Raw genomic sequence first — 288,358 nt, 5'->3', positions numbered from 1 at the left:
TTCTTGTAATTAGAGTATCAGAAAAATATATATATATAAAAGGAGTGTCCCATCTACGTCAAAGCGGTAAATACTTTAATGTTATATATTCATCCTTAAAATTATTTTTTGAAATATGACAAAGCATATTTTCTTATTAAATATCTGCATAACAGAATAAATTTTCTGAAGCAAGAAACGGGGAATAGTCAGATAATTTTTTTCGTAAATTTAATAGTTAAAATTATTAGAATTTAGGGCACCAGATAAAGAGAGAGAGTTATTATAATTTTAATTATTTTTAATCAAAAGATGTTTAGTAAAAAGCAGTGAATACTTAGCGCATATTACATATGGATATCACATATGGATTTCATATTAGAAGCAGTTAGTATTACTGCGAGGTAATTTCAATAATTCCTTTTTCCAGTAATTTTTTTCTGGAAATTTAAATATGTGGCCGAGTTTTTTTTGATAAAAATTAATGCATGCAAAACATAAATTAAAAGTTAAGTTTTAAAAAATCTTATTTTTGGAAAAATAAATAAAATGTTTTGTTTGTACAATCCCGGTTTTGCACATATTACATACAAGGAACTATAATAAAAAAAATCCCTTACGGCTATGCGAATTGCTATACCGTTATGATTCCGTTTCATAGCTTTACAAAAAAAAAAGTCATGTTTCGCACTGTTAATTATTGTATTTTAAGCGGAACGTTTATCTAACGTTTGAAAACGAACCAAATCAGTTTTAAATCAAAACTAATAATGTTACAATTAGGATATCAAAGTCTTATCGAATTAATTGCGCTTGCCGGTGATGTATCAGTTATTTGATAGTTTTTAATCTTATCAGAAATTAAATATAAAAATGAATTAAATATAACATGATTCGAAGACATGTCATCACAATTTTGATCCTCTCATTAGGGAAGCCACTTCCTAAATTTAGACATAGATCTGAAGGGGAGAGAAATTTCCTCCAGATCCCTGTACTCATGATATTGTTCAGCGACCGACCACAGGACTTCCGATTACATAGATGTTGACACCACTAATTAACTGTTAACTCTGCAAAAAAATAGCCAATAGAAAAATAAGTAATCGTAAATTTTCATGGCTAGCTTTGTTTTTAAGTAAAATTTTTTCTCACTCATTTCTTTTCATTTCATTTTACTTCTTGTAATCATTATACAGGATGTTTATAAATTCCCGGACCCATTTTGATGTTTAATAACTCATAAAATAATGAAGATATAAACAAACTTATGGCATTTATTGATGGAATAACTCATATATTTTCCTTTTCAGGTTTGAATATCTTTACTTTTGTAAATATCGTCTGCGCGTGTGGTTAATTTCAGATAATTGGGTATAATATAGCCTACGTCACAGGTTGTGTTGTTCCTACTAAATTTAACCCATGAACGGCATTTTCTGCGAGCCTAACTTCAAGCCACAAATAAACAAACGAAGTGTTCGATCGTTTAAATAGCTGCTCGCCAGATTTTATTGCATTATAAAGAAAAGTTATTGAAACTAAATACAACTAAATAAACAACAACAACTAAAACAAATAACAACAACTACTAATAACAATAACTAAATGAACAACAACTAAATTCCATTCGTTTAGCATTGCGTCATATGTTGTTCCTACTAAATCGAAGTAGTTGTGTTTTTTTCATATTATACCCAATTTAATTTTCCACTCTAAATATCTGTACTTTTCTAAATATCGTCTGCTTATTAATTGCATTTTTCTCTCTTTTGTTTTTGGCAACTATTGCAATGTTATGTTTACTTTTAATGTGTTTGTTCTATGTAGTACTTTTCTATGTGATGTTTTATTTGAGCGGATATTAAGGAGTATTCATACACCACAGCACAGATTTTATGGTGGATGCCGACATGCTACCTGGCTTGTAATTGACTATCGACTAGATATTCTTCGTGCGACGAAGGGGGCACACGTGGAAGTTCATTGACAAGGTTCATGAAACTTTTTGATTCTATCTAACCATTTATGTTATTAATTTTAATCTATCTTTATTATTTTATGAGTTATTAAACATCAAAATGGGTCCGGGACTTTATAAACACCCTGTATAACACAAAATTGTTGATCAGCCATTTAATAAAATAAAAACATTTTTTAAAGAAAAAAATTAGCAATTAATAAATTAATTATGGAAAATTAAATAACAATAATTTTAATTGCATATATATTTTTTAAACTTATATTATCATGAGGATAATAATCTTAATACAATGTAGGGGCACATGTGAACTGTTCACATCTGCTGATGTTTTGTTCACAAGTGCCCCATCATCTTTCTTAAACCTAACTTGAAAAATAAGGAATTTTTAATTAGTAAAAAAAAAAAATTAATAATTGTCATAAACTTACCTGAATGTTCATATAATGGTCTGCAATAGTTAATTTTAGCTTATTAGTTGATTTATACTATGTTTTCACTTGAAGAAGAGAGTGATTATAATATATACAACACCAGTTGATTCAAAGAAATTGTCAGAATAGAAGAACAAAATGGCTCATTGTTCTGAAAGTTTAGCAGAGAGGTAGTACTGCCATCAATTGAAAATTTTTCAGGATTTTTTATTTCAAATCATTTTGGTTAAACATGCCATGTTCACATGTGCCCCCCTCTCCTTAAAAAATCTAATCTCCTTATCCTAATCTCCTTAATTAATCTCTAAAAAATCTTTACTTTGCAAGTAAGTGTACGCTTTGGTATGATCTTTTTAACGAAGTTTTGGTAAGGATATTTAAGATTATTAATTAGAAATACATTTTGTCCGCATTAAAATTTAATTTCCCCCCACTATAACTACATATCACTTTTATCGATAATTTTTTAAGTTTGGGTGAGAGCACATCAAAAACTAAACTCTAATTCAGTGGTTTTGTAACATTAGTAATAATTTGATAATCATTTAGTAAAAAACTTTAATATTATCGATCATATTTTGGTAGGTTAATCTTATTTTTCTGTACTGTTGTAAAATGGGAAGCACTATGATAATAAAGCCTTGGGACGATGCATTGACAACCCACAGTTTTTCCTGCGGTTTTTATCAAACAGCTCCTTAGTATTATGTCCATGCAGGTACATTACAAATTTCCTAAATTCCCATTAGATAAAAACACAATATATAGAAAGATTTTTTAACCCATATGGAGAAATAGATGTTTCTGTATTTGTATCAAAAAAGTTTCTGAATCATAAACGCTCTAAAAAATAGCTCATCTTAATAAATTTAAAACATTTATTTATATTTTTTAAGCACTTATTTATATTTTATTTGTTAGTTATTGATAAATATTATACACTATTATTAAATAGTAAAATTGATAAGCTAAGATGTAATCATTATTATGTTATGATTAATATGTTACCATTTTTGATAAGATATATTGCTTTAAAGAATATATGATTTTCTTCAAAATACAAAATAGACTATAAAAAAACTTATGATTCCTAAAAAAAATTAAAAATTGCCTCAGAAAATCTTTTTTAAGTACTTCTGAAAGTTTCAAATAAGATTTAAGAATATTTTAACTGTAGTTTTATTTTATAATTATGTTTTTGGCATTCAAACTTAATCTTTTACATATTTTAAAGTAATTTTAAAACTTTTAAGTTATAATCATCTACCCAAAACGTTACGGCTTACAACAAAAGCTTTCTTTTAACCCATATAGATATTATGCATATCTTTCAATCTACAGATTATAAAATGAAATATTAAAATAAACGACATCTTATAATGCAGTCTAATATATTACTAAACAACAATTAAAAACGAATTGGGGAAATTGGGGCCGTATGCCCTTCCCTAGATAAAATAAAATTAGATTTTGAAATGTTCAGCACAATAATGTAAGTATTTCTATTGTATGATATCGAGTTCCCAAAAATATAAATTTATTTAAAATAATAAGGCACTAATAATTAAAATAATTTATTAAAAAAGCCTAGAGATATTTAATATAATATTTGAAAGCTTTAATAATATTTGTTACGAACACTGACTAACGAGATATTAAAATCTAGGCTAAACCCTCCTTATTATGTTTCCCATTTTTTCGCATTTTTATTTTACGTTTAGTTGCATCTGCCATTTGCTTAATGTAATATGCATATTTTAATCATTCCTTCAACTTAATATTTCTTTCTAATTTCATTTTCGATACTTTAATATATATTCAAGGTCACTGTTCTTAATAGAGTAGAACATTTCCTCTAGCGAATTTCTATTGTTTCTGTTCTAATTTTGACGAAGACAATACGGACTGATTTAAAAATAATCATTTGGTGATAAAACATTGGATTGATACAGAATACACACATATCTTCCACTTCCTACTCTCTTAAACTTTAAATAAAGTTTGTTTCAAAGGATTTAACACAAAATGTTAATATTTTATTTTTATCTAGAGTTGTTTAGAAACTTGAAGATGTTATAAGGAGAGACGGTAGGGCATATATCAATAATGCTAAAGACGTCCATAACTTAAATAAAGAGTAAAAATAAGGCCGTTTTCTTACATTATTACTAAAGAAAAGTGTTAAAATTTTATTATTTTGTATTTAAGGGTTAGGGCATATATCAATAATGACCTTTTTCAAATGGCCCTTTCTAAGAAACTACTAATGATATCGCTTTGAAATTTTTTGAGGATATTTGAGATTATATCAGTTCACAGTGGGTTATCCAAGGTTTCGTGGCCAAAATTAGTATTTCGATAAAAAAATTTTCAAAATATGTATTTTGGGATTCTTATGTACGGGTAAATTGAATTCATAGTTAAAATTTTAAAATACACTAAAAATACCCAAAATAAAAAAACAAAATGGCGGCTGAAATATGGCGAGCAAAAATAAAAAAATATAGTACGTTTAAATAATTAAATATATCATTGAAAATATATTAATTTTCGTAATTTTATATTAAAAATGAAAAGCAAATTATATTTCCGAAGTAATATTACAAAATAACGCGAAAACATGAAAAAAACATAATTTTTTTTTCTCGGTATATTTAGTTCACCTTTGCAATACGGGCAAAATGGGGCAGGTTTTTTCGAAAGAAAAAGCATCAAAGAAGACAACAAAAAAAGTTTAGCTTTACCTCGTGGAACAACTTTTTAGAATTAATTTTCGGAAATCATTCAAACATTGTAAAATGTCAAATAATAAGATATAACCTATAAGTTTGTCAAGAGTATTAACTAATCCCACAAATTGTACTATAATTTAACACTAATTACTCTGATACAAAAGTTAACAGTAAGGTAAAGTTCTTATATATATTTCTAAAATAAAAATTTAAAAGTTACATTTAAAAAATTTTTTTAACATATTTTACATTAAATTGTACTCTCGTCGCTCCAAAAAGTAAATTATAATGTTTGGAATGATTATGAATACTTAATTTGGGCGATATTAAAACTGCCTACACATATTTTAGTTGAAAAATTAAATTTTTACTTTTGGTCGAAGGTCATAGTCTTCTGGCCCACAGTGCAGTTGCATGCTGTGATAATATTTCATCGTTTACAGAAATACTTTTTGAGTAATGAAAGATTTTTTGCTCAAAAATGATGAAACTTTTTAAAAATGCAAAAGTTTCCAGTTCATAATTTAAAAAAAAATTCTGCTAAAGATATGTATTAACATTTATCACAGAGTAAATGTGTATATGTAAATATTTTGCGAAAAAGAACTGAAGCAGTATCTTGTTTATATGCTGAAAAAAAAGTACATCAAAAGAGGTCAGTTGTAGCATTATTCGCATATGTCCTACCGACTCCTCTTTAATAAAATCATATAAAAAAAAGTTTGACTTTTGCCTTTTTATGGTAAATGGTATTAATGAATAACTTAACAAAAACAGAATTTTCTCAAAGTTATAAATATTGAATTTTAAAAAGTTTGGTCACATAAATGATTTACGAATTGTACACAAAAATAATTGTTCAACATTTAAACAATTATCCGAGTAATTAAGCGGAAATGAGTGGAAGTTCATTTTTCTATGAACACCAATATATTAAATTTAGTGTAGGGCAAACATTTTATTTTTATAATTTTAACATTTTTCATTATTATTTCTTTTACAGTCAAAAAGTTGTAGAAGAAATAATGTAAAGTCTCTATTGTATGTGCAATTCTCTATAGTAAAAGAAATCCAATGTTTTTTTTCTATAGAAGAAGAACTATCTATGGAATCAAATCTATAAATATTTTATCAAATTAAATCGAACTATCGAGCTTGAGATAGCTTGCATAATAAGGTATAATTAGAACTTTTGCTACTAGCCAGTGGTCAGTTGTAGTATTTTTAACATTAACCATTTTTTTCTAAAAAATTTTAATTTTAAACAATAAAAAAAACTGTTAATAATGTAAGGCCCTTCTTTTGAAGCATATCAAAATATTATAAACATTACAAATTTCATTTCTAAAATGAAGAAACATTTTTTAAGATACAAACGTGTTATAAAGTAATTTCATTATTCCAAATTTATTTTTAAAAAAATAATAAAATGCACGAAGATTCATTTTTGACGGAAAAAATTAACGACCAAACGGCGACTGACTCCTTTTTACCATTTAATTGAAATTTGCTTTTCTTTATTTAGTCGTTTTGTGGCAGATGGTAAACGTTAATTTTGTCCTATATTGTAACTATAATAAATTCTTTATCCGATACGTACGAAAAACAAACTTGAATAATTTTATGAATTTTATTGAAAAATTTTTGGACTATGAGAAATTGATAAAAATAAATTTCCAACCAACGTATAAATTGACTGTTCAATTTATTTTGTATTGGCAGGTGGTGAACGTTAATTTTGTTCTATATTGTAACTATAATAAATTCTTTATCCGATACGTACAAAAAACAAACTTGAATAATTTTATGAATTTTATTGAAAAATTTTTGGACTATGAGAAATAGATAAAAATAAATTTCCAACAAACGTATGAATTCATTGTTCGGTTTTTTTTGATATTGGCAGGTGGTGAACGTTAATTTTGTCCTATATTGTAACTATAATAAATTATTTATCCGATACGTACAAAAAACAAACCTGAATAACTTTTTAAATTTTATTGAGAAATTTTTGGACTATGAGAAATAGATAAAAATAAATTTCCAATCAACGTATGAATTGATTGTTCGATTTTTGTTTTAGAAATAATGTATGGATCATTTGAATCACCTCGAAATTTATATAAAAAAGTTTTATAAAACACTAAAAGTTTATATTGCGCTTGGCTTCATTTGCTCGTTTTTACATTTCTCTGGAAATAGAAAATCAATTCCAACATAAAAAAAAAAAAATTACGATAATACTTTCCTATCGATCTCTTGAAATGAAAATTGATTTTTTTTTTACTTTTTTCAATTTAGATTCTTCTTTCAAATTGTATAATAATAAATTGGTCCCTCCAACCATTGATATTCTTCCAGAAATAGAAAAATCATTATTTTTAGAGGTAAAGAAAAAGTATAAAGGTAAAAAAGAATTATTTTTGCTTCAAAGTAATTGCCTCAACCCAAACGAACTTACTTTCTTCTAAGGATTTACAAATTGCGTTCTTCTTTCCTTCAGGTAGCACATATTTTTTTTATTAATTATTTCATCAAATTATGAATTTATTAAATTAATAAGAATGAAATAGTATTGTGTGCGGTGCGTGTTAATTTCTTACAAACAAAATCTTCGACCATTTTGATGATTGTTTTGATTGTTAAAATTGGTTACCACATAAGTTAATTTTAATTATTAAGACTCAATATACCACATAGATATTTTCCATCCTACAGAATCTATTTTAGCATCCAACATTTTCGAAAGAAATTAAAAATTTTAAATTCAGGTAATGTTTTATGTGAGTATTAAAAGCTTAAACAATAATCAGTTATTGAAAGTTGAAAAATACAAACTTTAACTTTAGTTAACTTATAAGAATTTATAATGCCATAAAACTTATAAAAATTCGATTATAAGCTGCATATATTTTTTAAAACCTGTTTTTTTTAAATTTTTTCATTAATTTTTTGACTTAATTTTTTATAATTAAGCATACGACATACTTTTAATGAACGTATTTTTTCACTGGCTAATGCTTATACGATCACGCAGTTTTTCACGTTTAAAAAAAATCAACATGCTTATTTTTAAATTTTTTTTTTTTTACTTTGATGAAGTGGGATGTTTTTAAAGTAAGCGGATAAATTCTCCTCCAAATTCTAATGATCACGCTGTCCTTTAAAAAAATTTCAAAAACTTTCGAAAACCCTTTTTTTATTTTAAGTATTTTCCTGAAATGGAAAACTGAGAAAATCAATAATTACATCCCATCATTAAATTTTTTTTTTAGTTTCAGAGGAGAAGCCTAATTGAATACACACCAAACTAATTAAATTTTCTCTCAATTCTAGTTACCTCTATCGAAGTATCCCATTTTTTTAAAAGTTTATTTATACTGGATATTTTTAATGAACGTTCGTGCTGGATTAAAGTAATATTTTCCAAGAAACTTATTTTTTTTTCAAACCGAAGAGAGCTAGTTATACATATATTAATTAAGGAGAAGAAAATTATATTTTCCGACAAAATAAATTCAAAAATAATCCGCATTCGCAATTAATGATAAACAGTTGAAAGTGCTGCGAACTTATCAAAAAGTAAGCAACGAAGACAAATTTGGAACTAATAAAGAATTACGTAAAACATACGCTGGTATTTGTTATCGCAACATTCTTTTTTAATATTTTTTTCCAATGCCTACCTGGGTTGACATTTCGTCAATTTAGGCCTATTAGAGCATATTTGTTGGCCACTCTTTTAGGGGCGCCATATTAGGTGGGCCAACACTAAGGACAGATAGTACAGAGAATGAAAGAACACACGTGCCTTGTCCGGGATGGGAACCCAGAACCTTTCTGATTCAAGTCCACAACTTACTGTCCCCTACCCACTCCGGCCGGCCTTCTTTTAATATTTGTTCAATGATTTGTTGTTTAATTAATTCATAACACTTATTTAAACTGAATCCATACTTGGTAATTAATTATGAAAAATAAACGTTAAATAGTGTTTGAAAATTCAGAAAACAATGTAATAGGAAAAAATAAAATATTTGAAAGGTATACAGCTGTATCAATACTATAAGCTGTCTTATATCAGTTCAAAAACGCACAAAATTAAAAAGTCTTAGCACTAGTGGGATGATGATGTATCACATTAGTGCTAAGTGATGTATCACATTAGTGCTAAGTGATGTATCACATTAGTGCTAAGTGATGTATCACATTAGTGCTAAGTGATGTATCACATTAGTGCTAAGTGATGTATCATATTAGTGCTAAGTGATGTATCACATTCGCTAACGGAACCAAAACTATAACATGTTGTTTTATGTAATTAGTTTTTTTTTCATGTCACTCACAAGAACATTGATACGATAAATTGCTTTTATAATTTAATGTTTTGGTCAAAACAATAAATACCGATAATATAAATTAGAAGTGTGAAAAACTATTAATTATGATGGTTATGTCTTTTAACTAGGATTTTTTTTTAAACTACCAACTCTTTCTTACCCAAATCCTTTAATAGAGAGAAAATATTTTTTAAACCTTTTCTGTTGTTTTTTTTAAGTAATATGAATGTGTTTAAGTACATTGTTTTTTTGTTTTTTTAAGTAATGTTAGAAAAAAAATTCCACCGTATTTTTTTTATATTCCAAAATACCATTTCTTTCTTTTTTTTATTCTTAAAATTTATTTTTAATAAATGAATAATATAACGAAATTTTGATTTTTAAAGGCAACAGCAGAATGTTAACAAAGAGACATTTCAATGTGTTGTAATTAAAAACAGGAAATAAATAATTTGCTGAGAAAAATTTATTTTGTCATGACTTTGATAAATAAATTAAAATAAATAAATAGGCTGCCTCAAATGTTTAAGCACAAGAGGTAAAAGAACACTACAAAGAAGTTTTAAAATAATCTACTCGGATATTGATCCTCCATTATTCTTAATAACATCGAATATACGTTTACTAATGAAGTAATTAGCCTTTGATGTGTTTCTGGAGAGAAATGATACCATGCTTTCTCGATACACTCTTGGAGTTCTTCAACAGTGCATGTTTACCATTTCTGTATACTTGGCTGGTTAAAATGTCCCAAATGCTCTCTCTTGGTCTAGGCTACGGGCAAGCTTACTGAACATTTTGTTGAGAAAGCTAATTTTTTTTCCTCGAACGTGAAGTATGTTTGAAAGGCATTGTCTTGTTGAAATATACAATCAGAACCTCCCAGGGGGTGTTTAAAAGGGAGCATATATTATTGCAGCGTATCTTGATACGGTTTAGATATTTGTCTTCCCTTAAGGAAATGCTGGGATGCCTTCCCATTAAATCCCAATGCTTCTCAAACAATTAGAGATTTACCTTCTTTCTGCCTGTTAACGAAATCACTTAACTCTTTTTGAATGTCAAGCCGATATGAGTTCCAGCCCTCAGGACCATTTAAGTTCCATTTTTTTCTCATCATTGAATAGTGCAGATAAACATTTATTGCAACACGTCATGTGATTTTTTTTTTACCCAGTTCACTGTTGCCAGTTTAAAATGTGTTTTAAGACATGGTTTGGATTTTGATCGACATGGATTTCAAGACATGTAATTTTTTTTTTTTAATGATACATTTGCATTCTCGAATATGTCTAAGAATAGTGTCCATAGACTCTGCTACACCGATAATTGACACATCTTGAGAATTGACATATCTTGTCCTGATACTTATCTCCGAATTTGCCTATCGGTCTGATCACTTGTAGATTGCGACCATCCACACCTCAGTTTTCCAGTCATCTTTTTTCTTCACTTCATAAATACTTCGCTTAATTAAAATGATAGAAATCTAATCTTGATATCGAACTAATTAAAATGCTAGAAATCTAATCTCGATATCTATCTAATTTAAATACTAGAAATGTAATCTCTATATCGTTCCAATTAAAATGCTAGAAATCTAATCTCGATACCGTTTTAATTAAAATGCTAGAAATCTAATCTCGATATTGATCTAATTAAAATGCTAGAAATCTAATCTCGATATCGATCTAATTGAAATGCTAGAAATCTAATCTCGATATTGATCTAATTAAAATGCTAGAAATCTAATCTCGATATCGATCTAATTAAAATGATAGAAATCTGATCTCGATATCTATCTAATTAAAATGCTAGAAATCTAATCTCGATATCGTTCTAATTAAAATGCTAGAAATCTAATCTCGATATCAATCTAATTAAAATACTAGAAATCTAATCTTGATATCGATCTAATTAAAATGTCAGAAATTTCTGAAACACCTTTTTTTTCGGATTTTAACTTATAACTTTTCTAAACTTCCGTTTCTGTGAATTCTGCAATGTGTGTGCTTTTGGTTAGAAATAATCTGCCTGCCTTCATGTTTCGAAGGAGATCACTTCATCGAATTCTTGCGAAGCAAAGTCTTTAAAAATCACAATATTAAATAATAAAATCAAGTTTTAATTAAACACCATTTTCTGATAACATTTTATTTGGTTATAATTTTAGATTTTACCTATTATTTCGTCACATATTTTTCAGTTGTATAAGTATTAACGAATTTTGTTGATGTGATTAAATTTTCGAGACAGACTGTAGCAAAACACATTTCGATTAAAGTATAAGATTTATTTAAATTTTATTCATTCTTACTTTCCAGACATTCTCAACTATTTTCACATTATTAATAATAAAACAGCAATACAGTTGCGTTAGATTAAATTAACTAGTATGTTTGCGATTTGATTTACATGCTAAACAAAGCTTTCATTTTACGTAAAACAATACTCGCTGCCAACATTAACATATAAATGAAAGTTTTGCGGACAATAAAGCTACTTGGTGTATAAATCATAATGGCGAAAGTTATCAGACTAACCAGGTGGTCCTTTTGCAAGCAGATTACGAACCTGTACCTCCAAAATTAATATTTACTCAGAACTCTTTTCCTCGAAAATTGATCTTGAAGGAAAATTTTCGAACTCAAGTGACGCATATGTTTATTTATTTATTTTTCTGTATGAGTCACGAAATTTTAATTTTAACAAAAAACTAATATTAAGTTTTTTTTTTCTTCTTCTGAATTTGTGAATCTCCGTTGCGATGCCGCTTTGTAATTATAAAAATTAAAAAAGAATCATTAAATACATTTTTTTATGAAGTTTTGACTCATATTTTAAATTTCACTATTTTTTTACTCTTCTTTTTTTCTTTCTTCCTTTTTTGACGATATATATTTTTTTCAACATTGAAGAAAAGCAATATAGTGGCTAAATGCTTCCTTTCAATATTAAAGAGAAGAGGAATACTGTATGTTGTATTCTGTACTCATTAACGAATAGTCTTCGTCAAATGAAGAGGGTATCCGTCATTTTATTGTACTCTGATGACTTTTCTATTTTCTTTACTTCATTCTCCCTAAATCTCTTGTTATAGCATCAGGCACAGTTTCTAACTCCCCTTGTTTTTGTTTTTTTTACCTTGCATTTTAAAAATATATTTTATGTATTTTAAAAAGAAGAGTTTGGCGCTGTATAATCGCATCAGGCTCATGTGTCATTTAATTCTAGATTCCCATTCTTTTGAAAATTTAAAAATATTCATGTATCACACATCCAGAATGGAACAAAATCAGAACAGACAACTTGAGTCTACATCAAGAGCATTTATTTAAGGACTTTAATGAGTTAATGCAATTACCTTATAAAAATGATAATTCATTTAAGTAATGTCGATTTGTTTTTAGAAGTAATAAACGACAAACATGAGTTAAAAGCGAATTTTGATAAAGATTGAACCGTAGTTTCGGATTTCTGGGCCGAAATTTCTTTATAAGTAATGATTTTCATCGCTTAATTACAAAACTAGCATCCAATTGTTTAACAAGAGTATAATTAACATGAAATTATCTCGGAGAGGTATAATACGAACAAATAATCAAATTTTTATTAATCGTCCCTTGATGATTTCTCCCCACTAAGGAGAGTATCTGCTTTATAATTGGTCAGAAATAATTCAATCGAACTTAGCCGGCGAAATCAAACTATCGTGCTAGTCACGTGATAAAAAACGTTCGAAACGTTCCAGTAGAATAGGAAAAAGACATTTTTTGGAATCAATCGAGCGGTGACCAGAATTTCGATCGAATTTTGTTCTAGTTCCATATGGGCCTAGGAAGCCATATCAACAACTAGAATCATAATACTTATTTCAATAACTACTTAAAGCGAGTAACAAAATATTTAGTGTTGGTAGCCGTTATGCTAATAGGAAAACAAAGTTAAAAAAAAAAGAAAAAGCTGTAAGCAAATATGAACAAGTTTCTTAAGGTCGACAACTCAGCACTGATGATGGTATTACTTCTTCATAATACCGAAACGATTGTCTGCTTTATCTTTATACCCTTTCGGTACTAAAAAGTACTTTCATCAGTATCGAATCATCGACGTTTTATTTGTGTTTATTACATTATTTTTTAGCTTTGTTTTTATTATAAATATGATTGAAAATTAGGTGAAAAACATGGAAATAATTCTGTTTTAGTATGACTCAGCCCTTTGTCAACGACTCAGGACTGATGAAGGTAATACTACTTTGTAGTACCAAAACGATCGAGTGCTTTATTTTTATAACCTTGTTCATTTGTTGTATTAAGAGATAAATAAGCTTGTGGTAGATTAAAGACGACTAACTTGCAAAGCAGACAATCGTTTTGGTACTAAAGAGTACTTATAACAGTATCGAATCATTGACGTTTTATTTGTGTTGATTACATTATTCTTTTTATTTGTTTTTATTATGAATATGATTTAAAAATTACGTGAAAAACACAGAAATAACTAATTTGTTTTAGTATGACTCAGCCCTTTGTCACTGACTCAGAACAGATGAAGGTAATACTTCTTTATAGTACCGAAACGATCGTCTGCTTTATCTTTATATCCTTGCTCATTCAAAAAGTTCTTTCATCAGTATCGAATCATTGACGTTTTATTTGTGTTTATTACATTATTCTTCTTATTTGCTTTTATTATGAATATGATTAAAAAATTACGTGAAAAACACAGAAATAATTAATTTTTTTTAGTATGACTCAGCCCTTTGTCACTGACTCAGAACAGATGAAGGTAATACTTCTTTATAGTACCGAAACGATCGTCTGCTTTATCTTTATATCCTTGCTCATTCAAAAAGTTCTTTCATCAGTATCGAATCATTGACGTTTTATTTATGTTTATTACATTCTTCTTATTATTTGTTTTTATTATGAATATGATTAAAAAATTACGTGAAAAACACAGAAATAATTTTGTTTTAGTATGACTCAGCCCTTTGTCACTGACTCAGGACAGATGAAGGTAATACTTCTTTATAGTACCGAAACGATCGTCTGCTTTATCTTTATATTCTTGCTCATTCAAAAAGTTCTTTCATCAGTATCGAATCATTGACGTTTTATTTGTGTTTATTACATTATTCTTCTTATTTGTTTTTATTATGAATATGATTAAAAAATTACGTGAAGAACACAGAAATAATTTTGTTTTAGTATGACTCAGCCTTTTGTCAACGACTCAGGACAGATGATGGTAATACTTCTTTATAGTACCGAAACGATCGTCAGCTTTATCTTTATATCCTTGTTCATTCAAAAAGTACTTTCATCAGTATCGAATCATTGACGTTTTATTTGTGTTTATTACATTATTTTTCGTGGTTGTTTTTTTGATGAATAGGATTAAAAAATTACGTGAAAAACATAGAAATAATTACGCAAGCTTTTATTGTTTATCACGAGATCAATAAAATTACTAATTGTCGAAGGCATTTTGTCGTGTGAGTATTACCATTTAAAGAATTTTACAAAAATCTGTTCACTGTTAGAGAGTGCGAGTAGGCATTTCTGAAACTATAGATTTGTTTAATAAAATAGAATCTAGAAATAAATACCACTTCACCATCGTCTGAAAAACATGGCTTCTCTTAGTGAACCCAATCAAGCGATCCCCAGTCTGCAAAATAGGAAATGGAGGAAAATAGAAACCTTATGACTGTCTAGTTCTATTAGAGAGACCCACCCTCCTCTACACCCTTTCCTGGAACACCCTAATGAGAATTTTACCATCAACAATGAAATGACATTATTAATGTATCCCCCCCTCACAGATGATTTGAGTCTACAGAAACGTTTTATTTTTTTCTCTTTTTGTTAATCAAAGTTTTTTTTATTCCATGTATACGTTGGGGAATTAGAAGTTAGATTAGATGATTCATAGTTTCATGACATTTATTATTTAATCAGGAGTTTTTCCCCATATTGGCAATTTCGAGATTATTATTGTAGGATATTAGAATGTATCAGATAATGATCCTTTTATACATAATTCTGAAATATATATAAATTTTTAAAAAGTAATTTACGAATTGTATTGCGATTATGGTGCAATATTACTATTTCATATAATCTGATATATCGTTTAAACTATTTTTTCTTTTTGTAAAAGGTCTTTCTTTTCGTGAAATTATAAAAAATATATTTATAATTTTGTATTTTTTTTGAAAATACAGTCAAACCCCGCTATAGTGAGCACGGCTTATTGTTAACTCCCGGATATAGTGAACGAAATGCTCGGTCCCGTGCCTTGCTATACAAGTATAATGCTATTTTTAGTGGATATAGTGAACGAAAAAAGTGAGGAAGTTGGATATAATGAACTTTTTTCTGTCTTCAACTGATTACCCCCCCCCCATTTTCTTTGTAATAATTATGAAATTTTTACTTCAAAATAAATACATATACCGATTTTTAAAACCATCTATAGAAACTACTTTTATGTGCTCAAATGGCTGGTTAGACAGGTTTAAAAAGCGGAATAACAGAAATTCAGGAAAAATTATCTGAGAGTCGGGAAGTGTTTCCATATCTGATGTTGAGGATTGCTCATCCATCAGCTAAAGATTACAAATTTTTTTTTGTACGCAAGGCGAAGAGTGATGAAAAATAACACATTTTTTGCTACTACATAATATTTTTCAGTCATTTATGTGAATATAAAGTAATAAAAGGGAGGAGTTTGGGAACCATTGGTGAAATTCCCTGCGTAGTGGATATAGTGAACTCCCGGTTATAGTGAACCGAAATTTCGGACCCTTGAAGGTTCTCTATAGCGGGGTTTGACTGTAGTATAATGTTTTTTGTGATTTCGTGAAAAATCACAAGAAACTGTGATAACTTCTCCCCTAAACTTTCTGTTACAAATCCTGTTCTTTTAACTGTAGGAAACATAATATTCTCATAATTTTACTCATAATTTTCATAATTTACTCATTTTCTGAATCCATAATTACTGTAGAATTGAAGAGTTTTCTGTTTGGGATCAGTTTTTGTGAAAAACATAGTTTTTGCGTTTTAACATCTGTTTTTGTAAAGATAAGAAAGAAAAAAAAAACTCCAACAAATTTTTCATATCCGTTTTTACAAGTTTTGTAAAGAATTCTTTTCTTTTTTGAAAAAAATATGAAATTAAGGGTATATTTCCATGATAAAATATTTTGCGAAGAGTCCGTTTTTACTACAATTAATTTTGTAAAGCCGATTATGAAGCTACTTAGCGAATGACTGAAAATAAACAAATAAAAAATAAAATGATATTTGATTTTAACCACGTAAACTTTTCTGTTTTAATACATTTTGAGATGAACACAATCGCTGAAACAGGTCGAGTCTTGACACATTACGATTTGGTGGAGGTTCTATTTCCTAAATTCAAGAATGGGAGTCGGATTGAATTGCAATTTCTCCGATGGTTTGTTTGGAATCCATTGCTTATGTTATGTCCCCGGGGGTTCCAATTTAAGAAAGAGCAATGAGCAAAAAATAAATAAAAAATAAGTAAATAAATAAATTAATAAATAAAAAATAAATAAATAAATAAATAAAAAATAAATAAATAAAAAATAAATAAAAGATTAATAAATAAAAAATAAATAAATAAATAAAAAAATTAATAAACAAAAAATAAATAAATAAATAAAAAATTAATGAATAAAAAAAAAAATAAGAAATAAATAAATAAATAAAAAAAAAAATAAATAAATAAAAATTACCGATTGTCCTGAAAAACTTTTAATCCAGATTTTCACGTACTAGTACTCAAACTTATTAGTTCACTTCTGCACAAATTAATTACCTTGAATATAGCAATTAATTTCTGCACAAATTAACTATCCTGAATATAGTAATTAATTTCTGCACAAATTAATTACCTTGAATATAGTAATTAATTTCTGCACAAATTAATTACCTTGAATATAATAATTAATTTCTGCACAAATTAATTACCTTGAATATAGTAATTAATTTCTGCACAAATTAATTACCTTGAATATAGTAATTAATTTCTGCACAAATTAATTACCTTGAATATAGTATTTAATTTCTGCACAAATTAATTACCTTAAAAATAGCAATTAATTCGTGCAGACGATATTTCAAGTTACGAAATCGAACTCAATTAAGTACTTTCTCTGAGAAAACATAGCGTAAACTACCAGATTCGGATTCCTAGCCCTCAAAATATAGTCGCAATCTAGGAAATAAGGTTCCAATAGTTTGGTCTGGAGATGTTTCCAAAGTTTGAACCCCTTAATGTTAATTCCACCTTTTTGCTTATTTCTTTATATCTCGATAAATTTTAAGAGAATTGAAAAAGTTATACAAGCAGTTACAAAATTCGTTAATCCTAAGATCATTTTTTTTCAAAAAAATATTTTTGAATGATTATATATTATTTTTTAAGAATTAATATAATGATAGCCGAAAAAATTTTGAATTATAAGATATAAAATTTTTTACATCAGTTTAACAAAATCGATATAATAGTTTCTGAGAAGTAGAACTTTAAATATACGACTTTTTAAAATTAGTTTTCCTCGTAATTATTAGACTATATAATAACTTAAAATATCATATGCAGACATTTACATATTTCAAGTCACCTCCTTACAAACATATATTTCAGGTCTACGCTCATCAACCATGAAGTTTGAGTTTTAGTACATGAAAATCCGATTATTAGATCAAAAGTTATTCAGAGCGGCTTTGCTTTTTCTTTTTTTTTTCTTCTGCACTGTACCTAAAAATGGACAAAGCAAAAAACGCATTTTTTTTTAATGTTCAAACTAAATTTAGCAACAAAGTGGTGGAATTACGTACCTAATTTTTTAAACACTAAGCGTAATCATTAAGTGTCTAAGTCACGAACTTTGGGTTCGTACGTATATTTACAAACAATTATTCAATCATCTTTTCGTAATCAGAAATCTCTAAGCGATAAAATGGTTTAAGTGTCTAAGTCACAAACTTTGGGTTCGTTGCGTATATTTACAAACTACTATTCAATCATCTTTTCGTAATCAGAAATCTCTAAGCGATAAAATGGTTTAAGTGTCTAAGTCACAAACTTTGGGTTCGCTACCTATATTTACAAACTAATATTCAATCATCTTTTCGTAATCAGAAATCTCCAAACGATAAAATAGTTTCAAAAAATCCTAATTCGCACAACGTCATTACTACGATTATAAATTTATAGAATGGTGACATGACGACATTTATAAAATGGTGACATTGAAGAAAAAAGGGCTGTCGACTTTGAATAACCTTTCAAAAAAGATTAATAAAAAAAATTTACTTAGTGATTTAGGCAAATGGTCAACATCACATAAGGAATTTATTTACATCTATTAGTTTATTTAAAAAAAATTACACGAGAAGTTTGAAAAATGGAATAAAATGCTTTGTCAATTTTTTTAAACACGCATTGTGAACTGTGTTCGTTTTCTTAAACACGCATTTTGATCTGTGTCCATTTTTATAAACACGCATTACGAGCTGATGAGTTTTTTTTAAAATTATTTTTGAATGAAATATAAAAGCTTCACAGCGTCATAGTAGTTTACTTTTTTAGCTCCAAACTTAGAATCCAGACTTCAAAAATAAATCTGAGACTTTGCGCTAATTAATTAATTTCTTCCACAAAAAGTTTTTCTTTATTTATGCAGGATCATCTTAGTAATTGCGTTAAGATTGTGATGACAGGAAATGCGATGCATTTGATTAAATAAGTCATGCACATGATTTGCACGGAACTTTAAACTTTATTTTTTTTATTTAAAAAGAATGGTTTTTTGATTTTTTTCAAAAACAATTCATGCATAAATTACTTAAACCAAGCTTCTCGAAGAAGTCTTTATCCTTTTTTATATGAGTAATAGTTTTCTAAATGGTCAGGAGTTTTTTTTCCTTTAATGGATAACTTTTTTGTTTTTAAACAAAATCTGTTAGATATGTCAAATAAATTTGCGTCATTCCTATGATGGTATGTCCACTGACTACATTGAAGATAGTGCAATGCGCGAATTATGTAAAACACCCATATTTGATGCAAATTGGACAAGATGTAAAAGAGGGTACTAATTTTTTAAAAAAAACTATGTTTGAATTATTTATAAAAAAAAGGAAATAGAATAGGACATATTACTTTTAAATGGATAGCATTATGTTTAATCCAAAAATAATAAGGTTCTGTTTGTTTTGATTGTAAAGCATAGAACAACACATAAAGTGCACACAAAACGTTCCAATCAGTAGTTTTGATACTAGAGAGGAATTTTTCATTGGCTCATAACAGTTTTTTGGTGTGATGCGAAGATGTAATGAATTGATATATCCGTTCAAGACGGGGAATCATTTAAGAAAAATCTGTTTTTAGGTTTTCTCTATTATAAAAAAACGTAGATATCAACTTTGGGGAAATGGTAAAAGTATTTTTAAAAAGTTGAACATTAAATATCGAGTAAACTACATATTTTTAGCTCTATTTTAAAAATGTATGAAAATTTCTAGATAACTAGGAAAATAAATTTCAAAACTCTTTCATATCAAAGGTACTTATTGTTCAGATTAATATAAAAAAAAATTCGAAAAACTTCTATTTTTGGGGGGGGGAAAGCTTTTTATATCGCCAATCATTATATCGCCAACTCCTTAAGTAAGATGTAATTAGAGTTTTAAAAAATGCAAAGGAAGTAAAAAAAAAAAAAAAACTGGATACTCTTACAGTTTTGATGGGAGGAGGAAATTTAAACTGAACTATAAGGAACACTGTTAAGTAACGTTTTTCAACTAACCTAAACTAATTGTAACTTATTTCTAAAAACCGTTTTGTACTTATATTATAGTAATTTTGATTGACATTCATACTAAAAACTTTTTAGCTTACATGAGAACCTATACTTAACAATTATAACACTTCTTAATTTCAACAAATTATCTTTTTACCTTGTATTCCTAATCTTGAATGTGATGTGTTGAAAGTTAAAAAAAAAGCATAATACATAAAAAAGATTTTAGACGAAAACGAAGTCTTTATAGGTCTCATAATCTAGGGTCACATGCATTTATTTAAATAATAAAATAAAAATAATCTCTAACAAGTTATCGCCAATGCTTATTAGAAGGTCAAACTCAAATCATTACCGTCATTTTATTGATCTTAGAAAACTTAAAACGGGTTCAATAATTACAACTAAAAGGTGGTGGCATGAGGAACGGTAACCACAAATGAATTTTAAAATTTTAAGAACAATTTTAATTAGTTTAAATGTAATTTTCACTAAAGAAATCAATATTTTTATAGCCTTGAATTTCCCTATAAATATTTAGAGATTTCGTCGTGATTTTTCCAATGCCAAGGCGAAACGCATGTAAGAGGACATTACTAGATTTGACACATTTTAAAAAATTTTTCAAATAAAATTTAATTGTATTGCCTGCAAAATACATACATTCTAGGAGACTGGGCTGTTTTTTAGAAGCTATTTTGGAAAGTAGCATAACCACTTTACGTTAGTTTTATTTTAATCTTATCATTTTTATTTTGGCCTCTGGGATTCCAGAGTTGAATCACTTTCTACGAAAAAGAATTTTTCTTTTCCCAAAGGAAGGTACTTTTCCAAGATTATAAAAATGTGAGGAATATTTTTGAATGAAGAATCATTATCGGTAGGGAAAAAGCATAGAACTTCCTTAGTGGCAAAAGAAACTCCAATTTGATATGAAAAGGTGTAAAATATATGATCCGTGTAGAAAAAGACCAAATAGTTTTATTTTATAACCGTCTTTGAACAGTCAAATCAACTTTTAGTTTATGACTACCAATATTCAACTCCGTAGTCTTGTAATTTTGAACCCAATCCAGAAGACAAGGGGACTCCTGGATCCAGTTTTGGGAGGTTAGCCTGACGGCAAGAATACTTTAGCCCAGCGTTTCCCAAACTTATGACTTTTGCGTACCCTTTCAAAATTTTTCGTAACTCTGTGTACCACTTATAAAAAAATGAAAGTATTTTTTACTATAAAACAATTGCACAAAAGTTAAAAATCCCTACTGGCTGTTGACACCACTAATTATTAACTGTTAACTCTGCAAAAAATAGCCAATAGAAAAATACGTAATCGTAAATTTTCATGACTAGCTTTGTTTTTAAATAAATGTTTTTGAAATTTTCGTTTGTTGCAAGTTATTTCGCATGAGAACGCGTACCCCCGCTAAACTGTTCCCATATCCCTGGGGGTAAGCGTACCACACTTTGGGAAACACTGCTTTAACCCATGATCCGTCTACCACTGAGGATATTTTACGTCAGCATTGTGGTCTGTGCGAGTCGGGTGCGGAATTCGAATATACCAGCACATCGCTCTGGATTGGAACCTGAGGTTCTAATTTGGAAGGCGAGCGCTCTATTCGACGAGCCACCACGACTCATTACCGAATATTGTTAAATATGACAGATGGTGAAAGTTTGTAAAATCTATCCATGTACCAAGTTTGTCAAATATGTCTAATTTCCATGTCCATGTACCATGTTCAATGGTCACAGCAAGGTCGTAAAATTCATTCATTTCATTCAGCGCGACGGAAAATTTTTACATTTTTGTTTTAAAATACATAATGAAGAATAATTTACTTTTTAAGACTGCATAAATTTCCTGCGATTTATTTATAACGGACTACCGTAACTTAAGTAGCCCTTCCAGTTCGATATAATCTTAATCCACAGCATATCCGCGGACAGGTATCAGATATGTAATCCGCCATAACCTCAATCACCGTCCCTGTTCGCAATGCATGAATGTTCGGAGTCGGTAATCACGTGACGAAAAGAAAAGGAGGCCAAAAACAAAAAGAAAGGAAAAGAAGAAGAAAAAAAATCAATCAATTGGAACGGGGTTATATCTCCGTAAAACTAAAATGATGAATGAGCTCCAGACAGGGGATGCCGTATGGCAATCTTCCAGCATTGTCTCAACAACCTACAGAGAAAGAGGAAGAAAACAGCCAACAATTGTATAAAAAGTAACTAATGTCTTATCAGATCTGATACTTCTTTCCGAAAAAGATAACTCGAATGCGAGAATGAGAGAATAACTTTATTTTATCTTCATTTTATACAAGCGGTAGAATAGTTTTATCATCAAGTTAGTATGAAATTCTGATTCAACTTTCTACATGTGGATGTTCCTATGTGACAATCATCAAAATTCATAATATTAAATAAAAGATTTTTTTTTAAATAGCGTCATCACTGATAATAATTGTCATTTATATGTAGATTTATCTTTTTTATGATTACGTAAAATATATAACTTAAATTATATGAGCGGAAAACTACAATTATTCATTAGTCTTCAACTTAGTATGATATTCAGTACTATGTACGAAAAACTGGACTAATGTTTACGTGTAACAATCATAGAGATTTTTATTAAAGATCATTATTACTCTGATCACTGATAATAATTGTCTTTTATCGGTAAATTTATCTGTTTTATGAGTAATTCGTTAAATATTCTAGTTTAAATTTATGCGTGGAAAACTACTATTAGTTATTAGGATCGTTTAAGAGAAATATCACGCGAAACTTTTATAAGTTCAACACTTGCGTGACCAGAATTTTATGGTTCACCTCTAGGAGAGTGGTCAACTTATAAAGAGGGTTTTTAATTGTTTTTTCTAATTAGGGACTTGATTATTAAGATAAACTTCAATACACAATCAACATCAAAGAGTGGCAGACTATACAGGCTTAACTGTATTAGTATTAGTAAAAGTTAATTTTAAGTAATTTAATCAATAATTAGAACTTATTACTTTCATGGTTTATTAGCGTTTTGAATTTAATGTTTTACTTTTTATGTTTAGAGAGTTTTATCAATAGGATATTTTGACTTAAAAACAACACTATATTTTTATAAGTTCACTAAGTTCCTATGAAAGAGTTAGACTAACTAGTTTAATTGATAATCTTCTTTGTTAAATCTATAATTTACTCGATGTCAATCGATTCTATGAGTGATATGTAATCTATTTATCGATTCTATTTGTAATAAGAAAATATAATTTTGAAAAGTTGTCTGTTTAACTTTCCATACTTGGAACGAATTTGCAACGTAAGCAAACTTGTAAATCGAAATTGAGTATAGGGAAGTGACTAGGAGGTAAAAAAGGGGTAATTAGCATTTTGAAAGCAACTGAAATTAATAACTTGACAGGCTAATGAATCTAGAACTTATGAAATCGAATAAAAGTATTTATTATTTATTCGAATATGGATAAATGATATTTAATTCCATTTTTATTAAATTTTCTTTCCTTTTTTGGGACCGGGATAGACTGGTCGGTAGGGCGTTGGGCCTATGTCCGAGAGTTCGTGGGTTCGAAACCCGCCGGCCGAAGACTCCCCGTGTAGTAAAGTGACTGACGCACGTTAAATCTGTCGAGTCGCAATGTTCCCATAACAAATCAATACCTCTGGGGGTACTGGATTGGAGATATATCGTTCTCTGATTCAGGTCAAAATTACGATCTGTGGATGAATGAATGGATGTACGAATGGGTCCGCCTTATAAACGGGTGCGACGTATGGTGTGGCAGAAGTCGAATTCTTGGCAATAGAGGGCGCCACTGGGAAAACAAACAATCGCACCCCCTCTGCCTGAAACAGGCATACGTCAACAACAACATAATTTTTTTTTAAATTTTCAATTATGGGACAAGATGAACTTCTGGTATGTGAGTTATGTAACTCTATCAAATATTGGAAATTTTATTTGATATTTTTATTTGATATAGATATTTATTTGATATTTTGCACACAGTCTTATCTCAAGTAAAGTAGCTATAAAACCAGGACAGAATATCACCATCTCTTTGATAAATTCTTATTATGTCCATTAGAGAATAAATCTCAAGTAGAGGTGCGTAATTAAGCTGGTATAAAAAAATTTTGCTCTAATTATTTTAAATGAGAATATACTCATTCTAAAAACAAAAGTATGTACTTAACATCGCAAAACAAATTTTCGCTCATTGGCAACAGGAAATTCCCACGATTTAAAAAAAAAAATTTTTTTTTAACATTCTGTGTGTCATTAGATGCTATATTTTTGGAAGAATATTTTAGATCATTTGAAAGAGAATGTTTTGTTCTTTCGGGATCTACGTTTTTATTTTCGTTCGAATTAGTTTACGCTAATTTTCAGATCCTTAAAATGGATTGTCAAGTAGAGAAAAATTAGAATTTCTGACACCTACTACTTTTTGCTTTTAATCAAGGTTTTAAGGCTTCAAATACTGTTAGTGACATATGTTTTATGTATGTAGAGGGTGCCATATATGAAAGAACAACTCGTGAATGGCATGCCAATTTTAAAAATGGAAATTTTGATACATAAGACGCCCCTCGTTCTAATCGTCCAATTGAGTTCGATGAAGAGTGATTAAACCAACCTTAGAACAAAAAAAAACGCGTTAATAACGACGAGAAAACTGGCAGTGTAAATGGAATGCTCAGATATTTTAAGCTTTAAAAAGTATAACAAAACGGTGGGAACTTAAATTGTCGAACAATGACAAGGTTCTGGTTTGCACTCGATTATTCATGTAGGCTAACCATTATCTAAAATATACCATTTTATGAATTTAACTTTATACAAATAACTTTCTGAAAACAAAAATTTATTTCAATAAAGTATTGTATTAAATGATTCAATATTGTTGTGTTTTGCATTTCAGAAGCAAGCCAACCAAAAACATAAGATTAAAAAAATAAAATACAAGTTTGAATATTAACTGTTTTCCCATGAAAAATTTTAGTTCGTTTTTGCTTATTTGTTAGTTTTTTCTTGCTTTATCAACTCTTTTTTTTATTTTATTTCTTAATCTCAACAGAATCGAACTTTACTTTGGCTAACTTATGAATCATGATTTATTTTTAATGCAGTTTTACAACTTTGTTGAGGCTTCTATCATTTTTATTATCTATAACTCTCCCTTTCTTCATCTTTACGTTTCCATTTTAAATTACCTCCATCAGGGAGGGTCGTTTCACGTTTTTCGACCAATAATAACACATCTCAGTTTCTACTTTATATAGTAAAGGTCAGTTTATAACAATTCTAAAACAATTTTTGTACTTATTCTTGCAGCATTCAAAATATTTCTATGATTTTTTTTAAAAAAAAACTATTTGTGCTAACCTTCAACATTGCTATCTTAACAATGTCCTTTTTGTTGAAAGAACAATAAGCCGTAAATACGGCTTTTTCTCAAAACTAAGTTGCATTGAAACGTTGTTGGTCTCAAAACAGTTTAACACAGGAATATTTTCTGTAAAACTCTACCATTCCAATAAACCTGAATTTTTGTTTAAATTTACATTATTGTTGTTTATCGTTTCGATATAGACTATTTTAGAGAAAAATTGTTCCTACGTAACTGCAAAACTTCTGAGTAGGGAGGGACACGTCATAAGGATTAAGAATTGCACAGGAATCCAAGACCGAAAATGTCAAATCTTTAAATTAGAATGAACATGAAATCAAGAGAAAACATGAAATCAAGATAAAATAGATAAATAAAAGTACCTATTTGAAGACAAACGAAGAAAGATTTAATAATATGAGAGCACCCCTAGCGGCGTATGATGGCATTTTCAGTCATGGATTCCTATCCATAATTCTTATGATGTGCCTTACTTCCTCTATAATATTTTCCTTCTTGTTCTGACTGACCCTGTATATTCAAAACAAATTTACCATTATAATAGTTAAGCTTTTTCTGTATTTTTTATAAAAATTCTCATACCAAAACAAACAAATATTTTTGAAAAAAATTCAATTGAAATTTTTTACAGAAGCTGTCGTTAAATTACTAGAAAAAAATATATCAATCGTATGCGTATTTTTTTTCATAACCGGTTTTGAGCAATTGATCCAAATCTGAATTGACTACAATCAATGTACAAACCCGTAACCTTCTAATTTTGAACCCATTCCTGATGACAAGGGAACTCCTGTATCGAGCATTGGGACAAACTGGTCTCCAAGGTGGACTTTTTGATGCGTTACATGGAGAGAAAACCCACAAAACCTCTCATGGTTAGCCGGACAAGAAGGGGACTCTAACGCATGATCCGTCTACCACTGAGGATATTTTACGGCAGCACTGTGGTCGATGAGAGCCAGGTGCGGAATTCGACCAGCGATTGGTGGGATTCGAACCCGGCTCACCTGTTTGGGAGGCGATCGCTCTATCCTACACGGCTCACCATGTGTGTATTGTCAATTTCTAGAAAATGTTCCTAAAAATTATACAATATATTTCAGCTTATCTTTCTTAATTTGTTTTCCTGCATGTATTTTCACCCTCCTTTCTCACGCTTATTCATCTTTCGTTTTTGTATGTATTTAAATATCAAAAACGCATTCAGACAATGGATTTTTGATTCTTTCAATGCAATATCAAGCTCAAATTTTTTTTTATCCACTGGGTTCCAGCCGATAAGGGCTCGAACTCACTAGATAAAAGAAATCTTTGTGTTTGGGTATGAAGTATAAACAGTTTGTAGAGGTAATATCAAATTGTGTATGTATCGTTAACTAATTGTATAACCACGTTCTTTTCGAACTACCTACGACACTTGTAGGCTTATTGCAATAAGACTTTTGGGTTCATTGCAAAGTGAGTATTCAAATAGCTGGATTTTCCAATTCGCCTTCGAGATATAATACGTTCAAACTCATTACATAAAAGACATTTTTGTGCTAAGGTTAATGAAGTATAAACAGTTTAGAAAGATAATTTCAAATTATGCATACGTCGTAGACTAATTGGAAAATCCAGCTCTTTTCAAGCTGCCAACATAATTTGTTAGGCTTTTACTGCAGGGAGACGTTTTGGGCACATTGCGAAGTGAGTTTTCCAATTAGCCTTCGAGATATATGTTTCCACGAATTTAAGCCTTACATCTTATTATAATTTTAGCCTTAATCTAACATAATTGAATTTCGGAGTTACAAAATGTTCTTAGCAGAACAAATTCTTAGCAAATACAAACAAATTCTTAGCAGAAGAAAGGTTTCAACAGAATATAAGTAAGCTTTTCCAAATCTGAATTCCTTTATACGTTTGTCTTTATTTAAATTTTTATTTAAAGACTAGTCCGAAACATGAACTTTCAGTTTAGCTCATATTAAGGATGAGTGTTATGCCATTTTAGGCATTTACCCTATTTTCTAGCTTTTAAATTTCTAAATTTATATTTATTTCTCTAATATTTTTATCATTAAATCTGTCCATAGAATCTTATTCAGTACACACTTCTAACGAAATCAAAATCTATAAAAAGTTAATCTCTCTCTTTAAATTTATCACAATCTGTAATGCCATGTTTTAACTTTCGCCGATTAATTTTATATTTCACAATATTTGTTCATAGTAATTGGCTTTTTTTTCTTTTTTTCTGTTAAATCTCTAAGTAATGAATCTCTTTTTGGTATGAGTAGCGATTATTTCACTTCTTTTTTGTTTCGAAGCTTGAGAGGAAAGATCAAAAAAGGGAAGACTAAGTCCTTAATTTCGGATCCCCGTTAAAAACAAAATATTGAATTTCAAAAAAAATATTGAATTTTTTCATCATTATCAAATGGATCCTTGCACAGCTAAAAATGGTGGTGTTTCGCTAATTGAAGGTGTTTCGCTAAGGCCTTATGTGTGTCGTCGTCAAGATTAAATCAAATTTTACTTGGATTTTTATTTTTGAAAATTTTTTTTTTATTAGTTTATTTAAAAAATTGTCGAAATTTTCTCAAAAGTAACTCCATTGTAATTAATTTAAATTGAATCGTTATTCTACATGTGATTTAATCTTGGACAGATTATAATAAGCAATAAACAAATTCTAAAATTTTCAAGATAGTTAAACAGTATTAGAATTTTTTTTATAGTAAGGTAAAAACTCCGAAATGTTATTATTAGTGAACGAGTGCTTAATTTAAATGTTTGGTGCAAGAGGTGTTTTTCGCATTACCACGTTGTAAATTAGGTTGAAGTGAAATTGACAGGCTTAAAACCGACATAACTCGGTTAAAATTGGATCTAATTAAATTTTAAAATCTGATATGTTTGAACATGGTGAAAAGGGAACATTTCGTATATTAAAGAGGTAATGTTTTTGAAAATGATTTTTTTTCTGGTAGCAGTTATAAAAATTTTTCAAGGGTGTAAAACTGTAATGGGGTTTTAACTACTGTCAGTTATACATTCGAGTTCTTTTGTTTACAAATATTTAAGGTTCTTCCAACAGGATACTGTTTTAAATATCTAAAAACCAGAACGTTGAAAGTAAGACGGAAAAGAGAAAAAACTGGCAATAAAACCATTCCATTTTCAGCTTGTTTTCGGAAGAAAAAAAACGTTTATGGCTACCAAGATTTGTCAAAAAGTTATAACATAGTAGGACTGTTTCTGACTTGATAAAAAGTGAATAGCAGTGGACAATTTATAATTAAGAATGGTAAAGATTTCATAATTTTTCTTTACCCCTTAAAAAAATCACGAAATCAAGAGATTTCGCATGAAAATCACAAATTAACTGTTGTTAAGTCTTGGTAGTCACAAATATTTTACTTCATCCGAAAACAAACAAACGAAATAGTTTTATTACCAGTGTTTTCTTACAATTTCAGCTTTTAAGTTGGTATGACGAAAGCTTGTTTAATCTAAATCTTAGCTCAATAACACTTCGAAAAGTTTCCTTTTGACGCTTGGTGTTACAACATATATTGATAATCTGAAAATAAAACTTAAAGACTTGCTTTACAAGTCTTGCAACTGTCTAAAAAATAAAAATTGGATGCAAACCTTTTTGACTCTTACTATTGATTAGAAAAATAGCGATAGTCGTTATTGAGGAAAAATGTCACCAGCTTTAATCGTTTATTGGCATTCCTTATTGATCAGCAATGTTACTTAGAACGGTTTTTTAACGTTTTTGTTAGCCAGAAAAAAATGTATTAAACAGTTTGTTCGTCATTTGCATCAAAATCATAAAAAAAATAACTTAAAAGAGTAGAGTTGTATGGTTTAATGTTCTAAAATAATTGTAACGCATGCACCAATCATGGCGCTTTGGCTGATAACAAGTAGAGTTCTGTTCTGATTGTTCGAAAATGATTAAGAAACCACTTGTTTCATAATATTAAGTAGAAAATGAAAATACTTCCTAAAGATTCATGCATTGCATACTCGATCCTAATTTTGAAACTTTCTAAAAAAGAAATTAGTTTTAGTTATAATGCGAAAATATTTTTCCGGTATTACTGTTACTTTTAATGATAATCATCTTTTATTTTAGAGAAGAGTATATTGTGAGAACAATTTGCAAATACTGAAATCCTTCAGCTAAAGAAAAAACGTATAATATTATCTATTAGTAGCTGCTTAAAGTAGTAATGATTTTGATGCACTTCTGTTCAAAATAGTCATAAAAAATAATTTTGTCCTTGAATTGGGCAAATGCAGAAAGGAAATATGTTTAAAACACAAAAATATATACTGAAAAATCATTTGGGACTCTTGAGTGGGAATCCGGGGCACAGGCCCGAATTCTTTCCATTTTATCTGTCCCTGTACTTAATAAATAGTTTAGTATGTGAAAAAATTCTGTAATTATATTCTGAAATAAAAAAAAGAATTTTTCAGAATTCTAATCAATTTACGATCAAATATGTACTGAAATAAAATTAAAAAACTTATTCGTTTGCACTTATTCGTTTCTCTTTGATTTTTCGAAAGAAAAAAAGAAAGAAACTATGTATTACGTTTTTGTAGTAAAACAAACATCTTACTTTCCTCGTTCAATTAACAACTGACCAAAGGTCAGTCATAGCTCCCCGCATAAAATTAAATTTCATCGCTCCACAGTTCTTTTTAAAACTACCATATGCGTTCTAGGTCAGACAGCCAAAAATAACAACAGCGGATGCAAGATGTCTTGGCATCATGCCAATTTTCCTTAGCCTCATTTTAATATACGAAATAACATAACTATCTTGTTACTTATTCATTTTCAGAATTATAACCATGTATCGAATGTAGGAGGAGTAACGAGACGTTTGTTCTAGAAAATGATTAATGATTGATGGCGGAGTTAACGAAGGAACAAATGGAAGAAAAATTTTTGGATTCTTTTTTGTTGAGAAAAAATATAGTTTTTACCGAAGCTAAAATTTAATTTATCATTTCCTAAGTCTAGTTAAGCTGCTATTAAAAGTTGAAAATAGTATACTTTTCTAGAAACAATTACTTTATTTATTTATTCTTTAATATTAAAAAAATTGCCTCGCGTTAAAACGTCACTTCCATGTTATTAAATAGTTTTCAAATATTTTTTAAATGTCTTTCTTTCCATATTGGTTTCAAATATAATATTATGTTTAGTAGTATGTTTAGCTAAGTGCCCTTTTTCCATATTGGTCCCAGATATATTAAATTTAATTCATTTTACTTTAGTGAAAAAACTGCGATTTGTCTAAGCTTGTTATAAAAGTTTCAAAATGTTTTCTAATGCATGAAATTTAAAGGAGTAAAAAGGTGGCAAGCATGATTCATAATAAATTATGAATGAAAATAATGTAATACGAATTAATAAATAGCAGCTGTGCTTTGCGGCTATTTCCACTATACTGTGAAGTTGGAAATTTATTTGTGACATTCGACAAATCTAGACGTTTGTCTTTATTTGCCAAAGCGTTGAAATAAAGATATGCAGGAGGGCAAAGGGACCTACGGCCCCAGTCATTCAGACAAAGGGGACATCTAATAGACAACTAAGTCAACTAAAACATCAAATTTGTTATTAAAGTTTTTATCAGGAAACTATTTTTGTCAGGAAAATATGTTAACCAAAGCAAAGTAATATTTTATGAAAAAAAACTATGACTTTCGAACAAATTAAATCAAAAAAATTTAGATTATTAAAATTTAAAGATTTTTCCTTTCATTTTAAAATATTTTATCGAAGTAACTAATTTTTTTTCAAAAAAATTTCCGCGTATATTTGCAATGAAAGGAAATTAAAGCATGGGTTTAAATTATAAGAAAGGATATTTCGCTTCAATCTTTTTTTGTCTACCTTTTATTTAAATAAGATTTTTTTGCCCCCTCCGGTAATAACCTTACTATATCCTGCTTTTTATAAACATCTAATCGAACAATTAGCTCCGTGAATATACATTACAAGCTACTGCGTTGAAAAGGGTACTTAAAGAATGATTGGTACTAGATGGCTAACTTTGAGATTTTAGCAATCATTTAAAATTTCGAAAACATTAAATAAAGATTACAAAAATTCCCTTTCACCAAATAAAAAAAAATTTAAAAAAACTTTCCTACTTTACTGCTGTTAGAGACTAACTAACATTCTTCAATTTATTTAAAATGGTAAAGAAAAAAAAACTTCATGAGACGAAAGAATACACAATTTAATGTTTCTTTCAGACAAAAAGGAACAAAAATGATTCGGTAACATTTTGATTTCATTTGGTAAATTAAGGATTAAGCGATGTCTCTATGGTTAAAGCTCTGGGCAGTCATTTTATTTTATTTCATAACCGTCGTTGAACAACCGACTCAATTTTTTGGGTTTACGACTACTAATGTTCAACTCCGGAGTCTTGAAATTTTAAACCCAATCCAGCAGAAAAGGGAACTCTTGGATTTTGTATAGGGAGAAATTTGCCATCTTGGAGGACATTTTGATGGAACTAACTCGCATTTGCGTTATATGGAGAGGAAAACCACGAACGCCTCTCACGGTTTGCCAGGCGGCAAGGGGACTCTAACCCATGATTCGTCTTCCATTGAGGATATTTTACGTCAGTACTGTGATCGGTGAGAGCTGGATGCGGAATTCCTATCAACCAGCCATCTCTGGGATTCGAACTTGGTTAACCTCATGGGAAGGCGAACGCTCTATCGGAGCCATCTGGGCTCACTGGGCTGTCATTGTGTAGAACTGGGGTTGAAGCCCACCCAGCTTCAGTTCGATCGGTACCAGCTTGCCTGTGAAGTAAAGGCGGCCTGTGCGCAGTGCTGACCACGTAGCCATAATCCTGCCATTAATCACGAAATTGTTAAACTTTATCCTCCATGACCCTCTTGGTCCACAACGGGTTGTTGCGGGAATGCTGTTTAAATGAAGGATTTCCTCCTAATGTATGGTATACATTAGGAGGAAATGGTATAGTAATGGTATGGTATAGTAAAAAGGAATATACTTGGTCCCATGTGAGCAGTAATTGTAGAAGAAAGATGTCAATAAAACGTAGATGCAATCAAGAATAATATTTTAACACTAGAAAGACGAATGAGGCCAATGTAGCCCCTCTCGTCTTTTTTGCTGCTCTACAATTTAAAAAATAACTCAAAATGTTGAGAATTACTGACTTTTCGTAATTTTATCTAATATAAGTACTTATTTAATTATTCATGTGTTAGACTTATAGAAACGTATCTTTAGAACCTCATATCTAGAATGACAGAGTGTCCTCTTAGGTATTTTAGTAGGTATCCCATAATCCAAGGCAGTTTGCGGTAATAGGTACCCTTTTGTATACATAAGGTACTCCAGTTTCATTAAAAAAAATAAGAGTACTTCTGAAATGGGCAAAAATAGTAAGTAAGAAATTTTTTCGTTATTTTCACGAGTATTTATTATATACAAAAAATTTTTATTACTTCTTTTATTATTATTCTTTTATTTTTTTTTTTTTTAAATAAAGTAGACTATCTTTTAACTTTGAATTCACGTGAACTATACCAAATTAATTTTATCTATTTTCTACGAAACACTCCATACATTCTAGCCTGAGAACAGAAATATAAATCAACGTTTTTAACGTCAATGTCAAATTTAATACTTCCGATGTAGTGGTAAAGAAAGGTCAAAATTTATCAGTTGAAGTAGATTTTAAGAAAAGTCTTTGACTCATTTTATTTGGCACTCCGTCAAGCGAAAACTTTAGATTCGAAAACTTAGAAATTTCGTATCTATTTTGAAATTCAGTGCAACTATTACAAATTACGTGCAATCTCTTACAAACTAGAGAGTAACTTCCTATTCATTCATTCCTCAAACGGAATGAAATCCCAAAGAAATTGGAGTTATTATTTGTGTAGAAGTATAGTAAAGTGGGCCACAACAAGGATAATAATCTATTATTATTGTGACACTTTTATTAATATTGTTGTTTTTTGAAAAGAAATATTTTTAATGTGTGTTTTACAACATTTTTTTTTACCTGTTCCTTTTTTGTTTAAAGAAATGTACTTACAGTTACATTATTGATCGGATTTTAATGAAACTTGATCTGTACATACATTGATACAATACAAACTAAACTAGGAAGCTTCGCCCCCTGCTCGCTGGCGCTCGCCAACCCCCGGAACTGCTTTCGCAATCCGATTCTCGCTTTGCTCGCTCATTGGATACGTTCTTAACGTCTAGCTTTTGTACACTTTTTTGAACACTGAAGTTCTGGAAACTTTTCACTGTAGAAAATTCTAAACCTGTGCATTTCAATATTAATTTGAAATTACAAACAGTTCACATATTTTTCTTAAGCACACTATTCTAAATTTCAGTTGTTGAGAAAAGTAACTGTTGTAAGTTTTGTTTTAAAGTCTTTCCCACCAGAGGGCTAAAACCATGTGTTGTAAAACAATATGAAATAGTACTGAACGCCGGATGTAAAGCATCGGCTTCGATGAAGATAATTTTGTGAGAATTCTTTTGACAATTCGGTGAAAATTCACACGATTAGCCATATGATGCTCACTACGTGCTCTTGCGCGCCGACGCCTATCAATTAAAACGTATTAGCGTTTTATATAATATAGATTAGCCATATGATGCTCAATACGTGCTCCTGCGCGCCGAATCCAATCAATTAAAAATGAAAACTGTTGCCAACGCGAGAAAAGAAATATCATCGGTTTTATTGATACATACGTATGTATTAGCGTTTTATATAATATAGATAACCATTTAACAATTGTAATGCACACGCATGATTGTGAGTAAAACTCGTTGAAGTCGAAAGGTATGAAATACTTTTGCAGAATAAACAAACAAAAAATGGGTTAATAGAGGGTATGGTTCCTTCGTACAAATATACAGGCCTCGCAGCTTAATTTCATGCTTAAAATAAGGCAGTTTATTATTTCCTGTAGCAATTGGTCTGAACTGTTCTGTGGCAATTTCATACCTTCCGACTCTAACGAGTGTTACGCATGATCATGCGTGTGTATTACATTTGTTGAATGGTTATTTGTTTTGTATTGTATCATTGCATGTACACATCAAATTTCATTAAAATCGGTCCTGTAGCTCTAGAGATAAACGATCAAGTCTGCAATTTCTTACACCATCAGTGTAAAAAGCAGAGTTGCCATGCAATTTTACAAAAAAATCCTCCTCAAACCAAAAATGAAAATTCATCAACATTTTGTTGCTCAAAGGTAATACTGAAGGAGGAAGAATTAAATTGCAGAAATTATTAAAAAAATACGAATCGTTCTTTTATACTCGAATTAATACATTCAATGAATTGCACCTAATTACCAAAATCGAGATGTTTTAATGTTCGATATGTGCGATGGATTTAATCTTCTAATATTAATATACGCGACAAATTACGAGCGGGTCTTCTTAGTTTAGTAGGATCCTTCCAAATCTAATTTCAATATGCATTGCATTCATAAAAAATATATTGACCTAGTTTTGGCCTATCTCGTTCCATGAATCGAATTTTAATTCTTTTGTAGCATAATGAATATCGGAACAGTTCTCAAAACTGTTTTTTTTTCATTATTAATATTATTAATATTAATTATTAATATTATTATTAATATAATTATTAACATAGATTCATATACTTATGTAAGTTTGAGAAAACTGGTTATTGTCATAAATATTTTAAACGGTTAGTGCATTACTATGGCAACTGTTGCTATGAATGAACCAGTTAATAAATTCTTAAAAAACTGAATTAAATCTGTATTTTTTAAAAATAATAATAGTAACACAAGATCCTTTTCTTCAGGTTACATGAAATGTTTTAAAAAAGTTTGTCTACATTATTTGTTGTATAGAAATAGTGCTGGATTTTCCAACTTTTGTTTGATAGTATAATTTGTTTTAAAAAAAATATATGTTATTAACATGTGTTACTTTTGTCTCATAGTAGTTTTCAGAAATTTAAGTTTATTTTGTCTCATAGTAGTTTTCAGGAATTTCAGTTTATTTTTGTCTCATAGTAGTTTTCAGGAATTTCAGTTTATTTTTGTCTCATAGTAGTTTTCAGAAATCTCAGCTTACTTTTGTCTCATAGTAGTTTTCAGAAATCTCAGCTTACTTTTGTCTCATAGTAGTTTTCAGAAATCTCAGCTTACTTTTGTCTCATAGTAGTTTTCAGAAATTTCAGTTTATTTTTGTCTCATAGTAGTTTTCAGAAATTTCAGTTTATTTTTGTCTCATAGTAGTTTTCAGAAATTTCAGTTTATTTTTGCCTCATAGTAGTTGTCTGAAATCTCAGTTTATTTTTGTCTCATAGTAGATTTCAGAAATTTCAGTTTATTTTTGTCTCATAGTAGTTTTCAGAAATTTCAGTTTATTTTTGTCTCATAGTAGTTTTCAGAAATTTCAGCTTATTTTTGTCCCATAGTAGATTTCAGAAATTTCAGTTTATTTTTGTCTCATAGATGTTTTCAGAAATTTCAGCTTACTTTTGTCTCATAGTAGTTTTCAGAAATTTCAGCTTACTTTTGTCTCATAGTAGTTTTTAGAAACTTCAGTTTATTTTTGTCTCATAGTAGTTTTCAGAAATCTCTGCTTATTTTTGTCTCATAGTAGTTTTCAGGAATTTCAGTTTATTTTTGCCTCATAGTAGTTTTCAGAAATTTCGATTTATTTTTGCCTCATAGTAGTTTTCAGAAATTTTAGATTATTTTTTTCGGGAATTTATTGATACTAAATCAAAATATTGCTTAACCTTGCTCTGGCGTTACGCCATGTATGCCAGTACAGCCCAATTAATATAAACGTTCGTTACTGACACAGAGAGTTTGTTTGGAATCCAGGTCATGTCAAACGAATTAACCACTGTTAACAGTCCATACCGTGTTAAACTGTATGCTTCTGTAAAATATACACACGTGACGTGATATGACGTTTGGCGAATACTGGGGGTACCTTTTCATGTGACACAAACAAGCGCTATTTTAATAAAATTGTCAGTGATATTTTTAATTTTTGACAATTTTAAAATTTTTCCTGGCTTTATTTTTGTGTTTTGTAGAGATTTCTGCTTTTGCTGTTTGACTTGCTGCTTTTTTTTCTTTTTTTTTCTTCAATGTTCTAGTATCTGAAGTATGTTGTATAAATACTTAATTTATATTTTTAAGTTTAGCCGCAGTTTTATAAACAGATCTAACTTGAATTCATTTTAACGTATATTAATGCGTTATATAACTGCTATGGCGCTTATGTACCCTTTTTAAATTTTTAGCATTATTTCTTAAAATATTTTTAAAATAGCTGAAGTTTTCAAATTATTTTATTGGACGATTAGTACACATTATTTCAATATCAAACATACGCGTTGTTAATATTTTAAAAGAATAAATGAAAAGGTTACAATCAGAAAAATGTTTGCATTTTTAATAATTATTTTTCTGCGAAAGAATATTTTATTAAGATTTATCAAAACTAAACTCATTTCTATATATTTTTCTGACGCTCTAATTACTTAAAAAAAAAAAATAGATTTTGGTATTTTTTAACTATAAGAAACAGTCTATTCAAAAAATCTGCTAGATTATAGGAATTAAATTTGAACTAAAATATAAAATCCAGAAAAGTAGTTTGAAAATTTTAATTTTCATTCATATTCAAAAATTTATAAATAATTGATTTTGTAAATTAAAGGAATTTCAATGATGAATATTCGCTTCTCTTAGGCTTAAATAACTGCAAATAAGCGCAAATTTGATACAATTATTGTTGAAAGTGAGCTGTGCTTGGAATATTTTACCTTTAACTGAAAAAAAGACACAGGTGTTTCATGCTGCATTTTATAACCACAAATTATAAAAATTCTAAACATAATTTTTTTAAACTTTTTTTTGACCAAAATTAATACAGATAATCAAAAAAGTACAAAAAATATGTTTAGTGAAAATTTTGCCTCAAAAGGAAAAAAATAATTTATTGAGATTTACTTTATTAATATTATGATATTATATTAATAGTATTGTTGATAAAAATAGAGCACAAAAACACCTTTACATTTATTTTTTTAAAAACATCTTGCATTTTAGTTTTTCTTTCTTCTATTTTTCAATCTCATAATATGATGTATTCTTAAAGAATGATATAGTAATTGTGTATTAAATTGAATTCTTTTTATACTTCTACCACGGGCACGGAAAGTCACGAACTTTGCCATTTTGCTTAACGACTGAAAGGCTTAGAATAATTGTTTACGTTTACGACTTATACTTTGTTGACTTTTCACTTGGCAACAGAGCAAAAATTACAAGTTTTTTTTTCATATACGAAAAAAAAAATAATTTTAACAACTTTACTCGAATTAAAAAAAAAAAGAAAAGAGACTGTTCTATTTATATTCTTTCCTGGATTGTACTGCACAAAAGATACTTGATGTGTAATGGCCTCGATTCCTGCAAACATGTTGCAAGAGAAAACGACTTTTGTATTTTATATTAAAAATAATACATTTTTGCTTATTTAATTAAAACTAATGTATTTTTTAGAAATTGCAGAAAAGTAAAAGTGAAGAAACATTTTCAAGAAAACTTAATTGTAAATACCTGCCAAGAATCTTAAAAATGATTAAAATTTGACTTATTTTAGATTGGCATTTCTTCTTAAATTTAAAGTACACTAGAACATTTTACATATACTTTTGTTTTGAAATTGAGTATTTCTTTAAATTTGTGTGCTTCAGCTTCTTTTTTTTTCTAGAAAAAATGCCAAGTCACTAAATAAAAGTTTTTTTTTTCTTTTTACAGCAAAAAGACTATATAATTTTTGTAGAATAAGTTGAGCGAGCATGTTAAAAATCAGTTCCGTAAAGGAGCAAAATCAACTGTTACTGATTTACTAATTGGTACCAATTTTCAGTTTTTAAACTATACGAACGCATTCCAAAAAATAAAGCACCTTATATTTATTAGAAAAAAAATTGTCATTTTAAAGTAAATAGATAGGTGTGTAAAAAATGTTTTTAGAATGTTTTTGACACGCTTAAATAAAAGCTATTCTTTTTATTAACTTTGAGAAAAATTAACTACCAGTTTTTGCTATTTTCCCTGTCGTGCCAAACATGTTACAACATTTTAAAAGTCGAATATTTATCCATTTTTCAACTTAATTGCCATTTTGGTCAATCCATTTTTCTAGTTAGAGTGGCAGTTTTCGTGTTCATACAAATATACTTCCATGTTTTTTGTATTGAACAGCATATTTCACCACATCGTCGCATGGGACAGAAATAATTTTTCTCGACAAAAAATAAAAAACTTGAAGTATATTAAAACTTATTTTTCGAATAAAATTTTTCTACAATAAACCGTCTAAGGCAGTGTTCCCCAACCTTTTTATCACCGCGGACCTGTCGAAGTTTGATAATTTTACCTCGGCCCGCTGGGGGGGGGGGGCGTTGATTGTTTATTTTTAAGATTACTTTGATTTATTAATTTTAATTTAATTGTATTTAAACATGCCTTCGAAATAGAATACAGTTACACCAAAAAATAAGTATAAAGTGATTTAACATTTTAACTTACTAGAACGTTAAATCAATGAGAACCCTGAGCTTGTTTCTTTGCAATGAGAGGCCCCCCTTTTTTAAAACAAATAAAATTTTAATGGAACACTAATATTTTTAATTTGGGGTATAAAACTAGGAATTTAAATTCAGTTGCAATGAAATGGGCGGCCCAGTACCATTTGATCCACGGACCGGTACCGGTCCGCGGATCACTGGTTGGAGAACACTGGTCTAAGGAATATGATTGGGACATTTTTTGGAGATTTATTGTATAAAAATATCAGCAAAATTTGAATGACATTCTATTTTACAAACTTTGAGAGCCATATGCTACACCTTTTTAAGCCTATATTATATCTTATTATACAAAATACTATTATTGAAAAAAAATTTAGTTCTTTTTCGCATTAGCAACAAAGAACTGAAAAATGAAATATCAACCGGATGACCTGTCACAAGCATTAAAAGCAAAGCAACATCTAATAAAAAAGACAAAAACTACAGAAAAGCATCAACTAAAGAGAACAATAGCAGCATCTTATTTAAGCGTAAATAATTTCGATTAAGACCCCAGTTTCAATTACCATAAATGAGGCTTTAAGACTTTTCGTTGTTGGGTGATATCATTTTACTCGTTACTTCAATCTCGTGCATTTTCGATTGTATAAACACTTTATCAGAATAGCCTATTTTTTATTTTATTACCACGTTTATATATACTAAGTTTCAGTCTTTCTAGTGTTAAATACGAAGTCATCAAATAGAAATAAGACATATATAAAATCTTTACAATTAAAAAATGAAAATATAAATGTGTGTTTGCAGAACAGTACTTCATCAGGGGACTCACTACCTGCAAACACACAACAGCCTTTCTGTTGTTAGTGGATTTAACCAAAACTAACAGTGCCCCTGTTAGTTTTGGTTAGGGGGAACCCTGTATCGAACATGAGAAGTCACCATACAGAGCATTAACAAAGATTTATATTTTTATGCGTGTAATTATACTACAGGAAGCATTAACAAAAAAGACGTAGAGAAATGGAATTTCTTATGTAAATAGTCAAAAATTAAAATTTAAAAAAAAAAAAACTAGAATTTTTAGGCTATTCGAATGAAAACCGTACAAGTTATAAGTAATAAAATATTGAAATGCCACCCACTTCGTCTTTCCCGTGCAAAAAATTACATAAGAATTCGATTCATTACTTATCTTTCATCATGAGAATTTAATGAGCACCATTAACGAACTGGATGCTAAACATTTATTTTTGACTTCACGTGCTAGGGTTTCAATTAAAAAAGTATCTGCGATACTTTTGGGTAGGTGGGGTGAACTTTGTAGCCCCCCGCATGCAAAAGTAACTGACTCTCAATTACTACTTCGAATTGATGAGGAAAAGGAGGGGGTAACATTAATGCCTTTTCCATGAGGTACCATAATGAGATTAGGGGGAAGCCTGTATCGGACATTATCTTTAGTCAGGGGAACTTAATAAAATCCATTTACTATTAATGGAAGTTGAAGATAATCTTATCAACCGTTGAGGTCCTCAAAATTTGAACCTGCGCGCATGCTTTACCTGCAATGCGTATTTTGGTATATTAAATTGCTCTGTTGTTATGTATTCGTATCTTATCAACTTAAATACAAAAATGTGCAAATAGACTGAAAACTAAAAAATTGAGTCCGTGATTTATATGTGTATATATATATAATAAATAAATAAATACAAGAAAACACGAAGAAAGTTAAGAAAAACAATAAGTTTCATTCATTGCGCTTAAGCTGCAAGTAAACAGAACTCATTAGATAAGTTCAAAATGAAGATAAAACAAAGAAAAATTATAGACATATGAAGAAAAAAAGGGGGGGAATAATAAGTAAAAGAATAACAAACAACAGTTTAAAAAAAAAAAAAAAGAAGATGAAATTTTATTTAAAAAAACCGGGAAAAAAAGATATAATCTTTTCATCAGCCCACACGATTATATCCGCAAAACAGAGTGCTTTCTGATATTGTATCAATAAAGCCAAAGCAAAATATATTAATACAATAGTGTGACCCCCTTTTTTCATGCGTCTATAATTTTTCTTCGTTTTATCTTCATTTTGCACTTTTATATATATATATATATATATATATATATATATATATATATATATATATATATATATATATATATATATATATATATAAATGAGGAAAACCTAACACGCAGTAAGAAAAATACCAAAGAAGGTGGAAACACTAGATTTTGTGCAAATTAATAACAATTTTCACGATAAAATATTTTGTGAAGGGGTTGTTTTAGTGATAAACTATATTTTCTTAAGGGTCCGCTTCAACAATAAAAGTTTTTGTGAAGGTTTTTTTTAAAAGAATTCTCTAAATAGTCTATAACCCAAACGGACCCAAAGTTTTCCTAAAACGATCACTAGTTACAGTGTGTAAAATACACTAAAAAACGATTAAAAATAATTATTTTAGCTGACACTGCGAGGTATTTTATTACCACGTTTATATAAACTTGCCTTCGTGTGTGTCTGTCCGGGTGGAATTTTGTAATCGATTTTAAACTAACTTCCCGACTAGCTACAAACTTAAAATTTAGCACACAGTTCAGAATTGGATGACAATGCATGAAAATGAAGAGAAAAAAGACGTGCAAGTAAAATAAAATTAAAATTTAAAAAAAGTCATTTTAGAGTCAAGTCGAGATTGTCTTTTGTTGTCGATTCCATTATTTCAAATTAGTATTACATGTCAGGTGAAAAGATTTTTATTGTCGGAGTATTTTTATTGGCTGAAAAATCACGTGGTAGGATCCAGTTTTTCCTCATTCATTTCCAGATTGTTTTGGTTCTCATCAGCATAAAACTAATGAAAGTCGTAAAAGTATTGTTTTTCTATAAAGATTTTTGTATCCCTAATTCGCGATCGCAACGAACTATAGGGGGCGTTGTTGTATGAGACGCATACCTGCGATTTCTATATGAACCGTCATTCAGTTACTCTGGAGACGTCGTTAATGTAGCGTGTAGCATTGCAACGTTCCTTCTCTAATGTGGCTTATTAAATTTAAAAAAGAAATATGCTTGATCTTCTTTCTTGTACAACCGAAAACAAAATAGTATCTCTTTTTATTAGAGAAGGAACGTCCAAAACACATCGGAAAAATATTTGTACATTAACAGAAAAAAATATGTATATTCTTATAAGAGTTAAAACCTAATGCCCGAGAAATAGTATTACTAAATTTAATGATATTGTAAGGGAAGGTTTTCTATCTTCCTACTATGTGCGATTTTGGATAAATAAAAACGAAGTAAATTGGAGACATCACAACATTTAATATACACAGTTATTTACAAGTTAATATAAAATATATAAATCCATTAATACTTTTACATCCCAATGTCTGGAACGTCAATATAGTAATTATTATTATTGAGTTGTCTTAGCAACGTTGTTTTTATTTTTCATAAAACTAAATATAAATGCTTGTTATGTTATTGCTCTTGCGCACCACAGCACTCCCCCCCTAGTGAGTTACTCGAACGATGAAGAACCTCATGTGTAACGTGCTGGAATGCGCACTGTACGTCCAGATCTAGTCACTTGGGGTGGAATAACAAGCTTCACTCTTTTGTTTCCATTGCCTTGCTTTGTAGCAGCTTTAGAAATTGTAGACGATGAAATAGGCACGAAATTCTTTTCAACCAGTAAAGGTGTTTCTGAAGTCTTTTCAGATTCTGTAGAATTGTCCGAAAAATAGGGCTTTATTCTATCTATAGATACATTAACTTCTTTTTGCTTCATTTTAACAGTGAAAATTTTATCGGTTCTCTTTAAAACTTTATATGGTCCATGATATGGTTGTTGCAAACTATGACGAACACTGTCAGTACGGACAAACACGTGTGAGCAAGTTTTTAAATCTTTGAATATAAATGGTTTCTGCTTCGAGTGATGACGAAATGGGACGGGTTTTAATTTTTCCATGGTGCTTTTTAAATTCTGAATGAATTCTGATTGCGCTTCAATGTTTGAATTTTCAAAAAAGTCATATGGTAGTTTTATATTTTCACCATACAAGAGTTCTGCTGGGGTGGCTTGACAGTCATCTCGCAAGGTTGTGCGTAAACCAAGTAGAATAATCGGAAGTGACTTTGTCCAGCTTGGATTTTCATGGCACATTAGGCTTGCTTTCAAAGTACGATGCCAACGTTCTACACAGCCATTAGCTTGTGGGTGATATGCAGTAGTTCTATTTCTTTTAAAACCAAGTAATTTTGAAAGTTCTTGGAACAATTGAGACTCAAATTGCGCACCCTGATCAGTTGTAATTACGCTTGGAATACCGTAGCGAGCGATCCAATTTTTCAATAAGGCATCAGAAACTGTCTCTGCTCGAATATCAGGTAAAGGAATAGCTTCTGCCCATCGCGTGTAGCGATCAATTATCGTAAGGCAATAACGAAATCCTTCTGATGATGGCAAAGGTCCAATCAGGTCTAGATTAATGTCTTGAAATCGTTGACCAACTATAGGATATTCTTGTAATGGAGAATGATTATGTTTAGAAATTTTGGATTTCTGGCATTTCAAACAACTTTTGGTCCAATCACGAATGTCTTTGTTTATTGATGGCCAAATAAATTTTGATGTAACTAATCGAACAGTCGCTTTAATTCCAGGATGTGAGAGATTGTGCACACTTTTGAATACTTGTCTTCTAAAGTTAATTGGAATAAATGGTCTTTTAATTTTTGTGGTTGTATCGCAATATAATGAATGATTAGAGCCAAAAATAGGAACTAGCTCAAATTTCAATGAAGAGTTTTGAGACGTCATTAAATCTTTTAACTCATCGTCGATTTCTTGAGCTTTGGCTAGGGACTCAAAGTCAATTTCGGAAGTAATTCTTATTTCTTCCAATCTTGAAAGAGCGTCAGCAACCATGTTATCTTTTCCAGAAATGTGTTGAATTTCTAATGTGAATTGGCTTATGTACTCCAAATGTCTTTGTTGTCGGGGTGATGCTTTCTCCAAGTTTTGTCGGAAAGCGTATACCAGCGGCTTGTGATCAGTGAATAACGTAAATTCTCGACCCTCCAACAAATATCGGAAATGCTTAATAGACGAATATGCAGCTAGCAGTTCACGATCATAGGTGCTATAATTTTTTTGTGTAGGTGTCAGTCGAACAGAAAAGAAACCTAGTGGTTGCCAATCATTATTGACGAGTTGTTGCACCACTCCACCTATCGCTATATTGGAAGCGTCTACCATAAGGGCAAGTTTAGCAGATGGCACTGGATGAGACAAATTTGCTGCAGATTTTAACAATTCTTTGGATTTCGTAAAAGCATTTGAAGCTTCGTCTGACCATTCGATAGTTCGATTATCATTCTTTTTGCTGTTTTTTAAATAATCATATAAGCAAGCTTGGTGTTGAGCCGCTTGAGGAATAAATCTTCTGTAGAAATTTATAATTCCCAAAAATCTTCTAAGTTGTTTGACTGTTTTGGGTTTATTGAAATCTTTAATGACTTTGACTTTTTCTTCTGTTGGACGAATTCCTTTTAGAGAAACATTGTGGCCAACAAAATTCACCTCAGGCTTAGCGAAGTTGCATTTACTGAGATTCAATGTTAATCCAAATTGTTGCAATCTTTCAAAAACTATTCTGAGATGTTGTAGATGTTCCTCTTTAGAGCGCGATGCAATTAATATGTCATCCAGATAGACGAAACAGAATTCTAGACCACGTAGAACGGCGTGCATAAATCTCTGGAATGTCTGCGCTGCGTTACGAAGTCCAAAAGTCATCAAAGGAAATTCGAACAGTCCGAATGGCGTACTAATAGCTGTTTTTTCTATATCTGCTGGTTCCATGGGAATTTGATGATAAGCTCGATGAAGATCCAATGTGGAATATATAGTACAGCCTTCTAATTGGTGTGTAAAATCATGCAGATGTGGTATAGGATATCTATCCGGTAATGTGGCTGCATTTAAAGCACGATAGTCTCCGCACGGTCTCCATTCGCCATTTTTTTTCTTGACCAGATGTAATGGACTAGACCAAGGGCTGCTTGATGGTCGGCATATGCCACGCTCAAGCATGTAGTCAAATTCTGCTTGGGCGATTTTTAGTTTCTCTGGAGCCAATCTACGCACTCTAGATGTTATGGGTGGGCCTTTTGTAACAATAGCATGAGTGACATTATGGTTGAAGTTAACTTTATTCAGTTCTATTTTTTCTGAAGATAAGTTTTTGAATTCTTGCAGTAGAGAATGAATATCTGGATCTAGATTATTACTATCGAGGGGTGTTAAAAATGAAGATGGTCCTTTGATTATTTTAGTTGAGACTGTCAATGATGTTAAAGGATCAAGCAAACGTTTTTGTTTAATGTCTACCAAAAGTCCATGTGCCTTAAGAAAATCTGCGCCAATTATTGGCTTTGAGACGTCTGCTATGATGAAATTCCATTTGAAACGTCTTCTCAAGCCTAAATCTAAACTGATAAGTTGCTTGCCGTAAGTTTTGATTGAACTTGAATTTGCAGCATAAAGTTTAAAATCAGATGGGAACAGTTTGTTGGGTTTTGGCGGTGGAATTACAGACACGTCAGCCCCAGTGTCAATAAGATAGTGCCTTTTGCTTGACTTGTCAAAAAGAAAGAGGCGGCAATTTGGATGGCCGTAGTCGTTGGCCTCTTCAATCGACCGGCCCGTTAGTTTTCCGAAGTATTTGTTGGTTTTTGAAATTGGCAAGGTTTAACACAGCGATGTGCCTTGTTTCCAAATTTAAAATGGTACCAACATAACGTGTAACGAGAAGATTGGGATCTCGAATGGCTACGGTCTCGAGCTGTTACAGATTTATCTTGAGATCTACTCCTTGTGATGAATGTATCAAATTTCTTAGTTAATTCTGCAATACTAATCTCCAATGAATTAAATTTTTCGTTACTAATGTTATTATGCTCAAAAGTTTTACTGGATACTTTATCAACTGTACATAACTCTGTTGAGCTAAATATACCAATAATTTTGTCTGCCATCTCTGCCATTTTATCCAAAGAATCAGAGCTAATAGATAATATAGCTTGAACCTGTTGTGGTAGCCTCTGTAGCCAAAGTGATTTTAACAATTCCTCAGAAATGGAATTTTCAGCCAAACCTTTCATTTGTCGCAACAAGTCAGATGGACGCTTATCGCCAAGATTAAGTGTAGTCAACACCTTCTTTAACCTGGCTTCTTCAGAATCTGTCAATCTACTTAACAATGCATTTTTTAAGGCGTCGTATTTTCCATTCATTGGCGGGTTTAGCAAAATATCCTCTACGAAATCTAAGACATTTTCGTCTAATGAGGCAACGACAATGTTATACTTAGTTAAATCACAAGTAATATTGCCGTTAGCAAACTGTGCTTCAAGTTGTAAGAACCATAACTTAGGTTTATGTCGCCAAAAAATTGTTGGTTTAAATGCCACTTTGTTTACTTCTAAATTCACATTATCTTGAGTTGATGAATTTAAATTATCGCTTGTGCTTTCCTCCATGTTTTATATAAAGATAATTATAAAATAATGGTAATGCACAAACCTTTCTTTTATCCAAATAAAATCTTCGCACAGTTAAACTAATCACGTCCTGAGGTCACCAGTTGTAAGGGAAGGTTTTCTATCTTCCTACTATGTGCGATTTTGGATAAATAAAAACGAAGTAAATTGGAGACATCACAACATTTAATATACACAGTTATTTACAAGTTAATATAAAATATATAAATCCATTAATACTTTTACATCCCAATGTCTGGAACGTCAATATAGTAATTATTATTATTGAGTTGTCTTAGCAACGTTGTTTTTATTTTTCATAAAACTAAATATAAATGCTTGTTATGTTATTGCTCTTGCGCACCACAATATAACATGAAAGGCCCATTTAAACTTTACATTCTATAGTTTTAAGAATCATATTAGTTCAAAAATTAAAATGAACAAAAAGTATACATAAGCCTCATAATTTTATGAAATTTAATTTTTTAAACAACGTTTTTTGACAACAATTTTTATCAAAAAATTTCAAGTTTCAATAAAAATCATTATTTAGAAACTAAGAAACGTAAAATAAAGAATGCTGACGAAACAAAAACAAAAAAAAAAAAACAATTCTTTTTTGTCGCCATTTTTAGTGCTACGAATATTCGTCTTTGGGATTTGCCAAAAACAAAACAAGATGCAATTTTATTTTTTCAGGAGGGATATATTTTACCGAAAAAACGAAAATGTACCAATTCCCACAACATAAAACTTTATCTTGGTAAACGTACGTTTTGGAAATGTTATTTCATTTGGAATCTTATTCATCAGAGTTCATGTGGCGATATGATTGTTTTGAATCTATGCTAAACTCTATATCGGCTCATTTTCCACCGAAATCCGATTAACTATTTTGATTTTAAATAAAGTGTTTTATTTTATGAACTGTCGCAAAAATTTTAAGTGTAGATTGGCGGCACTTAAAAACCGCCAAATCTGTAGCGGCGGTGGCGTTAATACGTAAGTACTGAATTTTTATGCCATACTTTTCTGAATCATATTATTTCAAACATTGGAATATACAAGAAGTATACATAAACACATAATGTTATACCATTTAATTTTTCAAAAGTATTTTGAGAACAATTTTTATCAAAAATTTATAAACTAAAAAACGGAAAATAAAGAATTCTTAGGATAAAAAAAACGATTTTAAGAATTCTTAACATTGAAATAAAAACTTTCATATTGTTTCTTTTTTTATTATTCTTATAATAAACTTAATCAGACGTAAAAAACCATTCTGTGGAGAACCATCATCAAATGAAAAAAAAAATATTTACAAGCAAATTTTTTATTGTAAAAATCATTGCACTTACCTGATTTATGATTCCCGGAGAATTCCAAAATGATAATTTCCTTGTTTGAAAACTTTATTCTCAAATAATAGATACATAGTTTATACCTTCATTACTTTTAGATAACATACTACACAGCAAAATTTTATAATTGATATGAATTTGAATATGTAGTAGCTAAAAACAGAATAGCTGAATTCTAGTTGAACTTATTCTTTCAAAATTAAAAAAAGCTTACCAAGAAAACGATTTAAATTAATTAAGAATCAGCACAAATGGCACTATTTCAAGTAACTTGGATAATTTTTTATTGTTGTTTTCCGAATTATATGGATACAGAAATATATGCTATTCTATAACGAAGAAGAATATGCTATAACTATTACAATTCTGTATGTTCTGAATTCATATTTATTCACTGGAATGACGAAAGCAATGTTGACTTCACTTTAATTCGTAATGAATTGAAGACAGAAGAAATGCATTTTACCTTAATACACACATCTGTAACAGTATCCGAAATCGGAAGTCATCAGTTGCAAGTTTGTTGATAATAGAAATTAAAAATTATTGAGGAATTTTTCTTCAAATGTTTGGCGTGTTCTGTTCCTGAAAGATTTACTAATATTCTGGAGATTTTTTTCAAGTTCTTCGGCCTTTTCCTTAGGGAAATTTTGTTTCTTATTTGCTGCTAAAAAATGGCGTCTGATTCAGTCAATGACTTTGATGGAACTAAATGAAAACGTGATAAATTAATGTCCGATATTTACAGGCTCCCGCTAGACGGCGTACTCGAGCGTTGCGATCGCGAATTTAAAATGAATGTTCTATTATTTTAGTAGTGGTCTTGTAGTAGTCTTGACTACTCTTGACTACGAAAAAATAATCTAAATAAAAATATATGTTTTTAAAAGCCACGTTTTTTGTAGTGAAGAATAATAATTGAAAAGTAATAATTTTTAAAAAATATAAAATAAAAATTAAAGAAATTATAATTTAAAATAAAAAAATTCAAAATAAAAAATAATATTTTTAAAAACACGTTTTTGTAGTGGAGAATAATAATTTTAAAAAAATTGAAAAAAGAAAAACGTGGGGCGCATGAAATACATAACAGTACATATACACATACATGTACACATTTTGCATTGTAAATGACTGCATTGTAAAAGAATAAATAATGTGTGAAGAAATTTGTTTAAAATGAATTTTTAATATTTTTTTATATTATTTACAGTTATATAACAAGTTATTTGTAAATATTAACAATAAAAAAATTATATGTTGCACAAAATTCTAAGAAATTGTGGCATTATATTCATCATTGTTTTTCTAATTGAAATTAAAAGCAGTCAAAATGACTCCCTTAGGCAATCTAGTGTTAAATAGTCTGAAATTTATTAACTTTTACTTATTTGTAGACAAATATCCAGCTTTATTTGTAGAATATTACTTTCAACCAAGCCGACCGGCTTGTGTAGGAGGCAGAGAACTGTACTTGCACCCGAAAGGTTCTGGGTTCGAATCCCGGGCAAGGCATGGATGTTCTTTCCTTCTCTGTACTATCTGTCCTCACTGTGGGAGCAATGTTGGCCCACCTAATATGGTGCCCCTGAAAGAGAGGTCAACAAAATGGCACTGTAAATGCCTGAATTGACGGATGTTAACACAACATGTCACAACACAACATTAACTCACATGTTACAACTTGGCATTGGAGAAAAAAGAAATACTTTCAACCTTTAGCAACTTTTTGTCAATGCTTAACGTTTCAAACTACATAGAATGGTGGCTTGGTATTGGTATTCAAGTAGTCCGAAGCTTTATGACTTCTATTTATCGATAGATTACTAATAAATGCAAATTTGACTGTTATGTAGGGGACACTGTGAACATGAGCTAATGTGGACTGTTTGTTAATGTTTTGTATTTTGAGCTACTTATTTTGGATTATAAAGCGAAACTCTGCTAATTTCAATTTTTTAAATTTTCATATTCATTACAAAAATTATCTAGTTGAGGGAGCTGCTGTAGATATGAAGTAAGGATGAACAGTTGAATATATAAGAAACAATAAATAATGAAAAGAATAGATAAATATGACAACCAAAGCTGACCTCTTCAGGGGATACCAACTCCGGAAGTCATAAAAGCAAAACCTTTTTTATCGAGAGAGCTTGACAAAAGTCTAAAATTGCTCTTTCTGTACCCTAAAGGTTTTGCTAAAGTCCAGGAAAAGAATACAATACATAATACAAAATACATGAAATAAATACAGAAGAATAAAAACAAGACAAATACGCAGGAATAGTACGTACAAAAGCTTACTTGAAACAAAAATCCAATAACTAGATAACACAACTGACAGTTGAAATATTTATTTTATTCCTCATTTAAGATTTCCCAGTAAATTTTTGAGGCAAATTAGCGTGACAACACTATAGTTAGCAAATTATTAAAATTTTAAATCAAGTTTTTTATGATGAAAAATTAAATTAATTATTTTCTTTTAATAGTATAACGTATAAATAAACATGCACAGTACATATTTTAATGTTTACTTTTTATTTGTCTTCCTTTCAATTAACTATAATTACTTTTTCATTAAATGCCAAAATCGATTAATTACAAAATTATGAAAAAAGAATTATTAAATTTTTCCGCGCATGCGCATTAAAAAATAACTACTTCAATTTTTTTTCTTCCAAATTTTAAAGACAAAATTTTACCAATTTAAAATTGCTGAATTGATCTTTGAGAATTTTACTGTGTTTCGTTTTTATACTTTATGCTGCAGTACATCTTTTGGATCATAAATTCAAATCAATCAATCAAATAAACCAATCAAATTAATAATTAAATAATTCAATTCAATCTTCAATCAAATAAATAAAATGAATGGGATAAATTTAAAAAAAAAAAAAAAAACAGTAGATTGTGTAAACAATATCACCATAACGATTTTAGATTTGGTTTAGTTTTTATATGATTTAGAAGATGAATTTATAAAGATTTTCGAATCTATAATACTGATTTCAGTAACTAAGTATGAAATGGATTTGTATGAGTGGCGGTAATTGCCTAAGAAATGGAATTTTTGATTTTTGTAATTTAATTAACTTTATCGGATTTGAGGAGCATTTGCCTAACCCAAAATTTTGAGTTACATCTGATACCATTTTCTCGTAAGCCTGAAAACATTTAAAGTTGCTAAATTTTCTATTTTTGCAAATGTAATTTGAATTCTTAAACCAGTAACATGCATTTTATAAACAAACTTGATCATTGAGAGTTAAAAATATTTAAGCTTAGTATTTATATTTATTAATTTCTTTTTTAAATATAATGTTTCAAACATTAAAAAAGCTAACTCTACGTAAACTATAAATTAGATGAATGTAAAGAAAAAAGAAAAAAATTTTAAATTCTACTTCGATTATAAATGAACAAAAATCGATAAATTAAATATGCTTATTGGCAAACATTATCTTAACATGTTTTTCAATATTTCTAAATAATCTATATAGATATTTCAATATTTATAAGTGATATTTCAATATTATAATAGATATTTCAATATTACAATAGGTATTTCAATATTATATCAATATTTATTTCAATAAAAATTGTAAATTTTACTTCGATTATAAATGAACAAAAATTGATAAATTAAATATGCTTATGGGCAAACATTATCTTAACATATTTTTCAATATTTCTAACTAATCTATATAGATATTTCAATATTTATAAGCGATGTATGTGATAATTATTATTAATAATATTATTTAAACTTAATTTTATTTAATTCGTTGGGAAATAAAGAAGCATTAGAAGGACAAGCTATATTCAGCGCAGAGCTTTGGGCGAAAGGGTCAATATTCCGTATCAAATAATATACCATTATAAGAAAGAAAAAAAATGTATTAGCTGGACAACCGGTTTCGGATTTCTGTGGTCCATTCTAGAATGCCCCCCTCCCTCCGTTTGCCATAATTCTCTCCCCTCCCCCGACAGGATGAAAATTTTTCGTGCCGCCCTTGGCAACCACGTAACTCCGGATTTCATTAGAGAGAAGCGAGAGAGCCGGGAAAACGTCATTTCGGATTTTATTGATCGACGTCACATGGGTTGGCAGTTAAATTTATATTATTACTTTGAAAAATCGATGTGTAGCCCCATTCCACCACCCCCCATAACCTAAACTTCCACCGCCTTTAGGGTATGGGCGATTCTAGAGCTTTGACGACGTTCGAGAGAAAAAAGAATAAATAGTTCCTGCCGCGCATATAGGAAAATATTGTACTTCGTTTTTCGAGGTTTGAAATATCCCGAAATCCACTGAGAGACTATTGCGCATGCGTGCGTATGACGTGACGTCAAGCGACTTGACCCATCCTATTTATATAGGAAATGCATTTGATGCCGGGGATATTGATTCAATTAAAAGATTTCCGATTGGGGATTGGAACTAAGTTAGATTATGCACGTGCTGGGGCACGCGCTCACGTTATCGAACTTCATCATTTGCAATGTGCCAATAACAGACAAGTGCGTTCCATATCCGTAAATAGATTGCTGCTGTGCTTCTTAAGTAAATTGCTTATATTTCAGAGAATATTTCGAAGCTTTATAAAAATATACGTTTTTAATGAGTCTTCATTTGTAAAATATATTTCGATTTTTACTAAATTTATCCGAAAAATTTATTTGATCAAGTTACACTTCACTAGTTGGATATTGAAATAGCAACGCTAATGATGGAATAAACTATTTTGGATGTTAGAATAATAAGTTATTTTGAACAATGTTTAATAATATAGTTATTAAGCAGCTCAAAAACACTTTTGAGAACTTATAATAGTTATAACTGAAACTTTTATAGCTATTTTATTTTGTTTTACATATTACGCTGTTAAAAAACACCAGGTTTTAATCACTGCTAACATTAAAAATAAAGCTCAATCACATTTTACTTTTTGTTTTAAAAAAATGTAAATTTGACAAGATCTTTCGAAAAAAGTAATTTTACTGGTGACCCCAAACATTGAAAGACGGCTTGAAAAATTAATTCAAAAAAAGAAAGAAATCAGTTAGTTTCAAGATTAGTTGCAACAATTGAAGCTGTTGACTTAAAACTGTTGTGCATGTCATACTAGTATATTTCTAGTCCACAGCGTCATCTGTTGATGGACTTTGTAACTAATTTTGACTTTAGAAGCATAAATTCTGCAGCTTTTTTTATGCAAAACACAGCAAAATTATGTTTCTATTTTCTTTTCCTTTTCTTTAATTTTTCCAAACGCAGGTCATCTTCTGGGATTTCTGTTGTTTAAAAAAAAGAGGAAAAGTAGCTCCTTTCACCAAAGTCTGACAAAATATTATAATGAACAATTAATTTGGCCTTTATGCGCTCATTCTGAACTATGGACTATGATATTTAAATCCATTTTCATTATCTATCTTTAAATTTAAAAAAAAAATCGTAAGCGGCGTCACCATCAAATTGTTTTGAATGTTAAACTTTATATTACATTTTGTTTTGTTGCGCAAAAATTAGAAAAAATGAAGGTGTGTAAAAAAATTGTTTATAAATTATTAGTTATAAAACTTGTTCTCAGAATTAACCTGTGAGTCGCATTTCAGCCCCCAGGAATGAAACTACAGAATTGAAATTTAGCAAGCTGAAAGAGCCATATTTGTTTGTGAATTTATAACAGAGTTTTTTTTATTTTCCTCGAAATTTCTATTTGTTCGAAAGTTATTGCAAGAAGTGCTTTTTTCACTGTTTCCCCCCTCATTTTTGCTTTAAATAACAACAATTTAACCCTTGTAGAAAATTTTGTTTATCTCGCTCGAGATCTTTATTTTATATGCTTGCGCTTGAGTTGTTATAGAATTTAACAAAAAGAGAGATGTCAGAAGCTTGAGTTGTTATAGAAACCATTTTTCAAACTTTCAATTTGTTCACAATTTATTGCAAAAAGTTCTTTTATCGCCAGTTTCTTTCCACTTTTTTTTTTGATAATTTATTCATGTCAATTTATTCATTGTAGAATGAAAGAGAGAGATATTGCCTCATCTTCACATTTATTGTATAATAACTTCACACTTTTTTTTAATATTTTTATAAATTTAAGAAGAAGAAAAACCCGAAAAGAAACCGAAAGCGTTTCCTATTTGACCTGATATAATGTGATAGTGTGTGGTTATCTTTATACATTGTTAACGAAATAACTTCTTTTTTATTTCTTCTTATTGTGTCCCACAATCTGCTTTCCTGAATTTTTTTTCTTTTTTTTTCCTTCAAGAACAGTTGATAATTGTTCAAAGACAGATAATCATTCATTTCGTAACAAAAACATATAAGCAAAATGTGCTTGCGTAAAAATATGAATATAATAAAAATATGAATAGAAAAATGAATGAAAATTACACATATCAAAAACAATATAATCATTGCTTATTTGAAAAATATGGAACTAAAAAAAAGTAATAATAATTATATGATGATGATGATAAGCAATTTCGGAGTGGATCAACTTCTAGCTTTATATATAAACATAAATATTATCTTTTTAATAGTCTCTAACATGACTTAACAAAAAGGGCTGAATTTGTTTCGTACCAGTAGCGACGAGAGTGTTTCGATTCCATTAGTAAATGGCGAACGTTCGATAATTTTAAAAGTAAAAGAAATAAAGCGTTTGTGATGTAAAAGTATTTGAACAATCTGTGACTTGTTTTCTCTAAAGTATGCGCTAATGAATAAAGTATACTTACATAATATATATATATACTTACATTAATATATATACTTACATAAAGTAATGATTAGTAACTCTATGTTTTTATGATGCTTATACAGTTACGATATCCTTAAGTTGCGATCGTATATTAAATACTGATTATATATTACATCAGGGGTGTCGTAACCAGGGGGTTCTGAAGCGTCCGGACCCCCAATGCTTTGGAAATTAGGGTCCATTTTTTTTTTTTTTTTTTTTAGAAAATATTAGCCACGATGGCTCAGGTGATAGAAGGTTCGCCTTCCAATGAGGTGAGCCGGATTCGAATCCCTGCGATGGCTGGTCGATACGAATTTCGCACCCGGCTTGCACCGATCACAGTGCTGACGTGAAATATCCTCAGTGGTAGACGGATCATGGATAAATGTTCCCTTGCCGTCAGGCAAACCGTGGGAGGCTCTCGGGGTCTTTCTCTCCATGTAACGCAAATGCGGGTTAGTTCCATCAAAAAGTCCTCCACTAAGGCAAATTTCTTTCAATACTTCAGGAGTTCCCTCGTCTTCTGGATTGGGTTCAAAATTACGAGACTACGGAGTTGAACATTAGCAGTCGTAAACCCGAAAAATTGGGTCAGCTGCTCAGCGACGGTAATAAAATAAAATATATATTTATGTTTACATATCTTTTATTCTTTATCTATATCTTTTACTTTTCTTCTCTCCCCTTTTTTACATAGTGCAACTTGTTACATTATTGTTAAAAGAAAAATTAATTAAAAATAAAATACACAACAAATGCACTGCATAAAAAATACAACAAGTGTTTAGAGAACTACAAGAATTGTCACTGTTACCCTTTCCTTCAATAAGCAATAAAACGCACAATTTTTTTCTCCGTTCACTTAACTGATTGAGATTGATTCTAAAGCATCCCTTAACTTTCAACAACACCTATGGAGAGTCATTTGATATCTCAAAAATAGCCGCTTCAGTTTACGCAATGTCCTTTGCATTTTGAAATAGTCTTTATCGTATTTCTGGGATTCTATCTCATCTTTTAAAAATGTCGGATATCGACAGACCCATCTCTTGGTGGTCTATCTATTCATAAATTGTCTCAAACAGGCAATTATCTAGAATTTTTAGGAAGAAAGATGTATTAACTTTTTAAGGAATTAAGTAGGGGAATGTTCTATTTTTTAGTGATTTTGCCGAGAGAGTTTTTTTGATCTTCTAAATCTTCTCTTACAAAGCGCTCACATTTCTATTTCATCTTTTAAATTAACTACTTCCAGCCATTTAATAACGTTTATCTTTTTATTACAAGAGCTCATTAAATAAATCCATTTCTTGGGAAGTAAACAAATGTATTAAATTTCGTAATACATTTATAATTGTCTGTTTATGTACTGTCTGAAATGTTTTATTGTTTATCTACCAAATTAATTTATCCAAATTAATTTATATAGTACATAAGTTCATGATTTTACCGTTCATCGTTTGCGTATAAATTTAATTTAAACGCAAGGAGTTTGTTCTTATTTTATATTTATAAAATTAATCTAACGTTTAAATTTTTAAAACTATAAATCAAAACTTAGAATTCTTAGGATATTTCAATAACTTTGTTTCATAAATTTTATAAAAAATTTGCATATAATTTAACAAACAATTTTGTATAAATATTGATAATTTATATCATAATACAAAAAATTAATATCAACCTACATTTTAATTAAATAAAAGAACGAAGAAATATTTCAATAATAAATTAAAAACCCAGTCCCCGTTCAGTCCTGGTTTTAAATGGGCCTATCTTACCAGTTATTTTGTGCCTATGAAGATGCAAATTAAAGATATAATAAATTTGACTGAAAAATGTGTCCCAGCAAAAAACAAATAAATTAAAAATACAACAGCCTCAAATATTAAAATACATCTTCCAAAACTATCTTACTCATGCAAACTGCAAGGAAAAAAAAAATTTTTAAACTGTGTTTTAAATTTTTACGATGATATTCTTCCTCTTGGTATTACTGTCAATTGTATATGTTTGCTTTACTCATCAGATCATGTAGACGAAAATATTACCTGAAGAGTTCAAATATATTTATCTTATTATTATTCGATAAATATATAGGACAAATTAACAAAACATTTAATAAAAATTTAAAACATTACCTACTAACTTCACTTCATTCTTTTCAAATAGTAAGATTATTTCATATCGACGGGATTTTGCCTCTTTGTCGAATGGCATTGACATTACTAGTTGCAGAAAGTGATGGGCTAAATGGTTAAAGAAAATGATAGGTTAAATTAACCCTATCGTTAGTTTGTAACGATATATATTAAGACGAAAATATTACATGAAGAGTTCAAATATAATTATCTTATTATTATTCGATAAATATATAGGACAAATTAACAAAACATTTAATAAAAATTTCAAACATTTCCTACTAACTTCACTTCATTCTTTTCAAATAGTAAGATTATTTCATATCGACGGGATTTTGCCTCTTTGTCGAATGGCATTGACATTACTAGTTGCAGAAAGTGATGGGCTAAATGGTTAAAGAAAATGATAGGTTAAATTAACCCTATCGTTAGTTTGTAACGATATATATTAAGAGGAAAATATTACCTGAAGAGTTCAAATATAATTATCTTATTATTATTCGATAAATATATGGGACAAATGAACAAAACATTTAATAAAAATTTTAAGCATTTCCGACTAACTTCACTTCATTCTTTTCAAATAGTAAGATTATTTCATATCGACGGGATTTTGCCTCTTTGTCGAATGGCATTGACTTTACTAGTTGCAGAAAGTGATGGGCTAAATGTTTAAAGAAAATGATAGGTAAAATTAACCCTATCGTTAGTTTGTAACGATATATATTAAGACGAAAATATTACCTGAAGAGTTCAAATATAATTATCTTATTATTATTCGATAAATATATAGGACAAATGAACAAAACATTTAATAAAAATTTCAAACATTTCCTACTAACTTCACTTCATTCTTTTCAAATAGTAAGATTATTTCATATCGACGGGATTTTGCCTCTTTGTCGAATGGCATTGACATTACTAGTTGCAGAAAGTGATGGGCTAAATGGTTAAAGAAAATGATAGGTTAAATTAACCCTATCGTTAGTTTGCAACGATATATATTAAGATGAAAATATTACCTGAAGAGTTCAAATATAATTATCTTATTATTATTCGATAAATATATAGGACAAATGAACAAAACATTTAATAAAAATTTTAAACATTTCCTACTAACTTCACTTCATTCTTTTCAAATAGTAAGATTATTTCATATCGACGGGATTTTGCCTCTTTGTCGAATGGCATTGACTTTACTAGTTGCAGAAAGTGATGGGCTAAATGTTTAAAGAAAATGATAGGTAAAATTAACCCTATCGTTAGTTTGTAACGATATATATTAAGACGAAAATATTACCTGAAGAGTTCAAATATAATTATCTTATTATTATTCGATAAATATATAGGACAAATGAACAAAACATTTAATAAAAATTTCAAACATTTCCTACTAACTTCACTTCATTCTTTTCAAATAGTAAGATTATTTCATATCGACGGGATTTTGCCTCTTTGTCGAATGGCATTGACATTACTAGTTGCAGAAAGTGATGGGCTAAATGGTTAAAGAAAATGATAGGTAAAATTAACCCTATCGTTAGTTTGTAACGATATATATTAAGACGAAAATATTACCTGAAGAGTTCAAATATAATTATCTTATTATTATTCGATAAATATATAGGACAAATGAACAAAACATTTAATAAAAATTTTAAACATTTCCTACTAACTTCACTTCATTCTTTTCAAATAGTAAGATTATTTCATATCGACGGGATTTTGCCTCTTTGTCGAATGGCATTGACATTACTAGTTGCAGAAAGTGATGGGCTAAATGGTTAAAGAAAATGATAGGTTAAATTAACCCTATCGTTAGTTTGTAACGATATATATTAAGACGAAAATATTACCTGAAGAGTTCAAATATAATTATCTTATTATTATTCGATAAATATATAGGACAAATTAACAAAACATTTAATAAAAATTTTAAACATTTCCTACTAACTTCACTTCATTCTTTTCAAATAGTAAGATTATTTCATATCGACGGGATTTTGCCTCTTTGTCGAATGGCATTGACATTACTAGTTGCAGAAAGTGATGGGCTAAATGGTTAAAGAAAATGATAGGTTAAATTAACCCTATCGTTAGTTTGTAACGATATATATTAAGACGAAAATATTACCTGAAGAGTTCAAATATAATTATCTTATTATTATTCGATAAATATATAGGACAAATTAACAAAACATTTAATAAAAATTTCAAACATTTCCTACTAACTTCACTTCATTCTTTTCAAATAGTAAGATTATTTCATATCGACGGGATTTTGCCTCTTTGTCGAATGGCATTGACATTACTAGTTGCAGAAAGTGATGGGCTAAATGGTTAAAGAAAATGATAGATTAAATTAACCCTATCGTTAGTTTGTAACGATATATATTAAGAGGAAAATATTACCTGAAGAGTTCAAATATAATTATCTTATTATTATTCGATAAATATATAGGACAAATTAACAAAACATTTAATAAAAATTTCATACATTTCCTACTAACTTCACTTCATTCTTTTCAAATAGTAAGATTATTTCATATCGACGGGATTTTGCCTCTTTGTCGAATGGCATTGACTTTACTAGTTGCAGAAAGTGATGGACTAAATGTTTAAAGAAAATGATAGGTAAAATTAACCCTATCGTTAGTTTGTAACGATATATATTAAGACGAAAATATTACCTGAAGAGTTCAAATATAATTATCTTATTATTATTCGATAAATATATAGGACAAATGAACAAAACATTTAATAAAAATTTTAAACATTTCCTACTAACTTCACTTCATTCTTTTCAAATAGTAAGATTATTTCATATCGACGGGATTTTGCCTCTTTGTCGAATGGCATTGACATTACTAGTTGCAGAAAGTGATGGGCTAAATGGTTAAAGAAAATGATAGGTTAAATTAACCCTATCGTTAGTTTGTAACGATATATATTAAGACGAAAATATTACCTGAAGAGTTCAAATATAATTATCTTATTATTATTCGATAAATATATAGGACAAATTAACAAAACATTTAATAAAAATTTTAAACATTTCCTACTAACTTCACTTCATTCTTTTCAAATAGTAAGATTATTTCATATCGACAGGATTTTGCCTCTTTGTCGAATGGCATTGACATTACTAGTTGCAGAAAGTGATGGGCTAAATGGTTAAAGAAAATGATAGGTTAAATTAACCCTATCGTTAGTTTGTAACGATATATATTAAGACGAAAATATTACCTGAAGAGTTCAAATATAATTATCTTATTATTATTCGATAAATATATAGGACAAATTAACAAAACATTTAATAAAAATTTCAAACATTTCCTACTAACTTCACTTCATTCTTTTCAAATAGTAAGATTATTTCATATCGACGGGATTTTGCCTCTTTGTCGAATGGCATTGACATTACTAGTTGCAGAAAGTGATGGGCTAAATGGTTAAAGAAAATGATAGGTTAAATTAACCCTATCGTTAGTTTGTAACGATATATATTAAGAGGAAAATATTACCTGAAGAGTTCAAATATAATTATCTTATTATTATTCGATAAATATATAGGACAAATGAACAAAACATTTAATAAAAATTTTAAGCATTTCCGACTAACTTCACTTCATTCTTTTCAAATAGTAAGATTATTTCATATCGACGGGATTTTGCCTCTTTGTCGAATGGCATTGACTTTACTAGTTGCAGAAAGTGATGGGCTAAATGTTTAAAGAAAATGATAGGTAAAATTAACCCTATCGTTAGTTTGTAACGATATATATTAAGACGAAAATATTACCTGAAGAGTTCAAATATAATTATCTTATTATTATTCGATAAATATATAGGACAAATGAACAAAACATTTAATAAAAATTTTAAACATTTCCTACTAACTTCACTTCATTCTTTTCAAATAGTAAGATTATTTCATATCGACGGGATTTTGCCTCTTTGTCGAATGGCATTGACATTACTAGTTGCAGAAAGTGATGGGCTAAATGGTTAAAGAAAATGATAGGTTAAATTAACCCTATCGTTAGTTTGTAACGATATATATTAAGACGAAAATATTACCTGAAGAGTTCAAATATAATTATCTTATTATTATTCGATAAATATATAGGACAAATGAACAAAACATTTAATAAAAATTTTAAGCATTTCCGACTAACTTCACTTCATTCTTTTCAAATAGTAAGATTATTTCATATCGACGGGATTTTGCCTCTTTGTCGAATGGCATTGACTTTACTAGTTGCAGAAAGTGATGGGCTAAATGTTTAAAGAAAATGATAGGTAAAATTAACCCTATCGTTAGTTTGTAACGATATATATTAAGACGAAAATATTACCTGAAGAGTTCAAATATAATTATCTTATTACTATTCGATAAATATATAGGACAAATGAACAAAACATTTAATAAAAATTTTAAACATTTCCTACTAACTTCACTTCATTCTTTTCAAATAGTAAGAATATTTCATATCGACGGGATTTTGCCTCTTTTTCGAATGGCATTGACATTACTAGTTGCAGAAAGTGATGGGCTAAATGGTTAAAGAAAATGATAGGTAAAATTAACCCTATCGTTAGTTTGTAACGATATATATTAAGACGAAAATATTACCTGAAGAGTTCAAATATAATTATCTTATTATTATTCGATAAATATATAGGACAAATGAACAAAACATTTAATAAAAATTTCAAACATTTCCTACTAACTTCACTTCATTCTTTTCAAATAGTAAGATTATTTCATATCGACGGGATTTTGCCTCTTTGTCGAATGGCATTGACATTGCTAGTTGCAGAAAGTGATGTGCTAAATGGTTAAAGAAAATGATAGGTTAAATTAACCCTATCGTTAGTTTGTAACGATATATAGTAAGACGAAAATATTACCTGAAGAGTTCAAATATAATTATCTTATTATTATTCGATAAATATATAGGACAAATGAACAAAACATTTAATAAAAATTTCAAACATTTCCTACTAACTTCACTTCATTCTTTTCAAATAGTAAGATTATTTCATATCGACGGGATTTTGCCTCTTTGTCGAATGGCATTGACATTGCTAGTTGCAGAAAGTGATGGGCTAAATGGTTAAAGAAAATGATAGGTTAAATTAACCCTATCGTTAGTTTGTAACGATATATATTAAGACGAAAATATTACCTGAAGAGTTCAAATATAATTATCTTATTATTATTCGATAAATATATAGGACAAATTAACAAAACATTTAATAAAAATTTCAAACATTTCCTACTAACTTCACTTCATTCTTTTCAAATAGTAAGATTATTTCATATCGACGGGATTTTGCCTCTTTGTCGAATGGCATTGACATTGCTAGTTGCAGAAAGTGATGTGCTAAATGGTTAAAGAAAATGATAGGTTAAATTAACCCTATCGTTAGTTTGTAACGATATATAGTAAGACGAAAATATTACCTGAAGAGTTCAAATATAATTATCTTATTATTATTCGATAAATATATAGGACAAATGAACAAAACATTTAATAAAAATTTCAAACATTTCCTACTAACTTCACTTCATTCTTTTCAAATAGTAAGATTATTTCATATCGACGGGATTTTGCCTCTTTGTCGAATGGCATTGACATTGCTAGTTGCAGAAAGTGATGTGCTAAATGGTTAAAGAAAATGATAGGTTAAATTAACCCTATCGTTAGTTTGTAACGATATATATTAAGACGAAAATATTACCTGAAGAGTTCAAATATAATTATCTTATTATTATTCGATAAATATATAGGACAAATGAACAAAACATTTAATAAAAATTTCAAACATTTCCTACTAACTTCACTTCATTCTTTTCAAATAGTAAGATTATTTCATATCGACGGGATTTTGCCTTTTTGTCGAATGGCATTGACATTGCTAGTTGCAGAAAGTGATGTGCTAAATGGTTAAAGAAAATGATAGGTTAAATTAACCCTATCGTTAGTTTGTAACGATATATATTAAGACGAAAATATTACCTGAAGAGTTCAAATATAATTATCTTATTATTATTCGATAAATATATAGGACAAATGAACAAAACATTTAATAAAAATTTCAAACATTTCCTACTAACTTCACTTCATTCTTTTCAAATAGTAAGATTATTTCATATCGACGGGATTTTGCCTCTTTGTCGAATGGCATTGACATTGCTAGTTGCAGAAAGTGATGTGCTAAATGGTTAAAGAAAATGATAGGTTAAATTAACCCTATCGTTAGTTTGTAACGATATATATTAAGACGAAAATATTACCTGAAGAGTTCAAATATAATTATCTTATTATTATTCGATAAATATATAGGACAAATGAACAAAACATTTAATAAAAATTTCAAACATTTCCTACTAACTTCACTTCATTCTTTTCAAATAGTAAGATTATTTCATATCGACGGGATTTTGCCTCTTTGTCGAATGGCATTGACATTGCTAGTTGCAGAAAGTGATGGGCTAAATGGTTAAAGAAAATGATAGGTTAAATTAACCCTATCGTTAGTTTGTAACGATATATATTAAGACGAAAATATTACCTGAAGAGTTCAAATATAATTATCTTATTATTATTCGATAAATATATAGGACAAATTAACAAAACATTTAATAAAAATTTTAAGCATTTCCGACTAACTTCACTTCATTCTTTTCAAATAGTAAGATTATTTCATATCGACGGGATTTTGCCTCTTTGTCGAATGGCATTGACTTTACTAGTTGCAGAAAGTGATGGGCTAAATGTTTAAAGAAAATGATAGGTAAAATTAACCCTATCGTTAGTTTGTAACGATATATATTAAGACGAAAATATTACCTGAAGAGTTCAAATATAATTATCTTATTATTATTCGATAAATATATAGGACAAATGAACAAAACATTTAATAAAAATTTTAAACATTTCCTACTAACTTCACTTCATTCTTTTCAAATAGTAAGATTATTTCATATCGACGGGATTTTGCCTCTTTGTCGAATGGCATTGACATTGCTAGTTGCAGAAAGTGATGGGCTAAATGGTTAAAGAAAATGATAGGTTAAATTAACCCTATCGTTAGTTTGTAACGATATATATTAAGACGAAAATATTACCTGAAGAGTTCAAATATAATTATCTTATTATTATTCGATAAATATATAGGACAAATGAACAAAACATTTAATAAAAATTTCAAACATTTCCTACTAACTTCACTTCATTCTTTTCAAATAGTAAGATTATTTCATATCGACGGGATTTTGCCTCTTTGTCGAATGGCATTGACATTGCTAGTTGCAGAAAGTGATGGGCTAAATGATTAAAGAAAATGATAGGTTAAATTAACCCTATCGTTAGTTTGTAACGATATATATTAAGACGAAAATATTACCTGAAGAGTTCAAATATAATTATCTTATTATTATTCGATAAATATATAGGACAAATTAACAAAACATTTAATAAAAATTTTAAGCATTTCCGACTAACTTCACTTCATTCTTTTCAAATAGTAAGATTATTTCATATCGACGGGATTTTGCCTCTTTGTCGAATGGCATTGACTTTACTAGTTGCAGAAAGTGATGGGCTAAATGTTTAAAGAAAATGATAGGTAAAATTAACCCTATCGTTAGTTTGTAACGATATATATTAAGACGAAAATATTACCTGAAGAGTTCAAATATAATTATCTTATTATTATTCGATAAATATATAGGACAAATGAACAAAACATTTAATAAAAATTTTAAACATTTCCTACTAACTTCACTTCATTCTTTTCAAATAGTAAGATTATTTCATATCGACGGGATTTTGCCTCTATGTCGAATGGCATTGACATTACTAGCTGCAGAAAGTGATGGGCTAAATGGTTAAAGAAATTGATAGGTTAAATTAACCCTATCGTTAGTTTGTAACGATATATATTAAGACGAAAATATTACCTGAAGAGTTCAAATATAATTATCTTATTATTATTCGATAAATATATAGGACAAATGAGCAAAACATTTAATAAAAATTTTAAACATTTCCTACTAACTTCACTTCATTCTTTTCAAATAGTAAGAATATTTCATATCGACGGGATTTTGCCTCTTTGTCGAATGGCATTGACATTGCTAGTTGCAGAAAGTGATGGGCTAAATGGTTAAAGATAATGATAGGTAAAATTAACCCTATCGTTAGTTTGAAACGATATATATTAAGAGGAAAATATTACCTGAAGAGTTCAAATATAATTATCTTATTATTATTCGATAAATATATAGGACAAATGAACAAAACATTTAATAAAAATTTTAAACATTTCCTACTAACTTCACTTCATTCTTTTCAAATAGTAAGAATATTTCATATCGACGGGATTTTGCCTCTTTGTCGAATGGCATTGACATTACTAGTTGCAGAAAGTTATGGGCTAAATGGTTAAAGAAAATGATAGGTAAAATTAACCCTATCGTTAGTTTGTAACGATATATATTAAGAGGAAACTATTACCTGAAGAGTTCAAATATAATTATCTTATTATTATTCGATAAATATATAGGACAAATGAACAAAACATTTAATAAAAATTTTAAACATTTCCTACTAACTTCACTTCATTCTTTTCAAATAGTAAGATTATTTCATATCGACGGGATTTTGCCTCTTTGTCGAATGGCATTGACATTACTAGTTGCAGAAAGTGATGGGCTAAATGGTTAAAGAAAATGATAGGTTAAATTAACCCTATCGTTAGTTTGTAACGATATATATTAAGAGGAAAATATTACCTGAAGAGTTCAAATATAATTATCTTATTATTATTCGATAAATATATAGGACAAATGAACAAAACATTTAATAAAAATTTTAAACATTTCCTACTAACTTCACTTCATTCTTTTCAAATAGTAAGATTATTTCATATCGACGGGATTTTGCCTCTTTGTCGAATGGCATTGACATTACTAGTTGCAGAAAGTGATGGGCTAAATGGTTAAAGAAAATGATAGGTAAAATTAACCCTATCGTTAGTTTGTAACGATATATATTAAGAGGAAAATATTACCTGAAGAGTTCAAATATAATTATCTTATTATTATTCGATAAATATATAGGACAAATGAACAAAACATTTAATAAAAATTTTAAACATTTCCTACTAACTTCACTTCATTCTTTTCAAATAGTAAGATTATTTCATATCGACGGGATTTTGCCTCTTTTTCGAATCGTATTGACATTACTAGTTGCAGAAAGTGATGGGCTAAATGGTTAAAGAAAATGATAGGTTAAATTAACCCTATCGTTAGTTTGTAACGATATATATTAAGACGAAAATATTACCTGAAGAGTTCAAATATAATTATCTTATTATTCGATAAATATATAGGACAAATGAACAAAACATTTAATAAAAATTTTAAACATTTCCTACTAACTTCACTTCATTATTTTCAAATTGTAAGATTATTTCACATCGACGGGATTTTGCCTCTTTGGCGAATGGCATTGACATTACTAGTTGCAGAAAGTGATGGGCTAAATGGTTAAAGAAAATGATAGGTTAAATTAACCCTATCGTTAGTTTGTAACGATATATATTAAGACGAAAATATTACCTGAAGAGTTCAAATATAATTATCTTATTATTATTCGATAAATATATAGGACAAATGAACAAAACATTTAATAAAAATTTTAAACATTTCCTACTAACTTCACTTCATTCTTTTCAAATACGTAGTAAGATTATTTCACATCGACGGGATTTTGCCTCTTTGTCGAATGGCATTGACATTACTAGTTGCAGAAAGTGATGGGCTAAATGGTTAAAGAAAATGATAGGTTAAATTAACCCTATCGTTAGTTTGTAACGATATATATTAAGACGAAAATATTACCTGAAGAGTTCAAATATAATTATCTTATTATTATTCGATAAATATATAGGACAAATGAACAAAACATTTAATAAAAATTTTAAACATTTCCTACTAACTTCACTTCATTCTTTTCAAATAGTAAGATTATTTCATATCGACGGGATTTTGCCTCTTTGTCGAATGGCATTGACATTACTAGTTGCAGAAAGTGATGGGCTAAATGGTTAAAGAAAATGATAGGTTCTTGGCCAAGATAATTCCGTTCTCCACTTCTCCGCGCATTTTTTCTCATGAAATACAAAACTTTTTTAAAGAATATTCGATCAATTATTCACGGAAAATTCGACTCAGATAATTCCATGCTCCATTTCTTCTCCGTGGATTTGTTTTCATGAATTTCAAAACACCTTTAAAGAGGATTCGATCAATTGTTTAATGGAAAGTTCGGCCGGGATAATCTCCCCCGGCACAAACAATTCCATTCTCCATTTCTTCTCCGCGGATTTTTTTTTCCTTTTTTTTCTTCATGAAATTCCAAATTCCTTTAAAGAGGATTCGATCAATAATTGTTCAATGGAAAATTTGGCCTAGATAATTCCGTTCACCACTTCTCAGCGCAATTTTTTCCATGAAATACAAAACTTCTTTAAAGAATATTCGATCAATTATTTAACTGAAAATTCGGCTCAGATAATTCTATTCTCCATTTCTTCTCCGTGGATTTGTTTTCATGAATTTCAAAAATCCTTTAAAGAGCATTCGATTGTTTAAAGGAAAATTCGGTCGGGATAATCTCCCACCCCCGCAGGTTTTTTCGTTCTTCTTATATTCCGATATATAGGAAATATGCGCAAAGATTATTAATCACAAAATTCAGCTTAATTAGACATGAATGAAATTCCGTGTACAAAATGAATTATTTCACATAAATTTTTTGGTCAGAAAAAATTTATGAAGATGTGGAGCACTAACTTTCCTTTGAAGGTAAAAACAGTTTGTGTTTTTTAGGTTGTTTTCCAACATATTTTTAAGAAGCATTTTAATTTTTTAAGAAGGAATAGTCAACCATGGATATAATGACATTGAGTTTCTTATATCTCAAAATAGTTTCATCTAAAAACGCGAATTGTTTTCGTTCCGCCAACTTAAATAAAGGATAGAAACTCAGTTACATTTCGGAAGTGTAAATGCAAAGCAAAAAAAGTTTCTGCTTCTTTGTTCTTAGAAAATTTCCTTTACCCTTGCAGAACAGCGAGAAAAAAAATTCCGAGTGCAAATTATAGTGTAATAAGCTTAGCCTGTTGTCAAGCTTCACCCGTCATTTTATGCATAATTCAATGAAGGAAAAAAAAATTATTACATATGCGATTTTTATTTGTTTTGTTTTTAAACAATTAAATAAAATTTTAAAATACTTATATTTGAAGTAAAATATTTTCTTAAATTAGATATTCATATTTATCTGCATCTTTTTATTTATATACTATTATGTTTATACTATTATATTTTTATAAAATAGTACTATTTATATTATTATATATAAAACGGTATTACTTGCAAAATTCAGATTTTCTATTAAATTTTTGTCTTTTTTATGGTGCTCAGTATAAGAGAAATAAAAATAAATATTAAATGAAGGGAAAAAATAAATGAACTCGCGGAGAAAGTTCAATAAACCTACATCATGCATTTGCACCGAAATATGAAAACGCAAATGAGAGAAAATAAACTATAAAAACTACATTTGTAAAACCGGTATAACTAGATTTCATAGATTGAAAAAAAATATTTACTAATGAGACTTGCAGCAATGGTTTAGTCTGAAAAAGAAAGTAATTTAAGCCCCTTTTGCAAATAAAAACGACGGGAAATATTTTTCCGGGTTTCCTTAACAACCACTTAAGAATCTGAAATATGCTGCGTAACAACCCAGAGGAATGAGATATATTTTTTTCATTTAGTCTGATAGAATTAAACAGAAATTTAACAATTGCAGAAAATAATTGCTTTCACTGAGTGCGACTAGAAAAAAAAAATATATATTCATTTTTATTATTCCATAGTAATGAACGTTTTACGTGCTCATTTGAAAAATAACAAAATTTTGTATTTCGTTGAGTTATTATATTCATATTACATTTTATGTTTATATTACAGTTTATATTTTAAACTAACATAACCATCTAACAGTACAAAAATATTAAAAACATCTTGTACAATTGACATACCGTATGTATGTACAAAACATATTATTTAAAATATAAAAAAAAGTCACAATTTTGTGACTAATCATAAAAAACTATTAGCTACGTTATTATTTTAAGTAACTTAACTTTAAGATAAATAGATTCATTTTTGGAATTAATGAAAGAAAAAATAATTTATTTATAAAATATATTCAACTGAATAATTAACTAAGAATTCCATTTAAAGTATTTCACTAAAGTTTACAATTTATATTATACCTTAATTAATTATATAATAATTTCGTCAGTATTTGTTTGATAAATATCATATGTTAATTTTGCGTTATGTTATAACTTAAATAATTGTCATAATATTCATTCGAAAAATATATTTGTTATCATAATCTAAATAGATATTTCTTTTATGTGGGCTCCATAAACTCTGGATATTTCTCGATAATTTTTAGAGAAATTATAAACATTTATTGAAAAAAAATTGTTTACATTATATTAAGAGATTTTTTTAGCCACGGATTCACCAGAATTGGATTTGCACATGGTAAAAATATCAATTTTAATGACAATTTTTTTTTTGTGTAACTAAATTCTATAATAGTTTTGACGTACAATTAACTCGATGATTTTATGTAGAAATTAATTATATTGGTTTGAATATCCATTGTTTTTAATCAAATTTTGGAAGAGTTGGTCCATTTATTTTTTCGATAAATGAATATTTCTACTAATTCTTTTCATTATATTTATTTGATTGAAAATAGTATCTAAATAAATGTCATTAAATAAATGCTTTAGAAACATTAGAATTCAATGTAATTAGTTTGTTTAAATTAACGAATCGTTACGAATTATTATCGTAACGAACTTCTTTAAAAATATTTTACCTTTTTATTTCTTTATTATTTTTATAATTATTATTATTATTTTGTATTTCTTTTGTATTGAAGCTGTTGCCCGAGGCTAACTTATGATAGTCGAAATTTACCATAATCAAGCAATTTTCTTCCGCACTTACGCTTTTCAAAGGGCCGTAAAAACTTTTTTATCTAGTATCTATACCCATTAAAACTGTACAGCATTGATGCGATTTTAATGTATACCAAATGTATCAATAAAAACGCTGTACCTATATAATGTTGCATATTTGGTCATTCTTAAAAGTTCAAATAACCGATACCAAATTAAGCATCTTTGATATCAATAACAGCATGACGATGTTTTACGTTCTCTTAAACAAATTAGTAGAAATTCTCCATCAAATTTGCTCCATAGAACATAGTTTAGTTTCTTTTCATTTCAGATAGTAACTATTACAGGGTGCGTAGCCAAATTATTCAACAAAAAATAAGCACCTTTTAAGCACTCAAAAAATATTTTTAAGCACTTTAAAAAATATCATAATTAGGCAGGGTTGGAAATTTTGACAATTGCCGGTTTTATCATGTTTTAACCGTCATGTCAAAGAAGAAAAAAAACTTTTGGCATTGTTTTTGGCAATTGTCAAAAATTATGAAATTTTGAATCGTGTAAAACGAATGGCGTTTTCATACGCTACGGACTGAAAATATGCCGAAATAGATTGGGGTTGAATTGATTGTGAAAACATTGAATAGAACAATGTGAACTGTATCTTTTTGCATAATTCGAAGCGAAAATCAACATGGTAAAGAAAAATCTCATTTCGAAGAATGGAAAAAGTAAGCACTTTTTAAAAACATTCAATGAAAAAAGCACCTTTAGGGGCTTTTAAAAAACGAAAATAGGCACTTTTAAGCACTTTTTAAAAACGCTACGCACCCTGTATTACGAAAAATAATTAAGCAATATTGAACAAGCGATAGAATCCTCTTTAAAGGAGTTTCGAATTTCATGAAGAAAAAAAGTGCAAATGGCGATTTTTTACTTCTCTCCTAAGCGAATTAGAACCATTTAGTCGTTCATTTTGGCTTTTAGAACGTAGCTTTTTTTTTAATACTTATTATCAAGAGACATGGTGGCTCAAGAGATAGAGCGCTCTCCTTCCAATGAGGTGAGCCGGGTTCGAATCCCAGCAATGGCTGGTCGATACGAATTCACTATCCGGCTCACACCGACCACGATGTTGACGTAAAATATCCTCAGTGGTAGACGGATCATGGGCTAGAGTCCCCTCGCCATCAAGCTAACCTTGGGAGGTTTTCCTCTCCATCTAACGCAAATGCGGGCTAGTTCCATCAAAAAGTCTTCCACGAAGGCAAATTGCACCCAATGCTTGGGAGTTTTCTTGTCTTCTGGATTGGGTTCAAAATTACAATGCTTGAACTTCGTAGAAGATTGAACAATGATTTGAACTTTGGTAGTAGTAAACCCGGCTGTTCATTGACGGTTATAAAATAAAATACTTATTATCAAAATTAATTGAGCATCGCTGGCATAATAATCTGACGTTCTTTTTTAAGCTTCTCTTTAGCGAAATAACATTTCTTCATTAAATTTGAATTTTAGTTCAAAGCTTTTTTTTTTTTTATTTCAGTTAGTAACTATCACTAAAATTAACCCTCATTCGCGTCAGTATTTGTAGGGCAATTTTTTACGTTTCTCTTTAATAACTCTGCACCTTTTATCAATTAATTTTGCTTTTTAGTGTATAGCTTTTTTTTTATATCAATTCTAATGCATTTTCCTGAAATTAATCAAGCATTATTAGCTTCAATAATAGTTTGATGATATTTTATGATTTTCCTAAACGAATTAGTATTATTTTTCCATTAGTCACGATTTTTTATACCTAACTTTTTTTTTCTAAATACCGTTAACTTTAAATTATTAAGGTTTTTATATGGTACTTTTTTTTAAAGCATAACTATAAACATAATAAATGTGTGGTTTCGGTTAGATTCAGGAATACTCATTTTTTGACGTAATCATTGAATCACTTTCACGTTGATTATTGAGTTGGAATGCATGTTATAAAAAATAGTAAAGGGATAAAAAAATATATTAAAGAGAGTGTAATAAACTCCTGTTCTTAATGAGGGCAGTGAAAGATAGAAAATATCACTAAATGTTATCTTTAGAATACTTGAAAAAAACTCGTCAATAGTTTGTTTTAAAACGATGGGCTAATGTTTAACCAATCAGAAGATTTCATTCCACAAAGTTCCTTCTCAAATCGTCTTACTCAAATTTTTTTTAACCCCTTCCTTCTCGCTCCCGTGAAAATGACGGGGTGAGGTTTCGCCTATATTTCTCGCTCCCGTGACATTTCCGGGCTGGAGTGTTCAGTAGTAATGCGTCAATAAGAATAAAACTAATTAATTTCTTTTACCCGGAAAACATTTTATTTCTCATTGTACACACCAGATGGCAGTACCAGGATATTTTTAAGGTAATTGTAGATAGTTAGTTTATTTTGAACTAGATGTCAGCACAAATCAAATAAGTGTATAATATAAGTGTATAAAAAAATTGGCACTTTTATGATTGTTTTCTTGAAAATTAACCGATCGTTAAAAGGTTAACTAATTTTAGGTTTGAGGGCTAAAATTTACCCACCGCTTAAATTTCAGGACACTGGCGTAAACCGTTCTGGAGAGTGATAGGAGAGAGACACACACATGCAAACTTTTTATTTCATTAATATAGATTTATAATAATTGCTTCAATTTTAACGAGTTTCGATTTATTTTAATAATGAATATTAAAAGATTTGTGTAATTTCTTTCGAATTTTGTAAATAAACTAAAACAAAATGAATAAAATTAATCGACTGCTTTAGGGAACTAAATTAAAATGATTCCTACTTTGAATCTTTGACGAATATTATTCATTCTTATATATTTAAAAAAAATAATTTTACCTAATAAATTTCCGGGGCTACAACCTTAAAACAGCCCCTTTTCCTTAATCTGACCTCGAGAAGTGATACAAATTAAAAACATTACAAATTTATAGTTTTTGAATTAAAAAAAACAAAACGCAACATGCATTGTATTATATTAAAATTTATAACTTTGACAGATCATAAATTCTTCTTTTTTTAAACTTGAATGAACTTATTAATTGAAATTATTATTACTATTTTTCTTTTTATTTGTTTTTTTTTTCTTTCCTTGCGCCCAACATTTTAGTTTTGATGTTGTTGTTGTTTCTAATGCCATTTGCCACACGGGCAAGCCTGCTTGGTGAAACCGAGCAAATTTAGGGCAGAGTGTGCGTTTCTTGTCTTTCAGTGGCGCCATCTATGGCCAAGAATTCGAGATTTTAGCTCTTTCAGGGCGATAGTCTATATCTGTGATTTCTAACCCTCGGACTGCTGACTAGTACCGGTCCGTGGATGAAATAGCACCAAGCAGACAACGGAACATCAAATTATTTCTATTTTATTTTTCTCTGGTTTGCATGATTTTCGATAAATGAGAGGTTAGCTGAGAAACGTCACCTAAAGACGCACCAATACCGCACAATCACTTCAAATTAAAGTTTTGAATATTTTTTCCATAAAATATATTTTTCAAACTACTACACTTATTTAAGTTTATTAGCTGAAAAACTGTAACTGTGAAAATTAATTTCAAACAAAAATATACGGATTAATTTTGAAAAAAAAAAAAAACAATACAGGGATAGAGAGAAACTATAGAAGTCCAAAGTGAATTTAATTTACCATTAGTTTTTCTCTCATTGATCAAATTTTTATAAATATAGTGTAACTAATGTTTAGAATTGAGCGTACGGTGTTATAGAATATAATTGTATTGCGATACGATGGGTAATAAAGAAAAAAAATCAAAATTGTCCTTTAGAATTTTTAACTAGAAATAAAAATTGTGTGTGTGCTTGTGTGAGGTTCAAGATTTTTTTTTTTTTTTTAAAAATTACTTTTTTGGTCTTAAATTCTTATACTACAAGAAATGAATTTTAACCACTTGATTTGAATTTCGAAAAAATTTCGTGTTAAGTTCATAAATTAAAATAGACCTTTCAACTCGTGAAATGTAAACCTTACAATTGTATTCTTGCGGGCTGCTTTGAAGCCCGTATGGTATTTTTTTCTACAAGTTTGAGAGTTCATTGTCAAAGGTAAAATCCTCGAATAGCCAACCTTTTGAAATCTCGCCAAGTTGGCGATTATTACTGGGATTTTACTCCACCTCCCATCTTTACGACTTCTTTTACAGTTGCAACCATACACACCTTTCAACAAACCATATACTAATCAACCACAGTGTTCTCATTAATTTTAACTTCATTCACAACAAATTCATTCATACATCTTCCAAACACAATACCTTGTCACACGCAAAACATCATTTATACTTAATTGACTCATAGGAAACCACATATAGTGCAACTTTGAGGAGAACTCCTCCAGACTTTTAGTCTGGAGGTGTCTGCTGCTATGGTAATGAGCGAAAGCGCATTTCTAATGGGGTGCAATGGGGAAAAGGTGTCGATTGGTTTACTCACGCTGACTTATGTCAAGATCAAGACAAAACCATTCACCCCACACCAACATTCGAGTGACTTTTCCTCGTAACCATGGTAACCGCCACGAAGCACGAATGATATCTGGAGGAGTTCTCCTGAAAACCGCACTATACCTCTCCTAACACTCCGACAAACATCATGCGCACCCACATTTAAAACCATCCACCGTATCCTTTCGCTCAATCAAATAAACTCATTTGTTCTCCACATTTACGGTATTCATACGTTTTCGAAATTAAATTTTCATTCATGCACCATTCAATCATCGCTACCTTTTGCATACAATAAAGTTAAAAATTCACTCGTCCATTCGCCCACCATTTTCGATAGGTACCGCACAAAAAAATAACAAAAAAATGCAATAATAACGGTAACTTCTTCTCTAACGAAATCCAACCTTCCCGTAGGTATACATATCAAATAACCAATCAAGTTTAAGAATTTTGGTGGTAGAATTTTAAAAAAAAAATCGCCACGAGGTGGGTTATTCTAGGATTCACCCATTATCAAACGTCAATTTTTTTATTCCTTCCTATTCTTTGTGCATTTTTCAACACACCTTTCTAATTTCAAGTTTCTAAATTTTATATTTTTAGTGAAACAAAACAAAAGGCGACATTAAGTTGAAAACGCAAAACAGCATCAAAATTATAATAAAATAATAATAATGAGTTTAAAAAATGCTATTTTGAGAAAGTGATATTCAAACACGAAAGTTACATAATTTCTACATACATTTTATAGCATACCCAAACGTAGTTCTTACAAAATCTATCGGTAGCATACAAGTGAAGCTAAAAACTAATAAATGGGAAAATATCAACAACAAAAAATAAGCAATTGAAAAAAATAATAATTGTATTGTTGGAAATTCTTTCCTTAATTGACTAAACAACCTAAACTCATTAAGAAGAAAAACCGAGAAGATTTAATTACACAAATTAATTTATTTTTAACATTGGCATATTCCCAATGAACCCCCCACTCCCCCCAAGAGCAATTTTGCTACATCATTTTCAGACTAGATGCCTATTAATCCATAATCTTGAGTTTATGTTATTACTTTTTTGCTATCGCTTTTGTCGTACTTTTATGCATCGATCTAATCCATAAAAATCAGATGAAAACTATGACCAGACCATAGTCCATGCATTCTCATGATAGATAATTCCATGGTATCCAGTTTTCTTACATGAAATTACTTTGGTAGTTTTCAGCGTAAAATTAAAATAAGTTATAATATAAGTGTTGTTTCCTTATCCCGAATTCATAAATACCTGTAATATTTATTTCTTAGTTATCTCCGTTATTTTTGCTTTTCTGTTCAAATTATAAGGCTTAAAACTAAAAACTGTGTTCCTTTAATGTAAATAAAAAACCTAAGACATTATCTCTTTACGCAATGCTTTATGATAAACATATTTAAATCAATATCTATGATTATTGGCCGGTTTACAGTTATTAAGCAGTGATATTTAGAATTAACTTTCTACACAGCTGATAAATAATCTTTTGAGCGAAAAACTTTAAACTTTTTTCAGTAATACCAGAAATTACATCGAAATTGTGGTAAGAAGACAAGATAGATTGAAGATACCGAAGACAAAAGATTGTAGATGAAGAAACAAACCCATGGATTTTCTCTGGTAGGAAAGACATTTTCTTCGTTAAATTTTATACACTACTGGCCATTAAAATTGCTACACCAGGAAGGAATGGATAGCAATAACAGAATGATATTTATTGGGCACACACATTATGGTTGGAAGAACAAGTGATTAAATTTTCAGGATATTTGGATGTTATAGATCCTGAAGAATCAGAACTCCCAGCAGCCTCCCCTGGCAGCAATAACAGCAGTTATTCTCCTAGGCATCGAGTCCAACAAAAATTGGATAGCATGGAACGGTACAGCATTCCATGCAGCTTCAATATTATGCCACAATTCATCGACCGTTGAGACTGACGAGTGGTGGTGTACCAGTCGCTAGGCAACCACTGACCAGACGTTTTCAATTGGTGAGAGATCAAGAGAACGTGCTGGCCAGGGCAACAGGCGAACATGGTCTGTATCAAGGAAGGTCAGGACAGTGCGGGCAACATGCTGTCGTGCATTGTCCTGCTGAAACGTATGGAGGCCTCGAAGATAAGGCAGAGCAACTGGGCCTAACATATCAGAAATGTAACGGCTGCTGTTCAAAGTGCCGGCAATGCGAACAAGAGGTGATCGAGACGTGTATCCAATGGCACCCCATACCATTACTCCAGATAATGGTCCAGTATGATGATGTCGAATGCAAGCTGCAAACAAAGGGAGTTCTCCACGATGTCGCCAAACTCGGATGCGGCCATCATGATGTTGTATGCAGAATCTCGATTCGTCTGAAAAGACGACGTCAGGCCATTCCTGAGTCCAGGTTCGACGTTGATCACACCATTGGAGGCGCTCCTGTCTGTGATGCAGCGGCAAGGGTAGCCGAAGCCACGTTGACAATCCATGCTGCTGCAAACGTCATCGAACTGCTCGCGTCTTCTCGTCTTGCAAATGACCTCATTTGTTGACTCAGGGTTCGTGACGTAGCTGTACGATCCCTTAAGACCATGTGAACAACATGTCTGTCTACTCGGCTGCTAGTGGGGATCGCTGAGATCCTGCACGGCGTTCCATATGACCGTCATGAACCCATCGATTCCATATTCTGCTAACAGTCATGGGGTCTCGATCAATGTGAGCAGCAATACTTCGGTATGATAAACCGCAATCCCGGTAGGCCTCAATTCGACCTTGATCGAACTCAAACACGTGCTGGTAGGCATTTCTCCTTCTTACACGAGGCATAACAAAAACTTTTTTACCCAAGAACAACGCTCAAATTCAATTTCTGTATGAGAAACTCGCTGTCAAATCTCTTCTTTTATACACATTGAAGGTGTCGCTACCGCCGCCTGCTTCGCATGAATGAGCTGATAAGCTAATCCTTTGCATACCACAGCATGCTTTATCCGTCCTGCAAATTTCACGTTCGTGGTGTGTCTCCTTCATGGCCAGTAGTGTACTTCTTCTACATTCCTTTGAAAAAGCGAGAAGTGCACCACTCACCATTGCTCATCTTTCAACAGAATTCACGTCTTTAAATATAAAAATATCACTTTTATATTTAGGTCTCATTTTAAATTTTGTTTCTTCTTCTTCAGGAGCGCAACAGCCCTTTGCAGGCCTTGGCTGCCTCAACAGCACGCCTTCTCCAGCTCCCTCTGTCCATGGCAACTCCCCTCCAGTTCTTAAGTTTCGGGACTTTGAGGTCGTTTTCAGTGTCTTTGAGCCATCGAGTAGGTGGTCTACCTCTAGAGCGAGACCCCTGAGGGTTCTTGAAGTTGGCAATTTTTACAGGGCTATCTTCAGAGCCTCTCCATATATGTCCGAGCCATCTTAGTCGGTTGCTTCGGATTATCTGCATAATTTGAGGATGTTTATAGAGCCCATAAAGTTCAAAGTTGTACCGTGTTTGCCAACATCCCCCCTCTGGTATGGCACCAAAGATAGTTCTAAGTATCTTTCTTTCCAGGTTTCGTTTCCGTATAGCAAGACAGGCAGAATGAGTGTCTTATATAATTTTAGTTTTGTTTTTTGGCTAATAAAATTCGATCTTAGTTGACTTTTTAGTCCAAAAAAACATCTGTTGGCCATATTGATTCTATTGTCAATTTCAGGTTTCAGTTTGTTTTGGTCATTGATAATTGTACCAAGATACTTAAATTCTTTAACCTTTTCAAATTCATTAAATTTTGTTTAGTACTTAAAAAAAAAAAAACAATAACTTTTTATCAAGAAAACTTGAGTATTAACAAAAAATTAAATGTTGATTTGGCATTTAATATCTTGAATAAATGGTAAAAAAAAAACAACAACCAAATCTAGCTATCATAGTTTTTAAAGCTATTTTCTTTCTCAAATTGTATGGGCATTTAATGTTAATTTTGCATAAAATTGAAACGTTAAATACATTATTTAAGCCAGAAAAAAGAATACATACCTCTGAGATACTTGGCAAATGAAATCAATCTTAAGTCTTCGAGGAATTTTTGTTTTAGTCTCTTTTCAGTAATTTTTTGCTCTTAGCCGATCATAGACCACGGTGCGCCTTAACCAAAGTTAAATAAAATGCTCTTACACCTGGAAAATTAGAAGAAATTCTGAATTTACAATGTTAACAGATAATAAAAATCAAAAGATCAAAATAATCTGTGGAGAGATTTTTAAAAAAATCCACTTTGAACATTTTTGAGCACGAAGTATGATATTTTGGAAAATCTGGCGTTGTTTTATGTTAAATTGGCTCGTTGCTGGGTTGTTATAAAAATAAAAAAATACTAATGATGATGAGAATTTGAGAGATAAATTGGGGCCGAAACGAATCTGTATAGGTTTGCACAAAACATCATGCCGCAAATGTTCATACTTATCCTGAAGAAATACACTTCATAAAAGACATACCTCTTGCTCTCCTTGGAAGTTGTCCTCCTTTTTTTTAGGCTGCAAGGAAAAAAAGACATCTAGTCCACTATAAGAATGAGCGAGTCCATGTTATGGGCACTAACATTTTTTTATTTTATGTAGATCACTGACAGAACACAACGTCACACTATTCAACAGGAATCATATAGCACATCAACAGCCGGAAATGAGAGAATTTGTTTTCTTTAAAACACAACAGTGGTACAATGGTGGGGATCTGGAGCGGTGGGCAAGGCACAAAAATCGAAGACACCACGAAATGCATCGATGTTATCTCGGAATACTTCCATTTTTTTTTTGCGTGTTGACTATAGCAAAAAGACATAAATTGACTTTTCAAGAAGAGATGTTTACTTCAATAAAAATTATGCACGATGAAGATCGCCACTAATGTCAGCGGAAACACCCACGAGGGGGTGGAAGAAAAACTGTGGAACATCTCCGTCTCTCAAGGAGAGGAGAGGGTGAAAATTAAAAATCCCTGTTAAAGGATCGTAGGTTCTTTTGAAGGATCAAATATCAAAATGCTACCCGCTCCCAGAAATGGGCGGTATTTAAAGAAAAACCAGAAGTGGAAGTTGAACTCCCTAAAAAATGATACTAAAATTGCTTAAGGAGAGAATTGAAGTGAGTTGACTAACCCCTTAAATTTAAGCATAATTAAACACTAACGGCGACCGTACAGTAACTAAAACATGTGTTGACATCAAAGGCCGCCGAGGGTCAAAGGCGTGAAGGTCGGCAGACAGTGAGGCGTCACAGTAGAGGGTTCAGGGGTGTCGGCCTAATTTCTAGGTCACAATCCCAACAGAAAAATTAAGATTTGGTGACTCAATGTCACATTTTATATCAATAGAAAGGAAAAAAATGATATAATAATGATTTTTCAGTTGTAATTCTATTAAACTTTTATTATTTAAACATTTTACTGTTGATAAAATATGAAAATGTAACATAATTTAATTATAATTACATCAATTTAAACATATGAAGCATTATATCTACAAACAGCGCTCGAAAGGTGTTTAGTATAATCCGGATGATTTGCAGCAACCTTATTCATTTCCCAGGAAGACTTTAAGAAATCAAAATGTACGGACTCCATCGCCTGCTCCCCAAAAAATGCTAATCCTTCACCGTTTTTGTCACAGAACTGTTCAATGTGAAAAAAAACTGCATGAACCTTTGGTGTAACGCTGACACCTAAGTCCATGTAGCTCTTTTTGAAAGCTTCTATACATGCTTTGTAATTTTGGTCAAGATTACTTCCGAAGCATGCAGAAACCACTTTTTTGAAGTCGTCAAATACTTTAACATACTTCAGTATTTCTAGATTTTTAAACTGGCGCAGAGGTTCTTCTTTATCCAAAAGTGTTTTGCATGCATTTCCCTTAAACCCAGAACATCCTCGTCTGATTCCACGCTGAATGTGACAAGCTTTTGTCCATGTCAGAGATTCATTTCCACACTCTTTCAACATATGCGTGAAAACAGTGTTAACAACACCAAGCATAAGGTGCAATTCTGGAGGTGGAATAATGTCTAGGAATGTTTTGCCTCCAACAGTTGCAATTAGCGGTGGATGAATGCAATTGAAATAATCTTTCGATTTGATTTTTGAACGTTTTCCTTCAGTCAGTCAACTTGTATAATACGATGAAACATTTTCGGGGGATCTCAATTCACCACAGCTGCTTAGCTCATCTTTCTTGGCATAACAATAAGTGCATTGGTATGCGCTGTTATGCGACATTATACCTGCTAAGATATTCGCTAACTTCAAATCGGTTGCAATTGTGCCGTAGAAAGTTATATTCAACGTTGAAATGAGTTGATCTACATTCTTATAATTTTCTTGTGCACTCGGAACGGCTGCTAGAATGAATAGTCGTTTAACTCCAGAATCCCTAAATTTTCTTGCAGCTATCCCCTCATCTTACTTAGCACGCTTACCGCTGCACTCGAAGTCCAACTCACTTGATTGTACAGAAAGACATATTTTTAAAAATCCACCTTCTCCATCAATGTCCATTTTTAAGTGAACATCCAGTACATCTCGTTTATTTTTCACATACTGAACAAAAGCAGGAACATCTTTGCAGTTAACTATAAGCGCAGGAGCATCCGAGACTTCATTGCCTTTTATAGAAACGAAAGGAAATTCCTTAAAATCAAAATAATCGTCGACAGAATGAGCTGTGATATTAAGTTTTGTTTTTTATCCTGGTTCAATTGCTTTTCTACTTCGTGTACAGTCCGCAAAAAAAAAAGATATCACCCTGAATAACTTTCGTTCTAATGATCGGATTTTCACGAACTAAGTGTCAATCTTAATGGTTCCTGGGGGTGACCTCAAATATGCTAATTAATTAGTGCTAACTATTAATTAAGTTACAAAATCAGACACAAAAACGTACTTTCTCTGAATAAACATATATTTTTTTTTTACATATTTGGAATCCTGACCCTTAAAATAGGGGGGGGGTAGACAAAATTTCGAAAAAAATGGGTTGTAAATTGGGTCGCAATAAGGATTTATATATCTGGCGAAGATTTAAAAATATGCCAGATTACCTCGCCATAGAAGGAGAAATAACTTATAACAACCATAAAGAAACTAAATGATTGACAAGACGGGAAAACATAGTGCTTCTCGTTGCTAAGCAACCAAAAGAATTTTTCGAGTTGCTTTCTGGGCAACGAAAACAAATTGTTTTTGTTTTTCTAATCTCCTTTAAAAAAGGAAATTTAAATCAATTAATACATTATTTTTGATTCTCCAGGATTTTAGAATCTTGACGTTGAACTTTTTTTTCTGGCATTATTTATTTTTTTAAAGCTGTTTTAACGTCATTTGTGTGACAGTTTTGAATTAAAACCAAATTTTCATAAGTTATTATAAATTTATGAAGAGTTGTAGGGTTAGTTGCTTTAGCACCTCACGTCGAGTTTCTTAGGTAAGGGAAAGAAGAAAAAAAAATGATCAAGCAAATGAGGACCCGAAAAAAGATAGCTATTCTGATGCATAATCACAAAATTTTATAGAATTAACGATAATTATTTTCGATAAAATTGTAAAACTTAGTAAATGTTATATGGCATTTTAAAAGCATTTATATATATATATATATATATATATATATATATATATATATATATATATATATATATATATCATAATAAATAAATACATAAAAAACACGATGAAAATTAAGAGAAACAAAACGTTTTATTTATTGCGCATAAGCTGCAAGTAAATCGAACTCATAAAATAAGTTCAAAATGTAGAGAAAACATGGGGGAAATTACAGAACAATAAAAAATGGAAAAAGAAAAATAATAATAAAAATAAAATAACAAGAAACCGGGAAAAAAATTCCGAAAAAAGGAAAACAAAATTCTACAAATATCCGGAAAATAAATGTTATAATCTTATCAGCTCACACGATTATATCCGCAAAAAAGAGTGCTTTCTAGTATATATATAACCAAAGTATATATATACTAGAAAGCCAAAGTATATATAGTATCTAGCATCAATATAACCAAAGTAAAATATATCAGTACAATAATTTACACTTCATAAGATTTGCAAATGATATTAAGTAAACTTAGTTTGCAGTAAAAAGAGTTGATGTTATTTACACACTCCTTTCGTTAGTTCTTTAAAAAATATGATTAAAAGAAAATTAGGTTTAGAATACCCTTTATTAAACAAGAGTAACGATTGTTACAGTTTTTACAATATTTTTTTAACTCTGACACTCTTTTCATGAGATAACTTCTTTTGCCAACGATTTTGTCCTTTTTTTTTGTTAGTTGAAACCACCTTACGCATTCTTGTAATTTTTACATTTTATCACTGAAATTTCAATTTCGAAAGACATGCATGAAATGACCCCTAGTCCAAACAATCTAAGTTAAATAGTTATGGCCGAATATTACGAAAACAATTAACTACTCTGGTTCAATGAAACAATTATTCTCGTTTTTTTATTACAAAATATTAGGAAAAATTTGTATTCATAATTTCTTCAAAACGTGTGTTAAAACTATGATTATAAGTTATTTAAGAAGAAAAAAGTCAAATGGAGGAAAAGAACTATTTTTGAGATGATGATTTTAAAAATAGCACGTTTTTCGAATCTTCTGACAATTTTTTATTTTAGTGGTTGTTTAACAAAACAAGGCATACCGAACATTTTCCTGATATAGCAATATTTCGTTGAACTGTGCAAAAGTTGAGAAATCATATAAACAACTTTTTAAGCAAATATTTTCAACATTTTAAAGCAAAAGGGTAACTTTCTTTAAGTAAGCGCACAAGAATAACTTTCACTGTTGAAATAAAATTGTATGTCCATAGTTTTTCGTTCATTTAAAAAAAAAACAATCTGTTGTGCACACGTACGCATTTACTTTTCATTACTCGAATAAATAAGAAACAATAAAAAAAAAGAAAATTAATAATTTATCTTCATTTTTCGTAAACAATAGTATTCTTAGTAAATAGTCAGCTGTTCTGCATCGAATGCTATTGTGTGTGATCAGTAGAATATCTTTAATTTCTTAACAAGATTTAATTCTCAGATAGCTGGCAACAATTCTAAGTTTTGTTTCACTAAGAACTTAGCAATAATTTAAAAAGTAATTTTATTTAAAAGGAAAACATAAACTAAAACTATTGATTAGTATATTATTGGAAAATAATATACACCGAAGAGCTATTACATTGTGACCACCCTGCTAATAACATGTAGGATCACCTTTAGCCCTCAAAACTGCTAGCACCCTCCGCGGCATTGATTCCACAATGTGCTGATAGGTAGTTTGAGGTATCTGGTTCCAAGCGCTCACCAACTGGTCCTGTAATTCCCTCACATTGCGAGGGGGTAGCGTGGCAGCACGAATTTGGTTTTCCAAGTAGGACTACAAATGCTCTATTGGATTAAGGTCGGGTGAATTTGGGGGCCAAGACATGATTTGAAAGTCACTGGAATGTTCCTCGAACCAATCCATGACGATTCGATCCTTATGACAAGGTGCATTATCGTGTTGGTAAACACCATCCCCCGCAGGAAAAATTAATGTTTACATACATGGTAATGTTAACGTTTACATGGGGTCCCAATGTGCCCCATGTAAACGTTGTTCCTGGGAGAGAAACCATGAAAACCGGGGCAAGCTCATTGTTATAGACTGAGGGTGGTCATAATATAATGGCTCTTCGGTGTATATGGTAGAATAAAAAATAAGATTTTGCATTAAAATTCAATTAAAAAGTTAGAAAAATAATTCTGCGAAACACCCGCAGATAGTTAATTTACAAATTTATTTTAAGATTATGGAGATATATAAGATGTAAAGAAGTTTTAAGATCATTAAAAATGCTGACTACGTATTTTTATTAATATTCATAAAATATATATTCAAGAAATTGATAAATATATTATTCCAAATCTATGCATATGCGTGTATATTATTCGCGATCGCAACGCTCGAGTACGCCGTCTAGCGGGAGCCTGTAAATATCGGACATTAATTTATCACGTTTTCATTTAGTTCCATCAAAGTCATTGACTGAATCAGACGCCATTTTTTAGCAGCAAATAAGAAACAAAATTTCCCTAAGGAAAAGGCCGAAGAACTTGAAAAAAATCTCCAGAATATTAGTAAATCTTTCAGGAACAGAACACGCCAAACATTTGAAGAAAAATTCCTCAATAATTTTTAATTTCTATTATCAACAAACTTGCAACTGATGACTTCCGATTTCGGATACTGTTACAGATGTGTGTATTAAGGTAAAATGCATTTCTTCTGTCTTCAATTCATTACGAATTAAAGTGAAGTCAACATTGCTTTCGTCATTCCAGTGAATAAATATGAATTCAGAACATACAGAATTGTAATAGTTATAGCATATTCTTCTTCGTTATAGAATATTATATATTTCTGTATCCATATAATTCGGAAAACAACAATAAAAAATTATCCAGGTTACTTGATTTTGTTGTTGTTGTTGTTAATTTACGTCGCACTAGAGCTGCACAATGGGCTATTGGCGACGGTCTGGGAAACATCCCGGAGGATGATCCGAAGACATGCCATCACAATTTTGATCCTCTGCGGAGGGGATGGCACCCCCGCTTCGGTAGCCCGACGACCTGCGCGCGAAGTCGAGCACTTTACGGTAGCACAGTTTAACGAGGACCAATACCGCACACCCTCGGTCCCTACGCAGACTGATCCAAGTGGGTCACCCACCCGCACACTGACCGCAGCCAGTGATGCTTGACTTCGGTGATCTGATGAGAACCGTGTCTTAACGATCAGTCCACTGCGGGACCCAGGTTACTTGAAATAGTGCCATTTGTGCTGATTCTTAATTAATTTAAATCGTTTTCTTGGTAAGTTTTTTTTAATTTTGAAAGAATAAATTCAACTAGAATTCAGCTATTCTGTTTTTAGCTACATATTCAAATTCATATCAATTATAAAATTTTGCTGTGTAGTATGTTATCTAAAAGTAATGAAGGTATAAACTATGTATCTATTATTTGAGAATAAAGTTTTCAAACAAGGAACTTATCATTTTGGAATTCTCCGGGAATCATAAATCAGGTAAGTGCAATGATTTTTACAATAAAAAATTTGCTTGTAAATATTTTTTTTTCATTTGATGATAGTTCTCTACAGAATGGTTTTTTACGTCTGATTAAGAACTATAAGAATAATAAAAAAAGAAACAATATGAAAGTTTTTATTTCAATGTTAATAATTCTTAAAATCGTTTTTTTTATCCTAAGAATTCTTTATTTTCCGTTTTTTAGTTTATAATTTTTTGATAAAAATTGTTCTCAAAATACTTTTGAAAAATTAAATGGTATAACATTATGTGTTTATGTATCCTTCCTTCCTCAATGGCACGACAGCCCCGGGTGGGCCCTGGCCTTCTCAATCAACTTCCTCCAGGCCTGTCTCTGCCTGGCAGTTGTCTTCCAGTTTGAGACTTTTAAGACTGAAAAGTCTCTTTCCACGCAGTCGGCCCATCTCAGCTTTGGTCGACCTCTGGGCCTTGATCCGATGGGCTGAGCCGAAAAGATTATGTTTGTCGGACGCTCTCTGTTCATCCGAATGATGTGACCAGCCCATTTAATTCTTTGAATTTTTACGTACTTGACAACTTCAGGCTCTCTAAGGGCCCGATAGAGTTGTGAGTTTGAACGTCTGTACCAAGTACCATCAACTTGTTTGCCCCCAAAAATGGATCTTAGGATCCGACGTTCGAAGATTCCCAAGGAATTCTCATCTTTCTGTGTTGTTGTCCAAGTTTCTGAGGCATATGTTAGGATAGGTCTGATCAAGCATTTATAAATTAACAGTTTAGTATCTCTTTTTAGTAGGTTTGAGTTTAAATATTTTTTTAATCCATAGAAACATTTACTTGCACTATTGATTCTTCTTTGTATTTCGGGTGCGATATTGCCATTAACGTTGACTTCAGAACCAAGATAAACAAAACTGTTTACTTTTTCAAACTTGTATTCACCAATTTGCAAGTGAGTTGTAGAATCAGTTATTTTGGTGCATTGCATGTACTTGGTTTTCTCCTGGTTAATAGTGAGATGCATTTTTTCTGCCTCTTTTTCCATGGATAGAAAGGCTTGCTTTAAGTCAGATTGTGTTCGAGCTATGATGTCAATGTCATCGGCAAAAGCGAAAATTTGGACAGACTTATGAAAGATATGTCCTCTGGTATTGATTCCTGAATCTCTGATAATTTTTTCTAATGCCAAATTGAAGAGTAGGCATGCCAAAGCATCGCCTTGCCTTACACCATTTTTTACCTCCATTGGTTCCGAGAAGTCATTTTGGATTTTAACTTTCTGCATGGTCTTACACAGTGTAAGTGTGGTGAGTCGTACAAGCTTGTCCGGGATATTGAATTCTCGCATAGCTTCAATGAGTCGCTTCCGGTTTACACTGTCGTAAGCAGTTTTGAAATCCACAAATAGGTGGTGGGTACCAATTCCAAATTCCCTGGTCTTTTCCAGAATCTGTCTTATGCAAAATATTTGGTCAGTTGTAGACCTGCCCCTCCTAAAGCCGCACTGGTATTCACCAATGATGTTTTCTACATAGGGGCTAAGTCTGTTAAATAGAATTTTTGAAAAGACTTTATATGCAGTGCAGAGCATGCTGATACCCCGGTAGTTTGAACATTCAAGAATGTCTCCTTTTTTGTGTATAAGACAAACAGTGCTGTGTTTCCATTCTTCCGGGAGTATCTCTTTTTCCCATACTGATGTTAGAATATTATGTATGGCCTTTAACCCATCTGGTCCTGAGTTTTTTAAGAATTCTGGTGATATCAAATCTGGGCCAGGAGCCTTGTTGTTCTTAAGTTTTTGAACTGCTTCTTCAACCTCAATCATTGAAAGAGGTGCTATACACTCTTGGTTAACGTTTGGTGAACAGGACTCTGTCTGAACGCACTCTACATTAAGTAGGTTGTCGAAGTGTTCATTCCACCTATTGAGAATGTCTGTTTTATCGCTTAAAATATCTCCATCTTTATTTCTGCAAAGGTTAGTTCTAGGTTTGAACTCTTGACGACTTTATGTATACTTCTTGTATATTCCAATGTTTGAAATAATATGATTCAGAAAAGTATGGAATAAAAATTCGGTACTTACGACGTATTAACGCCACCGCCGCTACAGATTTGGCGGTTTTTAAGTGCCGCCAATCTACACTTAAAATTTTTGCGACAGTTCATAAAATAAAACACTTTATTTGAAATCAAAATAGTTAATTGGATTTCGGTGGAAAATGAGCCGATATAGAGTTTAGCATAGATTCAAAACAATCATATCGCCATATGAACTCTGATGAATAAGATTCCAAATGAAATAACATTTCCAAAACGTACGTTTGCCAAGATAAAGTTTTATGTTGTGGGAATTGGTACATTTTCGTTTTTTCGGTAAAATATTTCCCTCCTGAAAAAATAGAATTGCATCTTGTTTTGTTTTTGGCAAATCCCAAAGACGAATATTCGTAGCACTAAAAATGGCGACAAAAAAGAATTGTTTTTTTTTTTTTTTTGTTTTTGTTTCGTCAGCATTCTTTATTTTACGTTTCTTAGTTTCTAAATAATGATTTTTATTGAAACTTGAAATTTTTTGATAAAAATTGTTGTCAAAAAACGTTTTTTACAAAATTAAATTTCATAAAATTATGAGGCTTATGTATACTTTTTGTTCATTTTAATTTTTGAACTAATATGATTCTTAAAACTATAGAATGTAAAGTTTAAATGGGCCTTTCATGTTATATCATTAAATTTAGTAATACTATTTCTCGGGCATTAGGTTTTAACTCTTTTAAGAATATACATATTTTTTTCTGTTAATGTACAAATATTTTTCCGATGTGTTTTGGATATTCCTTCTCTAATAAAAAGAGATACCATTTTGTTTTCGGTTGTACAAGAAAGAAGATCAAGCATTTTTCTTTTTTAAATTTAATAAGCCACATTAAAGAAGGAACGTTGCAATGCTACACGCTACATTAACGACGTCTCCAGAGTAACTGAATGACGGTTCATATGGAAATCGCAGGTAAGCGTCTCATACAACAACGCCCCCTATAGTTCGTTGCGATCGCGAAGAAATTGTATCAGTTATTGAAAAACAAAATCAAAAAATAAAAAATAATCACATTAAATAAGCACAATCTGGTGTATAACCATATTCTATCAGAAGCACGCTTTTATGAAACTAAACATTCCTTGAATAAAGTGTTTTTTATTCAAAATGTTTCATTCAAATTTCTTTACTAAATTGCAAAAAAATTATTAAACGACTAAAAAAGAAACATAGTCTTTTATAGTTTGAAAGAAATAAAAATAAAAAGATTAGCAAACGATTATTAGCAAAAAATAATATTAATGAAATTTTACGCTACGCGCGCGAAGTCAAGTTTCTCCAAGTTTGTCACATTTTAATATTAATCGCCCCATTTAAGTATTTTTTCATTGTCGCCAAATTATTTTTTTAAAAATAATTAATTTTAATTTTTCTCAGCTCCTAATAAATAAAAACAGTTGAAACTTTAGATTTTTCAATCGAAAAATATGTAGATTAATATGGTATAAAAAAATTCATACCTTATAATTCAAAAATTTTTCATCCTCAATTTAATTAATTAATAAAAAATAATAATTAATTATTAAAAATTATTTTTTTCATGAAATTATCTTTGGGTAAATGAGTTTAATGAGTGGATGTAATTTTTTTTAAATTGCTTAATTAGCTTTCAAAATATGACTAAAAACGCAAAAAGTGAAATTAACATTAAGGGGTCCAAACTTTGAATCGCTCTCCTGCTCACACTATGGGGACCACATTTCCCAGATTGCGGCTACCCCCTATATTTTGAAGATTAAGAATCCAAATATGTAAAAAAATATATCTATTTATTCAGAGAAAGTGCGTTTTTGTGTCTGATTTCGTAACTTAATTAATAGTTATCACTAATTAATTAGCATATTTGAGGTCACCCCCAGGAACCATTAAGATGAACACTTAGTTCGTGAAAATCCGATCATTAGAACGAAAGTTATTCAGGGTGATATCTTTTTTTTTTTGCGGACTGTACACACACGAATGGAGACTGCCATTTTTAAAGACACAGTGCTTGTGTCGCTAAAGTCGATTTAAGTTTTTATTATTCTTGTTTTTTAAATAGTGGTTCATCGACTATAATTAACAATTAAAAAACTTCTAATAATTATGAAATTTATTATAAACGGTTATTATGAATATTTAATACAAATATATTATATTTTATTTATAAGTATAAAATGATGCTAAAATTTTTGAAATATCGTACTTCGTGAGTAAAAATGTTCAAAGTGGATTTTTTTAAAAATCTCTCCACAGATTATTTTAATTTTTCGATTTTTATTATCTAGTAACATTGTAAATTCAGAATCTCTTCTAATTTTCTAGGTGTAAGAGCATTTCATTTAACTTTGGTTAAGGCGCACCGTGCAGTGTGTTATAATTACTTAATATCACTATATAATTTACTATATAGTGATAATTACTAAATATCACTATATAATTTATTACATTGATATTTAGTAATTAACCCACATTACCATAGAAAGTTCAGATAGGTTCACATTAGCCTCCAAGAAGTCATCAGTCTTTTTCATATTATATAGTGATATTGGTTATTCAATTAAAAAAAACTCAATTCCGAAATGATTAGTAAAATATATAATATGAATAACACACCTCCCGATTATTTATAACAATGCATAAAAATAGTCTGAAGTAGATATTAAGATTTTACTTTTCCACCGTTAAAAGTTTGTTTTATAATTTGGTATTTAACACTAGATTGCCCAAGGGAGTAATTTTGACTGCTTTTTAATTTCAATTAGAAAGTATATTTAATTGAAATTTTTAATTTCAATTAAACAATGATGCATATGATGACACAATTTCTTAGAATTTTGTACAACATATGATTTTTTTTATTGTTAATATTTACTAATTACTTGTTATATAACTGTAAATAATATAAAAACATATTAAAAATTAGTTTTAAACAAATTTCTTTAGTTATTCTTTTACAATGCAGTCATTTTGACTGCTTTTGGGCAATATAGGTATATACTAAGTTTCAGTCTTCCTAGTGTTAACAAATGCTAGTGAGATGCATGAAATTGCACATTTAGGTATAGAAAAAAAATGTGTGAATCCGTTTTTAGAGAAATTTCGTTCTGATAAAAAACAGAATTATTCGAGCATAGTCCTTTCTCTCCCCTAAGTAAACTATAAAAAAAACCTAATGTTAAAAATAACCGTAAAAAATGACTAAATGCAAAACTAGTTCTCAACACAGTACATTTATTCAGAATGTTTTGTACATGAGAATAGCAATATGTACAGCAAATATATACAAAAATATAATGATAAAAATCATAGCCATGGTCGTTATTAATATATTTGAGGAAACAAATGTATAAGGCAAAATTTAACACTAAATTATAACACTGATATAAAGAAATTTAACTTAAAAAAATTACTAGCATATCACATTTTAAAATAAATAGAAAACTTATTTTATAATAAAACGAACTTTTTCAGGATAGTTTTCGTCTAAATTAAAAACACAATAATTATAAGTGAAATTGTCAATAAATTCCTCACCGGTATAGATGTCAAAAAGTCATTTTTAACAGTATTATCTAAATTTAAATGAAATTTTTATAACTTAAACATTTGAAAATATTTTTTTGCATTATAAAAATATCATTTAAATTAATTATAACAAGATAACCAATTATCATAACAACTCATTTAGTCAGTTTTGAAATAATAATGCAAAATAACACATCATTATAAATTTTATTTTAAGATTATTATACATATATAACAGAATGAAAAATGATTTGTGACTAGCATGTTTACGTATCAAAGTGAAAAAATGAGATGAATGATGACAAATAAGTTTTTTTTTTTAATGTACAGCACCGGTTTCATAAAATAGTTTGCTTAAAAAAGAAAAAAAAGCACAGACTTTATAAAGCAGTAAATGTTAAAATTCACACTTCTCTTTAAAGTGTGAAAAATGAAATTAAATTTTGGTAAATGGGAAATGGAAAAATCTCAAAAACTAATGGAGAAGATACTTTGAACAGTCAGAATAACCAATGTCAAGATGTTATGAAATAATTTTTTTATGAAATTTCTTCAAAATTGCATATAATTTTGAAATTAAACGTTAAGTTGGTAAACTTTAATCAACCTTAAAGCTTTTAGGAATTAAAAATTGCATATATGGGGTTAAATTTAAAGTTGGAAAACATAATTACCTAAAAAAAGATTTATGTAGTTTTCCAAATTTACACAACTTGTGAACTACTGAAAATATAAACAGGGGTACTTTTTTTAATATTAAAACATAATTGTCAACAAAGTATTATTTGAATTACTATCATTGATAGTAATTCAAATAATAATTTAAGTAAACATAAAATAATAAGTAATCAATTATTACTTAAATGATAAATGATTACTAAGGTAGTTAAGTAATCATTTAATGATTCTTTTAAATTTGTTTACAAAACCGATTTTTCACTTAGTCAAAAAATAATAATAATTGTTTACTTAGTCAAAAAAAAAATAATAATAAAAATAATTTTTCTACAAAAGCTTATGCTTGATCAACAAGTGTCATATCATAGTAAAATAGATAGAATCCAATTTGGAAAGATAAAAAAAAAAAACTTTGCTGCATTTATTTCACACATTTCAAAAATAAATTCGAGTAAATAAATATAAAATACAGGTTGACATTGTGAGGCATTCAAGAATTAAATTTGCATTTTTACAATTTTTCGGAATTACGTAATTTTGTCATAAATGATACTCCCAGTTTAATTAAATTAATATTATAATTATATGGGAGCAAACTAGATTTATTTTTAAACTTCGTTCAGAAATACTGCCTGATGTAACTAAGAAAGATCTGCTAATAAAAAAAAAAATGTCTTAGAAATTAAAAAACAATAAATAAAAAAACTCTTTACAAATCTTCGTTTTTCAGTATGCTTTTCATTTCCAAATAGATTTTTGTTGTAAACTTAGGACACAAATTCTATAACTTAATTACTGTTTAGTAAAGAAGTAAACTGCAGTGAACATTCTGTTTGACATTTTTAGTCTTTAGCTCAATAATTGGACTTTTTCCACAAACGTATGACTAACATTCTCTAAAAAAAAAATCTATGCATCAAGAAATTTACAAGAGCATATTGGGCGTTTCCTCCAAATTTAGAGATATAAATATAGTTTATACAGCGTTTTAATTTTGCTCATCTTAAGTTCAGATAAGTAAAAATATTAACATTTGCATTAATCTGAGTTTAATTGATTTAGAGAATCAATAGATATTAATTTAGTTCATAATAAAATTGCATTTTTAAATAAAAGTGACTGATGTTTAAAATATCTATATATGTTTTTGTAATAGCAAATAAAACACAAATTTTAAACCATTGTTTGCATAATTATTTTAGGCACTTAAATAGCATAATATCTCAAAATATACTACAATGCATAGTGTTCAATCTATATAATTCATGGTGTTTTTCAGTACTCACTAAACAGGGAATTTGCTGCTACTACACTATTAACATAAGATAATTTATTTTTTGCATAGAGTTGAATGTGTTTACTAATCAGAATATATATCATTGAGCCTTATAACTTTTACGAATATTTAAAGTTTTTTTTCATGTTATACTAAATAACATTGCATATTGAATAACATTGCATAGTGAATATTAAAAGCTTGAAAATATATTTACTAGAACACTTTTTGCAAATAGCAGAAATAAATATAATAGCATACAGAAAATTTATTAAAATATATACATTTAAGAATAAAAATTTAAAAAATTGAGTCGCTGTTTCAACGGACTAGTAACTAAAAAAAGTTACTAGTCTGTACACATTTTCAGTGGTCTGTTTACATGTCTATATTAATTTTTTTTCTTTTAAATCCAAGATAATTTAAATAAATTAATTCCCAGAATGTCTAATTTTACAATTAAGATAAATAAAGCATATTAAAACATGAAAGCAAAAAAACAGTATACCATCTCATTTCACTGATTGCTGGCCTGGGAGAACACTGATACCTACTATATAGTAGTGCGAGTCAAATGTTAGCGGTCATGGACCAATGGACACCCCTTAATTTCAAGCCCTGTACATAATCTATAAATATATATCACTGTTTGAAATCACTTCAATTCATGTTTTAAATAGATATGCTAAAAGTTCCAAAATATGTACACCATGAAAACAAAATTTTATATCTATATTTATATGAAGGCAAAACCAGTTTTCAATTTAATTGCATACATACTGTCATTAATATATTGCAGAGCTTATATTTAACATTGCATATTGCAATACAATAATCTAACATTTAATAGTTTCAGAAATAAATAAAACTGTAACAATATACTTCATATTTACAAAGATAGTATGTAGCAGTAATTATTTAATGAACATTTTTGTGTGATAATTATAGTATGAATATTATTGCTTATAAAATTCTGAAATTTAGTTTTAGCTCATTCTTTAATAATAGTAAACTTTATGTTAAAATGAAAAATAACACGAATGCAATGAAACTATACTATGAAGAATTATGAAATTTTTTAAAAAAATAATTTAAACATAAAAATTGATTTTATTTCATTTACGAGAATTCTCACAGTTTAATTTAGTAATAACACATCACTCTTTAGCAGTCACTTTGCACACTTTTTAACACACAAACTTTTTAGAGAGATTTGTTTCGATTTCTACTTTAATAATAACAATAAAAAATAAATTGCAACAACTTCAACTAATAATTTAAAATTTTTTTTAAAAATTAAGAATAAGTTCAATTTATATATAACTACCACATTAATTTATGAACAATTTTTTTTAGCTTTTAATTCAATAGTAGAAACAATTTTCTTAAAAGTTAAAACAACAGTATATTTTGATAATGTATAAAAAGCTCAGCTTAAATATAAGGAAGACAATATTCTTATTTTTCAATTATTTCTTAAATTCATATATATAGTTACAACATTAAATTTTTACAAAAATGTTACATGTATTTTCAATAGAAAGGTTTGGTAGACCCAAATTAGCAATTGAAATTATTAATTATATACCCACTAGCAGAAACCCTCAAACATGGCAGCAGGCGTTGCAGATTATTAACCACCTTGGCTTTTATAAAAAAAATAAGAAGAAAAAATGGAGAAAGAATTGCTAGCAGAAAAGAACAAATAAAGATCCATCTTTTAGGATGTTTCATCTTCTATACTTTCCATCTTTTAGGATGTTTCATCTTCTATACTTTCCATCTTTTAGGATGTTTTATCTTCAACAAAAAGTTTGTATCTTCTGCGTCTGAGCATTTAAAATCACCTTTTTACCACACTAGATAAGTGATAAGTTTTGATATATCCTCCACTTGCACATATTACAAATATTTTTTTCATCACATTAGTAAAACAGCTTCACAGTAGGCAATGCAAAGGACTATCTTTAAACTTCATTTGATGAAATCTATATCTTATTTCTATATCATACTTTAAATAAATTCCGAATTCCGCAAAATGCTGTCATACTTCATTATTACCTAAAATCGAGTAATTTTTCACAGCTAACGGCTAGGTTTGCTTTTCTAATTTTATTAAAAGGAGGAAAATTTAAACTATATATTCTTTTTAATTTATTATTTCCCAAAATTATTTACGAATTCTGAATTCAAAACAAATAATGAAAACCAAATTTGGTTCAGGTTAAAGAAAAAAATTATTATACTACACTTCTTAAATATATCTTCAATAAGGAAATGACTTCTAAATATGTCATGAGATAATTTGGAAATATATATATATATATATATATATATATATATATATATATATATATATATATATATATATATATATATATATATATATATATATATAGTTAATTGTGTTTAGCATGTTCTGCTTAAAAAATTTTAAAAAATAGAATGTAAAATGTACTTAGAAAAATCACGATTTATTTTCAGTGCTTAGTAAAAAATATTTAAGTACAGCATTGTAAAATAGAACATGAACTTAGGTTACGGAAGTCAAATACTCAATTCTCAATAGTTTGAAAATAAATTTATTAAACTAAGAATTAATATTTCTAAATCTTCAATGTTTTACATTTAAAATGACATCTTGTTAAAAAAAAAAAATAAAAAAAAAAAATAAATAAAAACATGATATTTGAATATTTTATCAGCCTGATAGTAGAATTGCCTTGAAGTTAGTTATTGAAACCAAGAGTTTTCAAGGTTGCATGAAAAAAAAAATGCATAGATTTCAAATATTTAGGTACAGTTCAAATAAATTTATTTCTGAAAGAAAGCTATATTTATAAATAGATTAAACTAAAACTAGATTTAATTTTCCAAATCTTATATTCATTTTTTAAAAAAATCTAAGTAATTGGAAAAACTAGTTTCCTCTCGAAAATTCTCAGATTTTTGAAAAAACCATTTATGAAAATTGAGTCTATTACTATATTATAATTTTTTCCTAATCTTTATTTAAGTTATATTTTGTTATCAAATATGGGTTCAAATCCTCCAGGCATTGATCCTGGCTTTGTATGAATTTACAGATGCAGATTTTCCTGCATAAAAAAAACGCGTTTTTTCAACATTATTCAATGGAGAAAGAAACACTTAGTAGAGGAATTTCAGTACAACCTAATCCCGAGGCTCAATCGTCATTAAAAATATATCCGAAACATATTCATAACTTTCATTTTCAACAATCTGATTTCAATATTAATTTAAAAAAACATCTATAAAAATATTGTGTTATTTCAAACAATAAACATTTAACAGATTATTCCTTATCTTAGGAATATGTTTTTATACCAGAAAACTTCGATAAAAAATGTGGCAACAAATTGATTTAAGAACCTGATTTTTTTAGTGTGAATAATTAGAATAGTGTGCACTTTAAAGCAATTGTGCAAGAACTAGTATTAATCAGACATTATAAAGACAAGAAATTATAAAAATTTGCATAAGAATAAAAATTTGCATTTTGTATGATCGTAACACATTTAAAGTGTATTTTTACTTTATGTATGCTACTCCTTAGATTGCACAAAAACATAGAGAAAACTTTTCAGTGTCGGACATAATACATTGTAAAAATAACTGATAAATATTAATAGAAAGGAAAAAAACTTATCACATTTAAAACTTTATGTAGGTTAATGTAACATAACTTTATTTAAAACTATGACTGGTAATACATTTTTGGTGACCATTACATAATATCCCAAGCAAGTGCAAAACATGCACTCGCTTGTTTGATGAATAATGTGGAAGTTCAGTATGAATAATGAAAAGAAGTTATGAATAAGAGCAGAAAGTTGTTTCAATCTTAAATTAGTTATTCAATTATTAAAGAAGAAAAACTGTATTATTATTTTTTCAAAATTTAATGGCTGGTGTTAAACAAATTCGAAAAAATATAATATTTCTGTAACAAAGTGGCTTCGTCTTTTTTTTAATTTTTATTTATTTAACCATTTAATCACCAGCATTATTTTATATACTAAAATAAGAATTTATATATGTATATAATTATTAATATTATCTTTTTTTGATGTCAAAAATTATAATGAGAACATTCTTTATTTATCAAATTTGCAAAAAAATAAGTTGCAGAGCAATCATTTACATTATCAATAATTTAACTCCAGATGTCTTAACATTCCAATAATAGACTATCAAGTTTTGCCAGTTTTAAGACCAACCACTTCAATTTTTTATTAAAATGTGAATAAGTGTATTTTAATAATAATTTAGTTAATATTATACCTTTAGAATATTTTTCTTAAATGACACCAATTTGTTTTATATAAATTAAAGAAGCATAAAAATAAGCATGTTTCTAATTCATAGCCTAGGAGTGAAAAGTATTGATTATAAGTTATCTAGTATGACACTGATATTTTAAGTTATCTTGGGCAGAAATAATAATGTTTTTATATATATATTTACTTCCAATAAAAAAAAATTTTTAAATACTGCAAGCAGAGAATTGTTAATGTTTACTTTTAGTATCAGTTAAAGATAAGCCGTAATAATATTTTTATTTTCCTTAGTTAACTAACTTTAACTCTAATCTGCAATTAGCTCAAAACAAAAATAAAATGCATCATAAAGTTTCTTCTTCTATAACAATTAAAAGAAAATTATAACTTTTGAAAAGATATGATAAAAAATACTTCTAATTTTTCAATAACAAAGTCTTCTCAACTAGCTTATTATAAGTAAGCATTTATAAATTTACAATGATAATGAAAATTTACACTCTGATGAATAAAGTTCTGACTTATATTATACAAACGTCACAAAATATGAATTATGTTAACACACTGTACAACTTCATAAATATTATTACTTGAATTTTTATATATATATGTATTTATACATACTAAACAAAAATGCACACACACAACATATTTTCTGTACAAGTTTTTTGGAGTTAAAAAGACCAGATGAACACACGTTTGGTGCAAAAGGTGGTCTAAATAATGGTTAAACAGCACCAAATGACACACCGCACCCACACACAATGAGGATTTTCGGTCCGATTCTGAGCACCCTGTTTCTTTAGTAAAATAATCAACACACAGTAGTTCGACATGACACATAAGGTACTCCTCCGTTTGCTATGCTTCCATTGGAAGTACTACTTACTTTGCTACCTTTGCTATCGTCCGAGGATGTAGCAGACACCCCTTTGCTACCCTCAATGGAATGAACACTGTAAGCTCTGCTATCGCCTTGAGAGTTCCTTCCCACCAACCTCGAAGTGTTTCTGGTGGGAGGGAAAAAGGTGATCTCAGACTCTGTGTCCGACTCTTCGTGAGAGTTCTGAGCCTCCATCCACTGAGTCCTCATGGGCGTGGAGGCTGTGGCAGATTCACTTTCACTTTCTTTGGTGCTTGTTTCTTGTCGTTGCGAAGAATAAAAGGACACTTCTTTGAACCTACCTTGGTCAACATCGGGTAAAACCATGTCTATGAGTTCCAGGAAAGTTGGCCTGGCTTTAGGATTTTTGTCCCAACACAATTCCATCAGTGCATACCTAAGGAGGAATAAAAGCATAAATTTAAGAGGAGAATCGCAACTACAGAAGGGCGCCGATCATACAGACTGCTTGGGATCGAGGAATCTGTATAATTGGACAACTTCTCTTTTCACTTTTTCCATACTTGGAACTAGATATTGTAATAGTGCTTATTTTAGCATGGAACAAAAAACACTCATTCGGTCTCTCAAAATATGCATAAAAACACTTCCAACAAAAATTAGAAAAATATTGTGTACTCTTGTATATGTTTCAAAAACAAAACTGGAAAGATATTCTTAGAAAAAGAATCCTTCACTGGAGAAACAAGTTTCTTCTATTTCTCACTCTTATTAAAATTAAACAGGATAAAATGTTAGTGGAGAGTGAGGTTCCGTTTTCTAAGGACACAAGATGGCAAAAAAACAATTTTCTGATCTCCTTAAAGAATTTAAAGATAAGACTTTTTTTTTTCTTTATTATTTTTTTTTGAAAAATGCATGATTTTTTAATTGTACAATTAAGTTAATTGGAATAGGAGCGTTTAACTATTTCACAAAGCACAATTGCAAGAAATCATGTTTAAATATAACCACAAAATGAATCATAATTGTTTTGTAAATTTAGTTGGGTATGCCTAAAACATCCTTTTTCCTATGCAACCGTGAGAACATTAGACCATGTACTTTCATATAGATCTACATAAATCTTGTAGTCAGAGGATACCAATTGAAGTGGGAATGAAACATGCTTTTATGAGCTGCAGTATTCTTCCAACAGTTTTAGTTCTGTTCTGGAATTTTAAATCTGAGTATTGTAGCCTTTTATAAGTATGAAAATCTTTTTTAAAAAATAAATTCTGGTAGTATATTTTTTATTTGAGACAGAAATAACTTATCAGGCAGATGTATGTGGATTACAATAGCTTTAAATGGTAAAAACTCAAACAAGTAGTATGTAATGAAAAAAAATTGAATTTGTATTATTATTATAAAACTGATATTGAAACTTTTTGGGTGTAATATCTCATTGACTTCTTGCTTTGTTTGATATGCTACAAAATTGACTATAAGATGAGAAGATTTAAAATTTCTCCACAGATATTCCACATTCTTGGATAAAAATGTTTACCATTTCATCATTATCAGCAGCAATCTCAGATTAGTCAAAAGGGAGGAGAATATTAGCTATGCTATAACAAATTTATTCATACAAAAGGAAAAGTGAATCAAAATGTCTTAGGCATGCAGTATTTTTTATGTTTATTTTTAAAGCTGAACTTCGAGCACAGTTGTGTAAATGATAATAATCCCCATAATTTTTTATGCACAACAGATTCTAAGCTTGATGTTCAAGTTCATGACAGATTCTAATCTTCAAGTTCATGACAGTCAGCTCTCATTTTTCAATGACAGTGATCAAATAAAGTACCAGTGCCATTAAATAAAATTTAACAAGAAATTCATTCATGCTAAAAGTAATATTATATGAATATATTACAAGCAATGCCCTATGAAAATACGAGACATCACTTAATAACAAATCCGGCAAAAAAATCATTAAAAAAATTAACATAAAATTCCTTATCCTGTAAAAACTTCTACCACTTTTTTAAAAATTTCGTTTTACAAAGTCATGCATGTGTTAGGTTTAAAATTAACAAAGTTAAAGGAGAACATAACTTAATGCCATGAAGGAGTTACTTTAGGTTGAGTTTGGGTTTACTTATCATCCTTTCTAAAAAAAAATTATTGTTAAAATCAAACTATCAAAAAATATTTTACTGCAAAAACTGTCCCTTTACAAATTATTTTGTCATAAAAAAAGGATCTTTTAGAATATTTTTCATTTTAAAAATGGAGTTGATGATTTCTTTAATTCATCATTTTATAACAGCAACACTGTGAAAAACCATGTTTTGTGTTTTTCTCACTTTAACAGATTTACAAAAAAAAAAAAAAAACATTAGCAGAAAGAACTTAATTTTATGGTAACTCTAGATGCAGTAAATTACAAAGTAGATTTTTCATACCATAGGACTTTTCACAATTGTCTGAACAAACAACTAGTTTTTGTATTTTTTTCACAAAAAGATTGCCCCATTTCCACAAAATTATGTGTGAATTTTTCACCATTTCACAAAAATTCTGGAATACGAATCGAATTTAAAAAATGCGAAAATACAAATCTTGATGCGTAATTTTCAGATCACGATGCATAATTTTTAAATCGCGCGATATTACAACCGCAAAAACGAATCACGACATTGGATTTTAAGCTCGCGTGAATACGAATTGCTACATAGAGTTTTAAAAGCTCGTAAATACAAATCGCGATATTGGATTTTTAAATCTCGTAAATAAGAATCGCAATGTACAATATTTAAATCGCCTGAATAAGAATCGCAATGTTCAACTTTTAAATCAGGTAAATACGAAAATCGATGTTTGATAATAAAATCGCGATTTTAAAAATGCATAAATACAAAACACGATATTGGTTTTTTAAATCTCGTAAATAAGAATCGCAATTTACAATATTTAAATCGCCTGAATAAGAATCGCAATGTTCAAATTTTAAATCAGGTAAATACGAAAATCGATGATTGATATTAAAAACGCGTGAATAAAAATCGAGATATTTGCTGAGTCTGGACTTGGGATTTCTGAACATGAAATCGGCCAACATGAAATCGGAGAAAATAGCTAATATAAGTAAAAATGCGGAAGGGTTAGCAGCTAGGACGTAGTTTGAATTTTCTGTTTATCTTTGAAAATCGTAAATAAATATAATTATTTTACTTCAACGGCTGAATTTTAAAAGAAAAGCGGGATATTTATATTAAAAAAAAAACGAAACTTTTAGAGAATTGGAGTTTTAGATAAAAAGGCTGAAATTCGAGAGACAAAAAAAATCTCATCCCTATATAAAGGTCAACCAGTTTTCTCCCAAGAAAATGATTTTTAGACAAACTTCAGAGGGAGGAATAAGGACTTCAATGATTTTGCTCCGCGGAAAATTAAATTCCTCATAAAATATTTTAACTAGTGCAAAAAAAATTTCAGCGGAAATTAGCGGGAAAAATGGAAAAATCTGAAAAAAAGCGGAAATCCGCGAATCCGCGGAAGAATCTCATCCCTGTTCAAAATAAAACTAGGATCATTCATTAAAATATGAGGAATTTTATATACCAAATTAAAATTTTTGCCATTCAACCGTATAGAAATGAAGGAAGAAAAAAAAGCAATTTTAGCATCATTGAAATTCATGAAACAAAGTACTGTAATAAAATAAAAAATAAATGAAAAACTAAGTAAACTTAAACAAACTATGAAACTGCTTATCAATTCACATAAAACTATAACTTTCATTACAAACTTTTCAAATAAGTTTATTAGAAATAATATTTTTCAAAGTTATTTCTGTCGATAATTAACACTTACTATAAAATTAGAGTTTAAAAACTAAGTAATTAATTTAAAAAAATTATTAACTTTAAATTAAAAAACAACCTTACTACATTTTTTTCAGCAAAACTAATTGATATCAGAAAAAAAATATGCACTCATAACATTTGAAATTCACGATAAATGAGAAATTATTATAAATACAAAAGTAATTAAATAATAGTTAACATTTTGTAAGTGTATTTTCTAAAAATATTTATACTCTAAAAATTATTGTTAAATATTTATAGATCAAATGAGGGGAAAAATTATGAAACAAAGCTACTACAAACTAGAAATCTTTGAAATTAAATTTTAAACATATTTACATATTGCATTTCTGCTATACATTATTCACAGAAAAATTACATGATAATTCACAGCATGCTTTGTAAAACCATTAAAATCATAAAATAGGTGCACCTGGAAATCTCTTTGATTTTACAAGAAAAAAATTTGAAAATTAGTACAATAAGAACAAGAATTTGAAAAGAAAATCAGAACATACAATTTATCAGGACAATTTTCAGGTTTCGACATTTTCCCTCCAGAAATTACGTAATGTAAAACTTGTTCATTTGCTAATCCTTGGTATGGTTGAGATGCTAAAGTAGACATTTCCCATAAAACAACACCATAGGACCTACAAGAACATTTAGATTTTATTTAAAAATAATGGTTTAGAAGAAAAATATTGAAAATCAATAGTTTTTTAAGCATAATTTACACAATATTATTTATTTCAATCTTAACTATATGAGCATTTAACTCAGATTTTTCTCTGTATTACTAAGAATCTTTCTTGCAGAATAAACTTTTTATTTTCAATTGCTCAATTGGCAAAAATTTGGTATAAATTTGCACTGGAACCAGAGGATTAAGAAGTTGGCTGATTTATGGCACAACAAAATGCAAGGTGAAAAGAAAGCAGAAAAAATAGTTTAAGGCAAAAAAATATGTAATTAATTAAATCTAAATGAAATGTATTCAATTAATAAATAATCTAGTGAAAATATTACACACATATTTGAATGCTCTCTAATTTAAGTTAAACACATAATAAAATATATCAAACAATGTAGGAATATATCATATTAAGGCTGGATTTAACAGCATTTTTATATTTTGCTGCCACTTTCTAATACACATTGTTTTTTTTCATAGAAATGATTAACATACAAATAAATAAAATTCTGCCTAGTTTAGTGGTTTCAACATTTATACATTGAAGTAACAATTTTAATTTTATTCCCTTCTTACTATTTCAGCCTCTATTAAAATAGATAAGATTTTATTTTAAACATTTTTTTTTAACTCTTTTCAGACATTATTAAGTACTTTTTTGGCATTAAGAAATCAGCTTAAACTTAATTTAAAAAAAAAAAAAAACAATGACCGAGAAGCCAATTGTGCCTTTACTAGTAGCGAACATGAAACCAATTTAATTAAAAATGAGTCAGCAAATATAACAATTACAAACCATATACAGTACAGAACCCGTTATCCGGAAATCAGTAAATCGGAAAACCAAAAAACCGGAACGAAATTCAATAAATTTTCCCGCCATTTTTAAAAAAAAAAAAAAAATTTTTTCCCTCATAAGATTTTAGGATTTTTCTTTCTTTTTTGAAAGATGTTTACCTTACCATCATTTTGGAAATAATCATTAGTGTATTACTTCGTTTTTTCAAGATTATTTCCAAATATTTTTTTTTTAGTTGGGTTTAACAATAAAAAAAAAACGGCTTTTTGTAGTGATTCAGAAAACCGGAAAAATCAGTTATCCGGAATAGTGATGGTCCCGATCGTTCCGGATAATCGGTTCCCTACTGTACAAAGATTTCATAGAAGTTAATTAGTGTACAAGCAATCTTGCGTTCGCTCTATGAAGCATGTATGGTTGTTTTAATTTCAAACATTTCAGAAACAAAAAAGTATCTTTTCATTTAAAAAGTAGTAAGAGAGAAAACAAAATAATTTAAAAAAGTAACTTACCATATATCAGATTGAGAACTAAATAAACCATCCTTCAAACATTCTGGAGCCATCCAACGAACAGGTAACAGGCCCTTGCCTCCTTTTCGATAATAATCTGTTTCATATATATCCCTTGTCATACCAAAATCTCCAATTTTGCAAGTCAAATCATCTGATACCATACAATTACGGGCAGCCAAATCTCTGTGAACAAATTTTTTAGCAGCTAAATATGCCATTCCATCAGCAATTTCAACAGCCATTTTTAGAATCTCTTTTAAAGTAGGAGGAGTAACATTCTTGCCAACATTTTCCTGAAAAATATAAACAATTAAATTGAATTCAAAACAAAGATTTATAAAAACAAAGATAATCATATGAAAAAATAATTGTTTTACTTCGCTATCGGGTCGTCGGGAACGTAGGTAAGCTTTCAGGTCACCTTTTCCCATCAATTCCATAACCACTAACGTTGGATGTCCTTTAGAAACAACTCCTAACAATCTAACAACATGATGGCAGTTGAATGCTCTAAAAGAATAATTTCATTTTAATAAATTCATGCTATAGTTATATTAAAATGACAAGTTAGACATTCCTTTCAACAATAACTTTTGTTTTACATAAAACTAGTATTTATTTTTATGTAATAAAATATTCCACGCTTTAAAATAATTCTAATCTACCTCTAATACACATATAGAATAGAGGCAGTGCCAAAAAAATACATTTCTGTGTCCTGGGCTGTACTGAAAATGTATAAAACTCTTAGTATTAAGAACTTTTTAATTCTACTGTATAAAAATTGTACATAATACTTCAGCATGTAATTTTACAGGCAAGTATTTAAAATTAGAAATTAAGTTTTTAATAACAACAAGATTGAATTAAGACTAAATATATTGATTTCTACTGATAATAGCAGAATTTGGATTTTGACTGACATTAAAAGTGCCGTCCAATACTTAAAAAATTAGCTGAAAATGTATGATAAACATGACCAGGATTTTCTAGTACTTCTCTCTGAGCTAGGTTGGAGGAAATCAGTATGCTTCCAGTGGATTCCTTCATATGTTGGGGTGCACAGTAATGATATTGCAGATAATCTTGCTAGAAATGGTGGTGATCTTCTGATTGTCAACTCTGCTGAGCTAACTCCTTCTTAAAAAGAAATTTAAGGATTTAAAATCCACTCGCTCCACAAAAGTAATTTCCTTTCAACTTGGAGCCTCCCACCAGCTCATAATTGGTAGGGTTCAAAGGGTCTCTGTTATGCAGCTGCCCCAGGACTCTACAATCGGCCTTGGCAAGATTCAGAAGTGGTCACTTGAAATGCAAGAAATTTCAGAATGGGGTAAAGATATTTTCTCCTAGCTCCTGTTCCCTTCCCGCACACCTTCTTAATTGTTTAAGTGCCTCCTGGAGGCAGCTTGTTGTTGAGCAGGAGAAGATTTTCGATGTTCTCAGGTGACAAGGTTTTTTTTGGACCTGGTGTAGGCTTTCCTACACCAGGGGGTGAGAAACAACAACATCAATTTAAATAAAATAATCAAATTAATTTGAAATTAAGTTTTTATACTTACTTCATAACTGAAGCCTCTTGCAAAAACTCTATTCTTTCCCTGAGAGATGCAGTTTCATTCACGGTCTACATGCATCAAAATAAATAATGTAGATTAAGATACATACTGGAATAATGCATAACAATTTATTTACTTTAACATACAGTAAAAGAAGTAGTTCCCTTAATAGTTTACATATAAAAAGACAATGGATTTATTTACAGTCTATGTAACTGGGGGGAAAAAAGAAGACAGATCTGTTTACGGAAAATAAAAGATAAAATTTAGCAAGCTGAAGAAAGAAGGGTATTTTAATAGAGTAGGTCTCAACATTTAATAGCATGATAGCACAAATGATGTAGTTATTGATGGCAGGTAAGAACTGTTTTCAATGTCAAGACAGAGGATGATGGTGCTTTTCAAGTTCTATACCTCAACACTTTTTATTGCTCTTAAAGCCAAAACACTTTTATTTATTAGGTACATGATAGTTCGAATTCTTATAAACACCGCTTAAATTCTAGTATTTTAAATAAGATCATGGAAATATTACAATACCAAACTAATTTAATTAATGACTGATACTAAGTTTTTAATATTCAATTAAAAATTTCAATTATCTAATTCAGAGAAGTGATGACAAATGTCCATTTAGCAGTTTAATACAACTCTTATTTAGACAAAATAAAATAAAAAATTAAGGAAATAAAAAAATATAAAAGAAAAAATATGGAAGTTAACATACATAAAATGAAACAAATATAACAGTAATTTTTTGACATAATATATGGATTTGGGAAGACAACTTTTGATAATGGTTATCAAAACTCTGATTTGGGAGCATTGTCAGACAACTGTGCGATTGTTACATTGAAACTCAATTAGTTCAAACAGCAAATATGACATCAGCTGCCTAGTTAAAATATATGGTGAAAACTATGTTTGAATTGACCTCACACTGACAAGGTATTATATTCAATACAGATTTAAAAATTCATTTTGACATAGCTTTTATTTACATATTTTTAACTTGCAGTAAGCCTGATGCATTAATGTGATTAAACTTACATTATAGGATATCAGAATTTGATATCTGTACATACCTTAACTGCACACTTCATTAATCCTCTATCCTCAGTAGTAAATTCTCCTTTATAAACCATACCAAATGATCCTTGACCAAGTTCTTGGAGTAAAGCTATTTTATCTCGAGGCACTTCCCATTCATCAGGCTCATAAACTATAATGAAGTAGAAAATTATTTAAAACATACATAAACATGGGAAAAATAATTGTAATAATTTACAAAATTTGGCTGTTCTCTATGATTTAATACATAATTATATTCAATTAAACTTGGAAAATGTAAAATATATTTTGATACTTTGACTTTTCAGATAGGTCAAAGATTCAATTGATTTTTGTGTTTCTTTTAAATCAATGGAGCATTTGGAATTTTGCTCAGTTTGCGTAAAAATTTCTTTTGATTACCTATTTTCAGTGGCCCCCATCCCCCCTAAGCTCTTGGGCGCATTCTTGGGCAAATTCTAAATTCCTCCCAAACTATTCGTTTTATTTAGTGTAAAAATTCCCCCCCAAGCTTCAAGTGGGCGCATCGTGCGCCCACCTTCCCCCCTGGTGGGAGCCCCTGCCTATTTTTGCAATTGCATAACAAAAGAGAAATCTGGTTTTTGGCAGGTAAAACATTGTTTTTGTAATAGTTTTCTTGACTCAAAATATTCTATGCACAATGCATTTTGAGTAAACCTGATTTGAATATTTACATAGAGTTAAAATACACATTAAAAAAATATATATAAAAATTCTTCTAAAGAAATATTTACCGAAAACTTTACGAAAAACGACCAAATAGACAGGATTAAAAAGAAAACACACATAAAAGATTATAAACCAATAGATATGCTGAAAATTACTTTTATTGCATTTATTTGTGAATTATGTAATGGAATGTACTTACCAGCACTCATATATTCTGGGTTTACAGATGCATACAGCATGGTAGGCATATTATCATATCTATACAATAAGTGTAAAAATTATTAACATATAATAGAAAGTAATCGAATGAAAATATATACAAGCTCAGATTTACAACTGTAACAATACTCTGAAATATCGAATACATACTTCTTTTTCTGATAGGCATAAAACAAAATTGCTCCAAACGTACTAACTACTACAAAAACAATTCCAATGACTAACAAGGCTAAAAACTCAGGTCGCATGCCACCTGAAACGAAAAGGGAATTATTGTAAACAAGTTTTTGTTCTGTTTAAATGAGAAATTAATCCTAAATCATTATTAACTATTTATGACAACAAGAATAAAAAATTTTTTTTGTTAATAACTATCTGTATATAATAGTGTATTCTACAAAACACATGTAACAGCTGTAAAAAGCAGCATTCAATGGAATGTCACTTTTGGACACATTTCGGGGACTAAAAAGGTTCCAACTTAATTTTGAAAGTCCTGCAAATTAATGAATTATGTCTTAAAACCAAATTCACATGAGAGAAAAAAAAATTTATAAAATGCTAACAAAGATTATTTTCCCTTCGCTTTAGGGATTTTTTGTCTTGTCATTCTTTCCCTCAATTAAAAATGAATTTAAAATGTTTCATGTTTAATATACAGAAACAAAAGAAATCTGCTTTCAAAACTTTAATTAAATGACTCTTTGTCATAGGAATCATCTTGTTTTTAAAGAGCAAAAATTAATAAAACTTGTTTTTGAAGTGAGATTCTTGAAGGAAAAAAACAAAAAACAAATAAAAACAATTTTTTTTCACTGTATTAGAATGACACACTCAGTGAAGACATTTTGATGAGTATTAAAATACCATTGTGTTTACGGAATAGAAAACTGCTTTATGTGCCAGGTTTTCCAAGTAGGACTACAAATGCTCTATTGCATAGATTCTCAACCTTTCTAACGTTGCCGCCCCCTTAATAAGCAAAAAACATATCAACGCCCCCCTTTCAGTTATTTAGAGCATGAGGACGGGGGGAGCGTGCTGAATTATAAGATGCATTTTCAGGCAATTTTTTAAGCGTTAAATTTGAATGTTTTTTTTTTTGTTTTTTTTCTTTTTAAATTTAATGTGTACGTTAACTCTATAATTTTCTCCCGGCAGGTAATCGCAATCTATTTGTCATAATAAAAATAAATACGGTAATGAAAAAAATAAGTTCAACAAAGAAAACTGCTTAAGAGATGCTTAAAAAGAGCCACTTGTTCTTAATTAGATAATTAAAAAAATTACCCAAAAATAAAAATAGTAGTATTATCGAAACAATCAAGTTACTATGTCATTGGACTGATTGTACTTGATGGTTCATAGCCAATTTCTTAACGTTTGGTTCAATATTTTTACTGAGGTGAAGACGCAAGTCCCCTCGTTGCATGATTTCGAGTACATTTCTCTTTTTTGTGACTTGATCCATAACAGCACTGAATCCACGTTCGACAAAGTAGAAGAAAGGGAAGGAAATTAGAAATAATTTTGTCAATAAGAATGAATTTTGACAGTGTAGAGTAGAGGCGACTGATGTTACCTTGAAGCCAAAATTCTGTGAGTTATCACCATTTCAAAGCTTCATTAGTTGTAAGTTTGACCAATTCCTCCTGAATCTGAACCTCTTCTGTTTCAATATTCAAAAAAGAATTAATAACCCATTTGAGGAAATAGAACAAAACACATTTATAACGGTCAGAAAAGTCCATGTGAAAAGAGTCAAGGTTTTAACTATATTCTTGTGTACCATTAGAGGAAATTTCGCCATTCTTTTCAAGATACGATAAGATTTGAAATTGGTTGAACACATTCCTACCAAATTTCTGCTTCCAAAGAATAAGTTTTTTTAGAAATATAGAAATAACTGATTTCGTAGGGATCAAATTTAGTTTGTCACATTGAAGTTGCAAATTAACGCCATTAAATTTTGCAAATAAATCTACCAACGTCTATCTTAAATTCTAGCAATCTGTCTCTCACAGCTACATTCTGTCTTCGAGGAAAGCCAGTGAATCACGGTGTAGTAGCAAGCGATATTCTTCCGTTTTTCTTGAACAGCTGTCTGAGTAATCAATCGTTGAGAACGTTACTACGAATTTTGTTCGCAGCAGATATGACATATTGCAATGACTGATGCAAACGGTCGCTGAGATTTTTTCTTACTAAATACTGTCTGTGAATCACGCAGTGAGCTGCTAAAATATCTGGTACCACACTCTTCAAAACGGCGAAAAACCCACCATGTCGACCCACTATTGCAAGGGATATTTTTGATTAAATCGGATGAGGCTGGATAGTGTAAAACTGTTCCTAAAATTTCCTTAACAGCGGCAGTATCAATTCTTTGCCGATGGTATGACATTTCCCAGATTTAGTAATTAATTTTGATATATTATAAGAACTTATCAAACCATCATTGCATTTTTGTGATTAGGTTGTTAGTAAGCCAGTGGTCAAAGGTGCCTTCAGAAACTTGTCTTTGATGTTCTTATTTTGTTTGTGAGAATGAGTATTTTGCAAATGCTTCTGCTAACGGGAAGGCTCCATTGTCTCATTATATTAAACTTTGTTATAAAATAAATTCATGGGTAGTTGAGAGTTCGACAGCGATTGAACAAATCTAAACTTCAAGTACGTGGCACTGTATTGAATATACTTCTTTATGTTAACCAACATTGTCGGTGGCAGTAAAATACGAATGAAAGAAAATCAACTGTTTATTCAAATCAATAAATAATTTACGATTAAGAACTAGTTCAGAAACGTACCTGGCCAAATAAACAATGAAATCGAATCGAAACTGGGTAAAAAACTGCTAGGAAGCAAACTAAACCATCATAAGAAACACGGGTCAAATCAAACATTTTTACAAAAAGTGTGTGAAGTTTAATTCTCCATAAATGTCTTGAATATCAGAGGCAAAAACTACTGACTCATGCGCTGTGCTGAGGTGATTCGGATCGGAGAATATGTGTTGCATAAGTTCGTTTTACTGCTGGTACTAATGTTGTATCAGATAATCTAATTTATTATATTAATTTAATCTTTTTATTTATCATTAATTTCAGATTAATTTTATTTACTAAATGATTCTTAATTTAATAATTTTATTTGGGAGTATTAAAATTAAATTTGAATAACATAATCTGCTCATCGCCCCCTACAGCCCAAAACATACCTAGCGCCCCCTGCCGCCTAAAACAAGTCCACCGCCCCTCAGCATACTCCCAACGCCCCCAGGGGGGCATTATCGCCCCCGTTGAGAAACACTGCTCTATTGGATTAAGGTCAGGTGAATTTGGAGGCCAAGACATGACTTGAAAGACACTGGAATGTTCCTCGAACCAATCCATGACGATTCGATTCTTATGACATGGTGCATTATCGTGTTGGTAAATACCATCCCCCGCAGGAAAAACTGTTGCCATCATTGGGTGAACCTGGTCTGCAACTATGTTCAAGTAGCTTACAGACGTCAGGGATTGTTCTATGAGGATTATGGTTCCTAATGTGCCCCATGAAAACATTGTTCCTGGGCGAGAAACTATGAAAATCTGGGCGAGCCCATTGTTATAGATGGAAGGTGATCATAATGTAATGGCTCTTCGGTGTATATTTTTGGGAACAGGATGCACACACATAATTTGAAGTCAAAAAGTAAATAAATATAAACTTTAATGATAATAATAAAAAAAATAATTAACTAAAAAATAAATAAAAATAAAAAATACGAAAATAGTTCACTAAGATTTTTAGCTGGACAAATAGTTTGTGGAGACAAAGATCCATGATACATACAACATAGAGTTCAATTATGAAACTGAAAATTTATATCTAGAAAATCTATTTTAACGCTATCTAGCAGTGATCCAAAATTTCACCTATAGCTACTGAATCTTTTGAGAGATAAAGTTTTAACAAAATCAAAATCTTTTGTTATAGTTTTGGGCTCTTGTGCTATAATTCTATTATATTATGTCCCACCAAGTGGTTCACAAAGTCCTTTTTATAAATATTAACTCCTATAGCTTAGACAGGTACAAATGTCAGTTTCAGTAGCATGGAAATATTTTATTATTTTTGGTAAATCTGTTACTTTTAAATTATCCATGTTGGTAACCAGAGTACCATCTAACAATGTCTAAATTCTCTGGCTTTAATTTTTCAAGTGGCATTTGAGCCAATCTTTCTTTTTCAGCGGCTGCTTTTTTAATCCGTTTAGCAACAATGTTTTCAAGCACATTTTTATTACGGTGTTCATCATTACCAGTCATTGATGGTATGTTTCTAATTTTTGGATACAGCATAAGTTTAATATTTAGTTCATTGAAGAGTAAAGTGAAGTTCATTGAAAAGTACCTTTCTCACTCTAAATGAGTAACTTCTAATAAAAGATTGAAAATAAAAATTCTGTACTATTCACAATGTACTACGGCAATAGATTTCTGATAATATGTACTATGAATATGTAACAATGGGAGATAGATTTTGATACCAAATCTTTGGAGAACATGATGAGTATAAAATTCCACAGATAAAAAATAAACACAATGAAATAAACCACAGATAATAAACAAAAAAATAAACCAAAGATAATAAAAAAATCAACATTTAATAGAATAAAACTGGAAATGGTACACTAAAATTTCACAATTACAATAAAAAAATTACGGCAATAAATTATTTTGTGGTTGCAAAGATCCACAATACATACAAGATGGAGTGCCAAAATGAAACTGGAGCCTTACTTCTTTTGCATTTAGAAATTCTATTTTAGAACTAAACTAAACTCAGTGGCACGACTGCCCATTTCAGTTTGCTTGATCTTGGGCTATGGGGTGCAGGAGCAGATGTTCCGGTCAGGTGGTCAGCCGAACGTGGAACACCCAGTGTCTAGTTCCCAAGCACACTTGGTACTCATTTATCGACCCACTGAAGGGATGAAAGGCTGAGTCAACCTTGCCTGGCCCGAGGATTTTAGAACTAACTAATGGTGATCGGCAAATCTTATCTATGTCTCAATAGTATCATCTAGCATTTCACATATATTTAATGTTTATAAAATATTGAATTAACATTGACATTTTATGCAGAAATCGAATAGTAAAATAAAAAGTAGATATGATTTACTTCTAAAATCTGGAACAATGAAATATACAGCTCTAGTCCAGTTTCCATTCCCAGCAAGTGAGGTGGCTCTTAGCCTCAGAGAATAATTTCCAGGTAATAAATCATTAAATATGTAACCCATTTTCTTCTGGTAATCAAGTTGAGTGATGCAAATAGGTATTGTTTTGTACTAAATAATTAAGTAATAAATCAGTAAATAAAATAAAGATTTTCAGCATAAAAATTATGAAAAAGGTAGAAAGTTCCTACTTACATCTGAAGCATCAGATGATCTTATTTCAACATGATAATTTACAATTAAGCCATTGTAGTCTTTAGGTTCATCCCATTTCACATAGATGCCAGCTGTCAGATTCTCATTGTTAATTATGATACTTGATTCCTCAATATCATCTGCACCACCTTCAGATAAAAGTCAAATATTTATTAGAAATAAATTTCAGGTTATAAGTAATAGTTCAGAATTTATGTGTAAATAGATACTAATAATAAATAAGGAATTATAAAACTTAGAGATTCGAACATTTTGTAGGAGTTTAAAATTTAAAAATATATTGCTACATAATTGATTTCCTATATAAATATTAAGTTCATGAAAAAAGATATAGATCTTAAAAGATGTTACTTATAAGAGACAATAATGATTGTGTCAAAAATACAGTAGGATAACAATGCCGTTTTTTAGGATTATAAAATAAGATAAGAAGACACCATACAACTGATAGACCAGTTCACATAAAGTGAAAGTTCAATAGTGCTAAGATGGATTTTTTCAAAACAAAACAATCAAAGACAGCATGTTTTTTAGTGAAGTGATTACACAATTCTTTTACTCATACAAAGAGCTAAACTAGTGTCACAAGATTATTACCTCTAATCACTTCATCAACCTTAGCAAAAGAGAATATACTGTTTACTTACTCTGGGTTAAAGTGGATTTGAGGCTAATATACTTCTATTCTAAAACCTTTTACATGGTTTTGTTGGTGCAATTGGTTAAACAGCACTCTTTATCAACAGCAAGTATCTGGCAATAAATATTAGCAATGCACTCATCTTCTGCTGCTAAAAATCCTATTACTATGCCTCGCGAAGTTTTAGCTACATCTACTTATTACGATTTTATGCTCTCATGCAAATTAATCAATCATTTATACACTATCCATAGAGTGCTTTTTTTTTAACCTTATTTTATAACACTGAAATGTAGTGCTGCTATTTCTACTCTAGATTCTCTACCTTTCATTTGGGAGACCCTTACAATATAAAAGAGGAAAAATTAAACCATGCATAAAAACAATGTATGAATTAAAATGCAATACTTTTCTTAACGATGCAATCTAAATAGTATTCCAAATAAAAATAAGGATTGTAAAAATGCTTACGAGCAAAAATATATATAAGTGTCAATATTTTTTTATTTATTTTTTTTTATTTCCAATGAGCTGCACAATTGGTCTTGCCAATGAGCAGACCTAGTGCTTTCTCCAGAGGTGGTATCCACTCTTTCAGGACCACCACAATGTGTGAGATACCGTTGGTCATGTTAATTTGGACGTCTAGTTTCTGCCACACTAGATGGCAGCACCGAGACTCTATTTGGTTGCTAAAGTTCACTAGGAATTTAATTTTGCCGGAAATGCCAAGAGCCAATAAGGCACTCCAGGGATCTTTTACATGCCGCATAATCATACGACATGGACGCTGAGGATTTTCTGCATCCCGAAAATCCGGTGTCTGGGCCAGGGATCGAACCCGCAGACTTGGGCTCAGAAGGCCGACGACAAACCAACTGTGCCACTCAGCCACTAAGTGTCAATATTGAATAGATATTTTAAAACAGGTGGATATTGATTTATTTATTTATATTTTGGTCAAAATTAAGTTTCTTTAAAAAAAAATTCAGAAAAATTGTTTTTTTAAATTCAAAAAGTACATTTTAAATTTCAATTTAGGTTAGTCCAGTTTTAAAAATATAGAATTTGACTGCCTACTAAAAGTTGTTTCCAAGTGAGTAACATGATTTTTATGACTTAATTTGGGCCTCAGATGTCACAGTACCTTTCTTTAAATTATAGCTTTAAAAATTTAAATTATAAAAATTATTTTGTATTGTTTCACAATCCTACATGAAATTTCAATTAAACTATGGAAAGTAAAAAAAAAGGTGGTATATAAATGCTTTCTTGATGAAATCAAAACAAGGTTGGCAAGTTTCTGCAGAGGTGGTTAAAAGCACTGGTAGAAACCGGTTAAAAATTGCATGGCAGAAACCCTTTTCTGCCACATTTTTGGCAGAAATTCAGAAAATGACATAAAAGTAAGCACTGAGATTGACATACAATGCATAATTCATAGAAAAAACAATTAAATGTTAAACAAAGTACAATTTATTTACAAAATTATCACCATTCAAAATCAAATATTACATTGTTTACACTCTGCAGTAATCTATAACAAAAGACAAGTTTTGATGCAGTTTCTAAACCTAAACAATTTCTCAATTTGCAATGCACGAATGAGAAATTTGAGAAGATGCTTTTAAGTTCAGCAGAACTAGCAGGCATTGCCATTAAGGAACAGGCAAGATTTATGAAACTTTCATCTATTGCATATTTTTTAAAACTGGACCACCATGTAGCAGATGGGGTAGTTGTCAAAACTTTACTAGAAAAATAAATTTCAGAAAATGGGGCCAATTTGTTTTGCAAAGCTATAACATAAGATACAAAATCTGAGTTAATATTGGCGAGTAAAATTCTGGCACTTTCTTCTTGAGCACATGATAATTTCAATTCCAAGTACTTTGGATGCAGCATATAAGCTAGCAAATGATAATCAGTAACTGCCTGGTTAAATCTGTATGTCACATGATTTTTATAAACAGTCATAAGTTTCTCTTTACTTAATTCATTTTTCAGTTGACTTAAACAAAATGTCATTAAGCAATTACTAGAACTAATAAAGAGGTTTTTTTAGTTTCTGCCACTGGCATGGCAAAAACCAGTTTCTGCCGGCAAAAAGCCAACCCTGAATCAAAATCACCTTAACTTCTTAAAACAATAATATGCTTTATTTAACAAAGCAATGCAGGGGAAATCTCTTAGTAGTTAATAAGATAAAAGTAAAATAGATATTAGAAAAGAAATTACCCAAAGGAAGAGTTCGAACAGTTGTTATAGCCTGAGAACTGCACGGTTGTTCCAACTCTCTACTTTTCTCTTGGCAAGCTTTAACCTGTTAAAACAAATAAACAATTCATATGCAACTTTTTAATCAGGTATGATTTAATAAGACAAACAAAAACTGATAACAAAATCAAGCAAAAAAGTTAGACAAACACACTTAAAATAGACATTGTTGTAAGTAAAATATGTTTTCATGGCAAAATACTATGTAAATTAGTTTATGAAATATGGATTACATAATTAAAAAGATGCTTAATAGATTTTTTAATGTCATTGAAAATTATTTTTGCACAAACACAAGCAATTGTCATAAAGATAAATAAATAAATAAAAATTACCTCAATGGTGTACTCTGTAAAGTGATGAAGTCCAGTTACAGCACGATACATTTCTTCAACTTTGAAATAAAACCGCCCTTCTCGATCAGGCGATGCTGTGGTTGATGGTTCTTCAGATGTAAGTTCAGTATTAGTTGTCATGGTGAAGTCAACATTAGAATTGGGAGTTATATTGTAAAAAAATGGCATTTTTGACGCAGGTGCTCGAGTAGTAGATGGTAAATTTTGATTCAAATCAGTATTGATACCAGCATTGGCATTAAAAGATGGGCTGCAATAAAAAAATTATAAAAATATCAAATAAAATACTTTCACTCTACTATTTACTCTTATGTTAAAGCAATAATAAAAAGGGAAGCACATATTGAAAAGGAATATATTATTTTTGCCTATATACATTAAAATGTCTGTCATAGATAGGGTTTATACCAGTATGTTGCCAAATGTTGGTAAAATCACACGCGCATAGGAGACAAATTTGTCTTTTTGAAATACGTTTAGAATTGACAAAATAGTAAAGAAAAATATTTTTTACATTGAATTTCATACATTTATTGTACAATTTTGTAAAAATTTTATTGTATTATTTTTTGTAAAAATTTTATTGTACTAATTCAGGGTGTGTAGCCAAATTTTACAACAAAAAATAAGCACCTTTAAAGTACTCAAAAAATATATTTAAGCACTGTAAAAAAATATAATAAGGTTGGCAAATTTTAAAAAATTGACGGTTTTAACCCTCACATTAAAAAAAAAACCTTTTGACATAATTCTTTGACAATCGTCGAAAACCTAAAGTTTCTGCGTAAGGATATTATAAATATGAATTATTTTTAAATTAACATACAAGTAAAATTACAAGCGTTCTATCAATTATGTTCTGGAATTATATTTTAATACAAAACTCTTTGTTTTGAAAATAACTGTCAAAAATCCAAAAGGCCTGTTTAGACGATCCAATTTCTTGGACAGAGATTGATTGATATTGATGGAAACTTGTTTTGCTTTGAGCTTGGATCGTGTAAACAAACATCCAAGAACTTGGTCCAACTTCTTGGACGATAGTAGAGCATGTTCTACTTTCCATCCAAGTTTTTTCTCCCTTAACCAATCAGCGTCTTAGGTTTTGTGACGTCAACAAGCTGGCAGCAAATTATGTCATTTTGTTGTGGGTTTTCATATATTTTAGTTCAAATAAATTGATCTGTTGAGGTTTATTTGTGTTATTATGATTTTATTTGAATTTATTTAGTAATTTTAAACTTATGTAAGTATTATTTTATAATGTTGAATATTAACAATGCGCATGCGCAAGTTTTTCTTTCAACGAATCAGCGACATTAAAGAACTTGGATAGTGTCAACGAATCATCCAATTTCTTGGACAGAGAAATCCGTCCAATTTCTCGGATTCAAGAAATTGGACCGTGTAAACAGGCCTAAATTTTGGTGCAAAAAATATTAAATAATTATAAATAAAAATGTGTCAAATTGCAATTTATACAATCCCTTAATTTGCTTAATTATTCAAAATAAAAACAAAATCAATTATCTAATTTTTAAAAAAAAACATTTAACAATCATCTTATTCTTTATATGTAAAATAAGTTTTCATTTACTTCCACTTTAACTCCTCTTTCCCCCAAAGCAAGCGATTACAAAAAATTAGTTTTGAGGCTCTCAGTACTCAAAGTTCATTTGCCAGTTTTGTATGAAGAAGACCGAAAATGAAAATGTTTTTTTTTTCAAATGATGCTCAGCTGTATATACTAGAATGTTGACCTACTAAACTATTACAACATAATAAAATAACATGTAATTAGGAAATTTATTCTAATAACTGCAATAAATACTGATGGTAACTTAATTAAACCCTTGAATTGATTAATTAAAAAACTTATTGACTCTTTTAAACAAATAGTTACATGTTTTGTAAATTATAATTAGTTTACTTATCAGGGAATATATTATATTTATGATTTATTGGAAATATTCATAGCAGGAGTGCAGAAAATTCTCAGTCCTTAATATTTCCCACATACAAAGTTTACATGTTTTGTAAATTATAATTAGTTTACTTATCAGGGAACACATTATATTTATGATTTATTGGAAATATTCATATACATATAAGCAGGAGTGCAGAAAATTCTCAATCCCTAATATTTCCTACAGACAAAGTTTTTTTTCTCTTCTTTTGATGGAAATTTCCCTAGAAATTTCAAAATTTTTCCTTCTTTTTCTTTCAAGTACAATAACTTTTTTAAAAGATTTTTGGAAAATAAAGTTTAAGTAAGAAAAAAATTTACTTGATTTTACACAATTCTTGAATAAACGAGCATTTGTTAGAAATCGAAGTATGTTGAAATAGTAATACAGTACAAAACCCGTTATCCGGAAAATCAGAAAACCGGAACAAAATTCGATAAATTTTCTCGCCATTTAAAAAAAAAAATTTTTTTTTTCCTCGTAAGATTTTACGATTTTTCTTTCTTTTTTTAAAGATGTTTACCTTACCATCATTTTGGAAATAATCATTAGTGTATTACTTCATCGTTTTTTCTTATTTTTAAGATTATTTCCAATTTTTTTATTTTTTTAGTTGGGTTTAACAATAAAAAAAACGGCTTTTTGTAGCGATTCAAAAAACCGGAAAAATCAGTTATCCGGAATAGCGATGGTCCCGACCGTTCCGGATAATCGGTTCCCTACTGTATTTATTAAATTAAAGGTCCCACTTATAAACTTAAGGAGTTTAAACTAATGAATACACAAATTGACATTTAATGTTTTTTAACAAGGAAAAGTTAGCAAAGCGACACATTTTTGAATAACAAAAAAATTTGTAGGAATTTTATTGGACGAAAAATTTTTTCTTTGGCTGCCTGAATTTCCATCAAAACTTCATTTGCATAATTAGATATATTCTGCTAACCTGCATATAAGTAATAATTTCAAACATTAAGAATAAAAAAAAAAATTATAAATTGAGATCAGACAATTATTGGCAACCACTTTAGTTTTAGTTATTCAAAAAAATCAGATTAAATTGTGGCATAAAATAATTAAAATCAATATTAAGATTGATAATAAGTAACAAGTCATAGTTACTACTTGTAATATAATATATTAAGAGTACCATATTTTTAGAAAAACTAATTAATAATTCAATGATTTTGGCTATACTTTTTTTATAAATGCAATACTTACATAAATTATAATTATAGTACATATACAAGTATTGTGCATGATTGAATGTCTAATAAAATGTTTCCAACGTTAATAAATAAAACTTGACCAAGGTTTTGACAGTTTTTATCAGATTCCGACAATTTTTAATACCTTTCCACAGGCTCTTTTGACGTGCCAAGTCAAAAACCAGTTTTTGACATCAAAATCTCAACCCTGTAATTAGGATATGTGCACTAATAATAAAAAAATTTTCTTCCTATTGTTGAAAGTTCTTCATTAATACATTAACAAAATGCAAAATAATATCATAAGATTTTACATGATCAAGATAAAGTAACTAGATTCTGACAAAGAACTCTTTTTTTGATTACATCAGCCACCATTAAAACAATGTACACCATAAAAACAATATACAACAATTATTTTAAAGATATTCAATATTAAGTGGCTCAATCTACTTTTAATTACATTATTTAACTATGTAAAAAAAATTATTCAAAATTATAATTAAATTAATTATTATTTAAAAAGGTTATTGAGTGCATTTTTTAGATTTAAATTAAAGTTATTTATAAAAGCATGTTCAAAACATTAACAAGATTATTATTGATCATGCCAAATGTTCAAAGTGTGAAGCATCTATAGAAGAAGAATGAATAATAAAGAATGTGTAAAGAAGTAAGCAAACTAAAAAAAAAAAAATAAAAAAAAAATTCATTTTACAAATGTAAATCAGTGAATGGTCCCTAAAAATTGTTTATTATTATTTGTTACTTGGTTCAGCATTACTTAAATTTCTTTAATGAAATGTTAAAAGAAAAACTAACTTAAATAATTTTGAAATGTAGATACAATGACTATTGAAGCTGAACATTTTTACCCTACATTCTTTTAATGTTTAACAAATCAGAGATAATCTAATTTTTTACTTCAATTGTTTTTAAATAAAATAATTAAGAGATGAATTCAAGTTTTATGAAATAACAAATTTTTGCAAAACTAAACATATTTTTTGCTACATTTAAAATATTAAATGCCCCTCACTTCTTACTTTTTTTTAAAATCTTTGATCTAAATATTATTGAGTTATCTCATAAAACTTAAGAATATTGAAAAATTTAAAAGTAATAATATAATAGTTAATAAAAAGTAAGAAGCAGAAAAAAAGGAATGAAGTACAATAAAAGTTTACAGAAATGTTATGCAATTGGGAATGTAATGCAAGTAAAAACATTGCGCTTAAAACTCTCAACTAATTCTTAAATTTAATCACAAAAAAAAGGGAGATGGAAATTTTTAAGAGATGAAGCTTTGGGATTTTAGACTGCTTTGGGGACCCACATGAAAATACATAATTAGTGAATGATCCGCAAGTCAAGTTCAAAGATTATGGTACTGATCTATAAATAGAATATCTTGAGAACGCCGTTAGTCTGCCAGTGACGAACACAATGGCATGTCACCAACGAAGAAATTAAAAAGCAAAATAAAACTTTCGTTCGCTTTTAGGAAAAAATTTGGCTATGTTTAGTTAGTCCCCACGATCAGCGAAAATTCAAGAGATTTTTCAGTTTGATTTCAGAAGGTGGAAAATAAAGCCTTTTCACATAGATGCCAGCTGTCAGATTCTCATTGTTAATTATGATACCTGATTCCTCAATATCATCTGCACCACTTTCAGATAAAAGTTAAATATTTATTAGAAACAAATTATAGGTTATAAGTAACAGTTCAGAATTTATGCGTAAATAGATACTGATAATAAATAAGGAATTATAGAACGTATGGGATTCGAACATTTCGTAGGAGTTTAAAATTTAAAAATATATTCCTACATAATAAAGCAAATGCCTCAGTTATAAACTGTGAAAATGCTTTTCTTTAATATTATATTAACTTAAAAACACAAGTTTAGAAATAATAACAAAATTTCATTAAATATCTTTAACTATAAACATCTTCCTCTTCAATGATTGGAAGCATATTCTATGCTAAAAAACATACAACAAAATAAGTCTTAAACAGCTTAAAACTGAAAGTAATAAATGACTATATAAAAGTAATATAAACTGATAAACAATAGCAATTTTCACTTTTTGAAGAAAGGGAAAAAATCTCGTTTAACTTTATAAATTTCTTATATAGAAAGAATTTTGATTCAATTATACAGAAAAATGATACTTAGTAGCTTAGCAAATATACATTTAATGTAAAATATGAAATATTAAAAAATAGGTTAACTGTCTTACTTTTTTAAGTAAACTTTGTTATGAAGAAAATCTTCAAATTGAATTTGTGATTCAGTTTCTTCTCCTTGAGTAGGAATATTTTTTTTTGAACAAGAACAACAATCTTTTGGTTTGGTTTCTTCTTCTTTTTGCTTTTCATCAAATTTCAGAGGGTCTTCTGTAACTGGAATTTTCTCCTGAACAGGTTTTTTCAAATCAGATATTACTAATGCTAAAAATACAAATAAGTAATTCAAAATAAATAACTTTTATTCATCTTTTAACAAACTATAAAGGAAAAAAATGCAATTAGCAAAATTTAAAAAATAACTCATAAAAGGAATCATAAATTTAAGGATGATCCCACACTGGCATAAGACAATTTTGATTTGCAACTCAAACACTTAAACTTTTTTTTACAAACTTAAAAAATTAAATTTTATGAAGTATGCAAAGGAATTTGTTTTAATTACAATCTATGAGTCCTACAATCTATAAGTTCTTTAAATTTTTCAAAATTAAATAAAATCAAGATTCATTTTTGTCTTCAGAATTAGATTGAATAAAAATATGCAATAATTCGCAAAATCTAAATTTTTCACAATTTGGAAGTGAAGCATAATCCGGTTATAAGTCAACATTTAACAGTTTTGTCCCATGTATACCTTAATTCAGTGTTATAGCATGTAAATACACAAATTTTTAGAGGCAAAGATGTATCGGGATAAAAAATCACTATCCTTTTTATTAAACATAAAAAGATATATAATGTACAGACATCAGTACGTTTGGTTGAAATTTGTACAATGTATCGATTATTCAAAATTTTTTGTTCTTTTTTATTTTATCAGTTTCTTATCGTAAGTATGTAAAATATGATACTTCAATGTAATATCCATAAAAGCTGTTGCTTATAAAACAAATTGTGAATCAAACATTAAACTTAAAAAGGGTAAAAAAATAACATCTTAGCACATCATCAAAAATTAGAACTTATATAGCAAATTTTTGATCATAATATCATATTAGACAAAATATACATTGGGGAATTTATCCCTAGCAAAAATCCTCTATTGGAGATGATTTAATGCAATACAAGTAAAAGACTCCTGACTTACGAGGATCTAATCAATAAAATGCCCTAACTACCTGGTGATTACTTCCAGAGAGGTAATTTGATTAAGGGAAGATCTAAGACGAAATTCTATCATGAATTCCAAATTATGCAATGAAATATAGAGAAAATTAAATGTAAATAAAAGGCTTTATTCACATGATAGTTTACTACCATGAATATTTCTTAAAACAAGCTTTAAATGTTTACTATTTGTAATTATACAGTGTTCTCGCAAAGTTTATATATTTTTGACTTTATGTTGTTTAACAAATCTAAAAATGTATGTTGATTACAAGATACCTTGTATACATTATATATGCACAATATTTTGCAACAATGATGCTACAATATTTGAAACAATAATGATCATTTTGTACTTACGCTCATTACAGTAATTTCTTTGACTCACAAATTCAGAAGAATCTTTTTCTCGTATACCTTCTACGATGTAGTACTTGATTACACCATTAGGATTTTTTGGAGGAAACCATGTTACTACAATTTCATTAGGTGAAGATGCATGAGCCTTTAGATTTACAGGTGAAGTAGGAGCTTGAAAGATTAAAAAAAAAATCATCAACTTATCTATGTTAATGTTTCATGAATATATATTCAAATAGTGATTCAAAAGTTGCACTAATTATTTCTTAAAAAATTTTACACTTTAAATGAGGTAACTGAAATATCACGTAAAAAATACAAGGGGAGGCTATACTATTGGTGAAGTACAGGTAAGGTTATATAAAGTTCAAAGTCCACCACGGAACACAATAGTACTTTTAAAATAATTCCTCTATTTATAACTTTTAGATTAAAAGAGTGAATTTGAACATCACAGGGATGAGATTAGCCAAGAGGCAAAAAAGCTGAATTTCCACGATAGTAAATTTTAAGCAAGCGCAACCCTTTAATAATAAATTCCAGACAGTTTAAGGTAATAAATAATGTGTTGACATACAATTGTGTACTAATCTATTATTATATAAATGATTACATTGATACTTAACATTTAGTGAAAATAAAAATTACCAATTGAAAAAATAAAGCTGGAAATTATATTTTTCCTCAGGTCACATTAGAGACAATCATTACTTGAAAAACTACCTGGTTTAGCAAATTAAAACTACTGAGAATATACATTAATATTTCATTTCTTTTAATAAATACTTTTATGTGATTTATAGCAAATATATCAGTAATATTACTTTTTAAATTATATTGGAAAAAAAAACTTTAACAATGGACCGAATCATTATGTTCATATTATAGTCTAATCTAACTAGAGCCCTCTGAAACATATCAATAACAGGGAAGTAGAAATATATAGTAACACCTTAACATACGAAAATTGCTATTTTAGTTTTAAAAATTACATGACAATCAGCAGTTTAGATAATTGTTTTTTATTTGATAAGAATTTTGCATTTTATAGCATAAATAACAGCAATTATAAATAAAATTCTGATGATGAGTTAATTAACTCTATTTCCAAAAAAAAAAAAAAAAAAAAAAAAAAAAAAAAAAAAAAAAAATTAAATCCCTTTTTAAGTGATTGCTTTTGTTTGCTATATTTAGTCGATAGTCCATCATCTTCAAACATCTTGTGACAAATCCTATTTTTTTTTTTCTTTGCAAGCACAAAATGTAAGTTTTGAACCCTTCCAGTTTCTCTGATGTTGTAACACTTACATATACTAATAATCGTTGTTAGAAAAACAGTCACCTTTATAGTAACTAATTTTAAAAAAAATTTACTGCTTACAAGAATCACGATAGTTGATCTTAAAATTGCGTGAATATGAATAACAATTATGGATTTTGAAATCACATGAATATGAAACTAGATATACGATTTTGAAAATGAGAAATACAAACTGGGACATAGAATTTTTAAAATGCATAAATACAAATCACGAGTCATAATTTCTAGATCGCGTAAATACAAATCATGATGCGTAATTTTTAGATTGCATAAATAAGAATAATGATGCATAATTTTTAGAATGCGTGAATGCGAATCCCAATGCCTTATTTTAAAATCACGTATAAATACGAAAATCAATGTTTGATATTATAAACCGCATGAGCAAATCAAGACATTGAATTTTAAACTTGTGTGAATACGCATCGCTACATAGGTTTTTGAAAAGGCGTAAATACGAATCACAATATCGGATTTTTAAATCGCAATAGAATCGCGACATACAATATTCAAATCGCGTGAATAAGAATCGCAACACGCAAATATGAAAAGCTATGTTTGATATTAAAATCGTGTGAATAAGAATCGAGATATTAGCAGATTCCAGGCTCGGGACCTCTAAAAGGCAACAAAAAATTAGATTAAAATTGCTTTTAATTTTTTAAAAAAAACTGTGTTCTTCACATTGGCATTTATTTTGCAACATTTTTATAATTAAAAGATGCTGTATAGCTAGAGGGCATAACTTAACATTCATAGTTATGAATAATAGTGGCAAAGTCAACGTCTATTCTGTTAAAATTTGTAATTGGATTTAATATTTCTCAATCAAAACTCAATAATTTTAATTTAAAAAGTATTTAAAAAATATCGAATCCAGCCAAACATTTCTTAAAAACATTTATTTGTCACTAATCCTCTAAACTACCATTTTGAAAAATTTTGTTAATTCTCACTCGCGAAATGCAAAGAGTTGGTAATAAAGTGCAATTTAACATAATCATTTAATATTTTATTAAGAATTTAGACTAAAATAAAAACTAGATGGTTTCGTTTAAAGTTCAAACAAGATTAAACTGTGTCCTTTTTTTGTTGAAAGACAGAGATTGGTTCTGCGTGTAGAAAAATGTCATCTCTGTATTAGTCAGGAGAGAAAAAAAAGTTTTAAATAAGTACGAAGCGCGGGAGATACAAAGAGAGAGCAAAATAGAAGTTTTTTCTGCGACCATTCCAATGAGTTCCAGAAAAATTATAATAATACCTGAAAATCTCAGTGATTCTGAAAGATTTGTAGAAAAGATTTAAAAACAAAAAAAAAAATCAAAAGAGAGACACAATAAAAAGATAAAATAATGAAAAAATGCAAACTAAATTAAATACAATTACAGGGTGTATAGTCAAATCTTTCAACAAAAAATAAGCACCTTTTTATGTACTTTTTAAGCACTCAAAATATATTTTTAAGTACTATATACAGTAACAAAATAATTTTCAAAGACTTTAGATGATCATGAGAAAATAACTGGTTTCTGACAAAGAACTCTTTTCTTGATTATATTAGCCATTATAAAATGATCGAGATTTTTCGGTTCGAAATCAGAGGGTGGAAAACGAAGTCTGAAATAGAATATCTTGCAAAATGCAACAAAGTTGCACATGAGAAGACAATAATTTCACCGGACCCAGCTCAGTAGACGCACATGCGGATTTGCAAGTATTTCATCAAACATGTAAAATGATTGGCGTTTTCATACACTATGAACCGACGGTATGCCGCAATGAATTGCGAAAATGTTGAATAAAACTATGTGCAAAGCACGCTCTTGCATAATATGTGGCAAAAATTAACATGGTAAAAAAAAATCTCATTTTTGAAAAGGGAAAATAAAGCACTTTTTAAAAACACCCAATGAAAAAAGCACCTTTAAGGGCTTTTAAATAACGAAAATCGAAAATAAGCACCCTTAAGCACTTTTTAAAAACGCTATGCACCATGAATTCATAAATAAACACAAAAATAAACATACTTGCTGGTTTAGTCTGAAAATAAATTATGGGAGTTTGAGCTCCAACGGCAGCAGAAGCAATGGTATATGTTCGCATGTATGCAGCATATCTTGTAAATGGTTTTAGATGAGTCAGAAGAGTTATCACAGTAGGGTCTTCATTGGCATCAACATCATCAATTTTCCACCTAATTTAGTAAAAACCATCAAGACATTATGATATCAAGTAACCATTTCCACTAATGAAAAATTTATAAATTAAACAAGAATGTAGAGTATTAATATTAGGAGTAAATGTAATGTCATTTTGTAGCATAAATATTCGTTAGTCTTAAGAACCAATTCATTTTTTTTCGATCCATTTCGATCCGGCATTGAAAGGTTGTTGCTAACGAGGGTGAATATATTATTGATTATGAATAAAATCTCAACAACAAATATCAAATGCACCGAAATGACAATACTTACCGTTCTTCCTAATACATAGGATATAAGAGTGTACTTATTAAATTATGAAATATTCATTAAGGAGTAAAATACAGTAAGATCTCGATTATCCGAGCTAATTGGGACCGCTAGTACCTCGGATATCGGAAATCTCGGTTAATAGGAACCATGTATAAAAACCTTCCGTGCTAGCGAATTTAACTACTTTTAAAGTAAAAAACAATAGGACGTTTTTTAAATGATAAAAATAAACATATATGAACTTATGTTTCACAGCTAAAAAGACTTAAAAAGGAAATCAACTCTAATAGTAAAATGGAATTTTTTTTAACTATACTTGGTTAAATATCGAAAGACGCATTTTCAAAAATAACACAAATCTCAAGGAAATATTATATTTTTAAAATTTATATGATTAAACTTACAAGTCACATGACCACTGTTAACAAAGCATTCATGGATGTTGTCTTCTCAGGGTGTAATATTTCATGGAAGTTGAGTGCTTTTGTGGGGAATAAGTGCCTGTATCACGGACAACGAACTAATATGTGTATAATTTCTTCCAAGCTCATTTTGGAGAGGAGAAAAAATTTTTTGACTTCGTTATTGCCTCGGTTAACAGAAACCTCGGTTAATCGAAGCTCGGTTAATCGAGGCTCCACTGTATATTTATAGTGAAAAAAATAGATATAATACATACTTTCAAACAATTCTCATTAGATATTTTCTCAGAAAATATAAAAAATTTATGTTGTTACAAAAGCAGTTTGTTGTAACAAAGTTTGTTGCTTGTTATAACTCAAATAACAAAGCACAAAAGGGTCAGTATTTTCAGAAAGATAATTAGCTTCAATAATGGACAGACAAAATATTTAAATGCACTATATTATTACTACTACATTTTTAGTATTGTCTTTGCGTTAGAATTAGAACACTTCTCTTAATAGAAAGAGATAACTTCTTGCAAGCAAATGAAAAATTAATCAATGTCTAAGTTGAGCCGATTTCAAGAAGGCATACCAGCATCATTTTTTTTTTATTTCATTAAATCATAAATGAAGATATCACCTAATCACTGTTAATGCTAATGTTTGAATAATTGGTGGTTTTAAATAGTTTCATTTACAACATAAATTGTAGGAGAAGCAAAAAATTTTAATTTATGTTTTTTCTCCCATTAAGTGTTTTTCTTAATAATAATTAATACATCAGAGGAACCCCAAAATTGAACTTGCTAGTTGCTAACATAATGAACCCCAAAACTGAACTTGCTAATTGGTAATATAATCTAAATGAAGTAGCATTCATTAAAAACCACTGTACTAAGTTTTGCAATCTATAATCTAATTATGCTAACCCATACAGCACAATTCATCCGAAACACTTCCAGAATTCATCCACATTACCTATGAAACGTCGTGGATAAAATACCGACGTCTACGAGACATTTTCCTATAGCTTATGTATAGGTAGTTCATAATAGCTTAAGTAAAAAGTCTTATAGATAACTAAGGTAGACATAATAAGGATAAAACCCTCGGTGGACCTTAGGAGACATCTATGAAATAACTATTAAAAAACATCCCTTAGAATTTTCCTATAGTTGAAAAATAGATGTAGAATTGAAGTAAAATGAATAGCTTGCTAAATCAACACATTTAATAAATAATATTTACATTTATTTACAATTTATTTTACACAATGTGTTGTAGTTAAATTTGGCATAAAATATTTATGATGCGTATAGCACAAAAACAACAAGAAAAGTAATTCTAAAATTAAGAATGAAAGTTTATGTTAGAAATTGCAATATTTTTTTCTCAACTATGTTGGCATAAACAATACAGTAGACTCTCGATAATTCGAGTATCTGCAATAAATATATTAAGGATATTACTTACTCATCGGCTCCACATGCATCTCTACCATCAAATATTGTCACATTTCCTAGTCCGTCTGGTCTATAAGCAATAAAGTGAATTTTAACAAAAAGCTCAACGTAAGTAGGAAAAAAAATGAAAAAGCAATATGGATATAGTTAACTTTTTACTACACATGAAATCGGGTGGAGTGCAAACCAGAAATTATTTTCCCAAATCATAAACCAAACAAAATAATAATAATATTTTTTTTTCTTTAAAAAAAAAAAAAGGATTCTTCAGTGTAATATCTATTTAAGTCAAAAATTAACTATCCTCAACAATTTATGTGAGAAGGTAGAAAATTTCAATTGTCTTTTGTAGTCTGGTCAGTATAACATTCTTTAGCTCAGGCACTTCCTTAAGTGGGTGTTTAAATGCTTTTTGCTAAATAGTGTATTTTATATTTCTAATAATATTTTATTATATAACTTATTTTTTGCATGAAGATATTTTAAAATGTTAAATAAATTAAACACAAATACACAATTTTCCCATTTATTGAAAATAAAATCCATCCATCATTTTATTTAAATAAAACAAAATTCTAAAATTCCATGTTCTATATTTATAAAATGCCAGTTAATAATAGTAAAAAGCATTATAATGTTTTGAAAATATGTGTAGTTTTTATGAAATATATTAATCTGTTATTGGTTAAAAATTAGTTACTTTTGACTAGCATTTGTAAGTCAAAAGCAATAGTCAGGAATTCTATTCATAGAATCAATTCTTTATGTCTGCAAGAAAAAACAAAGGATAAAGAAAACTTTTACTTCAACTTCTATTGTCGGAACAAGTTTTTAAAAAAAATAGTTACAAAATAAATTACTTTGTTTAAAAAGGCAATGGTGAAAAGTTGTAATATTTTTAAAAAGAAGTTTTTGTTTTTACTTCTTAAAAATTCGTTGGGGAGAGTGTTGTAGCTCGGGTCAGAAGTATTTTTTGACCCCCACCCCCACTCAATTACAAAATTTTGCATTCAGTATTTGCAGTTGAAGCCTGTATTAACAGGTACTATCTGCAGAGTAGGTGACTATTTCAAGTTGTCCAGGCATATGCTAAAGAACATTTTATTTTTTTAGTTACTCAGTAATTTATTTTAGTCAATTTGATTGAAAAATATAATTGTAAATCCTATACTGCTTATACTTGAAAACAGAACTAAGATGGAAAAAAAAAAGTACTGAAAAGATCTCCTCTTTTAAAATAAAATTCCAATTTTTGGAAGAACATAAATTATTTTTGTCAGGAAAATCAAAATCAAAAGAATGCAGGTTGTACCTTAAACCAGTCTCTGCCTCTATGTAAACATAAATATTAGATTTTTAATAAAGCTTTAAATTTGTGAAGTGTTCCAATAGTTATTCTTTGTATATGACTAACTTGGTTTATTTTAGCATATGCAGGTTACAGGAAGAAAAAAAGTTTTAATTGTGTGGATATCAAAATTCAATCAACTTAAATTTTTTATTTATTTTTTTTTTTTTTTTTTTTTTGAAAAAAGGAAGAAAAAAAAGAGAAATCTTTATGAATGTTATTCAAGAAGTGACATCCCATGTAAAAGATATGAACCAAGTTATGGATGTTGTTGTTGGGGATGGAGCATATACTCCCTCAATACTTCAGACAAATAAAGAAATTTTCTTGTATCATCATCGATTAAGTTTATCAAAATTAAAAATAACAAGAAACAGATACAAAATAATTATTCTTTTTGCAGATATTTAATAGAGATAAGGAATTCTTTTCTTATGTGTGATTATATATTTTGATTTTGTCCCCTTCAAAATTTGAAAAGAGATGGCCATAGACCAAGATACAACACTTTGGAGCGATTTTTCTTACTTTTAAAAAAAATTCTGAAGTATATCACGCAATTTGCTCTCTTTAATATGCATGTATAAAAACAGTTGAACTTAGATTTAACGTCATCAGTGAATAAAAATTTCCTGCTTTAAATGTCTTTTCAGCTTGGTCTCCTTTCATTTCACACATCAATAACGTAAAAATATCCTAATATTTAGAGCGTCCTCTAGTATGATTTCCCGAAAATACTAACATTCCCAGTCATTTTTCACTTAAATGTTAGTTGATAACTTTTAAGTAATGTCAAAATATATCTATTAAAATACAAATCAATTAATAAAGCTTGGATGGTCGCAGTCAATTTCAACAAATATTTACAAGAATTTGATAGAAAAATGTGAGAACAAAAGTGCAATGAGACATTATCCATCAATTAATGAATAGCTCAGAAGAAATCAGACTTTTCAAATCGTACATTTTTTTCCAAATTGCACACGAAAGCTGCAACCATGCGATCTAGGAATAATCCATCATTTTAAAATTTCCTATATTAAATAAATTGTGAAAATGGTCCTGGCTAAGTTGGAGTACTGTACAACATATATACAACAAAAAATATGAACAAATGCTTTAAACTTAATAACATCTGCCGTGAAAAAGTTTCTGAAGACAGTATCTTTGATGGTTTTAGAAAAGGTTTTTTGTCAGTTCTGACAGCATTTCAGAACAGAGCCTGATACCAACTTTATGGAGTATTTGAAATGTGATAACAATTTAATGACTTGTGAATCAAACGTAATTTCAACAGTTGAAATTAAAGACTCTAGTGGTGATGAATAAGATCGAGAATCTTTAGATCAGCCACTATGAATTTAAGAAGCAGCATTTATATAGCAGACTGAAAACTTACTTCAAAAAGAGAGAAACAGGTGCATTGGAATTGCTGGAAAATTCATTGTGTACTTTAAGACTATTACATTTAATTTTCAGATTGTATTTTAATTTGAACGCATTTCAATTTTAGCTTTTATGGGATTTTTCATGTCCCCAATATATTGGTGCCCTGTTATTTATGAAATTTTTGTCCAGCTCGACAAGAGTCATTAAATTGAAGTTCTACTGTTGTGTGTGTATATACATATCAATAGACTAAAGTATAATGTATTTCCCACAAAATTTCTAAGTAATTTTAATTATTATTATCTGCATGAAAAAACAAATAAATAAACAAGGTACAAGGTAAAATTAAAGGTACAATACTCTTCCCTAGGTATAGCAAAATCTCACAGTAGTTGACCTTGTACATTTTAATTCAGTTTTCAGACTGATATTTAAATGATAGTTGAATTTCTCATAAGAATTCTTAGTTTCTAAGAAACAAGTTTAAAAGTTAGCATTCTTAGAAATATAGTAGATTAATTAGATATAAACCATAAACACAATTATATATGATTTTAAAAAACACTTACGCTTCTTTAAAGTAAACAACATAGCCCAAAAGTGACCGAAAATCAATATTTTTATGAGCCAGTCTAAAATTTGTCCATCTCAGACCAACAACATTAGCACCGACACGCCAAACTTCCATATCCATATCGATGACATTACCTATAACAATTTTATAATCAACATTTTATATCAGTAATTTTTCATTACCATAGTATTTAATCATACTTATTTTACATAATATTTTATAAAGAACATTCAGTTTCCAACATGTTTGTCCCAGTGAAAAATAAAAACATCTTCAAATAAAATAAAATCTTTGAATTTTGTAAAAGTTTGCATGCTTGACATTGAAGACATTGTTCAGGCTTTATAATGGTTCAAAATAAAATTCAGGACAAATTACAAAAAGACTTTTAAAAAAATATGGCCACCACACAACATTCTGATCAACACTAAGTTGATCAGAAATGATTTTAAAGAATAGTGCAATTTTGCACATGCGTTCATACAAGAAATCTCGGAACCTGAAATTTCTTGACTATGGAATCAGATTCCTTAACATAAAAATGGATTGAAAGTTGAAAAGAAAATTGATAATTACAGCTATTTTCCTGGAATAAGCTACTTAAATTCTACAACTTGCATAATCTACAGACTAAAGAATAAATGCAAACAAAAATAAACATAAGACAAATTTTTAAAAAAATGCAGCAAATTCTGGAAACAAAGATTGCCAAAGTAAAGAGTAACAGACTATGACTCAACTAATAAACAATGACTAGACTAAACTAATAAGTAGACTAAAACTAATAAACTATGACTCAAAGCAAAAGGACATCTAAAACTACATAACTACATTCGATTTATAAATGAAAGAAAAAAGTATAAGAAATGAAAAACAATGCTTTGACTGCAATTTAATGGATAAGAGGAAAAAAATTTACTATGCAAAAGTGCAGAGGTTTTTTTTTCCCATCATCAAGTGTCAAATAACATCACAGGTCAGAACGATGAGTAATTTGTGGACTGTCTCTAATTTCGAAATATTGTATGTTTGCAATATTTAAGAATTAAGTTATATTATTAAATACATTAAAAATATGATTTAAACTTTCCAAAACAACTAAGATCTGCATTGTATCAAAACTTTACCATAAAAAATTAGTAAATGATTCCAGAATTTAATGACTATTTTCATGACTTTAAATAATAATAATTCAAAGGATTCAGTTTAATCTGAAAATAGAGTGAAATACAATGTTTTTACTTTATAATTTTAGATAATTAAGGCTTTTAGTGAAAACTAGAAATTTTTTTAAATAAAGAATTATGCAAAATTAATAGAATTAACGGCTTAAAAACACTTTTTTTCATATCATGGAAATTTGTCACTCAGATGGAACAGAGGGGACCCGGCCTCTTCTCTAAGAAAAAAAATTTGAATGAATGATGCAATAACGCAAGAAAACGACCATAAAAGAAGCCAAAATAACACAAAAAGTTGAGTCCTCGATACAAATTCAATAATCACAATTTATTTTTGGTACAAAATAGTGATTTATTTATAATCCACAATATTTTCTAGAATAATAGTCTTAACAAGATCCTCGCAGCAATGTTTAACTTATATATCAAGCCTATTTTAGAATTAAATAGTAAAGTCAGATTCTTTTTTTTTTTTTTTCGATTTCCTTCTTTTTTTTTCTTTTTTTAAATATAATTGTAATGAGGAAGAAAAGTTTTTACTCTTCTTCAGATGCTCATGTGTTAGCCATCCTGTTCATAATCTTAGGGTCAAATGCCTATGACTGACTAATGATGATAAGAGGTGTAATATGGCAAAAATAAGAAACAATTCCGTAAAAAAGATGCGACTTAATAAGAAAATTCTTGTAGCAGAACTGTTCTAGCAATAATTTGTTCTTCTGAGGAAAATAAAAAAAGGGATTCCTTTTTTCACGCTAACTCTTTTTTTTTTTTAATACAAGTTTCGGATTTCACTTTTAAATAAGAAATTACTGGTTTTGACATTGATATGTATATAATTTCTTATCAACTGTAATAATTTTTTTTTCTTTTAAAATTCATTTCAGTATAACTTTTCAGTTGAAATTATTAAGTTTCGAAGAAACAAACAAACAGAAATATCAGGGCAAAACGTAAAAAATCAGAACATATTTTTAATCAAGAAAATAAGGAATATCAGGATAACTATGAATCCTGAATAGCTTTATTCATTTTTTTTTTAAATTGTTAAAATAAATGTGTATCTATAAATGTGTTTAGATAAAAAGCATGTGAATTCCATTACTTTTACCAAAAGGTTTAAATCAATTTTAAATTACATTACTGCTAGGCTGAGTTGAAAATTGTTCAGCACTATTAAACATAAACAAGCATCTACAAGCCACTAAACAAATACTTACAAGCCACTAAACAAATACTTACAAGCCACTAAACAAACACTTACAAGCCACTAAACAAACACTTACAAGCCACTAAACAAACACTTACAAGCCACTAAACAAACACTTACAAGCCACTGAACAAACACTTACAAGCCACTAAACAAACACTTACAAGCCACTCTATCTCCATTTGAGCTAGGGGAGACATCTCTTTCATCCCAAGGCATAACCTCAGCATGGCTTTTAAGTTCCTCAATTTTATTTGGACATAGTTTGGAATTGAAATGGAAGAAAACTTTACCACCTTTGATCATAAGCTTATTTTTCCTACTTTCCCAATTCCACAATTCTTGAAGATTCTGGTTGTCTAATACAAGCAAGGCATATCTAAAATAAAAGGGTTTTTTTATTTTTTAATTATTGAACAAAACTACTTCTGTAAATGTCAAAAACATATATTTTCTGTTATAAAATTTTTATATAATACATTCATATTAAAAGTGGAGAAATATTTAGTTCAATGCGCTTTAAAATTTACTCCAATAACAGATTTCTTTGATTGATAGTAGTATTGTATTCATATAAATTGTGATTTTATATAAATTTTGTATACTATACCTTTCATTTTCATAGATATATTTTTTATATAGAATAAAATGTAATAAAGTGTCACTAAACTCAAATTATAATTATTTATTCATTATTAAAAAGAGTTTATTTCTTCAAACATTATACTAAGTATTACATGCCATTTCAAAGTAAAAATTATTGAAAATATAGAATTTAAGTTTGACTAATGCACTTCCCTTTAAGTTGAATAACCTACTTATTTGAATATAATGGGCTGGAACCAATGGTATTGCTTAAAGCAGGCCTGACTGTACATAAATATATATATATATATATATATATATATTCTTTTTTTAAAAAAAGTAAAGGAAAAAGGCAAAAAACAAATAATTCATATTCTTTTTTCTGAAGTATAAACTAACTATTTTAACATTGGAGAGATTAGGAACGACTGGGACAACAATAAAACGGCATATAAATGAAACATACAAACAGCACTTTATAGTTGAAAGTATATAGATAATTCAATTAATAACATATATTTTATACCTTACTGAAACATTCAGACTAAACTTAAGAAAATATTCAACTCACTCTTTTTTGTCTAATTGTTCTCCATGGATGTATGCCAAATCTCTCAAAAAATTTAAAGACACCAGAGGGTAAGATCTAGCAATTTTTAAATAACCCCTTATTTCCTTAATGCTGCTTAGGCTGGATTCCAATTCTTTGATGATATTATCTAAAACAGTAACAAAAAATATAACATTTCATGACACCTAAATATAATTTAGAACATAGAGCAGAAAAAAATTCCATAAAAAACACAATTATTAAAAATCAACAAGATTATATTTTCCTTCTCTCTCTTTAAACAAACTAACTAAACCGAGTTTCAAATAGGTTGCATAGTTACCAATTTAAAAGGATTTTTACTATGACTTGTTTTTATATTTAAAATAGTAACAACATTTATATTATTTGTCTTACTTTTTTAGATTTATAAATATGGTTTTAACAACCACTACATATTATTGAATTCCATGCAATCATTCTACCAACAATAATTCAGTTGTCTTTTCCCTACAACTAGAGAAAATCATCTTCAGAAAGAATATAAAATTGTAGTTATAATTATATCTACTAAATAAGACTTAACTAAATAAGATATTTATAGGATAAGATACTTTAATAAGATAGCAGGTATGATTATATACAAGGATGGTAAGTTTCTTACAAGAGGAAAAAACCATGGAAGAAATGCCTGAGAAAAAAAAATATGTTTCTTCCATCCCAAATGAAAGAAAATCTTTAAAATATAGAAATATCAAGTATTAAATAGTATTATCTCCAAGTCATTTAATGAAGCTATTTTAAATACTCAATGAAAATAAAAAAATAAAAAATTTGAAGAAAAAAAGAAATTTAATGAATTAAGAAATTAAAACAACTGTGGTTTTTAAAGAAATTAAAACAACTGCGGTTTTTAATGTTTAACATAAAGAAATATAAAAAGAACTTTATTTTGGAATATAAAGAACTTTTAAAGTATCATAATCAAATTATCCTATTATTGTAATAAAATACAAATCACACATTGTATTCATAGTTGCAAACAAGTTTTCAAAACCAAATTCTGTTAAGTATACATACTGAAAACCATTCTTACATTGAATATAAATATTAATTATAAATATTAGTAATAAATAAATATTTTTAATACATACAGTGCTTTAACACACTTAATCATAAAATTATAAGTTAATTATGAATTAAATGAAAATAAAGTTAAAAATTTTAAACTATAAATTTTTAATCCATAATTAATACATTCGAATTTTTAAATTCATGATAAAATCTAGTCAAGTTTCATTCCGAAATCGCAAAGTTCCAGTTTCCTTCATTTTTTCCAGTGTTACAGGTTTCTTCCGGAGGAAATGCTGACTCAGATTATATACAACTTAAATTTGGCTGAAATCACTTTTGATAAACATCACTTTTATCAATGCTTTATAAATTTATGTATGACAATTACTGAAGAGGGCTTTTATTTTGAGCTCCTCTACACCAAAGTTCAATAAAAACATTTGATGAATTATACTAAAAAATAAGGTCAAAGAATAATATTATCCAATACTAACTATCAAATTCTACTAATGCACCAACAAATAAAAAAAAAACCTAACATCTAATTAAGACACCTAATCTCTAATTAAAACACCTGACTGCATAGTAGGGACAAAACATTCCCATCATATATACAGATGTTTATCAAAATAATGAAAACATCCTAATTTTATAATAAGTCCTTTATTAATAGGGCGTTACGCAACTATTACAGAATTATAAATTCTGAACAGTAATCAGAGGAATATTACACAATTCTTCATGGAATATACCATAATGGAAATTATATTAAGGTCGGGGGACTGCCCAAACAAAGATAATATTACACTTCATCTTCGTGTTCATCAAACCATGATTGAACAAGTCCTGCTGTATGAATATGAGCATTAATGTCTAGGAACATTACATTTTCTGCAGGAAACAAAGTTTGCATCATAGGATGGACCTGGACAGCAAATTATTTTCTATATTTCTCCCCAAGTATTTTATATTGAGTACATTATATGTGCATTTTTGTGTTACTATGCTGCTTAGTTATAAAAGCTGCAACAAATCAAAGTGAACAAAAATAGTAAAAACTTAACTAATAAAATTTACAGATCAGATAATGAAGTGGAACTTAATAGTTAAAAAAACTAGGTAAGAAAAGAAAACATTTCAATAAAATAAAATATGCGTTTCAATATCAAGCCCTATTTAACTCAATTTGAATAACAAGTTTTAAATGTTTTTCACTGCAATAACTTACAGAAGATGTTGTAATGCAAACAACAGAATAATAGATTTTATATCAACTATTGCTATTCTATTAGATCAAATGTTTGTAAAACACATAAGCTCATTGCGCTGGTAGAGAAACATTTAAACCACCACCATCAACATCTAATTAGACAAGATATTACAAACTTTTCCAAAATTAGTTGGTGTAAGTAATAATGCATTTTGTGTTCTGAAGTTGTACGTTAAACAATGGCTGAAGTTCAGTCAAAAAATAAGTCAAGCATTATTCCTATCCGTGTAGATAAAAAATTATAAAAAATAAGTTATTTTTATACATTTTGCATGCTGTAGCTTTTATTTTAGAAAAGTCCATCTCACTCGTGTTTAAAGAGCAATCTGATTTAATTAGAGAGATGTTAAAGCCGTAACTTTCTTGTTATAAACGAACGTGACTGTTGTTCTGAAACATACATCCAATTTAGAGAGAGAGAAAAATTATAAAAAAGCATTTTTTTTTAAATTTAAAATTATTTATTATTTCAATGGAAAAAATTATAAAAGGCAGGCGTTTGTTCAATCTTACCTCCTCCTTGTATTTGAATTTCTAGAGAGCCATTGACATAAGTACAATCTTTAAGTTTTTGAGCAGAACTAACACTATCAATAACAGCACCATCACAGACTATAAAGAAAAAAATATTAAATAATTAACTAAAAAGCTCTAAAATAAATGCAAGTTGTGCAAACATATGAGCAAAATAAAACAGCACAATCATAGGATGTACAATAAAAAAAGTGTGCTAAGTAAATGTGAGTAATGTTGTTACCTCCAATACCATATTTTTTTTACTCTTCTAATAAATTAATTTATATTTTGTACTCTTTAACAAACAAAATTCTATTTCATCTCAGTTAAATTGAAACAAAGGAAGTCATTAATTCAATAAAAAGATATTTTTTCATTTATCTACTTAACAATATGCCTTCATGAGACACTTTCTATTATGTTTCATTATGACCATTGAGTAATTAAGGCTATGTAGGTGTTTAAAAAAACTCAATTTGTTTACAACAAGGTTTATTTTAGAAAAGCTTTTTCAGTGATAATTTTTTAAAAGCTAAACTTTCTCACTTTCAACTAAAAGGTTCTTAGAAGCCTATTTGTATTAGCAATTGAATATTATATATTGACTTTGAAAAACTTCCTTTAGAAAAAGGATTAAATTAATCTCTAACAAAATGTTTTGGGAATTCTCTTAAAAGAAAATTTTTCTATGCATTTGGACTGACTTCTCTTCGAAGCAACTTTTTAGATAAAAAAATATTTGGAATGGTGAATTACAGGAAAAAGGGAGTAATAACCACCTTCTATTAATTGTTAATTTTATTTGCTGGTGTAACTATCAAATGTTTAAAAATGAATGACTATTATCAAAAGATAAAAACATTTTCATTAAAAAAATTGCACCATTTTCATCACAATATGCAAAATGATTTCCTCAACAGCTTTTAACATTTAGATGCTCCCCAACCTAAATTTCTAAATTTACATATTATACTTTGTTTTGTATTCGTTGATAATTTTTCAAATATTTCTCAAAATTTTATTTACATTATTCATCAGACGATGATAAAGATAGTAAAAAAAGTAAACTTGAAAGCTTCAGAGAAATACTTTTAATTGAAGCAACGCAGTAAACAAGCCATGCAGGTTTTTCTGAACCATATGAACTCTGAAGCACAAAGAAATTTAAAAAGAAATAATAAGTAAAGGGAAAATAAATATAGATATCTATTTTTAAATTAACTACAATTGTAATTTGAAATAGAATCAGCTGTTGTAGATTATTTTATTTCAAGTTGTTAGATCACATTAGATGAAAGAGAGAAATAAAAAATTGTGAAACTACAGAATTCTACCATACAAGATTTGTTATTGGATTTGCTGAAAATAATAAATAAGCATATGATCCCTAAATACATCACCATAAAAATTTAACAGTGAAAAATTTAATTAAGTATTTTTATAACCAAATGAGTAAATTCCTAAAAATTTTGAAACAATGATTCATGTAGGTAAGACTATAAACTTGAATCTTGTATATCGGTGTAGAATGGATTCCTAAGTTATTATTAATTAAAACAATTAATTCTTCAAATTTGCATTTATATTCATAGAAATGGGATTTTCTGGTAAAAAAAAAAGAAATATCAGGACAAAATATTTTTTATTAAGGAACCCTGTATCAAGAAATTAATATAATTATTAACTACATCATTTCATTTAAAAATTGCAAAATAATTTTTATTGCATGACAAACTGTTTGAAAAATTAAGTTATAATTGCATTACAGAATAACTACATTAAGATTTTGAGTACTTTATCTAGATCTTTTTGCCATATAATTATTATTTTTTTCTTTTTTTGCCTTACAACATTTGCAATTCAATGGAAATTTGTCAACCGAGGAAAATTGTATATATTCCCATTCAATGCTAGGAGGGATTAATTTTCAGTTTCACATATGATTTCAGAATAATATTTTTAAGTAATCGGATTTTTCTGCTAATACTTTATTCATACATACTACTTTATTTCAGATAAGTTAAAAATGTGGTATTGTTAATAGGAATTATCAAAACTAACCCCTTCATTAATCCTAATTTCAATTTCTGATTAATCAGTAAATATCTTGGAATACTAATACAATTTAAACTTGTTACTTTGATGATACCACAAAAATTTGCAAAAATTATAATACAATTAAAAAAATAATAACACAATAACAATACAATTATAAAAAATAAAATAGGTAAAATTATAATACTATTTGTCCAATAGAACAAGCACACAAATTCTGTTAAAGTGATAATGTTTTTAAAAAATATTTTCAACTAAGAATTTTTTAATAAAATTATTGAGTTAAGATAAAATGGTATAATAAACAAGTTTCTAATACATTTTATAAGTTTTTTCACCACCTTTCAGATAATATTCCCAAGTATCATATTATGCATTGAAAAAATTTTGAAGAAAAGAATATTTTTGTTTCCTTTTTTTAGTGCAATACAATATTTCTAAAATAAGAGATAAAGTGAGGCTAACTTTTAGGGCATTGTCCTTTACACTTTTTACATTCATGCTTATTCGTCTTGCTTTCAGAGTAACCTTGAGGGCATTGAGGTAAACATTGACCCTGGAATGGTTTCCAATAAATATCCTGAGTGTCATGTGAAATGGAGAGCTTGTTTCTCGTTTTTTTGCATTTATTTTCTTCAATACACCTTCTACCTAAGTACTGAAAGAAAAATTAAAAATATTTACATTAAAAAAGTATACTTTTTTTTCAAATGAACTTCATTTAAAAATTGAAATACCAGTGGTCTGTCCAGGTGAAATTTACTACCGTACCTTCACAAATTCAACTTTAGGAAAAACGGTAGTTTCACAAAATACAGTCAATTCGGCATAACTCGAAGTACAATAGCTCGAATATTACTATAACTCGATTTTTTTATGAGGTCCCAACCCTTTTATCTTCAATTTCATGTTAATTATTCTCGATTACTCGAATTTTACTCCCTTTAACTCGATTTTTTAAAAAAAAGATTACTGGATCTTTTAAAGCAAGAAAAAAAAACCTAGGAGCTGATATCTTGCCCCTTCCTTTGCAATACAGGCGCAATAGACTACACACAATAGACTCAACTGGTCAGAACAAGTTTAGTCAGAGTGAGAGAAAGGGATTCGTAACACCTGTAGCCCCTGTGGCGCACACCTGTATCTTATCTAAATTGTGCTGATTATTTTGCTTATGTCTAAAGGTTAATTTTTAATTATGCACTGCAACATAGGGATAAGGGGTTTGCATAAATAGTAAGAATATTTTCTGCAATCTATTACCCATACCCTTATTATTTTTTTAAAACACAAGTATTTAAAAAACTAATGATTCTTAACTTAACTTAAACTCTTAATTGCAGTAATGATTTTTAGATATGACATAAGCATAGCTTTTATCACCTGTATCGCTTGTCAGCAAAAATTATTCCTCAGAGGAACTTATATAATATTCCCCCAGGGAAAACAGAATTAATTATATTTTATATATTATATTTTAAAAACACTTTTTTGCATTCTTCATAAATAAATGTGTTCATGTCAAACTAATAATAACTTCATTTTAGAAGTTGTGATTATATAATTGCAACATAATGATTTCTATAATTTTTGTAAAAATTTTTTTTTTTAAAAGCTGAACGATAAAATCCCTAACTAATGATGAGAAAAAGGTGCATACCTTAAATGTGTTAGGTGGACATTGCTTCATACATTTTCTGTTATAAACCACATGACGACAAGCTATGCATTCATCAGCTAGTTGTCCGTTGCATCCTCCTAAACACTCCTGATGACAACACTGATGTTTTGTTGAGCAAGTTAAATTTTGATATTCACAGTCTACACCACAAACTAGAAAACATAATGAATTATTCTGTTAAAAACATACATTTATAAACTTTATTTATAAAATTTATAAACTTTACAACATGAACATTTAAAAAAATAAATTACGCCTGCTCTTTGAAATTTAATGGTGGAAAAACGTTATTTTTAAGAGGTAAATTTAAGTGCAAATTCTGAAATCAATTTAGAAATGTAGCCAAAAGCATCAGTAAGAATCGCTTTTATTTCTGAATGTTTCAGCAAAAAATTTCTTTAACATGATTCTGATTAGGTGACATTACCATTAAAAAAATTCTTTATTTTTGATAGCTGAATTACTTTAATAAAAAAAAAATTTTTTTAAAAATAAATAAATAAATTTGATGGTGTTGGTGCCGCAGAATAATCCCAAAGAAAGGACGGAGTAAAGAATTGGGGTCTAAAACCGTTGTGACCTGTTGTTGTAAAACCGTAACACAATAAATAACACAATTAGTGCTTTGAACAGGCAACACATGTATACACAAACATAATCTTTATATTTCTAATTAGTGTAACTTAATAAGATTACAAATTTAAAAAACAACTTCTGACTTTATTTCAGTAATATAAGGTCAGGTGAAGTAAAGTGGGTATATGTTTTAAAAAAAACCCATCTATTTTCTGCTTTTAAATTGAGATAATTCATTTAATATTTTTAGAAACATTTACTGGGATTGAGGCAAACATTTTTATTTCAGTTTCAGTAACTGATAAAAAAATTCATGTTCATCATCAACGTTATTCAGTATGCTAGTTTTAAGCTGTTAATAAACTTTCTTCTTATATCATTACAAACTGGCAAAAACTGCTTATTTTAGTTCAAACTGGTTGAGGAACATCTAAAGAATATCTACATAGAAATTTGAGAAAAAATTTCAAAATTCTATTTATTATGAATTGTTTTCTGAGATTAAGAGGTTATATGGTTAGGCTTAGCTAAGTGTTGTATTATGGATGGTGTTTTCTACCCAAGGGAACGCTGCAAGCTCCATACAGCCTATACTTCCTGGTTACTGTTTCTGGTGTATTTTAAAGCCATTTGGCTCACAACGTGATCATTGTGTTTTGAGATTCTTGCAAACGTGGTATTTGATTACATATTACTTGTGCTTACAATGCTAACAACACTTGTGTTTACAATGCTAAAGGCGCTAACACTAACGTAAGATGGTGCACAGCTTGCAACAAGAACAATCAGTTATTGGCGATTACAACGCTCGAATACGCCATCTGGGGAGAGACCGGTTTCATGCATTTGGCCCTTCTCCCCTTCCTCTTACCAACCACTGAAGATATTTTACGTCAGCATTGTGGTCGGTGTGGAATTCGTATCGACCAGCCATCGCTGGGATTCGAACTTAGTTCACCTCATTGGAAGGCGAATGCTCTATCTCCCACCAATTAATTAGCATATTTAAGATTAACTTTTTTGAACCATACTCAGGGCCGGATTAACCTATAGGCACACTAGGCACGTGCCTAGGGACTACGAAAAACTTGGGAGAAAAAAAATTTTTGACAAAAATAATTTAGCTTTAAAAACAACAAGTGTATTTTGCACAAAATTATGAAGATACAAATAAAAATATAATATTTTTCGGTAATAAATTATTTTGCATAATCTTATGATCTAATATAATACTTTTTTGTGATTTTTGGATTCTTGGAAGGAGAAAGATCTTTCTCCTTCTGCATTTGATCCAAGAATCGACTAATATATTCTTAATGCAATGTGAACGTTAGGAAAAGTATTCACAAGTTTATCTTTAATTTGAGCCTTCAACATTTCTTGTGCAGATTTATGTTCATACAAATTTGAAAATAGTAAAAATTCATCTACAAAGTTTTCCTCTAAATCGGATGAGTAAATTTTCACCAAATTTTGCGCTTCTAGTTTAATCTCAGATTCTGACAAATTTTTGTGAACAAGAAAACCAAAATTATCGTACAAATCACTGTAAGCTTTACGCCCTTTAGTCATTTCTGAAATTAATACTTCTAAAATGGCGTAATACGTTCCTGACAAAACGTGACTAACATTTTATTAAAATAGTATTAAATCATTTTTTTTCTATTAGTAAACATTTAACCTACCTTGCAAATTTATTTATAAATAATGTCAAAAGATTTACTTTTGACAATGTTAATTTCCTTCACTGAGTTATCATAGTAGTATCATGAAAACTATGAAGCTATTTGTAGTATAATTATTTCTTGTAATTAATCTTACTATCAATTTCACTGTTTTCTTTGCTGGTTTGTTGTTGTATTGTTGACGAGAAGTGTTTACCTTTACATAGTTATTGATCGAACTAATCATAATGGTACGTATTATCGATATCAACTGCAATATCGGCAGTATGTCGGTATTGCAGATAAAGTTCGATAAACAAATTTTTAAATTAAAATCCACATTAATAAAAATGTTAAAAAAAATATGCAAGAAAATTTTAGCATATATTTTGAAAAGAGGGGAGGAGTGGGGGAAGGAGGGAAGGGCCTCGAAAACGGCTGTGCCTAGGGCCCACGAAAGGTATAATCCGGCTCTGACCATACTTATAGCATGTTATACGTGAAAAGATCATTAGATCAAAAATTAATCAAGTGCCCAGTTTTACATTTTGCACACTGCACGTTGATCAACTTACCATCTACAAACATACACGTTGATCTCACTCAGCATGAGACACTGCTAATTTCATTATTTTTACTTTACAGCAACTCTTAAACTTCAACGTAACCCAAGATCACAGAAGAAAATTCTCTTCTTTACTTCAAAATATTTTTAACAAACAAATCAGAATGAACTTAGATCTTCAAAACTAAACTGCAATTTCCATATTAAAAAAAATTGACAAAAATTTCCTCTTGCTCTATTTTAGAATAGAAGTTATAATTATTTAAAATAAATAAATAAAAAGATAAAAGTTAAGGTCAAACCTTTTTGACACGCATGAGAATTCCAACACAACTTCTGCTGGCGATGAGTTTTAGAGCTGCTGCTAACATGACAATCCATTTCAGGACAAGTATTCGGACACTGTTCATGAGCTTTATTATCTTTGATGAAATGACCGTTGCGACCAGCTTTTGCAATCAAATCCCAATCGATGGTATCCACATAACACAAATGAGCGTTTTTTTCAATGCGAACAGATCCACGCAAGATCGTTGTTAAGCTTGTGAGTCCAACATCAAGTATGGCACGAAGTTCATAGATAACAAGTGCATAGTTATGAAACAGTACATCACCCCTGATGACCGTCAAATTTGGAAAGAGTTTAGATAATGACTGAAGGCCTTGCACCCTGTACAAGAGGAGGTAACCCGTAATTTCTTTGAGCTTTGGAAAAGTCATGTTTTCAAAGTCTTTGCTTTCTGCGTTGTCGATAAGAAGAATTTGTACAGAACCTTCCACGACAGAACAGTTTTCTAGTTTACTAAAAGATGACACTGAGTTCCGTATGTCCACGTCTAGACAGACTGGAAAAGAATTTAAAAAAACAATTGTCAACACAGAAAATTATTTCATATAAAAAAATAATAACATTGGAGCAATCAAAAATAGTAAATAAGATATTTTGAAGAAAATATAGTTCATACCCTACATTGACATCCAGAAGTAATTTAAAAACGTAAGGTTAGAAAAAGTCAGTTCTGACATACTAGAGTAAAACATAGAGTTTCAAACTGTGGAAAAATTTTTTTAACAAAAAACCGAAATGCAAACAAATTATGAAAGGATTCCTTAGAATTATGGGAAAGTTATCCTGCCATAACTTGTTTGCATTTTTCGATATTTTGAAAATATATTTTCAACCTTTGAAACTTCATGGTTATCTCTAGGTTTGTCTGAATTCACTCGTCTCTTAATTTTAAATATTAATGCACCCCAATGGAGATTAAAGCAGAATTTGCGATGAAAAGTATCTCCCGCGCTATAGCGTCCTAGAGAACGCAGGATCGCATTGCTCTTTCATCTATAAAGGTAATTTTAAAAAAAATGGAAAAAGTGAATTTAGGTAAGTCTAAATTAAACCATGACATTACAAATGCTGCTTTGTTTTCTTCAAAATATCAAAATGCAAACAAATTATGGCAGGATAACTGAAGACTACGCAGTGACGAAAGTAATCCTGTCATAATTTGTATGCAATTTTATATTCTGAAGGAAAAAAAATTTCAGCATTTGAAATTTCACGGGTTTGAAGTTTACCTATACTCAGTTTTCTCTAAACTTTACAATACTAATAAAAGTGAACAAAGCCTCATTAAGCGTACACGGGGCCCTAGGCCATTAAAATTTTTGGGGCCCTTAGCTAAAAAAATTTTCTCGTATATTTTTTATTTATTCAAATATAAAAGTATTTATATGTCTTCTCATTTAAGAAAGCATATTTAAAATTAAAATAAATAATAATAAATTAAATTTTACTTCATTTTATTAACTTAGAACTAAAAATAATCATAACATTTTGAAAAAATTTGAACAATTATTGTTTCTCTTAATTTTCCTAAATTTATTTTCAAAAAATCCATTTAAAGGGGGCCCCTAATCATTGGGGGCTCCAGGCCATGGCCTAGTCTGGCCTAATGGGTAATCCAGCCCTGAAGGTGAAAGAGAATTTCTCCCATCATATAGCATCCTCTTAAGGGTGTTCTAAAGCAGTGTTCCCCAACCCCCGGTCCGCGGACCGGTACCTGGATCAAATGGTACCGGGCCGCCCATTTCACTGAAACTGAATTTAAATTCCTAGGTTTATACCACAAATTAAAAATATCTGTGTTCCATTAAAATTTTATTTATTTAAAAAAAAAGGGCCCCCGAGGCAATGACATAAATTTTTAAATATTTGTAATGTATCATTGTCTTCGATTACCCCAGATGGAACCGTCATATTGCAAAGAAACAAGCTCAGGGTTCTCAATTAAATAACTTTATATTTATTTTTAGCGTAACTGTATTTTATTTTGAATGCGTGTTTAAATACAATTACATTAAAATTAATAAATCAAAATAATCTAAAATGTAAACAATCAATGTCCCCCACTCAGTGGGCCGCGGTAAAATTATCAAACGTTGACAGGTCCGCGGTGATAAAGAGGTTGGGGAACACTGTTCTAAAGCAATACCGGAGTAAACGAGAATTTATGTTGACAATATGTGTCTCCCCAATTTCCAACGTTAATCTATGATGAATTATATGTACTTAAATTCGCGATTAATTACGCCACTAATTAAAAGTCAGAATACTTTTTTTTTTCAATAATTTAGAAAAAGTTTCCCTTAAAAATACGCTTTCAACGAATTAAAAAAAAACAATCAAATATATTTGTGACTTAATAGGGAATTTCAATACATAAAATTAACTCTCTATACATTATAATGGCGATTGCTATATGGAAGAAGTAGAATTTGAATCTAGGACACCTTTAGTATCAGAATGTTAATTTTGCTACTTTTAGAAAGCTAAGTTAATGCTCAGATTTATTATTATCTGTCGAAAGAATTTAGTTATAAAATGAAGCGCTGTTACGGATTACATAACTTAAATTATGATGGAGACTTATGGTTAAAAGAAAAGAAACTTTTAAGAAGATTTAGATGGAGGGAGGACTCCATCTCTGTTTTACATAGTAAGTTCGTTTTATAAAATATATATATATATATATATAATTATATTTTATATATTAATATAGCTCTTTTTAAACTATATTTTTTAGTTTAACTATTTCAACTGAAAAAATTGTTACTGCTTCGAATATTTACATTACTTTTGAATTGACTTCAAACTGACCACACTAGCAACGCAGTTATCATGTCTATTTTGTGATGAAAAAGTGGTTGAATGCAAAATTATTACACATCAAGCACAAATTTTGAAGCAAAATCTAGTCAAGTCTTTAGCACGGAAACAACGTTCTAGTATCACTTAAATATTTTGCAATTTGTAACAAGTATATTTTTCATATAAATCGGCTTAAATCACAATATCATGAGAACTCGTAAGCCAAAATTTGCACAGGTTGCGACACCTTTTCGGTCAAAACATCAAAACATACTTTGAATAATGAAATTCCTCTGCAAATTTTAGTCATTCAATTAAACGTATATATAATCACTTTTTCATAAAAATCAATAGCACATTTGTAGATTTAGGTCATTGCCCGGTATTCCTTACAGTAATGTCTTTTTTTAAGGTTAAGGGTTTTTGCTTGATTATACTTACCAATTCGTTGATACATTTAATCTTAATTCTAATGTGTATGACAATTTCTTCTTCTTCTTTTTTTTTTTTTAAATATTCGGCGATTTCTTTTTGAAAATTCCCACTCATATCGAGAACCGTAAGAAAAATGTTAAATCATAATTAATTTTAATTGCGACTAATCACAACTAAATTTTAATTTTAAGAAAATTATTATTGTCCATACTCTAATAAAAAAAATACGATATATTAAAAAAAATCTTTTCACATAATTTTGCTGTTAGAGTAAAATCAAAACTAATGCAGCCTTGTTTTGGCATGATAATCAATTAGCCAATTTAAAAACAGAAACCTTCCATCATTAACGCAATTTCCGCAATTTGACGAACACAACTCTCCGAAAGGGAAAGTGTTTGGGGCGTAGGCGCAAGCATAAAGTACTATCTTACGTAATTTGTTCTTCATAATAAATAGGCCAAATTCATAATAAATAAAAACCAAGACTATTTTATCAGGGTAGCTACGAGTACAAGCAGGAGGGGAAAAAAACTACATTTTTCCAGGCAGATTTCATCTAATTTCTCTGATTTTTGTAAACGGTGACAAATATTTTAACTTTTCAGTTATGCCGTATTCTTATGCAAAAAATATGTTACAAAACACTTATACTTGAAAGTTGAAAATAAAGATTGAGTTGAAAATAATTTAAGTTGAGTTGAAAATAAAGATTCATTTATTTACTTATTTGAGAAAATTTTTAAGACTCTTTTTTAGAAAAACAAATACTGGACTTTCACGTACTTTAAACTCAAATTCATTTCCTTCGATTTTTTGGGTTTTTAATTGAATTACCTAAAATTTCTCTGATTTATAAAAATTTTAGGACTTCTATTTATTCCGTAGCCATTCTGTTTATAAGCCATTCTACTTCATTCATTTCCCTCGATTTTTTGGGTTTTTAATTGAATTACCTAAAATTTCTCTGATTTATAAAAATTTTAGGACTTCCATTTATTCCGTAGCCATTCTGTTTATAAACCATTCTACTTCAATCATTTCCCTCGATTTTTTGGGTTTTTAATTGAATTACCTAAAATTTCTCTGATTTATAAAACTTTTAGGACTTCTACTTATTCCGTAGCCATTCTGTTTGTAAGCCATTCTACTTCATTCATTTCCCTCGATTTTTTGGGTTTTTAATTAAATTACCTAAAATTTCTCTGATTTACAAAAATTTTAGGACTTCTATTTATTCCGTAGCCATTCTCTTTATAAACGAGGTTTAACTAGTTTAAACTTCTAACACGTCATTTGTCTCTGATCTATTTTTTTTCTTGGTTACCTTGCAATAAATAATTTACCTTTACCTAAATTTACTATTGGCAGTGTCAAATCCTTGGAAATGTGTCAGTTCTTGTTATTGTAAGTTAAGAATAGAATAAAAACATGATCTAAAAATAAAATAGAAAACGAACGTTCTCATTCGCTTAGGATGGAGTCATGTTTTTAAAGAGAAGGAGAAAAAAAAAAGAGAGAGAAATAGTTAACAATACGATAATCAAATGAAGTTTTTATTTATTATGGATCAATTGCTTGATTGTTTATCTTTATTTTTGAAGAAGAAAAAAATACACCAGGGGTTATTACTTTTGGTATAAGGTTATGGTTCTGTAAAAATATCAAAAATCATAAGAAACCGAAGTTTTCAAGGAGTTATTATTTTAAAATGATGAAATAAATACGTCATCAGTTGGCCATCGAAAAGTTCCGCGAAGATTTGTTGGTTTTAAAGAAGTCTTGTGAAGTGTCCGTTTTAACGATTAAGAAAATTGTGCCGTTCTTTAACGGTTCTAAATTTCTCATAAGTTGACTCCAAAATAAATAATTAAAGTTAATTACAAAATTTAGATAATTTTTTTTTACAAGGTATGAAAAAAGGAGAGCTCATTTAAGTATTTATTAATTAGTTACGAGCACAGAACACGAAATTTTACGCACACAGTAATTATTTAAAAAAAAAAAATTTAGTTTAAGTGTCCGTATTAAATTAAGTGTCCGTTTAATGCAAATACCCAATTATATAGATAATTTATATGTAATATACTTCATAATTTTTACAATAAACACCTGCAGCATTCATCGCCCGACTCCTTAAAATTAATCAGTAAAAACACTTTTCAAACATGCATATAAATTTTTTAATAATTTTTAGAAAAGAGAAATTCTTGATCTTATAAATATTACATTGTACAATTTAAAAATATATTTGTGAATTAGAGCAGTTTTAAAATATAATAGTAACTAATTAAATGAAAATGTATATAAATTTAAAATAAACTAGCATTTTCATAAGGTTGTGTCAACGGTTATTTATTTTTTCTATTCATTGCTGAAAACGAGAGTAACTTTTCCTATTCGGTAAAGTAAGTATTTCACAATGACACTCTGCTTTTAAGTATTTAAGTTATTTGCTTATTTATTTTCAATATTCTTTACTTTGGTAGCGTCCCAAATGTTATAAAGTCACTAATGCTATGTAATCACTGTAAAGTGACCCCGCCCCCCCCCCAAAAAATTAGTTTTCCTTGAAATTCTTTGCTGAATCAACTTAAAATTGTCTAATACTCAATGACATACTCATTTTTATTCTTAATTTACTGTTTGCTAAGAAAATTTGGATTTGTAACTTTTGCCCTCTTAATTAAATTACAAATTTAAAATAATGTAAAATAAAGATTTCATTTCGTTTGGTATATAAAAACTTATACGCCTGCAACTTGCATTTTGTCTTAAATTTGATTGCTAAACATATTTTTCTTGGAACCAAAATTAATTAAAATTTGTCTACACTTCTTCAAACATGATGCGAAAAATAATAAATTTAAAAGAGAGGGGGAAAAAAACATGATTTATTTATTTATTTTCTGTTTACATTTTCAAAAACTATCAAACAAAAAAAATGAGCACGAAGTAAAAAATAATTTTTATTTATATTTAATAAGAAATAAAAATATGAAATGCAGAAGAAAATAAGATTCTATTTAAAAATCGTTTGAAAGCAATAAAATAATAATGAAGCTTCTAGCTAGACAAACGATAAATGAATCTTTCTGATAACCTTTCTATGTTAGACGCCGACCATGATATTGTTTACAACTTTTGAAACGAAACGGCAACCCACCTTTTCCTCCCTCTAGCGGCAGCAACTTGAAAGTAGGTCACTGGGCTTTTTACTCAATTCAAAGATCAAGTTCTTCTACCGCCAATCGGCGAACAAGGGAAGTATATTTTATTTGCAGAATAATAATATCTGCTTTCCTCCTCGTCGCGGAGTTTATTTCCCAGACGGAGAGAAAACAAAAAATTTCACTGAGAGCAAATGATTATTTTTATGACTTTCGTCTCAGAAACTGAAATATCAACAGCTTAGAACATATAAATCTAAATGATGTAATATTTGAAGCATTTTCTTACAAAAATACCCTACCTTGCCTTTTTATCAAAATTTAAAACTATGAAAAAATATCTAATAGTCTCGAAAGAAAAAATAAAATTATTTTTTATTTAACTCAAAAATAAAAAAACGTTTATGAGTGAAATAGAAAATGAAATAATTTAGAATCGTAAAAGAAGAGTAATTTTTTTCCCCTACCTTAGTTATATGCGCTATTCCAGGAAACTGATTTTTTCCGTAATAATTATTTATTATTTACTGAAACATAAAACTTGTAACTTAGAAGAAAAAAAAGGCAAAAGCCAATTTAACTTCAATTTTGGAGTATCTCATCAATTAATTATCTTTTTTTCTTATATTTATATTTTATGAACATAAATATACTATTTTTTCCACATAAAGATATATCTATCCCTTCTCCATTAAAAAAACCTACAACAATTTCGCAGTAAGTTATCAATATATCGTCGGTGAGCTTTTAAATCTGGACATAGCTCGGAAAAGCGCGTTTTCGAAAATGGGCATAGCTCAAAATGAACGTTTACAAATATGGACACAGCACGAAATGCGTGTTTTCGAAAATGGACATAGCTCGAAACGCTCGTTTACGAAAATGGACATAGATAATTACAAAAATGGACATAGACTTAAATTTCGCGTTAAGAAAATGTACATAGCGTTTAATTTCGTTTTTTACACCACAGTTGGGCGCCGATTACAGTACTCGATTACATCTGTAAATGATTACAGATAATTATTACTATAATTCACTACTTGTAATTGCAATTACAGATAATTACGATTATCTGAATGGATCTAGATATCAGTACAAGTAATCAGAATAACATATGGTCATGAATAGTTGCAATAACATCAAAAAACGATTACAGGTAATTATACCTTCCAGTAATTAAAACATGATTACAGATAATCATAATTACACTTAATCTTGATTATAAGTAATTAACGTATACGAATCCATTATAAATTCCAATTATGATATATATGATAGGAGATACATTTAAAGTACAATATAGATAGAAAGTATGCATGCATACGCATTGTAGGTATGTAGAGTGCGCAAAAAAAAACGGACTATCCCGAATAACTTTTGATCTTATGATCGGATTTTCACTTCTAGTATTCAATCTTAATGTTATGAGGTGGAACGTCAAATATACTAATTTATTATTGCAGACGATATTTTAAGTTATGAAATCAGAAACAAATACATACTTTCTCAGAAAAAAACATACTCCCCCCCCCCGACAGATCTGGATTTCTGACTCCTAAGATATAAGGGCTAGCTGCAATTTAGGGAATATGGTCCCCAAATAGTTTGGTCAGAAGAGCGGTCCAAAGTTTGAACCCCTTGATGTTAATTTTACTTTTTACACATTTCGCCATATCTCGAGAACTTTTAAAGTAAAATGAAAAACTTTTGCAGAAAATTTTAAAAATAGTTTGTCCAAAAATAATTTTATGCAAAAATTAAATTTCATTAGATATTTATTATTTTATTTAATAATAGTGGGAACACTTATGAATTAAAATACAAACGATTTTTGCACATAATTTTAAAGAATGTAATTTTACATATAAAGACACAAAGTTTGAACAAAATAGGTTGAATAGTTCCTGAGAAATCGAATTTTAAATATACGACTTCTTTAAAATTCTAGTTCTCAGGAGCTATTGAACCGATTTTGCTCAAAATTTTTATATTGCTACGTAAAATTACATAATTTAAAATGATGTAAAAAATTGCAAACAAAAATTTATCAAGTCGTTTGCTTTAATGACACAAAAATTTTTCAAATCGCTTAAAAAGTTCTCGAGATATGGCGAAATATGCAAAAAGTAAAATTAACATTAAGAGATCCAAATTTTGAAACGCTCTCCTGACCAAACTATTGGAACCACATTTTACAAATTGTGGCTACTCCCTGTATTTTAAGGGTTAAAAATACGAACCTCTCGAAAAAAGGTATGTTTCTTCAGAGAAAGGATGCTTTTGTGTCTGATTTCGTAACTTAAAATATCGTCTGCTCTTATAACTTAGCGTATTTGAGGTCACCATTTCCATTTGATTCCCATGAGGTCGCGTGTCCATTTTCGAAAACGCGCATTTCGAGCTATGTCCATTTTTGTAAAAGTACAAAAAAAAAGTCTATGGATTACTTTGGAATTCCAAAAGTCTAATTATTTTTGTAAGATACGTACGTGATTTAGATATGGTTTAACGTTTTAGATTAAGGAAAATACCGTTATCTAACTTATTAAAGTTTTTGAACACATATAATATATTTTAAAATTTAAAAGTAAGCATGTACAAATTCGCTGTAATTTCAGCTTTCTCAGCTTTTTTTTTTTTCAGATAAAATAACAGTACAATAATTAAAATAATTTTTGTATATGATTTAATATTTAAAATTATTAAAATATATTATTTAAGAATAAACATAATCAATTAATTAATGTAATCATATTATTTAAAAAAATAATATATTTTATTTGAGATTGCAAGAAAAAGAATTATAGTTCAATAAATAAAATGAAAGAAACATTCTCCGAAAATTTTTTTCAAAATATTGAAAATTCGTCGTAAAAACATTTCCGAGTACTTTCTTTTATTTTAAGAATAAAGCTTAAACAAAATTTATTCATTAATGATGATCGTAAAATTTTATTTCAAATAAAGAATTTTTTAATTTTATTTTTAAGTATTATGTTATAAAACTGAGAAATTCAGCTATCAATCACAGAATGAATGAAGATTATTATTATATAGCCTTCTAGCAGAGTATAAAGGAGTAAATCTGTAGCACTATATAAATATAAATCCAAATTAGTCTACGACCTCAACAAAGTCAGTCAAAGATTATTATTGAAAAAATTCAGTTTTATCTCAGAAATGTGTAAAATTAGCATGTAAGATAAGGCCCTAATAAATAAAAACTTTATGTTGTTTAAATTTAAGTTGAGTTTAACACAACAATACCAAAAAATGTAATTTGGACACAAAAACACGTGTCGCATCAAGCTTGAAGAATTTTCTTTTCTTTTTAAATTTTCAAATTCCTACATATTTACTTTATATACAATATTCTTTTATCGAAAGTTCATCAAAATAATTTTTTATTCTAATAAAGATAAATAATTAAAAAATAGAAACTTTCAACAGCTCAAAATTTTTACATGTTTTAAGCATAAGCAAAATAAGTAGTAAGACTGAATCTAAAAGATCTCAATTTAAACTGAATAATAACAAATTTAAACAAAACATTATAAGCCCAATAGTCAAAGCAAACGTAATAGTCATTATAAAAACACGTTTTAAACATTAACGGAATATGCACAGAACATTTTAATTTTCAAATGAATGAACAGAATTGACACAGATAAATATCTAAAAATTAAATGGTAATAGAAAAAGCAAAATAGTAACGAATGTTTTAATAATAACAGAATAAACAAAACATAATCAATCGTGTGTTGAATATTTCGCGCTATGTTCTTGTACTGTCAGTAAAACAAATTGTTTTTAAGATTAATCTTTCGTGTTTTGAAAATAAAAATAGTCAATTAATTTCCCTCCACTTACATTTGCATGCTTAAAAATTTTTAAAGATATTGCAATTTCTCTTTCTTTTAAAGAAAGTTTCTTTATTTGTCAGAGAAAAGGACAAATTTGTAGTCTTTTGGAATTCGAAATCTTTCAATTAAATTATTGATTTATTTGTAATTCGTTGTAACAATATATGCTAGTAAAAAAAAAAACTTCCAATTCTATATGAATTGTAAGTTGGAACCATCAGACTCGAACTTTTTATCTTCCTTATTTAGCAGTACATTTTTATGCTAGTTTGGTTCTGACACTAGGTTTCAATCGAATATCGACTCACATTTGTTACCTGAAGACCAAAAATTCCTGATAAATTTTGAAATCATCGTTTTTGAAGGCTACAACAGGATTCTGTGAACATAATTTACGAAGCATTGATTGCGTTTGTTGTAGAAAACCATTTATTCCAATATTTCTACTAAAAACAAGGTTTGAAAGGTATCCATTAAACACCCAATCATCTAAATGTCCTTTAGACTTGATGCAATTTAAGCAAGACTTTCTGGAATTCTTAGATAAAATGTCCTATAGACCTGATGCAATTAATTTCAAGCAAGAATTTCTGGAATTCTTAGATAAAATGTCCTATAGACCTGATGCAATTTCAAGCAAGAATTTCTGGAATTCTTAGATAAAATGTCTTATAGACCTGATGCAATTTCAAGCAAGAATTTCTGGAATTCTTAGATAAAATGTCCTATAGACCTGATGCAATTTCAGGCAAGAATTTCTGGAATTCTTAGATAAAATGTCTTATAGACCTGATACAATTTCAAGCAAGAATTTCTGGAATTCTTAGATAAAATGTCCTACAGACCTGATGCAATTTCAAGCAAGAATTTCTGGAATTCTTAGATAAGTTGTTTGATGTTTGAAGTCAAAGTTATCTCAGAAAACTTTTCTGAATTCTTTTGACCTGTTATATTGGAGAGTAGATTTGTGCCTCAGTAAATAACAGCAAAGTTTAAATTTAAGAAAGACCTCGACCTTTAAGACTTGACCTCGAATGAATTTTTTTCCACAGAACTTAATTGAAAAAGCACTGTTAACGCACTTATGCAATTGGCAGCAGTAAGTTGATTCGTCATCGAATCAATAAGATATATTGGTTCTCACGACATATTTATATGTAAATAAGACAATAAAAAACTACAACACACTAGAAAGATTTTATCGACCGGAAAGAGCTTGGAAGCACTGTTGTGGTACGTAGTTGTTGCACTCAAAGACTGACTTAAAAGTGGATATTAGGCGATGTTCGCACATTTCGCAAAAGTGCAAGAAGCAGCAGATTAATCCAGCGATAGGATTATCCTAAAGCGGTAGTGAGGATGTTATTGTTTACGGAAGGTAAATGTATAAAACTTTTTTTCTGAATGTGAGGAGTTGGATGTAAATCAAAATTGAAAACAACACAAACGACGATGAGTACCAATTACTGGAAGCTTGTATGTGTGTTGTTTGTTGCACAGACGAACACTGCTGTTACATACTAAAATTTATCAAGGAATAATCTTTAAATGACGACAAAGAACTGAAAAAGAGAAAATGCAAGGGGAAAAAAAAAATTTTGCAGTCCAATCAAGAAGGGATTTTAAATAAAACCAAGACACTGTCGTCATGCTTTACGATACGATTTGTAGCATTAAGGAAATTTAAAAAAATATTAAAACTTTCTTTTTTCAATTCAGTTAAATTCAAATAAAAACACATCGCTTTTGAAATGACTTATCCGAGATTTTGATAAAAACTTATTTTAATTTTGAGCCAGTTGCCTTCACCAGTTAATAAATAGTCCACATTAAAAAAAGAAAGGAAATGCTTTCTGCGTCTGCCTGTGCGTCTCTTGTGTAACTCCAGAACTGTTTATGGTCATGAAATTTGGACAGCGGATACCATTCGATTCTAGAGATTTTACGATAATTTTAATTAGTTTATTACATTATATTGTTGCTTGTTAGAAAACGAATTGTTCATAGGATAAGTAGCACGAGTGGTTGGATACACATTTTAGATGATACTGGACACACATTTTAGATGATACTGGACACACATTTTAGATGATTCATCCTTTCAATTATTTAAAAGATAACATGTATTTGATCAAAAAGCAGTCTCAATGGGAGTTTACTGCAAGTTCTTTATTAACATTATTTTTCTTTCATTCATTATTCTAGGACCAATATTCCAATATTTTTCGGCTGTGAACCTATTTTTCGGCTGGAAACCAAAGTGATAGAGCTTATTTTGGCGAAATCCCAATATTTAATGAAAAAATTTCATCAGCAGGTGTGAATATATAAATTAACAAAAGTCTAATAATTATTTTGAAAATAAACATGTAATGATCTAAATTTTATGAATTATTTTCTAAATATTTAGTGGATAAATGAAGAAAAATTTTTTCATCATATCGTTTTTCCGATAATAATCTTAAGATTGGTTTTCATGCCAGGCAGTTGAATTCGCAGGCCTGGAGCGGTACCTAGTTGAGTTCTTAATTTGATTTTAATACATCATACCTGCCAACTCTTCCGGATTTTCCGGAAGATTTTATTTTCATATTTAAAGTGGTAGCAATACTCAGGTTATTCCAATTAACTTTTTGAATTATAATGATAATAATAAATGAGTTTGACCACCACTACATATAAATAATTACAATAAATATATGAAAGCATAATAATCCTTGCGCAAGCGAATTTCAACGGGATCAAAATATAAATATATTTTTGAGTCAGATTGTTTTTCGTTTATTGTTTTACAACCACTCTGAAAATCCATTCTCGGAAAAAGTGAAAGTTGGCAGGTATGTAATACATGCATAAACTGAATATTAATTAACTGAAATATGGTTAAAAACGAAAAAGGAAACAAAAAAAAAAAAAAACATAGAGAATGGTTATCAGAAAAACATACTTATTCATTTTCGATTTTTTTTTTAATTCGATTCGAAGTACTAATGGAATTTATCATCAATGAATATCCTTTTCATAATTCATTTATTATGTTGTTAGAAAAAACATTGTTTCGAAATTTCTTCTCCCACAAGCGATTAAATTTAATAATTTCATAAAAATAACGGAAATATTAAATAATAATGGACAAAAAAAATTTTCTAACTCTCGGAATCCCTGCATGGAACTCTAGGGCTCCTGGGAACACAATTTTGAAAAATAAAAGAAGGCAGGGCAAAATCACCGAATAAGCATAATGAAAAGCTAACTATTTTTGTTTATTACAACGCTTTCAAAACATATTTCGATTAAAACTAAATATTGTAAAGACAACTGTGATTAAAATTTTAAAAAAATTAAAGAATGTATTTAAGAGGAATTTAACAGGAAATTTGCTTAATTGTGGTAAATCTTAACTATCATGCTTTTCAACAAAAGCATCATATTCTGTGCCAAATAATACTGAGTATAGTCAATCTCTATTTTGATAAGATCCTACTTCTAAAATATTGCTTTTGTTTAAAGAAATAACCATTAGTGTAAAGTAACCAGGAAAGAAAGAAATTATTCTACTACTACTACTACTAATTATAATAATAAAAACAATAATAATAATAATTGTATCGAAAAATTTTAAGTTTATGTAGTGTCAATCATATTTACATTTTTTTTTATACTCTGTACGAAGACAGAGCATTCAGCTAGTTAAAAAATAAAATAGGAAAGATAAAGTACAGTGAAAAAATAAAATAAAATAGGAAAGATAAAGTACAGTGAATCCCTCAGGAAAGTCCTCCTCTAAATAGACTAAGAATTTTTTTTCCATAGACTGTACTATTCTGGTGAGACCATCAAAACCTCTCCAATCGTCCTGGCAAACCTCAGCACCAAATGCGAAAAAGGTCAAATAAAGAAACACGAAAAAGTATCAAAACAAATAAGTAGATTCAAATGTATTCAGAATATTTGTGAGAGCGTGGCTCTTATTTAGAGAGCTCTTTTTAACGAAGAGATCGACAACCTCATGCTGTAGTCAGAATGCACTAAAGACGATGCTATCAAATGATTTATTTTTAGAGTTGAAAGTTAAATTAGAAAGGAAAAAAATTATTTAGTAAAAACTAAGCATTTCAAACAAACAAATCTCTTCTCTAAATGAAAGCTAAATAATGCTACCGGAAGCTAAAATGAAAGTTAGCAAATTTTTATAATATCAAATTAAATACAAACTTAAAACAAAACAAAAAATAGTTGTTTAGGGGCCGTTCAAAAAGTACGTACATCCCGAGGGGGGGGGGATTTGCTATTTTGTACGGTTTTGTACGATGGGGAGGGGGGGAGGTATTATACAAAGTACGTACATTATAAGCATACACCAAATTTAAATTTGACTTTTTCCTACACACTCCTTAAATAAATATTTAATTTTATTTAAAACATAATTATTTTAATTTTTATGAAACAGGGGGGTAGACTAATAAAATGTAGGTACTCTAAGGGGGGGGGGAGTAAGACCTTATGTACGGTAATGTACGAAAAGGGGAGAGGGGGTTAAAATTTCTCCATTTTTGTGTACGTACTTTTTGAACGGCCCCTTTATTTAAAATAGTTCTATCATTCATAATTGGTAAATTTGTTTTTACATATAATTACATCAGTAGGGGTCATTTTTATTGATGTTAAATTTTATTCATCGATCTGGTTTTCATGACGCCAACACAAGTGGCATTTCCGCGCCAAGAAAATGACACTGAGTAAAATTAAAATCGCTTGCGAAAAATCATGTACCTTCGATATCATTCTGAAGTCAATGGAGGTATCCCCATAAGAACAACCTCCATTAACAATCATTTTTCTATGGAACAGAGAATGGTCGCCCCCGTGAGGTCTCACTGTATTACAAAATCAGGGAATTGAAATAATATTTTTTGGATCGCCACCAGTTAATATTCTAGAAGTTAAACTTAAATTTCTGACATTCCAGTAAGGGTCATTAAGCGTTCATTAATTAATTCTCTCCGCTGTATCTGCAGTGCAGAAGACGCGTTTCAAGTTGATACCGGTTTTTTTAGAGTAAAGAGTTGACATTCGATCCATTCATCACACATAATCGAATCTCCGAGAAAAATATATTCTTAGTCCAACCAGTTCAAGCCGGCTAATGTAGAAAAAAAAAATAATCAATAGAATACGGACATATGAAGACGCAAATTGTAAACATGTTTTATGATCAACATAATTTCTGAAAATTTCCTAAAGTAGCTTGCGTGTTGGCATTGGGGCTGTCATAAAATTAGAGGATTGCCAATAATGCAGAAGAATTAACCATTTGCACTGGAAAGACAAACAATGCGCTTCTAGATGTTTTTTTGTCATAAAATCGCCACAATGACGGGTTGCACATGTCGGCAGGCAATTATCACACAAATAAAAAATAATAATAAAAATTTTTTCCGATTTCTATAAAGCAGCAGTTTCCTATTTTTTTCGGCTACAGAACCATAAATAATTAACCTTCTTTCGATGGAAATTGGACTTTATTAATTAGGTTTATTAAAGTAATAGTGAACGTTTTATTCTATAAAAGACTGTTTTTAAAATATTTAATTACAGAAATGAAGATTTTTCGCCGCTTTATCATTAATAATCTTAAATTAGGTCTTATCTCCAAGAGATAAATTTGCAGTCCTTGCGCTAATCCAGTCTAGTTATAAATTTGTTTTTAGTGTATAAACATAAGGCTGAAAATAAGCCGAAACATAACAGAAGCTGCAATGAGTAAAATAAGCCGAATTATGGTTTACTTCGAGATGAGAACTTAAAATATCTGCTATAAATGTTGAAAATGGTTATTACGGGGAACTTAACTAAAGAATTTATTTTATTTTGATTTTGAAAGCTCAAAAGGAAATACAAATGAAATATTTTATAAATGCTTGTTCTTTTTATAATTTATTCAATGTATTGTAATTAGAAATATTATATTTTCTTTTTAAAAAATGCCATTTCTATTTCATTGGCATTTGACTTGAAATAATTTCATCAAGGCAAACGAAAAATTAAATAGATCATGAATTATAGGTTGTATCTCATTATGATCAGTGGTTTCAAAACTCATCACTGGTTTAAAAAAAAAGTACTAACTCGCGGAACCTTTTTTTCCACGGAACCATAGGATTCCGCGAAACACCATTCGGGAACCACTGCTACAAGGCACCGAACACTTAACGCCGAGCTTTAAAGTTGCAGTCGACATTTTGGCAAGCGTATGTGTGAATTTAGTAAAGAGAAGTCGTATTAATTGTGATCGTACTAAAGTTAAGATTTACAATCAATTAAAAGTGGATGATAAGGTATAAAATATTGCAGCAGACATGTACAGTGCGCAAAAAATTAATGAAATAAATAACAATAATAATAATAACAAACACCCTGAATAACTTTTGACCTATAGATCGGATAATTGCGAGCTATAATTCAAAGTCGTTCAATGACCGAATTAATAAATGTAGACTGTAATATAAGTTACGTAACCCGACAGAAAAACTTATATTCTCTGAAGAAACTTAACTTTTTTTTTTCTTTCTGGATGGATTAGGATTCTTGACACTTCTCAAGTTTTTAACATGAGAAGTAGCCGAAATTTGAAAAATATAGTTCTAGTATATTATACCATATCCATTACCTATTTTTTTTTAAACACTAGATTGCCTAAGGAAGTCATTTTGACTGCTTTTAATTTCAATTAGAAAAACAATGATGCATATAATGACACAATTTCTTAGAATTTTGTACAACATATAATTTTTTTATTGTTAATATTTACTAATAACTCGTTATATAACTGTAAATAATACAAAAAATATTAAAAATTAATTTTAAACAAATTTCTTTACACATTATTTATTCTTTTACAATCCAGTCATTTTGATTGCTTTTGGGCAATATAGGTATATACTAGAGTGCCTGTATTGAAAAAAGTGATGACAATATCCAAGAGCGCATGCGCTGCCGTCATATTTTTGTCCAATGGGGGTTGCCAGATGATACACCGAAATTAGCGCCACTCGCTCATTTGGTGTTATTCTGAAGGTTCTGTTATTCTAAGAGTATATACTAAAGTATCAACAATATAAACTTTAAGATTGGAAAAACATGATATTACAGATTTTTTAAGAAACATTGTCTAGCATCTGAAATTGTTAAAAAATTAACGTCAATGAAAAAAAAATGACTTATGAAAAGACTTCAGCTTTTAATAAATGCCTTAAATAAAATATAAAAATTAATAATGATTATGCAATTTATTTCAGAAATAATAATTAATAAAACAAATTACATAATTTATTATTATTTATTACTTTTTCAGGAAAAAATTATCGCATATTCACCTGAAAAGGTATTGTTTATTTCAACAAATTGTAAACAAAAATTTCCATAATTAGTTGAAATTTAAAACAAACTAGCATTTTATACAGTTGGTAACGAAAAGTAAACAAACGCTATTTTGTAACGCGCATTGTAACATTGTAACGCGCCAGTATGTCAAGTAATATCGCCAAACTCTGCACTTCTGAAGTTTTCATAAAAAGATGCTCAAATCTTAAAATTTATAAGTAATTTAGATAGAAATGATGTGTATTAAAAGTAAATACATTTATTCTTATCTAACCATTAGTTATTTCATCACCTTGTTCTCTTTACAATGAGATAAACATAACTTTATATGCACGCAAGTAAGTGATAATAAGGATAAATTCGAATAACTAACAACTATCCAAATTTTCAGCCATAATTTTAACATTTACTGTAACTGTGAAGTTTCTTATTGAAAAAAAGTAAGTAATGAACTTATTACATGCATTTATTAATACAGAACATAAATTTTTTGAGTCAGATAATTTTCACTCCGCGTAATTCCAATGGCGAATTTTCTTTCCACCAATCAGGAATCGTTTCTCCCTTGCCCACACTCTTTTACTCTTAGGCACTCTAGTATATACTAAATTTCAGTCTTTCTAGTGTTAACTAAGCCCAAAAAAGATTGACATTAACTATAAAATTAAAAACAGCCATATTAGTAAGGCTGATTACTCATTATTGGAGCTAGATAGAATTTTTTTTCCGTGTCAATCTCAAAAAAATAAATAAATAAATAAAAATAAAAATAATAAAAAAAAAGGAACGATAGTAGATCAAAGCAATCAAACAAGGGTATGAACTTTTCTGTCAATTTCGGCATTTGCATAAAGAAAAAGCCTTGAAAAACATGAAGCCAAGACGCTTAGCGGGAATGACAAAAGCTGGCAAGATACCAAACAGCTTGGAGAGATGAACATGTTTAGCCAAATGTTAGCTGCGTTTTAAAAGTAGACACAATATAACAAATAAGCGCACGAGTTAGGTTAAATAAACTTTAGATGACTTTAGAGGTAGATGAAATTGTTTTTATGGCCGCATTAAAACAAAAGATAAAAGAAACAAGTATTATTCCCCAGAGCGTGATTTGATTAAATTATGGATAGCCAATCCGTCGCACGCGTACCACAGAGAGGCACGGCAGGAATTTAACAGTGGGATGTGAAGACTTATTTATAAATTAGACTTTTAAATGTCACATTAAGTTTATAATTATTTAAAATTAAATGCTCTCAGTTGCACCTTTTTTTATATAAAGAGAGAGACCGCTCTGTTGAAAGTGTGGCACTCATCATAACTATTTGATTTCAGGTTTCGTGGCCATCTTCCCTAAAAGATGTGCTACCCCCGGATTAAATCTTCACAGTTAACTGCCACAGCAAGGAAACTACAAACACTCGAGAAAAAATAGAAAAAAGAATCCCTGATTTTATCGAATTACCCTGATTTTTGTAACTTGTAGCAAACATTTAATTTCCAACTATTAATTCAAACTATTAATTTCATTTTTAGTTATGCCTCATTCTTAAATATACTACAAAACACTTACATTTTGGAGTTTGAAACAAACAATTTTTTTTAAAAAATAATTATAATAAGGCCAATTTTTTTGGGAAAAAATATTGAATTGTTGGATACCTCGAGCTCGAATTGTCCCTGGTTTTTAGGTACTTAATTGAAATTCCCTGATTTTTGCAAATTGATAAAATTCCTTGATGTTTCCTTGTTCTCCCTGATTTCCTTGTTCTGAAACCACCGTATATAACTTGAATATATAAATGAAAAGCATAGTTGTCTCTAAAGATGATAGATGTCCCTAACTTGAATATGTAACTTAGCATATTCAAGTCAATTATAAAAATTTAAAAAAACAACGGTATTTTCATCATTTTTCAGGAATATTTTAAGATTTTTAAGAAAAAGAAATGTTAATGAATAATAAAATAAATAAAATTATAATAAATTATTTTTCAAATTTAAAATGAACTTATTAATAGAGCCATTTAATGCTAACGACTTTCAGAATTTATAATTTTTTTAAACAGGTTTTTTAATAAATATGAATAACATGGTTTTTCTGTACTTACATTCGGTACTAAGGTATTTAAGATATAAATACATATTTATAAAGTATTTTTGTCTATAATATCAATTATTCGTATGCGTCACGTGCAGGAGAAACCATTGGAATTGTTCAAACGTCTTTTCTTCTTTCCCTATAAATAAAGGTTTATTTTCTCCCATCAGCTTTGTTCAAAAATAATTCGTTCGTTTAGATAAAAACTAAATAATATCCATCGATGAACATAATCTTAAATAAATGCGTAGTTCGATTCAGATCGAAAACATGAAACTGAATTCAACAACAACGAATGTGCATTTCTTTCTCTGTCACCACTCATAAATTCCGAAAATGGTTTGTTTTTAGGGGAAGGCAGACAAAATTAATTTCATTTAATAAATGTATTAATCAAAAAGTTTAACAAAAATAGCAAAAAAATGGCAACGTTATTTAAATGATGGTACAACAGCTTAAAAAAGGCTGAACTTAAAACACCGGATGCCAATATAAAAACATACTAGATACAATAATAATAATGCAATGCCATATTTTTAATTTAACTATTGTCTAACAGGTTTAAATGCCTCATTTCTTCCTGTGATAACTTTACCTCCAAGATCGCCATTTTATCACGTGTAACCCAGGTGTCTGTTTCCCACACAACATCCAGACATTAAAAAAGATCCGGGTCGTTAAACTTCATAAAGTGGAAAATAATTTTTAAAGTGGCTTTTCTGATGAATTAAAAAGGGACTTTTTATTAAAATTGTAGCAGGTTCGCAAATATACGTACTGAATAAAACGTGAAAAGTCTCACAAATCCGGCACCCTATTCTCGGGCCTCATGCTAAGATTCTCCGAAGAAAAAAGTATTATTGTACAGCTACTGAACTGAAGACCAAGATTTGACTGAAAAGACAGTTCTGTTTTAAGCAAAGACTGAAAACTATCATTTTAATTTTACCTATACGCAGTTAAACAAGCGTTTAATATACCGAGAAGGTAGATACTAAGACAATTCGCTCGTATAACTAGACAAGCAACATTAAAAACTAAAAATGTACAAAAATTAACTTCATTTAAAAAAGGGTTACAGTTCATTAGTTATTTCAACTGAATTTAATACCTTTCTGAATTTTATGAATTTCATGCCGTCAACATGCCTGGCAATACCTAATGATTCCATTTTTTTTTTTTAAAAAAAGCGCATTCTAGACAAACTAACTCTATATCTTAAGAAGTGTATGTTGGTGATTTGATTTTCTGCTCAATTACTGCCACATTGTGCTTTTTACAAACGCTGAAATTCATAGTGACCGGTTCTATACAGGCTTGCTCAATACTTAAATATAATCTGAAGTAACATCTCAACTGGTTTTAACAAAACATCACTGGTTTCAACAAATAACACTGGTTTTAACAAAATATCATTTACCTGGTGACATGCCAGGTAAATGATATTTTGTTAAAACCAGTGTAAAATCATTTTAAAAAAGCTAAGGGTATTAATTAAACTTCAAACAAAAATTCATAATTTAATTGTATGATTTTACCTTTCTGTTGCAGCAGTTAACAATAAATTGTGGAATTTGCTGAGAATCACCCATATACTCTACATTGTGCAAGAATTTGCACTATTATAAATCCACAGTGACTTTCAAGTTATTTTATCTTAAACTAAATAAAAATAATTGCATATTATAATATCTTCTACTGCTCAGAACATATATTCCGCATTGTACGAGAATCCTCACCATTATAAATCCACTGTGAATTAAAGTTATTTTATTATGATATTTTTCTACTGCTCGGAATATATATTCCACATTATACGAGAATCCTCACCATTATAAATCCACTGCGAATTAAAGTCATTTTATTATGATATTTTTATACTGCTCGGAACTTATATTCCGCATTGTACGAGAATCCTCACCATTATAAATCCACTGTGAATTAAAGTTATTTTATCATAATATTTTTCTACTGCTCAGAACATATATTCCGCATTGTACGAGAATCCTCACCATTATAAATCCACTGTGAATTAAACTTATTTTATTATGATATTTTTCTACTGGTCAGAACATACACTCCGCATCGTGCGAGAATCTGCACTATTATAAATCCACAGTGACATTAAAATTATTTTATCTTAAATCAATTAAAACTATTTGCATATTATATTTCCCACAGCTCGGAACATATAACGCGAGTCCGCACTATTGTAATTCCACAGCGATTTAAGAATATTTCATTTTAAAGCAATTAAAATAAATAACTTAGGAACTTGGAAACTTTTGATGTTAGATTTGAAGTAATGTTAGAACTATTTTATTTCAAAACAACATCAAAGCTCATTTCCATACAGACAAGTTGTTGAAAGCGCAGGTGTTAGTTGAGGTCAATCATAAAACTCATTCTTTGTAGTCTTTGTCACCTGCTAGATTCAGAGGGTGTTTGAGCTCTACTCAAAACAGAGCGAATAGAATTTTTTTTTCTTTATATTACCTTGTTTTGTTTTGTAATTATATGTAACATTAAACCAAATTTTTAAAACATAAGAAAATTTTGGTTTGCATAAACCTAAATATTGTATTTGTCAAGTTCAATTACTTTTATATAATAAATTTTTAAGAAATCTTTTAAATTTAATTTAAACTTGGACCAAAATTTTTAAGTTACAGATCCCCTCGGACAGAAGAGTGAAATTTCTTAATTTCTATCCCTGGTAAAACTTTAAAAAAAAAAAAAAAAAAAAAGGTGCCTCTAAAGTGGCACTTTTTCTTTGTCCATTCTATTAAATGACTGCTATAATCTATTGAAATCTACTATAATCTATCTCCTACAAGTCAACTATCTCAAGAATGAATTACAATCATTGATTACAAGTCCCACGAAATCACATGCAAGTTACTTGAAGAAAAAAAAATAATCATAAAGATAAGTCTATCCGCAGATAAAATTTTTACCTATACTGTTTTGTAAATAATAGTATTTTAACCTAACACATGTTTATTACCCGTGGGAAAAAAAACAGTTCATCGGTTAAATATAGAAAGTTAGAAGAGAAGAAACAATGAATAAATTGATGAATCATTCAAGTTACGAGACATGAACAATAATTCTTTTTTTAATAGTCAATAAATAGTGAAATATATTTTCAACTCATGTAACTAACACTCAAATACAATTATTTGTGTATATTTATATATATATATGAGTATATTTATTTGTGTATATATATATATATATTCACAAAATATCTTTTCATAAAAACGGGCCTTTCAAAAAATAATTTATCTTTTAATCGGACCCTTCACAAATTTGTTTATCTTCATTATTGTTTTGTTAATCGGATAAACCCTTTTACCGTGCTTCTAAAACTTGCCGATGATATGCTTCAACTTGAAAGGAAACATTGTGCAATTTAACATCTCATTAAGGTTGCAGCTAAATTTGCACCGCATCATGGTTTAAGACAGCCATATAATGGTTTAAAGTTCAATCGATTTTACCGAGAATGTACCATTATACTCAAGATCACCAGATTTATGCCCGTATAATTTTATCTTTTCTCGCATTTTTCATGATCTGAATTTTTAAGTATTTTCACTTTTGAAATACTTCACCTTCCTTCTACAATAATTCTGATTGTTCTTATCTCCCTTAACCTAGAGACAAAGTGTGTTGTCACACTTACCGTCATCTTCGTAAGCACTGCTTACAGCTGCGCTGCTTCCTCGATCTTTTAGCATAGGGAAAGATGGCCAGGAGTCTTGATGACACTGTATCATGCAGCACCATAGCCAGATGCACGTGAACACGAGCCACAGATTGTTTGACATCGCTTACACACACATCGACTCCTTCAGACTAGATAATGCCACCGGTTGGCGGTCCATAATAGAGAGCTTTCGGACGCTTCCATAGATACAAGACTGGAGATCCTAGAAAAGACAAAAAAAACAATTAAGTTATAAAACGAGCACGAAAAAATTAGCAATACCAATAAATACGTATATTAAATAGCATAATATTCAATAACAAGCACAGAACAATTATATCATCAACAACAAAAAATTCAAGTAATAAGTCATTGTTCAAAATTTGGCAGCTCCACAACGTTTTACAGTTAAGATTCGTGGTTAATGACTTCGATCATGGCGTGCTAATCTACCCAATAATTTCAACATGAACTGCAAGCTCTGGCGATTTTGTTCACCGCAGATGTGACAATGCGATGTCACTTTATGAGTATACACATTACACATAATAATTTAATGATTTCGAAAAGGGGGATTTTTAATGGAAGATCCCATGGAATTATAATTTTTTTTTAAAACCCTGAGGGCCTCTCTCAAATTATACATATTGTAAGCCAATTGGAAAATCTGGAGCATCGTTAATCGTTGCCGCTATTTTTAAATGCGATTTAAACATATATAAAGGACATATAGAGAGAATTAATGAGAACAGGAGCTCAAAAAAAATCTTTAAAGGCGAATGCCATGGTCAACAAAAACGGGGAAGGCTGATGAAGAGGTGGATGGATAAGGTAGAGAAGAATAAGATGAGGTGGAGAGAGATCTCAAGACCTTAAAAATAAAAAATTATGAAGCAAAAATACGAGACAAAAAGCCTTGGAATAGAATTGTTAGGGAGGTCATGGGTCCAACACAGATTGTAATACCAGGACGCAATCACCTTAAATAGATGTTCTAAGGCTGACAATAAATATCATTTCTTCCTCAACGAGCCTGATTTATCTCAGGCCGTTTGCAATGAACCCATATACTTTTAAGGTAACAAGTAAAATATTATTCATTGTTTAATTAATCAAAATCACTATACTTTCTTTATACAAAATGCATAGCAATAAGCCAAAAACAATTTCATCTAGTCGCTGGAATAGAAGATATTTAACTTTTCAGAGAAATGAACGAGAAAATTTCGAACTCAAATAACAGAAAAATTAACTAACAACATATATACATATATGCACATATATACAACATATAATCGCATAAGACAACACATATAAGAAAGGTGCCTAATATGTAATAGTTCCCTTTGCTGCACTGCTATTGTAGCTAGATGATAGAATCATATAAAACATATGTGAAGATTGCATGAAAGCGACAGTGAAAAAGCGTTCAAATGGCTTCTATTTCAATAGCCTTCAATTAACAGAAGACTTCTATTGGCTGTAAAGCGAGCATGATGGTTCTTAAAAAAAATACACCTTTTCTAGAGTTTTCAGATTGTTAAAATTTTTATTTATTTATTTATTTGAAATAGTTTAGCAAATCTTTTGAGTTTAGCAAATTTAACAGATCCCTAATAAATAATACGTAGCACCAGTCACATATTACGTTAGACATAATAATAAAGAATATAATAATAGTTATGTTCTTATCTTAATTTCTGAAGAACTGCTTCATGTTAGGAGCATTTTCCTTACGTCAAAACGTAATTCTACTAAATTTATTTTAATCACAAACATTCTCAAAACAAACCTGTTTAATATTACTTTTGATTTTGCTTCAAGAAACAAAATGATCCAACTCAACGGTTAACAATACAAAGTAATTAGTCGGGTAGACATACAATCAAATAAAAGGAATCAATTATTCTGAGAGCAGGGATTCTTTTTTTTTAAAAAAATGGTGCACATGTTTAACTCAATAACATTTAAAAATAAAAATATATAATTCAATAATTTAAATCAATCAACAGATTTCCCGCTTCTCTCAGCTTTTAAGTGCCTTCTATCATCCAGTCCAACTTTTTGTTTTATTTTCTTGTCTAGGATTTTTAGATTTGATATTCAGACAAGACGAAGTGTGACTTGCGTAAACACACTGTCTACTTCAAACGAATTGCAAATGATAGACTTCTTCTATCTTAGGTTGCAAGGAAAAGAGTGGCGACTGTTGTTGCGATCTCGGGAAAAATATTAATTAAAAGCCTCAATGGTTTTATCGAATGGGTGACACTAATTTAATTTTGAAACATCAAAATACGTTTTTGTGCGGACAAAAAGTAGGTTGTTTCATTTAACAGTTAAAGAATGTGATAGATATAGAATGCAAAAAGGATACTGATAGACGATATCAATCAAGGAATAATCACAATTACTCTGCAAATCAGTGAAATCCCTCCCAAAAAACTATTTTTAATTGGAATTTGAATTTAATATTTTTTTTTATTTGGTTATAAATAAACGCAAAATTAAATTCAAATAATCATGAAAACATTTCTAGCAAAAAATGTTTAAAACAGTCATTCACGAAGTTGGTCTAATTTTGCGTAACCATTATTTTTTTTTTTTTTTTTTTTTTTTTAGTTGTTACTAATATTTCTACAAATATAATAATAAAATATGGCCATCATTCATAGCAAATATCAAAAATATGGCCATCAAATTTTTAAAAAAATTTAATGGAATTATTTATAACTGAAATGTTTCACGGATCAAAAACTTGATGTCTGTGAAATTATCAAGAGGATTAATAAAGAAATTAAAAGAATAGAAATCAGCATTTTTGCCGATATGAAAAGGGGGAAAAAAAGTATTGCTGAAAGCAATGTGGAAAAAACCCACTGAGACGGAGTTCCTTCCCCCAACCCGGTTATTTAAAATTAACAAATATTAATAACGAATAAACAATAGGGGCCGTTCAAAAAGTACGTACACAAAAATGGAGAAATTCTAATACCCTCCCCCCCTTCGTACATTACCGTACATAAGGTCTTACTCCCCCCCCCCCTTAGAGTAGGTACATTTTATTAGTCTACCCCGATTTTTCATAAAATTTAAAATAATTATGTTTTAAATAAAATTAAATATTTATTTAAAATAATTTATTCATCAAAGTCAAATGTACGTACGTGTTTATAATGTACGTACTTTATATAATACCTCCCCCCCCCCCCCTATCGCACGAAACCGAACAAAATAGCCCCTTCGGGATGTACGTACTTTTTGAGCGGCCCCATACTAATAACGAATAAACAACGCAAATAATTAATAAAATTTAAATTATGAAACAATAAAATTACGATGCAAAATCGAAGATCACATGAATGAATTATTTCAACTAATTACCACACCCAGCGTTATTTGATGTCTTATATTTATGAACAAATTATTTCATTTATTTAAAAAAAAAAAAAAAAGCAAAAAAGAAACTGAAGGATGTCATTTATTCAAAGAAATTTAATGTCATAACATTTTTCTGCGTGCATAAAGAGAAACTTATATGTAGAAAAAGGAATTAAGTTAAGCCCTGACTTCAGTTTAAAATTTTATTTCATTGTTACAGCTGGTAGAAACGACATAATTTTCAGTCAACAAGGTCACGGGTATAGCAAAACAAGCAAATAGAGCTCTTTCTTTTCTTTTTTCTGTTTCTTTCTTCTTTTTTTTCTTTCTTTTTCAATTCAGATAAATTTTAGTCTGGATTATCAGTTCTTCTGCAATCGTTATTTAGTTTCACCACTGCTGTTTTGGTTTATTTTTAACTGGGCGACGACTGAGCGTTAAAAAAAAAAGAAGAAGAAAACAATATACATTTTAAGACGAAAACTACTTTAAGGTGTAAGAAGATTGAGAGTAAAGGGTGGAGCTAAAAAGAAGGGAAGTTCTCTCACTGGCTATTGTTAAAATGCTTTGTTTAAATTATGAGGAAAGGACAAAATAAATATTTAGAAGTTTTCAGAAACTATATCGTAAGCATTCTTAAAATATCCTTTATTAGCTCAAAATATCTGAGTTTTTCCAGGAATAAACAACAAATTTGGAATGAAATTAATTTACCTTTCCAATAAAATTACATAGAATTACAAACCACTTTAGCATAGCCCTTTCATTAAACAATAATAGTATCACATCAGGGCATTTAATAGTTCCAAAATCGTCGGAAACTATAAAACCAAAAACTATAAAATAATATTTCCAAAAATACAATTTATTATGGAGAACAAATAATGGTTGACTGAATGAGGATGGTTCAATTTCAGAAATAAAAAAAAATGGCGCAGGCTGAAAGCACAGTTTACACATGCTAGTTTAAATAATTCCATGGAATGGTCTCGGCTTGACGTACAGTAGTAAACAATGTTCTAAAGTTTTCTACTGCACTTAAACAGCTCCATCTGTTGACAAACAGTATAACTAATAATGATGACAAATACCTAAGATTTCTAGATGAAAATCATTCTACCCATTTCTTCCTTTCTTTTTTTATTTATTTCTCAAGCTATCGCTTGCTTATTTTAAGTATACCTGATACAAAATACGAAATATTATTGAAAAGTAGCAATTACAGAAAATAATCACTATTTGATAAATTTGTTATAAATTTTATTAAAAGTTCTCGATATGAATCTATTTTTTAAAAAAGAAAAAACGTTTATGATCTTTCCGTAATAAGAATTAAATTGTAAAAAAAAAATATTACTAGAAAGTGGAAATAGCCAAAATTATTAATTAGAATAATTTTATAAACAATATTATTGAGATAAGAAAAATAACTTTAAGTTAAACTAAATAAATTTTTGTAAACTATGATTATTTAGGCAAAAGCAGTTCCAATGCCAACAATAAGTTGAAACACACTATACAAATTTGTGTTTCATCATTATACTGACAACACAACAAAAATTTCAAGTAGTAATTAAGAGTTTCTCAGAGAATTCCAGTAGTTTCCTGTTTCCAGAGAATGTTTTCAAACATTGATGTTTTCAAATGAGTAAACAAGGAAGAGAAATGTGGTAAAGCACACTTTAAATCAAAATACCATTGCCACTTATTGTTTTTGTAACTCGCTAGAATATAACGCTTATAAAAACAGGAAACAAAACCAAATTTATTACAACAGCAAATACATAACGATTTCACAAAATACCAAAAAATGAAAGCATTTATCGTGAACAAGACATTCTTTTTATAAGTCTATAAATATGAAAGAGAAAAAAATACGAACGCAACCCTAAAAAATGAATAACATTATTTTATTTCTTTGAAGAGTAAAACACGGGATCGAGGTTAACAAACTCTTACACAAATATTTACTTTACTTTTGAATGTTTACGTTTTGCTATGAAGATACGGAAAAAACTGCTAATAAAATAAAATAATTGTGTTCTTTTGATTTTTCCCTAGTAATTAACAAAAATACAGAATACATTGTTTTGGAAAAAGTTAATAAGTTAAGTTCCTTTAAAACTAATTTAATTTCATTAGTATAATTTATTTGGCAATTTTGAGAAACGGCAAAAACTATGCCCTTAATAAACTTTGTTCAGTATTTTGTCGCTTATGTCGAAGTATATTAACAATGTAGATTAAAATAATGTATAATAATCATAGGTTTTATTTAGCAGCTTTTTTTATAATAATGAGTATCGGATTTTTTTTAATAATTTTGTTTACCTCTTATTTACCCTTTCAAACACGATTCTACATTCTAAGAAACCCATACAGGAAGCAAAATTGAAGCAAGGCATTATACCGGAATAGCTAACTTCTCATGGCAAATTCTAAGAGTAAACCATTATGTTTTAAATGCGGGGACAAAATGGTCTCAAAACATATAATACAAATTATCGCAGGATAATTTGTTTAAGGATAATTTGTTAAAAAGTTTAAGCATGAACTGGGCCTCAAATTTGTTTAGCCATTTGCAGATAATTTGTTTGTGCGTAAAAGTGCCGTACTTAGTTTGCATTTTGATATTTTGAAGAAAAAAAATTTTTTTTATCATTTGAAACTTTATGGTTTATTCTAGGTTTACCTGATCTCATTTTTTTAAAAATTTAAATTACTTACGTAAAGTGAAACAGAATTTGTCATGAAGAGTTTCTCCCGCGGTATATCGTCCTCATAGTATATCAGTTCAGTTTTTCAAAAGAAGAAATTTGTGAAAGATCCGATTTTAAGAAAAAATAGTTTGTAAATTTAAGAAAAAATAGTTCGTAAAGGATGCGATTTTCCGAAGAATCAGTTATCGAACCCAAATTTTATTTAATTGACCTCTGATAGGTTTCGAGAAACGGACCACCGTCTCTTTCAACTAACTCATCACGATCAAGCACGACAATAATTCAGAAGGATCGGTCAGTTTCTGTGACCTATATTTATTTCCTTTTTTAAATGATAATAATAATAATCTTGTTTATCTCCTTCAACCCTTTAAATACGATTATACATTCTTAGAAACCCCAGTCAGTAAGCAAAATTGAAGAAAGGAAAAATATTTAAGGCTGTTTTTCGAAGGCTCCGACGTCATATGGAATTATGCTTTTTAGCGAATAATGCGTTTTTCGAAGGCTCCATCGTCATATGGAATTATGCTTTTTAGCGAATAATGCGTTTTTCGAAGGCTCCATCGTCATATGGAATTATGCTTTTTAGCGAATAATGCGTTTTTCGAAGGCTTCATCGTCATATGGAATTATGCTTTTTAGCGAATAATGCGTTTTTCGAAGGCTCCATCGTCATATGGAATTATGCTTTTTAGGGTATAATGTTCTGTTTTCATAACTGCTCTGAGTTTGCAACAGTCACTCATGGACTGCTGGGTCAAGTTCAGCCCGACTGTCTAAAGCCGGCGTTCTCTCTGCATATTCTGAAAACGGAGCAAAACGTCAAAATCGAGAAAAGCAGAAAAGCCAAAGTTTTGTAAAAATTGAAAGCGTTTGTCGTTTAATTTTCTAATATTTAAAAGTGCACTCTTAAAGCTGCATTATCTGAGCTCATAAAAATTTTAAAAACCCTGAAAATAAGGCAGTGATTTTGATTAAATTTCATCTAGGTGGAAAAAATTTCAATTTTTAACAAAAAAAAGGCAACTTTTTAAAATATTTTAAATTATTTGTCCATTCTAAAGCACAGATAATTCTCCACGGCAAGATTATAAAGTTTAAAATCATTGATTTGCTGTTCTAGTGTAAAGCACTTAAACTGTAGTTTTTTTTGTTTTTTTTTTAATTTTATTTTCCTTGGCGACAGATTTTGGAAAAACCATGAAGGCAGATATCATTTAGTGAGATTTTTAAATACATGGGAGGGGTCTGCTTAGAATAAATTTGGGTCCGTTAACGGACCCTTCACAAAATATCTTTTTATAAAAACGGACCCTTCACAAAATATCTTTTTATAAAAACGGACCCTTCACAAAATATTTTAACTTAAAAACGGACCCTTCACAAATTTGTTTATCTTCATTATTGTTTTGTTAATCAAATAAGGAAAGAAAGACAGATGTAAACTAACTAAATTTTGTCTTCGGCAGACGCTTCTTCCTTTATTCGTCCGAAATGAATATTCTGCGTTCAGCAGTATAGGCTGAATACCAAATATTTGTATGTTGCATCTCTAATTTAGTAGCAGCAATTGATTTTTATGTTTTAAAATTAAATTTTTTTTAGTATAATTTTACAGTGTTGAGCATAATCTTGTATCTCTTTACAATTTAAAAACTTCGTGAAAAAGTTTTTAGTAATAACAGGACCCTATTGCACAAATTCACAAAGCAGGACCCTGGTTGAAAGAATGTGACTTAAGGTTTATTTTATATTCACACATTACGAGTAATTTTTTCACAATTTTACACAATTACTCCCTACTTTCACAAAATGTAAGGACAGACCCCTGCATGGGAAATGCAAACAAGAAACTAAACAAGAACTAAAACAAGAAAGAAAATATTTAAGTTGTTTAACGTTTATTTTATATTCACACATTACGAGTAATTTTTTCACAATTTTACACAATTACTCCCTACTTTCACAAAATGTAAGGACAGACCCCTGCATGGGAAATGCAAACAAGAAACTAAACAAGAACTAAAACAAGAAAGAAAATATTTTAGTTGGGAGGAAGAAAAGGTACTTAAGGTAGTTAATGATTTTTTACGGATGAACGGCTAGAATGAAACATTGTTGCAGGAACAAAAGGTTAAATGACCAAACACAAGAGGTGAAAAGAAGGGGGGGGGAGAGAAAACCAGTTTACTTGGGTTGATCCGTACGAATGGAAAAGCGTCTGAAATATAAAAAAAAGGATTACAAAAGAATTTGAAATTGATCAAAAGCTAGTTAGTTCTAAGTTTATTTATTTACTTTTATTTCTTTATTTACTTTGATCGGAAGAGGTAAAGGGCAGAACCGAATAAATCTCTGCCAAGATCAAAGAAAAGTTCATCGGTATATCCGGTAGTGAAAGCGTAACCAAATTCCTGATAAGCGGTGAGCTGCGAAAGAAAAAGACATTCTGAAATTAAATAAACATCTGAGTAGAAAAATTTTATAAGACGGACCACTCTTTAAAAAAAGAGATGATTTATTTTTATTTATTTTAATTATCGCTAAAAGCGATTTCAGAGTATTATTTTTAATTAGACGGAGCTACATGAGAGCCGTCTGTCATTGTGGAAGTTACAAAATCTTCTGCCGGTTGGGGTGCTGACGCGCATGCGCGCCAACATCCCGCCCGGCCTTGCAATGCTCATGCAAGAACTTAACATATAAAATTTAAAAAATAAACACAAATATTACATACTTAACAATATAAAACATAAATATTATAAAATGTAAAACAGAATATATAACATTATGAAAAATACAGTATTTTTTTTTTTTTTTATGTATCGATAGGCAAGACAGCTATTTTAGAAACAGCTCTTTTAAATACCCCAGATTTTGTGCGAATTTTTACTACACGCACTTTATTATCCGAACCATGATAAACATAAATTATTCGGCCTAAAATCCAGGTATTTAAAGGCAAGAAATCTTCTTTTACAAGTACCATCTGCCCTATCTTTAAATCATTTTTTGTTACCATCCATTTTGATCTAGCTTGTAATGTATTTAAGTAATCTGACTTCCATTTTTCCCATATAAGTTGTACAACTTTTGTAGTTTTCTGCCACCGACTTAGACGATTATCATTGAGATCAGTTAAATTTGGTTCGACAATTGATGTTATAGGCCTCCCTATTAGGAAATGACCTGGTGTTAAAACATCAAAACTGTCATTATCACCGCTTAAGGGGCAAAGGGGGCGACTATTCAGAATTCCTTCGATTTGAATAACTATTGTTTCCATCTCTTCGTAAGTGAAATGAAATTTTCCAACTGCTCTTTTAAGATGATGTTTTACTGATTTTACACCCGCCTCCCAAAGACCACCAAAATGTGGTGATTTTGGTGGAATAAAATTCCATTCTATGCCTTCAGAGGTAAAATAATTTGCCAAACTCTGATCTGGAAAATTAATTAATCCATAAAACTTTTTTAATTGAGAATTAGCTCCAACAAAATTAGTGGCATTATCAGTATAGATTTTGGAGCATTTTCCGCGTCTACTCGTAAATCGTTTCAATGTGGCAATCATCGAATCGGAAGTCAAATCAGTCAGCTGTTCAAGATGGATGGCTTTTGTAGAAAAACAAATAAAAATACAAATATATACTTTGTTGAGAGTGCCCTTACGTTGATGTTTATATTTAACAGCAAAAGGGCCGCACAGGTCTACACCTGTGACGGAAAATGGGGGTGACATGTTGACTCTTTCACTTGGTAAATTACCCATAATTTGAGTGGAAAGGAAGGGCTTGGATTTGAAACATGTTACACATTGATGTACAGTTTGACGTGCAAGATTACGACCTCCTAAAGGCCAAAATTTCAGCCTAACTGCACTTAACAAACCTTGAGGTCCAATATGAAGTAATTTCCTGTGTAAACTATCAAAGTAAATTTTACTTAATTTGGACTTTTTCGGTAAGATTATCTGATGCTTTTGATCAAAGGGTACTGAAGCATTATCGAGCCTTCCACCTACTCGTATTAAACCGTCCCCATCTACAAGGGGATTTAAGCTAGAAATATTGCGAGAAAAATTGTTCTTATTTACCAGTGTCTTCTGAGAATGCTTAATCAGGATACTTTCAGAATACTTTACCTCGTCAACTGTCAAGGGTCCCATTTTCTTATCCTTATGTTTACAATTATGAAGAAATCTGCAAATATAACATAAAATGTGATTAATTTTATAATAATTATTTGAGAGTTCTAAAAGTTTATCAATTAGGGTCTGTGAATCATCAGTTAGCAAAACAGTCTCTTCCGTACTCTCGGTTGAGGAAACAGTTTTTGCTTCTCGGAGAATTGTTTCTTTTTCACCTTCTGCAAGGGATTCAATATCAGGAAACGATTGTTCTAAAGTTTCTTGAAAATCAGATTCCATCAAAAATTCAGCACCTGTCCACCAGTTGGAACTATCAACCAAACATTCAGCACTAATTCCACGAGAGAGAATATCTGCAGGATTGTCTGTACCTGCACAATGGTGCCAGGAGTTTGGATCTGTCAAAGTGGCTATTTCTTTAACTCGATTAACAACGAATTGTTTCCAACGAGTTGTCTTTCCCTTTATCCAGTAGAGCGCAATTTTAGAGTCAGTCCAATGATACGCAATTGAAGGCCTTTTCAGATTCACAATCTTTTTCACTTTGGATGTCAAGCGAGCTGCAACTAGAGCTCCCAGCAATTCCAGTCTAGGCAGAGTCACACTATTCAAAGGAGCTACTCGGCTTTTAGAAGTCAAAAGTCTAACAATCGGTCCATTTGGTGTGTAAACTTTCAAATATACTGAAGCACCGTATGCGTTCTTACTGGCGTCACAAAAACTATGAATCTCGACGATATCCTCTCTGGATATAGAATTAAGAACCAGTCTAGGTATCTTAAGATTTTCCAAAAAAGGTATCTCTTCACACCATTTTATCCATTCTTTCTCTATTTTCGGTGGCAAGGATTCATCCCAAGGAATTTTTTCACTCCACAGTTCTTGGATCAGACATTTCATTCGTATGGTGAAGCATGAAATTAACCCTAAAGGGTCAAATATCTTCCCTATAGCCTGGAGTATCGAACGTTTTGTACTTTTGCTTGAGGAGACGAATTTTAGGAGACTTCTGGTATCTACAGAAAAATAATCTTCACTGGTGTTCCATAAAAGTCCCAACACTTTAGTCTGATTGGAGCCCAGACTAACACTAGCGTTTACAGGATGAGTATCTAGTCCCTCATTCTTCCACTGCTCCATCAAATCAGCATCATTAGTTATCCACTTCCTTAGAGTCATTCCAGCAGCTTCTATTATTTTATTTGCATCTCTAGATATCTCTAATGCTTCATCAAAATCATTGCTACCGGAAATAAAATCATCCACATAAAGATTTCTATCTAGAAGTTGAACGATAACAGGAAGATCATTTTCATATTTTTTGATATGGTGCCTGATAGTAGCAGCGAGTAGAAATGGACTTGAGTTAACTCCAAAGTTCACTCTATTAAAATGAAAGATAATTATTTTGGGATCTTTAGAAACACTTGGTTCATCATTGCTCCAAAAGAATCTTACTGCGTCTTTGTGTACCTCAGCAAGACCTATTTGAAGGAAAGCCTGCTTCACATCAGAACAGAAAGCTGTTCGGTTGAGTCTAAATTCAATAAGTACATCCAAAAGATTGGGGTTTAAATTGGGCCCTGGCCACAAACAGTCATTGAGAGAGAGTTCATTGACCTCGTGCGCCGCAGCGTCAAACACAATTCTTAACGATGTTGTTAAACTTTCTTTTTTAACGGCCATATGGGGTAAATAAAATATAGGTCTTTCACATTCATCCTGTATACTATCAGGTTTAACTATTTCTATAATGCCTTGACTTGTATAATCCTGTATAATTTCACGGTATCTATCATAGAGATCCGGGTCATGCGTAAATCTTTTCCATAAGCTTCGGAAACGTTGTTTCGCTAAAGAATAATTATCAGCAAGTTCATTATAGTCTTTTCTAAATGGAAGTTGCACTATGTAACGACCGTCTTTGAATTCAACAGTTTCATTAAATATTTTCATGGCCTGATCATTATCTTGTAAAATTGGATCGTCTTTAATCCCAAGCCCCTCTAAATCAAAAAACAGTTTTAGTGTATCTTGTAGCGAATCATTTTTAGTTAGAAAACAATATCTTTCCTGTGTAATTTCTATTTCTTTAAGTTTACCGCAAGCTATCCACCCCAATAACGACTCTTTAAAAAACAGATCATCATTTATTTTATGCGTATTTTGTTTCAAAACCTTGAAAAAAATATCAGAACTTATTAACGCGTGCACTTCAGTAGCTTCATAAAATGACTCATCGGCTAATTTCAAAAAATGAGGAATCTCTATTTGCGAAATGTCTAAAGTAGTGGGCGGTGTGAGCCCCGTAATATTATCAACCACATAAAATTCAATTAATTCATTAAAACTAAAATCTTCATTCGAAATGGATGTAGTTAATTTCCAATTAATGTTTTGGATCGATCCGTTTAATCCTGAAATCGGTGTTTTTACTTTCTCTTTTTTAATCCCTAATAAATCGCTCATATTTTTCTTTAATACGCATATATTAGAAGCTGAGTCAAGGATCGCTTTTATTTTTATTCTCCTACCATCTGCACATGTAATAAATATTTCAGCAGTTGAGAGCAAAACGTATTTTTTGGTTTGTTTATTAGTGGCTACGCTTAATACCGAAGCACTGGGATTTGATGGATTACTAGTAGAAGAAGAAGGAAGTTGCACGTGATCAACTTCACTTTGAGATCGCAAATGATTCATATTCATAGAATTCGAAGAAGAAATATTTGATTCAGTTTCTTTCAAATTTAATTTTCTGCAAATTAGCTTAGAATGTTTTAAAGAGCAAGGACACCGATATGGGGAAATACATTGGGCTTTTGTATGATTTTTTTTCAGACATATTTCGCACAATTTATTAGCACGAATTATCTTTATTCTTTCATCAATGTCAAGATTTAAAAATAATGTGCAGCGAAAAATGGGGTGCATACCTTGTTTACAAAGAAAGCAATTCTTATTTTTATTTTTGTTATCGTTTTCAGACACTAAAAGAGTTTTAGGTTTAGAGGGAAACATTGGGAGCTTTTTTATTTTTGTTTCGTATGAACAGTTTCTATCTACGGATAAAAGTACAGCTTCCCGTTGCTCTAAAAAGGTTATGAACTCATTAAAAGAGGGAATTTCTTTTGTTTTTTGTAACAATTCAAAGTTTTTACGAGATTCTTTATCGAGTTTTTTCAACATTATAGTTTGTAAAAATATATCAAATAGAGGATCTTGATTATATTTTAAAACCTTTAGAGCTCTTAAATTTTTATTCAAACAGTCAATCATGGCGCGAATTTCTTCAGCATTTTCTTTTTCTATTTTCTTAAAATTCAAAATAGATTGAATGTGAATATCTACAACTAATCTTTTATTGTCATATCTTGAAATTAATGCTTCATATAAAGAAGTAAATGTATCGAAGGTAGAAGCAAATTCTTTCACTTCATTAGCAAGACAAGAATTTAAATAATATAGTTTCTGTGTTTCACTGAGTTGACTGTTAGAAGAAATTAAATCATCAAATTGATTTTTAAAACTAGAAAAATGTTCATATTTTCCGGAAAATATAGGAAGATTAACTGGAGGAATTTTTAATACAGTTTCTAAGTTATCATTTAGTTTATGTTTATTCTCTGTCTTGTTATTAGAATCAGAGTTCAATAGTTTATTAGAATTTATTAATTTTAAAATTCCTACCTCTAAATTATCCAACCGTTCATCACATTGATTCAAATCAGTATCGATGGTGTCAATATCACCAGGTTGAATGTCCAAGTTGTAGTATTCTTGTCGCAATGACTCACTTCTATTTTTTAAGACTTCTACACTTTTAAGTTTCACATTTAACTCCGTGATATCACGCAGATCATCAATTTGTAGAAAGTTTTCTAGGCGGGTAATTTTACCTTTAAATGAAGTTCGTGATCTATTTATGACATCCATAGGCTTAGCCATTGTTCTGATTCAAACTCCGAAGTTCGACGGAGCCAGATGAGTAGAAAAATTTTATAAGACGGACCACTCTTTAAAAAAAGAGATGATTTATTTTTATTTATTTTAATTATCGCTAAAAGCGATTTCAGAGTATTATTTTTAATTAGACGGAGCTACATGAGAGCCGTCTGTCATTGTGGAAGTTACAAAATCTTCTGCCGGTTGGGGTGCTGACGCGCATGCGCGCCAACAACATCAATATGACAGACGACATAGAATGAAATAAAAAGAAAAAAAAAAGTTTAGCGCTGAAAGGTCAGTGACTTTTTGGATACGTAAATAGAAGATTTCGCTGGCAGTCCTATTCTTTCGTGGTAGTTTTAAATCATAAAAAAGCGCAGAAGAGGAATCAGAATGAAAAAGAAAACCGATTAAAAATTGTTCTAACATGAATGTACACTTAACAGACTTCGGGAGACCTAAATTAATGTAACAAATATCAAAGAAAAAATTCTGGTCGTCGACCCCATACCAGAAAGTATGATTTTATAAACACCTTCATTTAATTATCAGGGGTCAGTCCAGGCATTTAGTGAAAGGTCCTTTCTGTAAAATTGTGAAAAAATTACTCGTAACTTGTGAATATAAAATAAACGTTAAGTCACATTCTTTCAACCAGGGTCCTGCTTTTGTGAATTTCTGCAAATAGGGTCCTGTTATTGCAAAAAAAACTTTTTCAAGGAGCTTTTAAATTGTAAAGACATACAAGATTATGCTCAGCACTGCAAAATAATAATTAAAAAAATTAAATTTTAAAAAATAAACAGCAATTGCTGCTACTAAATTAGAGACGCAACATACAAATATTTGGTATTCAGCCTATACTGCTGGACGCAGAATTTTCATTTAGAACGAATAAAGGAAGAAGCGTATGCCGAAGAAAAAACTTAGTTCGTTTACATCTGTCTTTCTCCCCCCCCCCTTCCTAGGGTTTATTTGATTAAGAAAACAATAATGAAGATAAAAATATTTGTGAAGGGTCCGTTTTTAGGTTAAAATATTTTGTGAAGGGTTCGTTTTTATGAAAAGATATTTTGTGAAGGGTCCGTTAACGGACCCAAATTTCTTCTAAACTGACCCCTGATTATAAATTAAACAACATTAAACAATTCACCTATTTTCGGACTTATAAATTCACTATTCCCACTAACGGATTCTGGTCTCTACATCATTCTCTTTTTTTTTTTATTAGAGAGATTTAGCATTTTCACGTAATAGTGTTTAGCAGAAGTTTTGTTCCGAATTAAGACTAAAATACTTCAGGTCAGTAGATAATTCAGTGTAAGTATGTAAGTTGACGTGAGAGATAATACGTTAAAGTGCTGAATTTCTCTATAAAATGATTTCGTAAGGAATTGAACAAAATGAAGGCAAAAAAAGGAAGTCAATTTTCAAGGAAACATTAAATGACGTATGATTATAAAATTAAAAAGCAACTCATATGAACAAGCATGGGGAGAGGTATGAAAATCTTTTTGTTATAAACCAGGTATGATGCTTAAGATTTTACCCACCAAGAAAAATTTTAATTATTATTTTATTAATTAATTTATTCATTTTCAATTTTGAAACTTGAAATTGTATTAGAATAAAACCAACCAGAACATCTCATTAACACACGCGAAAATTATCAGTCTTTCCTTTATTATCTTTTATCTAAAGTTTATTATTAATTTTTCATGCTTAGGTTCTTATTTTATTTTTTCAATTAAAACAGTTATTTAATTCATTTATTTAAATTTTAAATTACTACAAATTAATTTCATTACTTAATTTAATTATTTCTATTTGTTGATTTTAACCTTTGAAAGTTTTTTTTTTTACAATTCTAAATTAACACAAGTTTACCTTGATATTAATTCCAATGTCAATAGTGTTGCTAACGATCATTATCATTTTTAAAAACACATGAAAATTATTATTATCAGTTTAGTCTGACATAGTCAGAATAATTGCATCGATTAAATTCAAGTTATTCAGCAATGGTGAAATATTTGTTCAGAATAAATCCTGAATAAATAATAGAATTAGAATTAATTCTGAATACAGAACCCAATTAACCCTGAAAGAGCTCTGAAAAAACACCCAGTAGGATGGAATTTTTTTTAATATTATTATTTATAGCCCTGGGCCATAGCTTTACACAGCTTTGCATACTGATTAATTCGTCAAGATATCAAAGACAAATATTCTCTTAACAATTTGATTACAATAAAAAAAGAAACGTTAAAACAAGGGAAGAAAAATATTAAATAAAGTGATAGCTTAATCCGTTAGTTTATATAATTCTGAATTAAATAGAAAGGATATTGACCTGACACAAATATATTAACGCTACTCATGCTTAAAAATAATAAATTCCTGATATTCAATCGGAGGATTTTTTTTATTTTATTTAAAGATTGATAGTTATAAGCTCATATTTTGAGATTTTATAAAGAAACAAAAACATATTGAATAATAATTGAGCGACTACGAAGGGAGGGGAGGGGTTAGCGTAAGTCTCCAGACAGAGATCTGTGAATGAACCGTCTGGAGTAGTAAGAGGGTATAAGAGTAACGTGCGCGGTCAACGACTTTATAAAACCGACCTTCGGTTACGAAGAATGTTGAAAATGAGTGAAATAGCGACTAATTGCTTTCATTCACACTTGTTTCTGAATAACGATGATAAACGCTAAATATAAATCTCACGATTTACATGAAAACTAATTGGGGATGGGTAAAATATTCGAACCTATTCTCATCAGAGCTCGACTTAAAAAGGGGTTTTAATTACATAATACAATTTTTATTACTCACTTACGTCGATCGGTACAGATAACGTTCGATTGTTATGCTCACATTAATAGTCCCCTAATTTTGACCACAACCCAGAAGCCGGTATTCCCGCATGTATCCAGAGCATTGCGTACATTACAGGTAGTAGTTAACCCTTTGACGCAGATGGTACATCGGTGTCACTTCTGCATTTTTTTTTTCTGATAATAATTATAAGAGAAAATATACTTTCTATATTTTTTTTGCCATAAATAATAGTCCAATAGCAGGGGTCTGTTTAGAAGAAATTTGGATCCGTTAACGGACTCTTCACAAAATATCTTTTCATAAAAACGGACCCTTCACAAAATGATTTTTCTTTTAATCGGACCCTTCAAAAATTTGTTAATCTTCATTATTATTTTTTTAATCGAATAAATCCTTTCCAGGGCAGAAAACAAGAAAGATGGATGTAAACGAATTAAGTTTTATCTTCGGCAGACGATTCTTCCATTATTCGTCCGAAATGAATATTCTGCGTTCAGCAGTATAGGCTAAATACCAAATATTTGTATGTTGCATCTCTAATTTAGTAGCTGCAATTGCTGTTTATTTTTTAAAATTTAATTTTTTTAATTATAATTTTACAGTGTTGAGCATAATCTTGTGTGTCTTTACAATTTAAAAACTCCCTGAGAAAGTTTTTTTGCAATAACAGGACCCTATTTGCATAAATTCACAAAAGCAAGACCCTGGTTGACAGAATGTGACTTAACTTTTATTTTATATTCACAAGTTACGAGTAATTTTTTCACAATTTTACAAAAACGGACCTGTCACAAAATGTCTGGACAGACCCCTGAATAATAACAAAAAAATCGGTTAGGTTATCGGAATTATATTTGCACTAAAATATAAAATTCAAAAATAGAAGTAGTTAGAAATTTTTTTTTTCTCCCCTTTATTCGGTTTCAAAAGTTTATCGATACTTGATCTTGTAAATTAAAAAAAATTCAATAATCAATAAGTTTCTCTTAGATCTAAATAAGTACAAATTTGAAAAATTATTGTTTGGTAGTGAGCCGTGTTTGGAATATTTTATCTTTGACGCAGAAAAAGATACCGGCATTTCATGCTACATTTCATAACCATAAAATTATTAAAATGCTGAAATATAGTATTTTTCACTTATTTTGCCCTGAATTAATACAAAAATAATGCAAAAATATATTTAGTAAAAATTCTGCGTCAAGAGGTTATTCACTACAGACATTGAACGCTCTCCTAAAAATTTAAAATCTAGTGACTAATAAAAAGTCACAAATCAGTCAGCAAAAAAAAAAAAAAAAAAAAAAAAAAAAAAAAAAAAAAAACCCTCAAACTAGTAATATTTCCTTACTTATTTTCTTTCGGTTTATTTTTAAAAACTTGACTTAAGACTTTATTGAGTTAAGCACTTTTCAGTTAAGAAATTCAACAATGTTATACCAAATAATTAAAAAAAAAAAAAAAAAAAAAAAAAAAAAAAAACTAATTAAATATTCATTACGCGTAATATAAAAACCAGGCATATCAAACCATAATATAAAAACCAGGTAGACCGTGATACGTACCAAATCGTAATATAAAAACCAGACACAAAACATCTTCACTAAGGGAAGCAAGCCCTGCTCGCTGCGCTCGCCAACTCTCTAAAATGCTTTCGCAGTTCGTTTCGGAATGTTACGACATTATACACTTGTTTTCTTTTTTTTCCTCCTTCTAGTTCAAAATGAATGATAGCACTTCTTTTATTTAAAATGCGGTTCAACAGATATGCAACCTAAGCTTCCAGTGAAACGTTTGATTTTGATCCATTTCTATCAATTTGTATACATTACGATTAAATGAATATACACTTCCATGCTTGATGGAAATTGCTTCGAAACAAATAGTTCATAGTAAACCTGAAAGTAACCACTAGCCACTCGTCACGTGGCAAGTCAATAAAAAAAAGTGCGACCTAAAATTAAATTAACACATCACTTTTTCTGATCGTTTTTTTCTTCGCTCCTTCCTTTCCTTATGAAATTCGGAGCTCATTGCTAAATATGTTTTCATGTTAACCTTAGTCATTTTAAGAATAAGTCTAATAAAAATTGTTTATCAAACATAAAATATGGGCTGTACAAACGAAGTAAACTAAACGTCACCACAATTTAAAAAACGTTATTATAGCACAGAATTAATTCTAACAGCTTTAAGTAATATAGATATTGGTGGCTTTTCACTCAATCGCGTAAAATATGCATAAAGTAAGTCGTGGTTTATTCAAATACAATAATATCATAAACGTTTTATTTCATCTATAAATTTTTTTCTACTGCATAATGTTGGCCATTAAAAATAGAGCGAGTGTGTTGTGGTGCATAACTTAGCCCAAGAATCTACAATAAACAGCAGCAGTAATTAATCCCCAACAAATCCCTTTTTCAAGGGAAAAGTGTGAGAAAAATTATCGTTCAGACATTTAGAACATTTTAAAGGCAAATAACGATAAAAATAAATAATTAAAAGGCAGGTCAAAACATAGTAAGATCAATTAACTTATCACAATTTGTTGTTTATCAATAATATGTCTAGGATCATTAATTTCTAAGAAAGTCTCCTTCAAATCCCTTTTCCCTTTCACAAATTCCTTTTTCAAGGGAACACAAATCCTTTTTTCCAAGGGAAAAGTGTGAGAAAAATTATCGTTCAGACAATTTAAAACATTTTAAAGGCAAATAACGATAAAAATAAATAATTAAAAGGCAGGTCAAAACATAGTAAGATCAATTAACTTATCACAATTTGTTGTTTATCAATAATATGTCTAGGATCATTAATTTCTAAGAAAGTCTCCTTCAAATCCCTTTTCCCTTTCACAAATTCATTTTTCAAGGGAACACAAATCCTTTTTTCCAAGGGAAAAGTGTGAGAAAAATTATCGTTCAGACAATTTAAAACATTTTAAAGGCAAATAACGATAAAAATAAATAATTAAAAGGCAGGTCAAAACATAGTAAGATCAATTAACTTATCACAATTTGTTGTTTATCAATAATATGTCTAGGATCATTAATTTCTAAGAAAAGTCTCCTTCTAATCCCTTTTCCCTTTCACAAATTCCTTTTTCAAGGGAACACAAATCCTTTTTTCAAGGGAAAAGTGTGAGAAAAATTATCGTTCAGACATTTAGAACATTTTAAAGGCAAATAACGATAAAAATAAATAATTAAAAGGCAGGTCAAAACATAGTAAGATCAATTAACTTATCACAATTTGTTGTTTATCAATAATACGTCTAGGATTATTAATTTCTAAGAAAAGTCTCCTTCAAATCCCTTTTCCCTTTCACAAATCCCTTTTTCCAGGGAAAAGTGTGGGGAAAATTATCGTTCAGACATTTAGAACATTTTAAAGGCAAATAACAATAAAAAAAATAATTAAAAGGCAGGTCAAAACATAGTTAGATCAATTAACTTATCACAATTTGTTGTTTATCAATAAAACGTCTAGGATCATTAATTTCCAAGAAAGTATAATTTCTAGGATTAAAAAAAATTAAAAACATTCATGTTTCGAAAGGAAAATAAGTTAACAAGCATAATTTTGCAAACGTTTATTCAAATTTTAATTAGAAACAGATTCTCTTGATTTTATAAAAATAAACTTTCTATTTTAATTATTATTTAGTTAATCAAGGCACAGAAATATTTTTATTCATCTGAAATATTTTTATGGCTCAGAATGCGATATTTAAATTTTCTATTTTTTTAGGAATACCAATGTACTGGATTTTACATATATTTGTACAACGAAACATTATTCTCTACCAAAACAGCAGGCATGAACCATTCTTGAACTAACTGATCTCTACTGCCGAAAGTGACTGATTCAAAATCGGAATATACAGTATGCAACAAAGCAAGCACCCTGAGTAACACTAAATAAACATTTTTTTACCCCTTTTTTTGTGACGAATTTGGACTCTTGATCCTCAAAATATGAGGGTAACCGCAATCTGAAAAACAACGGTTATTTTACATGCATACAACAAAAGAGATATCTTAAATTTATATTTATCCTAAAAGTTAACATTATAATTCAGAAAACGAAATTTGTTATTAATATAAGATAAGATAAATATCATGTTTGTTGAAATTATAATCAGGGGTCTGTCCAGACATTTTGTGAAAGGTTCGTTTTTCGTGAAATTGTGAAAAAATTACTCACATTCTTTCAAACAGGGTCCGTTTTTATGAATTTGTGCAAATAGGGTCCGTTATTACAAAAAAAAAAAATTTCAAGGAGTTTTTAAATTGTATAGACATACAAGATTATGCACAACACTGTAAAATTGTAATTAAAAAAATTAAATTTTAAAAAATAAACAACAATTGCTCCTTCTAAATTAGAGATGCAACATACAAATATTTGGTATTTAGCGTATACCCATCTAGGAGGTATTGATACTGCTGAACGCAGAATATTAATTTCGGACGAATAATGGAAGAATCGTCTGCCGAAGACAAAACTTAATTCGTTTACATCCATCTTTCTTGTTTTCTGCCCTGGAAAGGGTTTATTCGATTAACAAAATAATAATGAAGATAAACAAATTTGTGAAGGGTCCGATTAAAAGAAAAATCATTTTGTGAAGGGTCCGTTTTTAAGTTAAAATATTTTGTGAAGGGTCCGTTTTTATGAAAAGATATTTTGTGAAGGGTCCGTTAACGGACCCAAATTTCTTCTAAACAGACCCCTGATAATCATATTTGGAATTCAATTTTGAAATTATAATTTATTTATTTCATTTATATATTGGACTTGCGAAATTTTCTTTTCTTGTCCTTTAGCTTATTTGTACTAATTCATAAGTAATTATATTTCACTGCAAACTTATTGCATAAATAGAACTTTCATACGAAACAATTACATTCTGATACTAAAAAAGAAGAAACATTTTTCTTCTTCTCTGATACTAAAAAAGAAGAAACATTTTTCTTCATTTCCATTAATATTTTAGACAGTTCAGAGGTCAAATTAAAAGGCTCTAAGTGCCACAGTATGCGCATCCCCGACTTAGAGCAACACAGCAAACAAGGAAAAACTAACTTCAAAAAAAGCATTCCCCTTTAAAATTAGATCAATGAATTGGATTTATCTTTAAAAAAAAAACACACACACACACACACTCACAAAAAAAGAGTGAAATGAATCTTGAAACAAAAAAAACGTAATAAAACAGATCAAAATGTTGATCACATATAAATTGACGGAGGAAAAAAAAAGAAATTTGTAATCTTCATCAAATGAAATAAGTTAAAAGCGATAAAGAATAGGGGGCTAGGGCTTCAGAATAAACCGGATGTCTACTTAAAATGCGTAGCGTAACAATACAAACTAGATATACCTTTTTGATATCTTATCAACTAAAATTTGAAGAGAAAGACGTGTTCTGCAGTTTAAATTAATCATCAAAAGAAAAGCGCTCCGTCAGTCAACTCATCACAAAATCAATGCCCCTTCATAAAAATCATAAATAAAAAAAAGGCAGCAGCAAAATGACTGAGCTTGACATAAATATTGGGTAATGATAACGGGGCGCCATAAGGGGGCTTACCTGTAAGGTCAACGACCTCCTGTTTATCTTATTTTTCACTGCACCTAGACAATTCAATCCGAACGGATTTGATAGGTATGAGGTAAATCAGAAGCTTCACTTAATACACATCGCTTCGTTGAACAGAAGGGAGAAAAAAAAATTTATAAAAGAATAATAGATATTTTACACGAAAAGATCTCACTACATCGCATAATGGAATAAAAAGGACTCACGGATAGTTGGTTATATATTTACATCTGAAATAAAATTATTTCAGATATCTGTAAAAGTAAAATAAAAAACAGTTGGTACGTGGGATCGGAATTGAAAGAGATCCAACAAAATGCAATTTAACAGATTGATGCTTAAACGATGAATTTGTTTCTTTTTAGTAATTGTATTAGTTAATTGATTTATTGTTGCAACAAGATCTACGCAATAAATTTAAACTTACTGTTATTGTTTTGTCTCTTTACACACAGGTTATTAGCATTCTTCCAGCATAAATAGTCAATATTTATTTTAAATTGAATATCACGTAACCGCTAACATGAAAAGGAAAATGTTCAGAAAATTATACGAAATAATATGAATTTCACGATAACTAATGCGTAATACACTAAATATTTTACACACAGGGAATTTTAGGGATTTTTATAATAAAAATAATAAAAAAAACTATATTAAACAAATAATAACTACAACAACTATAAAGTTAATTTCGCTGCAATATTTAATAATGATAGACAGTTTGACAAACTGGAAGTTTTTCTTGAGATTAATATATTTTTGATTTCGTAATTTTTAATAATATATAATTATTTCGTTATAAATAGTAATAATTTTTTCTTAATTAATTTAAAAATTGAGAATTAAGAATAAAAAAATTTAGAACATTAAATAAAGAAAAATAAAAACTGTAAATTCATTACTATACATGAGGTTTTGTTTTATGATTTAATAATAATACTTTTAAAATACCCAAGCAAGCTATAAACAATGTAAAGAATGTAATTTAATAGAGATTTCTTTGCAGCAATTTTCAAAATTTTAAGAAATTTTCTAAAATGTATAAAATTTAGGAAAATGTTTGATTAAACCAGTAGAGTCTGGCAAATTTACTGGAAAATCCGGTAAATTTGGCAGCTATTTTTCTATGATGCATAGCATTTGCGATATTTTTACACAATTTATGCATAAATAAATTTTAACGATATTTAGATCCCTGCAGTTTACGGTAATCACAGTAATGTGATTACACATTTGATTTTTTTTTAAAAATTTGAAGTGACAGTTTTAAAACTATGTCTCCTATTATCTTCCTCCAACTAGAAATGTAATTAATGGCACCACATCTGATAGAGTTTTAAGATAATTGTTTAAAATAAGCCATTAGCAAATTAAGTAAAATTACCAATTTCTTATTTTAAAGATTTTTTTTTCTTTTGCAAATTTAGCAGGAATTTACATACGTTTCAGCTTATTTGACGAAAATTTTCAGAAAATACAAATTTTCAGGCATTTTAAACCACAGTTTAAGTGAATTCCAGCAACTTTTAGTTAAACTAGAGCTGTTTATTTTCTGAAGGACTGTGGTTTTCAACGCTGGTAACAATGTAAAAATTCATTTAAATAAAACTGTTCTACTAGAGCAGTGGTTCCCAAACTTATGACTTTTGTGTACCCTTTCTAAATTTTTATTAACGCTGTGTACCACTAATTTAAAAAAATGAATGTATTTTTTTAAAAATATGTTTATTTTTCTTGTTTGGTACTAAGTTTTGTTAATAAGTTTATTTGCATCAGTGTGAAGGATGATATTGTTTTTGCTGTGATAAAAAAATTGCACAAAAGTTAAAAATCACAACTGGCTGTTGACACCACTAATTATTCTGCAAAAAATAGCCAACAGAAAAATACATAATCGTAAATTTTCATGTCTACCTTTGTTTTTAAATAAAATTTTTTGAAATTTTCGTTTGGTGCAAGATATTTCGCATAAGAACGCGTACCTCCGCTAAGCTGTTCCCGTACCCCTGGGGGTACGCGTACCACACTTTGGGAAACACTGTACTAGAGCAGTGGTTCCTGAACTTTTTTGTCTCGTAGACCCCTTGCCATGTTTTTCAGTTTTGGATAGACCCCCTATTTACCTGATATTGATTTTCTGTAAATTCATCAACTTCAAATGTATTTTTGACAGCTGGTATAGTGCTACTCACTGTGAAAGATTTGAGTTTCTAACTGTAGTGAGAAAAACTTAAGAAAAAACACATGTTAATTTTATACATTTATTAATAAAATTCAAACAAATTTACCGCGGAAAAATACTTTTTTGTTACAAAATAAAACCTTACACGCAGAGAAAATAAAAGCGTACGCGGGCGGAGCTGCAGGCAACTGCTAGTTTATAATAATTCAGTTTAATATATCAGAAAATAATCCTAACAGGGGTCTGTCCAGACATTTTGTGAAAGGTCCGTTTTTCGTGAAATTGTGAAAAAATTACTCACATTCTTTCAACCAGGGTCCGCTTTTATGAATTTGTGCAAATAGGGTCCGTTATTGCAAAAAAAAACTTTTTCAAGGAGTTTTTAAATTGTAAAGACACACAAGATTATGCTTAACACTGTAAAATTATAATTAAAAAAATTAAATTTTTAAAAATAAACAACAATTGCTGCTTCTAAATTAGAGATGCAACATACGAATATTTGGTATTTAGCCTATACTGCTGAACGCAGAATATTATTTTCGGACGAATAATGGAAGAATCGTCTGCCGAAGACAAAACTTAATTCGTTTACATCCATCTTTCTTGTTTTCTGCTCTGGAAAGGGTTTATTCGAATAATGAAGATAAACAAATTTGTGAAGGGTCCGATTAAAAGAAAAATCATTTTGTGAAGGGTCCGATTAAAAGATAAATGAATTTGTGAAGGGTCCGTTTTTATGAAAAGATATTTTGTGAAGGGTCCGTTAACGGACCCAAATTTCTTCTAAACAGACCCCTGCCTAATAACTTAAATTTTAATAAAATTTTTACTTCATAGCTACTTTTACAAATTATGTAGAATTTAGATAAATATATGTCTTTATATTATAAGGTAGTTTAATGTAAGTAAATAGGTACTATCAGTGTATGTTGATTATTCCACTCATGAAATGCCAAAATTAAAGTCACGACCTGCTTATATGAAATCCACTATCGTTAACCCCGATTTTCATTTCATGGACCCCCAATTTTTTTTTCGCTTGACATGGACCCCTTGCAGGTTGTCATCGACCCCTGAGGATCGATATAGACCACTTTGGGAATCAATGTAATCAGGGGTCTGTCCAGACATTTTGTGAAAGGTCCGTTTTTCGTGAAATTGTGAATAAATTACTCACATTCTTTCCACCAGGGTCCGCTTTTATGAATTTGTGCAAATAGGGTCCGTTATTGCAAAAAAAAACTTTTTCAAGGAGTTTTTAAATTGTAAAGACATACAAGATTATGCTCAACACTGTAAAATTATAATTAAAAAAAATAAATTTTTAAAAATAAACAACAATTGCTGCTTCTAAATTAGAGATGAAACATACGAATATTTGGTATTTAGCCTATACTGCTGAACGCAGAATATGGACAATTACAGCACATCATAAATTTTTTTATTTTCATACCTAACTTATTGGAAATTCTCCCCTGAAACCGAAAATCTGATTGTTTTTTGCGGCAAATGTTAATTTATTTAGTTATTAAACATTTAAATTGCCCCAAAAGACCTCCGTAAGTGATGCAATCAAAAACGACCCCTGATTGGTTATGACGTCAAATGTGCCGAAGAGAAACGTGCCGTCTCCATCCGCTAAGGCTATTTCAATGCTCTTTTAGTTTTGATATCACATATATCGTATGAACATCCTTTGTAAATTATCAGTAAAAATTTTATGAATTAAATTTATGGTTCTGAGAGTGTGTGCAAAATGAAAGAAAGGTTTTAAAACTTCAAACGTTGTTATTTATCATTAAAATATCTGAAGAAATGATTATGAATGATAAACTCTTTACAGCCAATTAAAATTTCTTTTCGGCTGAAATCAGTGGTGTTAAAGTTCATAGAAAATACTATTTTATTCCATTTACTTTTAAATTAAAATAATGCTTCATTACAACCTAATTACATAATAAAAATAAGTCGCAGATTGGATAGAAATTTTATACATTTTGATATAGGATGAATGATTTTATAATTCGTTATTGCATTAAAACAAATCAGTATTTTCATAAATCTAGTCCATTGAAAAATATCAGTCCATCATCGTTACAATCTATGTGCTAATGATCAAAAATTCAAATAATGTAATTTAATGTTGCTTCTTTAATTTATTTATTTATTACTAGAGTTGAAGGATTTTCTTTTTAAATAAATATTTACTAATGCAGTTTATGTTATCTTTTTTTTTTTGTTTCACTATGCATTAAATACTTAAATACACATTAACGCTTATATTTATTATTCCTAGCTTAAATAGGAATTCCGTTACAGTTCAAAATTATTTTTATTTTTAAATTTATAAATTTTAATTCCTTTTTCTGCAATATAGTATTTATAAAGTATGGTTATTGTTAATTTCTCTCCTTATTTTTGCAAGCTATTTGTCAGTGCTTGCAATGAAGAATTCTAAAATAGTAAAATTAATACATTATACATTTTTAATTAAAAAAAATTTAATAAAATAGTTTTAAAAAAATATCAGGTTATGCATACGGTATAGCCGAAAACGTATCAACACTTTCAAGAATCTAGTTCATTGAAATATATCTGACCATCAACATCACCATAATCTAGCTATACTTAAAATTTCCCTTAATTTCTCATTTATCCATATCTAATTAACTTATTTATCCACAAAATTTCAGCGAATATCATTAAGCTGGAAGTTTTTGTTTCACTAAAGCTAGAGAAGAAAAATAAAAAATTAACTTATACAGAATTGAAAGAAATTCTAATGCACATTCTTAATAATTTATTAAATAATTAAAAAATAAACAGTAATGTTGATATTTTTTCTCAATATTTTTATTTTTTGAGTAAATAGGAACTTTGCTATGGCGAAAATTTTTTTTATATGCATTTATGAAATTTTATTCTTATTTCTGCAATAAAGAACTAAATAAATGCATATGCTTGATTTCAAATACTTATAGCATAGATTAAGACAATTAAAGTAAAGTTAATAAAATCTGCAGGAATATATATATAGATAGATATATATATATATATATATATATATATATTAAAGTTTTGCTGGGATCACAAGTTTTTTAAGAGGCTACTGCTGTGAAGACAATTACATGCTTTGAATTCACGCTAGAATAAATAGATAAAAATTACCAGTAACTTACGCTGTCCTACATTTTAAAATCTAAAACTCTTTATTCTACATAAGAAATTGATCCAACATTTCTTTCACTTAAATTGAAAATAAATCTTCCAAATGAACTTGAAGTATACATTAAAATTAAGATTATAGTTAAAAAATGAAAAAGCGAAGTTATTTTGTATTTATAACGCATCATTTATAAACAATACCATGCACTTTTTTTATTGAACTAAAAAATCTTAAATATTCCGAGCAAGAAAATTTCGTCAAGTATTAACAATGTTTCAGTGGGTACCACTGAAATTTAACATTATAAAAATACGTTATATCAAATCCAAATTTTTATTAAGCGATATTAAGGCGCAATTTTTTATACAGATAGCTTTAGACCATCTAAAATGGTTGGATTTAATTAGAAAATTTAAACGAAAGCAAGAACGTATTGGTTTTCATAGCACAGCTATTGTAAGTGAACGGCAGATGGACACGTGTGACGTCAGTTCGTGAATAATCACGTGACTCCCCGTTTCAGGCGAAAACGAAAGTAAGCGTTTTTTGATTGAAAATAACTAAATAAATAGCCTTCTTAGAAAAGTAATAAGATGTTTTCTGGGAGTTTTGAGTGATTCTGAATGCATTAAAATTATAAAAAAATTTGACTGTAATTGTCCAATCGTTTACATCCATCTTTCTTGTTTTCTGCTCTGGAAAGGGTTTATTCGAATAATGAAGATAAACAAATTTGTGAAGGGTCCGATTAAAAGAAAAATCATTTCGTGAAGGGTCCGATTAAAAGATAAATGAATTTGTGAAGGGTCCGTTTTTATGAAAAGATATTTTGTGAAGGGTGGTAATAGAGCCAAACTAAAATAACTTTAACATTTCGAATGTTTCCTTTTTAAAAAAAATTTCCTGTCCATCAAAAAGTTAAGCGTATTGAAAAATATTGAATAGTAATCGCAATAATATACTTATCGCAATAAACTTTCACAAAAATAAACTTTTTGCTAGAATTTCGTTAAGTACACTAGTTTTAAAGCATTATAATGATAACACTTAATACTAACTTGATGTAATTTTATTTGCACTCGGGTTAATGATCTCTACAAATAACATATAAACTTTATAGGTTGTAGTCCATGTTATCAATAAGTTTGAAATTTATGGTGTTCAAAAAATATTTATTCAAAAAGAAAATCTCAAATAATAACAATTCTTGAATAGAATACGTCATAAAAAGATAAGAACCAAGCGAGGTAAAATATATTTAAAATCAACACTAGCACTTAGAATAAAAACATAGTGCAAACTTTAAAAAATTAATCTTGTAAAACATAATGAATATTTAAAAAATTTTAGTTGCAAAGAAAATGATAAATAGTTCCAGCATTTAAATTTCTAAAAGTAAGCAATATTTATAAAATATTTTCACACTGCCGGCTGAATGTTCGGACTTTTTAGTGCCATTTCACACTAACAATTTGATCGTATACACCAATGTCATACGAGACAAATATAATTTTCAATCCTTTCAATAATTCAATAATTTTCAATCTTTTTTGTCATATGAGACAAATATAATTTTCAATCTTTTTTCTATTTTATTATTATTATTTTCTTCGAAACTTTCAAAAAAGTGTTTGCGTAATTTTGAAGACACCTTTGTTTGTTACTTCGAATTTTTAATTTTCTATTATTATTTTTCTTTATTTTAATTTCATTATTTTTCTTCATTTTTATTTTTTATTATAATTACAGGCAAAATTTTTATTTTATATTTTTTCATTCAAAAAGTTACAATTTGAGCACTCAGAAATAACTTTATTTTAAAAAAATAAATTTGCAAAATTGTATGAGATTTTAAAGTTTGGATACTTTCGGAAATATAAACGTCTTTAAAACCAGGGTTCGTGATTTTTTTGATTTTTTTAAAAAAAATCAAAAGAATCAGATTTTTTTGATTTAAATCGGATTTTTTTGATTTAAATCGGATTTTTTTGATTTAAATCAGATTTTTTTTATTTTTATTCAAATACACTGTAAGAACTTTAATTTATGATTAAAAAAATTATAAATGTTTAATCAAATTAACTTAATATTAAAACTATGTTGTAACAATATTTTAGAAACTCTAACTAAAATAATTTTTCATTATAATACATGGCTTTGAATGCATAGCAACTGTTTTGAAAGAAATGCATGATTAAAATTTAAAGACTAGATCAAATAGAGAATTTAAAGAATACTTCAGGGGTCTGTCTGGGTTTTTCTGAGAGGTAGCTATTTTGTGAAAATTAAAAATTATATTAAAAAATCAACACAAATATAGTAAAAATATGGGTTTATCGTTTCTTACGAGACACAAAAATAAAATTTTAAGAAAAAGTATTTTGTGTGATTATTCTATCTTTTTTCCTAAAGTTGAATTTGTAAAGGTGCCGTTAAACGGTAGTAAATTTGGCTTGGACAGACCCCTGCACTTTAACTATTAAAACAAAGTTTCAGTTAGCAAACCATAACTTTAATTTAAAATTGTGATTTCTTTTTTTTCCTCTTGATTTTTAAAATGACAAAATAAATGTAGCAGACTGTGTTTATAAATGTAGTCATTCATCAAAATATTTAATCTATATGTTTTTATATTAAAATATTCATTTTTAATTCTATATCAAAATAGATAAGTTAAGCTAAAAAAAAAAAAGTTAGAAAACCTATCTACTCATTGGAATTTTTTTTCACAAAATTTCTTTACAGAAAATCTGATAATGTCAAAGATACTGTAAACAAATTATGAGAAAAAAATACCAATTAATAACCCTACTGCATCAATTAGACTTTGAAAGGGAAGAATGACACTATATTTGGAAAAATACATCTGAATTCATCAGCCCTCTTTTTTTCTTTTTCTGTTTTTGGCATATTAGGGTAATTTCTTTTTAGCATAAACTCAAGCTTCAGAAATACACATTTTCCACCAATAAAATATGATGTAGATTTTAATTCACGCTTTTTCATTCAAAAGGTAGAATTTTAATTAACATTATTTGTATTATTTTTTGAAAAATATTCATGTTTAATAATTACTTTCTACAGCTCAAATGTTTACTTTAATCTGTACTTTCAATCTCAAGAATCAAAACATTTTTAAAAATGTAATTTCAAATGTGTTGAAATTTAACACACACCAAAAAAGTAATTTCATTAACTAAAATTAATTAATGCAGCAATTTATTTAAATTAAATTTTAATACTAAGAAAAGAAAATAATAAAAGTATCAAAAATTTAAAACACTGTTTTTTGACTTTTAAAATCAATATATATAGATAAAAAAAATTTTTTGATTTAAATCAATGATTTTTTTAAAAAAAATCATTTGATTTAAATCATGATTTAAATCGTGATTTAAATCAAGCTGATTTAAATCAACAAACCCTGTTTAAAACTAGTGCTTAAAACTTTAAAAAAAAAAAAAAATACAATTTTACCGCCCGTAGCGAATGAAGTAAAAAGTCATTCAGCCAAATTTAAATGTATGAATCGGTAGTTTACATTGCTTGTTTAAGCGACACGACGAAGTCTAAGGAGGAAAACCACATAACTGAATGTCGCGATTAAGACTGCTTTCCAAACAAAATAATACTTTCAGTACATTTTCTTCCCGTCAACTGCGCAGATGATTTTTCAATCAAGAGAGAAATGTCGTGACCATGAGAATTACGTGATTCGAAATCTAGATTCGTTTCGCCAGAAAACAACAACTGCCGCATAAATAAATCACCTAACGGAATTTTTTACAGCATTTTTTTCATAAAACATTAAAAAAAAATCTCTTTTTTTTTGCACGAATTATTTTTCTTGCCAACAGGTGAACAACACGAGACTAAACGAACCAGGGTGCGCAGCCAAATTATTCAACAAAAAATAAGCACCTTTCAAGCACTCAAAAAATATTTTTAAGCACTTTTCAAAAATATCACAATTAAGCAGCGTTGGAAAGTTTTTGACAATTGACAGTTTTATCTTGTTTTATGTCAAAAAAATGCGTTTACGGATGTATGTCCAAAAAAAAAACTTTTGGCATTGTTTTTGACAATTATCAAAAATCATGAAGTTTGAATCATGTAAAACGAATGGCGTTTTCATACGCTACGGACTGACAATACGCCGAAATAGATTGGGGCTGAATGAATTGTGAAAACGTTGAATAGAACGTGAACTGTCTTATTGCATAATTCACAGCGAAAATCAACACGGTAAAGGAAAAATCTCTTTTTGAAAAAGGGAAAATTAAGCACTTTTTAAAAACACCCAATTAAAAAAGCACCTTTAAGCACTTTAAAAAAAAGCTACGCACCATGACAACTAAACGAAAAACAAGGTAGGAAAAAAAAAAGGGGGGGGGGAGTATTAGAACGATACAGGAAATACGAACAAATTTTAAAAAAAGAAAAAAAAGTAGATTCCTACAAATTATTGGTCGACATTGAAAGGTGTTTTTCCTGTTCCTTTCTCTTTAAAACAAGCTGGAAGGGCAGAACAGAAAAATTTTAATATTGCTTTTCGTACAAGCTCTATGATTGACCCCAACAAGAGAACACAATAAGAAAGTTAAAAAAAAAAATAAAAGATTAAATGAGCATTAGAACAGTAGCGGTAAATATTTTTTACTAGCTACTTATTATATTAAAAACAAGACATGTAGATTCGAAAGAAACGACACAATTAAATTTGATCCACATTGAACAGAATTTTTTCCAACATTCTTTTTGTAAAATATGTTGGAAGGCACATCATATATATATTTTATTTTTATTTATTTATTTTTGGATATAGTACTCTCTTGTGGACCAAGCAACATGAACATAAAAAAGCAGATCAGAAAAAAGAGCACCAAACAGAGCGACTTAATGATGATTTTTTGATGTTCTTTATTTAATCAAAACAAAACATGTTGATTAAAAAGAAAGAAAGAAAGAAAAACACATAGTTAAAAATATATTTGGTCCACCTTGAACGGAATTCTTTCAAGAAATTTCTTTATAAAACAAGCAGGAAGATAGAAAAAAAATTTATTTTAGCCCAACAACAACAACACACGAAAAAACAAGGTTAAGAAATTGTTATCACAATAGTACAGGTTCGACAAGATTTTTGATAGGCGTCAAAATATCATTGAAAATATCCCGCTACATTGAACCAATATAGTTACGCTGGTACTGATTCCGTAATTTGAATCATCATTTAAAGAGCCGTGATGGCTTGGGGCAGTGTTTCCCAAAGTGTGGTACGCGTACCACACTTTGGAAACACTGCCCCAAGCACCCTCACTGCACCCTCAGGAACTGGAACAGTTTAGCGGGGGTACGCGTTCTTACGAAATATCTGGCAACAAACGAAAATTTCAAAAAATGTACTTAAAAACAAAGCTAGCTATGAAAATTTACGATTACGTATTTTTCTATTGGCTATTTTTTGCAGAGTTAACAGTTAGTAATTTATAACAGTTTATAGTAAAAAATCTATTCATTTTTTTATTAGTGGTACACAGCGTTACGAAAAATTTAGAAAGGGTACACAAAAGTCATAAGTTTGGGAAACACTGTTTCATGGAACATGGAACCCTAAACGATAAATTTTCTTTCCGCGGAACTCCGGCTTAATAAAGTATATAAATACAATTGTGAGCGTATTAACCAATAGAAGACTACTTTTTTGAAAATATTAATATAGGGCAGTGCTTCCCAAACTTATGACTTTTGTGTACCCTTTCTTAATTTTTCGTAACGCTGTGTACCACTAATAAAAAAATGAATCGATTTTTTAACATAAAAAAAATTGCACAAAAAGTTAAAAATCACAACTGGCTGTTGACACCACTAATTAATAACTGTAAACTCTGCAAAAAAATAGCCAATAGAAAAATACTTAATCGTAAATTTCTATGGCTAGCTTTGTTTTTAAATAAAATTCTTTGAAATTTTCATTAGTTGCAATTATTTCGCATAAAAACGTGTACCCCCGATAAATTGTACCCCTGGGGGTACGGGTACCACACTTTGGGAAACACTGATCTAGAACATTCAACAATGCGAAAAATACGAACTTAAAATAAAAAATATGAAATTAAAAAATGGTATTTAAAAAAAAACGTGCATACACTACAGATTATGGATTAGAAATTTCTCAAAGGCGATTGCTTAAATATAACAACATAATATAAATAAATAAGAGAATATTAATAATTTATATTAAAAATATTTTTGACTTTCATAATTTTTTTTAAAAATCAGGTGATTTAAGTTAATGATTTTTTTTTTTAAATCAAGTGATTTAAATCATGCTAAAAAGCATTTTATTTTTCTTCCTGCTTATTATTTTTCATCTTCATGAGTTTTTAAAAGTTCGACCACTGATGTTACGAACAAATTTCAGAATATAAGTATTTATTTGAAGCATAATAGAGCGAAAGAACTTAAGAGGAACGCAAATCATGCAACGAAAATGTAAGGTGAGAAAAATTGAGAGTCTAATAATAATAATAAAAAAGAAAGAAAAGGTTTTAATTTCAAATCATGAGGTCGTTTTCTCTTGCTTCTTTCTAAGCTTGATCAACAAAGTGAAGAAATACTAGGCTATTGCCGCCACTAAAGATATGATGTCACTTCCTGTTATTCAAGGAAGCCATTAAAATATTTGAAATGTTAGTTGCTTCCTATAAAATGTGTCATTTTAAAGCTTTATTTTCAGAAATATGTACTTTTTACATTTAACACATATACGTACAAAACATGAGGAATCTCATTGAAATAAAATAATAAATCTAATAAACTTAACATAATTTTCTTTCATTTAACAAGGAGTGAATTGCAGTCAAACGTCTATAATTCGGACCTTGGTTTCATGAATTATTTGATACATCAAAGAACAAAAAAGTTCTCTTTAAATTTTCTAAAACAGAGAAGAAAAAAACGTGTTGCGACTTTTTTTTACTCCATACAAAAACTTTATTTTTTTTTTTAAAAAAATGCAATACAATTTTCTTAGATATGTTACCGGCAAAGTATGATACGCCGGCATTCTATAAAATGCCTAGGCATTGTATATAATGCTGGATGTTTTTAGGCAAGGTATGTATGTATGTTTTTAGGCAAGGTATGTTTTAGGCAAGGCATGTAGGCTAGGCATTGTATATATGAGAAGTATTAGATACTTTCCCTAGGCATTCTATAGAATGACAAATGCTATTTAGGTAAAGTATGAAAAAAAAACGTCCTGATGAGGTTATTATGTAAATGATGCGCATTTCTCAAAAATAAAAATGTTACGCTGAAAAAATGATGAGAGTGAAATTAAAAAAAAATTTATTCAAAATGCGTAAAGAAAAATGAAAGTTGTACAAAACATAATTTATGCCTTTCTTATTAAGGGAAACAAAATTTTCGTTAAAAAATTCACATTTAAGTCACAATTATTTTCCGTTTCGAAACAAATATTGCACAAAAGATCCATTTCAACACCTCATGGCCACAGAAGATTTTTTACTTTGCTGGTTTCTCATTTGGCATTCTACAGAATACCTAGGAAATGTGTGAAATATAAATCGTTTCATACATTGCCGGCTAGTTTTAGGCATTATATACAATGCCTAGGCATTCTATAGAATGCCGGATTTCAAACTTCGCCGGTAACAGGTATAAAAAAAAAATCCAGAATAAACAAAAATATTTCCAAAAAACAAGAAGCGATATCAAAAATATGCTAGAAGGCTCCTAAATAAACTTTAAAAATGAAAGGACTGTAGTGATACTGAAACAACACAATAAAACCATATTTCTATTATAAACCTAACCCCAAGACGGGAGTTGAAAATTTTATTTATTAAGAAATCTGTGATTTGCCGTTACATATCACAGATAAGAATGAAATTACTTTGGATACTTCAAGAAAATGTATAGAAAGTTAATCAAATATGTGAAGAACAACATTTAAAGCTATTTTCCCCTTAAAAGGCGTAATCGATAAAATATCATACTCTTCTTTAATGTAAACAATGGAATTTTTTTGAAATAATAACATCTTGAGCATAGTGTTTATTAAAAAAAAATTTATTAATTTTTAAAAAGGTATGTAAAAAGGCTTTTTTTAATATCTTTATGATTATTTATTAACTCGAATTTTGGATACATCGAGGTTTGAATAGATTAATAACAAATAACCAAGGTGACTAATTATCGCCACGATTGTCGCCGTTGTGAATTCTGCTCGGATTGACACGTAACCGAAAAATTTTTAAGAATTGATAACAGTTGTAACAATTACATATTATTCGCAAAAAAATTACAGATACAGTCCCTAGCCAAATTATTAGACGCATTGTAAGATTCTATGAAAAATCTTAATTATCAGCTGATACTATACAGCTTTATTGTTTTAAAACGACTGAAACCGGTTTGCACTTGTTTACGTTCGTAAATCAATTGGTTAAATTAGACGATATATAATATAATTTAGACGGTTGGATAAACTAGACGATATATTACATAAATATTGAATATTTATTATATCAGGTATTTTATTAGTATATTATAATAATTAAACCAAATTATTAAACGCACTGTAGTTTTAACAATTACATGTTTAGTTAAAACTACAGTTTATATGCAATACTTTTATATTTAAACATACATGTGATGGGTATTTATTCGGAAAATTTTTTAGATACTTCATATTTGTATCTATTTTTAAAGTATTGCATTACAATGTTAACCAATTGATACACGAGCATAAGCAAGTATAAATTGGTTGCAAGCGCGTACCTGATAATTAAGACTTTATATAGAATCTTATAGTGCGTCTAATAATTTGGGCAGGGACTACGTATATATATATATATACAGGGGTCTGTTTAGAAGAAATTTGAATCCGTTAACGGACCCTTCACAAAATATTTTTTCATAAAAACGGACCCTTCACAAAATATTTTAACTTAAAAACGGACCCTTCACAAATTTGTTTATCTACATTATTGTTTTGTTAATCGAACAAACCCTTCCCAGGACAGAAAGCAAGAAAGATGGATGTAAGCGAATTAAGTTTTGTCTTCGGCAGACGATTCTTCCATTATTCGTCCGAAATTAATATTCTGCGTTCAGCAGTATAGGCTAAATACCAAATATTTGTATATTGCATCTCTAATTTAGAAGCAGCAATTGCTGTTTATTTTTAAAAATTTACTTTTTTTTATTATAATTTTACAGTGCTTAGCATAATCTTGTATCTATTTACAATTTAAAAACTCAGTGAAAAAGTTTTTTGCAATAACCGGACCCTGGTTGAAAGAATGTGAGTAATTTTTTTCACAATTTCACGAAAACCGGCCCTTTCACAAAATGTCTGGACGGACCCCTGATATATATATATATATATATGTAACATAAAAAGCTTCAATTGATCTTTTTACGTTATCCTAATTAATTATTCTAATCGAAATACTTTCTCACACTTATAAAAGCCACATCCTGTTCTTAAATCTATTTTTGGCTCAAGTATGCATTTAATTAAAAGCAGGACATATTTCCCTTTGCTCTGTGTGGGAAACATTCGATCTATTTCATAAACCAATAGCAACTACTAAGATTTCCCTCTTTCCCTAAATTAAGAAATTTTACGGATTTAACTTTGCAAGATTTTCCCTAACATATAACCAAGGAGCACAACTTTTCGTGTGCACTTTTTACACTTTTCTCATGACTGCACTGTCTAATAATTAATAAATAAATTTTGTACCCTCCTTCCCGACCTATGACCTGTTTTAATCCTTCCACTCGGCAACGACGTTACATATATATATATATATATATATATATATATATATATATACACCAGAATTTGGTTTTAATGGAGAAAAAGTTCTATAGAAATTGTTCTTTTGCCGTTGAAATTTACAGTTCTGGTAACAATGTTAAACAATAACAATGTCAAACACTGGCACCAAGATTAAATGAAAATTAAGAGTACTTCTATTAGTAACTTAAATAATAAATGAAAATCATTTAAGGCATTTTAAATATCTGAATTTTATAATGAAGTAAAAATTGAGATATGCGAATTGCAAGGATTTGGAAGTGCAGTCGTCAATTCAGCAATAGCTGGTGCTGAGAGATGAAAAGATTTGCTCAATTATGCCTTCGCAATTATTACACTAAACTCAATGGCGCGACAGCCCATAGAGGGCCAAGGCCTACTGTGCCCATCTCAGTTTTCTTAACCTTGGGCTCTGGGGTGCAATTATTGCTTGATATAAAATACATTAAGTGCCAAATGATGGTTGGTCCTAGAATCCAGATAAATTCTTACAAAAATTATATTAATTGTAAAAAAAAAAATTATGTTCTTTATAATTTGTTTAATCATCTGGGAACTTATAGCTTAAATTAAAGCTGACGTAGAAAAAAATTACCACTAGACAGTTCTGACCACTACAGTGATATTTGGTTGAAAAACGTGATATGACCATCGATTAATTTGAACTAAAATTTAGGATAACTTGAATTGCGCTCATGTTAATTATACCTATTATTAATGTTTGTGGTACGGCAAAAAAAGCACTTAAATATAAATATCAGTGAAAATAAAAACAGATCTATGTCATTAAACTAAAAATAGCCTTAAATATTACACAATGTAAACTCAGCAACAACATTACTTTTTCTGTAAGTATAATAAACTAAAGGTATACTATTAAGAAATGTTCCATAAAATGTAACGATAAAAATTAAAAGGTAAACAATCATGTTTATGAGAAATAATTTAAAGGCACACGCCTGCGCATTGCAACGAATTTAACAATTGACGTGTATAAAATCAATCTTTACAAAACAGCTGGTAAAAGCTTCCTTTAAATACGTCCTTACAATGCCACCTGTGCAAAATTATATTCTGGTGACATCAAAAACGCTGAAGTCGCAAGAAACATTAGATGACCTTTGGCAATTTATGCATGATATAAAACACATTAAGAAAAATGGTATTATCCGTTGCACAAACATTATGATTCAGCGTGATTCGAGATACAGGCCGTTGTCTCCTACGTTTAAAAAAAAAAATAAACATTAATATTACTTTTCTAAAGAGGTTATAAAATTAACTTTCATGTAAGGAGGAATTTTAACAGACGTATAGAGATGTTCTATTAAAGTTCTAATTGAATCACAGGGAAGTATTAAAATTATTTCAAATTATATGGATATAACTCTTTTATGTACAATTAAGGGGCCTTCATACCGACTGCAACAGCAACAAATCGCATGTTACAATGACTTAACGCATGCGCACTTCTTTCATTGTTGCAACAACCAGCAATCGCCGTCGCACTGCTTCCAAGAATTGGATTATTTTCGTCGCTGTTGCAGACTCAGAGATTCAATCCGATGAAATCACGTATGATTTTAATGTTAACATCATTCAGAACATAGTGACTTATGTTTAGATAAAATATTTGAACGATTTTTTTGACATACATTAAAAGACATTTTTGTTACAAAAACGTATTTTAAATGTTCTTATTTATAAAAATCTTAGTTTAAATTTTTTTTAACATATATAAAGTATAAAATTTTAAAAACACTGATTAAAAATTTTTCTTAAAAAGTCTTGATTTAGAGACAGTGTTTCGAACTTCATAAATTCCTAAGAAATATTTTTAAAATTCTAAAGTGGGATTAATCTGTTAATCTCACTTAGGTTTAAGCTATTTTAGTGCGTTTTGTTAATTAGGAAAATTGCATAGATACTTTTCTTTATTTAATTTTCTAAAAGTATTTTGAATTAATTGCGAAAAACTAATAGCATAAATCTTTTCTTCAATTAATTTATTTCACACATTTTTAATTGTTCATGAACAGTGAACAGAATATATATTTAAATGCATATATGTTTACTTTTTTTTTTTTTTTTTTTTTTTTTTTTTGCTCTTCATTGTAGATATTCTCAAGTGGTAGTAAAATAACTATTAATAGTCAATTAAACAAAGAATCATTTATGAATTTTCATAGAACATAACTTGACATTCAAATCAATATCAAGCTGTTTAAATTAATTCTTTTTATACTAGTTAAGATAACTTTATATTGATTTTATTAAACTATGAATAAAAAATTAAAGTGTTACTCTAGAAATCATTAAAAAATAAAAATAAAATGTTCAGCGAATAAGGAGAAGGTGGCGGCTATTGAGCGTTGCTAAAAGATTAGACACCAGTATTTTTTAATTGATTTTTTTTATTTAATTATTTTTAATTATATATTTTTCCTGTAGAACAATATTTCTTTTTTTTGCTATTAAAAAGTAGTTATTAAAAATTAGAACGCTTGTTTTATTAGAGAAGATTTTCGAACAATTATGTTTCATAAAGAAATGCAAAGCTAAAGCTAAATAGAAAAATGCACACTTTTTTAATTTGTTGAAACTGTAGTTAATTGTAACAAAAATTATTTACAATTCAATACTACTCTTGGTTAATGAAGGGACCATCAATGGGTAGTTATTACAAAAACTAAATTTTTGAATGAAAAGTTTTGGAAAACTTCGCACGGAATTTTGATTACAGAAAATTTTATAAATACGGCAATGGTGCACAAAACCGGGTCGTTAAATTTTCTTTCAAATTAAAATTTTGATTTAAATTAATTCATTTAAATTTTCTTTCAAATTAAAATTTTGATTTAAATTAATTCATTTAAATTTTCTTACCAGTGGTTATGTCAGACTGACTATACTTCGGCTTTATGAATCATAACGCAAAAATTAAAAAATTTAATAATTTTGAATAAATTATTGATACAATATTTGTAAAAATGTGACGCAAAGTTATTTCGGCAATTCATGAAGAATCTTGCACTGAAATCATAAAGTAATATAAATATAAAAAATAATATATATATATATATAAAAATAATATGTATATAAAAAATAATATAAATACAAAAAAAATAACGACAAATAAGCTATGAAACAAAAACTTGATAGAACAAGACTTGCAACAGACACACTGCAACAAAGAAGCGAAATTGTGTTTCACATCGCTGTTGCGTTCGGTGTGATGCCACCTATAGAATTAAATGTATTTCGTTTAAAATTGCATTTCATACTATCTATTTCAAGAGCTGATTCAATAAATTATTACGTGAATGAAAACATTGTGTGAATCACATATCTACAGGAGCGCCCAGATGGGCCACGGCAGGTCGCTGTGACCTCACAAAGATTTTCATTGTTCGGCAAATTTTGCCTAGCCTTTAAAAATATTTAAGAAATTTCATTCTCTTTTTTTAGAAAACACAAATGGAATTAGTTAATATTACAGCTTTGCTTAACTTTTTTTTAAAAAGCGATGGAAAAATATGCACGTGCATTATTTCAGGTATTCATTTAGCAATTCTTATGTTTTTTTACTCGACAAATCTGATCACTTTGCCATTGAAAAAGCCCATTTTTCAATCACTCGTCACGGAGCTCCTATTTCCGAATACAAATGAGCCAACAGCTTCATTTTCATCAGAAATTGAGAGCGAATATGCCAATTAGCTCACCTTCAAAAAACCCTCGCCCTTCTCTAATGGAAAAAGAAATCAAAAAGTGTAACAGTGAATAGGTAAATATAGCTGGGTTAAACATAAAAGAGTATGTTGCAAGAAGTTGGGGGGGGGGGTTCAATTTAATTACATACGACAGAAACTTATCTCAATTTTTTAAAAACACACACAAAAATTTTTAAGAGGAAAAGACTGCGTAGACGACACCAAAGTTGAATGTAAGTTATATTCCAAACAATAACAGCGTTTGAAAGAAAGTTAAAATTTTGTCACAATCAAATAAAAGATTTGACACATTTCAGTAAATATTAATACAGTAGAATTTACTGACGACTTGGTAAAAACAATTAAATTTTTCCTTCGTTGTTGACCATTACTACTAGTCTAAGAAAATTAAGTTGCTGCCTCACAAGTTGCCAACCGTATCCCATACGCATATTCGTACATAAATCTTACTAAGATTATTCAGTTAATAGCCATTAACTAGGAAACCAGGGGTCTGTCCAGACATTTAGTGAAAGGTCCGTTTTTCGTGAAATTGTGAAAAAATTACTCACATTCTTTCAACCAGGGTCCGCTTTTATGAATTTGTGCAAATAGGGTCCGTTATTGCAAAAAAAAAAAACTTTTTCAAGGAGTTTTTAAATTGTAAAGAGATACAAGATTATGCTCACACTGTAAAGTTATAGTTAAAAAAATTAATTTTAAAAAGTAAACAACAATTGCTGCTTCTAAATTAGAGATGCAACATACAAATATTTGGTATTTAGCCTATACTGCTGAACGCAGAATATTCATTTCGGACGAATAATGGAAGAATCGTCTGCCGAAGATAAAACTTAATTCGTTTACATCCATCTTTCTTGTTTTCTGCCCTGGAAAGGATTTATTCGATTAAAAAAATAATAATGAAGATTAACAAATTTGTGAAGGGTCCGATTAAAAGAAAAATCATTTTGTGAAGGGTCCGTTAACGGACCCAAATTTCTTCTAAACAGACCCCTGGAAACGGTTGCAAATTATTATATTCATTTATATTTTCATTTTAAATAGTAGGTAAATAAATTTGATTTAAAATTTATAAATTAAAAGATAATTTTAGGAATGATTTATTTATAAATACAGATTTCATATAGTACTAGTACGAATGCGGCGACCAGCTGGTTCGCCTTTTTTTAAATAAGTAGAATGAATATCTTGAGACTTTAAATCATACAGTCAAAAATCAAGACATTGTGTCAATTTAAAAACTGACTCTGCTCAAATAAAGTATAAAGTAAACTATAACACAAACAAAATGTAAAGCAAACAATTAAATATTTGTTTGAGCAGAAAAAGAACGAGAGATTATTGCCCAGTCCAAAAACTTTTTCTCACCTCCCAGTGCAGGAGGAATTTTATATCCCCTGTCCACCTTTTGCTTCTTCGGTAGATCGATAAAAGGAAAGTAGCCAAAATTTATTTCTTATATTGGAAATGAACCAGACTTTCTTTTAACAAAGTAAATATTCGGAAATTTCATAAAATGAATTACCTAAAAACCAGCAATTTTTAATTGAAACGATTCGGCAATTTTAAAAAATATATTTAGAGGGCTATCAGGACTATTGACATTAATGTTATACGTTAAAGCTACGCCTAACCTTGGGGGTGAGTTACGAATATTTGGCAAACTACGGAACCCTAAAAAATCTTGCTTCTTTTGGCGAAACCCTTTTAAAAAACTTACCAAAAAAAAAAAGCTACTAATTATTTTGAAAATATTGAATGTAATGAATGAAAGATTTGATATAATGAATTTCTTCTAAGTGTATGAATATGTTAAAAGCAAATAAAATTAGCTGAAATATGGTTTTAAAAAAGAACTGTTGTAAACGTTGGGAAAAAATCATCAGAAAACATAATTCTTCGTTCTTGAATTTAGTTATTTTATTATAGTACAAAGCTCGAAGATAAAAAGCGTATGGAATTTTTTAAAAATGCATAACTTTGATTTAGAAAAAAGGGGACTGTAGGCATAAAAATGTCTGGGGCTTAACTGGTCGTTACTAATGCATGGTTAAAATTTGCATGTCAAAAATGCTTTTAAACTACTTAAAACCAAAGTATATTATGATGCGTTAGTAAATTTGAGCTAATATTTACTTTAATTTCTGTTAACTCATGATTCTAATAGATGATTCCTGAGGAAAACACAAAAAACAAAAGAGAAAGTATTTGGCCCCTAGAAACATGTGGTTATAAGCACGGGGCGGCCCCCTTAGGCATATCATTTGCATAATGTATTTTGCATATCCTTTTCATAAAAAAAAACATAAAAACAATTCATGCAGAATTTTTAATATTCAATATAGAGTTACACATTATAATTTTTAAATTAGTAATTACTTTGATTATGTAAAAAAGAATAACTTTAATTCAAAATTTTAACTTAAATAAGTTTAGGGGTTTATTTTTTAGATTTAAATAAAAGTTATACGTAAAAGTATATGTAATAAAAAATAAACAAGATTAATATTCTTGATCATACTGAATTTATAAAGATATGTAAAGAATTAAGCAAACTAAGAAAACTCATAAAATCGTATTGCTAATGTAAATTAGCGAATGGCCCCTATTAAATTCTTTTCAAAATTTGTTACCAAACTAATATTTCTTTAAAAAAAAAAAAATATTAAAAAATTTTTTTGGAATAAACATTTTTGTCAGAAGTAAATTATTACAGGGTCCTTACATCATTGTTGTTGTAGTTAATTTAAGTCGCACTAGAGCTGCACAATGGGCTATTGGCGACGGTCTGGGAAACATCCCTGAGGATGATCCGAAGACATGCCATCACAATTTTGATCCTCTGCAGAGGGGATGGCACCCCCGATTCGGCAGCCCGACGACCTGCGCGAGAAGTCGAGCACTTTACGGTAGAACAGTTTAACGAGGACCAATACCGCACACCCTCGGTCCCTACGCAGACTAATCAAAGTGGTCACCCACCCGCACACTGACCGCAGCTAGTGATGCTTGACTTCGGTGATCTGCTGGGAACCGTGTCTTAACGATCAGTCCACTGCGGGACTGGTCCTTACATACATAATATTTAAAAAATCTGAGATTATTGAGTGTTATATTGTTTTTAAATCAAATAATTAAGAGATAAATTAGAAAATTTTAAGAAAAAAAAACGACATAAGTTATTAATCCTAAATGATCTGGATTGGAAACATAAGTCCTTGAAACTAATAAAAAAAATTAAAAAAAAAAGACGTTACAAGTTTTTGCTTTTAACAGTATCGGCTAGGGTTATGAATATATCTTTATTTATTTTTAAGGAGAAGAACATAAGACAATAAAAGCCAGTCAATGTGAGTAAGCTTTCAAAAAAAAAAAAAAAAAATTACTAGTCATGAAAAAAAATATCAATAACAAAATGGAGAGGGAAAAAAGATTAACTAACTTAGACATGAAATAACCCATGAAAAAAAGAAAATAAAGATAGAGTTAAGTTACATCACTTGTATATCACAACAAATGAAATTTTATTTCTGCAGAAAGAAAGTATAACTTCTAAAATGTTATTTAGTAGCACTATAAATCACACAAATGCATAGTACTATAAACCACGGTAGAACTATAAACCACATAACCGCATGAAAAAAAATAGAAAAATATGAGTGGAAAACCACACATTAAAATAAATGGGACAACACTTGAAAAAACAAAACTATTACTAAAATTCAGTACATAAAGAACTTTAACAATATCGCGAACATTTCTTGAAAATAGTTAAAATTGAAATCAAAGTATTTACGGCAAAGAATTTCAGGCCAAGCCAAGGACAACAGCTAGACCAGGGGTTTCCAACTTACAAGAGGACTGGGGCCGCAATTAAAAACACCAGTCAAATGGCGGGCCTCAACTTTATAAAAATTTTATATAGGACTCTTTTATGTTTGAAGGAACTTTAAATGTTACTGTCAGATTTTGATCAAGTTGTATAGAACAAAAGTATTAAATTACTTATTAAAATAAGAAGTAGATTTTTACCTGAGAAATACATTTTTTTGCACCGTTGTTATGTTAAATTTCACAGAAACGAGATATAAAATTTGTGAAGGGTCCGTTAACGGACCCAAATTTTTTCTAAACTGACCCCTAATATGTTAAAAAACTACGAAAAATTTCATCACAGTTTGTAATATTTGATAATCATTTTACGAATGTGGGCTTTTTTTTAAAAAAAAATTTTCCTTCTACAAGTATCTCGTAGCAGACGATAAAAAAAATAATGTTTTTTATTGTTTAGTTATATGTATTGTATATGTTGGAGCGATATTTGAATAAACAATCTTGAGGGAAATTTTTCTTTTCTAACAGTTTAAAAGTATCACCAACTATATTTGAGATTCAGTTCAATAGAAGAGCTTATGTATCATTATTGCAACTTTTTCATTATTTTTACAATGGATGGTTACAATACGAATAATAATCGCAACAGGTTCTACAAGCTACTTATATGTTCTTGACAACCTATAAAAAGTGCAGCTTCCAGCGAATCGGAATAAAAATAAATAGTGATTTACTTTTGACAATCATCCAATAAAAGTGTCAAGTGTATATATTCTTTAACTTTTAATTTTAAAAACGTAGCCGATTTTAGTCAAAAAAAGCGGTTGTGCAAACATATTAGAAAATGATGTAAACAGGCTGTCGTAACCTTGGAAATGCTAAAAGGATAGCTCCGTCGGGAATATAGTTCGTAAAGCGTATAAGACTAAACGGCCACTGAGTATTTTCTTACGTCACTAATATTAAAAACAGAAAAACAATACTTGCACGATTTATATGATAACAAACAACTTTGTTTCGTGCAGTAATATGTTACTTCTAATATTACATAATATCGATCACGAGTTTATCGTCGTTTATAAGATGAAATATATTGCATGCATATTATGTTTAAGATCAAACGTATGAAACAAATTTTCATGTTTTTTCGAAGCATAGTTATTTATTTAGATTTGGGAGCTAAAACGGATCAGCTTTACTTTAACAATTTCTTCCTCAAGTGCTCAAAACTGCGAGACTGCTCTAAACAGAACTATTTATCCACACGTCCCTTCAGAACATTTTATGTACAAGTCTCGATTAAAATTTGAAATATAATAAATAGTTCAACATGATTCATGGATCCGGAAATTGGTTGCTTAAAATTCTAGGAACAACTTTCATGGCAGAATCATCTCCAAGTACAAACTTTTTCTGCCATACCAGGGGTCTGTTCAGAAGAAATTTGGGTCCGTTTACGGACGCTTCACAAAATATCTTTTCATAAAAACGGACCCTTCACAAAATAATTCATCTTTTAATCCGACCCTTCACAAATTTGTTTATCTTCATTATTGTTTTGTTAATCGAATAAACCCTTCCCTGGGGGTTGGGGGAAAGAAAGACAGATGTAAACGAACTAAATTTTGTCTTCGGCAGACGCTTCTTCCTTTATTCCTCCGAAATAAATATTCTGCTTTCAGCAGTAAAGGCTAAATATCAAAAAGTTGTATGTTGCATCTCTAATTTAGTAGCAGCAATTGTTGAGCAGAATCTTGTAACTGTTTACAATTTAAAAACTGCTTGAAAACGTTTTTTGGCAATAACGGACCCTATTTGCACAAATTTACAAAAGCGGACCCTAGTTGAAAGAATGTGACTTAACGTTTATTTTATGTTCACAAATTACGAGTAATTTTGTGAACATAAAATAAACGGACCTTTCACAAAATGTCTGGACAGACCCCTGCATACATAATTTATTAAAATTTTCTGCAAGAGTGTGAGGTTTTCCAGCCTGACTCGTCCAGGAATCTATAGAATATGCGTATTAGGTCTTTGCAGAGCGCAAACAAATCCTAACTCTCGGAACCCATGTGGCCCCTTCAATGGAACAGCTTATAAAACAACAGCCGAATTGGCAAAACAAGAGAAAAATATTAAAAGCTTCCAAAGGGGGAAGACGTACCAACGAGAAGGGAAAAAAAGATGTAGATGTAAAATAAGAGAGAAAATTAGTCAACGGAGCGATGCTGTTTTTGCTGTAGTTATTGGTCAACACGTGTCTCATAAAAAAGAATGCAGATGCTCGGCAATAAAGAGAAGAATATTTGCATGACCTAAGCTTAAACTTGTAAAAACACCAGAGAAATCTCCGAACGGGAAAAATGTGATAGAAAGGAGCAGAAAATGCTTTGTCTAGACATATCGACTCTCCGGAGGTTTAGGAAAAAAAGAAAAATAACAGCCCGATTAAGATAGTCGACTAAACTGATACTTGCTGTAGAGAAAAACACTTCATTCTCTTTCCTCGACTACATTATTTGATTCCGCAATGAGAAAACTACATAACAATGGATCCGTAAGAAAACAAGGATTGATAAAATACGCGCTGTGAGAAAAGAGGCGGAGTTAAAATGAAGGTTGATTTTTCCAGGAAGGTCGCTTCAAATAAGGTTTATTCGTGGATTGTATACAGTTAAAAAAATAATCTTTAACAGTTTCTATTTCAAAACATGTATGGCATTCCGGAGATGTCAATACCTGTAACACATTTTTTTTTTCTTTCTGTCTTGCGGAATTAATTAAGTAAAACAGCTCAATAAGTATGCTTGAAAGTTAGCTTGCTGCCCCATAAAGAAAGTGATAAGGGCAATATGTGAGAGGAATTTTTAATGACTTTATCAAGTGCAAAAGGCAGAAAATCTGATAATTAAATTATTTTTAAAAAAATAAAGATGCATATTAATTTGCAACCAATAAAAAATGGTATAATTACAGCATTTTTTTCTCACCAGCATAAATTATGAAAAGATTTCAAACATATAAGGTAAGGATGAAAGACAAGGAATTTAGTTTAAATGATATATAATAAAGAAGCTAGAAGATATTATAAAAAAGTATTTTAATAAACAATAATAAACAGCGACAAAAGTATGAGTATGAGTATAGTGAAGTGCAGCGTGCTCTCTGCTTTCGCTTATAGCACTGCGTTTCAATAGGTAAGGCTTAATTTAGCATAACAAGATTTATTTGAGCTCTGAGGCTCTTCATCAAATTCGATTCAATATCCCTGGGGGGGGGACAAAAAACAGCGGCAAAATTATTAAAGCGAAGCGTTCTATTTATGTATCAAATCTGTTGCCACCTTCTTTGTATAAAAGTTAAACTTTTCTCCGCTGTGATAAAATTAAACTAATGCGAACCTTACAAACAGATGCAATGAACATAGATTATCAGAGCTTTCGACATATTTTATACACAATAAATGAGGAAAGGGGAATATTAGTAAAAAAAGAGAACTTAGGATCATTAATAATTAAAAAATTTAAATTATAAAGATGTATATTAATTTACAACCAATCAAAGTAGTATATTTACAGCAATTATTCACATCTGCATAAATAATGAAAAGAATTTAATTATGCAATGTAATTGATTTAAATATAGATTATCAGGTTTCCAACATATTATAGCTGCATTTGTAATAGACTTAGAAAGACCATTTCTTATTATACCCATTTATATTCTAATACCACAATAAATGATTTTTGTCTTTTTCACGGAAATATAAAACAATCAGTTCAACAAAATCCAACTAATAAGACAGAAAACTTCAAATCAAGTATTTTTACTTAAAATTTGCTTTAAAAGAACCACTATTTTTGGAGAACGATAATTTGATTGGAATCTTTAAAATCAAAAGAAGTTTAAAATTTTAAAAAAGTAAAAAAATCCATTTAATAGAAATTTAATGAGCCCAATCCATAAGAAAGCTCTCAAAACTTATTTAACATTGCACACATTTAAGACTTGCTACATAAATGGTATAATAAGCATTAAAAACAGTATGCCAAGCGGAAAGATCTCATTTTCAGAGCTATTTTCGGTAGTTTGTTTGGAAAAAAAAGTTTCAGAGAAATAAAGAAAATAATTTACTAGCATCACGTTATTCTGCTGCTAAAACACAAATATGTTGCAGAATGCCTACAATATCACACACACGCGCCTTTTCTTAAAAGTAAACACGCAATCGCCGTGCAAATTAAATACTGAGATATGCATTTATTGAAAACATTCATAGCTAACATCCATGATTAGCGATTAGTGACATTTTCAGAGAGAATCAAAAAGAAATTTACTATCGTTATGCTATTATAAAAATACGTAGTAGTTGTAGAAATACATTATGTAATAGTTACAATTTTGGAGCAATCCTACAATAAACGCGCAAAAGAAATGTTCCGATATGCATCTGTAGTTAAAAACAATGATTAGCTATTAATAATAGTATCAGAAAAATTCAGAACGAAATTTACAACTTAGATGTTATTCCATTATTAAAATATAAAAATGTTGCATAATGACATACAGTATCCCACGTACAAGTAAAGTAAGTTAATGCTGCCTTTTCATTAGAATAAGTAAACATGCTATCAATGCACGAACTAAATGCTCATATATGTATTTTATTGTAAACATTTGCAGCTAAAACAATGATTAGCTATATCAAAAACAGTTTTGGAGGAATTAAGAAAAAAATTTAATTCCTTGACGTTTAGGTGTTATTCGATAGTTAAAATAAAACTCTGTTGTACAATGAATGCAGTATATAAATTTCAGTAACTATGTAATACAAACTCAGGGGGCGTAGCCAAAACTTTCAACAAAAAAAGCACCTTTTAAGTACTTTTCAAGCACTCAAAAAATATTTTAAAGCACAATATACATTAACAAAATGCAAAATAATTTTCAAAGACTTTACATTACCATGATAAAATAACTAGTTTCTGACAAAGAACTCTTTTCTTGATTATATTAGCCATTATAAAAAGATAGAGAGATTTTTCGGTTTGATATCAGAGGGTGGAAAATGAAGGCAGAAATTTAGAATATTTTGCAAATTGAGAATCTCCCGAATCCAGCTCAGTCGACGCACAATCAAAGCTTTCATACGCATTGAACCAACGGTACGCTGAAATGGATTGTGGTTGAATGAATTGTGAAAACGTTGAATAGAACAATATGAAAACCACATTTTTGCATAATGCGTGGCTCAAATCGACATGGTAGAAGAAAAAAAATCCTTCTTTCAAAAACGGAAAATTTAAGCACATTTTACAAACATCCACTGAAAGAAACACCTTTAAGGGCTTTTAAAAAACAAAAATCGAAAATAAGCACATTTAAGTCACGGATCTGTTTAGAAGAAATTTCACAAAATATCTTTTCATAAAAACGGACCCTTCACAAAATATTTTAACTTAAAAACGGACCCTTCACAAAATATTTATTTTAAACGAACCCTTCACAAATTTGTTGATCATCATTATTGTTTTGTTAATCGAATAAACCCTTTCCAAGGCAGAAAACAACAAAGATGGATGTAAACGAACTAAATTTTGTCTTCGGCAGACGATTCTTCCGTTATTCGTCCGAAATGAATATTCTGCGTTCAGCAGTATAGGCTAAATAGCAAATATTTGTCTGTTGCATCTCTCGTTTAGAAGCAGCAATTGTTGTTTATTTTTTAAAATTTAATTTTTTAAATTATAATTTTACAGTGTTGAGCATAATCTTGTAAATCTTCACAATTTAAAAACTCCTTGAAAAAGTTTTTTTTTGCAATAACGGACCCTATTTGCACAAATTCATAAAAACGGACCCTAGTTGAAAGAATGTGAATAATTTTTTCGCAATTTCACGAAAAACGGACCCATCACAAAATTTCTGGACAGACCCCTGTAAGTACTTTTTAAAAACGCTATGCACCATGAAACTCGGTAGCTGCCTTTAAAATCAGGGGTATACGGTTGCAACCACACTAATTTTTTGATTAAATCCTATACTTTTGAGAATCTCGCATCTTTTCATTAAATGTTAGTTATTCTTCTAGCAATAATCAATTATTTTATTAATTGTAAGTTCTATTCTTCTAAGTTATTCTCTTTTCTGATCTAGATTTCTGTTTAGGATTCGGTTTCCAGTGAACATCCACCAAGGACTTTGACCCACAAGTTTTAGATAACGAAAGGAGGGGGACACAAGAAGAAAAAAAAACCATATCAAAATTTTCTTCCGTACAGACTAAAGCAATGCTTCCCCAGACAGACAATAAAAAAAGATGAAAAAGTCCAAGCCGGTTTTCTCTAAGAGACATGATTAATAATCTTCATATTGCCTATTAAACTTAGACGTTACAGAATTTTCAATAAGAAATAACATTGAGGTCTTTGCATGGAGGAGAAGTCCCTTAAGGTGAACAAAAATCTATAAACAAGTTCAAAAATAAATTTTTTAGCAAATAAGCGATAAAAGCTGTTAAGAGATTTTTTTTTTAATTCGTAATATTCGTTTCTGTGTTTGGACCAATTACTATATATATATATGCCATTGTACTCTGTGGCTAGAGTTCAGTATATAGATAAAAATTAAAAATCTTACAGAAAATGCTTTTTTTTCTTCTTGTATGTTTTACCAGGGGTCTGTCCAGACATTTTGTGAAAGGTCCGTTTTTCGTGAAATTGTGAAAAAATTACTCACATTCTTTCAACCAGGGTCCGCTTTTATGAATTTGTGCAAATAGGGTCCGTTATTGCAATAAACACTTTTTCAAGGAGTTTTTAAATTGTAAAGACACACAAGATTACGCTCAACACTGTAAAATTATAATTAAAAAAATTAAATTTTAAAAAATAAACATTAATTGCTGCTTCTAAACGAGAGATGCAACAGACAAATATTTGGTATTTAGCCTATACTGCTGAACGTAGAATATTCATTTCGGACGAATAATGGAAGAATCGTCTGCCGAAGACAAAGCTTAATTCGTTTACATCCATCTTTCTTGCTTTCTGCCCTGGAAAGGGTTTATTCGATTAATAAAATAATAATGAAGATAAACAAATTTGTGAAGGGTCCGATTAAAAGAAAAATCATTTTGTGAAGGGTCCGTTTTTAAGTTAAAATATTTTGTGAAGGGTAAGTTTTTATTAAAAGATATTTTGTGAAGGGCCCGTTAACGGACCCAAATTTCTTCTAAACAGACCCCTGGTTTTACACTTTACTAAATTATTTCCTGCAAGCTGCAAAGATCGTTTACATGCTCTTAAGTTGTAATTTCAGAGCGTTATTATATTGCAATCAAAAGGCAAGTTTGGATAATAGCAGAAAACTTACTGATCAATCTACATAGATAAAACACAGTATAAATGTGCGTTATCCATATAAATTCACTATTATGATATACCTTCCACCCTGCATATACCTTCTAAACCGTGATTTTATAAATTAAATCATGTATAGGCAAGGACAAGGACAAGGACAGCTAACAGCAAAAATTAAAGGAATGAAAGAAGTAAAAAAAACGCTGCGGTAAGTACCGATTTAGAGGGAAAATTTATAGCAGGTATCTATAATAAAATATCGATTTGTTCATCGAAAATTTTTATAAAACAGTAATACCACGAGTACCTTTTTTCCAGAATCACTTATTGTTCATACAGATTAAGTTAGGATTTTTTTAGCCAGTAGTAACATTTAAACGTTTAATTACATTTATATACAAATAATAATCCAATAATTATTTAATAATACTTCGAAAATTATATATAGTTTGGATATCATTTTGAAAATTTAAATAAAATGCCAATGAAAAAAGAAATAGCAGAATTTAAAAAAATAAATGATAAAAAGGATATGCATTTACAAAAAATTGACAGTAGTATTTTTCATCGAACTTATCAATTGAAAATTAAATAACGAAAATCAACAATAAGGAAATGTTTATCAGCAAAACAATTCTTTTGTGTTTTTAACTTATTTTCAACTTATACATACAAAAATTCACAACTAGACAAAATGCTATCCAGAACTAATTTTGAAACTATTATTGATAAAATGATGAAAAGTTTTATTTTTTTTTGCAAAAAAAAAATTTTTTTTTCAAAACGATTCTGTTAATATATTCACCTTTACTAATGAACTTAGTTTATAGAGCAGGGGTCTCGCCGAAAAGAAAGTTGATCATTCAGTATACACAAAAAAAAAAAAAAAAAAATATTACACAATTAAAATAAGGGGGAAAGAATGACAACCGCTAAACTAAGGATCTGATAAAAGATTTAAGTTTGTGAACAATAAAAATGAGTATGTAGTGCATATGGCAATCATTTGTATGAACAAAAACTATTAAGAAACAAATTAGTTAATTGACTGCCTGGAGCATTACCTAACACATTAAACATTTAACAGAAATGAAACTGATGAGAGAAACGTAGACAACGTAAAATTCAAATATAAATGCGTCAAATTCCTATAAAAAAAAGCGAAGTTAGCCGTTGTTCACATCAGATCATATAACTAACTCAGCGAGCTTTCTCAATTAAAAGTAAATAGCAAATATACGATTAAATCGTGATATAAATAAAAAAGTTTCGACCTTCAAAAGGTATAAAAATATCAATATTTCTGTGATGCTAGATCAATATCAGTATTGGATTTTAAACTTAATCCTATTATCTTCTTTTTAGCACATACATCACACAAACATGGCTAAATATATAGCCCCAATTTTAGGGCTCTATGTTTTAACGGTTGTATATGACCTTCGTTAAACAGCCGACTCAATTTTGAGTTCACGACTACCAAAGTTCAACTCTATAGTCTTGTAAATTTGAACACAATCCAGAAGACAAGGGAACTCCTGGATTAAGTATTGGGAGAAATTTTCTTACGTGAAGGACTATTTGATGGAACTAATCCGCATTTGCGTTATATGGAGAGGAAAACCACGAAAACCTCCCATGGTTAGCCTGACGGCAAGGGAACTCTAATTCATGATCCTTCTCCCACTGAGGATATTTTTCGTTAGCACTGTTGTCGATGCGAAATTCGCATCAACAGGATCGAACTCACCACCTCAAGCTCTCTATCGAGCGGTGTCAGCGACGTCTTAACCTACTGCACCACCGGAGCGCCCTCTGGTCATCATTTCCAAAAGTTATAAAAATATATGAATTTCTTGCGCTTGAACTTGCGGCAATAATGTGCGTGCACATGTGGACGTATATTCTAATCTGCTTAAAACTTAGTGCAATTTTAAGTGATTTTTTTTAACTATATGTCCATTTTTGCAAGAGAAGTAAAATAATTTATTTATCTCTGGGAAGTTTTATCGTATAGGTTGCGGATTGGGTTGCCATAAAGTAGCCAAGATTTACCAGAAACATTAGTTTTCAACACATTTAGCCAAGGAGAACAAAAAACTACTTAGGATAGTTATTATACATACTAACACATTACCAGATAAAAATTATAGAAGTATTTCATTTTCGAAACAAATATATAAAGAATAAAAGTTAAAAACTTTTAAATAATTAAAAGGAAGAAAAAAAACACTTTAATCAAGAAAGGAGATTTTTTTTTTTAAATTAATTAATGGTTTTAATTCTCAGTCAAAGAATTTTTGAATAACTTTTAATCCACACATTCCCAAGCAAAAATTGCATTCCCTGGCGTCTTAAAAGGTTTTTTCATATAGTTACTGAATGTGAAACTATTTTTGTTTGTTAGTTTATACAAAATATTTATACATTAATACAAATACTACATATTTACTGAAATAATTTTATTGAAAGAACATTTAAAGATGCAGTTTCAAATTAGAGTGTTTTCTCTTCTCTTTTGTTTGATTACAAACTACACTTTAAAACAAAATTTTAAAACAACATTTATTTGCCATACCTCAAACAAGAACATAAACGTGTCAAGCTAAAATACAATGAAGAATAAATGCAACATTAGGTGAAGCAATTTCGAATATCATTCGCTGCTGTAAAAAGAAGGGGGGGGGGAATTCACAAACCAGTTAACGTTTTAATTTTAAACAATTAGTCTTCCGGTTTAAATAATTGTAAGCAATTTAGAAAATGCTTGTTATTATAATGATGAATGATTTTCTTTTTTTTTTACAAAATAAATTCTAAATTACAAAATAAATTCGATTAAAAAAAACATTTACTATTTTGGGGGAAAAATTCCTACGACAGATAAAAACACTCTTCTTTTCGTGGAAATAAATCTATTCAATGCGATTATTTATCAAAACGACCGACTGATAAAAAAAGATACCGCCGTAAACAACACGTGTTGAGCACCAAAAAAAAGAAAAAAAATGCAACGAAATCTTTGCGTGATTTATTATTTAGTTGAGATAATCAGGGCGCTGCCAATGTTTTACGCCGAAAAAGATATTGAGAAAAGGAAACAAAATTTTACGAGAATTAACATAAAAAATTCGAAGAAAAAAAAAAATTTTTTTAAAGAAATAAGTCAGTGGTCACCGATAGATAAATAATCAGATTCATGGGTCAGTTGCTGAGAAAATAAACAACATAAAAAATTACGATGTAACGCAACGAAATCAAATAATGCTATAAACTAAGACTGGCACATGCATTTAAACAGAATGAGAAAAAAATTTCAGAAATTCTGAGGTCAGGGGTCTGTTTAGACATTTTGTGAAAGGTCCGTTTTTGTAAAATTGTGAAAAAATTACTCGTAATTTGTGAATATAAAATAAACGCTAAGTCACATTCCAGGGGCAGCTTTTGTGAATTTGTGCAAATCGTGTCCGTTATTGCAAAAAAACCTTTTTCAATGAGTTTTTAAATTGTAAAGACATACAAGAATATGCTCAACACTGTAAAATTATAATTAAAAAATTAAATTTTAAAAAATAAACAGCAATTGCAGCTACTGAATTAGCGATGCAACATACAAATATTTGGTATTTAGCCTATACTGCTGAACGCAGAATATTCATTTCGGACGAATAAAGGAAGAAGCGTCTGCCGAAGACAAAATTTAGTTCGTTAAATCTGTCTTCCTTTCCCCCCTCTCTTCCTGGGAAGGGTTTATTCGATTAACAAAATAATAATGAAGATAAACAAATTTGTGAAGGGTCCAATTAAAAGATAAATTATTTTGTGAAGGGTCCGTTAACGGACCCAAATTTCTTCTAAACAGAACCCTGATAGCGACTACTGGAGGGCGGTACCGAGCAAATCTTCTCTCTATATATAAAAGCATAAGTCTACCTGGATGTATGTTCGCTAGTAACTCGATAATAAGAGTACCGATTTGGATCGGGCTTCTTTTTTTCTTTTTTTTCAGCAAATAAATTTCCATGTAAGTAAGTGATCGCCTCTTCTTGGCCTCGTGTAGTTCGGACGCAATATCGAAAATACGAAATATCACTGATGAAAACCATTGTTATAGTTTAAAACGTGCGCTGTCATGAAAGCGGCATTTTTTAAAAATATTACACTATTCATTTATTATTTGCCTACATGAACTATTTTTTAAAAACTGAACTGAAAAAGATCGGTCTAATTGGGTGAAGCAGGGGTCTGTTTAGAAGAAATTTGGGACCCTTCTTAAAATAACGGACCCTTCTTAAAATATCTTTTCATAAAAACGGACCCTTCACAAAATATTTTAACTTAAAAACGGACCCTTCACAAAATGATTTTTCTTTTAATCGGACCCTTTACAAATTTGTTCATCTTCATTATTATTTTGTTAATCGAATAAACCCTTTCCAAGGCAGAAAACAACAAAGATGGATGTAAACGAACTAAATTTTGTCTTCGGCAGACGATTCTACCATTATTCGTCCGAAATGAATATTCTAAGTTCAGCAGTATAGGCTAAATACCAAATATTTGTATGTTGCATTTCTAATTTAGAAGCAACAATTGCTGTTTATTTTTGAAAATTTTAATTTTTTTTTTATTATAATTTTACAGTGCTGAGCATAATCTTGTATCTAATTACAATTTAAAAACTCCTTGAAAAAGTTTTTTGCAATAACCGAACCCTATTTGCACAAATTCATAAAAGCAGGAACCCTGGTTGTAAGAAAGTGAGTAAATTTTTCACAATTTCACAAAAACCGAACCTTACACAAAATTTCTGGACAGACCCCTGGTTGAAATATGGAACAACGAAAGGATGTTTTTTTTTTTTAAAAATACCTTAATTTGTAAATAGTATAAATTACAGTCAATATATGTTTCCTTTTTATGAAATCTACGCACAGTATTTTCAATTTAAACGTCAATAAGACAAAGAATCGTTAAGCTTTTTGTTAGTTCGAACTTATGAATGTAGTTTATCTGGAGTACTTATCTAAAGACAGCAGGTGTTTTTAGCTAAGCTGTCTTTATAAGTAATTAAATATTTCACTTATGTTTAACCGCCTGAGTTAATTTTAAACAAAAATATGCCTACATCTTTTTGTTTAAAATAAATATCTTCTTTAAACACAAATTTTTCGTTTAAAATAAATGTCTTTCCTAAACACAAATTTTTATTTCTCTAACTTTATATTATTATTCTTAAACAACAATTGCAGCTACTAAATTAGCTATGCAACATACAAATATTTGGTATTTAGCCCATACTGCTGAACGCAGAATATTCATTTGGGACGAATAAAGAAAGAAGCGTCTGCGGAAGACAAAATTTAGTTCGTTTACATCTGTCTTTCTCCCCCCCCCCTCCTTCCTGGGAAGGGTTTATTTGATTAACAAAACAATAATGAAGATAAACAAATTTGTGAAGGGTCCAATTAAAAGAAAAATTATTTTGTGAAAGGTCCGTTTTTAAGTAATTTTGTTCGAGTTATTTTGAGTTATTTTGTGAAGGGTCCGCTTTTATGAAAAGATATTTTGTGATCGAAGTCTTTAAGCAGAGCTTAAAAATTTAAAATGCTGACTGTACATTAATTTTTTTTAATTATGAGACGACACTTTTTTTTTTTTTCAATATTTACGTGAGAAAAAAAAATACGGTCTCGGAATTGAGCTCGAATTTGTTGAATAACCAACAAAAACTCTATCGGAAACCCCGTAAACTTAAGAGGGAGTAGCATGAATCGAACGCTTAAAAAAGTTTACTCCAATTCGAAAAGAGTTATAATATAGTATTAAAAATATCAGAATTTTAAAAACCCTATCAAAATCCCATATTTGTTTTAAGAATGAGAAGAAAAAAAAACATGAAATAGGTGCAAAATCAGAAAACCACGCAAGTTATGAGAATAATTGCGCTCGATTCGATTTTAATTCAGCAAATTAATGAGTAATAACAACCATCTGTTTTTCTTCCATGGCAATCGCATTGGTTCTTTATCTCGGAATTTTCCTTCGAAATTCTTCGAGGGTTATTTAAAAGTAATTTTAGTTGGTATGTTACAAACTACTAGATTAGTAAAGTTTAAGATGGACTAATTTAATCTTTGCTCACTGTCTAAAACATTATTTGAAAAAAAAATTAATTTAAATGTGGGTAGAATTTTTCCTTTTTCACCCAATGAAATACAACCAATAAGACAACCAATAAAATTGACATATATTTTAAAAATAAGTAAACGATAAACATTTTGCTTCACCTACAGTTTTTACTTAAAACTTTTATATTCTATAATTATAATCTATACTCTATAGTCTTATAAGATCTTCGAGTTAAAAATCACACAAAAAATGTGAAGAAACGAGAAAGTTTTTGCAAATTCAACGTGTAACGTTTAATAAATTAGTAACAATAATGATAATCTGCAGTAAATGTCAAGCTCAAGGGTTAAATTAGTAAATTTTATTTTGCCGCTCTAATGACTTTATTTAAGAAAAATACAAACAAAAAATCACGACAAAATTTCAAATTTGGAAAAATAAAAAACTGGAATGGGGGATGATGCAAATATAATTAGTTTCGACCAAAAATTTTAACTGGCTACCAACAGTTTTCAAATCCTTAAGCCCCTAATAATATACATATTCATTTAAAACAGATACTGTTTATACTGTTATTACAAATCAGGGGTTTGTTTAGATTTAGAAGAAATTTGGGACACTTCACAAAATAATTTATCTTTTAATCGGACCCTTCACAGATTTGTTTATCTTCATTATTGTTTTATTAATCGAATAAACCCTTCTGGAGGGGGGTGAAGAAAAGAAAGACGGTTCGAAACTAAGTTTTCAAAGTTTTCCTAAGTTTAAATTCCAAATGTAGTATTCTAAGAAAATATTTTTACTTTTACAAGGGTCGTGTGCACATTTTTAATAATATTAAATGATATTTTTTTTGTAAATAAATTGATCAATTTACATTTATTCATGAAATTAATAGAATATTATGTAAATAAAAAACTTTTTCTGGAAATTTTTTAAATAAAATTTTATAAATTTAAGAATCGTCTAAATTTACTTAATGCGTAACACATTAAAAGTGATACATAACTAAGTTGTGTTATTTAAAATATGTCAATTGAAATTATTAAAAATGTGAGTGATTTTGTTTCCATCATTCGTCCGAAATGAATTTTCTGTGTTGAGCAATAAAAATAAACAAAAATTTCAAAAATAAAAAATTCGAAAGTTTTTTATTGCACTTGTGAGTTGCACGTTTTGACGAGCTCATTTTTACTGATTCTATGGTAAATACATGTTTAACGCGCATTCTTTAAATCGATTTTATCGTAAATCTAAATGATTTTTTAAGCAGCTTTTTCCGCTTTTCAACGTAATTTCGAAAATACCGAATTTTTATTACGATAATTATTACGACAAACAAGTTTCAGATCCCCCATTAAAATAATCACTTTTTGGCACACTTCATTTGTGCCGATCTTATCGTAAATCCAAGTGATTTTTGATATGTATTTTCTGCAATTCTTTCTTTCTTCTTTTTCGGCAGTTATTGCTATGCATTCCCACGTAGCATAAAAAATTCCGATAATTTTATTACGACATGCTAATTTTAAATCGCACGTTTGACATGCTTTATTCATGCTGAATTCAGCATAAATTTAAGCGATTTTTTTTTCTTTCAATTATTGCTGTAATTTTCCATGTGATTTTGATGATCCCGTTATTTGACTTACATGTTAATATTATACGCGAATTTCTATTCGCGAATTTAAATAATCACTTTTTGATATGGTATTTCGGTACGAACGGTATTCGGTACGATATTTCGGCACGGCAATGAATGTAATTTGGTCGAATATCGAATATTCGGCACAAAAAAAAAATCGGCCGAGTATCGTAGATTCGGGACTAAATAGCAACATCTTTAGAGGCGCAGCAACACTGAAACCAAAATTCCAATGCTAAGAATAATATTTTCTGTAAAAACATATTCATAAAATGACGCTAAAAATAAGGCTTATCATAAACGCTTCTGAAATTGCCGCGCTATCATAAAAACTAAAGATTATATACAAAAGCGAAACAGAAAATAAAAATTTATCTTAATTTTCGAAAGAAAATTTTGCAGCTGACCATCTCAGTTTTTCAATTACCAAAAAAGTCAAGAAAAAAAGGTCTAACATAAATGCTCTTAAAAATTACCATGTTATAATTAAAATATCTATAAAAAAAGTTTTTCTTTAAAAAACAAAAAAAAACTAAATTGAAACAAAAAACTTTCTTAATTTTTTTAATGAAAATCTTAAAATTGAAAATCTCAGCAGGGGTCTGTCCAGACATTTTGTGAAAGGTCCGTTTTTCGTGAAATTGTGAAAAAATTACTCACATTCTTTCAACCAGGGTCCGCTTTTATGAATTCGTGCAAATAGGGTCCGTTATTGCAAAAAAAAAACTTTTTCAAGGAGTTTTTAAATTGTAAAGATATACAAGATTATGCTCAGCACTGTAAAATTATAATTAAAAAAATTACATTTTAAAAAATAAACATCAATTGCTGCTTCTTAATTAGAGATGCAACATACAAATATTTGGTATTTAGCCTATACTGCTGAACGCAGAATATTAATTTCGGACGAATAATGGAAGAATCGTCTGCCGATGACAAAACGTAATTCGTTTACATCCATCTTTCTTGTTTTCTGCCCTGGAAAGGGTTTATTCCAGGGTTGGAGTTTTTGCCGGCAAAAAGGGGTTTTTGCCAAGACAGTGGCAAAAACCTGGTAAAAACCGGCAAAAACTGGTAAAAACCGGCAAAAACCAAATTATATAAATTGCTGATTAAATATTATTACAAAATACTTGAAACAAATTTAAATCAATCATAAGGAATAATAATTTTGATACATTACATGAAAAAATTATTTTTAACATATTAATAATTAATGTACCTAAGGGTAATAATTTTTAAAAGATTGAAAGTTTTTGATCTCTTTTCATTTTAGAATCCTAAAATAAATGTTCTTTTACAAATAAATATTATTATTTGTATAATACTATTATTTATTATAAAAAATTATTTGTACAATAATTAATTACACATGTTGATAGATATTTTATGCCTTAAATCATATTTGTATTAATTTAAAATAAGTTCATTTCACTGGAAAAAGGAGAATAATCACAAATTTTCCAATCAATAATGTTTTAAACTACTAAAATGATATATTATTACATTATCATTTAATTATGGAATAATAGTTTTGTTAATTTTTTTGTAATTATTTATATTTATAGTATATATTTCAATTTTAGGAATAATTTTGTATCAAAAATGTGTTTTTGTCCTCTCATCTTGGACAATATAGGTTTTTGCCACTTTTTGCCACTTTGCTTGGCAAAAACCTGTTTTTGCCAGGACGGTTTTTACCGGTATTTACCATGGTTTTTTCCACCTGCGGCAAAATCTTGCCAACCCTGGTTTATTCGATTAACAAAATAATAATGAAGATAAACAAATTTGTGAAGGGTCCGATTAAAAGAAAAATCATTTTGTGAAGGGTCCGTTTTTTATGAAAAGATATTTTGTGAACGGACCCAAATTTCTTCTAAACAGACCCCTGCTCAGTTTAAATTTTTACCATAGCCATATTTTTAGAAGAAAAAAAATTGCTATAAAATAAAATTTATTAGTAACGTTCACTAAAAAAAAGCGCTGTGCCATAACAAAAATACCTATAAAAGAAAAACAGAAGAGAAAAAAATTTGTTTTTAGTTCCTAAAACAAAACTTCAACTCTTAAATTCACAAATTACCGGTTATCTATATTACAGTACAGGGAAAAAGTGACAATAAATTAATAGTATGAGACGTTCAGTTAAAATGCTGCGTTATAATAAAAACAGTAAAAATGATGAAATTGACTTGTCTGAATACAATACTTTTTTTTTTAAAAAAAAAAAAGAAGTGCAAAATATTGTGGTTCGGTATAAAGTAATCCAGTTTAATTTCCTCAAATTTCGTTTTTCCATTTGTCTTCTAGGACAGGGGTTTCCAACTGGCGGCCCGGGGGCCGCATCCGGCCCGCGAAGCCTTTTTTTGTGACCCGCGAACTAAAATATATTAGTTGTCATTTTTTTACGGACAATTTTCGTAAAAATCTATATGAGTTTTAAATACTTTTCTCGTTAATAAAAACCTAATTTCTTCGTTTCTGTGAAATTTAACATACCAACGGTGCAAAGAAATTTATTTTTCAGGTTTTGCATCCAAGAAAATATATATTCAAATACAAAAATAATCGTCAATAAACAGTAACTTGCATGTGAAGAAATTTTATTTCTTAACAATATATAACGATAACCTTATATCATAACTGTTAACAATGGAAACCAGTTCATCTTTTTTCTGTCATTATATTTTTAAAAATATCGACATAAAAGTTAAGATTTATATCTGGCAACATGTAGCCTTTCTTTTCTTTTTTTATTTATTCAATTTTTTGTAGCTTTTGACAAGTCAAGCGATCGTTTATAAAATGAAAATTGCGAGAGTGATAACTAATTATCATTTAAAGAAAAAAAATTTGTAAAAAAAACACTTAAAATTACAATAACTTTCGAACAAAAGGAATTGGAGAAAAAAAAGTTATAATTCAAAATGATCCGATCAGCACCTCAAATTTCAACTTGCAGTTGAATTTTAGCGGACAGTAGATCGACCAACCTGTCTTTTCGAAATTGAAGAAATTCGGGTCCGTTCACGGACCTTTCACAAAATATCTTTTCATAAAAACGGACCCTTCACAAAATGATTTCTTTTAATCGGACCCTTCACAAATTCGTTTATCTTCATTATTGTTTTGTTAATCGAATAAACCCTTCCCAGGGCAGAAAACAAGAAAGATGGATGTAAAGGAATTAAGTTTTTTCTTAGACAGACGCTTCTTCCATTATTCGCCCGAAATTAATATTCTGCGTTCAGCAGTATAGGCTAAATACCAAATATTTGTATGTTGCATCTAATTTCGAAGCAGCAATTGCTGTTATTTTTTAAAATTTAATTTCTTTTTTATTATAATTTGACTGCGCCGAGCATAATCTTGTATCTAATTATTTTTTGCAATAACCGGACCCTATTTGCACAAATTCATAAAAGCGGTCCCTGGTTGAAAGAATAAGAGTAATTTTTTCACAATTTCACGAAAACCGGACTTTTCACAAAACGTCTGGACAGACCCCTGGTAACAGATGTTGTTTCAAGGTATAACCGCACTTCAAAAGAACGAAAATGCGTTGAATAGTAGCCGAGGAGAAAAAAAAAGTAAAGAACAATATTAGAAATAATTTCCAAATCGGGTACTGCCGAACAAAAAAATATCAGTAATTTTTACTAACTGTCGTTTTGTAAATGAACAGCACATTCGGAGATCCATATTCCGCAATTCGAAACAGAATAATAATCCGTAATAAAAATATTTTTAAATATACATGAGGGCAAGTAGGAAGAGATAAGAGTTAATGCAGCATCACGAATTTATTGATCTATCCGTATTCAAATCAACCAGCAGGTAACCAATTAAGAGCCCGTTCCAATATTATGTAAGCATTTTTTTTTTTGGCAATTTTTAACTCATGCACTCTTGTCAGCAAAATTAAGCAAATCACAAACCACCTATATTGCTTACGTAAAAAAAATACCACCTTACTTTTTGCTTTAACTATAATTTTTAATGCAGTAATTAAACCACAGAGTTAAAATATGAAGCTTAGCAAAAATAAAAATTATGTTCTTGTTTATTATAAAAATTTAAAGTAGAATATTTTTGCTATACTTTTGTACGTTTCTGTGATCATTAATTCTTGACCTCAAAATCTCCTTAAAGAAGTTTTTTCCAACTTTTTCGCCGCCCCCTCCCCCCCCCAAGTTTAACTTATTTTAATTTTTCCAAATCTAATTTCTTTCCTAATTGCTTTGTTATTTATTGTTATTTTATTTTTTTCTCAATTTAATTTCGCATTTTAAAGCAAAACTTAAAAATCAGAGAATTCTGATCGATACGTAAACATTTCTCATAACTCTCCCCCTTGCCGGCAAAAATAAGCCCTCTGTTGGTGTTTTGCATCGTCATATTGGAACGGACCCCTCAATCAACAACACGAACTTCAATCTTTAGTTAAGCATTCATGATTAAATAGAGGCGTCATTTCCCGATTTTCTTTTTTTTTGAGAAAGGCCCTGTTTTCGTTAAATTTCAAAACATCTATTCCTTTTGTAAAAATTTATAAAACCCTGTGGTCTGTTAAAACTTTTTGTAAAAGTCCATGTTTCTGTGAAATGTATACAATGAAATGCATATTTCTGAATACAAAGTTTTTTTAGATTTTGGTTCTTTTCTCCAGGGTTCTGTTTTTGTAAATATGTAAAAATAAGTTCTCGCTTTTTATAAAAATAATTAAATGAAATGTTTTTTTTTTAGTAGTAATTTTAAAATCTTGGTTTTTGACACGATATTATGCAATGCGTGAAATGGGCGTACGAGTCACAATAACTTTACAAGTTAAATTAACAATTTTTTTTGTAATTTATTTCTTTATCAACATGAAATATTTTGATATTTGATATAAGACTCTACGAATTTATCGATCCCGCGACACAGCAAATGAGTTGTGAAAAGTTATGATTTCTTAAAATACAGATAAAAGAGCGACAATAACATTAATACAATGGGGCGAACAGCCTTCAAATTATGCTAATATATTTCAAACAAAACAAGAGATATTCTCTAACATTCTGTTGTACTATAATAAGATTAAAAATTTAACCGGATTAAGTATTCTTTTATCGCAAACTATGAATTAATAAATTTATTTAGGTGATAACAAGACGAAGATTCTGATAAAAATTTAATTTTAATTTGTAATTATTGCACGGGATTAAATTATTGCACATGAACTAAATTTTTAAAAAAATTAAGGAAAATAAACTTAAAAATCCTACAATAATTTAAGAGCTTGCTAAAGAAGTTCCCAAATGGCATCCTAAAAAAAGCACGGAATTTTAAGTTTGCCAATATGTTATAGCTTTGTTAACTGCCTGCTGTTATACGTATTTCGAACAAGAAAATAAATTTTATTTCAGAGAATGAGTTTGGGGAAAGAAAAAAAAAAATAAGTTATATGTCTTACAATAGTGAACTCTTCTGTTTTTTTCATATCCGAGCTTTTAATCCCAATAATATTAAATGGTTGTCATAAATAATCTTTATTGCATTTTCCACAATTAATATGCAATTGCTTATATAGTATGCATTCTGCAAGGTGGGTTTTATATTCCCCAGTGTAAAAATTGAAAAATTATAGCATTACTACTAATTCTTATAAAAATTACTATTAAGTTTAAATTTTCCAACTTATCTTTACTTTATTACTTAAAAAGATCATACCAGGGTATAAACAAATTTTGTTTCACCTCCATTAGTATTAGAAAAGTTAAAATTTATAGAAAAAAGAGTTCATGTAAACTTAAGAGTAAACTAAGAAATTTTAAATGCTGAAAAAAAAAATATTTAAAAAATTCGAAATTGCAAACAAGCTACAGTCGGACTATTTCTCCGCTGCGTAATTTTGAGTTATCCTGCCATAATTTGTTTGCATTTTAATACATTAGAAGAAAAAAAATCCAGCGTTTGAAATTTAGTTCTAGGAATCTGGGTTTGCCGGAAGTTACTTCTTAAATTTATATTTCAAACTACTAATCTAGATGAACAACAATTTGCAATGGTCGGTATAGCGTCCTATTGATTTAACCGGAACCAATATTTTGGATATTTTAATATGCATCTGTCTGGAGTTCAGTGTAAGGCAAGTTAAGTTAGTATTTTAATAAGGGTAATACCAGGCTTAAGAGAAAAAAATTAAATTATTTTCAAAAAAATAAACGGTTTTGTTCTAAGTCTTATAATGTTATTAAATTATAGCAATAATTAAAGCAAGAAAGTGCATTTCTTAATTACTGGAAAAGCTTCTTGAGATGGTAAACCGAGAGGTCCATGCGCCAAACGCATACAGGGGTCTGTTTAGAAGAAACTTGGGTCCGTTAACGGACCCTTCACAAAATATCTTTTCATAAAAACGGACCCTTCACAAAATATCTTTTCATAAAAACGGACCCTTCACAAAATATTTTAACTTAAAAACGGACCCTTCACAAAATGATTTTTCTTTTAATCGGACCCTTCACAAATTTGTTTACCTCCATTATTCTTTTATTAATTGAATAAACCCTTCCCAGGGCAGAAAACAAGAAATATGGATTTAAACGAATTAAGTTTTGTCTTCGTAAGACGATTCTTCCATTATCCGTCTGAAATGAATATTCTGCGTTCAGCAGTATAAATACCAAATATTTGTAAGTTATACATCTCTAATTTAGAAGCAGCAATTGCTGTTTATTTTTGAAAATTTAATTTCTTTTATTATAATTCTCCAGTGCCGAGCATAATCTTGTATCTATTTACAATTTAAAAACTCCTTGAAAAAGTTTTTTGCAATAACCGGACCCTATTTGCACAAGTTCATAAAAGCAGGACCCTGGTTGAAAGAATTTAATTTTTCACTATTTCACAAAAAACCGGACCTTTCACAAAATGTCTGGACAGACCCCTGGCATACATGGTAAGTGAGAACTTATATTCTTCATAGAATAAGATACAATAAATGCGCAATTACGGGAACAAACACAACACATCAATAAATAATTAATCATTAAACACTGAGTAATAAACAATTCAAAAGCGTACGCAACTAAAAAGACATAATAAATAAGCTGGAAGTGCGTCATATTAACTGACCTTAACGAATTACATACATCAACTAACTCAACGGCGATATTCAAGAAGTGAGTTTCTCAGGACCTTTTGGAAGACAAAAAGTATATCATAAGGTCTGTTTAAATAATTATACTGTTGCTAACTACAAAATATTTAAATAATTCCCCACTGATTTCAAGATACCAGCATCATCAGGGGTCTGTTTAGAAGGAATTTGGGTCCGTTAACGGACCCTTCACAAAATATCTTTCCATAAAAACGGACCCTTCACAAAATATTTTAACTTAAAAACGGACCCTTCACAAAATATTTTAACTTAAAAACAGACCCTTCAAAAATTTGTTTATCTTCATTATTATTTTGTCAATCGAATAAACCCTTTCCAGGGAAGAAAACAGGAAAGATGGATGTAAACGAATTAAGTTTTATCTTCGGCAGACGATTCTTCCATTATTCGTCCGAAATGAATATTCTGCGTTCAGCAGTATAGGCTAAATACCAAATATTTGTATGTTGCATCTCTAATTTAGAAGCAGCAATTGTTTATTTTTTAAAATTTAATTTTTTTAATTATAATTTTACAGTGTTGAGCATAATCTTGTATATCTTTACAATTTAAAAACTCCTTGAAAAAGTTTTTTGCTTTGCAATAACGGACCCTATTTGCACAAATTCATAAAAGCGGACCCTGATTGAAAGAATGTGAGTAATTTTTTCACAATTTCACGAAAAACGGACCTTTCACAAAATGTCTGGACATACCTCTGATCATTTTAAATTAATGATCGGAATGTTAACCATTGTGGAGTGGTTCGAGGGGCACACTTTAAAAATATGCTATTTGATTACACATAATTGAGTTGCTAAATCAAACACGAAATCGTACTATTTTTTTACGCAATCGAATATTTAATTCTCAATATATAGAGACATGAATGATGATGGGAAATAAGCGTTACGTCACATTCTTTCAACCAGGGTCCTGTTTTCGGAATTTGTGCAAATAGGGTCCTGTTATTGTAAAAAACTTTTTCAAGGAGTTTTTAAATTGTAAATGAATACAAGATTATGCTAAACACCGTAAAATTATAATTTAAAAAAAATTAAAATTTCAAAAATAAATAGATGCAACATACAAATATTTGGTATTTAGCCTATACTGCACAACACAGAATATTTATTTCGGACGAATAATGGAAACAAAATCACTCACATTTTTAATAATTTCAATTGACATATTTTAAACAACACAACTTATTTATGTATCACTTCTAATGAGTTACACATTAAGTAAACTTAAACAATTCTTAAATTTATAATATTTTTTTTAAAAAACTGACATAAGTTAATTTTTATTTACATAATATTTTATCAATTAATTTTATGAATAATATAGTGCTCAATTATTTATTTACAAAAAAAATATCATTTAATATCAATAAGAATGTGCACACGATGTTTGCAGAAATATAAATATTTTCTTAGAATACTACATTTGGAATTTATAAATTTTTTTTGACTACGAAGAGGTTAAGGCACTTAATATAACGGAAATGAGATCAAACTTAGTCTTAGAATTAAAGCAGAAAAACATGATTAACAAAATTTTAGAGCAATATATGTCGATTGCCAGTAGATTTGAAAATAACTATAACAGCTGAACACTCAGCATCAGTCAATTTTTCCCGCCCATTTACAATAATACGCAAATGTCTATCGAGTGTCTCTTGTGAAGGGACCGATTAAAAGATAAATTACTTTGTAAAGGGTCCGTTTTCATGAAAAGATATTTTTTAACGAACCCAAATTTCTTCTAAACAGACCCCTGTTAGATAATCTTAAATTTGTTTAAATCGGCCAAGACTTAAAAATTTCAATGCACTACGTCACTACACAGTCAGGATTAGCAAGATTTAAATCACTAGATTTGATTTACTTGTGTGTTTTACTTTCTTTTCTTTCTAAATGATGGACTTAAATCACCTAATTTTTTTCTTTAAAAAAATTATTGATCATAGACGATAAGATTTTTTTAGAATATAATATTTAAATATAACCTCAGTTTATTTTTTTCCAACTCCGAACTCATAGGAGTTAAAGGTTTTATCTTGAGAAGTAATTATGAGTTATTTGATGTTCAAAATAGACTAATGATAAAAGAGACTTAATGAGGATAAAAACGGCGTGAAACTACTAAGTTATTAGTTCCCATTAACTGTATATAAAATAATTTGCTCTTTAACAAACAATTTCAATTACCTCTGCTTCTGCTGATTGAATACGGGGATTTAAATGTTATTTGCTTATTGGAATACAAGCACTTTTAAACTTTTTTTTTTATGTAGCTTTCATGGATACAGTGACAAAATTTCGAAATTTTCGAATGGCAATACCCGCTTTTATGATTGAAACATAATCCGTACAGTAAAAACCTAAAATGGAGTTAGAATGATATTTTTAGCACAAGAAATTACGACACTAATTCCAAGGCTTTTGCCAAGTATCGCCATTTTTCGTGATCACTAACGAGAAGACAGTGTAATAAAAACCTCTAAAAGCAGAGAAGAAACTAATAACGTGTCAGAGATGGCAAAAATATTTAAAACAAAAAATGCTTTCTTTGTAATTTTTTCTGTTTTTAATGGTTTTTATCACACTCTCTTCTCATTAGTGATCGCGAAAAATGGCGAGATGCTTGACAAAAGATTAATATCGCAATTTCTTGTGCTTAAAATATCGTCCCAACTCCATTTTCGGTTTTTTACTGTAAGGATTACTTTTCAAACATAAAAAGTGGGTTTATCATTTAAAAATTCCGAAATTTTGCAATAATTTGTGATAGCTGTAATCGTGAGAGCTACGCAAATCGTTTATAAACATTATTCTTGAGCGCATAGATCATAATACCTACGCACAAAATTCCTCTCCAGAGGGTCATATATCGGCAAAATTACTTTAATACTCTGTAGTCTGCTTATATACACAGAAAATAATTTATAATAATTGATTTTTTGTTTGTTTTTTATTGTTTCCTGATCTAAATTATTTTATTCTCATTTCACATCAGGCAAATTCGGCCTTGGTCTTTACAAATTAATAAAGGTGTTGATTTTGAATAAAAATAAAGATTACATTTATTCAGGAACTAGCTTGTATTGATTAAATTATAATTTTAACCTTTTCAGTAAAAAATCAAGGAATATTTTAGTTTCAATATTGATTCTAAATAATATCTCATTTTATGCATTTCTTTTAGTGAGATTCGATTCATTGTAAATCAAATTCATTGAATTAAAAATAAAATAGTAAAACATAAAATTTTCAACAATCTAAAATATCCAAGAAAAATATTCCGTTATAACGGGAGCAGTTGTGGAAAGGAAGAGGTAGCGGCAATCTGTTTAAGCCAAAGGAGCAATCATTAACTTTGTTGTCTTCTAAATTGTTTATTCACTCCTTGTATATTTTATTTTAACGCAAGAATTAAACTAATGCTAGAAAATTATGAAAAAAAACAGCCTAAATAACCACAAAAAAAACCTATAATTGTTTTTAACTTATTCCAATAATTCTACAACAAAAAAAAATTTACAGTAAAATTTTTTTTATCTTTCTTTTTAAGAATCTTTATTTAACTAAAAAGCAATTAAAATATATGTAGTTCGAAGACAAATAAGTATTTAAGCTACAAAAGTTTAAGAAAATATTGGTATGCAGGCAGTAAAAAATAAATTATTTTTCGATAGGATTTTGCTATAATTTCAACAGAGACAAACTACATTATTACACGCAAAGAAGAAAATGTGTGCAAAAATGTTACCATCTTTTTCTTTGAAAATATTTTACATACTGTATTACATCAGAGTGCGAAATTTCCACTCGTCATTGGCGACCAAACATTTAGCTTGGCGCTAGTAACAGAGTTTGATTCTAGAGTAGTATTCTAGAGAAGTTTAGTGCAGTAAGAAGAGGTATACAATTTGACAGTAGAACTGCACTTAACCAATAGTATTGGCATTACTGATACTTTAATTTTCTTATTTTAATGAGATGCGGGCAATACTGAAACCATTGAGACCTTAAAAGAACCTTATTTTAAATTAATATAATAGCTTATTTGCAATAATGTGCTTCCATTTCTCAGTCTCTACATTCTTTTATAGTTTTTAATAATAAAAAAATCTTTATGTAACATTTAAACATTTTAAAAATTGTTCATATTTTTAGTGACAAGCAAAAATTTTAGTCTGGGTAGTACTATTAGAATTGAAATTTCATACCATGGTATATATGGATAATTTGTGGAACTTCATTTTTAAATATTAAAAGCAAACTTATATTATTTTTATTAAACTAAATATTTTAATTTTTTAACATAAAAACTGGATCTATTTTTACTTTTCCAAAAAATCATTGTTTAAAACGCCTGTCCTTGCAAAGAATTAATGCACTATAACAATTAAAATAATGCAATAAATGCATGTACTTTATGCCAACCAGCCAAGAATTAGTGTCTGATTTATTATAAGAAGGTCTGAGAGGCACAAGCCTAGGCCCTCACATCTTCGGGGACCCCTATTATTTTTGTGTTTTATCTTAGGAATTGTCTATTAGAGAATCAAGAGTTAACAAAAATTTAAATAAATATTAGCTCAAATTTACTCACTATATTGTAATTTACTTATGATGCAAATCATTTTAAAAAATTCATCATAATTCAGGGGTCTGCTTAGAAGAAATTTGGTTTCGACAAAATATTTTAACTTAAAAACGGACCATTCACAAAATGATTTTTCTTTTAATCGGACCCTTCACCAATTTGTTTATCTTCACTATTGCTTTGTTAATTGAATAAACCCTTCCCAGGGCAGAAAACAAGAAAGAAGGATGTAAACGAATTAAATTTTGTCTTCGGCAGACAATTCTTCCATTATTAGTCCGAAATGAATATTCTGCGTTCAACAATATAGGCTAAATACCAAATATTTGTATGTTGCATCTCTAATTTAGAAGCAGCAATTGCTGTTTATTTTCGAAAATTTAATTTTTTTTATTATAATTATACAGTGCTGAGCATAATCTTCAATCTATTTAAAAACTCATGGAAAAAGTTTTTTGCAATAACCGGACCCTATTTGCACAAGTTCATAAAAGCAGGACCCTGGTTGGAAGAATGTGAGTAATTTTTTCACAAAAACCGGACCTTTCACAAAATGTCTGGACAGACCCCTGTAATTAAACGACAAGCAAATTTGGTTCAAAGTAACGACTATGAGGCCACTGACAATTCTGTGCTTAGCACCCCCACATTTATAAATAAGGCCCTGACTAGAATATATTGTTCGCCAAAAACTCTTAATTTCTTCCTTTGTTGGGAAGTATAAAAATTACTGACTTCTGATACTTCATAATACAGTGAAACCTTAAGAAAAAACCACATCTGTGTAACAACATCCTCTATTTGCAACCACTTTAGGAAGGGATAGAATTTTTTTCATAGACTTTGCGTTAAAGAAACCCTTTAGGAGAATTCATCAGCAATTGGGCAAACCTCTACCCCAAATGCGGAGGTCAAATAAGGAAACACGAAAAAATATTGAAACAAATAAAAATTAATAAATAAGTAGATTTGATTGCATTCAAAATATTTGTGAGTGGCTCTTATTTGGAGAGCTCTTCCTGACCATCTCTAAAAGAGAAGTAGATTTGATTGTATTCAAAATAATTGTGAGTGGCTCTTACAGTGGAGCATCGTTTATACGACGCCGAAGGGACCACCGAAAAACGTCGTATAAACGATAACGTCGTATAATCGATTTTAACTTCTAAAACTGAAACTAACTCTGTTTTCAGTTAATTTTAATGTTTAACGTGTTGATTTACATAAATTTCTAAATTAGACAAAGCAGAACAAACAAGTAACCAAAGAAAAAAAATTTTCAGTGAGCAATTTGAATGTATGATACCTTTAATTATATTTTCTTGCTATTAGTCTCTACAATGCTTTGAATAGCGAGTTGAACTTACTGCTTTCTATGATGCAATTTTAGATTTCCAATCACTGCAAAATCTAATGGCTGAAGCGCACTTGTGCAATTTGCAGGAAAAAAGGGAGCTTTTACATTTTCCGAAATAATTAGTATCGATGGGTGCGCTGGACATTGGTCGATGAATAGCAAAATTTTTCGTTTTTCCTTCTTCATAGCATTGTCAAGTTTTTTCAGTCATCTAGTAAAAATTACGGTCGACATCCAAGCATTCTTGTTGGCACCCTTTTCTGTATCATTCATGTTGGCAAATTCCGCCCTTTTTTAAAATACACAAGTAAAAATAAAAAATTATATAAACGTGAACAAAATCTAAAAACCGACGTATAACCGATTCTGTGCGTCGTATAAACGATATATTTTTATATTAAAATGAATAGGAATGATTTGGGACCACACTAAAACGTCGTATAAATGTAAACGTCGTATAAGTGATCGTCGTATAAACGATGCTCCACTGTATTTAGAGAGCTCTTTCTGACCATCTCAAAAAGAGATCGACAAACTCATGTCACAGCCAGAAAGCTCTGAAGACAAAGCTATCAATGATTTATTTTTAGAGTTGAAAATTAAATTAGAAGAAAAAAAGTTTTTTTTAACAAAAAAAAACTAACTTAAACAAACAAACTTCTTCTCATTTTTTAAAGCTAACTAATTTTTATGATATAAAATTAAATGCAAACTAAAACAAAACACATAATTTTTTATTTATTTAAAATAGTTCTATCATTCGAAATTGTTAAGTTTGTTTTTACACATAATTATAACAATAAAGGTCATTTTTATTGACGTTAAATCTTATTCATCGATCTGGTTATTACAATGCCAGTACAAGCGGCATTTCCGCACCAATAATACTTACTGAGTAAAATTTAAATTGCTGGCAAAAAATCACTGGGGATAATTCCAAGACCAACTACAATCGCCAAGGTGCCAAATAGATTTTAAACTTGCAAATTGTTTTTTTAAAAATGTACATGTTTGCACGGTAAGAGCTATACATTTAGAGATGTTTCTTTTAGCTTCCCGCAGGCTACTGCGCAGAAGTTGCCAAGACTTGGAGATTATTCTGCCACAGATCCCGATATGGAAGTCTTCCAAATCATGTACCTTCAATAATACTTCGAGGTCAATAAAGGTAACCCCTAAGAGAGACCAATTTACTGTAGAACAGTGAGTGGTCGCTCCCGAAAGATTTCACTGCACTAATTAAAAATATTAAAAAATATCACAGGACCGACATATACGTGATCGTGCGATTCACCTTACACAGCTCATGATATCACACATAAAACAACATTTCAAACTCTAGTGGCCCATGATCACATGGACGTTATCCTTATACACTATACTCGTAATAGTATGTTTACTGGAGAATGTGGGCCTGGGAAAGCAGAAAGCACTTATTACTCAATCTGTCAGTCCCGACGGGATAAAACAATAAGGTTTATATTCAACACCTGGTAGAAGAACCATTATAAGTTTCGACAAAGCATCCCATTCCATCATCAATTAACATGAATGCTCTATAAACCAACGATTCTCGAAAGATGTTCTGCAGAACCTTGGGGATTCAGGGTCACATGGGTTCAGAGATTTAGAAGTTTTATTTTACCAGCTCAGATTTTTGAAAACTTAATTACATCTAGTTAATAATTCCTTATTTATTTAATGATATTACGGCCGTTTTATAGATATTATTTAAATAAAATGCTAATGGAAAAAAATTTACAAAACTTTTAAAAAATATATAAGCTTACTCTGATAACAATTGAATAAATTATGAAAAGGAAATGCATTCATAAAGTTAATTACATTATAATTTCCCATTAAACTTTTCATTACATATTTTCTTGATAAAAGCCTAATATAGGCATGATGGAAAGTAAAAATGAGCGGGCAGTTTGCAGTCACAAAAATTAAATTTCAAATATAATTAAATCTTTACAAAAAAACAAAAAAAAGTCAACTTCTTTGAGTTGTATTAAGAACATTGTGTGTATATAACTGCATTGATCTACCAATAAAAAGTTGTTCAGTAGTTTTGTTTACACTACAGTATTTGTCAACAATTAATGGAATGAAATTTTCGATCTTAGAATTCAATAACATCAAATAATAATGCATAACGAAGAAACATAATATGCACGTTAGATTTGATTTTACAAAAACAATAAGCTGTTAAGATCACGCATACGAAATAAAAACATTTTGATCATTTGATCAAAAAATATTTTGAAATCGCATTTGTTACAAATCAACACTCTATAATCAAGAAATAACAAGGTAAGAACAGGAGGAAATATTGTTATAAAAACAAACACAAGAAACTTTGCTTATGAAAAATGAAATATAAAAATCGACGAAGTAAAACACAAAGTTAGAACAACAAAACAAATCGATGTAAACGTACTTACTATGGAAATTCCTTTGGTTATAGGTATCAAACATTGAAGTAATCAAATTAATATTATAGTATTATCCTTTACTAGTGGCTTGGCAAGATTTTACAACCTCATTAACACAAAACTTGAAGATAATTTCATCAATGAAGGGTCGACACATAGCACCACCTACAAATAATATCCACAAGAAGACGGGCACTGAAATTCGTATCACAATGCTGCAGAAAAGGTATCATTTTTTTAATCCTGCCCCCCCGCAGCAGGAAAGGCAAAAAGAATCACAACACAATCACATTCTTTACATGGATCAAACTGAGAAAATCCGTTGTATAAGGCCCTGAAACAATTGGTATTAACAGAATGCCACCGATAAATAGTATTCTACAAAACAAGTTGACTTTTTCTGGTAAACAAGTCGCCCCGAACGTACGACTTCTAAATCAATCATTTACGCACATATCGCCGAGTGTAAACAACCAACGACGCTCATTGGCTGCGGCAAGACGGCCGATCTCATTCAAAGAGACCTACTACGATGCGGGGATGGCGGTAGAAGATGTGCAACAAAATAATGATTCCTCTTGTTTTGTTTTTCTTTTGTGCTAGCTTTGTTTTTCTTCTTTTAAGAATGATTTCAATAGAAATTATTCTTAACGAGATTCTAAATTTTATTTTGATTTTCAAATATTCGTAACATAATGGAATAAATTATTTTTTCCCTACAATCCGTTGCACCATTTCTTGCTTGAAATCTTACTTTTTATTTTATTTAATTTTTATTTATTTTTTTGACCGTTAAAAATTATTTAAAAATTTAACTTCATTTACTGGGAGGTTCATACTTATATTGCGATAAAAGATGTCCAGTAAAATAATATTTCATCTTTCTTCGTTTTTTTTTTTTTTTTTTTTTTTTTACTCTGTTGAAATTATTCTTAACGAGTATGTTTTTTATCCTTCAAATATTTATAACATTATGGAATAAATAAATTTTTCAATGCAATCCGTCGCCTAATCTCATGCTTGTGATCTTACTCTTTATTTTTATTTTGTTTTAATTATTATAGATTATTTATTTATTTTTGCCCGTTTAAAATACTTAATAAATTTAACTTTATTTATCAAACAGGGTTTATTAATTTTTTTTATCGGGTAATTATTTTTTCTTTTTAAATAAAATGGAATGAAAAAGTGACATCAATAATGATGTCTTTCGGCTACTTCGGTTAAAATTAATACCCCTTAATTTTCATACGCCATATTATTTCCAGTGTCGCGTGTAATCCACTAATTTTAAACCTCATGATGTTTTTATTTATTTTAAGGAGTAATTAATAGTTATTATTTTCCTATCTTTTATAAATTTACCGTTCTTCTCTCTTTTAAACATAAAAAAAAATATATGAAAGAAAAAATAATTAATATAAAAATATCGAAGAAAAAATATTGTAAAAGTACAACATAACGAGGTTAAAGAACGATAGATTGACCGAAAGGAATGAGTGGACTAGACTTGGCATAAATCTAACAGTTAAGTAGCGGTCAGACATCATGTAGTTGTATAACGTGGGAGGGGGGCATATTTCACACAAAACCAACATATTTCAAGCGTAGGCAGTTTTGTTAAAGGGGAGAATATTAGTATAATATTTTAACAAAAATTATTATTTTTGAAATAGTAAATCTAACATTAGGTGCTTAGAAGATTGAAGCGTTGCAACCTCCCCGGAATTCAAAAATATTATATTAAATATTAATTTTAATATTTTAACAAAAATCATTGTCTTTAAAATACTAAATTCATCATAAGGTGCTTCAAATATTGAAATGCTGAAATCTCCCCGTAATTAAGAAACATTACTTTACAACTAAACATTAACAACTAAAATGCTTATCTTTAAAATAATAAATTTAACATAAGAGGCTTCGAAGATTGAAGCGTTGCAACCTCTCCGGAATTAAGAAACACAATATAAAGCATTATTTTTTGGGAAGTAATTTTGTAAAATTTTAATTTAATCGTTAATAACTTATGGCTTAAAGTGTTTAAATTAACGCGTACAATTGCAGTACAAAGCTCATAAACTTGTGTAGCACTGGATCAAGCATTTTAGCTAAGGCTCTAATAGGAAATCTGAACCAATTCTTTGGCAGTACGCCAATATGAAGTAAACAAGTTCGCGAGTATTAACATTAACGTGAGAGTTTAAAGCCCATTTAGATTTTTAAAATTATTAATATTGGTAATTGTGCAGCGATGAATTCGAGAAACAGTTTAAAAAAAGGGGCTTTCTTATATTTAGATATCCATCAAATCTCGAAAGAAAGAAGAAATTTGAAATGAATTGCTGGAGATATAACTAGCAGCCTGGAAGTGGATCTCTCGGTAAATACTCATTTATTTATAATTTTTTGAATTTATTTTATTATTGATATTAAAATTATTAATATGGGTAATTGTGCAGCGATAAATTGGACAAACAGTTAAAAAAAAGAGGCTTTCTTATATTTAGATATCCATCAAATCTCGAAAGAAAGAAGAAATTTGAAATAAATTGCTGGAGATATAACTAGCAGCCTGGAAGTGGATCTCTCGGTAAATACTCATTTATTTATAATTTTTTGAATTTATTTTATTATTGATATTAAAATTATTAATATGGGTAATTGTGCAGCGATAAATTGGACAAACAGTTAAAAAAAAGAGGCTTTCTTATATTTAGATATCCATCAAATCTCGAAAGAAAGAAGAAATTTGAAATAAATTGCTGGAGATATAACTAGCAGCCTGGAAGTGGATCTCTCGGTAAATACTCATTTATTTATAATTTTTTGAATTTATTTTCTTATTGATATTAAAATTATTAATATGGGTAATTGTGCAGCGATAAATTGGACAAACAGTTAAAAAAAAGAGGCTTTCTTATATTTAGGTATCCATCAAATCTCGAAAGAAAGAAGAAATTTGAAATAAATTGCTGGAGATATAACTAGCAGCCTGGAAGTGGATCTCTCGGTAAATACTCATTTATTTATAATTTTTTGAATTTATTTTATTATTGATATTAAAATTATTAATATGGGTAATTGTGCAGCGATAAATTGGACAAACAGTTAAAAAAAAGAGGCTTTCTTATATTTAGGTATCCATCAAATCTCGAAAGAAAGAAGAAATTTGAAATAAATTGCTGGAGATATAACTAGCAGCCTGGAAGTGGATCTCTCGGTAAATACTCATTTATTTATAATTTTTTGAATTTATTTTATTATTGATATTAAAATTATTAATATGGGTAATTGTGCAGCGATAAATTGGACAAACAGTTAAAAAAAAGAGGCTTTCTTATATTTAGATATCCATCAAATCTCGAAAGAAAGAAGAAATTTGAAATAAATTGCTGGAGATATAACTAGCAGCCTGGAAGTGGATCTCTCGGTAAATACTCATTTATTTATAATTTTTTGAATTTATTTTATTATTGATATTAAAATTATTAATATGGGTAATTGTGCAACGATAAATTGGACAAACAGTTAAAAAAAAGAGGCTTTCTTATATTTAGATATCCATCAAATCTCGAAAGAAAGAAGAAATTTGAAATAAATTGCTGGAGATATAACTAGCAGCCTGGAAGTGGATCTCGCTTGCATTAGGTAAATACTCATTTATTTATAATTTTTTGAATTTATTTTATTATTGATATTAAAATTGCTGGAGATATTAAACTAGCTAGATAACTAGATATAAACTAGATATTAACTATTGATATTAAACTAGCAGCCTGGAAGTGGATCTCGCTTGCATTAGGTAAATACTCATTTATTTATAATTTTTTGAATTTATTTTATTATTGATATTAAAATTATTAATATGGGTAATTGTGCAGCGATAAATTGGACAAACAGTTAAAAAAAGAGGCTTTCTTATATTTAGATATCCATCAAATCTCGAAAGAAAGAAGAAATTTGAAATAAATTGCTGGAGATATAACTAGCAGCCTGGAAGTGGATCTCGCTTGCATTAGGTAAATACTCATTTATTTATAATTTTTTGAATTTATTTTATTATTGATATTAAAATTATTAATATGGGTAATTGTGCAGCGATGAATTGGACAAATAGTTAAAAAAAGGCTTTCTAATGCTAAAATTTCATTCAGATCTCGAAAGAAAGAAGAAGTGGGTAATAAATTGCAGAAGATATAACTGGTAGTGGAGCTTGCTTATGTGAGGAAAATACTAATTTATTTAAAATTTATTGAATCTATTTACTTATCTATGCAGTATATAAACGATCTTAAGTTGTTAGAATTTGTTCCTGAATGCTTGTTTTTGTCTGTTTTTTTTTAAATAAATAAGGGAACAATTTTTCAGAATTGTTAAATTTTAACGATGTATCAAATATAAGAATTTTTATTGAAAACTGCATTTATTAAGTAAATATTTATTTAAAATATGACCTTTAAACAACATTTAATAATTTATCTAACTATTTTGAATGTTTGTGTGTTATAAAACCAGTAAATAAAGACAAGAACTTGACTGAATAAGTATTCGCCAAATTTATCTTAGAATCGGCAAGTTTTGTATTCACTCTTTTAAGAGTTTCCTTTTTCTTTTTCTTTCACTTTTTTTTTTCTGTTAAAAATAAATATTTACCTGTTTCTAATTGTATTTCATTTTGATTCACTAATATGTCAGATAATTAGTTTTTTAATCCCGACTTATTGAAGTTTTATTTCGTTACTTATGATAATATATTGCTTAAAGTTCAAACGGTTTGTTTACATTTATAATAAGAAATCTATTTAATATTCGTTTTTCATACATTTTCATTCGATTTTTCATAAGTTTTGTATACACTTTTAAGTATTTCCTTTTGTTTTGTCAAAAATAAATATTTACCTGTTTCTAATTGTATTTCATTTTGATTCACTAAATATATCAGATAGTTAGCTTTTTAATCCTGACTGATTTTATTATTTTTTTTAGTTACTTATAATACATCGCCTAAAGTTCAAACGGTTTGTTTACATTTATCATAAGAAAACTGTTTAATATGCGATCTTTCATACGTTTTTGAGTATCCAAATGTTATTTTTTTTCTTTAAAATTCTTATTGTTAAATTGCTGAAATAATTAGTTTTTGTTGTAGAAAAGTTAATGGGATAGTATGTTTACAAAATTTAAACTCTGAATCTTTTAATGTGATTTAATTTAAATATGAAAATATAGAAAAATATTTCAAATTTTCTTGCAGGTTCATCTTGAAGAATCTCAACTTAAAGTAAGTAGGAAAGATGGCAACAAAAAAAATAAGGCCGGGTGCTATTCCGAATCCCTTAAAAAATTTCCCTCAAAAAGACTAAAAGGAGCAAGTTGTCCAAAACCAGGATCAATTTTAGATAAGCTTAAATCTAATGTAACTTTAAATGTACTGATTATTCTCCATTTTTTTCATACATTTTTTCTAATTTTATTATTATTAAGGAACCAAAAATGGGTATAAACTGTTTCTATCTAGTCATGAATAGTATTTTTATTTTAAATAACAGTAATAATAAATTTTGTAATGATTTTGTACAAGTATAAAAAAAAATTTCCGAAAAACAATGTAAATCGATGTATACGCAAACACGCTTTTCTTTACGGATTATCATATTTGAGGTTAACGTCGTTTGTAGCGATAGGTTGTCAAATCTTGTAACTCCTCCGCATTGGAGAAAAGATTTTGCTCCGAAATGGAGGATGAGCCGGTCTCTCTAATTTTAGCTAACCTCAATTAATAGCAAGAGCCATTTTAATATTTTCAATAACTGTGACAATCGTTTTTGTTATCTTCACACATTTTATTCTAAGACATATTTTTCCTGCATTTTTCTCCTTTTTTTTAATTAATTTACTTTGCACTAGATTATTTTTGAGATCATTTACTTCTAATTTCAAAAGCGTGTCATTAGGGGTTCCCTTCACCATGTCAACCGTCACATTAAAGAATCATTTTGATATAGCGATTGAATACAGGAAGAGAACAAGAGACAAAAGAAAGCGAAATAAAGTCTTGTTATCTGCATCACTAAACAACATAAAGCTTCTATCATCTGCACTGTTGTATACAATGCCATGTGCAATGGTAGTACGAAGGCATCTGAATGTTGTCTGCACAATTTCCCAATCAGTTTCTGTGGGATTGTCTAATTCACGCTTGATCTTTATCATTCCATCAGCATTCGGAAGCTCATATTCAATCTTCAGATTTGCCTTCTTCACCGGAATGCGCGATGTCTTGGTAGCATCCCCAAAAGGCTCTAGCATCTTTTTAGTAAATGCTTCTTGGTGCAAGAAGATTGAGCCGTCCTTCAACTATTGAACTTGTGGATCAAGGAAACAATTTAATGTTGTCACTCTTAAGGTTGAAATGTTGCTTGAGTTCGTTCATAAAGGTGAGGAATGATGCTTCGTATTGTACAGCAACAATACCATCATCGACATAAATCGCCATCACGATCTTGTGTCCCAAATCTTTACGAGCGAACAGGCAGTGGTCAGATTTGCTTTGCGTCATACCATGTCTCGTTAACACGTCTGTAAATGTGGCTTTCTGACATCGGTCAGTCCAGCAGTGGACTGATCGTAAAGGCACGGATCCCAGTAGAACACCGAACTCAAGCATCACTGGGTGCTGTCAGTAAGCGGGTGGGTGATCAGCCTGCGTAGGAACCGAGGATGTGCGGAATCGGTTCTCGTTAAACTGCTCTACCGTAAAGTGCTCGACTTCTCTCGCAGATCGTCGGGCTACCCAAGCAAGGGAGCCATCCCCTCTGCGGAGGATCAAAATTGCGATGACCTGTCTTAGGATCATCCTCAGGGATGTTTCCCAGATCATCTCTAATAGCCCATTGTGCAACTCTAATCTCGCGACGTAAATAAAATACCAACATCGGCCAGCTTGCTTAAGACCGTGCAAAGGTCTTAGCATCTTGCACATACGTCCGCTTGCGTCATCATATCCTTCGAGTTAATATGTGTATATATCCTCAGTCAAGTCATCACAAAGGAAAGCTGTCTCCACGTCAATTCGGAATAATTTTAGTTCTCCTAAATTGCTGTTACAATTAGAGCATGAATAGTGTCGTATCGACACACTGGACCAAAAGTCTCCCCGTAGTCGATCTCGATGCGTATATCCTTTCACAACTATTCGAGTCTTAAATCTTTCGATAGCGCCTTCCGGGTTAGTCTTCAATCTGTAAACCCAGTGATTTGCGAGAATCTTTCTTCCTTTATGTGGCTCAGCAAGTTGACACGCACCATGCTTGCTTTGTGACACTATCTCTTCGTCCATGGTTCGTTTCAGTTGACATGCATCGAAGATTTCATGGCTTCTTCATATGATTTGGGCTCTGTCAAGTTCATGATGCTGTACACTTCATAGTCGTCAAATCTGGGAGGGTGGCGTATAGTTGATCGATCATGTAATCTATGCGTCGTCATCTGAGATGGTTCGTCTTCTACATAGCAAAGATGAACATCCTCCTGCACCGTCAGAACTGCCCGAAATTTCAAACTGCATACTAGTTGATGTACCGGCACTAGAACTCGTTTCTGAAGACCGGGAAATGGGACCTATCTGCTGCTCATTGAATACTATATTGGCACTCTGATTGTGTCATTCTTTGATGGTATGAAAACACGATATCCATCACAATCACAATATCCAACCAAATATTCCTTTACAGCCTTATCGTCCAGTTTACTTCTGTTGACATCCGGTAAATGTGCAAAAGATGTTGATCCAAAAATTCAAAACTTGTCGATTTTAGGCTTGCTTCTGAACCATACTTAGAATGGAGATTTTCCTCTGATTTTACTTGGTCCTGTTCGATTAAGATTGTGGACATCTGTCGATGTTGCTTCTGCCCATAAAAACTGTGGCAGGACTGTATCTTTGAGCATTGTATGAACAGAGTCTAATATTGTGCGGTTTTCTCTTTCAACTGCACCATTTTGTTCTGGTGTGTATGGCATAGTGATTCTTAACTTCATGCCTTCATCATCAGTTAGTTTTGCCCTCTTAGCATTATCGAACTCATAACCACTGTCTGTAATCAGTTCTTTCACATTTATGCCGTCCTTATTAGACCGAGCAAATAACGATCTAACTTTATCAACAACTTCTTCTTTGTATCTCAAAATTCTGTCCTTCGAAACTTGGAACAATCAACTTTGATCACTAGCACGTACTTCGTTCCATCTGGACAAGAATGGTGATTCGAGTAAATCTGCATGCTTGATTTCACTTTTTTTCTTCGCTATGATTTGAAAGTCCGTCGACTTTGTTTACCGTACTTGCAAGACTCAAAAATGAGTAGAAATTTTAAACATAACTGGTGCTATGACGCCGTATACTGGCATACCAATTATGGGCGATGGAGTTTTGCCTTTTTCGAGCATATATATATTATACGATACTCAAGTTATTGCTAAAGTAGCACAGCACGTACTACTTTCTGACATTGCCGGCAACAGCTAGACGGTGGAAAATATGTTGTTAGAAAGTAATTAAGGTGTGATCAGAAGGGGTTGACGAATTAGAATATTTAAATGTAGTTGTGTTGTGCATTCGGCTTGGATTATGAAAGCTGACCAAGCTGGTTTCCAAAAGCGGCTAGTATATTTATGAAAAGAATTAGAGATTTATGTAATTAAATTGAATTAGAAAAGTTAATTGAGATAAAACAAAAGAAACATGAGAAGATGAAATGAAGCAGGTTGTTCCCTGAAGAAGTGCGTGCGATAGAAAAATCAACGCAATATTTTACATTGAAATTTTCATATATTGACATTTTCATATGATAAGTTACCTCTATATTGCAATTTTTTTTCTTCAAAAATAAATGCTGCTTGATCAACTTTTTGAAATTCTATTTTAGCATATTATTAGCAATAGAAAAAAAAAATAGTTGTCAAGCCATTTTTCATGAAATTTATGGTGAAGCACTTTTTTCTTATTTATTTATTTTTCAATTGCACAGTAATATATTGCATTCATGTTTCTTTTGTTCCATTTCAATTTATTTTACCATTTCGATTTAGTTATAACTGTCTAATTTTCTATTAATATATTAGCATAATTGAGGTTATCTCATTTGAACTGTTCGGATCGGTATGAAAAATTTGTTCATTAAATCGAAAGTTATAAAAGAGTTTCGTTTTTATTTTGCACCCTGGGCAATTTTTTGTGAGGGGGGAAATAAAAAGAATGAGAAAATTTTTGGACGTGTCCTACCCTTTTTACTACAGTCCAAGTGGCGCATATTACTCGATGTACGCCTCTTGCATATTATATAAAGAACATAAAAGTGATGTTGAGTTTTAGATCGTGTGTGTAAATAAACTATTAAACTATTACGAAACATTGCTTTATCACATCTTGTTGGATAGCAAATGACGATTAATTTACGAACGGTGAGTAAATAAAAAAATGACGACACAATTTATCACTTAAACAAACTAGTTTTACAGGTAATTTTAAAGCATTTTAGTCTGTCTAAAACAAAAGTTGATATTCAAACGTTCGAAAATCTAGAGACAATGGATATTTCACAACCTTATTTTGACGGGACTTAATACGATATATCTGGCAAGTACCTTTTGCGTAATTTTCTCGATTTTGAAAGGTTTCGTTGAAGCACTTGTAAAACAAAATTGAATGAATATAAGTTTCCAGTTTTACAGACATAACAAGAATAAAATGAACTTGAAACGTTAATTCTTTTATGAATAAGCATGGACATAATCACCTTCTTGAACAAATAACGTCTACAAAGAAGTCCTTAAAAACATTATTTTACCGAAAAAAGTTATATGAGTTTGTGTTTTTTCCCTTTTAATTATGTATGTTTATATGTCTAAGCAAATAAAAGCTTATTATTTGTCCTGTAATTGGGAAAAAATAATCATTAATGTAATCACATTCAAACGAATGATTTCATCTGGATCACTATATGCCTCTATAAATTATGCAAAAACCGCCGAATTTACAATACACGAAGCGAATGAGGCGGAGCTTTTTTTCTGTTTCGGTTTAAATGTTTAATGTCTATGTTTGTCTCATAAGTAGGGTGATCGTCTAGGCAAGAAAAGAGGTTCAACCGGTTCTATTACGTATAGTTTGTCTACGGTAAGAACTCCTCCCACCACAAAGTCTGAGGCTGTCTGCTGTCATGGAAACAAGAATAGCGCATTTCAGGGAGGATAGTAATTCTTCAGTGTAGGGTTAACGCAGTAGATCGGAGAAAAGGATTCTCTTTTTCTCGCCGACGCTAGCCGAAACACCTGTCCTAAACAATGACCCCACACCCCTACTTGAAATAGTTATACCACGTTACTATAGTCACTGTCACGGGTCTAGACGAATGGCTAGGGGAGTTCTTACTTTAGCCAAACTGTAATAAGCTCGGTTAACAGTTAACTCAGTTAAATCACAAAGGGAAATTCTAACTAGTTATATATTGTCCGCATAATTTTTATTTTTCCGCACAATGTCTTCATTTACCAGATAAACTTGTCTTTACATTTTTTTCCCTTGCAACTTCACATTCTTTTTCAATTCTAAGAATGCTCTTAGCAATTTATCTTTGACTGCCCTTAGCTGATAAGATTATCAATCTGGATGTAATATTTAAAAATTTGTAATTAAAACAAGAAATAAATAAAAAAAATTGTATACTTTTCCAAATTAAGTTCTTTTTAATGTTTTAAATTTTTGTACGTCATTCACAATGCATACAAAAAATGGGTTCAATATTGAACCATAATATCTTCCTAATTTGAGCAAACAAGAGTACGTTATACTTGATAATGTTTAGCATTTATATTATAATTATAGTTATTAACTTTAAAAATATAATATGATTTAATATATTTTTAATAAGGTGTTAAGCGAAACAGTAAAATTGTGCAATTAAGTTTTATATAGTTTAATTTTCATGATAATATGATCCGATTTGACTCCGTATTAAAATTGCAACCGAATTGAAATACATAATTTGGTTGAATTATCTTGGTTCGACGCTCTCTGAAAGTTCAAACATAAATAAAGCAACCTGCAATGAACAACTAGTGAATCATTCATTCTGTTATGTAGCCATGTTAACTGTTAACCAGACTTAAAGCCAAATCGTATATATTTCCCTCATAAAGGCCTCATATTTGCTCTGAATATAAACGAAAACTAGCTCTGATACGTGAAAAAAGGTTCTCAAATATATCCCGAAGTAGAGCTTGTTACATAATAAAATCGTTTGAATCACTTCCCTGGCTTAGAAAATCTCAATTATAAGCATTGAATCCTCTTGGCGATTCATCAAAGCTTGGCTTTGGAAACATTTCTACACAGACACTTTATAACTCTCTTAAAAAACGTAAATGACGCAGCAACTCTTTTAGCGAAGATTCGACAGATTAACATGAGTGTACAACAGCATTTGATTTGGTGGTTTTATAATTAAATTTACGGATTGAAGAAAAGGCAAAAAATTTCAGAAATTCTTTCCCAAACTGGGTGGTAATGACTGAACAAATTTATTGCGTATATACATAGATACTTCCCAGAAAGCAGGTAACCTTACGGCAACCCTGTGTCAAGAATTTTTTTTAAAAAAGTATTGTTACTTAGGTAAAATGGTCAGTTAGGTCCATAATGACGTTATATCTGACGTCACCCTAGCGATAAGATCAAATTGCATGGTACATTAAAATTTCATGACAAGGTGGATTTTAGCTGAGTATGCAAGATTTTGCGAAAAGAAGACTTATAATGACCTAGATTTAAGATTAATTTCACCTTGAGACTAGCTTTATTAAATTATTTTTTTTACTCTTGAAAACCCCAAATCATCCTCGATTTAAGGTTTTTATATAGAACATTGTTTTCTAAGGTTTTGGATTAGGGTAATGTGCATAGAATAGAGCGAATTGTCACAGGTCTCGCTTTAAGGTTAGAAGGTTTACATGTAAACCGCAGAAAAAAACCTTTTTAGGTTTACATTGAAAGGTTTTTGCTGAGTTAAAATATACCTTTTGCTATCTGGGTTCTAATCAGCAAAGTAACTAAAATGTTTTGCTTTTTCATAAATAGTAAGGTTTGACAAATAATATACAGGGTGTCTCAGTTAAGCGTTTCAGAACTTCTAAGAGGGGTAGGGGGCATCCTGACGACTCGAAATCATATAGCAATGTGTGGTCGGAAATGCTTTCCTGAAGCGGTGACGTACACAGAAGCACCATAAAGAAAAGAGACCGTAAGTAAAAAATCGCTATAATAAATAATACATTGAAAAAATTATATGGCCTCCTCGGTCACCCGACCCTATAATGTCTTGACTTCTGGAGTCATATGAAAACACTGGTTTATGACACCCCTGTTGATAATGCTGGTTGCAGGAATCGCAGTAGCTGCCTGCGAGATATGCCTGGAGTATTGCAGAATGTTCGAATGTCCATGCGCCGGAGATGTGAGGTGTACATTGTAGTCGGTGGCGGAAACTTCGAACACTTACTTTGGCCCATGTACCATATAATTTTTTCAATGTATTATTAAAACGTTTTTTCACTTACGGTCTCTTTTCTTTATGGTGCATCTGTGTACATCACCGCTTCAGGAAAGCATTTCCGACCACACATTGCTATATGATTTCGAGTCGTCAGGATGCCCCCTACCCCTCTTGGAAGTTCTGAAATGCTTAACTGAGACACCCTGTATACTACACAGTATACTGAGAAAATACCATATTAGAAATGGCTTCTTTGTTTTATTTTCAATAATTTGTTAAAAGTACTAATTTACATCATTAACAAATACACGAACTTCCTGACAAGAAATCGGAAATAGGATTTTTTATTCATTTATTTTCATCTGAGAATTTGTTATTTTTCAGCTTTGTTTTATTTTTAGCAGAATAAGATTTAGGCTGAAAGAGCAAATGTAGTTTTTATTTAAATGTTTTTATATTTAGGATTATTAAATCAAATTATGTAGAAAGTTGTGTTTGTCATTGTCTTAAAATATTTATCGAATTCAGTTTTGAAATTTTACGCATGAATGCATTGTGTACAGTTGCGTATGATTTTTTTGTGTTCTGATCTTTATTTATGATGCAATAAATAAAGAAAATAAAGCAAGTCTGTAAAATTTTAACTTAATTAGTGTCTTAATTAAACTATCATCTATCATTTTTTGGTGAAAGCGTGAGCATTAAAATAATAAAATTTTCAATTCGTTTCGTTTATTTCATTTCTTTCATAATCGTTATAAAGGGAGTATTACGAAATATATTTTTAAAATGAAGGTGTATAGTCAGTACTCTACAATATTTACTTCATTTCTTTTATAATTGTATGCTTTCTGCTTGTCCGCTTGAAAATAAGCAAATAGCTGTAAGTATTTTAGAGTTTGTATGCGTTAAATAGCATTCGGAAATTTTTTTTTTCACAATGTTATCTATAGTTATTATTTAATTTCCTACAAAACTGATTTTTAATTTTTTCATCAGAAATTTCCTATTTGCTGTTCTACTGGTAAAAATAAATAAATAAATAAAGTGAGGTGGAATGAAACTCTATTAAATTGACTTTATCTTCAACTGTATTCGTAAATTGATTAATAAGCCGATTCGAAAATTGAATTGATTAAAAAAAAAAAAAAAAAAAGAAATAGTAGCTTAGAAACAGAAACCGAATGCAGATTTGAAATTAGCGATATAAAAGTATCTAAGATCTGTAAAAAAACTCATGCAACAGAAATAAAAAAACTTGTTCCCAAATGTTATCAATACTTATTCTTTAACTTATATTGATATTATTAACTTATATTGCTGCTAGAGTGGCTAAAAATAAATAAATAAAGTGAGGTGAAATGATAATTTTCTTAAATTGGCTTATCCTTCAACTACCTTCGAAAATTGATAAAAAATGTCATTAAAAAAATAAAAACAGTAGCTTGGTGGGAGAAACCGATTACAGATTTGAAATCAGCGATACAAAAATATCTAAGATCTGTAAAAAAATCCCATACAACAGAAATTAAACAAATTGTTCCCTAATGTTATCAATTGTTATTCTTTAGTTTTTAGAAAGATTAATGTTTAATTTTATTATCAGAAAAAATTCCTATTTGCTGCTTTAGTGTCAAAAAATAAATAAAGTGAGGTACGTGGAATGAATTTCCTTTAAATTGGCATATCCTTTAATCATATTCGAAAACAGATCATTGAGCCCACTTCTGACTAGGAGATCTGGAAGCAAAGGTTTTCATTATTAAGTAGGTGATAAAGCATTTCAGTTGTTCGAGAATGGCGCAACGTTGATGAAATTAGTTACAAATTTGAGCTGTATCTTTCTGACGCAATTAATCGCTGACTTTTTTTTATCGACTTGCTCGTTGTTCATTGTTTTTTTTTATCCTAATACATCTTTTAATAAAAAAAAAAAAACATTTAGATGCTTTGTTTCAAATTAGGTGAGTTAAGGTTTAGGTTGTTTCCTTCTCAATTCTTATAATGAAAATATTGATTACATTGATCACGCTTTCATACTGGTCCAAAGAGTTTCAAGTGAGAAATACCGCAATTTTCATATAGGCAATAAAATGGTTTTGAATCTACACCGAAGAGCCATTACATTATGACCACCCTCCATCTATAACAATGGGCTCAACCAGGTTTTCATGGTTTCTCGCCCAGGAACAATGTTTTCATGGGGCACATTAGGACCCATAATCCTCATAGAAAACCCTGACGTCTGTAAGCTACTTGAACATAGTTGCAGACCAGGTTCACCCATTCATGGCAACAGTTTTTCTTGCGGGGGATGGTGTTTACCAACAGGATAATGCACCATGTCATAAGGGTCGAATCGTAATGGATTGGTTCGAGGAACATTCCAGTGACTTTCAAGTCATGTCTTGACCCCCAAATTCACCTGACCTTAATCCAATAGAGCATTTGTGTTCCTACTTGGAAAACCAAATTCGTGCTGCCACGCTACCCCCTCGCAATGTGAGGGAATTGCAGGACCAGTTGGTGAGCGCTTGGTACCAGATACCTCAGACTACCTATCAGCCCCTTGTGGAATCAATGCCACTGCGGGTGCTAGCAGTTTTGAGGGTTAAAGGTGGTTCTACATTTTATTACCAGGGTGGTCATAATGTAATGGTTCTTCGGTGTATTTTGTTCAAAATAGCTACATGAAAACTATATTATCAAGCAGTTGGATGTAAAAATGTCATAATTGAAAAAATATTTAACTTATCATAGTGCAATTCAATCATATTTCTCTTCGATTCTATTATCTACCTACTCTTAGTATTTTCGATTTTTAGAAAGGCTCTCTCTTTTTCAAAACTGTAACTTTTTGCTTTATTTTGTTCAAATATTACTTTTCAACAATAGGAAAGATGCTCAGCTCGTATTTTCGATCAAGTAAATGGATACAATCTGAAGCGGGTTTTTTTTTTTTTTTTTTTTTTTAGGAAAAAAGTACTGGACTTATATTTGTTGTCAAAAATACTCTCTAGGCAGAAATGTAAAACATCGGCTATCTTAAATAGAACGAATTTGAAATCTGACATACGTAAAGGGATTTATTTTGTAATGCGAAAATTTTTTCTTTTCTTTTTCTCTAAGCAAGTATGTCAGGTTATTTCCAACTTACTTCGCAATATGTATTTTGAGTATGATAGTTTGCTTTTACAGGCAAAATAAACTTTAAACCTGTCCAATTTTTCTATACTTTTGATATGCAGTGAAATTTGTTTGCAAGTTTATCACCTGTGATGCATTATTAACTTATAAAAGAGAATCATTTTTCTTAAAAAATATATATCATGTTATTTTTGTATTCATATTTTTCATATTATTCATGTTATCCATGTATTTTTTATTGAAATACTAATCATACGAAAATTAATTGTAATTAATCTTTTTAACATCACTTAAGTTAGTAAATATCCCATGTAACGTAAAAAATGAGATCAATTACAGATTGAGTTACTGATCGCTACAGAAATTAATTATTAAACTGATAAGTTACAGAGAAAAAACATACAAATCTTTTATCAGTTATTTAAGATAAATGCCATTAATATATAAAAACTTGCATTCAATAAGGAAATTTAACATTATATTCATTTCAACATACATTTCGCAATATTTCCTCCATTCCCTTCAGCATATGAAGAGTTTCCAGTCTCTTGTAATCTCCAATGCCCATTACCTAGCGACGAGCCTAGCTCCAATTAAATTCTTTTTTACGGTTTTGAAACCATGTTAGTTGTAAATATTAGAAAAGAAAAAGAAAAAAAAAAACGTACAGTTTTGAATTTATGGTTTTTTAACCATGCTAGATGTTAACGTTTTCAAAACCATGATGGTAAAAAATGTTCTTTACCGTAAACTTTATGGTTAATTCGATGGTTGGACTGCTGCCGAATGAAAATCTAACAAGGCAGAACTAATTTCGCCAGAATCCAGGTACTCGGTTTCATACCACTACCAGATCTTCCCCTCCTCCCCTCTCTCACCTTTGTTAGCATATGATTTCGTAATTTAAAATATCGTCTGCGCTTATTATTAACATATTTAATGGAAGGATTTCGAACCACTGAGATTGAGTTTTAGTACAGTAAAATCCGACTATTAGATCAAATGGTTATTCAGAGGGTTCACTTTTTTATTTTAAGATTGATTATTAATGTTCCAGGGGGGGGGGGTAAAGTTAAATAGGCTATTTTTCTTCTATAGGTGTAAGTTTACGTTACGAAATCGGACGCAAAAACGTACTTCATCAGAATAAGCATACTTTTTGTTCGATAAAATTGGAATTTAGACCCTTAAAATATGGCAGCAATCTGGAATATTGAGCCGAATTGTTTAGGTTGGAGAACGGTTGAGGGTTGTAACCGATTTATGTTAATTTTAATTTTTTTGCTTAGTTTGCCATATCTTTAAAACTATTTGAGGGAATCTGAGCATTTATAAAACCAATTTTAAATCCTATTAATCCTAAGAAAAATAATTTTTCATATTTATTTATTATTTTCTATTACTTTTAGTTTAATAATTATCACAAAAATTTCCAACAGTTCGACCAATGGATTTCAATTGTTTTCTTTTTTTTTTGTCATTAAAAATAAAGTTTTTCAAAATTATGTAAAAAATTTTTATAACTTACAGTCAAAAAATTTATTTTAATATTATTAAATAAAATAATAAATTGTCAACGGAATCAATTGTCCACCTGCCTCTCACGTCTCGCCAGCGGCAAAATTAAGCATATTTTGTCTATGGTAAGAACTCCCCCTCCACAAAGTCAGAGACCGTCTGCTGCTATGGAAATAAGAATAGCGTATTGCAGGGAGGGTACATTCTCTTCACTCTAAGAAATTCGAGATATGGCAAACTACGAAAAAAGTAAAATTAGCAGTCTTAACTTTCGACCGCTTTTCAGATCAATCTACTGCGACAATGTCTCCCAGATTGCGGCTACCTTCGATATTTTCATGACCACGAATCCGTAACCGACAATTTTTTTTTTAATGTTTATTATTAAGATGAAGAACGTTTTTGTGTCTGATTTCGTAATAAAACATCGTCTACACCAGAGATCGCCAAAGTGGTCTATATAGACCCCCAGGGGTCTATTTAACATAAGCAGGGGTCGATCTGAGCCAGGGGGTCGAATGGGGGTAGATCCGAACTGGAAGGGTCGATTGGTCGAAGAATTATCAGTATTTTTCAGATATGTGACAATTAGAAATAAAAGAAGAAGACTTGGAAATATATACAGGTAATCTTCAAAAATTGAGCGACGATTTTAAACTGCGCTTTGTTGATTTGGAAAACATTGACATCCCTAATTGGATTATTGTGCCATTTTCTGCTCAAATTGAAAACGTGGACATCAACCTGCAAGATGAGCTTGCTGAATTATTATGGGGATTTGAAGCAAAGACGCTTTTTAAAAATTTAACAATAAGGAAATTTTGGACAAATATAAATATAATGCAAAAATATGTAAGACTTTACGAAATAGCTCAGCCATTTATGATAATATTTCCAAGTTCCTATATGGTAGAAGCCGGTCTCAGTCACGTAAATTCAATGTTAACTAAAAACCGAAATAAATTAAGTGTGGAGTTTCGAGGGGATTTAAGATTAAAATTGATCAATTTTGAACCCAATATAACGAACCTTGCAAAAAAAAAAAAAAAAAAAAAAACTCCTGGCACACCTATGTGATTGATTAAGAAGCGATAAATCCGTAGTTACCTTACTTATTATTTCTACTTACTTATAATTACTTATTATTTCATAAATATTAAGGTATTTATATTTCAGCATTAATATATTTTTCATAAAACTATTGTTACACTATGTACTATTGCTTTAATAAATGTTCAAAATCATAAAATAAGTGTACAAACACAGTATCTAATATAGTTTTATTTTAACTAACAGAAAATTAATTTATGGGGGTCGATGGAGATTTCGAAAAATTATGTAGGGGTCGATGATCAAAAAAGTTTGGCCACCCCTGGTCTACACTAACAAATTAGTATATTTAAGGATAGGCCTTCTACCAAAATTAAAATTGAGCTTTAGTATATGAAAACCCGATCATTAGATCACAAAATAATCCGTATTTCGCTTTTTTTTCTTTCAAATTTTATTATTCTTTATGCGCACTGCGCATCTTAATATTTTAATGAAATTCTTATTAACTTAAACAAAGTATGATTATCTCTCTTATTTAAGGAAGTAAGCCGACTGTTTTTTTGGATAAAAAGTAATTTGAAATGTATAAATACATTTAAGAGAAGAGCATCCGAGCTAAAATTAAGACTGCTCTTAAAAGAAATAGACTTATTAATATAATAAGTCTAGACGGTGAATATAAATACCTGATAGAAGGAAATAAACAGAAACAAAACATATAAGAGGTGTTGGAAATTAAGAAACTATTTCCGCTTTTATAGTTTACATGGTTTGTTGACTCAATCGATTAATCTTATTGGATGCGCCCCATGCAACCTGATAAGACTTGATTGCTCATAAATTGCACCATTTTATTGCCACCCTTTTGCCTCCCACAACATCATTAACGATGTGCACCAAGAATCTAATCCCCAAGATAACAAAATTACTTGAAAACTCCAAAGGAGTTTTATGACGATATTCCTCATTCGAACATTTAATGCCACGAACAATTTCTTAAAAGATATTCTTTCTTTTTAAATTAAATAATGAAAAACATTATTTAAAATTTTTTTATTTGCTTTAAATATGTGTAGTTAAGCAGTGGTAGCTCAGGGGATAGAACGTTCGCCTTCCAATGAGGTGAACCGGGTTCGAATCCCAGCGATGGCTGGTTGGTCCGCATCCGGCTTGCACCGACCACAGTGCTGATGTGAAATATCCTCAGTGGTAAACGGGTCGTGGATAAGAGTCCTCTTGCCGTCAGGCTAATCGTGGGATGTTTTCTTGGTTTTCCTCTCCATGTAACTCAAATGGGAGTTAGTTCCATCAAAAAGTCCTCCATGAAAGCAAATTTCTCCCAATATGTAATTCAGAAGTTCCCTTGTCTTCTGGATTGAATTGGACTTTTAGGCTACTGAGTTCATCATTGGAAGTCGTAAACTCAAAATTGGGTCAGCTTTCAACAACGGTTATAATATAAAGAAAACAAGAGTAAGTAAAAAATTAAAATGAAATAAAAACATTTCTTATATAACCATACAAGCGTAAACAATATAATATAAATACGATTCACTACAAAATGAAGAAAATTGTGATCGCCACATTTGCTTTGAAATTCCGTGACGTGCAATTGAAAAATGGGCTTTTCGGTGGCAAAGAAATTAGATTTGTTGAGAAAAAAAAACGGAATACCTGAATTGTTAAATGGATACCTGAAATGATGCACGGTGCATATTTCAAACATCGGTTTTTAAACGAAAGTTAAGTAAAGGTGTAATATTATTTAATTTCATATGAGTTTTCTAGTAAGGAGAAAGAAAAATAAGTTTTTTAAATATGCCGAATGGCCAGGGGAAATTTGCCGAAAAGTAAAAATCTTTGGGAGGTCACGGCGACTTCCCTTGACCTCCCATCTCGGAGTCCCTGATGGTCAACCGTTTCGCATTAGCCTTGGTTGAGTAAGTCAAGTAATTTCTTTAATTCTTTAGCATTAAAGATGATTTTTTTTCTCGCTTCCAGATAGCATCAAACTTTCAGTCGGGAAGATTTCACGTGATTTTTGAACAATAAAACGTAGACTTTATTCCTCTAGAATTTATGTGAATCATCAAGTGGGAAATATTTTAAAATTTATGCGTTTATACTTAATTATAAGACGATTTAGGTACAAATAGTGGGGCTGGTGTGTCGGAGTCAAAAACAATGGAATACCTGCAAGTGACGTAGTGTTGGTATCTCGATCCTGATTGGTTGTTAAAACGTGGCATTTGTTTACGTTAGTAACTGTTCTTTCCTTTCTATTTCGGGCAAGCCAAGTCCGTAAAGATTCAATTCGCTTAAGTATACGTAATAAATCTTAAGTAGTACATTCTATATTCGTTCACAAAGATCGAACACAAAGACAGGCATGGAGTCATGTAGAACTTTGCTTATTATGTATGCATCGAAATTGCCAGGTACACGAAATAAAAATATATCACGGTCACAATAAAATACATAAACAAATCTAAGTTAAGTAAAAGTCGTAGACAAGAAAGAATTATATTTTATACATTATATTTATAATTAATTTCACGTTAAATAACACTCTAACTTATATGGAGAAACTTCGCTGGGTTAACTCGCCTTCCACTGAGGTGAACCGGGTTCGAATCCCAGCGATGGCTGATCGATTCGAATTCCGCAGCCTGCTCTCACAGTGCTGACGTAAAATATCCTCAGTGGTAGACGGATCATGGGTTTGAGTCCCCTTGCTGCCAGGTTAAGCATGGGATGTTTTCGTGGTTTTGCTCTCCATGTAACGCAAATGCGGGTTAGTTCCATCAAAAAGTCCTCAACGAAGCAATTTTCTCCCAATACTTGATCCAGAAGTTCCCTTGCCTTCTGGATCGGATTCAAAATTACAAGGTTACGGCGATGAACATTGATAGTCGTAAATCCTAGATTGGGTGTGCTTTTCAACGACGGTTATTAAAATGATCAACTGGCGCTGACTTCGTAAGTCACATGAATGGGTATCTGTGATCTTCTTCTTGAAGAGCAAGTACCCACTTTTGCAAAAGTTGGAGCTAAGGTGAAATCGAAAAACTCTGTTCAACTCTGATTCCGGTTTGTTAAAAGTTAGGTAAAATAGATTTAGTGAGAAAAAAAATAGCTTTTAATCTTGCGAAAATTGTTTAAATAAATATTTATAGTTTTGAGTCCAAAAATTTTATTCAAATGAGAATGGCAATTATATATTTATAACTTATCGCAAATTAATGTCTAATGTTTTAACGTTTCTGAGTCAATTTTAATTGAACTGTTTGTAAAAAAAAAATTTATTATTTAAAATTCTGTTTTATTAATCGGTATTACTAAATGAATTTTTAATAAATAGTCTTTTGTTTCAAAAATTTTATTTCAAAAGTTTACGAACTTAATTTAAAAGATAATGCCTGTACATTTAACGAATAATTTTAATGCACCCCATTTCGTGAATATTCACTGAAGAATCTCTTTTTAATAAGATGTTATATACTTAAAATATACTTAAAAGTGTTTAATATACTTAAGTTATTTAATATACTTAAAGATGTTTAATATACTTAAAAGTGAAATATTTATATCCAATGGATTTGCACAATTTTTTTTCCTCGTTGCAATAGTTTTGTATAAATTTGTTTGATGTTATTTTTTTTTAACTGTTATGTTAAACTAAAAAACATAACCACACTCTCATCAGAAAAGTCTAGCCGGAGTTTGCCGATTTTACAGCTCTCATAAATAGAGATGTCAACTTCTTTTATTCACTTTCATTCATGACGCCATTTTTGTTGGGCTATAAAATACTTACAAAGTATAGAAAAATGTAAAGAATAATTCTCTTTTGAAATCAAACAAAAATTCTCATTTATTTATTTATAAGAAATGTTTTTGACGGCAAATTTAAGAAATATTTCTTGAAATAATAATTTTTGGGAAATTTGATTCAAGTAATATCAAAACGTGAATTTCTGAGTTAACGTAAAAATAAATTAAACATACTGATTGAATTTTAGGAATAAAAGATTTACCTCCAGATACTTCCTAGAGCAGTGTTTTCCAAAGTGTGGTACGTGTACCCCCAGGGGTACGAGAACAGTTTAGAGGGGGTACGTGTTTGCAAAATATCTTGCAGCAAACGAAAATTTCAAAAAATTTTATTAAAAAAGCAAAGCTAGCCATGAAAATTTACGATTACGTATTTTTCTATTGGCTATTTTTTGCAGAGTTAACAGTTAATAATTAGTGGTGTTTACAGCCAGTTGTGATTTTTAGCTTTTGTGCAATTTTTTATAGTAAAAAATACATTCATTTTTGTATTAGTGGTACATAGCGTTACGAAAAATTTAGAAAGGGTACACAAAAGTCATAAGTTTGGGAAACACTGTTCTAGAGTAACGTCAGAATGAAATAATTGGGAACAAAGTTATTCGATTAATGTTATTCGATTTAGAAATTTATTATTTATTTCTTTTCTTTCTCTTACAACTTTTCCGTTTACTTATGCTTGGTGGTGCCGCAATTAACTCCAAATATTTTTAGAGTGTTGTCAGAAGGAAATAGTTGGGAAATATGGGATTAATGTTATTCTCGATTTAGAAATTTATTATTTATTTATTTTCCTTACCTTACAACTTTTCCGTTTGCTTACAATTAGATGTGCTTAAATAACTTCAGATATTCTTAGAGTGTCGTCAAAAGAAAAAAGTTAGGAAACATAGATCGATATCATTCGATTTATAATTTCTTCTTCTTCTTTATCTTACAACTTATTGTTCATTCCTTAATTTGCCGACAATTACACTAGTTAGTTTTAAAGTGCCATCAGTGGAAAATAGTTAGGAGTCTCAGATATATCATTCGATGTTTAAATTCATTATTATTTTTTCTTCATCTCTCAATTTGTCAGTTGCCTTTTTTTTCACATTTAGCTATGCCACCAATATCACCAATAAATTTGTAGATTGCCGTCAGCCGGAAAAGCGTATCTATATCCGCTGGGAAGCGTATCTATATCGTTCAACCATACATTTTTATTAGATTTTTGTCAATCCATAAAAAAAGGCTCTTTCAAAATTCTTTCACTAGCTCCGAATATTAATTTAACAATTAATCGCTCTTTGGAAAATCAGACAGATAAAAAAATACAAGAATGTTGAAATAAAGACCGAAAAGGGTATAGAGAACGACATCGTTAATTCAAGGATGTTTTTCTGATGTTACAAGTAGAATTACAATTCATTCCGACAGTAGAAGAATTTCGTAAATGAATGCGTTGTGCATGTGTAATGGGATTCACTAACAATAACAATACACATTTCCTTTCATTACTAATTATACCATTTTTTGAGATGAGGAGCGTGATTTGTGAAAAATGTTTTTTGTCTTGACGTGGTCACATGATAAAGTTATGACGGATTAATTCTTAAATGTCTCAACTGGGTTAGCCGCTTCTGGAATTCCTAATGTCACTGGAAAGCTTAGAAGGCATAAATTTGATAGGATATGACAACTATATCATAGATAGTGAAATGTCAGTTTCATTTTTTTTAAACTCATTGCTCCATTTATTTTGTTTTTTGCAATGGAATTGTTTACTATTTAAAATATGTATAAAAATCTGTTTATCTAACATTCATGGAAAAAAGTGGTATGTCAGTGGTATGTACCAAGGGACCTTTCAACCTGCTCACTGCGCTCTCCAACCCTCAAAAACTGTTCGCTCGCTCATTGTAGACTTGTGTATATTTGAATGTATGTGGTACTCTTTTTAAAAAGAAGATACAGTGGGGCGAGTAGTTACATGGTACCCCGACATAGAGTCGAATTAACATGTGAATTGTGAGTAACTAGTGAATTGTAGTTGTAATTTTGCAGTAGTAGATACACTACAGTACTTCCCCACCAGAATTATAGCTGTGATAGAATTCGATAAATGGATACCACTAGTTGCTGTATTTGTGACAGACCAGGAGAGCTGGATTAAGGTCATGGTCGTAGTCGTTTCTTTGTTGCCTTTAGCAGTCGGGTGTATGCCGGTTGACGTTGTGTGTGATCGAGACGAGACTGCGTAGCGACAGTGCGAGGAGGTGGATAATGTCGCAGTCACAAGTAGCAAGTCAACTGTTCAATGTGGACCATCCATCGAAGTAGGCGTTGCAGTCAATTTAAGCGTGTTCACATCGAAGTGGGCGTTACTGTCAATGTAGTGAGTTTGTAATACTTTAATCAAAGAAATTACTTGAATTAAAGAAAAATATTAAAGAAATTACTTGACTTACTCAACCAAAGCAAATGCGAAACGGTTAACCATCAGGAGCGCCGAGATAGGAGGTTAAGGGAAGTGAAGTTTTGTAATACTTTAAAAAAATGTCTTAAACAAATTCAAAAAGATAATTTCATGCATGTGCTTTGAAAATCTGTTGACTACTACCAATAAACATATGTTAAGAGAAACGAAATTTTATAAATAAATGAAACTCCCTTCCATTAAACCTCGGTAAAAGTGCGTTTGAGCAATGAAACCTAGTTTTTCGTGTAGACCGGGTTTACATAAACCGCAAACTGAGGTTTAAACTGCCTAGTTTAAATTGCGTTCTGACAGCCTTTAAGGTTAAAAAGCGTGATTTTTACAATTTTTAATATATCTTCTCGTAAAGTTTATAGTACAGATGTAAGTACGAACTAATTTTTTCTTACATAACTTCTTTTAAAATTATAAATTAGTTTTTTCAATTTTGAACATGCATTGAATACTTGACAACGAAATTAAGCAATTGTAACAAAACTGTGAAGAGCTTAACATTTCTCTGTATTTATTGCTTAGCTTTTTAATTGAAGTAGAAAATTGTTTACATCTATTATGCTTCATTAATTAGCAAGCTATTGTCTGGGAACATTTTAATTTTCAGAACTTATTTTATTAATCAGTTATGCTATATATCTTTAAAATCCCTGAATAAACTTTATTATTGTGCACTAAGAAATACTAAGTTATTTATAAAACCTTGATATTATTGTGCCATCGAATACGAAAAATAAAAAATAATAAGGATGAAAAAATATCGACTTACAACATAACATACGACTGAAAAAAATAAATCCAAAAATCGTGTTCTTTTTTTTTTTTTTGAAGACAAAGACAAAATAAAATATATGTTTCTCTTCTAAAAAGAAAGAGCTTCTTTCATGCGGCGACGAAGCCAAGAATCATGCCCCCTCTTAGAAAAAATACGCCAAACAGGAGAGCTGGTCTTGAAACGTTTTGATTTGATAATCGCGAACTGGAAAACGAATCACATGATGGGGTTGCTGGTTTCCGAATGTACATCGTGAGCATGCTACTTGCATTTCTATGACAAGAACGGCAAACGGCGGGAAGAACTTGAGCTACAAGAACGCTGAGAAAGAGATCCAGATCGAAAAAGACAAGATGCTTCAGAATTGCGAAAGCTCTAATTAGAATCTAATACTCCAACTCATTAGCGTTAAGATAGACCGGTATCAGTGGAAACAAATAATAAATTACAGCTATTTCAAATAAGTCCTAAATTTCAAGAGAAAATTAATGAAATGACATTATATCTTATCAATTTTGAGCGTCGAGCAGAGATAGCACGCATTCCAAAGAATGAATGAGTGGCTTATCTAATAAGCTTAGTACAGCCGGGCGTTTCAAATATGTTGGCGCGAGAATCACGTAAAGATGCCAATAATTATAATTTTATAAAAAAAACTATTTCTGAAACGATTTAAACTTAATGCGGAAGAACTTCAAATAGTAATGTTTTGCCGGCTTTTAAATTCCCCTAAAAAGTCTTGGGGAAATTTTGCTCAAGAATTAAAATGTTATTTTAGTGAATGGATTTCTGAATTAAAGATTACCAATTTTGAGGATCTTAAGAATTTTATGTGACTGAACAAGTGAAGCATCACGTACCAAATGAAAGATAAAGTATGAAAGATAATTTTTTTGAGGAATGGAGTTAAATGCCTAAATTAAAATCGAAAAATTTGAAAAAGATTGTTTCAATGCTACGAATGCAGATCTTATGATCATTTACGGCCTCAATGTCTCCAGTTGCGGATGCGGGACTTGAAGCTATTTTGAGGGAAAATGATTATGGAAATCTCTGAATTCTGACTGATAGCCAAAGTTCAATGGAACATCTTAATAATTGAATCTATATAGGTGATAAGACAAGTATATCTATCCTTCACAAGTTGAAGTACATCTCACTTCAGCATGATATTCATTTCCAGTGGATCCCATCCCATGTGGATCTATTTGGTAACGAGAAGGCAGACTGTCTAGCAAATGACGGTTGCAGCCTGCCAACTTCTGCATCTGATGAACTTACCTACCTAGAACTTTTTTCTCAGACGAAAAACTTACATAGGAGGATATGGCCGGTGCCTCCCACTCATGATTGGTATAGGGCTAGCTTGGCAAACAAAGAGCTGGTATCCTTTGACCAAGAGGGCTAGTAAGCCGGGACAGTGGTTGATTCTTCCATGCGACAGAAAAACCAATACTTGCCTTTCACGCCTTGCTAGTCTACATTTAAAATGTCTTACTTTTTCTCAGTATAAAATTCTACCCTCTTGCCCAAAATGCCACCAACATCAGGCTTCAACTGAACATATTTTAGGCTGCTTAGGACTTCTTGAAGAAGAAATTTACACTTCTCCTCTCCTTGTTTCTGACTTTTTACTCGTCAACGGATTTATGAATCTGGTCTGACGCCGTCAGACCTTTGGAGATAAAAAACAACAACAACATGTCTCCAGTTAAAGAAAAATATAGAAATTGTGGCCTCTTCATGCACACGTTCCATAACCTTTTTAATGATGCAATGGCACCATATAAAAGTGTTGGCATGGTAAATGGTATTAAGATACCGATATTACGAGACCTTGGATTTAGTTTAGTAAGATATGGGTGAAACCAGAAATGAAAAGCAGGAGAATTCGTTTGTATAAAAACTCCTATACAGAATGAATTACTTTGTTTTCCCTTAGCTGAAGTTGAATTAAATTCTAACTTAGGAAGGGTGGTTACCAAGACAATTGCATTAGGGGATTCTCTTGATCTAAGATATTATTTATTGGGAAACAAAACAGTGGCATTATTGAATACTGTTAAAGTGTATCAATCGCCGAAACTTTTGTGAAGTATCAGTTCAAATGGGAAGAAAAAACTTTGCAAAAGCTGAAAAAACAGGAATTAATTAAAAACATTGCTGGACATTTTTGTGAAAAAAGATGACAATTCGTCGAAATCTATACAACTGGTTAATTTAGAGAAAATGCGCCACTGAGAAGAGAAATGATTGCTGATGTTTAGATTCTGAGCATATTGATGAAGTTCTAGTTAGCAAAGATTTCATGGGTTTAGCTATTGGTTTTCATGGTGGAAGTATTCGGAAAGCGAAATATATAAAAAGAATTTCAGCTATAAATGTAAAAGAAGTGTAGTTTATTTAAAATATAAGGAAGGATCAAAAGTGCAGTCGAAAAAGCGAGAACCTTGCTTGAAAGCACTGAAGTTCCGCGCAAGTTCCTCAGAGGCTTGTAGGAAAAATTATTGAGAAAACGTGAACATTATAAAAGATATAATGAGAAAATCTGGTGTTGGACGCATAGGAACGGATAGAAAAAATTATAAGAGACCCAACAGATCACGTTGCATTTGTTATTATTGGAACAGAAAAAAGAAATTTTAAGTACCAGAATGTTAACGGACAATCATTTGAACCCCTTTAAAAGAACTTAAAATTTTTTCGAAAAAGAGACCTTGTAAAGGATAGTCAACTCAGAAGCCAAGGGGAAAAGGCTTGGAGATCGTCGTCAATATTCTTAAGTAGAAACTTTTCTGTTAACCACAGGGATGAAATTAGACGAGAAATATAGTGAAATCTAAAGTAAGGGGATCCACGTCAGGCAATTTCTTAGCAAACCCGTAATGTTACCAAAGAAGTCTTCCTAGATCATTTTTGATCTCAAAACTAGTAAGTTATTTTGGCTCTTTCAGATTTTTAAAAAAAGCTAATACTTCGAGAAAACACGTAAGTATTTGTAGGTATAGATTGATAAGTTTATTCTTCTAATTAAAAAAAAAAGAAAAGCTTTTCTGTGGATATAGTATCCACATAACCCCTATAGTATATAGTATAGAATATAGTACCCCCTATAGTATACACTGTAAAAAATCTCGGTTAATGTTTATCCAATAATTGGGGCAAAGTTTGCTAATTGCACCATAAATAGGATAAATCAAAAATTATTTTATCTAGGTTGCACCATAAATTGGTAAATATGATCAAGAAATGCGTTTATGGCGCAATCGATTGCACCAAACTTTCGTACTATGACAGGCACGTGACCGATGACTTATTTTGTAGTTGGTGACAAGATGGACGATTTTGTTGTTGAATCTTGATATCATCTCATGCAAGTTGTCTTTGAAATTGTCAATTTCTTTTGAAGGTAAGTAAACTTTTCTTAATTATTTGCATTAATTACAGTTCATTTCTTTAATATCAACTTTAAAAACTTTGTTGACTGTTCTGAAAGTGTTAGCTTTAAATTTCTTCTAGGAAACTATTTCGTTGTATGAATAATTAAATATTTTAAAATCTATATTAACTCTTTTTCAGTAAATAAGGAGATATAACGATTTTATGTGCACAGAAAGTGCATTTACAGTTTTTTTGGCTAAAGGAGCATAGCTTTCCGCCAAATTTACTGCCGGTGAAAATTTTCTAGGTTCGTGTTTTTATTTCATTCCACCGAACAAGAGAATTCGTATGTGCTTTCTGTTAGGATTAAAACTTTTTATCAATATCTATGCTTTTGTTTTGATTTTCCTGTTTTATTTTGCTCATTTTCGTTTGTAATGTCACATAATTACACGAATTTTGGTCTATACCTTCTAAAGTGCTTCTGTTGTAAAATTTTCAATGCGAATTATTCACCTCAAATTAATACTAATCGTTGTCATGGAAACTAGATTTCTCTTTACGTTCGTTGAGCGCACGAGGTAGGAGAAAAACATAGTGGGTTATATTGGCGATAAAGAAAACAAAGCGATATTTTTTTTTTAATTCGCCAACAATTCGCGATCGCAACGCTCGAGTACGCCCTCTATCGGAAGCCTGTAAATATCAGACATTAATTTATCACGTTTTCATTTAGTTCCATCAAAATCATCGGCCATGACGGACGCCATTTTCTTAGCAGCAAATAAAAATCAAAATTTCCCTAAGGAACAGCTGAAGAACTTGAAAAAACTAACCAGAACATGCCAAACATTGAAGCAGAACACACCAAGCATTTGAAGAACAATTTCTCAATAATTTTTACCTTTCTATTACCAACAAAATAACTTACAATTTTATGATCACTTGCTGTTACAGATGTGTATATTACGGTAAAATAATTTTTTCTGTCTTCAATTCATTACAAATTAAAATGAAGTCAACATTGCTTTCGTCATTCCAATAAAGGAATGTGAATTCAGAATGTCAAGAACTGCAATAGTTATAGAATTCTTCTTTGTTATAGAACAGTATATATTTCTGTATCTATATAATTCGGAAAACAACAATAAAGAATCAACCAAATTACTTGAAATAGTGTCATTTGTGCTGATGATTAATACATTTTTTTATCGTTTTCTTGGTGAGTATTTCTTAGTTTTGAAAGAATAGATAATTTCAACTAGAATTCAGCTGTTCTGTTTTTAAGCTACATATTCAAATTCATATCGAGATCTCACAATTATAAAATTTTGATGTGTGGTATGTTATCTAAAAGTAATAAAGGGATAATCTATGCACATATTATTTGAAAATAAAACTTTCAAACGAAGAACATTTCATTTGGAACTCTACGGATTTATAAAGAAGGTAAGTGTTATGATTTTTATAATAAAAAATTAGCTTGTAAAACTTTTTTTTTCTTATTTGATGATAGTTCTCTACAGAATGGTTTCTTACGTCTGATTAAGAACTATAAGAAAAGAAACTATATGAAAGTTTTTATTTCAATGTAAAGAATTCTTAAAATCGTTTCTTATCCTAAGAATTCTTTATTTTCCGTTTTATAGTTTATAATTTTTTGATAAGAATTGTTGTCAAAATACTTTTTTTGAAAACATAAATAGTATAACATTATGTGTTTATGTATACTTCTTGCATATTCTAATGTTTCAAGTAATATGATTCAGAAAAGTATGAATAAAAATTCGGTACTAATGTACTAACGCCACAGCAGCTACAGATTTGGTGGTTTTTAAGTACGCCGATCTACACCTAAAATTTTTGTGACAAATCATAAAATGAAACACTTTATTTAAAATCAAAGTAGTTTATCGGATTTCGGTGGACAATGTGCAAAATATTTCGCTCCTGAAAAAATAAAATTGCATCTTTTTCTATTTTTGGCAAATCCCAAAGACGCATTTTCGTAGCACTAAAAAATGGTAACAAAAATCGAAAAACAAATCATTTTGGAATTCTTCTGACTTATAAAGCAGGTAAGTGTTAATTTTTATAAAATAAAAAATTTTACTTTTAAGTAGTTTTTTTCTTATTTGATGATAGTTTTCTATAGAATGGTTTTCTGCTTACGATTATGAATCAAATTAGAAAAAACATGAAAGTTGTTTATTTTAATGTAAGGAATTTTTAGAATTGTTTTTTTATTTTTTGCTTTGTATCGTAAGCATTCTTTTTTTTACGTTTTTTAGTTACTAAATAATGATTTTTATTGAAACTTGAAGTTTTTTGATAAAAATTGTTGTCAAAAAACTTTTTTAAAATGAGAACAAAAAATTTCATAAAATGAGGCTTATGTATATTTTTTGCTTATTTTAATGTTTGAAGTAATATGATTCTTAAAACTATGGAATGTAAAGTTTAAATAGGCCTTTCAGGTTATATCATTAAATTTAATAAAACTATTTCTCAGGCATTAGGTTTTAACTCTAATAAGAAGACACATATTTTTTTCTGTTTATTTACAAATATTTTTCAGATGTGTTTTGGATGTTCCTTCTTTAAAAAAAAGAAGAGATACCATCTTGTTTTCGGTTGCATAAGAAAGGATATCAAACATTTTTCTTTTTTAAATTTAATAAGCCACATTAAAGAAGGAACGTTACAATGCTACACTCTACATTAATAAAGACGTCTCCAGAGTAACTGAATGACGGTTCATATAGAAATCGCAGGTATGTGTCTCATACAACAACGCCCCCTATAGTTCGTTGCGATCGCGAATACCTAACTGAAATTTAGAACAAAACACCGGCAAGAATAAGATTTGTTTTAGAACATTTAGAAATAAGCTCATTTCTTATTATAATTTTTTCTTAAAATATATTTTATTATTAATATTTTTTAACTAAGCGAAAAGTTTTTTCAATGAAGCAAAGTATTGTATTTAAAAAGATTATAAATATATTTTTCTTATTAAATACAAATAAGAGAATACTTTGATACTCATAGATACTCTGCTTTAGATGCTTATTTTTCTATGTTTTTTTTAATTTTTACTTATTTTTTTTTATTTTTTTGTAGCTTTATGTATATTAATTTAGCCCACATTTGTGTTTATGTGGGTGAGGGAAAGGATAATATAACCATGAAACTGAACGTTTTCATTGATCCTCAAAAGTGTCATACGTATTCTTTATAATATTTACAGTTGTTTTTGTTTTTTTTTAAATTTTTTTTTGAAAAGTTTCATTTTAATTATAAAAGTGAATTTTCTTTTCCTGAAATATACGCGCTTCTATGAAACAGAAGACCTTTAGTTAAAAAGGCAATCCTCACAAACAGTATACATGTGGAGTTTTAATACTATCCACATGGATACTGCTTGTGTGTTAATCAGCAGCCAGATTTCACCCTCTTAGACTCAACACGAACTCTTTTATCTATACAAGTGATGATCAATTTGTTCATTTATTATTTTAACTGTTAACAGTTCCTTCAGCAAATTTTTTACTGTGCCCCTTTGCATAAAATTCAATTCACAATTTCTCAAGTGGAGAAATTCTATTTTGGTGCTTTAGCGCATTTTATTAATAATAATAATAATAATATTTTAAAATATCAATATCTTTCTTTCCTTTTCGGGATCTTTGTGGGTGAAAGGAGGCTTAAGATAAAAATCCCCCCCCCCCCTGTACAAATAGTTGGTCTCGAAATTTTTGTTTTTTGAAGTAGTGAAATGTTTTAACATTTTTTACATGAGAACTACAATTTCTCAATTTTCTTTATACTGTATTTTAAAAATAGTACGAGTAATTAAAATATGACTTGCTTTGATTTATCTTTCTATGTTTTAAAAAAGTAAGGATTCAAATTTTGTTTCTTCTGTACAATTTATTAGCATAAATTACATTACTTTTAATCTTCTTTCATTAGACCTCAATTTCTCAATTTTCTTTATACTGTATTTTAAAAATAGTACGAGTAATTAAAATATGACTTGCTTTGATTTATCTTTCTATGTTTTAAAAAAGTAAGGATTCAAATTTTGTTTCTTCTGTACAATTTATTAGCATAAATTACATTACTTTTAATCTTCTTTCATTAGCACAAAGGTACCAACAACTTCGTTGATTTTAATTGAGAAAGAGACACTGGAAAAAATATTGTTATACCCAGTGCCGAACCTACTGATAAAAATATTTATTCTGCCAAAATCACCAGAATTCCAGAAGGTTATAAACAGTTTTTTCACACTTGAAAAGTGCTAGTTTCAAGAACAGCTTACAAACAAGGAATGTGTATACTTTCAAGTTTTGAGAATGAAGAACCTGTGTTCGGAAAAACAATTAATCTTTTGTACATAGGCTCCAAAATTTTATTTGTGTGTAATCTTTTTAAATCTTGTTGTGTTTTTTGCAATCAACTAAAAATGTGATATAGTTAAAGTAATAGCACCAGAAAATCTATAATAATGAATAAGTAATAAAAATATTGTTTTTTTCTCAAATAATCACCATCATTTACTAATTTATAAAAAAAAATTACAGTATTTTTTTCCAAACTGTGGGAAATTTTACTCTTTTTATCAAGTAGTAAATTATGCTTGTAAAAAAGTAATTTAGCTATATTGTAGATTTTAATTCAGATGAGGCAGAATATATCAAGAAATTTAGTATCTTATTAAAATATAGAAAATTATTTTCAGATGATCCCAAATTTCAAAACTCTAAACATTGAGGTATAGCATAATTTTTATTTTAAATTACTGTAAATTTAAAATAAGTTTGAATTGAATGCACTCTTTTAGTAACAAAAACATACTATCTATCATATTTTTGAGTGAATATTTTCTATTTTTTTTTAATGAATGCTGTGATATGTACAAAAAGTATAATATATTTAAATTTTAAGATTTTGCTTAAAAATTATTACATTCTGTCTATATATACAAATATCAAAGTGGTTTATGTATAAATTATGTTTAAATATTGATCTGTATATTTTTTGTTAATATTACCAAGTTATTTCATTAGTTTTACATTTCTGAATTTACTTCAAATTTAATATTTCCATACGCCAATGTAATTAATATTGGAATGTTTCCTTAATTAGAGATTGGAGGTTGACCAATACAATATTCGTCTACTTTTTTATATAAATTGTTACTTGTGAAAGTAATATTTTCATTTTTAAATAATAAAATAATTTCAAAATACATAGTAATAAGAATTTGATTCCGCCTAAAATTAAAACTCTTTTTATTTTCTCTTTAAAACATTAGCGGTATTAACTCTATAGCATCTGTTCGTGGTTTAAATGAAATGTAAAAAATGATTCAAATTTTACACATATCAATTTGAAGAAAGAAAAAGTTTTTATATGAACGAAAATATTTTTAAAGCGCCAAAAAGCAGATAAAGTTAGCATCATTAATAAATATTTATAAAAAAAGAGAAGATAATTTAAATCAAATTATAATTTAATTATTTAAATATATAAAAATTAAAAAAGCTATCTTTATTTTAGATGCATTACTTAATATATATTTATGTATATATATTACATAACACATCTAAAATAAAACTAGTTTTATTAATTTTTATAGATTTAAATAGTTTAATTATAATTTGATTTAAATTATTTTCTCTTTTTTTAATAAATATTTATTAATGATGCTAACTTTATCTGCTTTTTGGTGCTTTAAAAATATTTAATAATGGTGCAACCTTCCTTGCTTTTAGTTCCCTTAAAAAATACCAAATCATGGTGCAACCTTCCTCCATTTTTAGTTCCCTTCAAAACACTTATTTTTGGTGCAACGTTTCGCCGCTTTTAGGCTCTTTCAAAATTCCGATTTTTGGTGCAACCTTCTCTCGTTGTTTGGAACTAGTGAAAGCACCAATATATAGTAAAACTGAGCACGACTTTTTGTAGCCAGCAAATGAATACCAATGTTTGGTGCAGCATAGCTCGAAATTTTTTACAGTGTAGTATCTGTGGATATAATAGAGTCTGCTTATGAGAAAGTATAATGAGGCCTATTTAGATTTTTAACAATCAAAATTTTATGCTCGTGCATTAAAAATGTTTTTAAAGTTCTTCTTTGCAGATTGCTTTCCTAAAGAAAACTATGTGGAAGGAAGGAATTATTCTGTAACGCAACGAGCATATTTTAACAAAACAGAGCTCAGAGCAGATTTTCTTAAGAAAATGCCTCGAGCTATGATTAGATATCTTGATTGAGTTAGCACGAGCTATGATGTTTTTTCTTCTTTTCTGATTTTTTTTCAAAGAGATAGTTTGTTTTTATTTCCTTACTTAAGAATTTGTGTATTAAATTTCGAAATAAATTATTAGAATTCACTTCGTATGTTCTGTTAGTTGTGACAGCACAAGGATTTCTGCCACCGGGATACTGGGTAAAAAATTTATTTAGTTTTGTAAAATTTAATTTGTAATATTCTGTAACATAGAGGGATTTACCTCTTTTTATGTTTTATAAATTAGGGATACATGAACCCAAGACTTACTTTGCCAGACTTTTTTCTTTAGCTTTTATGCGCCTGGTTTCTAGAAATTTTGCTTTTGTCTTTAGGTTATTTTCATAAATATCTGCCCTCAAATGATAATTCAATCATTACTAGGGATAAAATATTGCATACTACAAAATAACTAATTTTGGATTCATTTTTAGTAATCGAACATAGATTTTCTGTAATTTAATAAAATCAAATTAATCAGAACCATTGCAGATTTTGTCATTTCACCTTCAGTTTAAAAAAAAAATAACCCATTTAAAATCGAAAAAAAAAAATTTCTGCTCCCACATTATAAAAAATATAATTTACATTTTACATGCAATCCTCTTCTAAATAGATACAATAGATGCATCAAATTTCGTAGATTAAAAAGAAAAATTCATTTGACATTTTTGTGTGTTTTAATTTCAATCAACTTTCTAAAAATGTACGGGCTTTTCAATCTTTATCTAAGTTTCCCTTATTTTCTTTTTATTTTATTTAATTGTACTTTTTGTAATTAAAATATAACAGGTTAGTTATGCATCTTACTGTTTTAATCAAGCTAATGGAGTTGGGTGTGGGCATTAGATTATTGAAATCTTTGATGGAGCTAAAAATAGAAATTATTATACCTGTAACGATAATTTTCATATGTAGAGTTAAAGTTAACTCGTTTTAGCATGGAAGCATAGGTTAAATTTTTTACTATGAAATGTTATTCGTTATGCTCAAAATGAAAAGAATCCCGACATCTTTCTTTCTTTTAAATCATGAATGGTAAAGGTAAATATTGAAGTTGGACATTGATTACAAGGTAGATTACTTTTAGTATTGATATTAAATTACTATTATCAATGTTTACAAGGAATCATTATGACAAATAGGTGTTGTCGTGCTAACAAAATTTTTATTGAAACGCAAGTCACTGCATCGTGGAGTGGAGGGGTGGAATCTAAAATTAGGGTAGACAATTTTTGATCAACAGTTATCAAATCATCTGAAGTTATCAAAGTTTCATTTGGTTAAGTTTCCTTCTTTTTATTTTCTTATAGTCTTTATATTTTCAACTCAGTTAAAAAAAAAAAAAAAAAAAAAAAAAGCAATATAAATTTTTTTTATCTGCATATTTATTGTCATTTTTACTTTCTTGAAAATCAAAATTTAATATGTAAGAGTTTACTGATTTATGAATTGTTTTTTAAAAAAACTAATACATTCAGCTAGCTCCTTAAAACAATTTAAAAAATTTTCCTTAGTGAATTATATTTTTCCTCTTTATCAACCAATATTACTAGAGACAACTAAAATAAAATAAAATTTCCTAACCGCAGTTTAAAAAAAATCAAAATCAAAAATAATAGTTTTAAAAACCAGGTTTTTGTAGTGGAGAATAATAATTAAAAAATAAAAATTTGAAAAACTAAAAACGTGGGGCGCATGAAATACATAACAATAATGTTATATTAGTGTATGTGTGTGTGCTACTGAGAATATGGGTATGTATATCTGTAATTGTATCTGAATGTGGATGTGTATGTGGAATATGTTTGTGTTTACGCATGTGTATGTAGATGTATATGTGGATGTGCTTGTGGCTGTGCATGTGTATGAGTAAGAAAATGTGTATATGTACTGTTATGTATTTCATCCCCCCCCCACGTTTTTCGTTTTTCAAAATTTTATTTTTTAATTATTATTCTCCACTACAAAAACGTGGTTTTTAAAAATATTATTTTTTATTTTGATTTTTTTGTACTCACTTCCAAAATCTCAATTTTTTCGCTCACTGTACACAAAACTTTTCAACTGGCATGTGACACTAATTTGAAATAATTGAATCGACAACAAAAGACAATCGCTAAAATATTAATTTTTCTTTAATTTTAATTTTATTTTACTTTGTATGTCTTCTTTCTCTTCATTTTCATGCATTGTCATCCAATTCTGAACTATGTGCCAATTTTGAAGTCTGTAGCTAGTCGGGAAGTTAGTTTAAAATCGATAACAAAATTCCACCCGAACAGACATACGCGAAGGCAAGTTAATATAAACGTGGTAAAATAGAGATGTAGGGTTATTAGATGGCTCATATCGCAATTTATTAATTGTCTTAATCTGGAGCAATTGATTGTCTTAATCTACCAAGCTTAATCTAGCAATGTGCTTTCCAACTTAGTTTGCGATGTTCTTAGCAAGTTTGTGAGCCCTTATTTTGCTATTTTCACGAGCTTAAGTTAAGATTGTAAAGTGAAAATTGCTATGTTCGCCAAAGTACCGAACCCATGTTCTATTTCACTAAAGTATACGTCATAACTACATAACTGGCACCGGCGCGCACCTGCCAAATTACATGATTGTAATCGTGTAATCATAATGTTACCAATAATCATTAGTGTAATCATAAGCAATCAGTAATCGTGTAATCATAAACAACGATACCAATCTTATTCCATATATATCATCACGGTGTTTAAAATGTATATTTAATAGAGTTTTATAAATTTTTTTCTTTCCATAAATTACAGAATAAACTGTAAGTTGAAATAAATATTTTAGAATAAAAATCGTATTTCTATTAAACAAAATCCCAAATAATCAATGTTGTTGTAATTGTAACTTATATTAAATAACTACTTAATTATTTGATTGCAAGCATAAGTTATATGAGTAACCGTTGATGACAATAACTACTTATAATCATGGCTACAATTGTCATCAAAATTATGATTACTTGTTATGAAAAATTCAAGTCATTTACTACTATGCAATGATGATCTGTAATTAATAACAATTATAACGTCTTTTTTATAATCAACGCTCAACTCCGGCCTCTGGAAAAAGCAGTTTTATCAAGAGTATTTTTAGAATGTTGAAGTTACACTTTTTCCTTTATTTATTTTTTGTATTTTCCGAATTAACTAATATTTTGCAATACATATTGGAATTATTTAGGTAAATTGTTCCAAACCGTTCTGAGTTGTGACACTCTTACGAGGTTTAAAATTGTCTCAAAGCTCTCCAGTTATACAATATTTATTGTGGAATAATGCTTATTTTTAAAATCTAATGCAAGTTACACAAATTTGAAATTATGCAACTCAAACTATGGAAGTAAGATGTGTAAATATAATAATAGTTAATAATACTGGTTCTTAAAATTCACATATGTACTTTAACTGTAACAAATAAGATGGTATTATTAATCTATAATAATAAAATGAAGAGTTTGTATGTCTCTCTTTTAACCGTCTGAGCTAGCGTCCTGAAATTTGGACAGTGAGTGAAAGGTGTAGGTGAAATCATAGGCAGGCTAGGTTACTAAATTAGTATTTCTAAAGCACTCCATGTGTTAGTTTTATTTATAGTTATGCTTTTAAAATGTGTAATTTAAAGTTACCGGTAATTGAAATAAAATAAAAAAATATGTACTGGAAAGCGAAATTAATGGCGAAGTAGTACTAATTCACTTAGGAGAAACGTAAAAAAAAACCAGATAGTATCGACGCCAATGATGCTTGATTAATTTTAGCAATAGGAAATACTTGAAATAAAAAAAATAACCTGTGTCTGTGGGGCCTCCCTGGCCGAGCGGTATCGCCGGTCCAAACGCTCTGTTAAGCGTGGAGGTATCGGGTTCGAATCCCGCCGTAACCCTGAATGTATTCTTTGTGATGTCTTTCTCTGAATTGTTCTATCTGTATTTTCTACTTGACAATGACTTATAAGCCTATATTGAGCACACAAGTCAGCAAATGTATGTACTTTCAATTTAAAAAAAAACCTGTGTCTGTACTAAAGAGCAAAATTAATGAAGAATTGGTACTAATTTGTCTAAGGAGAAATGTGTTAAATTGCCATGTTACCAATGGTGCTCGATTAATTTTGGATATGAAAAGTCTTAGAAATAAAAAATAACTAAGCTAAATTTGTAGAAAAGGGCAAAATAAATGGAGAAGTTGTACTAATTCGTTCAGGAGAAATCATTTTTTATTCATATCATTTTTTTACGTCAATGATGCTTAATTTTGTTGATATGTATTAACTGTTGTTGTTGTAGTTGTAGTTCATTTACGTCGCACTAGAGCTGCACAATGGGCTATTGGCGACGGTCTGGGAAACATCCCTGAGGATGATCCGAAGACATGCCATCACAATTTTGATCCTCTGCAGAGGGGATGGCACCCTCGCTACGGTAGCTCGACGACCTGCACGTGAAGTCGAGCACTTTGCGGTAGAACAGTTTAATGAGGACCAATACCGCACATCCTCGGTCCCTACGCAGACTGATCCACCTAGTGGATCAGTCTGGTCATCCACCCGCTCACTGACCGCAGCCAGTGATGCTTGACTTTGGTGATCTGCTGGGAACCGTGTCTTAACGATCAGGACATGTATTAACTGAAATAAAAAAAATAATAAGCTATTGTATTAAAGACCAAAATTAATAATGACATGGTACTAATTCGTTCAGGAGAAAAGTGAAAATAAACTGGTTCTCCCATCATCATGTGATCTTGGTGATAGGAGAAATACTCTTAGGTGAGATAGCAAAGAAATTTGGATCTTCGCATACGATCAATTCACGAGTGTACCATAAATATCAGGAACATGATTAAAATCGAATCTCCGACACCGCTGGGGTCGAGAAATAATTGCGAAAGTACCAAGAATAACTGACGAGAAGAATTATACGGGATGGAAGTGCAATCCTTCCTCAAATTGCAATTAATTTCGATGCTGTGGTATCAACAAGTGGCAGCTTGCGATCTTTAGACATCATATATACAGACCTTCGGAGTTCAGACTCACTTTGTTACCATTGTTGACTGGACGATATAAGGCTTTAAACTCAGCCTATATCGTTAAAACTCCCATTGGACTGCAAATGTTTGTAAAAACGTTGATTGGTCTCTTATTTCTAATAGTATAGGATCGATAATTTGATGAACTGGCCTACCGGGACTTATCCCAGTGCGTCCCTTCAACTGGGGCTCTCCAACGTAGTAACTCTCAGTTGGAAAAAACTAAAAAGAGAAAAGGAAATTGACATTAGTTTTGTTTTAACTCTCTGTTGTTTTTTAGGAAAAACAACTTGAAAACGAATGATTTATAATTAAATTTTATTTTATCGTTCACCCTTTTCATATCCTCTAAGGAAAACAGTCTTTTCTCTAAAGTTAAACAGTCTTTTTTTTTCTTTTTTGTTCCATCTGACCAAAAGGGAGGAGGGTTTAAAGAGGTAGGAGGTGACAGCATGATCATCTGTAAATTACCAGAAACTAACAACCTCCCTACCTGCTTGAACAATTTTGTTTCGATTGGAACAATTTTGTTTTGATATAAGCAAAATTTTCTGATTGGATCTTCTGATCTTAGTAAAAAAAAAAAATTAAAAAAATCAAATTATTCTTTACTTATCTCGAGCCGCTGTGATATATGTGTTCCATTGCTGGCAGATAGGAAATGTCACTCCAAGGAATGTTGCTTCAGAAAAAGTGTTGTCGAACCCCTTTCTGAGCTCCTACAATTTCCGTATCACGACTTGTCTTCAGGGTACTTTATCCGAAATTCAGAGGCAAATTTCTTCATCTGGCAATTTCTTGAGTGATCTTTTTCTTAAGAACTGAGTAAATAAAGAGTTTGTGATCTTCATTACAGAGGTTAAGTCGCAAAATGACATTCATCTATTATTTTCATCGAAAAATTATATGTCGGCTAAAACGAAATGATTAACGTTCACCTACCTATCTGACAGTTTAGCATCGAGGGTTAATACAAATAAGTTTTTAGATTATTGTTTTACGAGTCTTAGACAAAGTGGTCCGCCATCGGTTCGAAAGTTAAAACATTTTAAATAGTCTGGTATTTTCCAATTTGAATCAAGTTACACACATTTGAATAACAATCTTGGCAAATGAAAACTACAAAAATTAGACAACAAAAATATACTTCTTCTAACTGTTGATTCAAAGCAGTGTATTGAACAATCACCATTCCGAAAGTATAAAAAAGGACGTGAACTGGAACGTGACCAGTGAGGTGAACCGGGTTCGAATCCCAGTGATGGTGGTCGATACGAATTCCTCATCCGGCTTGCACCGACCACAGTGTTGACGTGAAGCATCCTCAGTGGTAGACGGATCATGTGTTAGAGTCTGCTTGCCGTGAGGCTAACCATGGGAGGTTCTCGTGGTCTTCCTCTCCAGGTAAAGCAAATGAGGGTTAGTTTCATCAAAAAGTCCTCCACGAAAGCAAATTTCTCCTCATACTTGATCCAGGAGTTCCCTTGTCTTCTGGATTGGGTTCAAAATTACAAGGCTACGGAGTTGAGCCTCAGTAGTCTTAAATCCAAAAAATTGGGCCGGTTGTTCAACGGCGATTATAAAATAAATATAAAAATATAAGATAGATTAAGGCATGAAGATGAGCGGAAGACTAGTCATCACAATTTTTGTCTTCTGCTGAAGGAATGGCTCCCCATATTTGGTAGCTCGATGACTTGCGCGAAGTCGAGTGCTTTACTATAAAACAGCTTAATAATGACCGCGCATCGTTGGTACCTTTGCAGGCTGATTAAAGTTTTCACCCCACTCACTGACCGTTGCCAGTGAGGATTTACTTCGGTGGTCCACTGGAAACCGCGTCTTACTATCAGTCCACTGCGGGACTAAGAATGGGAAAAGTACGGCTCGTGTTAAGTATTTTAATTATTATTATTATTGACAAATTAATATCAATAAAATTTTGCAATTTACCATTTTAAATAGACAGTGAAATATTACACAGTTGTCTGTTTTTAGATTTTTGTTCTGAGTAATTCACTTTGAAAGAATTTTTAGCATCATACAAATCTGTTTTTTTTTTCTTTTTAAAGTTTCATTTGAAACAAAAGTAAATGTTTTAAAAAAAAGCTCTGTATTTAAATTCTTATTTGAAATTAATAACTGCATAAAGTTTTTGCTGTGCGTTTAAAAGAAAGAAAAAAAATCCAGAATTATCAAGCGTTATTTCTAAAGATCTAACAAAGCGACGTCTTTATTTAAAGGGTCAACTCTATCATCGAAATTTCAAGAACAAAATATTTTCGAGGAAACAAAAATCAAAATTTAACCTAAAATCTAAGATGGCGAATCGAATGGGCCTCTTAAGTGTGAAAATAACTTCAATAGATCTACTCTAAATTATTTCAACACATTCGCTTTCCACTGTTTGCTTTCCTTCCTATATCCACTGTTACCGAGCTACTGTTAAAGAGTTGTTTCAAGAGTTCGTAAATCCTCGGGAAAAAGAATTGGCTAGACAAATATTAAGCCTCTTTCTAGTATCTTTTTCGAAGCAGCTTTAAAAGTTATTTCCCTCTTTTTGAAAATAAACGATGATATACAAAAAAGTCACGCGAAAGGAATTTCTGTTATTATGTTTCAAAGAATATTCCGAAACAAAAAATCAAAACACACAGGCTTTTGAAGTTCGCTGTAAACCATGTTCAATAAACCATCTGCCGCTATTTTCCCCAAAAAATCGTGAGAATCGAAGC

At 29.6% G+C, this 288,358-nt stretch overlaps 2 protein-coding genes across 4 annotated transcripts; both read right to left on the bottom strand.

The window, feature by feature from the left end:
* Window positions 1-98,010: 98,010 nt before the first annotated feature.
* Window positions 98,011-246,051, bottom strand: LOC107443324 (insulin-like peptide receptor). 3 transcript variants are annotated; one of them, XM_087167821.1, is made up of 26 exons: window positions 245,530-245,940; window positions 177,788-177,918; window positions 169,362-169,608; window positions 145,873-146,415; window positions 142,745-142,917; window positions 141,550-141,742; window positions 139,027-139,125; window positions 136,191-136,338; window positions 135,199-135,413; window positions 132,639-132,777; window positions 129,343-129,402; window positions 127,016-127,182; window positions 123,668-123,838; window positions 122,191-122,401; window positions 116,751-117,021; window positions 116,377-116,461; window positions 113,478-113,626; window positions 113,225-113,393; window positions 108,203-108,305; window positions 108,033-108,091; window positions 107,158-107,294; window positions 106,076-106,140; window positions 104,891-105,023; window positions 104,511-104,806; window positions 103,024-103,158; window positions 98,011-99,087 (listed from the first exon to the last, which is right to left on the bottom strand). In XM_087167821.1, exons 3-26 carry the CDS (start codon window positions 169,504-169,506, stop codon window positions 98,622-98,624), a joined length of 4,332 nt encoding a protein of 1,443 aa, XP_087023947.1. In that variant the 5' UTR covers window positions 169,507-169,608; window positions 177,788-177,918; window positions 245,530-245,940; the 3' UTR covers window positions 98,011-98,621. The 3 variants fall into 3 exon arrangements, with proteins under 3 accessions (XP_087023947.1, XP_087023946.1, XP_015912635.1); XM_087167820.1 differs by lacking the exon at window positions 177,788-177,918 and having other exon boundaries at window positions 245,526-246,051; XM_016057149.4 differs by lacking the exon at window positions 177,788-177,918 and having other exon boundaries at window positions 245,530-246,017.
* LOC147807125 (uncharacterized) lies at window positions 169,530-183,587 on the bottom strand. Its single transcript, XM_087168778.1, has 4 exons — window positions 183,330-183,587; window positions 178,509-181,817; window positions 177,806-177,918; window positions 169,530-169,608 (listed from the first exon to the last, which is right to left on the bottom strand). The coding sequence occupies exons 1-4, from the start codon at window positions 183,585-183,587 to the stop codon at window positions 169,530-169,532; spliced, it is 3,759 nt and encodes a 1,252-aa protein (XP_087024904.1).
* Window positions 246,052-288,358: the final 42,307 nt, after the last annotated feature.

The sequence above is a fragment of the Parasteatoda tepidariorum genome, chromosome 7 (genome assembly GCF_982258835.1).
Source record: "Parasteatoda tepidariorum strain Cologne lab strain chromosome 7, Ptep-v5.0, whole genome shotgun sequence".
Lineage (NCBI taxonomy): Eukaryota > Metazoa > Arthropoda > Arachnida > Araneae > Theridiidae > Parasteatoda > Parasteatoda tepidariorum.
The sequence above is the reverse complement of the archived record's forward strand: the minus strand, read 5'-3'. Positions and strand labels throughout refer to the sequence as shown.

Bases quoted from the DNA above. Each gene is read 5' to 3' on its own strand.
- LOC107443324 (XM_087167820.1), bottom strand. From the start codon at position 169,506: ATGTCAAACAATCTGTGGCTCGTGTTCACGTGCATCTGGCTATGGTGC. The intron at 106,141-107,157 runs GTATGTACAGAT...TGATGCATGTAG, and splicing joins TAATGAAGTGTGCAGTTAAG to ACCGTGAATGAAACTGCATC. The intron at 99,088-103,023 runs GTATGTTCTGAT...ATTCCTCCTTAG, and splicing joins GAAAATTGTCCTGATAAATT to GTATGCACTGATGGAATTGT.
- LOC147807125 (XM_087168778.1), bottom strand. From the start codon at position 183,587: ATGGCTAAGCCTATGGATGTCATAAATAGATCACGAACTTCATTTAAA. The intron at 177,919-178,508 runs GTAACAAAAAAT...TTTCTTTCGCAG, and splicing joins AAGCTAGATCAAAATGGATG to CTCACCGCTTATCAGGAATT. The intron at 169,609-177,805 runs GTAAATAAAGAA...TGTCTTTTCTAG, and splicing joins CTTTACCTCTTCCGATCAAA to GATCTCCAGTCTTGTATCTA.